Consider the following 272,956-nt stretch of genomic DNA (forward strand, 5'->3'; position numbering starts at 1 on the left):
TGGGGCGGGGGGCCGGACACGCGCCCGGTAGCCGTGACGGGATCGCTGTGGGGAGTGCCCGCACGGCTGAGCGGGGCTGCGGGGGAATGGGGACCGGGGGGCTGCACAGCCCCGCTGCACACAGTGCACCCCCGGCACCCCACGACTCAGCGCCCATGGGTGCAGCCCATCAAGGGGTCTCCACAGCAGCCCCCAGCTCCCCTCAGACAAAGCAGGGACTCGGTTGTGGCTTTTCCACGGTTTTATTCCAAAAATAAATTCGAAGAAGGGTATAAGTTATGGGGGGTGGGGGGGCGGGAGCAGGGCTGTGCTGGGGGGGCAGTGCCCACCCCCTGCCCCTACCTCCTCTTGTCCTTGATGCTGTAGTGCAGCAGGAGGGGTGCAGGCTGTGGGGCAAGGCGGGGGGTCAGAGCTGGGGGATTCCAGCCAAGGACCCCCCCTTGGGGTAGAGACCCCAGATCCCAGCCCAGGGAGTGCCCCCGGGGTAGGGACTCCAAGCCTCAGCCCAGGGAACCCCCAGACAGAGACCCCCTCAATCCCAGCCCATGACCCCAAACCCCAGTCCAGGACTCCCTCCTAGGGCAGGGGTCCCAAACCTCAACCCAGGGACTCCTGGACTCCCATCCCATGACCCCAAACCCCAGTCCAGGACTCCCTCCTAGGGCAGGGATCCCAAACCTCAATCCACAGACACCCCACTCCCAGTCCACGACCAAAAACCCCAGCCCAAGATCCCCTTGGGGCAGAGACCCCAGCCCGGAAGTCCCCTGGTACAGGGACCCCAATCCCAGCCCAGGGACTCCCCTGGGGCTGCACCATAAACTTGGCCAACCCCTTTGGGAACCCCCCATTTCCTGACCCATGCAAGGGCCAGGAACCCCCCAAATCACCACTGCAGCCACTGACATTAACGATCCTCAATCCCTCAATGCCATAATGCCCCAAACCACCCCCAGAGGGTCACCCCACCACTCCCCCAGCAGGGTGAACCCCAAAACCAGAGGCTGCCATCTCTTATGATGGCTGCACACCTTGCCAAACCAGCGTGAGAGCCAAAGCTGCTTCATTGTCATGTGGTCGGGGAGGGGCTCGTTGTCAAACAGGATCTGCACCTGCACGGGGAGGCTGCATCAGGGGGGCCAGGACACCCCTGGGGGCTGGGACCCCCTCCCCGGACCCCCACTCACGTGCTGCAGGGACAGCCCCAGCCGGTGGCACAGGACCCTCCGCAGGTGTCGGATCTGTGCCCGCACCGAGCACCTCACGTATTTCTGCTGTGAGTGGCACAGAGGGTTGGGGGGCTGTGGGGGCCTCCAGGGACCCCACACACCCCTGCCAGGGGGCTGCAGGGATACCCACTCACCTGCAGCATGGCCTTGCTCTTGTCCTTGCTGGAGCTATGGTGGGAAGATAAAAGGACATGTGTCCAGGGTCTCACGGGTTGGGGGTCATGCCCAGTGTCCCCTGTGTCCCCTCCCCACCCCACTGAGGGGCTGCAGTCCCCGGGCTCACCTCAGTTTCTCCAGGCAGAGCGAGACGTGCTCGTCGTAGCGGAAATAGTGCGCGCGCGAGTGGTCAAAGGTGCTGTAGGGGAGCCCCATGGGGTCACCCCCCACCGTGTCTGGGGACACAGGTGGCACCGTCAGCCCCCTGTGCCGCCGACACTCCCCCAGCACCGCCCCCCGTGCCCCCCTGGCCCACCGTCACCGCTGGGCTGCGTCACCCGGTCGAGGCCACGGGACTGGTAGAACTCCCGGATCCGCTTCTCCTCACCTGCAAGGGACAGGTGGCTCAGGGACACACCTGGGGCCATCTGTCCCTGAGGGCAGTCCCTGGATGTCCCTCATGTCCCCCGAGCCCTCCATGTCCCCCAAGTCCCCTGAGCTCCCCCCAGGTTCCCCATGTCCCCTGAGCTCTCCATGTCCCCCATTCCCTGAGCCTCCCCATGTCCCCTGAGCTCCCCATGTCCCCCATGTCCCCCGTACTGTTCTGCATGCCATGTCCCCCATGTCCCCTGAGCCCCCCATGTCCCCTGAGCCCCCCCATGTCCCCCATGTCCCCGAGCCCCCCATGTCCCCAGAGCCCCCCATGTCCATCATACTGTGCTGCAGGCCTGGCACCAGCTTGTAGACGATGTCCTGCATGACCCTGTCCAGTTTGAGGTTGAGCAGCGGCTGCGTCTCGTGGATCTTGGTGTTGCACATGGGGCAGTACTTGCTGGTCTGCAGGTACTTCACGATGCAGCTCTTGCAGACTGGGGACAAGGACAGGTGTGAGGGGACATGGGCAGGTGTAGGAGGGGTGGGACCACACCCCCGTAGGCCTCACAGCTCCCCACCCAGGTGGGGATGCTCACAGGTGTGCAGGCACTCGGTGATGGTGGTGGCGTCGATGAAGTACCCGGCGCACAGGAAACACACGATGTGCTCGTTCAGCTCCTTCATCTTCACCTTCACCTCCTCCTGCGGGGACACCTCACTGTCACCTGGAGCATCCCAGACCACCTCCACCTGTCCGCTGGGGACCCCCGAGACCCCTCTCGTCCTTCACCTGGAACCCCTTAGCCCAAGGATCTTCTCCTGCCATTCCCTTAACATGCTAAAAAAATTGGATTCTGGGGAGTTGCACCCCATGTTTTGCTTTAATATGCCAGAAAACAGATTCTGGGGGGTTGGCCACCCCCGTCCTGCTAAGATATGTGAGAAAATGGGGCTTTGTAGGGATTGCCCCATGTCTTCCTTTATTATACCAGAAAATGGGATTTTGAGAGGCTGGCCTCACTGTCTCATTTTAATGGGAAAATGACAGAAAATGGGATTCCGGAGAGCCACGCCTCCTGTTTCTCTTATTATGCCAGAAAACAGGCTTTGGAGAGGCTGTGCCTCCTGCCTTCCATTATTACGGCAGAACATGGGATTTTGGGACGCTGCACCCCCTGTATGGCCGTAACATACCAGCAAACAGGACTGAGCACTCTGTACTCCATTATGACGCTAGAAAACTAGATTTGAAGAGCGCTGGATACCCTGTTTTTCCTTATTCTGCCAGAAAATGGGATTTTGGGGGTGCGGGGACACCCCCAGCCCAGCGCCTGCCCCGAGCCTTGGCCACGCCCCCTCCCACATGACCACGCCCCTTTCCCCATGGCCCCGCCCCCTCCCCTGGCCCCGCCTTCCCGCACCGCCCCTCGGTCTCACAGCGCCCCCCAGCGGCGCCACCGCGGCACCTCCCGTCCCCTCCCGCGCTGGCCCCCGGTGTCGCCGCCACCGGCTCCTCCCGCTGCCTCCCGCCCTCCCGGTACGGCCGCTCGCCTCGTTCCGCAGCGGGTCCATCTTGTAGACGGCCTGGAGCTGGTTCCGCAGCCGCATGGCGATGGCCATCGGGCCCCCCTGAGGAGGCGACGCCATCTTAGAGCCGCCTCCGCCTGTGGCCTCGCGCACTTCCGTGTTCGGGGCGGGGCCGCAGCGAGCGGCGGGACTACAACTCCTAGCGTGCCCCGCGTGTCTCCAGCCGCGGCGGGCAGCGCAAGCTCGGCCCTGTGCTGATCCTTCCTCACAACCCACCGGGAGAGGCCCGGGATCCCGCGAGCCCCCGCCCTCGTCCGTGAGGGGGAACCGCCGGGAGCCGCCGCCACCGGACCCGCCGTGTTTAGGGGCGGGTGTTCCCGGCGCCGGCCAATAGCGAGAGGGCGCGCTCTTGACGGACAGCAGCGGCCACCAATCAGAGAGGGCTCTGCGTGCGCGTGGTGCTGCAGGAGGCCGCCAGGGGGCAGCAGAGCAACGCGGGGGAACGGGAGGGGCGGGGGGGGCGCGGGAGGGAACCGGGGGGACGGGGGGGTCGGGGGTCTGAGGGGTTCTGAGGGGGTTTGAGGGGGTCTGAGGGGGTTTGAGGGGGTCTGAGGGGTTCTGAGGGGGTTTGGGGGGTTTGAGGGGGTTTGAGGGGGACTGAGGGGTTCTGAGGGGGTTTGGGGGGTTTGAGGGGGTTTGAGGGGGACTGAGGGGTTCTGAGGGGGTTTGAGGGGGTCTGAGGGGGTTTGGGGGGGTTGAGGGGGTTTGAGGGGGTCTGAGAGGGTGTGAGGGGGTTTGAGGGGTTCTGAGGGGGTTTGAGGGGTTCTGAGGGGGTTTGAGGGGGTCTGAGGGGGTTTGGGGGGTTCTGAGGGGATCTGAGGGGGTTTGAGGGGGTCTGAGGGGTTCTGAGGGGGTTCTGAGTGTGTCTGAGGGGTTCTGAGAAGGTCTGAGGGGTTCTGAGGGGGTCTGAGGGGGTCTGAAGGGTTCTGAGGGGTTCTGAGGGGGTTTAAGGGGGTTTGAGGGGATCTGAGGGGTTCTGGAGGCTGCGAAGGGGCACGAAGGGGACGAGGAGTCTGAGTGGGGCGCGGGGTACATGCGGGGAACTCGGTGTTAGCGGGGACCGTGAGGTGCGGGAGATGTGGGGGGGCTCCGGGGGTCTGAGAGGGTTCGGGAGGGGACACCGGGGTGTCCCGGCGGGGCCACAGGGTGAACGGCGGCGGCGAGTGCAGGGTCGGAGTGTGTGCCCCGGCACTTCGGGGTGCCAGGGTGCTCGCAGGTCGGGGTTCAGGCAGGGTTGGGGTGCTGGGGTGTCGCTGGGGTACCAGCGTGCTGACGGTTTTGGGGGTCGCACTGCTGTTGGTGCTGACATTTGGGGTGTTGGGTGCTGGCAGGGTTGAAGTGCTGGCAGTTCGGGGTGTCGGGTGCTAGGGTGCTGCCAGTTTGGGGTGCCGGTGTGGCGCCAGTTTGGGGTGCCGGGGTGCTGTCAGTTTGGGGTGCTGCCAGTTTGGGGTGCCGGTGTGCTTCCACTTTGGGGTGCCGGGGTGCCGCCAGTTTGGGGTGCCGGGGTGCTGTCAGTTTGGGGTGCCGGTGTGCTTCCACTTTGGGGTGCCGGGGTGCTGCCAGTCTGGGGTGCCGGGGTGCTTCCACTTTGGGGTGCCGGGGTGCTGCCAGTCTGGGGTGCCGGGGTGCTTCCAGTTTGGGGTGCCGCCAGTTTGGGGTGCCGCCAGTTTGGGGTGCCAGTGTCCCGCCAGTTTGGGGTGCCGGGGTACCGTCAGTTTGGGGTGCCATGGTGCTGCCAGTTTGGGGTGCCGGGGTGCTGCCAGTTTGGGGTGCCGCCAGTTTGGGGTGCCGGTGTCCCGCCAGTTTGGGGTGCCGGGGTGCCGCCAGTTTGGGGTGCCAGCGGAGCAGCCCGCGGCCCCACCCGGCGCAGCCGGAGCCACGCTAATGAAGGTTTGGCTCAGGGGAAGCAGCGGCCGCGCTAATGCGGAGCCGAGCCGAGATCCCCACGGCCCCTCACAGTTCCCCACGGCTCCTCACCGACTGTGCAACACCCCCGGACCCCAGACCGGACGGCGGGGGAGGCTGGTACATGCCAGGGAGTGGGAACGGGCAGAGGAACACGGCGAGACACCCGAGCAGGGGCTGGCACCCACCACCCCAGCATGGAGCTCCTGGCACGCAGCCGCGCTGCCAGCCCTGCTCCGGCACCGGCTCCGCACGGGCTGCCACGGCCGGGACTGTTCGGGTTTGGGGCTCCTCGATGCGTCCCGGTCATTGTTATGGTCCTGGTCATGATCCCGGTCCTGGTCCCGGTCCGGAATACGGGTCACAGCACTTACTCTACCGCTCAGCTCCATCAGTGTGCCCAGTCCAGCCGCGCTGTCCCCCCTGCTCGACCGGAGCGTCTGTGCTTGGCACCGTGCATCACCGGCCGAGCCCCGGTCACCCCGGTGCCAGCCCCTCGTCCCGGGAGGCGCACGGTGTGTGGCCGAGCCCCGGGACCGCACCGGGAGCAACACGAGCCCCTCCCGGTGCCGGGGGCGCCGGCGGGCAGAGGCTCCGGACCAGCCCCGGCCCCGCCGCCCGCCCGCCCCCTGCCCGCGCCTCCGGGGAGGCGAGAGCGCGGCGGGGGCCGGTGACCCCCGGCTGGGGAGGGTCCGGTCCCATCTGTACCTGCCAGGAGCCATCCGGGGAGGGGCGGGGGTCACAGCGGGGCCAGCGCGGCCCCGCGGCGGGGCAGCATCGCTTTCTGCCGCCGCCGTGAGGAGAATCGGCACCGGCACCGCACCCGGCAACGGCACCGGCACCGCACCCGGCAACGGCATCGGCACCGCGAGTCCCGGCCGGGCGAGGAGCGGGCTCTGTGCGTGGCTCTGGCTTGGGGACCGAGGGCGGAGAGCCCGTCCCGGGGCTGGGGTCCCGGCAGCCGGTACTCCCGGAGCCTCCCCCGCCAGGCGCGCACGGGCGAGGCCGCGGATCCATCTCGCCGTTAATAATTGATGGCGAGAGCCGCCGGGGCTGCGCGGGGCTCCGAGGCCGAAGCTTTTAGCCCAGCCCTGCTCAGATATTCAGCTCCATTTCCGCGGCAGGGCCGGGGCGGCTCCTTCTGGGAAGCGCTGCCGGGCGCTTTCCCGGCCGGACCCCTCGCTGGGGCTGAGCGAGGCTGGGCTGAGCTGGACGCACTCATGACCGCAAGTGGTGCAGGGCAGCAGCGTTAACTCCCCCTCAACCCCCTCAGGTGAATAGGGATCCCCCAAGGAAGGAAGGCAGGGGATCCCCAGGTTGGGCAGGGGTCCCTGTTAGATCCGGCAGGGGTCTCCCAGGGCGGATAGGGGTCCCCTATTAATCCCTCTGAGGCGGGCAGGGGTCCCTATAGGGCAGCGGGGGCTGGGTGCTCATGGACTGAGCTCTTGCCTAATGCACCGAGTACATCTGCAGAATCCAATTAACCTTCGATAACGAGGCCCTGAGCGACGCGGCTGTCAGCGGCCACCAGCCACCGGCACGCTGTGGTCCCCCGACGGGCAGCAGCCCACCAGGACGGGCAGCGCTGGCACCTGCAGCCCCCAGGCCGGGCAGACCCCACAACAGCCCCGGCTGCTGTCGGACCCTGGGGAGATGGGGTTGGGGTACGCGGGCACCCTGAGGGCACCCATGGGTGGGAGAGGGGACCGGTGTGCCCAGCCAGCAGCAGGAGCGGGGGGGCTCTGTGTGCCCCCCACTCCCACAGCACTCCCTCCTGCTCCCTGCTCCATCCCTCACCCCACCGAAAGCCCGGGGGCTCTCAGCTCCCGCTCCGCTGGCATCCATCACATCTGCAGCCCCCCAGCCCCAACCGTGCCCCCCCCCCCCCCAGCCCTTCTGACCGCGGAGCTGGGGCCCCCGGAGGGTTTGAGGGGGTGACCCGTGCTGCACCCCCAATCCGGGACCCCAGAACCCAGTGTCCCCCGCCCCGGGGGCTGCAGCCTGGCGGTGCCCGGGGGGGATCAGCCCCCCAGCCGCCGGGTGTCGGCGTCACCGTGCAGCCGCCCACGCACCCGTGTGGCACCCGGCTCCTCCCCGAGGACGCCGCGCAGACGCCGAGGGCCACCGTGACGTCCGAGCGGGCGACTCGGCCGTCGGGTCCGCGGGAGTCCCGTGGCCGCAGTGACCCAACCCCACGCCGGTCCCGTCCCGGCTCTATCCCGGTTCCATCCCCACTCCATCCCGACCCCATCCCGTCCCGATCCCCATCCATCCTCATCCCAGCCCTCCCGCCGTGCCAGCCGGGTCGGGGTGGGCACCGCGCCCACCGGCTGCTGCCGCCTCACCCCGCGCACCCCGTCCGGGTGCCGGCGCCCGCGGCGGGCGGGCGGCGGGGGGCACCGGGAGTGTTTCATGCGGTTAAGAAGTGTCTGATTGAGGCAGGAGGCGCCAGCAGCTCCCCCGGGAGCCGCAAGCCAAGGACTGGAGGACCAAATGCAGGCTAAAGTAATCCAATCTGGGCTGGTTCATCTAATTAGCCCAGAATTAACCCAGCAGCCAGAGAGGAGCTGACTGTCCCTCCAGTTTGCCAGCGGGTTTGGGGGGAAGCGGGAGGAAGAAGGGGACGTCCAGCGGTAATGAGATTACGGGGGGGAGCGGGCGGGAGCGGGCGTGCGGCAGCCTCTGGCCGGTGGGAACGTGGGGCCCTGCCAGATCCCCGCCGCTCCATCGCCGTGATGGCCGGGGCACCGGGCCGGCCGCCGGCGGCCCCGGGGACAGGCAGGGACCCGTCCCAGTGACCCCCGCCCCGGCAGCAGCTCCCGAGCCCGCGGCTTCCCCGTAGGGAACGGGAGCACCGGCACGGCCGGCACCGGGGACGTGGCACCACGAAGCTACTCAGCTGCACCGGCAGCCCCAGGGCCACGGTGGGGGACGGGGCAAGGAGTCCCGGCAGCTTCGGGCAGCACCTCCGGGTGAGGCGGGCAGAGGCCAGACCCCACAGACCCCATGTGTGACCCCCTGCTCTCAGGGGCAGAGCGGCGTGGAGGGCGCGGGGCGGGGAGATGCTGGTGCGGCTCTGGCGGTGGCAGGGCCTGGTGCTGCGCTGGCTGAAGGCTGATTCGTTCCTGGAACTGGGCAAATGCCCTTTTTTCTGCCCCATCCCCTCCAGCTGTCACTGCCACCCACAAGAACTGTCAGACCCAGCCCCATGGGATACGAGCGGGCACACACCGAGGACACGGAGGTCCCTGCTATAGTTGAGAAATGAGGAAGGGTCTTTACTGGCCCACTGAGGGGTTCCGGGTACAGGGACCCTGCCTTGTCCCCACGGTGGCTCAGGGGACCCTGGGGCAGGCACAGGGACACGGCCTCCTTCCAGGTGGCCCAAGGATCACGGGGAAGACAGAGCCAGTGGCACAAGGTGGTGACAGTGAGGGGACTTTGGCTGGCGGGGTCCCTGGGTGGGAAACACCCTACACCCACAGCCAGGGTGGGAAGGGGCTTAGGACTCCTTGAGCACCCTCAGTTCTTCCTACACCCTTCCAGGGCAGCCCTGGGCAGGGGGGCTGCTCTGGCCGGGGGTGCCGCCTGCAGACCCCCGTGGGCGTGGGGCGGGCCCTGGCGCAAGCAGACACCGGGAGAGCCCGCATTGCCCCGGGCCCCGTCCCAGCCCCCCAATCCATCTCCCAGCCCGGCAGATTCCAGCCCCTGGGCACGGCAACATCTGCCTCCTGCTCCGGGTTCAATTAACCTGCTGCCGCCTCCTCCTCCGGCACCCGCCATTTCCTCCCACTGCCACTGTCACCACCACTGCCGCCGCTGTCACCGCTGTCACCGCCACTGTCGCCGCCATGGCTGCACCCCGCGGGGTCACTGCGGGTCCCTCTGCCGCAGCAGACCCGGAGCCGGTGGATCTTTCCAGGTGGAAAAGCCACAGTGGGAGCGCTGGGATTTATCCCGGCACCTGCGGGGTTGCGAGCACGAAAAGCCAGAAAGCCGCGGCGCTTTGCAGGGCAGGGTCCCGGTGTTGCGTCCCCCTCCCCTTCTGGGCACACGAGGCTCCGTCGGTGCCCCGGTGTGGAGAGGAGCAGCTCGGCCGTTCCCGGTGCCGTGGTGGGCTGTGGGCACGGCCGAGGGTGGCACAGGCGTGTGTGCCAGTGCAGTCCCGGTTCCCGCAGAGCCGCGGCTGCAGGGACGGGTTCTCCACACTGCGGCAAGCCTCGGACCATCCGGTGCCCCCCGGTGCCCCCCGGTGCCTGCGGTGCCCCTGGGATGCGAGGTGCCCCGGGGTGTGCAGTGCCCCCGGGGCGGCAGCTGCAGCCCCCGGTGCTGCCGTGATTTACAGGCGCAGGCCTCGGTAATGTCATTTGCCCCAGACCGGTGGCGCCAGCCGCCTCCGCCCCGCCAGCCCCTGTCCCGGGGCCGTGACCCGCTCGGGAGCCGCCGGGAACCCACCCGCGGGGCCGCCGTGTCGCTGTCGCGATAGTCGTCGGAAGACCCGACCCAGCCCGTGCCGCTCTCTGCTGCCGTTACCGGGCTGGGCTCTGTGACCGGGAAAGGCGGGGCGGGGAGCAGGGGTCCATCCCAGGGAACGGCGGGGTCGGGAACCGGGGTCTATCTCCGGGAATGGCGGGACCGGGGGGATGTCGGACTTCATCCCCCTGCACAGTCTGGTCCGTGGAAAACGGAGTCCGTGATACCGGGAACGGCAGGTCCCGGGGAAGGGGGGGTTCATGGCCCGGGAACTGAGGGTCGGCGTGGGGTCGGTGCCCCGGGAAAGGCGGTTTCCTGGGAACTACCGGCAATGGCGGCTCGAGGAGATTGGGATCCATGTCCCGGGGTGTGTCCGTGTTCTGTGAACGGCGGGTCGGAACAACCCCCGGGTCCCCGCACCGGGCTCCCGGGCCTCCGGATCCATTCGCTCCCGTATGGACAGGCTCGGCGGGAACCGGGCTCGGTGCGAAGCCTGCGCACCTCGGGCTCTGGTCCGTGCGCCCCGCGATAACGGCGCCGGGGCAGGGGCCGCTTCGTGCGCCCCGGGAAGGGCGGCTGGAAGCGCCGACGGGGCTGCGGACGGAGCGGGGACGCGAAAAGGCGCAGCGCTGCTGCCCGATGCGACAGCGGCTCCGCTGGACCGGGTAGGCGGTCGGGCGGACGCCCCGGCGGGGGCGAACGGGTACGGAGCCCGTCGGTGCGCGGGGGACGTCCGGGAGCCGTGCGGGGCACGGGCGCTCGGGACTCGACGGGCCCGTCCGCCGGTCCCGGAGCCGGGGCGGGGGCCTGGAGCGGCAAGGAGGGGGGGGTCCCGGGGCAGGGGCGGGGCCCCGGGCTGTCAATCACGGGGCGCGGCCGCCAATCAGGGCGCAGGCGGTGGGAGTTCGGCCGGTCCGGATGGAGCGGGGCAGAAAAGCGCGTCCCGCCAGGGCCCGCAGCCAACCCGCGCTCCCGCCCCGGGGCCGCCAGCGGCGGCGAGCCATGCCCCGCACCCTGCCCCGGGCTCGCACCCGCACCCGGCACCTGCCCCGCACCTTGCTCCGGGCCCGCACCCGCACCTTGCACCGCGTCCTGCCCCGCACCGGGCGTTCCGCGCCCGTCGCCGCCGCCGCCCCCCGCCGCCCCCCGGCCATGCCCGCGTCCCACCGGCTCTGAGCGCGGCCGGGATGGAGCGGGAGGGCGGCGGCCCGGGGCCCCCCGCGCCCCACGAGCCCATCAGCTTCGGCATCGACCAGATCCTGGGCGGCCCCGAGCCCACGGGGCCGCACCGGGCGGCGGCAGAGCCCGACTACGGGCTCTACGGGAGCGGCTACGGCCCCAGCGGTCCGCTCGGCTCCTACAACCTCAACATGAGCATGAACGTGAGCGTGAACGTGACCCCCGCGCCCGCCGCGCCGCCCGCCGGAGTCATCCGCGTCCCGGCGCACCGGCCCGCGCCCGCCGCGCCGCCCGCCGCGCCCGCCGCGCCGCCGCCGGGGCCCGCGCTGCCGGGGCTCACCTTCCCCTGGATGGAGACCACCCGCCGCATCGCCAAAGACCGGCTCTCAGGTGAGCGGGCGGGACGGCTGCTGGGGGCTACCGGCGGCTGTTGACGGCTCCGGGGACTCGGGCGGCACCGGCCGCTCCCGCCGTTCCGTCGGGGCATTGCGCGGTGCGGGGCGGACACGGGGATCGGACGGGGATGGCGGGCACCGTGCGCTCCACAGGTTCTCGCAGCGCCCGGTCCTCGCCCGCCGCCGTCGGGGCCTGCGGAAAAGGGTCGGGGTGGACGCGGCTACCGGTGGCTCCACCGCGGCACCGGGCAGGGTCCGGCGGCTGCGGGTGGAGCCCGGGGGTCCCGGCGGGCTCCGGTCTCGAGCTCTACTCCGTGTCTGGTCCTTCCCCGGTTTGGAGGTGCCGGTGGTGACCCTGTGCCACCGAAACAGGGAGGCTGTGGGGAGCCGGGGTGTGGAGTGGGAGCTCTGTGGGGACCCCCTTGGAACGAAAAGTGGGGTGGGGGCTCTGCGGGGTGTGAGATGTGATGTGGGGGCTCTGTGGGGACACGGTGCAGGGTGGGGGGACCACCGTGGGACTGAGGACAGAGCTCATCCATGCACAGAGCAGGTGTCCCACGCCTTGTGAAGCCCAGAGGATGGGGACGGTGGTGGAGGGGTACCTGTGGGGTGGCTGGGATGGGATCCCGGATCTGAACGTGCAGGGATCGGTGCGGAACACAATGCCAGTGGTGTGGGAGAGGCCGGGGCAGCCATGTGGGTGTTGTGGAGGCAGCGAGGGGTTGAGATATACTGCTGAGTGCCCTGGTGGGGGGCTGAGCAGCAGTGCTGGGGTGGGGGTGTTGGTTGCAGCACCCGAGGAGCAGGAGGGGTGCTGAGGTTGGGGTCGTGGGTGCTGGGGACCCCCGGCCTGGCTCAGCTCTGCTCCCACCCAAGATGGCGGCACTGCCACGTCCCCAGTGGTGTGGCTGCATGCGGGGACAAGGCTGGAGGCCATGCGGGGCCGGTGGCCAAGTCCCGGCCATGTGGGCGATGGGGCGGTGTGGGCCGAGAGGTTGGGGACCCTGGGGGTCCCGCCCGGGCGCCAGCAGAACCGTGTTCTCCTCCCGGCCCACCCCGCCATCGCGGCGGTGACGAAGCACCGTCCCCGCGCAGGGGTGGCGGGTGACGTCCTCGTCTCCTGCCTGGCGCCAGCGTTGGGTGGATGGGGCAGCCCCTCCCCGGCACGGGCTCTCCCAGCCGCAGCCATCACTCAGCACCCCCGGCCTTGGGGTGGGCTGCGGGCAGGAGGCATCTGGTCCCGGCGAGGGGCCGCCCCGTGCGGGGAGGGGGAACGGGGGCCTCCGTCCCCCCCGGCTGCACGGCTCCACCTGCGTCAACCGTGTCCGCCCCCGCCGGCGGCCAGGCGGCCTCCTGGGTGCGGGTGGGAGGCAGGCTCTGTGGGTGCCAGGGGCCCCCTGGGGTGCCGTGGGCTGCACCCACATCCCTGTGCCACGGGGGCCTGTGGCTCCATGGCCAACCACGGTCCTTGCCCACGCGGTGCTGGCCCTGGTGGTGGCCGCGGTGCCATGGCGCCATGGGGACGTGGTGCCGTAGGGTCATGGCTTGGCCGAGGCGCTGCCAGAGTAGGAGGGACACAGGCGTTGAGGGCTGACCCTGCCAAGCCTTCAGTTTCCTCCATGCTGCTTCGCTGTTCCGACGCTCCCTGCAGCTCTGGCAGCTTCTGGGGCTGGGATGTGGCACGTTGGTCTCACCAGGGCTGGCTCACACCTCAGCTGGGCAGGGACATCCCCTTCCAAGCCCCTGGCAGTGGCCAGCCCAGGAATTGCTGGCCCATGGAAAGAGACTCTGCCTGCCAACAGCTTCTGTGGCCCCATCCCGTCACGGGGAGGGCTGGGCAGCTCCTGCAGGGTGGCAGAGGCTCCTCGGGGGCTGCGGCAGGGCTCGGTGTGAGGGGAGGGTGGGTTTGTGCAGCCGAGCTGGATGGTCCTGCGTCAGTCCTGTGACCAGGCCAGCCCATCCACCCCGACATTCCGGTGCCACGCGGCTCGGGGAACGACTGTGCCGCGGGGTAGGACAGGGGATGGGTCCTCCCTCCTCAGGTGGGGACAGCTCTGGGTGTCCCCCTCTGCTACCCTTGCAGGCAGCACTGGTGGCTCCCCTGGAGCTCCCAATCCCCATGGCCCCGAGCCCCCTGGCATCCCCCCAGGGTCCCGCTCTGCTGTGCTTTGCCGATGTCACCCCGAGCCCCTCTCACCCCGCTGTCCCCCCAGCCGCGCTGTCGCCCTTCGCGGTGACGCGGCGCATCGGGCACCCGTACCAGAACCGGACGCCGCCCAAGCGCAAGAAGCCGCGGACGTCCTTCTCCCGGGTGCAGATCTGCGAGCTGGAGAAGCGCTTCCACCGGCAGAAGTACCTGGCCTCGGCCGAGCGGGCCACCCTGGCCAAGGCCCTCAAGATGACGGACGCCCAGGTCAAGACCTGGTTCCAGAACCGGCGCACCAAGTGGAGGTAATGGGGACTGCCCTGGGGTAGCCGCCACAGCCATGATGCTCACACCCCTCCGGCAGACACCCCAATATCCCTCTGGCAGACACCCCAGTGTGTCCCTCTGGCAGCCACCCCAATGAGTTCCTCTGGCAGACACCCCAATATCCCTCTGCCATCCCAATATCCCTCTGGCAGACACCCCAATATCCTTCTGGCAGACACCCCAGTGTGTCCCTCTGGCAGACACCTCAATGTGTCCCTCTGGCAGACACCCCAATATATTCCTCTGGCAGACACCCTGATATCCCTCTGCCATCCCAATATCCCTCTGGCAGACACCCCAATATCCCTCTGGCAGACACCCCAGTGTGTCCCTCTGGAAGACACCTCAATGTGTCCCTCTGGCAGACACCCCAATATATTCCTCTGGCAGACACCCCAATATCCCTCTGGCCGACACCCCAATGTATTCCTCTGACAGACACCCCAATATCCCTCTGACAGACACCCCGATATCCCTCTGGCAGCCCCAAACCCCACATCCCTCCAGCAGCGAGCCCCGCATTCTGGGGCCCCGAGGCTGGCACTGGGATGGACTGGGGATGGATGGCATGGGCTGCCCATCACCGTGGCCTCCCCGTGCACTGCTGGTTGAGCTCTGGTGGTGGTGTGGGATGTGGCAGCAGTAAGGGGACGAGGGACAGCGCTGTGGGGCGGTGGGCAGGTGGCAGTGCCAGCAGTAAGGGTTCGACGGACAGCGCTATGGGGCGGCGGGCACGTGTGTCGCTGTCAAGGCAGGACGGGAATGAAGAGACTTGACTCAGAAGGCTGTGAAAGTAAAACTCCGATTTATTCAAAATACCCTGCTCTTTTATACAGAGCTTTGTAAGGACCAAATCCATTGGTCCTGAAGTGAAAACAATTCAAAGCATTGGTGTACAGTGCTTGACGCACAGTGATAGAACTTAACTATAAACAATGTGAACAACAAGAGAGATAAAAGATTATTTACATTCTTTCCCAGCTCTTTCCCAGGCTTCTGCCTGGATAGAAACTCTTAGTTTCTTTCTTTGACTGAATCTGAGACCCACACACGTGGCAGTGCCAGCTGTGGGATGTGCCAGCAGTAAGGGGACGAGGGACAGCGCTGTGTGGCAACGGGCAGGTGGCAGTGGCAGCAGTAAGGGGACGAGGGACAGCGCTGTGTGGCAACGGGCAGGTGGCAGTGCCAGCTCAGCCCGTGCCCACGGCGGCTGTCCGCAGGCGGCAGACGGCGGAGGAGCGCGAGGCGGAGCGGCAGCAGGCCAACCGGCTGATGCTGCACCTGCAGCAGGAGGCTTTCCAGAAGAGCCTGGCGCAGCCGCTGCCGCAGGACCCGCTCTGCATGCACAACTCCTCGCTCTACGCCCTGCAGAACCTCCAGCCCTGGGCCGAGGACAACAAGGTGACGTCGGTCTCCGGGGTGGCCTCTGTGGTGTGAGGGGCCCCTGGGTGCCGCTGATGTGCCAGGAGGTGGCACTGGGAGCCCGCTGGGCTCTGAGCCTGGACCGTGGCGGGGAAGGGGCTGCAGCCTTCCTGAGAGCCCCGCACTGGCAGCCCCCTCCCCGCCATGGAGAGCCCCCCAGGACCATCCAGGAGTGAGGCCGTGCCCCTGTGGTTGGACTCAAAGCTTCACCGAAGCCCACCTGGAGCACTGCTATGGGCAGCCCCCCGCCCGGACCCCCAGGAACCCAGGGGTGGGCTCCCATGCCCTATGGACCTCTGCAGCCCCCCGCCCGGACCCCCAGGAGCCTAGGGGTGGGCTCCCATGCCCTATGGACCTCTGCAGCCCCCCGCCCGGACCCCCAGGAGCCTAGGGGTGGGCCTCTGCACCCCACAGATGTCTGTAGCACCCTGCTCAGACCTGTGGGAGCCAAGGGCTGGGCATCTACACCCCATGGACACCTGCAGCTCCCTGCCTGGACCCCTGGGAGCCCAAGCATGGCTCCCCCACACCTGGCAGGGTTCTGCAGCTCCCCCCACCAGCAGCTCCATGGGTCACGCTGGCTCCCTTTGAGCCCACCTGGAGCAGGGCAGGGCGTGGACCTCCCATTCCTGGTGCTGGAAGCCCCCCCACCCTGCCAGCGGGGTCTGACCCCCCGCACCACTTGCCTTACCCCGGGAGGAGTTTGCCACCTCCGGCTTCCATCTGTGGACGAAGGACTTGGCCACCCCGGCCCCAGCCTGTGGTGGGACAGACTGAAGATCTGGGCCCCCGGACCCCCACCCAATGGTCTGGCAGCTCCCTGGGCCCGGACGTGCCCTTGCAGCCCCCTGCCGTGGGCTCGGGGTGCCCCCCATGCCGAAGGATCGCACCGGTCCCTGACACCCCCCGGGACTGCCGCCACCTCCCACAGACTGAGGCTCGGTGTGACCCACAGGACACTCGTGGGGTGCAGAGGGGCTGAACCCCCCCTTCTTCTGGCACATCTCTGCACCCCTCCCCAGTGACCCCCTAAGTGGGGCTTCCCCCTGCCAGGAGCATCCAGCCCGACTCCAGCCTCTGTTGATGATGATGATGATGATGATGATGATGGAGGGAATGAAGGGTGTGGGGAGATAACAACGATGACCTTGACCCTGAACTCGACCTTGCCCCCCACCCCACTGCTATCGGCGATGCTGCAGCCCCTCACCCCACTTTTGGGGGGACAGGCTTCTGCGGGCTCCCCCTCTCCGTTGCTGTCGGGAGGAGTCGGACAGCCGGTACCGGCGGGATTGGCTACGGTTCCGTGACGCGGAGGGGTGGAACCGCATCACCACCGGGATGAGCGCGGCCGAGGGCCGGCCCCGGTGCCGCTGGGGCGGCGGCGGCGGCGGCGGCGAGGCGGTGCTCCGTGCCCGTGCTGAGGCCGCCGGTTACCGGAGGCTGCTGCGAGCCCGAGCCGCCGAGGTGGAGGCGTTGCGGGGCGCGGTGGGCGCGTTACACCGGCAGCTGGAGGGGCTGCGGGACCGGCGGAGCGGGGAGCTGGCCAAGTACCAGGTGCGGGATGGGGGGGCCGGGGGGCGCCTGGGGGGCTGGGAGGGAGCGGGGCTGGGGGCTGGGATGGGAGGAGGGGGGTGGATGTTTTTGGGGAGGGGGCGGTGCTGGAGCTGGATGCCCGGAGGGATGGGGAGAAGGCGGGGTGGAGATGGGGAGGGGCGGGGGTCAGGGGTCCGGATGGAGGTGGGGGGCCCCGGGAGGCAGCGGGAGCGGCAGCGGGATGCGATGGGGGAGTTCAGGTGGGATTGGAGGTGGGGTTTGTGTGGGTCGGGCCATCGGGTGTCCCTGTGGGTGGCTGTGGGTGCGGAGCTGGGGATCCCGTGGGTCCCTGTGGGGTGGGGGCTTAGGGGTCCATGTAGGGCGGGGGTCTCCCCGGGGATCCGTGCGGGGTGCGGAGTTCCATGCGTCAGGGGTGCCGGGAGTCTGTCTAGGCGGGGTTCGAGGGGATCGGGGGTCGGGCCGGGGCTCTGGGGAGGGGTCGGGGTGCGGGCGGGGGTCCCCGTGTGCGGGGGGATGCCGGGGGTCGCCCCGCGGCCCCGGCGCTGCTGACGGCCCGGCTCAGGAGCGGGTGGCGGAGCTGGAGCGGGAGATCGGGGCGGCGGAGGCGGAGATGGCCCGGTGCCTGCGGGAGTACCCGGCACTGCTGCGGCTGCGGATGGCGCTGGAGGCGGAGATCGCCGCGTACCGGTACGCGAGGGGGGCGCGGGGAGCACGGGGGGCGAGGGGCTTAGCCCGGCTCTTCTTTTCCAGGGAGATGCTGGAGAGCGAGGAGCTCCGCCTGGGCGGCTTGGTCCCGCCGTGACCGGACCCCCGGAGCCCCGGTGCCACCACCGGACCCCGGCCCTGCCGTTACCACTGGACCCACGGTCCCGGGAGCGGATCCTCAGCCCCACCACCGGAGCCCGGTTCCTCCGCCGGACCCCAGACCCCCGAGTCCTGCGGCCCGGGTCACGATTCCCCGGGACCCTCTGGACCTCTCTGGACTCACGGAGCCCCGGTCCTTCTGCCCCCCCGTTCCACGGGTCTCCCGGACTTGTGCGTGCCCGCCGGCCCCGGGATCCCGGGAGGGCAGCGCCGGGGGGGACACACACTCACCAGCCTCTCCGGGGTGGGGGTCCCGGCCCAGACCCGTGTGGAAGCACCTCAATAAAGCCCCGTGGCATCACCCGGAGCCGGCCCGGCTGGAGGGGGGTGGGCAGCACCCCCGGCTGTGCTCCAGGGGTCTGTGGGGGGCTCATGGAGGGGTGTGGGGTCCCTCCTGCCTGAGGGTGCAGCCCCTCACCCCCGAGCTGGGCGCGGCACGGGGACACTGAGGGGACGCATTGTGGGGTCACAGCTTCGGTAGAAACGGAGCCCCCCCCGTGGTGAGGGGTGGTCGCTGATCCCCCCCAATGTCAGCGGCGCTTTAGGGTCAGGATGGGATCCTGCTCCCCGGGGTGTGGCCGCGGGGTGCTGCTCCTGTGTCTGGGGATGTTGTCCCACCGCAGACCCCAGAAAGGAGGCAGAGCTGGGTGGGTTTTTGAGGGAATTCAGGGAAACTGGGCAGGACTCTCTACCCAGCCTGTCCCCGAGCTGGGCTGGAGCACGGGTGGAGCCTGTGCCAGCCATGCAGATGGACCCCAGGGCTGAGCTTTGTGCCAGCTGGAGCCCCTCGGAGAGCTGTGGGAGCCCAGCACCTCCCTTCCCACACAGACACCGAGCAGGGTTTGTGGTGGCAAAGCCAGTCCCAGGATTTTAATCGGGGGAAAAAAAAAGATCTTTTCCAAGCTGTTAAGGCATGGGGGTTGTGGGGAAAGCAGGAGCCCGTTTGTGGGGTCAGCACCCTCAAAACCGCTGTCATTGGGGTGCGTCGAGGCCCATCCAGGCGCTCCAGGGGCTCCAGGCCGGGGGGGTGTAGGGGTCCCGGCAGCTGATCCGCACCCACCCCGCTCCCGCCGGCACCGGCGTCTCCTCCGCACCCTCCACGAACTGCTCAACCTGCAAAGGGGGCAGGGTGTGGTCTAGGGAGACCCTCGGGGAGGGGGACACCAGCACCCCCTGAGCCTGGCAGCGCCGCGGGGAGCAGAGGTGACAGCCGGGGGTGACAACTCAGCACCCCAGGAAGGGAAGCAGCAGAGCGAGGAGGGGCCATGGCTGAGCATCTTCCCAGGCACAGGGAGGAGCTGGGGATGGGGCAGGGTGGGCACGGGGCAGGGTGGGCACGGGGCAGGCTGGGCACATGGGGTAGCCTGTGCAGGGTCCCCCTGGGCAGAGATCACCCCTGTTACCTGGGTGCCGTTGTGGAGCTCGTACTCTAGATGGTAGAGCAGTGCAAAGTAGGACTTGGGGAGCGGCCAGGAGGCCGGGGGAGCCCAGGCCAGGTGCAGCTGCTCCCCTCGCTGCTGCAGGATCAGCTTCTGGGGCGGATCAGGACGGACTGTGGACAGAGAGGGCTCAGAACAGGGGATGAGACCCCCCCACCCAGAACCTCCAGTACCTCCTGGACACCCCCACCCCACCGCTCCTGCCCTGAGCTCACCAATGTCGCGGAGGAAGAAGTGCTTGGAGAGGTTGAGGTAGGAGGTGTCCGAGAGCCCCTCCAGGTGCAGCTGGAGTGGGTGCAGCTCCTCTCCAAAGGGGCAGAACAAGGCGTCTGCCAGACTGGTGTTGAACAGGCCCCGGGCACTGGCCACCGGTACCCACGGTCCCACGGAACCATCGCTGTGGGGAGGGAGGTGTGAGCAACCTTAAGGCGGGGTGGCAGGGGTGCTGCTGTGAGTTTTTGGGGTCCCGGGGCACCCACTTGCGTATGAGGCGGGCACGGAAGACGGCAGAGGGGGGCCCGGGCCAGGAGCAGTGGAAGGAGCCGTTGTAGGACTCAGCCTGGCAGGACACGTTGATCTCCTCCTCGCCTGAGGGGTTGAGGGGTGGCTGGTCAGGGGCTGCAGGAGGCCAGGAGCAGTGCCCCCTCCCTGCATGGCACTGGTGGGGCTCTCCTTGGCCCCCCAGCCCTCATGGCCACGGGCTGGGCATGAGAATCTCCTGCTCCTCATGGCCATGGGCTGGGCATGAGAATCTCCTGCTTCTCATGGCCATGGGCATGAGAATCTCCTGCTCCTCATGGATGGGCATGAGAATCTCCTGTTCCTCATGGCCATGGGCATGAGAATCTCCTGGTCCTCATGCATGGGCATGGGAATCTCCTGCTCCTCATGGCCATGGGCTGGGCATGAGAATCTCCTGCTCCTCATGCTCATGGGCTGGGCATGAGAATCTCCTGCTCCTCATGGCCACGGGCTGGGCATGAGAATCTCTTTGTCCTCAGCCCTCCACCCCCTGCACCCCATCACCCCCGGCCAGGCCCCTCCGTACGGGTGTTGCTGACCACCACGTAGGTGGTGTCCAGCAGGTGACCAGGGCCAGCCCAGCAGCTGTAGTTGCCCGTGGCTGGCAGGTCCAAGCCGACAATGGTGAGCTTCTGGCCCTCAGGCACCAGTTCAGCCATAGGTTCCTCCTCCCCGTTCAGTGTCCAGTAGATGTGCTGCTCTGAAGTGTCACATCTCACCACCACGTCCTGGTTGAGCTTCCCCACCTGGACTGGAGGTGAGAGGCAGAGCCTGTGGTCAGATGTGGGCTGTGGTAGGGGAAGATTGTCCCCCAAAACCACCATGGGACTGGGTGTCCCTTGGCCTCACAACCTTGTCCCTTGGTCCTCACCTGCTGCTGCACTCCACATCCATCCCCCCACTCCCTCACCCCATACATCACCCTCATGCCCATCCTCTGATCTCCCAGCAGAGCTGTGGCAGCCCCTCAGAGGAATGTGGGTTTGGGATGTCCCCCACTCCTCTGCTTCCTCTGCAGTGCCTGCAGCTGCCGCAACCAGGAGCTCCCCCCACCCAAAGCCTCCCCTGTGCCCTGGGAGCAGCACTCACACTTCGGGGGGAAGGCAGTCAGGGGTTCTGCAGGCACAAGGAACAGCGCCAGTCCCACCAGCACCAGCATCTGGGAAGGGAAAGGGCAGGGAAGGGCTGGACATAACCCAGCACAGCCAGGGCAGAGCCCCCAGCCCTGGGAGCAGCATCCCCGAAGCAGGATGCCCCTGAGACCCCCCCACAACCCTCCCGGTCTGCGCCTACCTCTGCGTGTGCCTCTCTGGTGGGCTCGGCAGAGCCGGGGGCTGTGGTCTTATAGTGGGCTGGACTCCATGGGGCTGCCCCAAGGTGCAGTCACAGCAGCATCACAGTTCTCAGAAGTGGAGAATGGGAGACTCAGCCCCTCGCCTCCCACCCACACCGCTGGTACTTCCCGGGGCAGGGGGCAGCGGACACACCCTGCCCTGGAATGTCAGAGGATGGGTCCTCCTGGGAACACCCAGGAAAAGGGCAGCGCTGGGCACCTGGGATGGTTTTGGGTGGTCCCAGCTCTCTCAGAGGGGTCCCGAGCCCCTGCACTGCCTGAGGGGCTGCACATCACCGTGTGCTGCACAGAGCCCCCACAGTGACCTGCTATGGGGCGGGGGGACCTCTGAGGTCTATCAGCACCTGTGCCAGGGGTCTGGAGAGGGGCAGCTCAGGGCTGGGCACCTCTGGGTGGGTCCCCGAGGAGAGGGGAGGGTTTCCACAGAGGCTCACGTTGGCACACCCCTTCCCTCCCCTCCTCGGGCCGCTGCGTGTCCCACGGGATGCTGCGCAGAGATGAGGACGTAGGGATGAAGAACATCATGGTCCCCAGCTGCCCCTTTGCCACCCCACTGATGCCAGCCCGTGTCGGGGGCATGTAGCAGACCCCACCCGGGTTTGGGGGGCGGTGACTGCTGTGCACTTTCATGTACTTTCTGGAGTTCCTAGAAAGCAAAGGGGAAGCGGGGCTGTGGGAGGCTGGGGGAGCCCAGCTCTCACCTTTTGAAGCACTGTGGACACGAGGATAGGGCACTGGGACCTCCAAGGCTCCTCCCTGAGCAGAGCCAAGGCCCCGTGCGTGGGCTGTGGGGTGGGGAGGGAGAACCTGGAGCCCCAGGCCCCACGCAGCAGCTCAGCCCTTGGCTGCAGCACTGTGGGGTATCCCAGCAGGGGAGGGAGGCAGGGATGGGGCGCCTTGCCCGGGGGTGCACCCGTGCCCGGCTCTGTCTGGGGGAAGAAGGCTCTGGCAGATGGTTTGGGGGGCCTGCTCGCCCCCACCTCGCCAACCGCAGCTTCCTCTTGGCTTTTGCAGAAGAACCACAACCAGGGAGGGGAATTCCTGATGCAAAGGCCAGGGATGCCCTCAGCACCTCGGCGTGGCTGGCACTCGAAACAAGGGTGGGAGGTGAGAGAAGCCTCACAGACAGAAACCATCCCGGGCAGATGGGAGGAGCAGGGACAGAGCCCAGCCTGGCCAGATCCCTCTGTGGTGATGCCTCACCGCAGGATGGACCCCACCCTGGCCAAACCCCTCGCTGCAGTCATGGACACGAAGCCAGGAGCAAAGGTCACAAAACTTTATACAGGACGAGGGACCCGTGCGTGGCCCCTTAGCCCCGGGTGTGGGGGGCAGTGGGACAGGCGATGCCTCCAGCCCCACAGCACCCCGGGGAAAGACGGGGTGAAGGAACCCAGTGGGGAGGGCCCACAACACTGCCCCGGCTGGGGCCAGCACTCCCCAATCCACGCTCTGAGGTGCCGGGGCGGTCCCACGGCCGCTGGCCCACGACTGACCGCGGCGCAGTGCCGAGGCAGCGCCAGGCCGTGCCCGCGCCTCCCTGGGACAGCCCCTGCGGCCACACGGCCCCTCTGGGACCTCCCCTGTCCCCAGGGTCACGGCCAAGCCCAGGCAGCCCCACCGCGGGGCTCCGGTGCTGCGGCTCACTGCAGGACGCAGACGTCCCCGTGCTCATCCTCGTGTCCGGCCGCCTGCGCCAGCTCCGGCTCTGCCGGCGCCTCCTCTGCCGCCGCCACCTTCTCCCGCAGCTCCATCAGCAGGTCCCGGCCCTCGCTGGGCGGCAGGTTGCTCAGGTAGTACTGCGGGGCCAGCTCCACCAGCCTGTGAGGACAGCGTGGGGCTCAGCCAGTTACAGGGACGCCCTGTAAGAAAGGACCCGTCCCTCCCCGTCCCTCCCCGTGCCCTCACATCTGGGGCTGGATCTCCGAGACCACGCGCAGGCAGTTGTCCTGAGAGATGGTGAACTCGTGGTAGAGCACCCAGGGGGGCAGGCGGCGCGGGGGCGACCGCAGCAGGTACCCGCAGGCGGGCGCCAGGTGCGCCACGTGCTTGTGCGTCAGCATCACGTAGTTGCCGGAGCCGTCGATGTCTCGGGCGACCTGGGAGGGAGCAGGAGGGAGTGGGGCGGCTGGCACACCCCCACATCTCCCCCACAGCTCCCCACAGCCTCCTGGGCCCACCTTGAGGAAGTACCCGGAGATGAGGGCCCGCTGGATGTTGAGGGCGTTGGCGTCAGAGCCGAAGGCGGGTGGCGAGACCGGGAGCTCGATGCGGCGCATGACCTCCAGCAGCTCGGCGCGCACGGTGCCCGCCAGGCGCAGCGCCTCGGCGCACACGCCGTGCTTCCGGCACCAGCCCTCGTCCCCCGCGTCTGCGGGAGGCAGCGGGGTCAGCGAGGTGGGACAGGGGCGGGACAGTGGGGTCAGTGAGGTGGGGACAGGGATGGGACAGAGGGGTCAGCAAGGTGGGGACAGGGGTGGGACAGAGGGGTCAGCGAGGTGGGGACAGGGGCGGGACAGTGGGGTCAGTGATGTGGAGACAGGGGTGGGATAGTGGGGTCAGTGAGGTGGGGACAGGGGCGGGATAGTGGGGTCAGTGATGTGGAGACAGGGGTGGGATAGTGGGGTCAGCGAGGTGGGGACAGGGGTGGGACAGAGGGGTCAGCGAGGTGGGGACAGGGGTGGGACAGTGGGGTCATGATGGGGGGACAGGGGTGGGACATTGGGGGTCATAATGAGGGGACAGGGGTGAGACAGCGGGGTCAGCAATGTGGGGACAGGGATGGGATAGTGGAGTCATTGATGTGGGGACAGGGGTGGGACAGAGGGGTCAGCGAGGTGGGGACAGGGGTGGGGTAGTGGGGGTCATGATCGGAGGACAGGGGAGGGACAGCGGGGTCAGCGAGGTGGGGACAGGGGTGGGATAGTGGAGTCAGTGACATGGGGACAGGGATGGCACAGTGGGGGCCATGATGTGGGGACAGGGTTGGCACAGTGGGGTCAGTGATGTGGGGACAGGAGTGGCACAGTGGGCCATGATGTAGTGTCATGGGGATGGGGACAGGCGAGCAGAGCCCGCTGGGCTGGGAGCTTGGGGAACACAAAAGCACTGCTGCTTCCCCTGTCTGTGACCACTTCACACAGTGAAGTGCACAGGGCACAGCCCCCAGGCTAGAGCTGGGACCCCCAGATCCTTCCCCAGCCAGGCTGGGCACCAGGATGGGGTCAGGAATGTAGCTCCAGGGCAGGGGACACATGAGGGGGTGTGGGACGCCAGGAGGAACGGGGGACACAAGGGACACGAAGGGGTCTGTGGGATGCCCACAGGGGTGCAAGCTCCCCACCGCCGGGCCCTGCCCACACTCACGCTGCTGGAAGGCATTGAAGATGTTGATGAGGGTGAAGTGGTCCCCACTGGGGTGCAGCAGCGCCCGCCGGCGCAGGGCCACGGCCTCCTCCAGGTGCGTGGACAGGGGCACGAAGCAGGGGGATGCTGGGGGTGGGCAGGAGCATCACTGTGTGCCCGCAGCACCTCCGTGGCAGTGCTGGCTCCTGAGGGCAGCCCCACGCCCCCAGCACGGTACCTGTGAGCATGGCAGCCAGGCTGACCATCTCCTCCACGCAGTCGAACTCGCAGGAGGCGATGAGGGCCTTGGCCAGCTGCGGGTCCAGCGGGAACTCCGACATGATGATGCCCACCTCCGACAGATTCCCGTCATCATCCAGGGCTGCCAGGTAGTCCAGGTCCTCCAGCGCTTGCATCAGCGACTCGGGGGCTGGGGTGGGACATCAGGCAGCTTTGCTCACTCTGTCCTGCACCTTCCAGGCCCCCAGTCCCTCCCCAGAGACAACCCAGGCCGCAGTGATGGCCACAGCCATGGCTGCTTCATTGTCCCACTCCACTCCAGCCCCCCACGCCATGCCTGGCTCTACCTGGCCGGTCGAGGAAGTCACACTGGCCCATGTCGGCGATGTCCAGGCGCTTCAGCAGCAGCACGAGGCGGCTCAGGCTGGTCTCACTGACGTGGGGCGCGGGGCTGGGGGGCAGGCGCTGCTCAAAGGCCTCCGAGTACAGGCGCAGGCAGGTGCCTGACGGAGAGAGGCCACGAGCTGGGACAGGGACAGCGTGGGGACAGGCGCCGGGCCAGGGGCTGCTGGCGGTCCTGAGCGGGGGGACACCGGAGCAGGGGTCTCACCTGGGGGGCTGCCAGCGGCTCGCTGCATGCGTGACTCGGCCTGGCTCCGGCTGATGGGCCGCAGCACCTGCGACTCGGCGCGGATGCGGGGGTTGTACACCTGCGGGAGGCTGTGAGTGCGACACTGCGGGGCACCCCTGCCATCCCCTCACCTGCCACTGCAGAGCCACCGCTGCCACCTCCCTGGGGCAGACCCCTCCTCCCAGCCCACCGCGCCCCAGCGCAGAGCCGGACCCCCGCCCACCCCGTCCCACTCACGCTGCGCAGCTCCAGCCCCGAGTCGATGACAAAGCGCACGGTGCCCAGCGAGAAGGACGAGTCCCCGAGCCAGTGGGTGACGATGACACGCCGCTCCCGGCTCTCCTCGGGCGTCTCGTAGAGCCGCTGCGCGGCCCGGCCCACGCCGGGGTGCAGCGGCAGCACCAGCAGCGGGCCCAGCGCCGGGCTCAGCGCCACAGCCTCCGCCTGGATGGCGGCGCAGCACTCGGAGATCTCCTGGGCGAGGACAACGGGGCACAGCTGACACCCGCTGACACCCACGGTGTCCCCATTCCCAGCTCAGGGTGCTTCCCCCAGTTTCACCCCAGCTGCTCCTGCCATTCCTGGGAGAGGAACACCCCAAACCTCCCCCGCCCCGCTCCTCCATCAGCCCACCTGCTCGCTGGCCAGGAAGATGAGGACGTGGCCGGGCTCCTGGCGCCGGTGGATGTCCAGCACGGCCTGACAGGCAGCGGCCACGCTCCCGCGGGCCGGCGTTTCCCGGTAGAGCAGCTGGGGCGGGGAGCCGTGCGCCGGGACCCGCACCACGGGCGGATCCCCGCAGAAGGCGCGCAGCCGGGGCTCCAGGCCGGGCGAGGTGAGCACCACGAGGCGCAGGGCCGGGCGCTGGCGCAGCACGTCCTTGAGCAGCCCCAGCAGAGCGTCCGTGGGCACCGTGCGCTCCTGCGCCTCGTCCAGCACCACCACCCCGTACTGCCGCAGCAGCGGGTCCGACGTCATCTCCCGCAGCAGCATCTCGTCTGAGCAGAACCTGTCAGCATCCCGTCAGCGTGGAAATGCTTCACACCCCCCCCACGGCAGCACCTCCCCAGGGCAGCTCTTTCCGCAGGGCAGCACCTCCCCATGGCATCCCCCTCCCCACGGCACCACCCTCCCCATGGCATCCCCCTCCACATGGCAGCCCCCTCCCCAGGGCAGCTCCTCCCCAGGGCAGCACCTCCCCAGTGCAGCCCCCTCCCCACGGCGGTCCCCTTCCCCATGGCAGCACCTTTCCACAGCAACTCTCTCCCCACGGCAGCACCTCCCCATGGCTCCCTGCACCAGCCCCCTCCCCACGGCAGACCCTTCCCCAGTGCAGCCCCCTCCCCGCTCCCCAGTGCAGCCCTCTCCCCCCTCCCCATGGCAGCACCCTCCCCACGGCAGCCCTTTCCCCACAGCAACCCCCTCCCCACGGCAGCCCCTTCCCCAGGGCAGCACCCTCCCTATGGCAGACCCCTCCCTATGGCAGCCCCCTCCCCACGGCAGCCCCCTCCCCACGGCAGCCCCTCCCCGCTGCAGCCCGTGCCGCTCTGCCAGGCCGGATTAAGGGATTTACGTGGAGCTCAGCGGGATTAGGGCGCCGTGCTCCCAGCGCGGGCCCCGCCGTCCCTGCCGCACCTGAGGATGGTGTCGGCGGTGCAGCAGTCCTCGTGTGGCACGCAGTAGCCCACCTCGTGGCCCAGGTTCAGGTCCATCTCGTCGGCCACGCGCAGCGAGAGGCTGAGGGCGGCCAGGCTGTGGGGCTGGGTGCAGGCCACCAGCCCGTGGGCGAATGACATGGACAGGGCGTACTCGGCGCACCACTGAGGGATCTGTGGGCACACGGCATGGGGCAGCGTGGTTTCAGCACTGTCCCCTCCTTGCTGTGCCCCTCCAAAGGGCACAAAGATCCTCCCCATGGATCTGGCTGCAGGAACTCCAGGCTCAGGGGCTGGATCTTCCCACTCGTGCCAGCTCTGAGCCCCACAGCCTGTAACAGGAGCCCCGTGGCCCCACACCTGCAGCTTCCTGCCCGGGTGTGGGACACCACACCACCAAGGACCATGGGACAATGGCCTGGGAAACACCACAGAGAGGGAAGGGAGCAGCTGCTGGCCAAGTGCCCGGCCTGACAGTGTGGGACAGTGCCAAGGCCACGCAGACGTCCCTTTGACACCAGGGACCCGAGTCCTGCTTCCTCCTGTCACCTCTTTGCCCCCATGAGCTGTGCCTCAGTGTCCCCAGGACCGTGCAGGGCAGGGTGCTGCACCCAAAACCACTGGCCCTGGGGCCCGCACAGGAGCTTAAGTCCCCAAATCCAGCAGTGGCAGCCCAGCCCAGCGGGTCACACCCAGGGAACCGATTTGGTTGAGCATCCGGAGCCCGGGGCCAACACCCCGATAGCCTGAGGCCACCCAGCCCATTCGGGCCCCTGCTGCGCCACCGCTCCCGCAATCCCTTCCCCGGTCAAAGTCTGCCAGGCGCCGTCCCCGAGTGTCACCAGCAGCTGGGACCGGCTCCCCGGGCCGGCGGGAGGGATCTGGCACCGCCGCCCTGCCCGGCTCCGGGAGCGCCCGTTCCCCGCTCCCGCTGCCACCTCCCGTGCCGGCCGCTCCCCGCCGCTCTGCCCGGAGCTCCCGGTGCCCGCCCAGCCCGCCGGGCTCCGTGCAGCGATCCCGGGGCCGTGGGAGGCTGGCCCTCACCTGCGTGCTCTTGCCGGTACCGGGGGCTCCGGACACCAGCACGATGCCGCTGTTGCCCTCCAGGTGCTCCATGAAGCTGTACTTGGTGGTCCACACCGGCAGCTCCCGGCGCTGCCGCAGCAGCTCGTAGTACCGGGAGGAGAAGGGCAGCCCGTCGTAGGGGTTCACCTCCAGGTCGCCGTCGCAGCCCAGGGACGGATCTTCATCCTCCTCCTCCTCCTCCTCCTCCTCTTCCAGCGCGGAGCCGGGGCCGCTCGGCCCGGGCAGGGGACCCGGGGCCGCGGGACCGGCCATGGCGGGGACACCGGAGCTGCGAGGGCGGGCGGGGGTGGAGCGGGACCGGTGCTGACCCACCCCCGCCTACGTCCCGGGAAGGCGCCCGGTGCAGCCCAGTGCCACGTCCCGTCCCGCCGATACCGGGGACGGGCGGGGGATGCGGGCACAGCGGCACGGATGGGTGCGGAGATCAGGAACAGAACCGGAGTGTGGCGGGGCGGGGGGGGGGGGGGGACCGGGAGAACGGACAGGGAACCGGGAAAGGGGATGGGGCACCGGGGGAGCCCCGCAGGATCGAGCGGAGCGCGGAGAGCGGACAGGGCTGTGCGTGGGGACCGCAGCGAGGCAGCGCACGGGGGTTGCGGGACAGGGCGGACACCTTGCGAGGGTCGGTCCCGAACGGCACGGGCCGGACCGGGTCGGCGGAGCACCTGTACGGGACGGTCCGGCCCGGTGCCGGTGCTCAGGTGCCCGGTGCGGATCTCAGCGGAGCGGAGCGGGCGGGTCGGGGGGCGGGTCAGGGGCAGGTCCCCGCACCCCCTCCGGGCCGCGGGCCCGGTTCCGACCCCGGTTCCGGCCCCGGTTCCGGTTCCGGTTCCGGTCCCGCCGCTCACCTGCGCGCGCCACCGCGGGCCCCGCCTGGCGGCGCGGTCACGTGTCCCGCGGCAGCCAATCAGCGGCCGCGCTGGGCGGGGCCCGGATGTGGCGGCGGGACCGGAGCGGGCGGGGCCGCCGGGACCCCCGTGACCCCCGGCAGCGCTCCCGCCTCCGCCCTCCGCCGCCAGCTCCGCTGTGCGCCTCCCAGCCGGGCGTGCCTGCAGCCCGAGCCCGCCCGCAGCCCCTATTCGCACCGGGCTTCCCGGTACCGGTCTTCCCGGTGCTGGTGCGGGACCGGGCGTACCACAGCAGGACATCTTGTACTGTTGTCCGGTGTACCGGAGCCGGGCATCCTGTACCGCTGCCGGTCGTTCTGTACCGGAGCATCCCGTGATGGTGCTCGCCATACCGGTGCTTGGCATCCCGCTGCCGGAGCGGGGTATCCCGTACCAGCGGGGGTGTATCGGGGAAAGGCATGCTGATGCCGGGCATCCCGTACCGGTGCCTCGCACCCGAAGCAGCTCCGCCGGTCGCGGCGGCTCCCGGTGGGACCGGAAGGTGGAGCTCCCTGACCGGCGAACGGTCTGAGCCCGGCCTGAGCTCCCGCCGGGGCCGCGGGGCAGAGCCGCGCACCGGGCAAGGACCGCACACCGGGCAGGGACCGCACACCGGGCAGGGACCGCACACCGGGCAGGGACCGCTCACCGGGCAGGGATCGCACACCGGGCAGGGACCGCTCACCGGGCAGGGACCGCTCACCGGGCAGGGACCGCGCACCGGGCAGAGCCGCACACCGGGCAGAGCCGCACACCGGGCAGGGACCGCGCACCGGGCAGAGCCGCACACCGGGCAGAGCCGCACACCGGGCAGGGACCGCACACCGGGCAGCGCCGGCTGGGACCGAGCGGTGCCTGCCTGCCCCGGGACCGCGGGAACCGGGAACGGGAACCTCGGTGGCTGCGGGCAGTGCCACGCCTGCAGTTCCTGCTCTCCGCGAGCCCCCGCACGCCGGTGCCCGTGCCGCGCCGGTGCCCGTGCCACATTTCCTTCTGCTCAGTCCCGGTGCAGCGGCGGGGATCTGCCTGCACGGGGGCTTTACCGGGCGGGGTGGCGGCTCCGGTGGCTGCTCGCAGCCCTCGCACCTCGGGCCGGGCGGTGCCACCGGAGCGGCGGCGCGTTCTGCCCGGTTTTGCCTGATCCCGCACCCAGCCGGGGCTGCACCCCGGGGGTGACCCGTGGGGCGGGGGGCTGCACCGGGGGTGACCCGTGGGGCAGGGGGCTGCACCGGGGGTGACCCTTGGGGCGGGGGGCTGCACCCGGGGGTGACCCGTGGGGCGGGGGGCTGCACCGGGGGTGACCCTTGGGGCGGGGGGCTGCACCCGGGGGTGACCCGTGGGGCGGGGGGCTGCACCCGGGGGTGACCCGTGGGGCGGGGGGCTGCACCCAGGGGTGACCCCAGAGCAGGTTGAGGTGGCGGGGGCGGTTTGGGGATGCAGGTGAGGAGCCGAGGGCTGGCTCCAAGCGCTGATGGAGAGGGACTCGTGCCAATCTGTGGGGGCAGCAGCTGCATTTGGGGTGCTCAGAGGGTCCCTGGACAGCGTGGCCGGGTGGGGGTGAGGGTCTGGCCGAGCCCCCAGCCCCGTGGAGCCGGACAGGCAAGCGGGAGGATGGAAGTGGCTGGTGCTGAGCTCCAGGAGCCGAGGGCTGGACAGGGCACGGAGCCAGCGCTGGCACAGCCGGGCCTGGTGCAGCCAGGGATGGAGATGTGGGCAAGGCAGAGGCAGCCACGCTGGCAGAAACCTTGTGCCAGCAAGGAGCCTCACGGCTGGCACAGGCCCACGGCTCCTCGTGGCTCCGTGGGGAGCTCCGTGTCCCACTCTTGGCCACTCAAAGGGGTCCCCGTGCCACCACGACCCATCCCAGCGACCACCACAACTGTTTGCCAGTGATCCCTGAGGCCAGAGCTTTGTCTGGGTGGCATGGGGGTCCCGGGGGCTCCATGCCCAGCACGCTGCCCGTGGCGGGGGCAGGGCGGTGGGGTGGGACCCCCGCGTCAGAGCGCGCTGAGGAAGCGGAGGTTTCACAAGCCGGGGTTACACGTCACGCGGGCAGCGTGGCAGGAGGAACCACCCGTGGGCCCCGGTGGCCATGGCGCCCTGGCTGCCCACCAAGGAGAAGCTGGGCGTGGGTGAGTGGGGGCTGTGGGGCTCTGGGGGGTTTCCACTCGGCTGGAGGGGCGCAGGGTTGAGGTGACATCCACGGGACCCCCGTGGGCGCGGTGGTGGCAGGTGGGTGATGGCAGTGGTGCCGTGCTGGTGCCACTGTGAGGTGATGCCAGGAGGGGAGCAGGTCCCTGCCGTGCTGGCAGGAACAAGCAGGGGCTGCAGGGCTGCTGACAGAAGGCTCAGAGAACGGGGCCGGGTGCCAGCAGGACCCACGCACCAGGAAGCTCCAGAGCTGCTGCTGGTGGGGGTGGGAAGTTCTGGGGTGGGGGCTTGGCTTCCCTCCAGGCTCTGGGGCTGGGCTCAGCCCGGCTGCTGAGGCTCTTGGGGAGCCTTGAGACACCCCAATAATTTTCCTCAAGTCCCAGCTGGGGCTTTGCAGCAGCCTCGGTGTTGGTGGTGGCAAAGCCCTGGGCACCCCCATTCCTTGCAGCACCCCCAGCTTGAGCTCCCCGTGCCCTGCAGCACCCCTGGGCACCCCCACTCTCTGCAGCACCCCCAGTTTCTGCTGGTTCTGGCAGCCCTGTTCTTCTTCCCGTTTCTTGTGGGGCCGTTTCCTGCACCCTTCCCTTGCATTCTCTGCAGTGCTGGAGCAAAGGCTGAGCTGCTGCAGGGTCCTGGGCACCTCCTGAGCTGCTGCAGGGTCCTGGGCACCTCCTGAGCTCAGGGTGGGCACGGGAATGGTGCTGGAAGGGACCCCCGGGGTGCAGGGACTGTCCCCCAATCTGGGGACCAAACCAGGCTTGTCTGCCCCAAAGCTGTCCCTGGGGCCAGAAATAGCGACAAGGACAACCACAGGACAGCCGGGCAGGAAGCTGCTGGTCACCAAGAGCACCGCCCCCCTTCCCTCCCACCAGCTCTGCTGTCCCCAGACCTGTCCCTGGGCCACCAGACGCTGTCCCTGGGCCACCAGACCCTGTCCTTGGGCCACCAGACCTGTCCCAGGGCCACCAGACCCTGTCCTTGGGCCACCAGACGCTGTCCCTGGGCCACCAGACCCTGTCCCTGGGCCACCAGACCCTGTCCTTGGGCCACCAGACCTGTCCCAGGGCCACCAGCCCAGGGCAGGGGCTCAGCTGGCACTTGCCTCCCCGCACTGCTTGTGCCAGGAGCAGGACCACTGGCACCCAGGGTGTGGGTGGCAGGTAGAGGGGTCCCATAAGGGACCCCTGGGTGCCAAAAAGGGGCTGGGGGCTTCTGCTGTGCCCGACACTGTGCTGGCAGTGCCGTGGCTCTCCTGGGGTGTGGGGTGAGCTTACTCGGGGGTCTCACGTTTTTTGTAGGGCTGAACAGGGGGCACCCATGGGAGGCTGTTTTTGGGGTGCAGGTGCCCAGGGTTCGGGGGCTGGTGAGGGGCTCCAGGCAGGGATCCCAAATCCCACCCCCTCTCCCCGCAGCCGTGTGGAACTTCCCGCGCACCCAGGAGCATCACCTCCCGCTGCAGATCGGGGAGATGGTGCACATCCTGCAGGCCTCCGAGGGTAAGGGCACCCCTGGGTGCACCCCAACGTGGGGTCCTGCACCCTCCTTTGTCCCCAAAACGGGGCCAGGACCCCCAGCCTGGCTGACGATGTCCCCTCCCCTCGCAGGCTGGTACTGCGGGTACTCGCTGCGGAACAGGGCTGCCCGGGTAGGTGAGGGGGTGCCGGGCTTTTGGGGGCAGCAGGGGCACTGCTGGTGGCATTCTGTCCCTGCTGGGCGTCTGGGGGGGTGGGCAAAGGGTCTGTCCCTGGGGTCTCCGGGCAGGGTCTGTCCCTGGGGTCTGTGCAGGGTCTGTCCCTGGAGTCTCCGTGGCACACTGGTAGCCAGAGGTGCAGAGGTGTCCAGTCTGTATCTGAAATCCCGATTCCAGACCGCCCTCTCTCCTTTTCTCCTGACACACTGGTAGCCGAAGGGCGGGGGGGATGTTGCCGAGGTCCAGCAGCAGCTCTTCCTAACTTTCCCTTCTGATAACACCAGGAAGAGTGTGTGTTTTCCTTGTGCCTGCTTCCCACAGTCCAATCTGGTCCTCTGCAGGTTATGGTGACAGGTCAAACACAGACTAGGGATGGGGTTCCCTTTTCCCCAACCTGCACACCCATCCAGCCCCCTCCACTGTGCCCCTCTTCTTCATTTCGGGGTGTTTTTCATCCCCAAAACCCCCTCCCATGATTCCACTGGATTATTTTGCATCCCAGCCCTAGTTTGGGTGGTGGTAGGTGATTCCCAGGAGCAATTAGGTAATTAACATTTCACTGTCAGTACTTAGTTCGAGCCAAGTGTCCCAGCCAGGCTGTTTTGTTCATAACATTGGGACCCCCCAGCTGTGCCCCCCCCGAGGGAAATCTCCCAGCCTGGGGGTGCTGATGGCTCCGGCTCCTTCAGGGCATCTTCCCGGCCTCGCTGATCCGGCTGAAGGGCGCCGTGGTGGAGCAGCAGCGGGGGTAGGTACAAGGGAGGGGCGGGGCGGGGTGGGCTCCTGCCCCGTGCGGGGGTCCCCGCGCTGCTGGGGCGCTCCAGGGCTCCCCGTGCCTTCCCCCCAGGGTGGAGGAGAGCGTGGTGCCCTCCGAGATGCCCATGGTGCAGGAGATCACCACCACGCTGCGGGAGTGGGCCGCCATCTGGAAGCAGCTCTACGTGGTGAGGGTCTGGGCGTCGGGGTGGGGGGATCTGGGAGCGGTTTTGGGGGGACCCCCGGTGACCCCTGCTGCTGCCGCAGGCCGGGCAGACGGAGCGCTACGGGCAGGTGAAGAGGATGATGCAGGAGCTGATGGAGCAGCGCTCGCAGCTGCTCTCGGGGACGCTGCCCAAGGACCAGCTCCTGCGGCTCAGGAAGGAGGTGACGGGCAGGATGGACTACGGCAACAAGTGAGAGTGGGCACGGGGCACCGTGACCTCAAATCTGCCTCTGGCACGGGCTCTGCGGTGCCCAGGTGTGCCCAGCATCCCAGCTGGCTGGCCCGTGGTGGCTGGGTGTGGGAATCCGTGGTATTGATGATTCTGAGGTTGTAGAAAGTCTCTGTCTGTCAGCCCCGCTGCCAAAGCAGAAGCCATAATTGGTCTGTGCTGGTTCCAAGGTTGTTTATTCTGTTTATCTCTCACATGTTCTGCTGCCCTGCCCAGCTCTGTCCTGCAGGGCAGCGTGTGGGGCTCTGCCCTCAGTGGGATGTGACAAACATTAAATACCAGAAACTCTCTGGGCTGGATTTACAATAACGTGCCAATATCTGTCACCTACGTTGGACAGCGTGTCCCCAGCCTGAACCAACAGAAAAATGCCAACACCACAGTGAGACATGGAGGGCATGAAGAAGGAGAAAAAGGACAAGGCACACCCAATTTCCTCCAGCTTGTCCCCTTTGGACCCCTCATCTAGAATCCTAAAATTTTACTTTTGCACCCGTGCCACACTTAATTATTATTTATATCAAACACTCAGAGCTGGTAATTGATCCTGTAAGATTGCAAACTCTTTTCCATGGCCAGAGATCACAGCCAGTGTCTCTGGGGGCTCTGTCCAGGGGGGTTCTGACCCCTGCCAGGGTCCCAGGGCAGCCAGAGGGAAGCTCTGCATTCCCACAGCTGGGGACAGTAAGGTGCCACCAGCTGCTGAAGCCACCCGGCCGAGGGTTATGGCTGGGCCAAGAATGTTCCTGGCGTTGCCAACTCCTGTCCCTTTTCCCGGTGGCATCTGAGAGGACAGGAGGTGCAAGGCCAAGTGAGTCCTGGGTGGACACACAGGCCCGTGGGCCCCCACTCCTGCCTCACCCCTTGCCGGGCCCTGCAGGATCCTCGCGCTGGACCTGGTGGTGCGCGATGAGGACGAGAACATCCTGGACCCCGACAGGACCAGCGTCATCAGCCTCTTCCAGGCTCACAGGAGAGCGGCGCAGACCCTCACCCAGCGCATCCAGGAGGAGACGGTGAGGCCGCTGCCAGCCCTGCGCCCTGTGCCAGGGGACGTGCCAGGGGCTGAGCCGTGGGGCTGAGCCACCTCGTGCCCCCCCCAGAGCTCGCAGCAGAGGGCAGCCGGCCGTGGCACCCACGGGGCTGCTTCGCCCTCCCACAACCTCTACCTCTGCGTCCGGAACTTCGTGTGCCACGTCGGCGAGGAGGCGCAGCTCTTCATGGCCCTCTACGACCCTGGCGAGCAGCGCATCATCAGGTGGGGTCCCGGGGGGCTCAGGACAGACCCCTGCTCTGCTGGATGCTTGTCCTGCTGTCCCCTGTGGCCGTTCCCCAGCCCAGAAGGACCCAGCGGGTGTCCCAGGGGGAGGGTGCATGTCCCTTCCCACAGAGCAGGAGGCTTGGTCACCCCATGGGACAGCCCACGGCTCGTCCTGCCCCAGGTGAAGTCACCAGCACGGTGACAGGGGACACCGGTGGGCTGTGGGGTCCGTGGGGTGGGAGCCGGCGGGGGCTCTGCCATCCCGGTGCCCACCTCAAGCATCACCCGCCCCGCAGCGAGAATTACGTGATCCGCTGGGCCAGCACCGGCGTCCCCCAGGACATCGAGCTGCTCAACAACCTCAAGGTCGTGTTCACGGTGAGCGCAGAACATTTCGGGTGCCCTGTGTCCCCCCCTCCTCCAGCATCGGTCGCCCTGCTTGTGTACCCCCATCCCCTTCGCAGATCCCGGACGTGGCACCCGCCGCGGCGCTGCCCCTCGGGGTCCCCTCCCGGTGCTGGGGGGTCTCGGGGTCTCCTCCCGGTGCCGGGGGTCTCGGGGTGCCCTCCCGGGGCTGGGGGTCTCGGGGTGCCCTCCCGGTACCGGGGGTCTCAGGGTCTCCTCCCGGTGCTGGGGGTCTCCTCCCGGTGCCGGGGGTCTCGGGGTGCCCTCCCGGTGCCGGGGGTCTCGGGGTGCCCTCCCGGTACCGGGGGTCTCGGGGTCTCCTCCCGGTGCTGGGGGTCTCCTCCCGGTGCCGGGGGTCTCGGGGTGCCCTCCCGGTGCCGGGGGTCTCGGGGTGCCCCGTTCCCGCTCGTCCCACGCCCCTCGGCAGCTGCTGCTGACTCAGCGCTTTGGCTGCAGCGCATCGCTGACCCCCGGGACGCTGCGGAGCCAGTGATATGCAAATGAGGCGAGAAAAAATATCAATGTTAATGAGCGGCATCAGCACTTCGGCTCCGCTGCCGCCCTCCGGCTCTCGCCCATCTCCCCACTCTGCTCTGCTCGCTGCTGATGTCCCCGCGTGTCCCTACGCGTTGTGGAGTGTCCCCATCCCTTGTCCTTCGCGCCGCTGGAAGGTTTTGGCGCAGGGGCAGCACCCGAGGGACCCGATCCCCTCCCCAGTGTCGCCGGAGCTGGGGTACAGGGCCACCCTGACATCTTTACACCATGCCAGGTTGCCCCCCGCTTGCCCAGCTGCCTGCTCTAGGGTGACCTGTCGGGCCCGTGGGTCCTGGCATTGTCCCCACCGTGGGGTTTGGGGACTCCTGGGGTGCACAGAGTCCCCCAGGGCAGCGGGGCTGCGTGCCACTGTCCCCGCAGTGCGGGGCAGCGGGGGAGCTCTGTGCCCACCCTGGGCACGCCGAGATCACCGGGCGCTGGCGCTGGCGCGTCCCCTGCGGTGCTGCCGGGGTGACACGGCCCCTGTCTGTCCCCCAGGACCTGGGCAGCAGCGACCTGAAGCGGGAGCGGCTGTTCCTGGTGTGCCAGATCATCCGGGTGGGGCGCATGGACCTGCGGGACAGCCACAGCCGCAAGCTCAGCACGGGGCTGCGCCGGCCCTTCGGCATCTCAGGTGGGGCTGGCCTCCACGGAGACCCCCGGGGACTCCCGTGCCACCACCCCGGCACTGCCCCCAGCCACCACACCAGGCTCTGCCGTGTCCCCGGGCTGCCCCTGCTGTCCCTTTTCCTTGCTCTCTGCGTGGCTGTCCCCACACTGTCCCCTCTGTGCTGTCCCTGCCCACCCCGTCCTGGCACAGGGGACCCCTGCCTTCGCCTCCCCCCACGATCCTGTTCTGGGCGTGGATCGCTGGCTGGGAGTGCCACCCCTGCCACGGTGCCACGTCTGTGTCACTGCAGTGATGGACATCAGCGACATCACCAAGGGGACGTGTGACAGCGACGAGGACAAGCAGCACTTCATCCCCGTCCACCTGTGAGCCCCGAGGGTGGGGGGAGTGCTGGGGGGACAGGGAGCAGCACCCCAGGGCCCGGCTGGCATGGGGACACCAGCTGCCAGGGGACAAGAGGGACAAGGACCAAAGAGAAAAGGTTTTTTTCTCCTAAATGTGGCATTTCCAGGGTGGCTGCTGATGGCGATTTCCTTCACAACATGATCCGGAAGGCGGTGGAGGGGAAGGACATCAACCACAAGGGACAAGGTAGTGACCCTGTGTCCCCTGGGCCCATGAGATTCCATCTGCTTGTCACACCAGGGGTCGAGGACTTGCTGTGGCCCCTGGTGGCTCCTGTCACGGTGGTCCCCGCAGGGCTCTGGGTGTCCCTGAAGATGCTGTGGGGAGACCTGAGCCAGGTGAGGAAGGACCACCCGCACCTGGTGGATCGCAGCACGGCAGTGGCTCGCAAGCTGGGCTACCCCGAGGTCATTATGCCAGGCAAGTGTCGGGGTGGGGGGACAAACCCGGGGGGACCCTGGGGATGGCAGCGTGGTGGCAGGACCCAGTGTGATCACCTGGATGTCCCCCCCAGGTGACGTCAGGAACGACATCTACCTGACCCTGGTGCAGGGTGAGTTCGACAAGGGCAACAAGAAGACGCCGAAGAACGTGGAGGTGACCGTGTGTGTCTGTGACGAGGCAGGAAACGTGCTGCAGGTATGGCTGGTGTCACCTCTGTCACCTCACCTTGGTGTCCCCCATGTCACCTCACCTTGGGAATGGCAGGTGTCCCCCGTGTCACCTCACCTTGGTGTCCCCTGTGTCACCTCACCTAAGTTATGGCAGGTGTCCCCTGTGTCACCTTGGGTATGTCAGGTGTCCCCTGTGTCACCTCACCTTGGTGTCCCCTGTGTCACCTCACCTAAGTTATGGCAGGTGTCCCCTGTGTCACCTTGGGTATGGCAGGTGTCCCCCGTGTCACCTCACCTAAGTTATGGCTGGTGTCCCCTGTGTCACCTCTCCTCGGGTAGTGCCAGCAGCTCCAGTACCAAAACGGGCTGGAGGAGCCTCTTGGCAAGGTAAAAAAGAAGAACGTTTCTTTTTTTGACTTTAACTTTTATATTTTTTAAAAGGCGACAGTGGATTGGAGAGTGAACGGGTTACCTTTCTAAATTGGACAAATTACTAATACATGAATTTCCTCCACCCCCCCGAAGGGATGGAAAACAAAATGTTGCTTATAGAAAATGAGAAGGCTTTAAAAAATCTTAAGAATCAGGGTGACAGAGAGGAGTTTGGGGCGTGGCCGGGGGGAATTGTCCCTCCCTGGGAGGTGATTTGGGCTCATCCCGAGGTTCTCCTCCCGGCAGAACGCGATCCACGCGGGAGCAGGGGACAGCCCCAGCAGCCACCACCGCTCCGTTGTCTACTACCAGCAGAGGCACCAACGCTGGATGGAGACCCTGAAGGTCTGGGGAGCCCCGGGCACGGGGGCTGGGGTGGGACAGGGCTGCAGCCCCCCCAGGCTGTGCCCCTCACTCCTCCTGCTGCTCTAGGGGGGTCCCTTTTTTGGGGAGAAGTCCTTGGTCCCATCTCAGGGGGTGAGAACCCCGGGTTTGCTCTGGGGTCTCTCCTCCATCCGTGCTTCCAAAGAAAACTCAGCAGGCTCTTGTTGTTCGGTCTCAAGGCAGTTTATTGTGAGTTATCTAAAAGATTTTCTTCTTGGGCTGCTGTGGTTTGCTCAGAGCTCAGGCAGAGGCACACACACACCCTGACATCCTCTCTGACTGTGTCTTTTTCTCTCCCACTGCCCAGGGCTGCTGCTATATTTTATATGATATATTATGTATTATATGCTTACAATTTTCCCTGCTACCTATATTACCAAGTGCTTTTCTACTCTAAACCAATCTGTGAGTGCCAACATCACCAAGAACATGGAGGCAAGGAAGAAGAAGGAGGAAGAACAGGATCAGCCCACTTTCCTCCATCTTAGAACTTCTGACCCCTATGTACAAAATAAAAACCCCCTGTACAAGTGTTAAACCCCCCTGTACAATACTAAAAAAAATTCCCCTCTGCTTTGTAACTACTTCTACTATACTACCAAACCCTTTGTGGCTGTTCCACCTCCAAAGTTGGTAACTCATCCCATGGCTCAAACTCAAAATCACAGCTGTTTCCAGCTGCCTGCCAGGGTCTCAAATGCTCCTGACCAAGGCCTGGAACCTCTAAAAATGTCTGAGAGCCATTTTGAGTTCCAACATCAGGGATGATGGAGGTGCTGCCGGGGTCACAGCATGGACACCCAGCTCTGGGGAGGGTAGTCCTGGGGATGGGCACTGCAGCCCTGTCCCCATCCCAGTGCCCCCAGTTCAGCCTCACTGGTGGCCTGGGAAGGCTGTGGGGTTGGTTTACAGCAGTGACAGCCTGGCACAGCCCCTGCCTGGGCACACAGGGGCATTGCCCAGGTGAGGGCTCATCCCCCACCCCCTGCCCTCACCCTGGCACACGTTCCCACCCCAGATTGCTGTTCCCATCGAGGACGTGCACAGGACCCACCTGAGGTTCACCTTCCGCCACCGCTCCTCCAGTGACTGTGAGTGTCCCTTGCTCCAGGCCTTCCTCCCTGTCCTGTCCCTGCCTGCAGACGTGTCCCTTGTCCCCTGCAGCTCCCCCTCACCTCCCCCCCGTGTGTCCCCCCAGCCAAGGACCGCAGCGAGAGGATTTTCTCCATGGCCTTTGTGAGGCTGATGCGCCCCGATGGCACCACGCTGCGGGATGGGGAGCACGACCTCCTGCTCTACAAGGTATGGGGGGGGAGCCACGGAGCCCCCCTAAAATAGGTTGGGAGGGCTGTGGGACAGCAGCACTTGTGGGGCCGGGGTCCCAGTCCATGCTGGTGGCACGTACCCGAAGTCCCCGAGGGTTTGTGGTGCCTCCCCACTGTCCTCGCTGTCCTTGGTGGCAGGGGCTGCCTGCACACAGCGTCTCCAAGCCCCGCGCTGCTCCTTTGGAATGACAAGTTTTGTTTGGGAGGAGGTGATTTAAGCGTTCGTGACGGGCAGGGAACGTCCCCGTGGCGTGGCTGCGCTTCACCTGATTTCACCAGCCCTGGCACTGCTTGGGTTTGCTCCCAGAGAGTGGAGGGGAGGCAATATCGCTGCTTATTTGGGAAAAAAAATGCTGTCAGCTTTAATTTGAAGGTCCCCTGAAGGTGCTGCCCCCTTACCTGGTGTCGCCTCCCCAGACTGGGATCGCTGTGGAGGCACGAGTTGCTCCCCGCTGCCAGGGCGAGCTCTGGGCTCTTCCCTGTGTGTGTTGACACTTTTTGGGGTCCCTTCTGGGGTCATGGAGCTCCAGTGTCCCTGGAGGGGTCACCTGCTTCCCTGCCCCTGGGCTGCTGCATGGGAGTGTCTCTGATTTTGGCAACGTGACCCCAGTTTCTCCAGGCAGAGCCACGTCCCTCCCTGAATCTGCCTTTTTTTTGGGATGAGCCGACCTGCTCCTGCCTGCTGTGGCAGCCCAAGACAGGGGCAGACCACGCTGTTCCTCCCTGAGGCTCCTGCACATTTGAAATCATTATTAAGTCCCTCCACCCCGCTTTATTTTTGGGTAAAAGACCCAAATTCTTTAACTGCTGCCATGGCCCTCGGCGCTGGCTGCGGTCCCTGCCTCTTTGGGGACTGTCCCCTCCACAGCAGCAGCACCTTTGGGATATGCCAGTGCTGGCTTTGGCAGGGAGATCAAACCTCCCACACCTCTCTGCTAGGAGAACAAACCCCCCAAACCTCTCTTTTGGGTCCGTGCTCCCCTCGGAGAGCTGTCCCTGCCCTCGTGAGCCTCCACGTCCTGAGCTGCTCCATCCTCTCCCTGCCTGACTCCGGCTCTTCCCGGCAGACAGCGGGGGCTGGACTCTGGCAGTCAGAAGCTATTTCATCTTTTTATCTCTGCTTGCCAGAGGAATGTGAGTGAAGGGCTTTTAGCTGCTCAGACCTCTTGATCTCCAGCTGCTCTGAGCTCCAGACAGTTTTCCCCACGTGGGCTCAGCCCTGGGAAGGAGCACAGGCTCCAGATGTGTCCTGGAAGGGAAAATACAACAGCAAAACAGCTCTGTCACCTCCATCCCACCTTCAGCACCTTCACCTTCACCCTGCCAGGCTGCAGGCAGGGAAGGATGGATGTCTGTGAGCTGCAGCCTGGCTGCCTGGCTCTGCTCACATCCCAGGCTGGCCAACGAGCAGGGAAAGACACTCAGAGTCACCCCAGTGAGCCCTCCTGCATGGAACATTTCCAGCTTACAGCAGGGGACACGGCAACAGGCTGCCCATAGAGGTGGGAGATGCAGGGTGACAGCGACGTGGGTCCATCCTGCACACTTGGGTGGTGTCCTGCCCCGTGTCGTTGTCCTGCTGCATGTCCATCCCTGCAGCAGTGTTGAATTTCCAGCCTCAGACTCCTCCTGGTCCCTCTGCTCCTCCTGCCTGTCCTGTCCCCATTGTGGGACACGGGCTGGGCTTTGGTGGCTCCCTCAGGGATCAATGTTGGGGAGCCAGGGGGTACCCAGGGGTGGGATGAGGGTGCTGCGTGGTGGCACCCACCAGCCATGGGCTCAGAACTGAGCTCCTGGGCACACAGGGGGGCTAACCCTGTCACCGTGGGGTGTGACCTCCCCGCCGTGTGCCCTGCAGGGTGACAGCAAGAAGCTGGAGGATGCCAGCACCTACCTGTCCCTGCCCTCGGAGAGGAACCTGTCGGAATCCAAGCTCCTCTCTGGCTCCTCCTTCCGTGTCAGCGGGGCCACGGCGCCTTTAGCCGTGTCCAGCCGGGACAGCTTCCAAATCTCCACACTCATCTGCTCCACCAAGCTGACCCAGAATGGTGAGTCCTGGTTCCCCACGCCGGGGGAGGTGGGGCTGCGTCCCCTCCCTGCTGGACCACATTGTGATATTTGGAGTCCGGTGTCCCTCCCACTGGGACAGAGAGCTGAGGGCAGTGGGAGCAGCGAGTGCTCAGTCACTCTTTGGCCAAGGCTGTTCCTGGGGGACATCAGCTCTATCTGGGCATTTTGGGAGGGCTGCCATCCACTGGAGAGGAGCAGCAGCGAGTGGAATTCCCACTCGAGTGTGGCTGCCGGAGGTTCTGTGACCTCCCTTCCAAACTGAGGTGGGAATTGGGGCTCTGTGGTTTAACCCCCATCCCTGGCTTAGCTCAGGGCAGTTTCCAGCCCAGGTCAGGGCTGCTGAGGGCATCGGTGCCCCCTCGGCCCTGACACATCCCCCCTTGCCAGGGGAAGGGGAATGCTGGGCTCTCCTCCCACTGCTGTGAGGCTGGAAGGTGGGAATGGCTCATCCTGCTCTGGTTGAAGTGCAGGGGGCTCGGGGGACATGGTCTGGTGCTGTGGGGATGTGACACACGGTGACACGTGGCTGCAGGGTCCAGGCCACCGTGGTTTGGTGTGGAGGGCTCAGGGATGAGGCTGCTCCATGAATTCCCTCGCTGCAGCCCAGTTTCGGCCACCACAGCCACGACAAATTTAAAGTTTGTGCTGTATGGTCCTGGCATCGGGGGGGCTGAGCACTGTGTGAGGGGGTTCTGGCTGCTCATGATAGTAAAAGGGTTTCAAAATCATGGGGATGAAGGGTTAAAAGGAAAAATCAGCTTAGTAAGCCCTGGAAAAATAAACACCCTAAGCACATGGAGAACTCGTACTTGCTAGAGCTGCACTGTGTAGCTAGTACATGATAATGGATAGAATTGTTAGATGTGATGATTGTTTAGTAATTAAATATAATTGCTGTTTAATCATAAGAATAACCAGAGAAACTGTGGTCAGGGGCCTAAGAAAGATCACGAGAAACTCATGTCAATGTATACAATAAAAGTTTAATAATGAATATGGGAGTTATATAATGATAGAATATAAAATACGTTCAGCTTGAAAGCCACGTTGGAGTCAGATTTGGGTCTGTACCCCTGATTCCCAGAGCTGTTAATAAAAGCTCCTGCAGATAATCACATCCCATGATTATGTTTCTGACCCCTAACACTCCTGGGCAGCGAGGGTGGCCTGGGGGAGCTGGGGCTTGGTGACACTCTGACACGAATACTCGGTGCTGAGCGCCCCGTTCCTCTGCCCAGTGAACCTGCTGGGGCTGCTGAAGTGGCGCTCCAAGCCCAGCCTGCTCCGTGGCAACCTCCAGAAGCTGATGAACGTGGATGGAGGGGAGGTCATCAAGGTACAGCCAGGATTTGCTCCTCCACCTGCAGGGAGCGCTGGGCTCCAGGATGGTTTGGATGGATGGAGATGAGAGATCTCTGAAGGCTGCTGTTAGAATATCAGGTTTATTAAGGATGGAGAAAAGTCCTGCTTGGAGCTGCCAGATGCAGCTCGTGGTGAGGCTTGAGGGGATGGAGGAGAGGAGAGACAAGAGGATGTTCTAGGAGAAGGTGGAGGTCCTAAGAGGGGGAAGATCCAAGAGAGGAGAAGTTCCAAGAGAATGTCTACCCCTTATCAGGGGGCTTCAAGGTGGGCTGGAACAAGACTTGGGCCAATGGGGTCACAGACACCTGATGTTTCAGGGGATGGTTGCAGGTGTGGGATGAACCATACATTTTGGGGATGAGATAGAACACTCCATTTGACTTTTGGACTTATCTGTAGGTAAGGGCATTGTCCAGCCAGTAGGGAGGATTGTTTTCATCCTGGCTGTACTATCATAAATCTTTTGCCAGGCGATTCTATTTATCCATCCTTCCCAACACCCACCTCTCTCCTTGTTCCCCGTGCCCAGAAGCTGGGTTGTGGGCCGTGCTGGGGTCAGCCCTCGAGCCCTCACAGCCCCCATGTGCCCCCAGTTCCTGCAGGACACGCTGGATGCCCTCTTCTCCATCATGATGGAGCACTCGGACACCGACGTCTATGACACCCTCGTGTTTGACGCCCTGGTGAGCAGAGCCTGTGTGGGTCTGAGCCCCCCACCCAGTGCAGGGTGGGCACTGGTTGGACTGGGGCAATGGGGTTTGCTGGTCTGAGGGAGCCAGCACAGGGCAGGGCTGGGTTCTGGGGGACGCTGCCCCTCTGGGGGATGATCCCAGCATTGTTCAAAGGGTTTTTCCCACACCACCACAAGAGTGATCCCGGTGATGGGAGCGGGGCAGGGTGGGCTCAGGGTGGCTGAGCTGCGTCCCTGCCTGCTGCCCTCAGGTTTTCATTGTGAGGCTGGTGGCTGACAGAAAGTTCCAGCACTTCAACACGGTCCTGGAGGCCTACATCCGCCAGCACTTCAGCGCCACGCTCGCCTACAAGTGCGTTCCTTGGGCTACGGCACCGGGAGGGACAGTGGGGACAGCCAGAATGGGGCTGGGACAGCTGGGATGGGGCTGGGACAGTGGGGACAGGGAAGGGACAGTGCTGGGACAGCTGGGATGGGGCTGGGACAGCTGGGATGGGGCTGGGACAGTGCTGGGACAGGGACAGTGCTGGGACAGGGAAGGGACAATGGGTACAGACAGGGACATTACTGGGACATCTGGAATGGGACTGGGACAGCCAGAATGGGACAGGGACAGTGGGGACAGGGAGGGACAGTGCTGGGACATCTGGAATGGCGCTGGGACAGCCAGGATGGGATAGGGACAGTGGGGACAGGGAGGGACAGGGCTAGGACATCTGGAATGGGGCTGGGACAGCCAGAATGGGACAGGGACAGTGGGGACAGGGAGGGACAGGGCTAGGACATCTGGAATGGGGCTGGGACAGCCAGAATGGGACAGGGACAGTGGGGACAGGGAGGGACAGGGCTAGGACATCTGGAATGGGGCTGGGACAGCCAGAATGGGACAGGGACAGTGGGGACAGGGAGGGACAGGGCTAGGACATCTGGAATGGGGCTGGGACAGCCAGAATGGGACAGGGACAGTGGGGACAGGGAGGGACAGGGCTAGGACATCTGGAATGGGGCTGGGACAGGGAGGGACAGTGGGGACAGGGAGATACAGGGCTGGGACAGCTGGGATGGGGCTGGGACAGCCAGGATGGGGCTGGAACAAGGAGGGACAGTGGGGACAGGGAGGGACAGTGCTGGGACAGCCGGGATGGGGCTGGGACAGTGGGGACAGGGAGGGACAGTGGGGACAGGGAGGGACAGGGCTGGGACAGCCGGGATGGGGCTGGGACAGGGAGGGACAGTGGGGACAGGGAGGGACAGGGCTGGGACACCCCGGACACCCCTCCCCGCAGGAAGCTGCTGGCGGTGCTGACTCAGTACGTGGAGCAGGCGGGCCGGGGGGAGCCCTGTGAGTCCCTCCCGGGCACTTTCAAGGCCCTGGAGTACATCTTCAAATTCATCGTCCGCTCCCGGCACCTCTTCGCCCAGTAAGTGCTCCCAGTGCTCCCAGTGTTCCCAGTGCTCCCAGTGCTCCCAGTGCTACCAGTGCTCCCAGTGCTGCTGGGGCACCCAGCGTGGCACCCACCACTCCCGGCCGTGCTGCTGCCATGGCCGGTCCCCAGAGTGGTTTTTCCATCGCTGTGGATCCTCTCCTTGAGGATTTTGGAAGTTTTCAGCTTTGTGCCATCCTCTGGATGCTGCGGGACAATGGTGGTCCACTGTGGGGGTGGGCAGGGCTTTCCACCTCAGGGTGGGAGAGCTCTCCAGCCACCCCAAATGTCCCACAGTGACCTCACCCACAGTGACCTCACCCCACAGTGACCTCACCCCACAGTGACCCCTGACAGGGAGTTTCCAATGAGTTCCTAAAATCCTCCCACAGAGGTGGCATCCCCCCCATCCCACGGAGGTGACCGAATGTGCTGGGCACTCTGTGCCCGTGCCAGGCTGGCACAGTGCTGGGAGGGTTTCCTGGAGCCCGGTGGGTGCCGTGGCTGGAGCTGGAGGTGCCTTCCAAGCCCAGCCCTGCTGTGATCCTGCTGTGAGCAGAGGAAAGGGCTGGGTTCCTCCACATCTCCAAGGTCAAGGTGCCCCCAGGTCCCTCCAGAGCCCCCCCAAGTTTCACTTGTTCCCCTTCACATCCCAGTGGGGGTGATGGACAAACACCCCTCCTCCGGGCTGGCGTGGGAGAGAGGAGGAAATCAGGAGCTCTGACATTACCAGACGTTCCTCTTTCGTTCCACCAAAAGCTGAAGTGTCCTGAGGGAGCAGCGAGGTGGGCAGGGAGGGACCCCCCCAACACACATGGCACGGGGTGGGCGCTGGCTGGCACCAGGAGCAGTGGGATCACCCCATTCCAAGCACTGTGGTTCAGCAGACAGCTGGTTTTGGGGGGGATGAGGGTTTTTCCTCCTCCACCACCCCAAACCCAGGGTGTGTTGGGTTCCCTGTGCCCCCAGGACTGTCACACCTCGCTTTGCCCCACTCTATTCACAGCGAGATCTGAGTCTGTCTGTCCTTGCCTCTCCCACCCGTGGCTCCAGGTGCTCCAGAGCATCCCAGCCAGTCTCTCCCTCCTCTGTGAGCAGATTCCCAGCTCAGAGTGCTGCTGGCAGGAGAAATCCATCACCCAGCTTGTTTGCAAGTGGCCCCCCGTGGATGAGTTTGCCTGGAGCAGAAGCATCCCCGAGGGCATTTAGCGATTTGATGGAGCTTCCCTTTATCTCAGCGCGGGGCTCCTCAGATCCTCTAAGTGCTGCAATTTGTACGGGCTCTAATCGACAGGAATCGCGTTGTAATTAAGAGTCCTGCCTCTGGGATTGCCTGTGCTGCTGCTGGAGCTGTGAGGATGCTTGAGCCCTGTCCTCCCCCTTGGGCCACCTCCCCGTGTCCCCTCTGCGCCCCAGTGGCACCGTGGTGACATCTGTCTGTCCCTCGCTGCTTCCTCCTTGCTGCTTCCTCTGCCTGCTTCTCCTTTTTAGCCACCACCGAGGGTGGCAAAACTTTCCCTGCCAGTGCTCGTTGCCCCCCCTGGATTTTCAGATTTTCAGGCCAGGTTGGACAGGGCTTGGAGCAACCCATGGCAAAGGTTGGGACTGAATGAGCTTCAAGGGCCCTCCCAGCCCAAATTCCAGGATTTTTTTTCCTAGCTGCTGGCTGGATAATTTTTCCTGCCGCTGCTCGGTGTCAGTGATGGGAGAATTACCTCAAGCAGTGACCATTCCTGTGCTCACACCTCAGCTTTGCAGTTTTTCCTGCAGCTTTGCACATCCCATGGTTAAAATTCCCTCCTTCGGTTCGCTGTTCTCCAGCTGCTGAGGGGGGCTGGAGGGCTCAGGAGCTTCCTGCTCAAGTGGGATGGGGCTGAGCTGCTTAGAGATGGTTTTTGGGTTGTAGAATCACGGAAAATAAGATTTTTTTAAAAAGAAAAAACGAGATTTTTTCTCTGTGGACATGGTGGGGTAGTGCCAGGGCAGGGCTCCCCCCTAGATCCAAATGCTGATGGATGAGTGGAGTGAATGGGGATGCCAGGGAAGGTGTGTGGCATGGTGACAGCGTGGTGACAGCACGGTGACTCTGGCCACTGCAGGCTCTACGAGGGGAAGGAGGTGGCCGAGTTCCAGCGCTCCCTGCACAGATTCTTCCTCGCCCTGACCCAGCTGATGGAGTCCCCGCTGGAGGGTCCCACGCTGCTGTCCCAGGTGGGGATGGGAGGGCTCAGCTCTGCTGTGCCATGGCAGGGAGGGTGCCCAGGCCAGGCACTGGCTGTCCCCAAGCTGGGGTGACACTGTGCCACTGTGTCTGTGCTCGGTTTTGGGGTGACCCTGTCCATCCTGTGTGCAGAGCTCGGGAGGAGCTGCCACCCCCTGCGCTGCCTCGCTGTGCCCAGGGTCCCCCTCGTGCACCCTGAGACCCCCAAACCCCTGTCCCCAGTGTTTCTTGTCCCCAGGGTCCCCCCTCGTGCACCCTGAGACCCCCCGCCCTTGTCCCCAGAGTCCCCTGTCCCCAGAGTTTTTTGTCCCCAGGGTTCCCCAGCCCCTGTCCCCAGAGTTTTTTGTCCCCAGGGTCCCCCCTTGGGCACCCTGAGACCCCCAGCCCCTGTCCCCAGAGTTTCTTGTCCCCAGGGTCCCCAAGCCCCTATCCCCAGAATTTTTTGTCCCCAGGGTGCCTCTCGTGCACCCTGAGACCCCCATCCCCTCGCTGCCTGGGTCAGCAGCTGTCCTGCCTACCCACATGCTGAACTCTGGAAAATCTGGGAAAAAAAAGGAAGAATCTGGAAAAAAAAAAAAAAAAAAGAGGAAAATCTGGGAAAAGTTCCTGGGGATTGTCCCCATCCTGGATCTGGCCTGGCCTCATTCCCAGCGTTTTGGGGCCGGGCTGGCACAGAGGGGAGCAGAGCTGTGCAGGCTGGGATGGGGCTGGTGCTCTGGGAGCCCTGTCTGAAGGCAGCACGGTGGTGTCTCTGCAGGGAGCAGCTCTGAAATATCTGCCCTCCATCCTCGAGGACGTGGTTGGGATCTTTGACTCCTCCACTCTGGGGTAGGGTCCCTGTGTCCCCACCCTGTGTCCCGTCCAGCCACCCCTGTCCCTGCATCCAGCACAGGCCTGAGGGCGAGGGCAGGCAGGGGGGTCTGGCATCACCTCCTGATCCCTTCCCGGTGCAAAAATGGCAGAGTTCTGCTCAGTTTTAGCAGCTGCCTGTGCTTGGGCAGGGCTGAGCTTGAGAACTCAGCCCCAGCTGGCTTCATTTTGGGAATTTGGGCAGGTTTTGTGTGCTGGCTGCCTGTGGTGGGCACAGCTGCGCTGTGGGACTGTCCTGCCCCATCCAGGGGTGTCGTCCCCCCCATCAGCCCCATCCTGAGCAGAACCTGCTTTAACTGCTGTCCTGATGGCAGGGCCATTCTGAGGGACTTCGTGGGGAACCTGCTGCCCCAGCGGCTGCTGAAGCAGAAGCTGCAGTCCCTGAGGGGCATTGCCAGCAGCAGAGCCTTCCAGTGCCACGGTGAGAGGGGTCCTGGGGGCACTGCCCATGCCGAGCTCACCCAGAGGCCGTGGCACAGGCTGGGGGTGATCCCCTGGGCAGGGACCCCCTCCTCTGCCTTATGGCCGGGGTGGCATCACCCCACCCACCACTTGGGGACAATTCCCTCACGGCCGTGCCCCCCTGTGCCCACCCAGAGTGCCGGGAGCTGGTGCTGCAGGCGGCCCTGCCCATCCTGCAGGAGCTGATCCAGGCAGGGGAGGAGGAGGACGCCTGCATCGAGCTGCTCAGCAGCATCCTGGAAGTGCTGGACCAGGCCCAGAAGGTAAATCAGGAATCTGTGACCTGACCAAACCCCTCTCAGTGGGGTTAAGCACCAGTTCCTGCTCAGGATTTTGCTGGAGTTCAGCCTGTGGGTGTTACCATCCCAGCAGGGTGGGACACAAAGCTTGTGATTTCCACCTCAGCGAGTTTCTGGTGGGTTGTCCAACGTCCACATGAGTGGGGAAGGGGCTTCCAAGCTCAGGGGTGACACTGACCTGAGGGTGGTGGGGACATCACCAGCTCTGCAGGGCTGGGAGGAAGGTGGAGGGAGGGAGGGAGGTGAGGGACACATCGATAACGAATCGTGGAAGATCTGGAGAGACATTTTGTGGTATTGGCCAATTGTCTACTGGCAAACCAGCCAAGCAGCTTGAGAATGGCTTTTCTAGATTTGAATAAGTCAAAGAAATGTTGTCCAAGCCTGATGCATTGGCCAAGGTCACTCAAACATTGGTTTTTGGTTCGACTCACGGGCAGGATCACGTTACTTAAGGCAAACAACAAAGTAATAAGGCACAAGTATGATATCTGATTTAGTTTAACATTTTTCTTTGGTTTCCTTTCTGATTCAAGGCACTTTTTCTTTTTGTCTTTTCCCAATTCTATTTTGGGACAGGCCAAGAGTAATTAAAATTTCAATGGCCTTATACCTCATATGAAATCCTGCTGGGCACTGATTGCCAGTCAGCCCCTGGGCAGTATCACACTCCAAAAGGAAGAGTGACGGCTCCAAACACGAGGCAGGGACATGGTGGGCACCCACCCACCCAAATGTGACCAGTCTGGGATGGGCTGGGGCCATTCCTGGGGGTCTCATCTCTGTTTCTGGTGATTGCAGAACGCAGAGAAGCTGCGAGCGCGCCACAAGGACCGCGGGGACGTGGAGCTGGTGAGTGTCCCTGCAGCAGCACAACATTTTGGGAACGCACAGGGCGTTTCAGGAGCCTTCCTCCCTGTTCCTGCCCTTCCTGGATGCTCAGGGGTCCCTTCTGGGGGCTTTGGGAGGTTCAGGGGTCCCACCTGCAGTGCAGTGCCCGGCGCTGGGGGAGCTGAGCTGGACACGGTGTCCTGGGAGGGTGAGGTGGTTCTTTAATCCCCACAGCACCAGGAAGCCCAGGAATGGGATGGAAAGCTCAGAAATTGTGGAGAAATGTCTCATTAACTTTTAAACCTGGAGTAGCCTTTACAGAGAGCGTGGTGGGATGTTCTGGGGGGAGGATTCTGCTCTTGCTTCAACCCCATGAGAGTTGAACCCACCTCTACCTGCCCAGTGCCATCCCCATCATCCTCAGCCATCCTTGGCTGTCCCCATTGTCCCCAGCCAGGTGGCCACTGTGCCAGAGAGGCGTACAGAGATCCCAAATCCCATATTTATGCAGGAGCACATTGCCCTGCTCTGGATCAGGCTCCATTCCCGTGTCACCACCCCAGTGCCACCAGCCCTTGAAGGAGCCACGCTGGGACACATCCCACAGCTGGGACGTGCCCTGCCACGGCCCTGCCACCTCTTATCTTGCAGGCCCGGGTGAAGAAGCACATCCAGGTGGTTCTGGAGCAGCTGCTCCACACGGTCAACCGCAGGGTGATCGTGCTGGACCGGGAGAACCCGCTGAGGGTGAGTCCCGCCGCGCCGCTTCCCTTCGGGTCACACGGGAGGGCTGTCCCTGCTTTGGTGGGGCTGGGTGTGTGTGACTGGCTCTGGTCCTCGCTGGCTCTGCTGCCAGAACCCAGCAGGATGGGGATGGATGCCGGGGATGTGCCCGGTGGGATGCAGGGGGCAGCAGGAGCCGGGCTGGGAGCAGGGCTGGAGCAGCCGGAGAGTCGGGGTGAGTGGGTGGGGGGGCAGAGGTGTAGAAAAACTAGTTTGGGGATCCGTGAAGGGTTTGGGCCGCATTATTTGGGAAACAAGCAGCTGAACCATGTGAAGCGTCGCGGTTTTCCACGCCAAAAACGCGTGAGCAGCACGCCGGGCACACGCGAAGGGAGGTGGGGCAGCGATGGGAGAGGACGGAGCCGCGGCCAGCGGGGACTCGGGCTCTTCCTTGGGGACGCGGTGACAAACCCAGGAGCCGCACTGCGTCTTAGGGTGGGCCATGAGCCGTGTTTGGTGTGCGTGGTGGAAGCTCGGAGCGGGGAATTGCCGTGCCGTGCCGTGCCGTGCCCGGGGCGCTGCGGGCAACCGGAGCCGCGCCGCGGTCCCGGCGCCGGGCTGTGATTCAGCCGTGACTCAGGCAGGAGATGCATGCGGGGTCGCGCTGGGCTCCATCCTGCTTTTCTCCCTCCTTCCCAGCCTCTGTGACTCAGGGCCGCCAGCGGCGGGCAGCGATGGAGGCGAGGGGGGGATGAGGGTGATGCTCCAAGAGGGATTTCTGCTCGCTCGTGGCTCCTCAGGTGCCCCCTGGCAGCTCTCCCCGCACCGCCCGTGGTGCCCGTGCCGCTGCCCCTGCCCTCAGCCGGGGGTCCCAGACCCTCCAGCCCCTGGGATGGGTTGGGAGAACCAAAAATCGCCGCGCCCGCAGCGGGATAAGCGTCCCTCCATCCATCCCGGCGCTGCTGGGCGACAAGGGAGTGGTGCCCCTGGGCCACCGTCCCAGCTGCAGCCCCCGAGGTGTCCCCAGGGGTGTCCCCAGGGGTGTCCCTGGCACACGGGACGGGGTTGAAATTTAACACTGTGGCCACCAGCCGGGGAGCTGCGGCCGAAGCTGCCCACCCTCCGTTCCCCTCTGCGGCCGAAGCTGCCCCCTCGCCGTGGGCGGTGTTTTTGGGGGAGGATGGGTGATGTCCTCCTTCCTTCCTGAAGTGGTGGCCCTGCTGGCACCGCTGTGGCTGCTCCCGCCGCTCCTCAGGGTGTCCCGCTGCTGCTTTTGGGATCCCGATGCCGAGTTTCCCCTCCCGTGGCAGCCGCGCAGAGTCTGGGATATTTGAGCTCCTCATTCCCTTCAACAGAGATCCCAAATCCCATATTTATGCAGGAGCACATTGCTCTGACTCCAGCTCTGGATCAGGCTCCATTCCCGTGTCACCGCCCCAGTGCCACCAGCCCTTGAAGGAGCCATGCTGGGACACATCCCACCCATGAGACCCCTGCCCACCCTTCCAGCCAGGGGTTTTGGGGACAGGTCTCCTCTCTCCAGGCCACAGTCCCACAGAGATCATTCCCCGCTGTGGAAATCCTCGGTGTTCCCAGTTAATCTGCAGGAAGCAAGGGGAGGGATTGGTGGGCAGTGCCCGCTGTGGGGTGCAGGGACGGGCACCGATTTGAGTCTGGGGTGGGCTGGGGCACCTAAACCAGAGGGAAACCCAAGGAAACAACCGCTGCCCCCTCCTCATTCTCATCCTCCTCCAGAACAGAAGCGCACAGGCGGGAGAGGGTGTAACAAAAATAGCGTCTCCTTGGAATTTATTGAATTCTCCTTAAATACAACCGCCGCTCCCCTCGCCTTTTCCACCCCCGAGCTCCCCCGCGTTCGACGGAATGCTTCAAAATAGAAAAGCTGGTGCTACCCAAACCCTACGGTGGCAGGGAGGAGAGGTGGGCAGGGGGGGTCAGTGCTGGCACGGTGCCCCCGGGCTCACAGGAACCAGAAGCATTTGCGCCGGGATTTCTTCACGTCCAGCTTTGCCGGCAGCCTGCCCACGGGTGACGGCTCCTGCGTGGGCGGTGAGGGGGTCCCCGCCGCCGTCCCTGTCACCCCCAGCGCCGCCGGGGGGGAGCTGGGCCCCGTGTCGCCCTGGATGTGGCTCAGCACCCTCTGGAAACGACCTTCCTGCTGTCGGAAATCGTGCTCCACGCTGCGGCACCGGGGGCGAGGGCACCGCGTCAGGGGACAGGGTGGCATCCCCTTGTCGCAGCCCCCCGACTGCCACAGACCCCCCCCTGCCAGAGACCCCCATCTGCCGCAGCCCCTGGCACCCCAAACACCGGCCCCGGGGAGCTCCGTGTCCCCAAAACAGCCCCCGAGGAGATCAGTGTCCCAAAACAGCCCCCGGGGAGATCAGTGTCCCCAAAACAGCCCCCGGGGGGCTCCGTGTCCCCAAAACAGCCCCCGGGGAGCTCCGTGTCCCCAAAACAGCCCGGGGGAGATCTGTGTCCCCAAAACAGCCCCCGGGGAGCTCCGTGTCCCCAAAACAGCCCGGGGGAGATCTGTGTCCCCAAAACAGCCCCCGGGGAGCTCCGTGTCCCCAAAACAGCCCCCGGGGGGCTCCGTGTCCCCAAAACAGCCCCCGGGGAGCTCCGTGTCCCCAAAACAGCCCCCGGGGAGCGCCGTGTCCCCAAAACAGCCCCCGGGGAGCTCCGTGTCCCAAAACAGCCCCCGGGGAGCTCCGTGTCCCAAAACAGCCCCCGGGGGGCTCCGTGTCCCCAAAACAGCCCCCGGGGAGCTGAGTGTCCCCAAAACAGCCCCCGGTGTCCCTGCATCCCCCGGTGTCCCCGCAGCCCCCGGTGTCCCTGCATCCCTCAGGGTCCCTGAAGCCCCCGGTGTCCCCGCAGCCCCCGGTGTCCCTGCATCCATCAATGTCCCCGCAGCCCCCGGTGTCCCTGAAGCTTTGATGTCCCCGCAGCCCCCGGTGTCCCCGCAGCCCCCGGTGTCCCCGCAGCCCCCGGTGTCCCTACAACCCCTGGTGTCCCTGCATCCATCAGTGTCCCTGCATCCCCCGGTGTCCCTGAAGCTTTGATGTCCCTGCATCCCTCAGCGTCCCCGCAGCCCCGGTGTCCCCGCAGCCCCCGATGTCCCCGCAGCCCCCGGTGTCCCCGCAGTCCCCGATGTCCCCGCAGCCCCGGTGTCCCCGCAGCACCCCGCGGTGCGGGCTGGCTGCTGGCAGCCCCGTGCTGCGATGTTCCCTGGCACGGAAATCGCCTCAATCTCCCGACAAGCGGCCACGTCCCATCGGATCAGCGAGGTGCCACCGCGTGTGCCCGGGGTGAACACGCACGTGGCGCGGCCACCCCGCACACGGGGAGCGCCCGTGCTGACACCTCCTGTCACCTCCTGTCACCTCCTGTCACCTCCCCTCGCGGGGACAAGGAGTGTCCCAGGCGTTTCTTGAGGAAAGGGTGAGGGGTGCGGATGATAATGAGGGGGGCAGCGCAGGGAGGGACCTCAACTCCCCTGCAGTGACACAGGGAAGGGTTGGCACCGCTGTGGGATGGCACAGGCGGGTCTGATCCCCTCCCTGGGGTCTGGTGCTGGGGGTGCTGCCCCTTCTCCCTCACCCTGCGTCCCTCCAGAGCCTCTCCTCATCCCACGGGTGGCAGCGAAAGCCACGGCGAGTCCCCAGCGGGAGCCTGGCCGTGCCGGGGAGCCACCTCCCCCAGATGTGACATCTGCGCCGCTGCCACGCTGCCTGGAGACAAGCTCGTCAGGCCTAATTAGACTGAAATCCCCCAAGAGCTACTAATTAGACTGAAATCCACCCAAGAGCTACAGCGGGGGAATGTGGAGCGAGTGTGTGTGGGGAGCAGCACCGCCACCCAGCACAGGGACACGAGGGGACCCCAGCCGGGCACCCCCGGCCTGAGGTGCCCCAAGGAGGGGGCACAGTGCTCACAGGGGATGGCAGGGCAGTGGCACACGTTGCACCGTGGTGATCAGGCACCACAGAGCGTGGCTTGGGACCAGCTCACCATGTCCTACAACAGCATCAGCCTAACTAGCAGCAAAACGGGAACACACCTGGCCAGCCACCTGCACTGCAGAGGGGACGGCCAGAGGGACAGAAGGACACCCAGGGGTGCCTGGAAGGGCAGAAAGCTTTAGCAAAACTGCAATCCTCCCAGTTGCCCCTAAGATGATGCTGGGAGGGCACGAGATGCCTTTTCCCACACCCCAAATGGGATCTGAGGAGATTGCAGCAGAGGAAGGGGCACGAGATGTCTTTTCCCACACCCCAAATGGGATCTGGGGAGAATGAAACAGAGGAAGGGGCACGAGATGTCTTTTCCTACACCCCAAATGGGATGTGGGGAGAATGAAACAGAGGAAGGGGCACGAGATGTCTTTTCCCACACCCCAAATGGGATCTGGGCAGAATGCAGCAGAGGAAGGGGCACAAGATGCCTTTTCCCACACCCCAAATGGGATCTGAGGAGAATGCAGCAGAGGAAGGGGCTTCCACAGCCTGGCCCAGAGCCCAGCCCCCGAGTTCCCAAAGCACAGCGAGGGGCAGGAACCCATCTGCAGCATCTGTGCAGAGCTGGCACGGGGACAACAGGATGCAGCCTGGATTTGGAGCGAGCCCACGCAGCAGCCTCCAGCGAGGCTTCCCCGATAGATTGCTGGTACAGGAGATAAATGCTCTGCCGCCGTGCCAGAGCAGCCCCCTTCCAGATGCTGCTCCTCCATGCAGATCACCCTGGCTGATCCCGATCTGCGAGGAGGGAGGCACAGATCCAGCCCAAGCGACAGCCCAGCTACCCGAAAATGCTCTGCGTGTGGTGTCCCCAACACGGGCACTTGTCACCCTCCCTCCTGCCTCACAGCCCGTGGAGAAGTCTGGGAGTGCGGGGCAGAACCCGCGGGATGCTGGAGCCGGGGCGGGCCCTCACCTGTAGATGATGCAGGCGCAGTCCCGGCAGGTCCCGCAGTTGGCGATGTCCTGCCCGGTGCGGTACGAGTGTCGCCTGTGACAGAGATGTGCCGTGAGCCTGGACACCTGCTCTGGGTCTGTCTGCGTCCTCTGCTGCCCCCGCGCCCACCCCAGCAGGCAGGAGCAGGGCTGTCCTCCCTGGATCCCAACCCCTTTCCTCTCTGGGATCCATCTCCTCCCTGGATCCCAACCCCTTTCCTCTCTGGGATCCATCTCCTCCCTGGATCCCACCCGTTTTCCTCTCTGGGATCCATCTCCTCCCTGGATCCCACCCGTTTTCCTCTCTGGGATCAATCTCCTCCCTGGATCCCAACCCCTTTCCTCTCTGGGATCCATCTCCTCCCTGGATCCCACCCGTTTTCCTCTCTGGGATCCATCTCCTCCCTGGATCCCAGCTCCTTTCCTCTCTGGGATCAATCTCCTCCCTGGATCCCACCCGCTTTCCTCTCTGGGATCCATCTCCTCCCTGGATCCCAGCTCCTTTTCTCCTTGGGATCCATTTCCTCTCCTCCCTGGATCCCAGCTTCTCTTCCTCTCTGGGACCCATCTCCGCCCTGGATCCCACCCCCTTTCCTCTCTGGGATCCATCTCTTCTCCTCCCTGGATCCCAGCTCCTTTCCTCTCTGGGATCCATCTCTTCTCCTCCCTGGATCCCAGCTTCTTTTCTCCCTGGGATTCACACCCTCTTGTCCCTCTTGTCTTCTGAATCCCAGCTCCTCTTCCTCTCTGGGATCCATCTCCTCTCCTCCTGGATCCCAGCTCCTCTTCCTCTCTGGGATCCATTTCCTCCCTGGATCCCAGCTCCTTTTCTCTCTGGGATCCATCTCCTCTTCTCCCTGGATTCCAGCTCCTTTTCTTCTTGGGATTCACACCCTCTTGTCCCTGTATTTCTTGAATCCTAGCTGCTCTTCTTCCTGGGATCCATCTCCTCCCTGGATCCCAGCTCCTCTTCCTCTCTGGGAACCATTTCCTCTCCTCCCAGGATCCCAGCTTCTCTTCCTCTGGGATCCATCTCCTCCCTGAATCCCAGCTCCTCTTCCTTTTGGGGATCCATTTCCTCTCCTCCCTGGGTCCCAGCTCCTTTTCTCCCTGGGATTCACACCCTCTTGTCCCTGTATTTCTTGAATCCTACCCCCTTTCCTCTCTGTGATCCATTTCCTCTCCTCCCTGGATCCCACCCCCTTTGCTGTCTGGGATCCATCTCCTCCCTAGATCCCAACCCCTTTCCTCCCTGGATGCCAGCCCCTTTCCTCCCTGGATGCCAGCCCCTTTCCTCTCTGGGATGCCAGCCCCTCTCCCCCCATGTGATCCCAATTAATACCAAGCCAGCTGCTTCTCTGATGGGGGCACGCCAACGCTGGGCACGGTGGCATCTCCAAACCCTTCCCGCTGTGTCCTCCCCTCCCATCCCCCTCCCAATCCTCATCCCAAGGGTCCCCACGCCTGCAGCCCCCAGGTCACCACACATCTCCCCACGCGTGGTGCCACGGAGGCAGCACAAGGCTCACGGCGCTGCCCTGGCACGGCAGTGCCCTGGCAGATGGGCACGGGGAGATGCTCCAGACTAATCTCCAGCCTACGCCAGACTCGGAATTTATCTTTTGGATGTTTTTGTACCAGAGCATCCTTCTCCTCCTCCGGGAAGGTGCACAGGACTTGGATTAAGCTGATTCCTGCCCAGGCTCAGCTCATGTTGCTGCATCCTCCTCCCTTTTGTGTCTTCACCCCACATTTCTCTGCTGATGGTGCCAGACCCCAACCCTGAGGCACCCTGATCCCAAGGGCTGTACTGGGGTCCTCTGCACCCCAGCACTGCTGATCCCTGCTCATTCTGCTCTGCCCAAAAGGAGCCCTGTGAATGCTGTTGGTCCCTTTGGGACCCCTTCAGGGCTGGGGATTTTGGGGGCACAGCTGAAAGAACATGTCCCACTGCACTTCACATTTCCCCGGTGAAATCTTCCTCCCGTTACTCGACCTTGACCACGGTTGTTCTCAGCCCTTGGAAACTGGGTCTGTTAATGCACCAAATTACACATTGCAGTGGGGATTTACTCTGCCAGCACCTGAATTAGATCATGAGGCCCTTTATGCAGACATATATATATACATATATGTGGTAGGTAAATGTGTATGTGCCTGTGGCTGTGGCGTTGTACAACAACCCCCCTCTGCTGGGAGAGCTCATCCTGGGATAGTCTTTCATGTTTTACATATATAAATTTTTGTGGGATGTTGCTGGTGATCGGTGCCAGGATGTCTCAGGGCTGGTGGCCCTGCCCTGGTGTGCAGTGGGCACCTGGGATGTGACTTGTGGCAAACGAGGCTCTGCTGTTCTGCAGCATAAGGACACCAGGAGAGTGTTTGATGTGATTTTCTATCTCTGGGCATCTTTTTTTTTTGCTTATTTGTAATAGTAAACAGAGCTGAGGTCTTAATTAAGGTGTCCCTCCCCACTGACAGTGCTCCGGGGGTGGCACAGGGGCAGTATTCCCTGTGCTTCACTCACAGCCAAAGCTTAAAAAGATTTAACAGTTGGATCACAGCAATCTTGGGCATCGGGAACAAGCCCCAGAGATTTTACAGGAGGATGCCAGGCCCAGCACCTCCTGGGGGTTTGTTGGTTGCCCTCGTGTGAGATGAGTTTGGAGCATTTCAGTCTAAGGCCATTGTGGGCTGACCTAGAACACCTTCCTCAATTTGGCAGATCTGCCTGGAGGCCAAGGAATGCTGGCCTGGGGAACTCCCTGCCCCTTGGAGACAGGGCAGGATGGGGGTGCTGGGCACCTCCCCGGGATGCAGCCAAACCCATCAAGGGGGCACCGGCCGCTGGATTTGTGCCAGAGGTGCCTCCACGGATGGGGCAGGGATGTGAGGCCTGGCTAAGCCTGCCGTTGGGATGTGACATTCTAGATCCCTGCTCCCGGTGACCAATGGAGAAATCAGGTGCAGCAGAGCCGGGCAGGAACCCAGCACCCCCTCACACCCCAGACCTGCACCCCTGGGCACGGGCAAGGCACCGTGGGCACGTGAGACCTCGCACCAAAACACGGAACCACGTGAATGTGGACAGCAGCTCTGAGTTTCTCAGAGGGAAACACCCTAAGGAGGGAGGCAGCAGCATCCAAATCTCTGTCAGGGTCTCTCATCCTACATCCCCAGCCCTCGGGGACATCCCCACAGCTCCCCACTCTGTCCCCTCCTACTCACCCATCCCGCTGCGCCTCCTTCTTCTCCAGGTCCTGGATGACGTCCAGCAGCACGCGGATGGTTTGCTGGCTGGTCTCCAGCACCCCTTCCAGGGACTGCAGCTGGGAATGCAGGTCCCCCTGCTCCCCGGGCCCCCGGGGGCCCTCTCCCTGAGATGTCCGGGCGTCCTCATCCCTCGCTGGTGCTCCCACCGGCCCCTTGGCCACCACCACCAGCTGCAGAAGGTCCTGGACGCGGTGCAGCTCGTCCGGCTCCTCGGCGGCTTGCCGGGGCTGTCCGTGCCGGGGGGTGTCCGCTGCCCACCCGGCTGCTCGTGTCCCCACGCCGGGGCCCTGCGGGGCTGTGGGCAGCGGCTCCTTGGGCCGCTCGGCTCCCGCCCGGCCGTGCCCGGGTCCGGCGGCGCGGAGGCGGCTGCGGGTGCCGAGGGCGGCTGGTGTTCTGTCCGGCGTGCCCGGCGCTGGTGGCACGGGGGCTGGCGAGGAGCAGCAGGGCCCCCCCCAGAACGCGGCGCAGAGCTGGTGCTGGGGTGGCGGGGGGTCCCGCGGGGGGTTGCCCTGAGGTGGCTGCCCCCTGAGGAGGCCGTGGGTGTCCGTGGCGGGGACGGGCTGCCGGCGGTGCGGCGAGGGCTGGCTCGGCGGCAGGGTCCGCTCCGAGCCGCTCCGGCCGAGCCCCCGCCGCTCGCCCGGCGACCGGGGCTGGCCGCAGGGCACGGAGGCCGGGCGGGGAGCGACCCCGTGGTTGCCCCGAGGGCTCCCGCGGAGCTGGGCACGGGCCGAGGGTGGCGGGCAGGGCTCGGGGGTGCAGCTTTGCACCGGAGGGGCGCAGCGGGCAGCGGGGCACCCGGCCGTGCCCTGGTAAGGGGGAGGGGGGTCCCTGGGTGGTGGCGGCGGTGGTGTGCGGCGCACCTTGGCGTGCTGGGCGACGACCGCGGGGCTGTCGTGGGTAGGGAGGCTGCCGGGGGTCCGCGGGGGCACGGCCGCTCCCGGGCACCGGGCGCTCGCCAGGGCGGGCAGTAGCGCATCCTCCGCCACATCGCAGACGCTCTTGCTGCGGGGCTGGGGGGCCGGGAAGGGTTTCTGGAGGCTGGGCGAGGTCTGGATGGCGGTGCTCATGCACGCCTTCCTGGGCATGGGCAGCGTCAGCGAGCCCGGCTGCGCCTGGGGCCAGCTGCGCCGGGAGGCACGGAGAGCCGCCGGCTCAGGGGGGTCCCTGGGGGGCGGCGAGGCACGTGCGGTGTTGTGGCCGGGGCCGGCGGCGGGCCCGGGCGGGGGGCTGTCCGCCCGCCCCGCGCCGGCCTCCACCAGGTCCTTGAAGCGGACCTGCTGCGTGCGGTTGCGCCGGCGCTTGAGGCGGCTCTCGATGTCGGGCGAGTCGCGGTTGAGCAGCACCGAGCGCACCGTCATGGCTTTCTCCTGGCTGCCCTCGCCGGCGGGGGCCGGGCCGGGCACGGGCTCACGGCTGACCATGGCTCGGGGCCGCGGGGCCGGGGTGCTGCGGCGGGGCGCGGGGGGCCGAGCGCCGGCGGCCGGAGCCCTGGGCTGCGGCCGTCCCCGGAGCTGCTGGGGCGGCGGGCAGCCTCATCCCGCGCCGCCACGGACAGGGGATGCTGGGCGGGAGGTGGGCGAGGGGCCGCCGGGCATGCTGCCCGCCGCCCGCCCCTACAGCCCCCGGCACGCCGCCCCGCCAGCCGTGCCCGGTACGGCGGCTCCCCGCCGGCGCCCGCAGCCCATCGTCCCGCCGCGGCCGCCCGGGCTCAGGGCCGCCCGCTGCGGGCCGCCCGGTGCCGGCCGTGCCCGCCCATGGCTCCCGGACCTGCGGGGACAAAGAGAGGGTGCGTCAGAGCCGGCCACGCCAGCGCGGCCCCCGAGGACACAAGTGTCCCCGTGGAACTGCCGGCCTCTCCCAGCTCGGCTCCCTCCCAGCCCACCATCACCAAACGCGAAGAGACAGGCTTTGATCTGCGGCGCTGCCTCCTCAGCACAAAGGGAGAAGGGAAAAGAAAGCCCTTTAGCATAAACACGTTCCGAGTTCACAGCTCAAATCAAGCAGAAGCAGCTGGTAAAAATAGCTCTGCCTCGCCGGGGCTGGTGCCTCGTGTGCGGGGCGCGGGCAGGGCAGGGGCCAGGGCCGGGGGCTCCCCTGAGGGACGGACGGACGGACACGGGACACCCCCGCACGTGGGACACCCGCCGGGCACGGGCACCAGCTCTGCGGGGCATGGGCAAGGCGTGGGGCACCCACCCAGAACGGGACACGGAGGGGTGGGCATGGGATCCGTCCCGCCGAGGGCATGGCCAGAGTGACACAGGGGACATGTCACGGGTGGTTGTGGCCGGACTGGGCACCAGAGGCGTTGGTTGGGCTGCAGGCATGGGGGACCAACTCTGTGAGCAGCGGCGAGACGGTGGCTTGGGGACACGGAGTCACTTCAGACACATGGCAGCGAGCAGGAGGGAGAAGCTTCAGTAAGGCCGGGGGATGTCACTGTCACCAGCAGCACTTCACAGGGACAGGACCCGGGCTCACAGGGGGGATTGCACCCAGCTGTATCCCCATTCCTGTCATCGTCCCGCTCCCTGCCGTTGTCCCCGTCCCTGCCATCGTTCCCGCATGGCTCTGCAGGCTCCTCCTCCCCACACCTGCAAGGCGACTCACTCCGCTGCCCTGTCCCGGACGTACCCGCAGCACCCCGTGCCCACTGTGCCGCTGGCGGCTGCCCCAGCCCATCGCACTGCCCGGCCACCAGGAGCACGGGGCACACCGGGAGCCCTGCTGGGACGTCCCGGAGTGCGGGGGAGGCCGTCGGCTCGTTTGGGACGCAGCCAAAACCAGAGATTCCAGCCGCAGCGAGCGGCGGCTCGGCTTTGTCGCACACCACACCGTGTCCCGTGTCCCACATCCCCGCGGTCCCCGCCCCAGACCACAGCCCGGTGCTCCCGCAGCGTCCCCGCACCCTCTCCGCACGCCGAGGCGGGAGCCTCGCCGGCTCCGCAGCCCTCCTGCCCTCACTGCGGACGGACAGACGGCTCAGACACCTCCGGCCCCCCTCCCTGTCTTGCCTTGTTCCTGCTGGCACGAAGCGCTGACTCAGCCCAGCAGCCCGGAGTCCCCAGTGCCGGCACAACCAAACTTCCAGCGCTGCGTGCCGGTGCCCCGTGCCCGCCCAGGCCGGCAGCGAGCACTGAGCCAGCGGAACCGGAGGCTCTCACTGTCCTCCCTGTGCCCACCCCGGCCCCGCACACCCCGCTCCGTGTGCTCGGGATGCTGCTCCACGCGCCGCCCAGCCGCCCGGCGCTTCCCTGCCCGAGCTTGGAGCCGTGCCCAGACACCCGGAGATGTCTGCGAGGCAGGACGAGACGAGGGATGGCATGGGGCTCCTCGTTAGTATGGACAGCAACAGGCGGAGGAGCGAGCTGGCTGGGGCTGCAGCCAGAGGCGCAGGTCCTCGCTTCCTGCATCGCCACATCCCTCCTGGCCCGGGGCACGGGCACCCACGCTGGCCTGGGCACAGCCTGCCGGGGTATCCGTGATATCCTCAGCCACCCCTGCAGCCCCGTCACAGGCATGGGGTCACCTCTCTCCTCGTGCCACCAGAGCTTGGTGCCCCCGGCAGCATCCTCGGCTGCGGCCGTGCCGGGGAGGGCAAAGCGCCGAGGGCAGAGGGACCTGCTGGCCACATCCCAGAGGAGCCTGCGTGTGCCAGCCTGCTCCGGAGGGATCCTTCATGGGGGTGTGGGGTGCTGGGAAGGGCTGCGAGGGCCGGGCACGGGGCAGGAGCGCCGCTGGCACGGCCTGAGAGCAGGAGCAGCCCCGTGATGCTGCAGGGGGCTCTGGCCGAGCCGTGGCTGCCGCAGCGTGGGACGAGGCCGTTCCCCTGCCCACGCCCAGCGGGGCCCCGCCGGAGCTCCCTCGGCCTTCCCCGAACCGCCGGGAGATCAGAGACGAGCCCCACGGACAAAGGGAAGCCTATAAATGATGCATGGAGCAACTCGGCTTGGGAACGGTTCTGAGGATGTCAAACAGCCACGCCAGGACCCTCCCGCGCATCCCTGCGTTTTCTCTGCGCTGTGGTTGGGTTTAGGGCCGTGCTCGGGCGCCGTTTGCAGCACGCCGGCAGCTCCGAGCGTGGGGAATGAGTCCCATTGTGGGGCAGGAGCAGGATGGTGCCACCTAAGGTCTGATGGACTCTCCTGGATTGTCCCTGAGCCTGAGGAACCCTCTCTGCTGGTGGCTCCAAAGGACATCTCAGATGCATCTGGCACCCAGCCACTCTTCAAGCACATTTACTGGGCAATGGTGCTCAGCACCCCAATCCTGAGGCTGCTGGAGCCCCTCCTAGTTCCTGAACCCACCACAGCCCCTTCCAGGGTCTACTCCAACAGGACCCCAAGGCTGTGGTCACTCCTCCCTCCAGGAGAGACCTCTGCAAACCCCTCGAGGCCAAAGCAGCTCCACGCTGATGTGCCCTGCTGGACATTGGGGTCATCCTTGGAGTGGTCATTGGCCAGCGACCTCAGGAGAGCCCAGTGGGTGGGACAGGAGCCACAGAGCCTTGCGTGGCAATCTGGGGGATGCAGGTGGGCTGGAACCGCCCAGGGGATGCGTTTGGTGCTTGGCTGATCCCCTCTGAAGGAGGGCAGCAAGAAGCAGCCAGGCCAGTCAGCGCGGGGCTATGAACACGGCTCATCAACCCCATTTGCTGCCGGGCTTGATGAGGTTCCAAGTTTGGTCAGTGGAGGTAAAAGCCTCGGCGGAGCAGGCTCGGATCCCTGTGAGGCATTTGACATTTCAACAAAGAAAGCAGGATGATCCCAAAAGCAAAGTGGATTAAAACCAGCAAACCGGCACGTCTCTGCTCGGAACCGTCCCGCGGCCCTGACCACCAAGGGAAACTGAGGAAAGGGGAGAAAATGAAGAGCAAGGAAGGAAAAAGGCCGGTTCAGGGGAAGGCAAAGGCATGGAGCAGAGGCTGTGCAGGATGGGGCTCTGAGTGGCAGCTCCAAGCTCCATTCATGGCAGCTGGAAATGCATGTTGGCAGGTCAGAGAAACAACTTCCTTAAAAAGTGAGGCCAGCTGGCAGAGGAGCAGCTTGGAAAGGTTTTGCACAGTGGTGGACCCTCCATCCCAGCGATTTTTTAAAGTCTGAGTGTTTTTCTCCTCTGATTCCTATGGGAATTCCAGGCACATGGATAAGGTGAGACAGTAGGATCACACAGGTGATGTAGAGGTGAAAGCAGGTGACCCCAATGTGACATGCCATGAGTTCTGCAGCACTGGGTTCTGCTGGATGCTCGCACAGTTGGGAATGATCTCTCCTCCACTGAGTGACCCCAGGAGCTGAGGAAGCATCAGGAATCTCTTCTCATGGACACCCCTTAGCCAGCCCCAGTACCGGGTTTCTCTGGCCAGCGCTGATGGGTGGTGAATTTTGTGAATAATAGACACTAAACCTGCTGGGTTTGCTTCCTGGGACACATCTCTGATGGTGCAGGGCTGACCTCAGAGGTCAGAGCCCTGCTTCACACTGCCCTGTCTGGAACGTTACCTGCCAGCTTCAGCCCTTTCTCCACCTATCCTCTCCCTCACCCGTGCCAGTAACACCGTGGAAAAGGGGAAAAACGGAGCAGACACATAAATCTTCTCCTCAGGACACAGGAAGCTGGGAGATGAGATTTATGAGGGAGGAAGTCAGGTTCTCCTGGAACCGCAGAGGAGAGACGTGAATGACCCGGAGTGCCTTTGTGGGGCACCACGTCTGATTTTCCTGATCTGCAGAGGGGACAGAGGTGCTGCCGGCTGTGGAGCGGGGCAGCACTGGAGGATGAGGCGCTGGAGGGGCAGGAACCAGGCTCATGGCACATCGCTCCACAGCAGAGCCGAATCCCGCCTTGGCTTCGGGAGGACTCGAGGCGTTTGTTCTCAGATCAGAGCATGTGTGGGACTTGAGGATGGAGGACTTGGAGCAGCTCCTCGGGCAGCTTGCACACCCGAAATCTGCTTCCTCGCTGAGGAAGCTCCAGCACGAAGCCAGCTCATGCCCTGCCCTCATGCTTCTCTTGGAGGCTCTTCCAGAACCCGGCTTGCTGGGAGCCTCCCAGACCTTCTCATTTCCTTCAGGCTCTTAATCACGGCCCGTTTATATCCGACTGTACTCGTGCCAATGGAACGCTCTCAGGCAGCTCTTCTCCCTCCTCGGTGCTCAGCCCTCGCAGTCCCCAGCAAGGAGAAGCTCCTTCTCCAGCCACATTCCCAGCGTTCCACGAATCCAGCTCGGCTCCTGTCCCCAAGGCCAGCTCCCCATGTCCCTGATGGACCTGGCAGTGCCTGACCCCCTCCCTCTCAGCTCCAACACCACTGCGGCTCCCCCAGGACGGCTGAGCTGGCCCGGCCGAGGACACAGGAGCTGTCCCTGCCACCAGGGCTGTGCCCGGGGTGGCCGTGCCCCTCAGTCCCCCATCAAGCATCGCCCACGGGTTCCAGGAGTGGCACCGGCGGGTGGGTCCCGGTGCGAGCGGCGGCTCCCAGAGCCGAGGGATCCGCTCTCATCCCTATGTAGGTCATGGCTGAAGTGCTCTGAGGGAACATTAGTCACTCTCCCAGCCACAGGGCCCAGGAGAAGGCTCTGGCACCTCCACCCACCTCCCCACGGCACCAGCACCCACGACCACCCCCATGGGCTCCTCTCCGGGGCCGCCGAGGCTCCCGGCTGGCCGGGCCACACGTGCCCACGGAAGGGATGGGGCCGGGGAATGAGGAGCGAGATCCTCCCGGCACGCCGGGGTCACCGGCTCCGCTTCCATCGCTCCCCTCCGACTGCGGATGCGCTGCTGCTGCAGATGGAGCCGCACACGGTCAGGGAGACGGGAGTACAAAGCCTCTGCACGAGCCTTCAGAAGCTGCAGAAGCCAAATTATCCCTCTGTCTCCCGTGGATGCTAATACGGCTGTCATGGCTGTGGTGTCTCTGTTCACTGTGCTACCTGCTGGCGTTCCCACCTCTCTGCCAGGCAGAGGAGCTTTGCTATCGCTCTTTTAATGAGACGTGAAGAGTGGAGTGACCTGCCTGGGGGAGCAGGCAGCGTGTGTGGAGCGGGAGCAGCTCAGGAGGAGTTTGTTCCATGTCCTGAGGCTTCCCTGCTCTCATCCGTGCAGGAGCAGGCGAGCGTCCCTGGAGCTGCTGCTGGCACCGTGGTTCAGTGCCACCCCCGGGGCTGCAGGAGAGACCACCCCGGAAGGGAGAACATCCTGCTCGGCTGCTTCCTTCCCAGTGAATGGGGTATGGGCAACACCATCCTCCTCCTGGGGATGCCCTGTGTGGCTACACGGACCTGGGAGAATGCTTTGGATGGAGATCCAGCCCAGAGAGCTTGGCTGGTGCCCAGCACCAAACCTTAGGGCTCTGCTGGCATCTCCAGCACGGGCTGATCCTGCAGCAGTGACAGGACAAGGGAAGTGGGACACGGCCCAGAGATTTTTGGCCACAGGAGACCCAGCTCATCTGCAGACCCCCACGGCCCTGCGCTCTCTGAGGAGGATGTCTCCGCTCTGGAGAAGGGGTTGGGCACCCATCTAGAGCCCACCTGCCCCAGTGTGCAAAGCAGCTGCCTGGGCCAGGGGACCCTGGGTGACAAAGGCTCTGTGGGCTCCCTCACAAGCCAGAAATGGCATCAGAAAGCCACCAACTGTCCCCAGAGCACACTTCAGGATAAAGCTGGAAAGGCTTCACCGCCCAGCAGCTCCTGCACTGCCCCAGCTGCCCCTGCCCACACCGATCCAGGCTCGGTGCTGGGTGCAGCAGGGACCCCCTGGGGCAGCCCCCGTCCCACCAGCACCCAGCGGCCACGGTGCCGGCAGCCAGCGGCTCAGCCTCTGCAGCTGCAGCTCCCAGCGCTGAGAACGTCCTTCCAGAATACAAATTCCTGCCTTTAAGTGCATTCTCAACGCCATCGAGCAGCCTGCCCCCACCTTTATCTCCGTGTGCTTTAGACAACGCTGGCTACCGGGGGAATTTGGGAATTAGCGAGTGTTTGCCTCCGCCTCGTGCCTCAGTTTCCCCACCACCAAACAGTCCAGACCACGCGGAGCAACTCCGCAAACACGCGAGGCAGGCTCTGCCCGCGGCGCTGGTTAGGATTGGAGCAGCGTTGTTAGCAGGGACAGGAATTATCTGTGGCCTCTGGATGCCACCATGCTATTAAGTAATTACGAGAATTATCATTTGTAAAGAAGACAACCTCAGTCCAAAGGAGCTTCCGCGACGAAATGCAGCCCGCTCCTCCGAGCGTGCCGGGAGGACGAACGCTCCCTGCGGAGAGGGGACACAGGGAAGGGCCGGAGGTGCCATCCTCAGCCCGGCTCCGCCCGAGGGTGCCCCGGGCTGCTCCCGGCACCGCTCCTCGGGCAGCACCGCCGGGAGGGAGCTCAGCCGGAGCTCCCCGCGTCCCCTGCCGCGGCTGTGCCGAGGGGCTCGTTCCCGTAGCCCCGGGAGGAGCAGAGCCGCGAGCCGCTGCTGGCGCTGAGCACGGCGTGCCCCTCGGAGCGAGCAGCTGACACCGATGTCCCCGTATGTCCCCGTGCTGGCACAGCCGGGCCCGCTGGTTACTCATACGTGTCCACCTCGTGCTCCCAACACGAAACCGGCTCCGCGGAGACCTCGGCCCCTCTCCCGCGCCGCTGCCGGGGTTTGCGTGCGCTCCCGCGGGGAGGATCGGGACCGGAGCACCCCGGGAGGCACCGGCGCACCCCCATTCCGCGGGACTGCGTGGGGCTCGCTCCCGCATCCCGGAGCCCCGCCGGCGGACGCAAGGCCTCGGGCGCGGAGCGCGGCGCCGGGAGCTGCCGGGAGCAACGCGGGCTGAATCCCTCCAGCCCCGGCCGGCGTCACGGTACCCAAAGTGACATCCCTGGATCTGCGTGTGCGTGTGTCACCCGGCACAGCCCCGGCTGGCGGACGCGTTCCTAACGAGGGGGAGCGGAGAGGAGCCCGCCTGGCCGCTCCCCAGAGCGGCTCCGGCACGCAGCGACCCAGCGAGCGGCGGGGGCCGGGGCGGACAGGGCGAGGCTGCGGCACCGCGGCACGGCGTGGGGGTCTCCGGCCCCCCTGACACAGCAGCTCCCACCATAGATGCACCTCCGCAGGCTACACACCGTGCCACCGCTCCGGCATGGTTGTATCCCCCAGAGACCCCCGTCACGGTAGCCGGTGGCCACCTCGGTGCGGGGTGCCCGGTGCACGGTGCCTGCCGTAGGATGCTCGGTGCCACCGTCCCCGTGCCTCCCGCCGTTCCCCGGGCAGCTTCTGCTGGCCAGGAGTAAAGGAGTGGAGCACAGGGAGGTGCCGCGACCCCCGGGGATCCGGGGACACCGAGGATCCCCCTCGCCAGCCCAGCTCGGCTCCTCGCCCCGGTCCCGCCGGCCCCCGCGCATCCCGCGGGCCGAGGGTACCCGCACCGCTGCCGCGCCCCCGGGGCTCTCAGCACCGCCGCGCAGTCCCGGTTTCGGGGCTCCCCGCAGCGTGTCGCCGCTCCTGGCCCCGGGGTTCCCACGCCCCGGCCCCGGGGCCGCCCGGGGTCCCGGTACCGGCCGGCGCCACAGGGCCGATGCCCGCGGCACCGGTCCGGCCGCCGCCCCGCTCCCCGGCCGAGCCTGCTCCCCATCCCGCCCGGTACCTGGTGCTCGGCGGCGGCGGCGGCGGCGGCGCGGGTCCGGCAGCGGCGGGCGCGGGGCTCGGCGGGGCGGGGCGGGGCGGCGCGCACCCGCCGGTACCGGGGCGGAGCCGGCGGGGGCGGAGCGGGGCGGGGGGCGGGGCCCCGCCATGGGCTGCGCGCCCGGGAGCCGAGCCGCGGAGCCCGGGAGGAGCCGCGGTCCCGGCACCGGGAGGGCGATGTCTGCGCGCCCCGGTGCCGCTGCTGCTGCGCGGGGCAGCGCTCGGCGGGGCGGCCGCGGGACCACGTGGATTCCCGAAGGAGCGGGAGCTGCTGGGGTTTGATCCGTTTGCTTTGCTCAGGAGAATTCCCTGAAATTCCCTCGCAGAGCCAGAAAACCCCTCGTAGCCAGGGCTGGCCGTGGGCGCTCGTTGCTACGCCCCATCCCGAGGAGCTCCCGGTGGTGCGAAGCTGAGCCCTCGGTCACCAGCGGCAGTCACATCCCTCCCCGGCCAGTCCGCTTTGGTCTGCGTGTGGTTGGCAGAGTTTTTCCTGAGGCTGCAGCGGGGCTCCGTCTGCGCCGGAATCCGGGAGGGAGCTCCGGCAGCGCCGGACCTGCCAGGGCTGGAAGGTGCCAGGGGCACCCGGGGTGGGCAGCGGTGCCCAGCGCCCGGTGCTGCCCTCACAGGGCTCACGGCACGGCAGTCTCTGAGGATGGGTTGGCACCTAAAGCCACCCACGAAGCTCCATCAGTGTCACCGAGCCACGGCAGGGCCATCACTCCTCCTGAGCATGCCAGGAGATGCTCTTACCCCAGGAAGAGCTGCACTTTCCCGCAGTTCCCAGCCTCGGATGTGTCTCTGGGACAGCTTTTGGGCAGCATTCAGCCTCAGATGTGTCTCTGGGATGGCTTTTGGGCAGCGTCCTGCTTGTGCACATTCCACTTGTCTTGCTACAAAGCTTGGAGCCTCCTGGAGTGGAGCTAAGGGCTGTGTTTGGGACTCTTCACTGGAGACACTCCAGAAGGAGCCTGCTTGCCATTTTCAAAATGTCTTTATATACACAGTTGGCCTTAAATTGACTCAAAAATGGCAGAAATGCTTCAGTGCCCCTCTGCAATTAAACATGCATCCCCCTGGCATCCTGGTGGGTGCAGGAGCCATCCCATCCCTGGAGTGGGATACAGAGTCTGGGAGCTGCACATGAAGGGGCCAGGAGGTCTGGGGAGCTGGAGAAGAAGGGACAAGGGAGGGTGGGAGTGAACAGACCCCAAGGCAAGTTTGGGCTCTGGGTTATGAACCGAGGAACAAGGCCAGTGGCCTGTTCCATGGTGCAGCTGCAGGACCCAGCAGGGCCTGAGCAGCTCCTGTCCCCCAGAGCCACTACGTAGCCTGCATGGCCACCATCCTGAGCCAGATGGACAAGGACCACTACAGCACCTACATCCAGGCCTTCCCCTCCCGGCCTGAGCTGATGGTGAGTGCTGCCCCGCGGCAACACGGAGCACCAGCACCTCCCTCACAGCATCCCCCGGAGGGCACTGACATCTCTCCCTCCCTTGCAGGACTTCCTCATGGAGACTTTCATCCTTTTCAAGGACCTGATTGGGAAGACGGTGTATCCCAGTGACTGGGTGGTGATGAACATGGTGCAGAACCGGTGAGGGACCACGGGGGGAGGCTGGGGTGGGTGTGACATGCAGGAGTGATGTGCTGGACAGTGTCTGGCTGCACTGAGGTGGGCAGCAAGGTGGGCACACCAGGCTGGGCAGTGCCGCCCTCACTCAGTGGCCGTGCTCACTCGCCCCAGGGAGTTCCTGCGTGCCATCAACCAGTTCGCCACGACCTTAACCGAGATGTTCCTGAGCGACAGCGACTTCGAGCTGCAGGTGGGTGGGCACTGCCTCAGTCCTGCTTCAGGCCAGGTGGGTCCCCAGCCTGGCACTCATCCCTGTGCTTCCGCTGCAGCTTTGGAACAACTATTTCCACTTGGCCGTGGCCTTCCTCACCCAGGACTCCCTGCAGCTGGAGAATTTCTCCCCGGCCAAACGCAACGCTATCCTGGCCAAGTGAGTCCCCAGCCCGCCCGGGCAGCCACGCCTCATTTCCGTGCCCCGAGGTCAGGGATTTTGGGATGAGCCAGCTGGGCTGTGCACACCCGGGGCTGCAGAGCGCTGCTGACTGCCCTGTGTTCCGGCAGGTATGGGGACATGAGAGCCACGATCGGAGCGTCCATCCGGGATATGTGGTACAGCCTCGGTGAGCCACGGTGTGCCGAGATTTTTGGGTCTCTGTGGGCTCATGTCCATCAGCACCATCCCCAGAGTGGGCGTGGGGAGCAGGGTTTTGCTGGTTTGGGCATGGGAGCCTGCATGGGTGTGGATCTGCCCCCCAGCCCTCCCTGTCCTCCCAGGCCAGCGCAAGATCGAGTTTATCCCGGGGATGGTGGGTCCCATCCTGGAGATGACGCTGGTGCCGGAGCTGGAGCTGCGCAAGTCCACCATCCCCATCTTCTTCGACATGATGCTCTGCGAGCACCGGCTCACCGGGAGCTTCAGCCGGGTGAGGGCCGAGGCTGCTCCTGGGGGTGTGGGGGATGTTGTGGGATGTTGTGGGAACCACCCACAGCAGGGGAGTGGCGTGTCCTGGGAGCGGGGACGGGAACCGTCTCTTTAGGATGGTCTCTGGGGAGGGGCTGCTCCAAGCTCAGCCCACCTTCATCCCCTCTGCAGTTTGAGGATGAGATCCTGCGCAGGCTGGACAGCGAGGTGGAGGGCGGCCGGGGGGACGAGCAGTACATGCAGCTTTTCAAGAGCATGTGAGTGTGCAGAGTGTGCCCCTGCCACCTTTCCGCCGGGGACACGACCCTTTGCTGTCACCATTCCCTTGCCATCCCACTCCTCCTCACGCTCGGCCAGAGTGTGCCACGGGGGAAAGGGAGCAGCGAGGAGGAAGGCTGGTGCCTGAGCACCATCGTGTGCCCCTGCGCATCTCTGCTGCCCCAGCCAGCCCCAGCCTGCCCCAGGTGTTACCTCTGCTGCAGGTGATGCTCCTGCCCCTGGTGACACCCCTGTCCCCGGAACTATTCTATGCCTCAGGTGATGCCCCTGCCCCAGGAATTACCCCAGTCCTAGGAATTGCCAGTGCCTTAGGTGTTACCTCTGCCCCAGGTGTTATCCCTGCCCCAGGAATTGCCCCTGCCTCAGGTGATGCCTCTGCCCCAGGTGTTATCTCTGCCCCAAGTGTTATCCTTGCCCCAGGAATTGCCCCTGCCTCAGGTGATGCCCCTGCCCCAGGTGTTATCTCTGCCCCAAGTGTTATCCCTGCCCCAGGAATTGCCCCTGCCTCAGGTGATGCCCCTGCCCCAGGCGTTACCTCTGCTGCAGGTGATGCTCCTGTCCCTGGTGACACCCGGGTCCCCGGAACTACCCTATGCCTCAGGTGATGCCCCTGCCCCAGGAATTGCCCCAGTCCTAGGAATTACCCATGCCCCAGCTGTTATCTCTGCCCCAGGTGTTATCTCTGCCTCAGGTGTTATTTCTACCCCAGGAATTGCCCCAGCCTCAGGTGATGCCCCTACCCCAGGTGTTATTTCTGCCCCAAGAATTGCCCCTGCCCCAGGTGATGCCCCTGCCTCAGGGGTTTTCTCTGCCCCAGGAATTGCCCCTGTCTCAGGGGATGCCCCGGCCTCAGGTGATGCCCCTGCCCCAGGAATTGCCCCTGTCCCAGGTGATGCCCCTGCTCCTCCCAGGCTTTGTCGCTGCCCTTTGGTGCTGAGCAGGGCAGTGGTGGGAGCACTGCAGAGCTGGCTGTGCAGTGGGACCTGTGGTCTCCCCTCTCTTCCCCAGCCTGCTGAGCTGCTGCCAGAGCCACCCCGAGCTGGCCAAGCCTGGAGAGGACTTTGTGAGGCTGGTGAGCGAGCTCCTGGAGAGGCTCCTGGACTACCGGGCTGTCATGAATGACGAGAACAAGACTTACAGCATGAGCTGCACCGTCAACCTCCTGGTGAGCACTTGAGCTTTGTCCACCTCCCTGAGGCTGGCAGGGCTCATCCCCGTGTCCCCATCTCCCTGGGACAACCAGGGCTTGTTCCCATGCTTCCCCAGGTCCCCAGGGCTGGCAGGGCTTGGCCCTGCATCTCCTCCTGGCACAGCAGAGCCACATGGTGCCAGAGCTGGCATCTCTCGGGAGACACCGTGCAGCTCTGCAGGACCAACCCCAGCCCCGTGTGGGGACAGTCCTGGCAGCACCACGACCCGGAGGGTGGCAGCGTGGGGGGCTGTGCCATGTGCCACTCCTGGGGCCACTCCAACAGCCTGGTCTGTCTTTCCACAGAACTTCTACAAGGAGATTGACCGCCAGGCCATGTACATCAGGTGAGCACAGCCCTGGGAATGCTGGCAGCACCTGGGGCGGGGGGTCCTGAGCACCCCCAGTGGGATGGGCTTGGCAGAGTGGCCTGAGGGGCAGGGTGATGGTGCTCTGTGCCCAAGCTCTGCTAAGTGTCGTGCCCCACACGTGAGATTGTCACTCCCCACCCACGGCTCTGTCACTCCCAGGTACCTGTACAAGCTGAAGGACCTGCACATCAGCTACGAGAACTACACGGAGGGAGCCTACACGCTGCTGCTGCACGCCCGGCTGCTCACGGTGGGCACGGGGGGCTCGCAGGGGCTGGCAGGAGCGGGCAGCCCTGTGGGCTGGGTGTGACAGGTCCCTGCTCCCTTCTGCAGTGGTCAGAGGAGTCGAATGCAGCCCCCGTGCCAGGCCCCCACGGCCTCCACCTGCACACCCAACGCCAGCTGAAGGAGGCTCTGTACAACCAGATCATCGAATACTTCGACCAGGGCAAGGTGAGTGTGGCCACCTGTCCTTGCAGACCCTGCAGCCTCTGGAGGCTACTGGAGGGAGCTGGGCTGGCTTAGGGCAAGCCTGGCCCCCTTGCCATCGCTGTCCCCTATTTCAAGCTCCCAGATCCCATTCTTAGCACAGCCCCTGATTCCCCACTGCTGCAGAAGGGTTGGAGCTGCCCTGCAGTGAGCCCGGGTTGGATGGTTCATCCCACAGCCACTGTCCCTCACCCCATTCCTATCCAATTCCTGTCCCATCACATCCCAGGCCAGTCCTTGTACTGCCAGGGGCTGACAGCTTGGACATCTCTGGACAAAGGCTTGGTGGGGTCACCTGGGGAGCTCCAGGGCTGGAGATGGGGGGGAAGCCAAGTTCTTCTGCTGCCCACTGGACCACCAGTCCCCACGGGAGAGCCCTCTCCCCCTCCTACAGGGGGAAGGGTGCAGGTGCCCCCACAAAGTCCCTGGTGCCCCCTTCCCCAGTTCACCCTGTACTGGGGGGGGGTCTGTCCTGGCCCTTCTCTCCTCCAGATGTGGGAGGAAGCCATCCACATCTGCAAGGAGCTGGCGGAGCAGTACGAGAACCACGTGTTCGACTACGAGATGCTGAGCGACATCCTGGTGGGTGCCTGGCTGGGCTGGGGGTGCTGCTGGCAGGGCAGGATGAGTTGGGGGGGATAGGGGGGTCTGCAAGGCTCCATCATGTCCTCATCCTGCCCCTCTCCTCTGCAGCAACGAGAAGCCAAGTTCTATGAGAAGATCCTGAAGGTGCTGCGGCCCAGCCCGGACTACTTTGCCGTGGGATATTACGGGCAGGGCTTCCCCACCTTCCTCCGGGTAAGCAGGACCAGGAGCAGCCCCACAGCTGCCACCTCGATTCCCAAGGAGCCCCACCCCTCACCGGTCTCCACCTGGATGTGGAGGTGTGGATCACAGCTCTCTCTGAGTGTCATCATCCAGCCTGTTCCTTACCCAGCATCTGTCCCAGCCAGGGGACATCCCAAGGTCAGATGGTTTGCACAAGTCCAGTCACTCTCCCCCCATCCACCCACGCTGCCACACCCTTGTAGAAGCCACCAAATTTGTCACACAGGAGTTGTCCTCAGTGATGTTGCTTCGCTGGCACCAGTCCTGATTCTCCACATGCCGCCTTCTTTTTTCCTCTAGTTGCTGGATTTAGGGAGAAATTTCTTTCTGGATGGAGGTGTACTTTTCTGGATGGAGGTGTACTTTTCTGGACGAATGTGTATTTTTCTGGACGAATGTGTATTTTTCTGGATGGAGGTGTATTTTTTCTGGATGCAGGTGTATTTTTCTGGATGCAGGTGTCTCCTGCTTGGCAGGGGGCTCAGCCTTATCAGCACCAGCACCCCAGTGCTCTGGGACACGCTGGCCCTGCTCTGTGGCACAGGGATGAGCTGTCACCTTCCTACCCTGCAGAACAAGGTCTTCATCTACCGGGGCAAGGAGTACGAGCGGCGTGAGGACTTTGAGATGCAGCTGCTGAGCCCCTTCCCCAATGCTGAGAAGCTGAAGAGCACATCTCCCCCTGGCCAGGACATCACCCACTCCCCAGGGCAGTGTATCCTCCGTGTGCACAGGGACAGGGCTGGGAGCGTGGCTTGGACTCTGTCTATCACTCTCCATGTGGGAATTCCTTAAATGCCTCTCTGTACCCCTGGGGTTCACCTTTCAGGGCTCTGGAGCCCCTTTCCCAGTGTGTGCCCGTGGCTCCTTCACTCCCACAGACATCCAGTGCTTCACCGTGCAGCCGGCAGAGGAAGCCAAGGTGCGGCTCAAGGGCCGGAGCATCCCGGAGCAGATCACCAAGTGAGTGTCCAGCACAGGGAGGCCCTGCTCTGCTCCCTGTGGGTGTGGGTGGCTGGGACACAGTGGGGATCCTCTCCCATTTCTGCCCTTTCCCTCCCCACAGCTTCTACAAAGCCAACCACGTCCAGAGGTTCAGCTACTCACGGCCTTTCAAGAGGGGCCCGAACGACCCCGACAATGAATTTGCAGTGAGTGCTGGGAGGAGCTGCCAGGACCCTCAGCTTGGGGGGTCCTGCAAGGAGAGATGGGGGAATCCCTGCTCCTGGGATGGGGAAGGTGGTGGTCCTGTGCCCATGGAGGTGGGAGCCCCCCATGCCATGGGGCAGCCAGGGGTGACGCAGGGTGATGGGAGAAGGGCAGGGAGTGACTGCTGCTCTTCCCCCAGAACATGTGGATTGAGCGGACAACCTTCAGGACAGCCTATCCCCTGCCTGGCATCCTGCGCTGGTTCGTTGTCACCTCCACTGAAACGGTGAGGAGGAGGCTGGGGGACAGCAGGGCCCTCTCAGGATCCTGGTGGATGCTCCAGCCTTGTCAGGAGCTCGAGCTGAGGATGGGGAAATGTGTCCTGCCTGTGCCATGCTCCGTGGGCAGCAGGGACAGCGTGTGAGGAGCAGCAGAGGCACTGGAGGGGTGTCAGCAACTTCTGCCACTGCTCTGTGCGTGGGCTTTGCTCCTCTGTCAGAGGTGGGTGCTTGGCCAGCACGCAGGGAGTCTCAGGAGCAACCGCAGTGGAGATGTGATGTGCCCTGGTGGGTTGTCACAGGATGCTGCAGGCACAAGGACGTACAGCTGCATGAGTGCTGCACGTGTGTCTGCCATAGTGTTCAGGCTGTGCACCCCGCTGCGGCACAGCTGCACCCCCAAAGCGACACCAGTGGTTACCCAGGTCTCCTGTGCCCATGGGATTGACTCTGTGCTGGGAGCAGGGACCAGCATGGCCAGAACATCCCCAGGAGCTCTCGCTCAGCCCCAGGCACATTGTGCCAGGGGTCTGAGGGGCTTCATGGGGTGAGATGTGCAGCCCCCAGGGGTCCCTCCTGCCAGGCTGGGGAGAGCCCACCCTGCCAGCCTTAACGAGGAAGGGCAGCACTGACCCCTCCCTGCACACACAGATCATCATCTCCCCGCTGGAAAACGCCATTGAGACCATGATGAAAACCAACGAGAAAATCATGAGTGAGATCAACCGGCACCAGAACGACTCCAGCCTGCCCATCAACCCTCTCTCCATGCTGCTCAACGGCATCGTGGACCCCGCAGTCATGGGTGGCTTCACCAAGTATGAGAAGGTGAGGATGCACAGAGGTTGTGGTGGGCACAGCTGGGCACACCCAGCACTAGGGCTGGCACTGCTCTGCCATCCCCAGCCTGTGTGGGGCTGGGCCAGCCGGGCAGTGGGACTGAGGAGGGTCGTTGCAGGCTTTTTTCCAGGAGCTCTACATGCAGGAGCACCCTGAGGACACGGGGAAGATTGAGAAGCTGAAGGACCTGATCGCCTGGCAGGTACCAAATGCAGCATCCCTCGGGCAGGGACAGCTGCCCCCTTTGTCTGCCGTCCCTCCCCGTGCCAGGGAGCCCCACGAGTCCCCGTTGTCCCCCAGATCCCGCTGCTGGCAGAGGGCATCCGGATCCACGGGCAGAAGGTGACAGAGGACCTGCGGCCCTTCCACGAGCGCATGGAGCAGTGCTTCGAGCAGCTGCGGGCCAAAGTGGAGAGTCAGTACGGGGTGCGAGAGATGGTGAGTGCCACGGCGGTGGGCATGGGGTGGGCACGGCTGGGGGGGTCACAGGCACTGCCTGGCACCGTGGCGGTGACACTGGACAAGCCAATGTAGATGTGGGGCAGCAGGGAGCGGGAAGAGGGTGAGGAGATTGCCATGGGGGACCTCATGGTCCCTGCCTGCCTCAGGAGGAGGCACAGCACTGCTGGGGGGTGGCTGGCACTGGCGCAGAAGCAGGAGTGGTCAGAGAGGGCACTGATGGCCCTGGCTGAGCCCAGGGAAGGACTGGGGAGGGTCTCCCCTCTCATCCCTCCTGGCTGTCTCTCAGATGTTCTTTGAGGACCGGCGGAGCGGCCGACCCCGGTCCATAGCCTGGGTACCCGACTGGGACCAGCCGAGCCACGCTGGAGCCAGGCAAGTGGGGAGTGGTGGTTGTCCCCTCTCATCCCCCTCAGCTGAGCCTTCCTCACTCTGGCCCAGGTGCTTTTCTCCCACCTCCTCAGTCCTCTGCCCTTCCACTTTCCCTTTAAGCCAAGTGCATCTCAGCCCTGTCCCTGTGGGGGTCAAGGAGGAGACACCCCATGTGCAGCCCCGAGGCTCCCCTGGACACTGCTGTCACCTGAGCCATCCATTCTTGTCCCCCAAACCTCCCCTGCTGAGCTCTGCTGTGGCTGGTGCTGATGCCTGAGCGAGTGCAGCTGCTCCCAGTGATGCACCAGCTGGTCCATGGCATAGCCCTGCCCCTCTTCCCCCTGCTGCCCCTCACCTGTCCCAGTCACCCCACAGCACGGAGGCACCCCCGACCCCAAAGGCTGCCCGTCGCCCCTCTGAGAGCGAGGACCACAGGAACGAGCGCAGGGAGAACCGTGCCAGCTCCATCTTCAGCTCCCGGCGGCAGGACTCCCGCCAGTCCATCTCGGAGCTGCCAGAGCCTAAGGTGATGCTCAGCACAGCCCTGGGGCCCTGCTCACATTCCCTGGGTATCCTGCTGCACCCAGAGCCCCTGGCCCTGCCTGCAGCACCAGCCCTGGGGCCCTGCTCACATTCCCTGGGTATCCTGCTGCACCCAGAGCCCCTGGCCCTGCCTGCAGCACCAGCCCTGGGGCCCTGCTCACATTCCCTGGGTATCCTGCTGCACCCAGAGCCCCTGGCCCTGCCTGCAGCACCAGCCCTGGGGCCCTGCTCCCACTCCCCTGGGTGCCCTGCTGCACCCAGAGCCCCTGGCCCTGCCTGCAGCACCAGCCCCCAGCCTGGATGGGACCCCTCGAGAGGCTGGTGGCAGCCCCTGCTGCAGGGAGGGCAGAGGGCTGGAGGGGCAGGGTTTGCCATCCAGCCTGGCCCCTCTGAGGTGCTGAACCTTGCTTTTGTGCCCCAGGATGAGAAGTGGAGACTCTCCTGCAACGTGAGCGAGAGCAGCCTGAGCACCGAGAGGAAACAGCCCCCGCCAAGCCAATCTGCTGCTGGTGCTCAGCCCAGTGCTGCAGGTACAACCTGCCAGGCCACCTTGCTGAGAGTCCCTACAGCCCCACGAGCAGGGCTGTGCCCTCCCACACCGCCCCCAGGGCAGGTCCCTTCACCCCCTCGTGGTGGCACAGAGTGGGAGCACAGGCACGTTCCCTGCTGAACACTCCCTGTGGGGCTGCAGCCATTGATCCTGGACTTGGTGCCAGGAGTTGTTCCTGGTGGGAGCCAGCTCGTTGCTGGGTTCACATACCCTGGCACCTCTGCCCAGCACTGCCACACTCCCCTAGGCAGAATCGCTGGCCCCGACAGCCCTTGGGATGCTGATGGGCCCTATGCACCCTCAGGCTGGCTGAGCCTCCATCTCTCCTCTCCTGCCTGCACAGGCTCATCCCCGTCTCCCACCGGCTTTGGTGGCCGCGTGAAAAGCGCCAGCAAGCTCCCACCCCTGCCCCGCAAGTTCAGCCCCGCGGTGTACGAGACGTTCCTGGAGCAGAGCGACGCTGCAGCCCCAGGGAAGGTACTGGAGAAGGGGAATTGGAGGGGAGGCACTGGCTGGTCCCCAGTCCCACCACCCCTCACGTCCCTCTCGGCTCACAGGCGTCCCCGTCCCCAGATGGGAACAGAAGCCTCAAGTCGCCGCCACTGCCGCCACCCAAGTCCAAGCGACTGTCACAGCTCTGACCCGCTGCCACATGCAGCTGCACTGTCTGCACCCTGCCCAGAGTGCCCCTGTGCCCAGCCCGCTGCTGGACCCACAGCCCTGCTTGATTCTCACCTGCTGGAGCACCTCTTGCAGCACTGCCACCCAGAGCAGGCTCCCTGTGTGCACCAGGCACTGCCACCCTGTGTCCCACCAGCTCTGGCTATTGCCACCCTCCTGGTGTCCCCTCCTGGGCTGGGAACCACCTGGCCCTGGATGTTTCCTATGCCTCTGGAGCCACACTGAGCTCCCCAGACATGCAGCACCTCCCAGCCATGAGGACATCCCTCCCTCCACCTGAGCTGCCCATGGTCTGTGCCAATGCCAGGGAGCCAGTGACTTCCCCAGTGGCATTCCTGCGTGATTCCTGTTCCCATCCCTTGGCTGCCCACCCCATCCTGCAGCACTAGGACCCATTCCTGAACTGAACTGCACAGGAGCCAGCCAGGTGTGTACAAGGGCCCTGGCAGCCTCATGCTCTGCAGTGCCACCTCTCCTGCCCACACCTGCCACCTGCACCAGGCAGGTGTCACCGCCTTGACTGGCCATGCCATGCTCAGCTCCCACCTCTGCACTGCAGCCATGGCTAATAAAGGGCAAACATATCAAATGAGCACCTGCGTGGGGCTGAGTGTTGGGAAGGATGGATAAATATAATTATTCATAATAATACAGCCAGGATGAAAACAATCCTCCCTACTGGCTGGACAATACCCTTACCTACAGATAAGTCCAAAAGTCAAATGGACTGTTCCATCTCACCCCCCAAAATGTATAGTTCACCACACACCTGTAACCCTCCCCTGAAACATCAGGTGTCTGTGACCCCATTGGCCCAAGTCTTGTTCCAGCCCACCTTGAAGCCCCCTGATAAGGGGTCTCCGAGGGGCCAAACGCCCTCTTGGAACTTCCACTCCCCTTTGAACTTCCCCTCTCTTGGAACTTCCCCCTCATAGGACCTCCACCCTCTCCTAGAGCATCCTCTTATCTCTCCCCTCCCCCTGCTGCATCTGGCAGCTCCAAGCAGGACTTTTCTCCATCCCTAATAAACCTGATATTCTAACAGCAGCTTTCAGAGATCTCTCATCTCCATTCACCTAAACCATCCTGGAGCCCAGCGCTCCCTACAGCTAAGCACCCATGTGAGCCCCAGCACCCAGCCCTGCTTGCCCACAGCACAGCCAGGGCTGGCATCACCCCAAAGCACAGGAACTCACCCTCCTGCAGCAGGGAAGCCCAATGGTCACTTCCCAAGCCAGGCTGTGCTCCCGGACACAGGGAGGGGACTCGCTGCTCAACCCCTGAGCTGGCACAGGGCTCTTTATTCAGGTGGGCTCGGTTGTATTTACAGTCTGTTACAGGGGGACCTGGACCCGTAACCGGGGGCTGGGGAGGGCAGGGGCTGCCTGCAGCTGGGAGCTGCCATCAGCGGGTTCCGTTCTATGGGGAGAGTGGGATCAGCCCCCGAGGCAGGGCTGAGGGACAGACACGGGGAGGAGGCGCCTCACGAGCACGGGGCGCCGGGGCTGGGCTCTCCCCGCATTCCCAGCGGAGCAGCGGGTGCTGCCTGCCCAGCTCCTCACAGAGGGCTGGCCGAGGAGGCTGCCAGGCGCTTCCCAATGTAGATCCTGCATTGGAGAGAGGGACTGTGAGGCACTGGTACAGGGTGCTGGGCTCCAGCAAGCCAGGAGCAAGGGGAGATGGCAGCAAGACCACTGCAGCTGCTGGGAGCTGTGGTGCACCCAAGGATGAGCAGCACAAATTCAGGGGTGTTCCCTCCTCCCCCAGCCCCATGGTGAGACCCACAGACACTCACCCCAGCCCCAAGGTCAGCAGGTGGCTGAGCAGGAGCGAGGGGATGAAGAGCAGCAGCAGCTCTGAACTGAAAAGTCTCTTCTTCCTCCCCACTGCACCTCCCTGCAGGCTCCACAGCACTGGCTGGGGGGAGCACACAAAGGCAAATTCCCTGGGAAAAGTTCATGGTTAACAGGGACACGGGGACAGCAGGATGGGGATCAGCAGGATGTGCTGGTGGGACACAGGACTTACTCTGGGGACAGGTACCGAGGGCAGCGGGTACAGGCCCAGCCCAGGGACGCTGTCAGGCGTCGCTGCCTCCACTTGGCTTCCTCTGGCACATCCCGCTGGAAAGAGACACAGGGCAGGTCAGAGCAGGGCCTGGGGGCACAGCAGGGAGTGGCAGGGGCAGCTCCCTCACCTGCCGGGGGTAAGGACAGCCTAGCTGGGGCTGGCTGTGTGCAGGCAGCACCTCACTCTCCCCTGGCTGATCACTCCCATGGCTGGCTCTGTCATCATCCCAGGCTGGGGAGCCCAGCACGAGCAGGGCCCTGAAAAGAGAAACCTTCAGTCACTGAGCCCAGACTGTGGCCCCCAGCACCAGCCACAGCTCAGCAGGGCTCTGGAGCCTGGCTCCCTCTCAGGACTCACCCGTCACTGCTCTCTGTCTCCAGCTGGGCCTCCAGCAGCATCCGCTCCACGTCGGCGTGGCAGGAGAACGGCGAAGGCGCTGGCTCGGGCTCCGGGCAGCCTGGGCCACACCGCAGCTCCACCCAGGAGCCTGGGGGGGCTGTCAGCCCCTGCGCTGCCCCCAGCCCACCCCTGCACTTCATCCCATCCCAGCCGGGAGCCCTCCCCGGTACAGCCCACACCCCTGCCTGCAGTCCCTGACCCGGGACGCCCTGTGCACCCCCGGGACCCGCATCCGCCTCTGCCCCCGCGGTGCTCATCAGCCCCCGGTGCCCCCACTGACCCAACCCCCGGTGCACGTCAGCCTGCCCAGGATCCCCGTGCTCCCACGTCAGCCCACCCCTGCACTCCATCCCATCCCAGCCAGGAGCCCTCCCCGGCACACTCCGCACTCCTGCCTGCAGTCCCTGACTCAGGACGCCCTGTGCACCCCCGGGACCCGCATCTGCCTCTGTCCCCCCGGTGCTCATCAGCCCCCGGTGCCTCCACTGACCCAACCCCCGGTGCACGTCAGCCTGCCCAGGATCCCCGCGCTCCCGCGTCAGCCCACCAGAAACCCTGCCTGGGCTCCCCACCGACCCGCTCCCCACCAACCACCGGGGGCTCCCGGTGACCCAGACCCCCACGTGTGCACGTCAACCCCTCCACCCCCGGGCTCCCCACTGTCCCGAACCTCGCGGTGCCCCGACCCGCCCGGGCTTCCCATTGTCCCAACCCCCTGGGTGCCCCGCTGTCCCGGGTCCCCCCGCACCGTCGTCGCCGGTTCCCGCCATGGCCCCGCGGGTGCTCCGCGCGCAGCCCCCGCCGCCGGCGGTCACGTGACGCCCGCGAGCCCCCATGTAAATAAAACCACCGGGCGCCGGTCTCTTCTTAAAGCGGCGCCGGCTCCGCCCGCTGGGGCCCGCGAGCCGCAGCTCGCCCGGCCGCGCCGGCCCCGCCGCGTTGCCCCTTTAAGCGGCGCCTACGTGCGGCGCGCCAGCAAGCGTCGGCTGCGGCGCGTGCAGACCCGCACGGAGCCGGCCCGGCCCCGCCCCCCCGTCCCGCTGGCCCCGCCCCCCCCGTCCCGGTGCCCGCACAGCCCGAGCCGCGCCGGACGCTGCCGCCGTTTATTTCCGCCGCTAGGGGGCGCCTCCGCCCCGCCCGTCCCGCCCGCGCGCTCCCGGTGACACCGGACCGGACCGGAGCTCCGGTCAGGGGTTGCCACCGGCCCGGAGATCCGGTCAGGGATTGCCACCGGCCCGGAGATCCGGTCAGGGGTTGCCACCGGCCCGGAGCTCCGGTCAGGGGCTGCCACCGGCCCGGTCAGGGGTTGCCACCGGCCCGGTCAGGGGCTGCCGCCGGCCCTTGCCGCTCCGTGCTTCTCAGCGAAGCGCCTGCGGGAGAGAGCGGCCTCAGACACGGCGGGGCTGGGAGCAGCCGAGGAGCCTCCCGTGAACCCACCCGGGGATCGCCCGTCTGGCCAGGACACAGCTCCGAGGGACCGGGACAAGGGACCGGGACACGGGGACACTGCAGCACCCCCGGGCCAGGTGCTCCCTCGGATCCGTTTCGTTCCAGGCTCACCTGGAGCCCAGGGGAACGGGTGAAGGCAGTAGGAGCTGCTCTGGGAGGGGCACGGGGACAAGTCCCTGCTGGGGACAATCCTGCTGGACCAAGCGAGGGCAGTGAGGGGCTGTCAGGCTGCCCATAGCAGCTCATGGTCCCCAAGAAAACACACAGGATCTCTGTGTCCCTGCCAGGTGTCCCAGTCAGGGTTTCCTAACAGGATGGTTCCCTCAGCACCACCTCAGCCATCCAGAGCCCAACAAGCCCAGCCACACTCAACTTCCCCTCAAACACATCCTCAATTTTCTGTATCTTCCTAAACCAAGACCCACACACCACAACTGGCCTCTTGTGCCAGGATTTGCCTCATGAAAACCCTGCACAGAGTTCAAACTCACTCCCTGTGCCCTCACACCAAGAAGGATTAATGGAGCTGTCCCTGGTGCCAAACAGGAATGTCCTGCTCACACCAGTGGCACCCCAGAGAAACCCAGTCCCACGGGGGCTCCCATCAGCCAGACATGGAAAGCCCAGTGCCTGGGGCACCTCGGGTGCTGCTGGGGCCGGGATCTGGGGGCTTGGGCAGGGGGAAATTTTGTGTGGCCCTGGCACGGGGAGGCGTGGGGGGCTCTCACCTCCTGGCATAGTCGTACAAGGCTCGTTTCCTCTCCTGCAAGGACAGGTGACGCTCCACGGGGGACTTTGCAAACTGCTTTGTAGCCGGCTAGAAGAGAAAGCACAGGAGCCATCAGGAGACAGATGAAGCAGGGGCCTCCTTGGTGGCCCTGCAAGGACCTGGCATGCCAGGCTCCATGCCCTTGGCTAGTCCTGAACACGAGCCACCAGAGCAGGGAGACACAACCCCAAAATACCTTGGAAGAAGGCGCAGCCACAGAGCCCTGGATGCCAGAAGCAGCTGCAGCCTGGGAGGTAGATGGGGCAGGCAGGTCTTCAGCCTCTTTGCTCTCAGGGAAGAAGGGAACTCTCCCCTCCAGCAAGTTGGCAATGGTGGTGTCCACACAGTTGGTTTGGACTGTGGGGACAAAGGGAGATCAGGACGCTCCATCCTGGCTGCCAGCGTGTGCCAGTGCAGCGGGGACAAGGTTTCCTCTTTCAGACCACAGAAGGTGCTCCCACGTCCCTGCTGCCACCCCAAGTCCCTGCTCACCCAGGTCTGTCTTGATGACCTCCAAGGGCACGTGAGGCAGCACCTCCTTGACCTGCTGTGCCATGGCCACGACCCGCACGTCCTCGGGAGCACCCCTGGGCAGGCTGGGGGGCACCCTGGGCCGGGCTGCCGGGTGCTGGCTCAAGGCTGCAGAGAAAGCACAGCGGGCACAGGGTGAGGGATTGAAAGTGGGCAGTCTGTCACCGAGAGCAGACAGAGTCCCCCCAAAAAGCAGAGGCTCCATAGGCAGGATCCCCACCTGGGGCAAAGGGCAGCCGTGCCGTGTGCCTCAGCCTCTTCATGTGCTCGGTCCTGTCGGCAGCGGTGATCCGTGTGGATACCACACCCAGCTCCATGGCCAAGAGCTGGGGAATGCAGAGGAGTCACACGTTAAAACACACAACACACACAGCCCAGGCAGCCCCTCCAGGCTGGGGAACGTGGCAGGGGTACATGGAGCCATGGTGAGGGCAAGAGGGCTGGGAACTGATCTCTCCAGAGCCCGAGAAGGAGCAGGAATAGCGATATCATCCTGCCAAAACGGGCTGACAAGGAGATAGGAGATGTCTGGAGCTGGGAAGTACCCAGCACGTACGGGCAGAGTGGAGAAACAAGTGCTTTGTATGATTTGTGGCATTATAAAAAGGGAGTGAAAGGTCTGGACTCAATGGGAAGAGTCCTGACAACTGCAGAAAGGCTCAAAGTGGGGTGGCAAATAGGCCATGAAATAACTGAGTTCTTGCAAAAGGCAATAAACATGAAATGTTTGAGTCCTAGATGCTGAGAATTTTAGACTTTCTGTGCTTTTTAACCCCTGAGAGAACCCTGCATTTGACCTGAGGCTGTAGAAAAAGGTTTTAAAATTAAATAATAGAACTAAGATTATGAGTGTGTAGTTTGATTAGAAGTGTGTAACACCACGTAGTAAAAAAACTTGGTTTTAGAATATAATAATATATATAACAAAATAAAAGTTTTAAAACAAAAACTAGTCCTTATTCATAAGTTTAAGTAGTATTTTATATTTAAACAAAAAAATCCACATTACAAAACACATGTAGTTAATAATTAAGTTAAAAATAAAAATAAAACTTATAAAAATAAATACATAAGCATTTTATAGCTTATTAATAAAATACTACAAAATTCACTACTTATAAAAACAAAATATAAGTCTAAACACAAAATAGCACCTCGAACACTTTCAATCCCGACCTTAACAAAAAAAACCCCAAAAAAACCAACAACGTACCAGAGCTCCCAGCACACACAGATATCCAGAAATGCCCTCTGCAACTCTGCCTGCACCCTGCTCTCCTCTGTGCCCACCCCTGAAGTGCAGCAGTCCCACACGCCCCTCTCCCACACCACCCTCCTACCTCCTGAACTCGGAGCGCAAAGTCCTCACTCCGCTCGTCCGCTCGTCTGGGGACAGACGGCATCCACCTGCGTGGGGACAACAGCTCATGGAGCCAGCCCTGCTGGCAGCAGCCCCTGGGGACACCCTGCCAGGGGCAGCCATGCCATCCCCACCTCCCTGCTCACCCCACAAAGCCCAACACCCACTCCCGAATCCAGGACATGGCAGAAGGCAGAACTGGAGCTCAAGTGTAACACGAGGGATCTGCAGTTCCCAGAAAGGCCTTAATGAGGATCCGTGGCCATTTACATGGAAGTGGGAAACGGGTCACCCAGAATTTAGGCAGACAGAACCAGGGAAAGGCTGAAATACAAGCCCTACATTTGATTCCCAGTCTCTTTCACTGCCCTCGTTACAGCAAAGCTACTCAGCCAGCTTGGGCTCACCCAGGCTTTAGACCACCCCACTCCCAGGGGATTGTAGGGAGAGACAGGGCACTGAGCTGAACAGGCCTGGAGAGAATCACTGCAGAACACCTGGAAACTTGAACTAAACACCTGGAACGACTGAGACTCCTCTCCTTCCCCAACAGGAACCCCCTCCACATTAGAAGCTGGACACGGCCAGGCCCAGATGTGCCAAGCCCAGCCCTGCTGAGGCACCCAGGGAGGGAGCTCTCAGTGCCACAGTGACACCACAGTCCTGCCCACCCTCAACCCTGCCCCAAACGGAAGAGAGAGACGTAGTACCTTACTTGATAAACTGTGAAGGGAACAAAGAAGGTCCAGAGCAGCTCTGTGATCCAGGAGGAGTCAGCCACACTCTGGGGAAGAGAGCACAGTGAGAGCCCACCCATGGAACAGGAGGTGGTCGAGGTTCCACTGGGGAAAGAGGTGGGCAGAGCACACCTGAGCTGTGGCTGGAGGATTGGGAAAGGGGGAACAGCAAAGCCAGTGCGAGCAGGGCAAGCCCCAGGGCAGCTTCACCCTCAGTGGTCATCACCAGTTTTCACTGCTCCCAGTGAAAACTTTCCTCCCACTAAGACAGCAGCAAGACTTTTCCTCAGTATCCTCAGTCTGTCCCTTCAGAAAGCTACAAAAATGCCTGAAAACCTACTTAATGCTTCCTCAGAACCATGAACAATCCTCCCTCATTCTGGTGGCAACAGCCTCTCTGTGATGTCCCAACTCCTGTAAGATCTCCCAGGGAACAGCACAAGATAAAACAGCCTCAGGTTGTGCTAGGGGAGGTTGAATATTGGGAAAATTCCTCCTTGAAAGGGCTGTCCAGCTCTGGCACAGCTACCCAAGGCAGGGGGAAGTCCCCATCTCTGGGGGGGGATTTAACAGCCCTGTGGATGTGGCACTTGGGGACATGGTCAGTGGTGGCCTTGGCATTGTTGTGGAATGGTGGGATTTGATGGGCCCAGAGGGATTTCCTGAACAATTCTGTGATTCTCAGACAGGCTCGTGCCTGGTTTATCCCACAGCCTGGGAAGAGGAGCTGCAAATGAGAAAAGCCCTGAAAGCCCAGAAACAAGATGAACAGAGAAGCCTCATCTGGATAAAGTAATCCTCAGAACCCTAAACACAAAAAGCCTGAAGTGATGCCCACAGCCAGATTTCAGTTGCACTGCCTGTGCCACAGAACAACACCCTCCATGCAACTGGAGCTGGAGCAAATTCTCTCTTAACCCCAAATTTGATGTTTGGCCCAACCCAGTGCCTAATATACATTACACAATTATATAAGAAAACTTTTTATAAAACACCAATCAATCTATTCAAAATATCACATCTCCAATACTTCCAGCTTAAAATCACGCCAGAAATCCACCAGGATTTACTCAGCCAATGTGCAGGAAGCACAAAGTCCTGCTCAGACTCTGAAGGTAAAATTTGAGCCAGGAAGTGACTGTAACCAGCACCTCCACATAGACCTGCTGTTCTCCCTAACATGCACGAGGGAAGAGATACAGAGACACAAAGACACACAGCTTGACACATCCCAGAATTTCTCAAATGAACCAAACCCATAAAAGCATAAGATATTCCTTATAGACTGTCCAGAACAGAAGAACTTTCTCACTTCTCTGGAGGAGTCATTCAAAATTTAACTTATTGCTAGAAAACTGCACCTTCACCTACACTTGTGACCTGCCTTAACTCTGTCTCAGCACCCCTGGCCTGCCAGGGGTGACCAAAGCTCTGCCAAATATTCCTGCAGTTCCCATCCAGGTGACTCCTCACCCTGCCAGGGGCTCCTTTGCTGTGTCCCACAGAAACACCACAAGTGACAGTCATGACTGGCAGCTTTCTGTAGTCACCAGATCATTAAAAAATCAATATCAAAACAAGAAATTCAACGAAGCCTCGCTGAGAGCAGTTTCCCTGCAATGCCTTTGGCAGTGCTGCCATTGCCCTCATGGACTTTATCCCAGTGTGGGGCTGCTCCTGCACCACTGTCCTGTATCTGTGCCAGGGGCACCAGGGCCTCCAGAGCCCTGCATGACCTTTGGCATGAGGATTGCCTGCAGCTGGTCTTTCACAGCACAGAACTCACCAAAAGCAAAGCAGACTGCACTCTGGCCATGGAAGCCAGAGGCAGAGGGACAGCCAGCTGGGCCACCAAACAAATGTAACCAGGGGAGTCCTGACTGGCCAAACTCTCAGGGAAGCCACTGGGAACTGTGTTAGCCCTGAGCAGCTGGTTCTAGAGTGCCAGGACACGAGGCCAGGCCACACCACAGACTCCAAAGCAGAAAGAAAAGCTGTACCCACCCTACACCCTGCCCCTGTGCCCACCACTCACCACAGCCACCAACGGCCTCCGGACCTGCAGGGCAACGGGCTGGACCTCATCCAGGATGGAGAAAGGCCAGGAGCTGGAAGGGAGGAATTCTGCAGTGAATGATCCCTGAGCCATCCAAAGCCATTTTGTCACAATACAGCAGAGCCATTCCCAGACACCCTGCTGGAGGAATTCCCACTCCCCTGCTGGAGGAATTCCCAGTCCCTCACCTGAAGCGGAGCAGCCCGGCCCTGCCGTTGGTGGCTGCCTCCTCTGGGAACAGCAGCAGTGGTGGGTTCCCCTGGTGGGCCGAGTATTCCTTCAGGGAATCCACCAGCTCTGCACGGCTGCCTGTCACTCCCAGCTCCATGAATCCCCGGGACCAGCAGATGAACCCTGGGGCACCACTCAGGGCAGGCTGCAGGGAGAACAGAAGTGAGGAGGAAATGCCACCCTGCTCACCCTTCCATGCCCTCCTGCCCCCCCAGGCCAACCTTCCCAGGTGACAGAGGTGACAAAGTGCCTGCTTGTTAGCAAAAACCCCTCTGGGACTGAGAGTGTTGGCAGCACTGGTGGCTGAGAACTGCCAGGCCTCAGCCCCAATTCCACAGGAAATGGATTCCAAATCATCATTCAGACTGTGCCCTGCCTGCCAGACACATGCACTCCCAGCTGCCTGTGTCCCTAGTGTTTTCTCCAGCTGTCCCTGACACACTTGGCAGGACACACTCTGCTCCCAGGAGTCCCCCCTCTCCAGGCCAGGGGTAAATCAATGGCTGTGCAGGACACAGGAGCCACCCAGACCCTGCTGACTCACCAACTCCACACACAAAGAATTTTACAGGACAGCAGAGACAGGCCAGAACTACCCAGGCACCACCAACACACAGCTCCCTGAGCACCCTCCATACACCTCCCAAAACTGCCCACCCAGTGCTGGGGGAAACCCCACAACCAGCCCTGTCCCCTCATCCAAAAGGGCAGAGAAGGAAGCAGCTGCTGGGATCTGTCCATTCTTCCACCAAAATCAACCCCCACATGTAACAGCTCCTGCTGCTCCTCACCCTGTTCCACTTTTCCATGCAGAGCCCAAGAGTGACACTGAGCCACAGGAAACACCTCAAGATTAACACCCTGAGTTAATAAATCAGATCTGGAGATGAAAGTTTCCAGGATCTGAAAGAGCCTAGAGGGAATCTGCGCCAGAAACTGGAGTGACAGGACAAAGATTAATGGGTACAACTGAGAGAGGAAAAATTAGGACTGGATATTAGGAGGAAATTTTATGGGTGTGAGAGTGGTGAGGTTGTCCAGAGAAGCTGTGGCTACCCCCTGAAACCCTGAAAGTGTCCAAGGCCAGGCTGGACAGGGCTTGGAGCCACCTGGGCTGGTAAAAGGTGTCCCTGCCCATGGCAGGGCGTGGCACCGAGCGGGCTTTAAGCTGCCTTCCCTGACACCACGGCAACCCCGAATGGAGCAGAGCTGCCCATGCCCCGCCCTCGGGGAGGAGCCCCGGCCGTGCCCTCACCGTGTTGCAGGAGGTGAGCAGGCTGACGACGTTGTGGTCGAAGGGGGTGACATGGTTGGCAATGAAGACCCTGGTGCTGGCCCCGCGCAGCCGAGGGTCGCTCTGACGCACCAGCAACCCCAGCACGGAGCACATCACACGGACAATGAACCTGCCAGGGGAACAAGGATCTTCCTCGAGTCCTGCCCTCCAAAACACTGCTAGGTGACACGTCCAACAGGCAAAGACCCAGGAATTCTGGTGGCTGGACAAACGACACTGGCACCAGATGGAATGACCCGTCTGGTGCAGGAATTGGTGTGGGGCTGGGACTGGGATGAGGGCAGCAAGCGCCCTCAGAGCTTCTCAGCAGCAGACCAGGCTGATCCACGTGCTCCAAACCAGTCCCTGAGCACTCCAGAGGCGGCTGCCAGCTCTGGGCTTGTCAGAGGAAGCACCTCCCAGGCTCCTGCAGACAAGGAGTCCTGAAGGCACAGATCTTTCCCTGAGCCAAGCCCGCACAGCTGGGGACACCCAGGGGCTGGGGCAGCCCTGCCACCACCCCACACCCACCCCGGGCAGCATCCCGAGGTCACCCACCGGCGCACGACGCTGTCGGGCAGGGCGCAGCTGACCAGGAAGACGTGGACGCCGATGAAGACGCGCAAGACGAGCAGGCAGAGCCCCACGGGGGCGTAGAGCAGCAGGGCCAGCAGCAGGAACCCATCGGTCGGGAGCCTGCAGGGACACGGAGCGGCCGGGGCCGCCTGAGCGTGGCCGGGACGATCCCCACCCTGGTCCCGCCCCGCGGCCGCCGCTCCGCGCGGTCCCCCCCAGCAAATCTCCCATCCCACTTCGGGACCACCGCGGACCCTCCCCGCTTCCCCTCACGGGTCACCCCGACCTTCCCCACGGGGCTTTGGTGGGACACCCCCGCCCTCCGCTGGCCCCGCGACCCCCGCCCAGCGTTCCCTCAGTTCTGGCGCGGCTCCCCCAGGAGTCCGCGCCGGGCGGGCGCTTACCGGTGCGAGTCGAAGAGCCGCTCGGGGCCCGGGGCCGCGGGCGGTTCCATCCCCGCCGTGCCGGCGCCTCACGGCCGCCCCGCTCCCGCCGCCATCTTGCCCGCGGCCGCGCGCCCGGCCCGCGCGGGGCACGCTGGGAGCGCGCCCCCTTCCTGGTCCGCACGGCACCGCCGCAGCACTCTCGCCCCGGTCGCGGCCCTCGGCGGCTCCGGCGGACTCGGTGAGCCGCTCTGACAATGGGGCTGCCCTACTCCGCTGTCGCGCCGGTTATCGGCGCATCTCGCTGACGGCGGGACCGTAGCTCCCAGCGGGACTACAACTCCCGGCGCGCCCCGCGGCAAAACGCTTTTCCGGCAGTCTCCTCCTCGGAACTACAACTCCCGGCGTGCTCTGCGGTGGAGGACAGCTTTGGGCTGGCCCCGCCTCAGGACTACAACTCCCGTAGTGCCCCGCGGCTCAGCACCGCCCCGGCGGGGCGCGGTTTCCTCTCGGCAGCATGGCGGCAGCGGCGCGGAGGGTGCGGCTCCGGTGCATCCCGGTGCCACCGGGTGTACAGCGCTGGTGCCGAGCGCTGACGGGGACAGCTGAGCCACCGCCGCCTCCTCCCCCTCCTCCTCCTCCTTCCCATCCTCCGCCGCCGTCCGCCTGGGGCCGGTCTCTGGCGGCGGCGGTGGGCGCCGGGGCGGCAGCGCTGGTGCTGCTGTGGGCCCGGGAGCGCCGCCGGTCCCCGCTGAGCGCCGCCGTGCCCGCCCCACCGCCCGCCCCGCCGCCTACCTCGCCCCGCGCCGCCTTCAACTTCATCGCCGACGTGGTGGAGAAAACGGCGCCCGCGCTGGTCTACGTGGAGATCGTGGGCAGGTACCGGCACCGGGAGGTCCCCGGGAGGGGTTTCCCTCCTCCCTGTGCAGTGCGGCCCCGGCACCTTCGGGACCTCCGCCGGCCTCTCCTGAACCGTCCCGGAGGGCTCCCGTGAGCGCCTCGGGAGGCACCGACACTTCCGTGTCCTGCGGGGCCGTCTGGCGAAGCTGCCGCCCGGGCTGCCCCGTTAACGCTGCCTGGGGGCAGCACTTGGTGTTTATTTCCCTTTGTGCTCTCTAATGTTCTCACCACGCAATGCCTCCGGCCTCGGAGCACCTCTGTGCATCAGCTCTGCCCTCACCAGCTGGGTGGCTGCTGCTTCCAGCTTGGTGTCACCTGTGTGCAGTGTCACCTTTGCTGCCTCACCGTGCGAGGAGGCAGCAGCTGGTGCTGCTCCTTCTCTGGGTTCCTGACCCACATTGGCAATAATTCACTACCGGCTGGGCTTTGGCCTTGCTGGTCCATCCTGTTTTCCATTCCCTTCACCTGACTAGCAGCAGAGGTTGGGGTGATTGACCAGGACCCAGAGTTGTGAGTCCCGTCCTGCTCTCAGGAAATGTTCCTGTTGCCTCTCAGGTGTTTGTTACCTGCTCCAAGGCTGGGGTAAATGTCTTTTGGCCTTGTCCCTGCACAGGTCACAGCCTCTCCTTGCTCCCACGTGCTTCTGTTCCTGGCAGGATTGTACCTTCGTGGCTGTGCACAGCTCTGGATTCCTGTTGCACTCGTGCCGATTCCCCTATTTCTGCAAATTGCTGGAACAGGGAAGGAATCCTCCATGGTTCCGCTGCCTGTGCACCCTTGCTACTCCCAATCAACCCTGTCCCTGCCACCCCTCCTGAGCCGTGCCCTCCTTGCAGACACCCCTTCCTGGGCCGGGAGGTGCCCATCTCCAACGGTTCGGGCTTCGTGGTGTCCCCGGACGGGCTGATCGTCACCAACGCGCACGTGGTGGCCAACCGGCGGCGCGTGCGGGTGAAGCTGGCCAGCGGCGACACGTACGACGCCGTGGTGCAGGACGTGGACCAGGTGGCCGACATTGCCACCATCAAGATCAAGCCCAAGGTGGGTGCGCGCGTCGCGGCCGCGGGGGACGCCGGGAGGTGGGGGATGTTCCTCTTGTTCTGCTTTGTCCCGCTGACCGTCTCGCTGCCCGCAGCACCCGCTGCCCACGCTGCCGCTGGGCCGCTCGGCCGAGGTGAGGCAGGGCGAGTTCGTGGTGGCCATGGGCAGCCCCTTCGCCCTGCAGAACACCATCACCTCGGGCATCGTCAGCTCGGCGCAGCGCGGCAGCCGCGAGCTGGGCCTGGCCGCCACTGACATGGAGTACATCCAGACGGACGCTGCCATCGACGTAAGGGGCACGGGGGCACGGGAGGGTGGAGGGGGTTCACGTGGAGCGTATGGGGGTTCTGGCCGGTCGCCCTGGGATCGGCCTCGGGATGGGGCTTTTGTGGTCTGCTCACACTCTCTCTCCTCTGCTGCAGTTTGGGAACTCTGGGGGCCCCCTCGTCAACCTGGTGAGTTCTGCTGCTTGTCCCCTTGCTGGCTGGGATGTGCTGTGTGCCCCTTGCTCTGTGCCCCTCTCTGGGAGTGCTTGTGAGTGCTGGGAGGTTTCCTGGAGGGAGAGGGAGGTCTAAGCGTGGCGTGAGAGCTTTGTGCAGTATCTGAGGCATCTGGAGCTGATGGGGCTTTGGTGGAGATGAGGTCTGGCTGGAGCTGGCAGGGCAGAGCCAGGGACTGCATGGACTCATCCTGGAGACTCAGCCCCTGGGTCTTGCCCAGCCTCAGCAGGGTGAGGCACGACACAGGGCCGGCAGCCTGGGAGGGGTGGGCACAGAGGCAGGACCCCAGGCTGGTGCAGTAGTTCCCCTGCTCTCCACAATGATCCAGGCTGGGTCACTGCTGGGATCACTGGATCACTGCATTGGGATCCCAGTGCCCTTTCCCTGCAGGATGGTGAGGTGATCGGCGTGAACACCATGAAGGTGACGTCGGGCATCTCCTTTGCCATCCCCTCGGACCGGCTGCGGAAGTTCCTGCAGAAGGAGGAGCACCGCAAGAGTGAGTGGGGACCTCCCTGCTCGGGGTTTGGGGGAAAAGGGTGAGAGAAGGAAACTTTGGTACAGCTGGGCTCTGGACCCTTCTTCCCAAGAAAAGCAAGGAGAGCAGGAGAACTCTTTGGGGTCTCATCTGGTGCCACAGGAAATCTGTGCAACTGCTGCCTTGCTTTGTCTGGTTCTGTGACACTGGGGAGGGACATTCTCTGTCAAAATTTTGACAGACCATGGAAGCCAAGTCATAGTGCAAAATGCGACACCTGGAACGCTCCCGCTGTGCTGAGAACTGGACTGAGCTGTTGTAGGGATTTGGAATAGCTCTGGATGCTGCCTGCCCTGAGGGCTGTGAGGGCTCAGCCCAGCACTGTTCTAAGCAGGTCTGTGTTTTCCAGCCATGACATTCCATGTCCTTTCCTTCCACAGGCTCCTGGTTTGGCAATGCAGAATCGAAGCGCCGGTACATCGGGGTGATGATGCTGACCCTCACTCCCAGGTACCTGTCCTGAGCTCAGGGGCCAACAGACCGGTCCTGTTGGGGCAGGGATGTGTTGGGATCTTCCCAACTAACTGAGGATGCCTGGTTTTGGGAGGATTAAGCTCTCACTCTCAAATCTCTTTGTGCTTGTGTTGTGGGTAGAATGTAGGCTGGCTCATGGGTAAATTGGAAACTTGGAAGATTCTTCACTGGTGGCGGACTGTGAGCAGATAAAAAGTGCTCTCCTTCTCCACAGGAGGGTGGAGCCAGGTGGGGGTCAGGCTCTGCTGCCAGGGAACAAGGGACAGGACTAGAGGAAACTGCCTCAGGTTGTGCGAGGGGAGGTTGAAGTTGGATATTGGGAAAATTCCTTCTTGGAAAGGGCTGTCCAGCCCTGGCACACCTGCCTAGGGCTACGCTGGAATCTCCATCCCTGGGGGAGATTCAACAGCTTTGTGGATGTGGATTCTGGGGACATGGTCAGTGGTGGCCTTGGCAGAGCTGGGGAAATGGTTGGACTTGATCCTAAAAGTCTTTTCCAACCCAAACAATTCTGTGAAGTGCCCATGTGAGCAAGCAGGACCTGTGCTCTCACCTCTGGGAGAAGGTCACCACCTGCTCTGGTTCTTTGGCTCTTGCAGCCACATTTAAGAGACCTTCAGCTGCCTCATGGGGCTGGTGCTGCTGTGCCATGCTGGGCAAACCCTTTTTGGAGCTGTGCTCTGCCCTCCTCAAGGTCTGGCGAGTTCCCCAGTGCCCAGCAGATGGTGCTGGCAACCGGCAGAACCCGAGGGATGTGGGAGGCCGGCCCAGCCTCCTCCTGCTTCCCTGGCCACGCTTGCAGGGACCAAGTCTGTCAGGAGGCAGCGTGAAATTCCTCGGACACGGCTCCGGGGATGTGGTTCCAGCCCCTGAACCAGTCCAGGGAAAGCACCTGACTGCCAGGCTTGTTTGTGCCCAGCAGGAAGGGCTCCCAACAAGGGATTGCTCGCCTTGGAATCGGGTGATTGCCCTGAACACCCTGAACTTTTCCATCTGGAAACCTTTCCCTGGCACGGGAAGGAGAAGATCCATGTTGGGCACAGGTTCAGGCTCAGACCCTGTTCTGTGTGTGGTGCCCAGGCCAGATAAGAGGCAGTGGGCACAGAGATGTGTCAGAGTCCACAAGAAATCCTGTTTTTTACTATGAGGAGGGTGCTCAGAGCCTGGCACACGTTGCCTGGAGGGTTCTTGGAGATCCTCAAAACCCAGCTGGACACAGTCCAGAGCAGCCTGGCCTGACTGAGCCTGCTGGGGGTTGGGTGAGATGAACTTGAGAGGCCTCTTCCCACCTCTGCTGTGTGAAATTGGGAAGGGAGGGCAGCTTGCAGTGGGCTGTGGGACAGCACAGTTGAGTTCAGCACAGACCACAGCCACGTGGAGAGCCCTGACTGGCTGAGCAGGGACATGACAGGAGCAGAGCTGGGCAGAGACTGAGTGTGTGGGTCTGCAGGGATTAGAGCTGATGCAGTGTTTGAGGGAAGAATGCTGTCACTCTGGAGACATCCAGCTGGAGTGTTGCATCCACTTCTGGATTTCAGTCAAGATTTGGTTTAGAAATCCTAAAATCTGTGGGAAAGTGTGAGCAACTGTGATTGTTTTGACTCTACACTCAGCTTGTGTTGTGTATCCTGCCCAGCTAGGGCAGAGAAGTGAAACCGCAGCAGAGGAGGGGTGGGTCTGACCCTGGGAAGGGTGATGTGACTTGGGGATGTGCATCACCACAGCTCTGATCCAGCTGGCAGCTGCTCCAGGGGTTTCCAGCTCTCCCTGGTGCCTTTGGGATTCTTCTCATCCTCTTGTTTTGACAGGAGGATGACGATGTTTGGGGCTGGCAACTGTGGCTCGTGCTCAGCAGGGTACAGGGACACCAGAGGGGAGGTTCTGTGCCTGGTCTCTAAGGCTGTGCGGCTGCAGGGAGTGGGGTGAGAGCCCTGCTCTGCCTCCAGCTCCATCCCTGATGCTGATGTTCACTCTGCAGCATCCTGGCAGAGCTGAAGCTGCGTGACCCCACCTTTCCCGACATCTCCTACGGCGTGCTGATCCACAAGGTGATCATCGGCTCCCCAGCACACCAGTAAGCGTGGGATTGGGGCTGGGTGAGGGAGCAGCTGTGGGATGCGTTTTCCTCCAGAGCAGCAGGGTTCGGTCTCTACAGCAGAAACCACCTGGGAACCTTTTCCCAGATTCTTGCTGGCTAAGTGCAGCTGTAGAACCTCTGCTGCCACAGCTCCTGCTGCACTTGGAGGACAACACCAAGCGTCTGCCTCACCCTCTGCGTGCTTGATCCGCGTTCTCCCCGCAGGGCAGGGCTGAAGGCCGGGGACGTGGTGCTGGAGATCAACGGGACGGTGTCGCGGCGCGCCGAGGACGTGTACGAGGCGGTGCGGACGCAGCAGAGCCTGGCGCTGCTGGTGCGGCGTGGCTACGACACCCTGCTGGTCAGCGTCGTCCCCGAGGTCACCGAGTAGCAGAGAGCACCCAGCCAGAGCCGAGGGCAGGACTGAGATGTGGCTGTGCTGACCAGGCAGAGACAAGAGGGGCCAGGAGAGGGGCCTGTGCTTGGGTGACGTGTGGTGCAGCCGTTCCTCTCTGTGTTCAAATAAAGCACTTTTCTAGCGGCCCCCACGGCCGTGTCACCTCCTTCCCCTGGCAGCAGCAGTTGCCTGGTGGAGGCTGGGCTGTGTGGGACCTTGCTCCTCCTGTCAGTCCCCGCATGAGACCCCGCGGCTGGGGAGGAGCTCACCGTGCCTCCAGGGACCTTATCAGTGTTCATGGTGTTCTGCCACCTGCTTGGAGCCCACCTGGGCTGGGATCTGACTCCTCTGTGTACCTGGCAGGCAGCTGTCGTGCCATGGATTGATTGTGTGGCCCCTTTGGGACCGGCATTACCTCCCTGGAGTGCAGCAGTGCTGGTGTGCCACGGCCATCTGGTCACATCCCTTCTGCTGGGAGATCTGTGATTGCTCCTGTCACCCTGTGTCCACATCCCCTCCCGTGCAGCAGCTTGCCAGGCCATGGTAAATTGGTAAATTGGTGTCAATGCCAAACTCGTGACGGCTGGGGCGGCATCTCCTGGCCCTGATGTCCAAGAGGGCTGAGGATGGGAGCCACAGCCGGGGCTGGGGCTCTGCCTGTCCCACCCCCGGCTCGCTGTCGGTGCTGGAGCTCTGCTCCCACACACACCCGGCCCCTGGGGACAGCTGGCTGCCGAGGGCTTTCGGGGAAGGAGCAGCTCCGGCTGTTCCTCTCCTTCCTGGAAGAGCCGGCGCTGGAGCGGAGCAGCGGTGAGGGCAGCCCGGAGCCCAGAGGAATGCAGCCGTCGGGCCGTGACAGCACTGCCGAGCCCGGTCCTGCTGCTTTTGGGACATGAAAGAAGCACAGTTCCTCAGGGTGCTGTGGCAAGGGGCGGCTCTGCCCCTGCCATGAGAACAGCACTCCTTTCAGCAGCCCCAGCCTCGCCGGAGGAATTCGCTGCCCCGGCCAGCACCGCCGGCCCGGGGGAAATCGCGGCGTGTCTGGCATAGCTGCTCCGGCTGCGCCGACCGCAGCGCGTTCCAGGGCTGAGCCAGGGCTGAGCCAGGGCCTCCTGCCCCCTCCTCCTCCCAGGCTGCAGGCAGCAGCCGGGGTCCCCGCCGTGGGGAAGGGGCTGGTGGGGTCAGAGCGCTCAGCTGAGGGGTGAGAGCTGGGCTGGACCTCCCTTGGTGGGGTCAGAGCGCCCAGCTGAGGGGTGAGAGCTGGGCTGGACCTCCCTTGGTGGGGTCAGAGCGCCCAGCTGAGGGGTGAGAGCTGGGCTGGACCTCCCTTGGTGGGGTCAGAGCGCCCAGCTGAGGGGTGAAATCTGGGCTGGACCTCCCTTGGTGGGGTCAGAGCGCCCAGCTGGGGGGTGAGAGCTGGGCTGGATCCCTCTGGTGGGGTCAGAGCACCCAGCTGAGGCGTGAGAGCTGGGCTGGACCTCCCTTGGTGGGGTCAGAGCGCCCAGCTGAGGGGTGAGAGCTGGGCTGGACCGCCCTTGGTGGGGTCAGAGCACCCAGCTGAGGGGTGAAATCTGGGCTGGACCTCCCTTGGTGGGGTCAGAGCACCCAGCTGAGGGGTGAGAGCTGGGCTGGACTGCCCTTGGTGGGGTCAGAGCACTCAGCTGAGGGGTAAGAGCTGGGCTGGACTCAGCCCTCGTGTCACATCCGAGTGTTCCTGCCCAGCATCTTGGCCACAGGCTTGGCTGGGCTGTGCTCCCACAGAAATTGGGGCAACCCCTGTCTGCTGTGAGACCTCAGTTCTTGTGGGTCACAGTGCTATGGACCCCACTCCTCAAGGGTCACAGCTGCAGGATGGGATTTCTGCTCGGTAATATTTGCCCTGCCTCTGGTGAGGGGATTTCTGCTCGATAACATTTGCCCTGCATCTGGTGAGGAGGAACTGGCTCTTCCCCACATCCCTGCTCCTCAGTTCCACCTCTCAGGCTGCTGCTGGTCCCTTCCTCTCACCCACCTGGGCTCTTCCCAGAGGACCAGCCGTGGCTGAGAAGGGTCCTGGGGGCTGGTGTGGGACCAGGGCTGTGTGGATGAGGCATGGCAGGGGCCAGGGGATGCCCCCACGCTGTGCCAGTGTGCTGATCAGCCCTGAAGAATGATCCGTGCCACCTGCTCCTGCCAGGCTCCCCGTCCCAGCCCAAAGACGTGCCAGCAACCATTGGGAAATAGAACTTACAACTTTATAGAGGAAATAAAATTACAACTGAGAGATGGGGTAGGAGCCACCCCTGGGCAGCGCTGTGGGCAGAGACGCCTGCACCATCCCCGGGGGCTCCTGGGGCCCTGTGTGGGTGGTGGGCCCTGGGGCCAGCTGAGGGGGTGAGCTGTGGGAGGGCTGTGGGGTGAGAGGAACCAGGGCTGGAACGGGCAGTGGGAGTTTTGGGGTGCAGCTGGCATGGGAGGGATGGAGCGATGGGGGGTGCAGGACCTCCCGGGCTGTACCCGTGTGCCGCAGCCCAGGGGATGTGGGCACGGTCTTCTGGCCAGTGGTTGGGGTGGCAGCCCCACGCTGGGAGGTGCAGGTGATGGTGCCTCCAGCCCCCACCGAGGTGGGGAAGGGCAGCCGGTGGCAAGTCCTGGGCAGTCCCCGGCAGGACACAGTGGCAGCAGCACTGGGCATCAGGCCTCCCTGCCAGTCTCCCAGCGGCTTCCTCCCACCCTGTGGGGTGAGGGAGGGAGATGCCTGTCTCCCCAGGGCTGGAGCCCTATGAAATCTGGTTGTTGAGCTGACCTGGGTACTGCTCAAACCGCTTGTTGGCCTCCTCGCTGAGCGCATCTCCTGCGGGCAGAGGGCAGGGGCTGCCAGCTCTGGTGCACGGCATCCCCTGCCACCATGTTCCACTGCAGGTGCCCCCAGCACCACCATCCCAGCCCATCCTCATCCTCATGGCTTCCTGCAGCCCTGTCCCTGCCCTCCACCCTCACCCCTGCGCCGTGCCCTTACCGATGTGGCAGCTGTGCACCCAGATGCGGTGCCCGTCGTACTTGCAGTTGCATTTCATGGCATTGTTGGTGAAGTCGCTTTCTGCCACCTCAAAGTTGGGGTTGATCACAACCTGTGGGACACGGACAGTGAGATCCCTGCCCCAGCCCCAGAGGATGCGTCACTCCAGCTGTGGTGGGTGTGCTGGAGAGCTCCAAGGAGCCAGTGGCTGCTGATGTGGTGGGGTGGTCCTGTCCCTGTGCGCCATGTGCCCATGAGCAGTGCTCCTCAGAGATGGAAAACCCATGTGGCAGCACATCTGAGCAGCCCTACACGTCTGTGAGCACAAGGACAGGCACTGTCCCATGTCACCACACCCACCAGCCCCACTGAGCTCCAGTGGGAGAAAAGGATGGGTGACTGAAGTGTGTGGGGGGCTGAGATGCAGGGACAGAAGTTGGGAGGGTGGCAGGAGGGGCTGGAGAGGGTCAGGTGCAGCACCTGCAGGATGTAGTTGCCTGGCTTGACGTCAGTGATGTCGATCCACTGGCAGTCAATGTCGTGCCGGTACAGGTCCCAACAGCCCACGGTGATGCCCTGCTCCCCAAAGTTGGCACACTCGTACCTCTTGGCCACGTCTGCAGGCAGGAGGAGACACAGCTGGTCCCTGCTGAGACCCCCAGCCTGGCCCCACAATGAGGACACAGGAAGGGACGGTGCTGCAGGGCCCCATGTCACCCACCTTCCTCGCACTCGGTGTCCTCCAGGCAGAAGCTGGCCTTGTGTCCCTCGGCCACCTTGGTGCCGTTGGGGGTCAGGATGTCGTAGTGGGTGAAGATGTCCATGCTGTGGTAGTGCCTGTGGGAGGGAGCCAGCACCTGCTGCAGACTGCCCTGCATCAGCCCCCCTGCCACCTGCCCAGCCCCTCACCACCAGCAATGTCCCCACAGCCCCTGCTCTGAGGTGGCAGCACTGTGAGGTTGGGCAGAGCTGTGTCCTGCCCTGGAAGGGGACACAGCTGTCCCCAGCCAGCTGGCACGCTGTCTCAGGAGGCAGGGCACAGCCTGCAGCCCTGTCCCTGCCTCCTGGAGTCCCCAACACTGCTCATCCAGGATCAGCCCTAAGCCAAACCATTCAACATTGGACCCTGGGCAGCAGACTGGGGCTATGCACCCTCACCCGGTGTCACGCTCATCCAGCATCACCCTCTCTCAGTGCCAAACTTGCACGGTGTCACTCTCCATCATCACCCCTGCCCAGCACCCTCCTCACCCAGCACTGCTCTCACCCAGCCCATTGCAGCAGCACCACCCTCTCCCCTCCGTGACCCCCAGCCCCATCTGTCCCCTGCCCACGCGCCCCTCCCAGCCGTGCCCCACACACACCGGTGGCACTCGTGCCAGACCCAGGAGTGGCGGCCGGCCTTGGGGCGGAAATCGGCGCGGCCGCGGTTGTGGATCTGTGAGGAGAAGCGGAGCAGGCGGCGGTGGCCGTAGGGCCAGTTGGCCAGGCGGGCCGAGCTGGCCAGGCAGTTTTCCTCGGCGGCGCAGTACAGCATGTGCAGCGGCCGGTCCTCGATGTACGCCGTCTCCTGCACCAGCGGGGCGTGCAGCAGCAGGTCTGAGGCAGCTGGGGACAGGCGGCTGCTCAGGGACGGGCCCTGCTCTCGGCAGGGATGGGGCGGGTGGAGGGCACGGGGCAGTGCCCAGTGCTGGCAGTGCCCAGCCGGGGGGGACGTGTGCCCTCCGCATTGGCTGGGAATTGGCCACTGACCTCCAGCTGCAAACCCCCCTGATCACCGCTCTTGGCCCCACAACACTGTTGTCTACAGAGCCCACTGCCCACAGACCACACACCCAAAGATCCCACTGCCCACAGACCCCACACCCAAAGATGGGATCTGCCCCCAGACCCCACTGCTCACAGACCCCACTGCCTGCAGATCCCACTGCCCACAGACCCCACTGCTCACAGCCCCCACTGCCCACAGACCCCACTGCCCACAGCCCCCACTGCCCACAGCTCCCACTGCCCGCCGCCCCGTGGCCGCTCACTCTCGGAGCAGATGACGCCCGCAGCGAAGCGCGTGCCCGTGTTCCTGCAGCTCAGGCTGGCGCCGTGGTGCTGGCAGTGGCTCAGGGACATCTCGTGGCCGGCGCACTTCACCCCGCTCATGACCATCTCCGTCACGTTGCTGGCGTCCCAGTACCAGGTCTCCTGGCGAGGGGGTGAGGCAGGGTGGGTGGCAGGGCTGGTGGCTGGATTGCCCGGGATCACTTATAGCCAGGCTGCAGCCAAGCCCCCCACCACAGCTGCCCAGGCCTCTTAGCTGCCCACAGGGATCCACGTCCCCACGCAGCCCCACAGTCTTTTGGGCAGCGCTCGCCAGGGCATCACCGGGGCCCTCCTCGCTGGCACCTACCGTCACAGCGTGCAGGGAGTAGCCCAGGCCGAGCTGACGACAGGCCACCATGGCCTCCTTGGTGGTCCAGCCATCGCTGCAGACCGTGCCCCACTTACTGCCTCGCTTCACCTCCACGCGGCCCTCAAACTCTGTCCTCCCGCCGGCCAGGCGGATCTGTGGGGAAGCCCTGGGGCCGTGAGCAGGCACTCCACGCTGTGCCACCTCCTGCGCCGCCGCCGTCCCCGTCCCTCCCTGTCCCCAGCCCTGTGAGCAGTGGTGGTGGCTGGCTGCTGCTGCCCTGGCCAAGCTGGTGCTGGCACCTACTTGTAAGCCGTGGTTAGCGAATCCCAGACCCAGCTGGCGACAGGCCACCATGGCCTCGAGCGTACCCCAGCCTTCGCCGCACACCAGACCCCAGCGGGGCTGGTCCCCGTCGCCAGCCCCCACCGCCACCTCGACCCGCCCCTCGAAGCGGCTCCGGCCCCCGCTCAGCCGAATCTGCAGAGAAAAGCAGTGGCAGCATCATCATCCTCACAGGTGATGCTTCCCCAGGGCTGCAGGACTGTCCCCAGCCCCTGTCCCGTGCTGCAGTGCCTGCACAGAGGGATGGGGAAGGCAGGAACTGAGCAGAGCCAAGCACAGCTTTAGTTGGCAGGGAACTCGCCAAAACTGGTGGATTTGGGAGCAAACAAATCGCTTGTGAGTTTGGGAATTGTCTCACCAGCTCAGGGAAAACAGTTCATTTTGAAATGGCGTCATTTCAGAAATGACAGGTGTGAGAGAGTTAAAGATCATTAAAAAAGCTCAAAGCGGATGAAACGATGGACCAGGGCAAACAGGAACAAGCGGCTCCATTTGCTGGTTTCATCACAGTTTAGAAAAAATCTCACTTGGTTGGCCCACAGTGATTTTTTTTCTGGCGTTTCTGCTGGAGAATGGGCACAGGCTGGCAGCAGGAAAAGCAGCAGGAAGCAGCTGCCCCACACCTCCCCTCACAGAGCAGCACCCACAGAGCACCCAGAGCCCCCACAGCCTCCCCTCCACCCCCTTCCTCACGGGGGTTCCCACCCACAAAATTCCTGAGCTCCCAGGACAGAGGGAAATGTGTGGGGTGCAGAGGAGGAGGGATGAGGACCCATGGATCCCGTGGGCCTTTCCCAGCACCCTGCTCCGAGGCCGTGCTGCTGGGAGCCCCGTGGAGCCAGCAGCCCCCCGTGGTCCTCACCAGGTTCTCGTAGCCCATGTAGGGGATGTTGCAGCGAACGGCCGCGTCCTCCGTGTGCTTGCAGTCCTCCTGTGTGATGTTCCTGAAGGAGCAGTTCCAGAGGGACTTCTCGGTGCCCCGGCACTGCACCTCGTTCAGGTGGATGGGGCCTGTCCCTGCCAGAGGACAGCAGAAATCAGGGCCCTGTGACACAGGGATGCTCAGAGCCACCCCGTCCCCAAGGCTGCCCTCTCTTTTTTGGCAGAGAGTGATGTTCCCTACCCTGCACAGCCCCCCAAAATATCCTAGGCTAGCTCAGAGGTAAGCAGGCTGTGGGGGGAGGAGTATCAGGAGATGGCAAAGATTTCCAAAAGAGGCTCTTACTCCCGATATGTTGGTTCAGCTCTCTTTATTCTGTGGTGTCCAAGGGGAGAGTGGGGCAAAAGAGAGCGACCAGGAAATGTCAGGGGTCTGTATAGACTTTGGACAGGGTGGGCTTCCCTGGCTCTCCCGTTGGGGCAGGAAGGAGGGGTCTGGGGATATCTTGATCAGAGTCACAGGGTCCCAGGGAAGGGGAAATAGAGTGCCCATGAGCTCACTGTGACAACGAGTTGGACCCTCCAGCCTCCACAGCTGCTGCCACGCCGGGGCAGCGTGGTGTAGTGGCCGTGATCCCATGGGGATGCTCCATGTGCATCCCAGTGCTCACAGGACACCCCAGCCAAGCAAAGCCTGGACAATGCCTCACCCCCAGCTCCAGGAGGGGACGCTTGGCCCCTCTGCCCCGGCAGCCTCACCTTGCCCCATGCGTGCCCCGGTGAGGGCCTCCTTGGCGCTGCCGAAGCCCAGCTCGCGGCACACGACGCTGGCCGACTGCAGGTTCCAGCGGTCGTCACAGATGGTGCCCCACTCGCTGCTCCTGAGCACCTCGACACGGCCCTCGCCGACCCTCGCGCCGCCCTTCAGCCGGATCCGGGGCTGCGGGAGCAGGGACAGGCGTGGCACAGCGTGGCACGGCACCACGCAGCGCTGGGCACGACCCCAGGGATGTGCAGGACAGGACAACGTCCCCACCTCCCGCTCCGGAGCCGGTCACCCAGCAACCCACTATTGTGGTTTGATATGGGAAAAAAAATTATTTTAGAAGGAAGAGGTTCATTTAAATATTGACTAATTAAAGGTAGACATGTTTTTGAGAATATAGAGGGGTTGAAAGTATAATTTTTAAGAGAACTTGGTTTTTTTAGTTTTGGTTAGTGTGTAATGTAGATTCTTGTTTGTTTGGCTCGTGGCTGGGTGGGGAAGGGGAAGGCACATGGCCTGACTAAGGTAAAATGAAGGGTGAAGGGATTAGAATTGGCTTTTTGTAGATAGAAGGGTGGAGAAATTTAGGATGTAGCATAGAAACACAGGATGTAGCAGCTGTATTTCTTGGGGGGTCTGTAGCACAAGAAAGACTCCTCTCTCCCTCAATAAACTGAATATTAATTGTTTGGAGGGTGGAAACCTGATTGGAGTCCAGATTGTGTCTCACTATGGTATATTAAAGTTGGGTAGTAAGAAGAAAAATACTTTGCAAGGTTTTAATTTTAATCTTTATGTGTATTTTTTTTTCTTTTTTTTCCTTTTATAATAATAACTTAAAGTTTTTTCCCTGTTATTAAGCTTGAGCCTACTTTGCTCTGTTCTCAATCGCGTTTCACAGCATTCAATTGAGAGATTCCATTTGCATGAAGGCGCTGGCATGAAAAAACCATGACACCCACACACCAGGGGACAGAGCCTGGCCGTGGGGCACTGCCCAGCTGTGGGTCACCGCAGGACTCATCCCCACCTCTGTGGGGCTCACCTGGCCCTGCTGCTGCTGCTGCTGGCGCTGCTTCTTCTTGTGGCCATTGCCAGTGGCAAAGAGAGGCCCGGGCACGCAGCTGACCACGGCGGGCATGCCGGAGCCGCAGGCTGCTGAGGAGTTGCCCTGGTAGAACTCGAAGGAGCACAGGGACAGATGCACCTCTGTCCCCGTGCAGGACACCGAGTGCAGGCGGTAGTTGAGCTGCTGCCGCTCCGTGAAGAGCCTGTGAGGGAAAAGGGAGCCCTGAGCCATGGCCAGCGTGGCCGCTTGCAGAGGAGGTGTCACCAGCCACCCTGCCTGCAGCTGCATGCGCTGGCTGTGCCCCTTCTCCTGTCCCCAGGGTGACACACGGTGCCTGCCAGGCAGCCACCCCTTGCCAGCTGTTGTGGTTTGACACGGAAAAAGAATTTTCTGGGAAGGAAGAGGTCAATTTGGATGTTGACCAATTGAAGGTGGACATACCTCTGAGAACACAGAGGGGTTAAAATGACAATTCCCAGGAGAACTCGCTCTCTTTGGTTACGGTCGTAGTGGTGGAGGGTGGAAACCTAATTAAGGTCCAGAATTGTGTCTCATTGTGGTTTGTTGGAGTTGGGTGGTGGGAGGAGGAATGCCTTGCAAGGTTTTCACTTTAATCTTTATGTGTATTTTTTTTCCTTTCTTTTTTTCTTTTATAATAGTAGCTTAATAAAGTGGTTTTTTTTTTTTTCTGTTATTAAGCTTGGGCCTGCTTTACTCTGTTCTCAGTTGCATTTCACAGCATTAAATTGAGACATTACATTTGCATGAGAGCACTGGCATTGTGCCAGTGTCAAACCATAACACCAGCTGCCTGTCCACACCCCCAGCAGCACAGGGACGCACGTGGGGACACGCACAGCTCTGGTGGGACTGCACGGGGCTCCTGTCTTTGGCTCTCCACTGGAGCCATTTACCTCTTCTTGAGCCCTACGTCCTCCCTGCGCTTTTGTTTAGGCTGAGATTTGGAGGCCAGCCTGGAAAATAGAAAACAATCATCACAAAGCCCGGGGTCTCAGGCTGTCACCTCTGCCCTCAGCAGTGACACAGGGAGCACAGCCTGCCCTGGCTTCACTGGAGGCTGAACTGGGCACCTTGGCCACCAGGAAAACTCATGTGCATCCCTCTTGTGTCACACAGGGGTGCACCAGCATCATCTGTGCCACACTGCACAGCAATGATGCAGTTTCCTGCATGCATCCCACCAGGAAACTGCTGGATGCAGCCACCTCCTGCTCTGCCTTGTCACAGACCAAAAGATCAAACACACCAGCAGCCACCATTTGATCGGTCAGGTGTGGTGGTGACTTTGTCCTCATCCAGATACCAAGCCATCACTGTGCTGTGTCCCCAAGGTGCAGGACACCTGGCAAGCAGCACCAAGCAAGCAGCATAGGCAGCCCCAGGGTGCTTGCCCTGGCGCCATGGGGCACGGTGGGATTTGCAGCAGGCTGGCAGCGAGGGAAACAGCCCTGGCACAGGCTGAGCCATGAGGCTCAAGCACACAGAAGGTGTAGGTGCAATCCCAACATCCCCAAATGCTTGTTTCCCTCAGGGAGGAAGATGCTGAGCAGAGCCAAAACTTCAGAGATTGCAAGGAATGAAGAGCAGAGTGGCCCAAAGGAGGGCAGGGGGCTGACAGCCCCAGGGACCAGGCAGAACCAAGCCTGGCCACTGTCCCTGCAGGCCAGCACAGGTTGGTGTCAGCCTGCACAGCCCAGCGAGCCCCAGGACGCAGCACAGGGCTGGGATTCAGATGCCAGAGGGCATCAGTGCCCATTCACACTCAGGAAACCACATCTGGATCCTGCACCTGGGTCTGGGCTCCCAGGACATGAAGATGTCATGAATGTGGTGTGAGAGAGAGCAGCAAGACAGCAGCGTGGAGAGGATGGGGGGTGTGGGACTGTTCCAGCCACGGCTGAGGTGGGAGCTGTGAGGATCCTGGCTCTACCAGCAGGGAAGGAAGAGCACAAGAGGAAAGAGGCATGACTAACAAAAAAAGGTTCAGGCTGAGGGTAAGGAAAGCCTGTTGCCCATGAGGGCTGTGCCATACTGGAGCAGAGACCGCAGGGCTGCAGAATTTCCATCCTTGGAAGGTTTCAAAAGCCAGCTGGATGAAGTCCTGGGTTTAACCCACAGCTGGCTCTGCTCCACCCAGGGAATTGGACCAGGACTCCCAGAGGTCCCTTCCAGCCTGGATTAGCCTGTGCCTTCATATGACTTGGCTGTGCAGCCCCAAATTGATCAGCCCCTACAAAACAGTGTGGTTCTCAGGGGCCAGTTCCTGCTCAGGGCAGATGAACAGGGGTGCAGCCTCATGGAGACACAAAACATTTCCTCCCGTGCTGCAGGGGAAACACCTGCTCACTGAGAATGGGGCAGTCAGCACCAAAGCAGCCAGGAAACAGCACACTGGAGCAACCAGCACCTTCAGGTGGGACCTGAGGAAACCCATGAGCCTGAATGCCCATCACCAGCTGCAGGAGCTGGCAAGGATGACTGCTGGGGACAGGGAGTGTCACAGTGAAGAGCTCACAGTGGGTGTAGGGCACATTCAGCACCAGGGAAGGTGGTGGGACTGTGGCAAGGCCCTGTGCTGGGGGCGGCGATCGTGGCAGCACGCTCAGGAAAGAGGTGCCATGCCCCAGCCCAGACAGGATGGGCTCTGGCTCACTGTATCCAATAACAAATCCAGCAGCAGGATTCAGGGATGGAGGGAAAAGGCAGCCAGACCATCCCCTGGCAGAAAGGCAGCAAGAATGAGTGGGCAGAGGATGCCAGGGACCCCAAGCAGATGTGGCACTTGTGGCAGGACCTGCCACACTGTGCCCATCAGCACTGCTGAGCACAGGCTCTGGTGCCCATGCCAGCCCATCCTGCAGGGAATGGAGGGGTGCACAGCCTTTCCAGCGTCCCCAGTGCTGCTTTCTGCAGAAAGCAGCCCATTTCCACAGCTCTTCCTCCCCATCCGCCAGGAGACACAGCTCAGCTCCGAGGCCTCCTGCTCCCCTCCCAGGGTGCCAGGACTCCTGCCTGGTGTGCAGGACAGGGCTGCTCTGCCTGGAGCATGACCAGCATGGGAGAGAGACCATCTCTCGTGGGGAATGGGGTACCCCAGCATGCACAAGCAAGTGCCCTGGGGTGGGGTTTGTCCTACTGGGCCAGCACAGCCCAAGCCTTCAGTCTGCTCCGTCCAGATCCGTTTGTGCCTGGATCCATTCTGACGGCAGAGACTGGTGGGGCCGGCCAGCCCAGCTCTGCCATGGCTCAGCAGATGGGGCGCCCTGGCCCCTTACCTGCTGCCCAGCCTCCGGCTGCGGCCCTTCGTCCTGGCTGCTCGCTTCAGCCTCCTGTGGGGCAACACTGGAGCTGCCTGCTCAGGGCACTCACAGTGCCAGGCACGGCGTGTCCGTGCCCCTCGCTCAAGCCACGGTGTGGCTGGAGCATCCCCTGATGGCAGCAAACCTCCCCTTGGGATGGGGACAGCACTGCCAGGGTGCAAAAGCGCTCCTCTTAGAGTGGCCTTTGCTGTAGTGTGTGTGGTAGCCACCCCACGGCTCCCCAGCTTGGTTAGCAAGTGTCCAGACTGTCCAGACTGGCAAGCAGCAGGGTGGGGAGGGATTTTAGAAGCCACAACACCCAACAGCACAGCCTCTGCTGTCCCCCCAGCACTACCCCATGGCCAGCCCCGTGCCCCTGGCCCTGCTTGGACACCCCACCCCTGTGGGCTCCCTGCCAGCCTCACTCACTTGTAGAAGTTCCTGTTGACTTTCTTCTCTGCCGGGAAGCCCATCATGCCACAGACAACGCGGCTGTTGTGGCTGTGCCAGCCCTGGTCGCAGATCTGTGCCCAGCTGTCCTTGTAGCGCACCTCCACGATGCCCTCCGTCACCGGCAGCTGCCGCCGGCCCCCGGCCACCACCGGCCGCAGCCTGACCTCCTCCACGTGGCTCTGCTCGGTCTGCGGGGGTCAGGTCAGCCCCAGCTCACATCCCATCCCATCACCCGTCCTCCTGCCAGCCCATCCCCAGGGAATCGCCAAGGATGAAGGAGAGGGGTCCGCAGGCATAGGTGGGGAACAGGGACAGCCACTCCTGCATTCCTGCTGGCCACATCTGATGGCCCTTGGCAGCCAAGGATTGAATCTCGTCCAGAGAGCTCAGTGCCTCTTGTCCCCTTGGGTTCCCAGGTGCATCTCCAGGGAGCACAACCAGAAAAATCTAGTGCTGTTTTCCCGCACCCACAGTGAGAGTTCCCAGGCTGCCCCACACCCGGGGTGCTCTGTGGCATCCTGGATGTCACCTGCTGCCCACTCTAGCCAGCAGCTTCCTCACCTCGATGACGTTGGAGTCCTTGAAGCCTGGAATGCGTTCATCCTTGCAGACGACACCCGCGTCCTCCTCGTGGCTGCAGTCGCTGTTCCCCCAGCCTCGGTGTTTGCAGTCCCCGATGCTCTTCTCGTTTCCAGCACAGTTCACATTGTCCAGCCAGATCCTCCCTGCCAGACACAGCCTAGGGGTGAGGGGGGAGCCAAGCATCCCCTAGGAACAGGGAAGGTGCCCACAGAGCATGGCAGGGACCAGGCAGGTTTACAGCAGGAGCTGCAGCGCAAAGGTGAGGCCAAGAATAAAATTCTGGCTGGGAGGATCTGCAGATGGGGAGTCTCCACCTCCTCAAGGGGCTGCTCTGACATATGGAAAACTCCCACATGTGCACACACGAGCACACAATCACTGCCGGGCACCCTGTCAGGGGGATGCTGTGCCCACCAGCCCTCTCTTACCCACTCCTTTGCCATACTTGGCGCTGTGGGCCCAGCCGGTGGCAGCCACGAAGCCGAGGTGCCGGCACAGCACGTGCGCGTTGCCCAGCGTGAAGTCGTCGTCGCAGATGGTGCCCCACTCCTCGTTGTAGAAGACCTCGACGCGGCCCTCGTTGTGCTTGCGGGGGTAACCGGCCAGGCGGAACCTCAGCTGGGGCCCGGGGGGCTGCGTGGGGCCCGGGGGGGTGGGCTGGGCACTGCCCACCCGCAGCCAGGCACTGCCCAGCAGCAGCAGCAGCAGCAGCAGCTCTGGCCGTGCCCGCGTGCTGCAGCCTCCCATGGCAGCGTGGCCCTGCAGGGGCAGACAGGGTCAGGGCGTGCTGGGGTTCAGCACCCCCATGCAGCCCCCCCCTGCCCAGCTGTGTGCTGTGGCAAGCACGTTTCTCTCCCTCTCAGGATTTTTCATAGAGGCGCACAGAGAGAAATGAAAGGGAAAATAATTTCTATTTCTGCTCCTTGTTTTTGCCATGTGGAATGTGTTTGGAGAATTGTTTACCTGGAGTGAGTGCTTGGTTGGATTCTGGTGAGGATTGTTTGAGCCTGATGGCCAATCCAATCCAATCCAATCCAATCCAATCCAATCCAATCCAACCCAATCCAACCCAATTCAACCCAATCCAACCCACCTGGGGCTGGACTCTTGAGAGAGGGTCACGAGTTGTGTTAGAATCAGAGAAAGTAGTATGTAGTTTTAATATCCTCCTTTTATATTAATATATTTCAGCATAGTTATAATAAAGAAATAATTCAGCCTTCTGAACTGAGTCAGACATCGTCATTTCTTCCCATCGGGTTTGCCTGCATTTACAAAACTGTGCTGGTTAAACTCTCTGCCCAGCACCAGCACAGCCACGTGCCTCGTCCTGGCCAGAGTGTCCCCAACACACAGTCCCTGCTGGGGCTGTCAGGGACCTGCCCAGTGCCCCTGTCCCCGGTCCCCCTCTGCCAACAGCCCCCACTGAGCCCCCACCGCGCTGCCTGGTCACATCTGAACGGCAGCGAGGGCAGGTGGGCACAGGGGTGTGCCCAGGAGAGGTGAATGGAAGGAGGGGGATGAGCTGCCAGAGCTGGAACAGGCTCAGGGCACAGGGAAAGCCCGGCTGGACCAGCCAGGAGCTCGATCCAGCAGGAGCAGGGAATGGCTGCTGGCTGAGGGGATTCCAGCCCACGCTCGGAGCGAGGCAGCCGGAGCGTTCACATTCCTCTGTGCCGCGTTCCTCCATTCCTCTGACAACATTTGTGGCTCCCCAGAATACCTGAGGGAGATGTGGTATTCCTGTACCGGGCAAACAATAGTGAAAACCCTTCTCTGTGAGCTGCCCTCCCTTCCCAGTGTGCTATTCCCATGGATCCTGTAGTTCAGGAGCAGCATTTCTACATGGGGGGTGTTGACAAGCTCTGACTGATGCTCGCCCATGCCCACCTCGCTGACCACTGCCCACCATCCCTGCCAGTCCCTTCCATGGTGGGAAAGCATTCCCCCAAAACACCCCAGGGCAGCCCCCCAACAGGATGTCTTTGTCTCCAAGTGCCCCCTGAGCACAGATCCTCCCCGCTGCACTCACACAGATCGTGCTTGCCATTAGAAAACATTAAAAAAACCCCAAAATGTTGGCTTTCCCGGGGTGATTTAAAATTCTCATATTTAGCTGCAGCGTCACAGGGAAAGGGAAACAAATTCAAACCCCACGCAGAGCTGGGGGCTGGCACAGCTGCTCCACCTCCCCACCAGCCTCCAGGGCAGGGTTTTCACAGAGGAATCAGCCCCATTCCTGCTTGGTTCACTTTTCCAGATGATGAGGACCTGACCCACCCTCCAGCCTCTTGGGAATGCCTCCTGGGCCAAGGCAAGGATGAACCAGGATGGTGCCCAGTGCCAGCCCCTTTTCCACACCCACAACACCAACACAAGCCTCCACAGGGCCCAGCCCTGCTGCCTGCCTGCCCTTTTTGGGCACATGTCACATTGGAGGTGCCACCAGGAGCAGTGAGAACCTCGGGATGAGCCTGGTGCCTGCAGAGATGCTCAGGAAGAGAGTGAGGAGTAACAAGTTCCACGCCAGACACAGTGGTGGGAATGACTGGATGTGGCAGTCACTACGCTGGTCTGGCTGACAAGGTGGGGATTGGTCAAAGGTTGGACTCCATGACCCTGGAGGTCTTTTCCAACCCTTTAATTCTGTGCAGCACATCACCTCCCTCGGAGCAACCACATCAGGGTGGGCTTGGCTCTCTCCTCTATCACAACTGGGGGACAGGGGACACAGACAGAGCTGATGGGGACATGGCCCAGGCAGCTCTGGGCTCCTGGTGCCTCAGCTGCCTGCTCTGGCACTGCCAGAGCTCAGCAGGATGTGTGTTTGTGGGCAGACAGCAGGGAAATGCTTTGCTGAACCTTTTACCCACCCAGCAGGAAGGAAGGGAGGGTGCAAAGGGCCACCTCAGCCCTGCCAGTGGCTTAAGAAAGGGGATTTCTGGCCTTGGAATGGGAATTCTCCATCCTCATCTCCACACCGCCTGGGAACAGAGAAGGGATGAGTTTGCCATCTCACAGGAGTAACAAAACTTCTTATTCCACCCCTGGGTCACCGAGGGGACATTGCCCTGCCCAGAGGAAGGGCTGTAAACCCTCAGAGCTGTCCTGACACACAAATGTGAACCCCCTGAGTGCTAACTGCAACACACCCTGGGGTGTGTTTCCTTAGCATTGGAGCTTCCCCAGAGCTCCTGAGCGAGCAGGATGCTCTGCTGGGGAACTGGGCAGTTTCACAACGGGGTCACTACAACCCCAAAGGACAGCAGCACAATTAATGCCAATCTCCACGGTCCGGCAGAAATAACCCGTGTCAGGAAGTGGGAATGGCCTTTTATGAGATCACAGGTCCTGTTAATTGGAGCAACTGTGTTGATATAACAGGCTGAGACTGGAAGGCATTCGATTCATCTTGCACCACCTTTTAAGGAATAATTAGCACTCAACAAAATCAGTGCACCTTCTGCTAAGTGGATTAAAACTGGTCACCTGCTGGAACTAAAATGTGGTTACATGGGGAAGTCACCACTCCATGGGCTTTCTGGTGAGGATCACATGATTTTCCAAGCAAAACTGTGCCAGGAAGAGGAAAAAAGTACCTTCCTGGTACAGACTGCAGAGATAGAAATGGGGGGGAATCAGAGATGGGAATAGGGACAGCCTGGTAAATCAGCATTGTGCAGCCTACATCCTTGGCTACAAGGAAAATTAAAATATGTGCATTCAGAAACACAGAGGACCAGAACATGGCACCTGAAAAGTGCTTGGGCTTTGTGCAGCAAATCACCGATTCCCTTCCAAGGATCAGCAACATGACCTCCAGGGTCTGTAATCTCTGCTCCTGGGTCCTGCTTCAGCTCTGCTCCAGCATCTCTCATCCCCGCTGTCCTTCCTCTGCTCTGGCTCCTCAGCTCTGCCACTCACCTCAGAGTTTCCCAGTGATATTCCCAGTGATATTCCCAGCTGTGCTCTGTGGGGCCAAAGCCTTTTCCATGCCCAGCCCAGGCCAGATGCCATGTGAGCTCCCTGCAGCACAGCACGGCTCCTTCCCCGTTCCTGCAGCACCTCCCTCTCCGAACACGCTCCGTGCCCGCGTCCATGTCCCGGGCAGCCAGGCTAACAGGGCTCTCATTGTCCACATCACTTTTTCCGTTCTCTGAGGCACAAGCCGTGCGTTTGCTCCTCTCCTGCTGCCCGGCTGCTCGTTCTGCTCGCAGACTTTGCTCCAACCCTGCCTGCTGCTCTGGATGGGGAGCCCACCTCAGCATCCCAAGCACCCTGCTGACAGCTTCAGCCTGGGACAGTCTCCTCTTGGACCAGAGCTTGTGCCACTCTGGATGTGCTTGTGCCACTCTGGATGTGCTGCCCAGGCACAGATGCTCAGCAGAACTCCACTGTGAGGGTAAAGGGCTCTGGAGGACGGGCTGGCTGCAGTGAGCGCTGGGCGTGGGAGCCGGGAAGCAGCCCAGGTTCTTGCCACTGCCCAGGAAACCTCAGGAATGTCCCAGCCGGGTGTGCACGAGGCCCTGAGCCACATCCCAGCCTGCAGCGCAGCTGGCGCTGGTGGTGGGGTGTCTGAGAGTACTGTGGAGTCAAAATCCTGGGGCTTCCTCCAGGCCTCAGCCTCAGCCCAGCTCTGCTGAGGTTGGCATGGGTGAGAGGACCTTGAGGGCAGGGGACAGCCCCACATGGCAGCAGGAGCCATGACACTGCTCAAACTGGTCCCATGGCTCTGCTTGTCCCAGTGGGTGACGGATCAGAGGACAGAGTCACCCTGGCAGGTGACTTACGGCCAGGCACTGTCCCCATCACTGCCCTGCATCTTGCACAGGGGCTGCCTCTTCCAGAGGTGTCATCTGTGCTGGTGGGGGTGCCCCAGGCCCAGGACTATTCAAATCATGTGTGTCCTTCAGCACTGACTGGGCATAGAGCAGGACAATCAGACTGCCCCACCAAAACCTCAGTGAACAACCAACAGAGCTCAGGAAGGGGCAGCTCCCGGTGAGGCAGGTCCTCGGGTAAGTCCGTGTGTTTGATCAGCACGGGGCATTCCCTGCAGCACAGGGATGACATCCCAAGCCACAGCAGCAGGGAAGGGCCAGGCCACAGAGGCCCCTGGGGGATATGCTGGCTCAGCAGCAGCCTTGGACACACCCACGGGGGACATGGAGCATCCCAGGCATTGACAACTGGGAGGACTCAGAGAGGAGCAGCACAAGAGACCTGGGAAACCCGCCAGCACAAGGGAGAGGAAGCTCGCTCTGTTTATCCTTCCTTGAGAAGGTTAAGGGGTGACACAGTCACTCTCTGTCGATGTCCCATGCCAGGACATCCCTGAGAGCATGAGGTCATGTCCCGAGCAGTCGGGGCAGGAGAAGGTCTGGAGAATCCCATGGCTTCAGGGCTCCATCCCTCCCCTTCTCCCCGGGGCCCCCTCACACTCGGCCCAGCACTGGCCCTTTCGCAATCCGGCCGCCTGGACGGGCCTGCTCCGCTTTTCCCACTTCCCGGCAGCCCTGGAGTGCTGGGAGCAAATGTGCACGAAGCAGGGGAGCCCCGACACCCCCACCCTGCTCAGGAGGGGACCTGGCATGGGTCAGAGCTCCGGGGTAAGCACCACCAGGGTCTGGAAGGGAACGTGGTTCCACAAAGCGGTTGCAGGAGCGCCAGGAAGCAGCCCAGGGTCACCATAGGAATCTGGATTCCCTGGCAGGATTGGTGTCACTCCCAAAACTACAACCTCCTGTGGCTGCAAGCTCACTGCCTGAAGGGAGGGTGCCCACCCCTGCCACCCACTGTGTGTCCCCATCCCAGACAAGGACAGGGACCCTGCTGCAGAGCAGACACTCGGGGTGTCAGCAGGAACAAAACATTGTGTGAGGCCGGGGCTGCACTTCCTCTGACAACTCGTGGTCCTTTGGGCCACCTGATGTCCCCATGTCCTGCTGTCACCCCCTAAGCCAGGCCAGGTCACAGCACAGCTCCTGGCAGCTCCTACCTCCACCCAGCCTCCCCAGCACACAGCAGGGCCCTCAGCTCTGCCCGCTCTGCTCGGAGCTGCCCGGGCTCGGGAGAGGCAGCCCGGGGAGGAGGGAAAGACCTCGGAGGAATGCGCAAACATCGGTCATCCCCACGGGCAGAGGGGCGGGCAGCGGGGCTGGTGGTGAGGCTGGTGGTGGGGCTGGTGTCCCAGGCACCCTGGAGCAGGCAGCCCATCTTCCTGGACATGCTGGAGACGGGACCGGCTCAGCAGATAAGAGCTCCTCCGAGAGCAGATGGGAAGGCGAAAAGCCAGCCGAGAAGAATCATCCCTTCCAGCGCCGCCAGCCCTCCCGCCCCACATCCTTCCATCCATCCATCCTCTCTCTTCCATGAGCTACAGCAAGTCCGGTCTTCGTGGAAATCCTGAGTCTCCACGCCCCGCGTAACCCGCAGCCCGCAGGGTTTGGGGTGCGGTACAGCCCCGCAGCTGCACCCACAGCCCCGCCGGGCTCCGCTCCCCGCGGGACACCCGCGCTGCCCGCCCCGGTCCCGCTGCCCACGGGCACGGCCCACGGCGGCTCCCGCACCACGGCACGGCACGGCACGGCACGGCCGCGTTCCGACCACCGGGCTGCGGGGCGGCATCACCGCACCCACCCCCGCACCCGGGACACCCCCGAGGCGCCCCGGCCCCGCAAGGCGCTGACCCCGCCGCTCCCGGGACAGCCGGGCCCCGCGCGGTATCTCACGGAGCCGAACCGAGCCGTACCGAGTTCCGCAGTGCCGTACCGAGCCGAGCCGAACCGAGTTCTGCAGTGCCGTACCGAGCCGAGCCGTGCAGCGCTGTATCGTATCCCGCCGTGCCGTGCCGTGCCGTGCCGTGCCGAGCAATTTCGGTCCGTGCCGCCGCGCTCCGCCCCGGCCCGCCCCGCGCCGTGCCGTGTCCGGGGCCGCCCCGCCGCCCCGGCCCGCGCCGAGCGGCGCCGGCCCCGCCACCGGCACGGCCCGGACGGGCCCGCGCCCCCGGCCCGCCACCGGCACGGGCCCGGCCCAGCCCCCGCCCCGGCCGGGCTCGGCTCCAGCGCCGGGACGGAGCTGCCCGGCCGCGGCGGGGGCCGCGGGGAGCCGCCGGCCGAGCTCCCGCTGCCGGCGTTTTGGCGGTCCCGACCCCACCCAGCCCTCTCCTCACCCCGGAGCCGGGGCAGCCAGCTCCGAAGGGCAAGAGAGGGAATCAGGCAGGAGGAGTTCGGCCCTGGCTGCCCTTTTCCAGATCCCTGCCCTTGGTCATCCTGCCTGTCCTGGGCAGGATGGGACCCCCCGATCCCGAGGGTCTCATCCTGCAGGAAAGCCCTGCAGGGCTTGGAACGTGAGCAGAGCTGGGTGAAGCTGGAGAGCAGCTGCGATGTGTGGGGTGCTGCTTTGTTGGAGGCAACACAGGACCGACTGTAGCAACAGCCAGTGTGAGATGCCCGAGAGCCTGTCAGGGTGTGAGAGGGATGTGCTGGCACCCCAACACTTTCCCCCCAAGAAACGAGGCATGGTGAGAGCCCAGCAAACGCTTTATTGCCAAGGACAGAGCTTCCCTCAGGCCCCAGGCACAGAAAAAGAATCTGCCTCCCCACATCCCATACCAGATCAATCCATACACACAAGCAGGTTCTAAGTGCCGAGAGCCAGCCCCGGCACCCTCTGCCCAGCCTCAGGCAACACGGGGGATGGAGAGAGCTGGGCAGCCCAGCCAGCGTGACAGGGACACTCCCAGGACCGTGCTGTGCCCCAGGACCACCAACCCAAACACTACTCATGAGCTCCTGCAGGCCTGAGGGTCTGCAGACCCAGCAAAGGTGGAGGGAACCCAGCAAACAGCAACACTTGGGGTGGGCACAGAGGTGGCCAAATCCCGTGAGTAGCAGAAATAACTCTCTGCTTCCCAGGTACCTCACAGCCCTGCACACATCCCAGTGACATCCTGCTTGCCCCCATGTCCCCTCTGGTGTGTACCTGGCCTGCTCGAGGTGCCCCTTTGCTCCTGCTTGCTCAGGCCGATGCTGTGTGGGATGGGGGGGGTTCAGCCTGGCCTGGGACAGTCAGAGGAGTCGTCCCAGGAGCTGAGCGCCGGGAGAGCTGCCCCAGGCCACGGGCAGGGCGACAAAGCCCAGCTTGCTGTAGAAGCTCAGCTGCTGCCGGTCGGCGTCGCTGACCTGGCAGAACACTCCCCGTGACCCTGCAAGGGAGGTGAGAGCTCAGGGCACTGGGACCCCAGTGCTGGGACTGGGGGCACAGCGACAGGGACCCCCCTGCCTCCATAAGGGGATGGATCTCTCCCCTGCCCCTTTGTCACAGAGTGCCCCTGTGATGCCCTGAGACACAGGCCCACATGTCCCCCAGGGCAAGGGGAGGGGACAGTGCCTGGGAGCACTGGCAGGGGACAGCTCCCGGCCCTGGTGGGTGAGGCAGCACTTGGATGAAGGGCAGCACTCAGAGCTCATGCTCACCGTTGGCCCTGAGTGCACTCAGCAGGCAGAGGGCCAGGCTGCGGCTGGCCCCCACGTCCAGCACACGGGGAGCTGTGCCCAGCTGTACCAGGGAGGGAAAGCGCCTCAGCACGGGCTGGGGCACTGCCAGTGGCTCTGCGTGGAAGAAGAGCACCGCTTCCTCCAGGGCATCCTGCGGGAGACAAGCACAAGTGAGGGAACCCCCTCTACCTCTCCCATCTCCGCTCCCCTCTGCTCCAGGTGTGCCCTCACCTGTCCCAGAGCTGGGCCGCCTGTGCCCAGGTCTGGGGGGTACTTGTGCCGTATGGCTGGCAGCCAGCTGCTGTCTCGCTGCTGCAGGAAGCCTTCGGCGTGGAGAGCTCCGGCTGCGTAGCCACAGGGACCATCCTCATCCTCCAGCACAAAGGTGTACTCGGGGCTCAGGCTGAGGAAGCTGCCCAGGAGCCTGCCAGGCAGAGCGGGAGCATGGCCGAGCTGAGCCTGGAGCTCCTGGGAAACCTCAGAGCAACCTCCTCCTTCGTGCCTCAGCACCCACTGACCACCCCTCTGAGACCCCTCAGCCAAAGGGAGCCATTGCAGCCTCCAGCATCCAGGCTGGACATCCACAACGGTGGCTGCCATGTCCCTGCTGGACATCAGCATAAGGATGTCCCTCCTTGTCCCTCCCAGTGAGGCCACTGCCAGCCTTGGGCAGCGTTGGTCCCCACAGGGATGCCAAGAGAGGTCATCTCCTCACTCCCCAGCCCTGCACCATGTCCAGGAGGGAGCCTCAGAGGGGCCACATCTCACCTGTCACCGAGGAGATCCGGGTGGGCCACGAGGATCTCTGCCACTTTGGGATCACAGTCCAAACTCTCCCGGCACATGCGATAAAGTTCTCCCTGGAAGACCCGGATCCATGTCAGCCCTGTCTGTACCTGCTGTGCCACAATGCCAGCCACCACCTTCTGCTGGCCTCGGGCTCATTGCCACAGCACAGAAATTGCCATTCTGGTCCGGCATCCCGAGAGCAGCTGCTGGAGCACACTCAGAGCAGCCAGAATGGCACCAGAAACAACCCTGAAACTCAGATCTCCAGAGAGCCTGAGCACAGCAGGACATCCCCAAATGTCCTGTCTTGGTCACAGTTGAGTTTGCTGCTGCAAACATTCTGATAAAAGCTTTGTTCCTGAAAGGGGAGGTTGCCCTGATCACCCAAAACCAGAGGCAGGACCATGCCCTGCTGTGCCTGTTCCTGCAACAGGCCAGTGGGCTCAGCTGGCTCTTCCTCTCAGCATTGTTGTTGTTGAGGTTCAGCCTGAGCAGACGAGCTGGGCTCGTGTTTGTGGTGGCTGGATTTGGAGTGTTAGCCTTTCCTTGAGCTGGAGAGGAGCAGGGTGAGGGACAGGGGTGCTCGCTGCAGGTACATGGGAAACTTTTAACATTTTGTCCCTCCATATGCAGATTCTCCCTTTCTCTCCCCATGCCATCAAGCTGCTGGGATGTCAGGGCAGGGGGCTGGCACCAAGCAGGTCACAGCTGACAGAAACTGCTGCTCTGCAGCAGGGAATCACCTCATCAACTGGATGAGAGTTTGAAGAAGGGATTTGGACACGGATCCCCACAAGCTCTGGCAGTGCCCAGAGCTGCAGGCTGGTGAAGGCTGCAGAAGTTGCCATCCAGACGTGTCCTGTTCTGGATTTTTCCTGACATCTGCTCACAGCCAGTGCTGGAGATCAGCACTGGGGCTGCTCAGGAGATCATCCACAACTTGGCAACCCTGCCCTGGTGCTGGTTTATCCAGGGCTGAGGGGTTCCCTCTCCTGCTCTGCCCAGGCCCCCGTCACAGAGAGGAGGGTTTGCTGAGACCACAGCACATTCTCCACCCCAAGAGTTGTCCTGGACCAGCTGGCTCTGAGCAGAGCTGGACACAAGGACCCTCCCCACCTGTGTCACCCCCACACTGGGAGCTCAGCCTGGGGCCAGCAGCAGATGAACCTACAATTCATCATTTTATGGGCAGCACAAGCCATGCAAAGGCTCTGGCAGGACCCCCCTCCATGCCACAGCTCCCACCTTGTCCAGGGGCAGCAGCGGGCGCAGCAGGTACAGCTGGCTGGACGGGAAGAGTGGGGGTGGATGGTAGAAGAGGTCACAGCTGTTCCCCACGGGCAGCAGTGCCTGGAAGAGACAGAGCCCATCAGTTCATCCTGACTCCAAACCTCATCCTGGAGACAGCAGCTCTGAGACTCCTGAAACGCCGGGAACCACAGCTGAGGCGCAGAGGCCGCATGCAGCTTGGCCTTCAGCTCTGCCTTCCCAAGTTTGCAGCAGCTCAGCAGCAGGGTTGGGATGCTGGCTGCCCAGTGGCTCTTTCAGCCCCCACAGCGAGGGAGGGACACACTCTCACCTGCAGCTCTCCAAAGAGGCCCCCACGGCGCGCCCAGGGCTCGGCATCCCTCCCCAGCAGCATCGGGGCAGTGATACTCTGGCACCCTGGAAGCAGCAGGACACAGACATGTGTGAGGTGAACAAAAAGCTGCTGGGCAGGGGGAGATCAGCCTCTGGCACAGCTCCAAGGAGCTGTTCCCCAGCTGGGCAGCCCAGGATGGTGAGAATGCGCAGCCCTGCATGCTGCTTTCCTGAGGAAGAGGCTCAAGGCACATAGCTCCTTCTCAGGAGACCTGCCCAGGTCATCAGCTGGTAACAGTTCTTGGTTTGTGAGAGCTCACAAGGCCCACAGAGCAACCAGGGAGCCCTAAACCAGAGGACAACTGTGCAAAGTGATGCACAGGCATTCAAAAAACAGCCCCACCTCTCACCCAGGGCATTACTGCTCCCAGAACCCTTTTGCTACACAGGCTAAGGGATCTTTGGGATAAAAGGGCTGAGGAACCATATCCTAGCAATGGCTGTGAGATAAATGGTGAAGATCTGCTCCGATGACTGCTCCCTCCCTGGCAGCGTTCCCAGGGCCATTCCTGAGGAAGGGCAGCCTGATGGTGACAGCTGTGGGGCTGGAGGTGATGGGAGGCAGCAGCCAGACCTCCCCAGGCAGGTGGGTGAGCCAGGGCAGTGCCCGTACTTACAGCCAAAGCAGCTCCCCCAGGTGCCCTTGGGGTCAGGGTCGCAGAGGAGGTGACCATCTGCAAAGGAGGCGAGGTGCTCAGTCAGCAGCAGAAAAAGTGCCAAGGGGAGGTGAGCTAGGAGGGACCCTGGCACTGCCAGCTGCACACCAGAACCCCAAATCTCTGCGGTGGGTCCCAGACACCTTCACCTCCTCCTTGGGGAAGAGAACAAGCACTGGGTGTGCCCCGGTGCTGCAGCATCCCGGCGCTCCGGGTTTGGGTAGGTGTGACGGGAGCTGGCAGGGCTGGTGTGGGAACTTAAAATGTCTCTCAGACATTTTTAGAGGTTCTAGGCCTTAGTCAGAAGCATTTTAGACTCTGGTAGGCAGCTGAAGAATAGCTGTGATTTTGAGTTTGAGCTATGGAATGAGTTACTAACTTTAGAGGTGGAATAAGCAGTCACAAAGGGTTAGATAGTGTAGTAAAAGTAATTACAAAGTAGAGGGGAAATTTTTTTAGTATTGTACAGGGAGGTTTTAACACTTGTATAGGGGGGTTTTTACTTTGTACATGGGGGTCAGAAGTTCTAAGATGGAGGAAAGCGGGCTGACCCTGTTCTTCCTCCTTCCTTTTCCTTGCCTCCATGTTCTTAGTGATGTTGGCATTCACAGATTGGTTTAGAGTAGAAAAGCACTTTGTAATTTAGGTAGTAGGTATTGGGGGAAAACTATAAACATGTAATACATAATATATCATATAAAAGATAGCAGCAGCCCTGGGCGGGGGGAGAGAAGAAGACACAGACAGAGAGGATGTCAGGGTGTGTGTGAGCCTCTTCCCAGGCCACTGACCAAACAGCCACAGCCCGAGAAGACAATCTTTTAGATAACTAACAATAAACTGCCTTGAAACCAAACAGCGAAAACCCGCGCAGTTTTTCTTTAAAAGCACAGGTTGGAGAAAGAGTTTCACCAGCAAATGGGACCCCAGAATAGGGCCGGGGCTCTCACGTACCCAGCCAGAGGACGAAGGCGCTGGCGGCCAGCAGCATGTTGCGGATGTCCCAGAGGTAGGGGTGCAGGTCGTAGAGCAGCGCCCTGCCGGCGGTGCTGACCAGGCGGCTGTGCAGGCGGCACGTCCGAGCGCAGAGCAGCTGGAAGGACTGAGCCCGGCCTCGCCACCGCCTGCCCTGCGTGTTAGGAACAAAACAGCCTGGCCGGGACACCTAATTGCTCCTGGGAATCACCTACACCCCCACCTGAATTAGGACTGGGATGTAAAATAATCCAGTGGAATCATGGGAGGGGGTTTTGGGGATGAAAAACACCCCGAAATGAAGAAGAGGGGCACAGTGGAGGGGGCTGGATGGGTGTGCTGGTTGGGGAAAAGGGAACCTCATCCCTAGTCTGTGTTTGACCTGTCACCATAACCTGCAGAGGACCAGATTGGACTGTGGGAAGCAGCCACAAGGAAAACAAACACTCTTCCTGGTGTTAGCAGGAGGGAAGGAGAGGGAGAGCTGCTGCTGGACCTCGGCAGCAGACTTTGCACATCCCCCCACCCTTCTGCTACCAGTGTGCCAGGAGGAAAGGAGAGAGGGCGGTCTGGGATTGGGATTTCAGATACAGACTGGACACCTCTGCACCTCCGGCTACCAGTGTGCCACGGAGACTCCAGGGACAGACTCTGCACAGAGACTCCAGGGACAAACCCTGCATGGACACTCCAGGGACAGACCCTGCCTGGAGACCCCAGGGACAGACCCTGCATGGAGACCCCAGGGACAGACCCTGCCCAGAGACCCCAGGGACAAACCCTGCACGGACACTCCAGGGACAGACCCTGCACAGACCCCAGGGACAGACCCTGCATGGATACTCCAGGGACAGACTCTGCAGCCTTCTCCCCCTTCGGCTACCAGAAGAAGCTACAACACCCCCCTGCCAAGCTGACTTTTTAACAAAGAGCTGAACATTCATAAAGGCATAGACCCTGTTCATATCACTGGGGACACACCGCCTCTCTGTCAGCCACCCTGGGGACACACGAGCCACCCCAGGACCAGTCTTACCCCGCAGGCATCAGGCGCCGTGGCCGGTACCCCCACGCTGAGGCTGTTTGCCCGCAGCCACCGAAAATGCTCCAGGAGCTGCTGTGCCAGAGCGCCATGGTGGTAGGGCAGGTAGAAGAGCTCCACCAGCATCCGCACCTCCTCCAGGGTCAGCGGTGCTGTAGGGCTGGACACGGCCTCCTCTGGGCTCAGTGGTGCCGTGGGGTTGGATCCGGCCTCCTCTGGGGTCATCGGTGCCATAAGGCCAGACTCAGCCTCTTCTGGGGTCATCGGTGCTGTGAGGCTTGGCCTGGCTTTTTCTGGGGTCATCTGTGATGTGGGGCTGGTCCTGGCCTCCTTGGGGGTCATGGGGCCAGATTCAGTCTCCTCTGGGGTAACCTGTGATGTGGGGCTGGTCCTGGCCTCCTTGGGGGTCATGGGGCCAGACTCAGCATCCTCTGGGGTAACCTGTGATGTGGGGCTGGTCCTGGCCTCCTTGGGGGTCATGGGGCCAGGCCCAGCCTCCTCTGGGGTCACTGGTGCCATGGGACTGATCCTGAGCTCCTCTGGGGTCATCTTTGCTGTAGGGCTGGTCCTAGCATTGTTGGGGGTCATAGGGCCAGGCCCAGCTTCCTCTGGGGTCACTGGTGCCACGGGGCTGGTCCTGGGCTCTTCTGGGGTCACCTGTGCTGGGGAGCTGGTTATGGCTTCCTTGGGGGGCAGTGGTGCCATGGGGCCAGGCCCAGCCTCCTCTGGGGTCACTGGTGCCATGGGACCAGGGCTAGCACCAACCTCATCAGTCAGTGGGGCTGGGGCACCAGGGCTGGCACCAGCCCCAGGTCCTGGGGGTGTCTGGGGCACATCAGTCCTGATGGCCTCAGGCTGGCTGCTGCTTGGAGACTGGACAGGGCTGCCATCCCCTGGCCTGGCATCACTGGTGGGCAGGGAAATGTTCTGAGTGGTGCTGGCCCCATTGCTGGAGCTCGTGGTGAGGCTTGGGCTGGGGAGGGTCTCGGTGGCCACCGGGATTCCTCCACATTGGGCACTCCCAGCCACGCTGGGCAGAGCAGAGGAGGGCTCACAGCTCCCTGTGGCAAGCTGGTCCCCAGCCCTTGGAGGGCTCTGCTGATGGCCAGCAGGAGTCCTGCTCCCACTGTCCCTGTCAGGCTCTGAGGTCACCTCCCTGCACCCCTCCTCTGGTGCACAGGGCTCAGGATCTGCCCCAGGAGCAGATTTGTGGGGCTGAGGGTCAGGAGTGACCTCCTGTCCTCCCGCCGTGCCAGGCTGCAGCTTTGCTCCTCCCTTGAGGCTCACACTGGGGTGTCCTGGGGTCCTTCCTCCTGCCAGAAAGGAACAAGAGGGAAGCTCCTTTGGCACCTGCATGGAGGCTACTGCCCATGGGGCAGGACAGTGCCAGGGACCTCCATCCCTGAGCTGGCAGGAGCTGAGCTGCCAGGACCCTGGGCTCAAGTTCAGGCCTCTGGGGCTGGTGAGGCTGTGGCTTTGCTGAGGCAAACATTGCAAAACACCAAGCTCACCCCTGGCTGACCTCTTCTTCCAGAGCTGGCCCAGGCTCTGGTTCTGCCAGCCAAGGAAACCCTCTCCAGGCTGCAGCCATGGTAGGAGCACCCACGGGGCAGCACGGCAGGACGGACACCCACACGTGCCCAGCGTGGCACGCACGGCCCTGCTGCCACACCAGCCCCAGAGACCCTCCAGATGGACAGGGTGGGGCTTCCTCACCCCTATTCCAGCACTCCAGGGATTGAGGGATGATGATTTGCTGCTTGTGCAAATGCACTGCCTACCTGGCTCCAAGGCCTGCTGGTTTATCTCGGCCACCCACTCACGCAGCGCCAGCTCCAAGGCTTCCTGGGGGCTGTAGCTTCCATCCTGAGCACCTTGGTTGTCCTTCAGGGCTCCCTCCATTCCTGAGGAACTGCAGCTCATCAGCCTGGGCAGCCCTGGCTCCGTGCAGGGCTGGGCACGGATGGGAGGGCACAGGTACCTGCATGGTCAGGGTGGGCACAGCTCCCCAGCTCGCTCTGAAACCAGGTGCCCAGCGTGTGTATGGGGATGAAGTTGGCCTGGAGCTCACAGTTGGGGTTGAGGAGCAACCCGTGGAGCTTGGACATGAGGCCAGGAGCACGGCCCATGTAGGGGCCCAGGAAGACACGTCTGCAGTCGTAGTCGTTGGCGTAGAGGTTGTCCCAGATGACGGGGCGGCGCCTCAGGACAGCCTCCACCTCCTCCAGCAGCTCTGCTGAGAGCTCCTGTGACACCACCTTGGGGCCTGGGGCATCAGGGCAGGGACACACGTGGGCCACAGGGTCCATCACAGACACACAGCAGGGACACACGGACACGGAGATGAGGTTGCAGCCACCCCACCCACGCTCCCCAGTCAGGACAGCAGACCCCCAGCTCAGAGCCCTGCCTGGGGGGCTGCACACCCCAGTGTGGGGCACCACAGCGGGGTCACTCGCTGGTGGCTCTCCCAGGACAGCCTGTGACCACAGGGTTTGCAGACACTGCACGCGGCCACACACCCAGAGCTGGCCTTGGTGCTCACCTGTCCAGATGACACCGATGCCTGGGAGCAGCTCTTGGCCGATGGTCTGCAGGTAGCAGGACTGGCTGGGGCTGGGAGAGCAGAGAGAGCTGCAATATTCTAGGGAGAGAGCACAGAACATCCCCTGAGAGCTGGGGACCAGGAGAGGAGAGGCTGCTGGGATCATGGACTAGTCCTAGTCTAGTCCTGAGACAGCCAGAGCTCCCCTGTGTTATGTGTAGTAAACATAATTTGCACCATTCCTTGTATGAAATGTGTAATATTGGATATTTGTTAGATTATGCTCGTTTTAGAAGCACCCCCCACCCTCACAGGCAAAACAAAACCTGATTTACAAGTAAAAGGATGTGACTGCCGGGAGATGGGGCACTGATCATCAAATAAACCACCCAAGATGGACATTGTGGAAATCCTCGGGCAGATCCATGTGAATGCAGCGTTCAGTAAATTTCATCAAGGGATTCAACAACTCCTGACACTGAATTGTTCTTCCTCATCACCAAAACAGAAAATCTTATTAACCTATGGACTCTGAATGGAAGACTGACTGCTGAAATCTTGGCCTCAGGTGGAATTTTCCCTATAAAAACCACTTGTGCCAGGATGGAGGTGTGAGCATAGGGGAAAACCTCTCCTGAGGCTGACTCCTTGTCACACACCCAGGGTCGATCCCTGGGCTCGGCTCTGGTTTTTTTTTTCGTGGCTGGCTAGTTAGAATTTGACCGCTAATAAAACTATTTTTGTTTTTAATTTGGTGGAATAAATTTCCATTTATAACACCTGGCAGGGTGAGGAGTCCAGGCAGAGCTGTGGGGGCTGCCAGGGCACTCAGCTCTCAGCAGGGCCAGGGGTGCAGCCAAAGGGCACCCCACTCTGAGGGGGCTCCCCGCTTTGGGCAGCTGGGGCTGCAGGGCTGTGGGCAATACCTGTAGGGCAGAAGAGGAAGACGGAGGGCTGGCCCAGCTCCTGGTACACCTCGTTGGCCACGGAGGCCTGAGCCTGTGCCAGGGAGGGGAAGACATCTCTGTCAGCTTGGCACATGCAGGGGTCGATGTCGTCAAAGAGCAGCGCGAAGGAGCGGCACCCCATGGCAGCCACCTGTGGGCACAGACAGGGGCTGCTGGGATCCCCGGGCAGCAGAGAGCCCCAGGGGGCTGGACAGGGGCATCTGGGCACGGCACAGCGTGGGGCAGTTCCTGCCTGGGCAGTGCCAAGGGAGTAGCAGCTGCCCATGGAGCAACCCCACCATGCCAGCAGCTCTTCACCCACCCTGGGGAACTGTGGCTCTGCTCCAGCCTCTGCCATCCCTCGGTGCTGCCCAGCAAGTTCTGGGGCTTGGCTGGTCCTTTTCCTGCCCCAGAGAGCCCTCAGCTCTCTGTCACCATCACAGGGACAGCACATTGGCCACTGGGCAGCCCAGAGCTGGTGCCTCTGTGCAGCAGCAGGAGGGATTTACACCCCCACGCCAGCCCATGGGGTGGGCACAGGGACCACACAAAAAACCCACATGTGCCCCTTGCCTGGGAGCAGTGGGATGAAGGAACGGCCCACGGGGTGGGCACAAGAACCACACAAAAAAACCCACATGTGCCCCTTGCCTGGGAGCAGTGGGATGAAGGAACAGCCCATGGGGTGGGCACAAGAACCACACAAAAAATCCACATGTGCCCCTTGCCTGGGAGCAGTGGGATGAAGGAACAGCCCACGGGGTGGGAACAAGAACCACACAAAAAAACCACATGTGCCCCTTGCCTGGGAGCAGTGGGATGAAGGAACGGCCCACGGTACCTGCCTGAGTTTTTGCTGCAGCAGGAGCCGATCCCCAGCGCTGGAAAACACCATGTCCTGGCCAGCAGAAATGGCGAAGATAATCTCCACCTCCTGCTCTTGGGCAGCTTCGATGAGAGACCGCATGCGGGCTGGGGACAGAGCACAGCGGGCCTGTGAGAGCTGGGAGGCGCCGTGGGGCGGGACGAGGGATGGAGGGGGATGAGGGATGGAGGGGGATGAGGGATGGAGGGGACAGGGGATGGAGGGGGATGAGGGATGGAGGGGACAGGGGATGGAGGGGGATGAGGGATGGAGGGGGATGAGGGATGGAGGGGACAAGGGATGGAGGGGATGAGGGATGGAGGGGGATGAGGGATGGAGGGGACAAGGGATGGAGGGGAATAAAGGATGGAGAAGGATAAGAAATGGAATGGGACAGGGAATGGAGGGAATAAGGGATGGAGGGGGATGAGGGATGGAGGGGACAAGGGATGGAGGGGACAGGGGATGGAGCAGGACAAGGGATGGAGGGGAATAAGGGATGGAGCAGGACAAGAGATGGAATGGAACAATGAGTGGAGGGGAATAAGGGATGCAGGGGACAAGGGATGGAGGGGACAAGGGATGGAGGGGAATAAAGGATGGAGAAGGATAAGAAATGGAATGGGACAGGGAATGGAGGGAATAAGGGATGGAGGGAGATAAAGGATGGAGCAGGATCAAGGGATGGAATAGGACAAGGAATGGAGGGTGCAAGGGATGGAGAGGGACAAGGGGTGGAGGGGAATAAGGGATGGAGGGAGAAAAAGGATCAAGCAGGACAAGGGATGAAGGGGGACAGGGGATGAAGTGGCACAAGGGATGGAAGGAAACAAAGAACGGAGCAGCACAAAGGGAACAGGGGATGAAACAGGACAAGGGATGGAGGGAGAGTGAACTCTGTGAAAGGAAGGAGCTGAGGTCATTGGGAGGGGAGAGGCTCCAGGAGGACCATTTCCACTCCCTTAAGACACAGAGGACTTCTGACAAGGGTCTGTGTGCCTGGGTATACTCAAGCACATTGCCTGAGACCCACATGGGAGGCTAGGTGGGTCCCTTAGGCAATTCCATATGATGGGCACGGTCTGGGAGTCCTTGGCAAGGTCTGGGGGCTTCCCTGCAATGGGCAAGGTCCTGGCAGGGTGGAAAGAGCTGGGACACGGCCCATGCTTTGCCCTCAGGCACCTGTGATGCCTGCAGCCCCCCGAGGGGCCCAGCAGAGCCGCTACCTGCCTCATGCTCTGTGTAGGGCTCTCTCCAGAGCAGCCGGTGCTTCAGCTCATCCTTGGGCGCGTACATGTAGCAGTTCAGCCCCCGGCGCTGCAGCCTGTGCAGGGAGAGCAAGGAGTCAGCCAGGCTCCTCACGGGCTCTTGGAAACAGAGATCTCAGCCAGGAATCCCAGTGCTGAGCTCTAAGGTTTGTGTCAGACACCAGTAGGGTGTGAGGATGTGCCCCCTGCGAGGGTGGACACCTCCCTCTTTTGGCACTTCTGTATGGAAACCATTGGATATATTAATTTAGTTTTATTTATCCTCCTCAGCAAACAATGTTTTACATTTTCCCATGGTGAACAGAGTAGAAAGCACTTAACGTATCACATTATAAAAGTCCCTTATTTTATTTCTTTCCAGGTAAGAAAAATATTGATGGACATGTCACCCTCATGTGTCACCACGTGAACACACCCCAGTCCAGCACCAGACAGGACCTTCTCATTCCTGAGGTACTTTAAAACATCACAGCTTGTTTTCCTTCCACATTCTGTACCTGTATCTCTGCTCCCTGCACTCTGGTCCTTAATTACACTCGTCACTGCCCACACTGTCACCACGGGAGGCCCTGCAGAGCCCCAGGTCACTGGTGGCAGGTCCTGTCAGCGCTGCTCATCCCCCTGATGCCCCGTGCATGGGCAGCAGCCGCTTGGAGAAGAGCTGCACACAAACCTCCCATCCCAGGGACACACCCCGAGCACATCCTTGTGCCACAGGGACACAGACATGCATGGGGACACGGCAGGGCCACCCACACCAGGCAGGGATGGCAGCCTGAGGACACAGCAGCCACCCCTGCTCAGGATGGAGAGATGTTCTCCGTTCCCATCCAGCGAGCCCCGGCTGGCTGGGATTGCCCGCCTGGTGTCCTGCTGGTGGCAGCGGGATGTGCGGAGCCCCAGCACCACCTGCCGGCACGGGGAGGCCCCGTGTCCGTCCGTCCGTCCGTCTGTCCGTCCGTCCGTCCCGCAGCACCCGCGGCCCCGCCACCGTGAGAGCGCTGGGACAGGGGGACACTGCAGAAGCGTGAGACCCCCTTGGCTGCCACCCCCGCACCTTCTAGAGAGGAAAATTCAGGGTACTTGCCATTGAAAGAGAAGTTTCCTCTGATCCATTGACCATGGTCTCCCGTAGAAACCTGCAAAAGGGACAGAAAAAAAGGCAAAATGCAGTTGTTGGAAAGTGCAGAGATGCACTGCCAGACATGCAGCACCCATTCTGCTGTTGGGACCGCTTCCTTTTTCTGCATGTAGGAAGATCTGGGAGGTGCAGAGCTGTCTGCAAAGCCGGGGAGAAAGGATATCCAGAGGAACACTGACCCCTTCCCCTGGGACAGGCTGATAAATGGGTTTGGAGAGATGCAGATTTGACAGCTCCTCAAAGTGGAGGTTAAAGGGAACCTGCCAGAGTCCCAGCACAGACATGAGATTCAGCAAGAGAAGAACCTTCAGCTACTTAAATTCTCTTCCAGATGCAACGTGAAGGTTCACAGAAAATCCATTATGTCTTGGACAAGGATGGCAATTGGACATCAAGGTGTCTTCCTGCTTTCTCTCTGCATCATGAGCAACTTTGGAGTCAATCACTGCAATTTCCAGCAGCCGGGGCCAAGGGGAGCAGACACTTGGGAAATGACAGCATTCCCAAAACTGGGTGGTGCACAGGGGCAGGCTGCACTGACTCCATCAAGCTGGGAGAAAGGACCAGCTCTCCATGTCTGGCCAGTGTCACCTGCATTTCCCAAAGCACCTGAGTGTCCCAGAGCTCATCTGCCCCCATTCCCTTGGCTCCCTTTGGCAGGAGCCCACCCTGCAACCCCCAGCACCGGTCCTGGGCAATGGTGAGGGGGCTTGCACCACAACAACACCCACTCTCCATCTGTCTTCTCTCTGCAGACAGATTTTCTACCTGCCTGAACACCTACATGGTTATTCCACGTACTTTGAAATAATATATGGTCACCTTGCTATGGTCACACACCCCACTGTGCCAAAATTTGTGGCCACTTGAGAATCTCAGCAAACATTTCACCTCAAAAAAAGTTATTTCTGTGGTAAATAATTTGCTATTTTGAGATCCCAGCGAGGTCCCCAGAGTCCCTGTATGGCCCCTGCAAGTGACACTTTCACAGCACATGTTGCTGTGAGCTGGCGTGGGCTGGCAAGGAGGCCTCTGAGTGCTGCACACACCCTGCCAGCAGTGTTCTCCTGGAATGGATTTGCCAGCATCATCCCTGCCCTCTTCCCCAGGTCAGCTCTACTATATCAATGATTCACGTCTGACTCATGTCAGCTTCTCCACCCCTGCATTTCCTGTTTATTTTACCTTTGTTTGCACGGTGCTCCTGCACCCTCTCAGGTGAGGCAGAGGGCAGTGCCCCTCACAGTGCTGCCAGCAGAAGGGCAGATGATTCTGCCTGGTGGGTGCTCAGCTCCAGAGGGAGTTGGGGATGTGGGGAGGGAGAAGCACAGAGCTCTCCTGGCTGGCTCTGGCCACGGGTCCTGCACAGCTGTCCCACGGGTAGGGTGGGCAGGGGGGACACACCGGGAAGCTGCCCCGAGTCCAGGGCAGCCAAGAACCCCTTGCAGAGCTCTGGAGGCCGAGCAGAGGGTGCCTGTGTCCCTCTGGGGGCTTTGGTTCTGCTGGGGTGGCTGCAGGGTTCTCTGGGGAGAGCTGGGAGCATCCCAGAGGTGCTGGTCCAGGCCCCTGGCAGAGATGGGGCCCCACTCCCACCTCTCCCACAGCCTGGGGCCCTTCCCGAGCCCGGTTCACTTCGGGTGGGTCGGAACAGCCCCTGCAATGCCCGGGCGAGTCGGGCACCGGCCCCAGCCGCGGCCCCGGAGGGACTTACCTTCCACCACGCCGCAGAGGAAGCGCGGCCGCTCCGCCATCCCCGCGCAGGAGCGGCCCCGCCGGCCGCAGGGTGCGCGGGGGGGGACGGAGAGATGCGCGGAGGGATGGAGGAGTGCGCGGAGGAACGAGGGGAGAGATGCGCGGGGGGATGGAGGAGTGCGCGGAGGAACGAGGGGAGAGATGCGCGGAGGGATGGAGGAGTGCGCGGAGGAACGAGGGGAGAGATGCGCGGAGGGATGGAGGGGGAGCGGGGGGATGGAGGAGTGCGCGGAGGAACGAGGGGAGAGATGCGCGGAGGGATGGAGGAGTGCGCGGAGGGATGGAGGAGTGCGCGGAAGGACGGAGGGCGCGCAGAGGTGGAGGGAGCGCGGAGCGATGCGCGGGGGGATGGAGGGTGCGCGGGGAGGGATGAGGTGTTCGCGGGAGGGGATGGCAGGTGCGCAGGGGGACGGAAGGATGCGCGGAGGGATGGAATGTTTGCGGGGGACGGAGGGTGCGCGGAGGGCTCCGCGCAGGGGCGGCTCCACCGCCCGCCCTCCCCGGCGGGGACGCGCTCGCCGCAGCGCAGGGGGCGGCCCCGCGGGTGGGGCCGGGGCGCGGGGCGGAGCGGGGTGGGGGGGTCCCCGAAATCCGTGCGGAGCCCCTGCGAGGCGATGCTCCGGCCGCAGTCCCGGAGCCCGCGGACCGGAGCCCCCGGCGCTGCAGCCGCCGCCGCCTCCGGTGTCCACGGCAGCTCCGGTCCGCCACGTCCCCAACTGCGGGGGTCCTCCCGGTGGAGCAATCCCTTCTCCCGGCTTTGAAGCTTCCCGGGAGCCCCACAGCCGCAGAGTTGTTCCCGAGGGGTGGGGTGTCATTATCCTTGTGTTCACCACCGAGCTGGCACCTGCCCTGGCCACACCCTTATGCCAGGCCGAGGGTGCCATGCCTCTGCAGGTCGGTCCGTGCCCTCGGGCGGCCCTTGTGCCTCGCAGGGGACTCAGCTGCTGCCTGTGCCGGGCTGTTTGCCTTGTGCCGCCCTGCTCTGAGCTGCTGACGCTCGTCTGGCTCGTGGCTGTCTCTGCCACCCTGTCCTGCAGCTGCACAGCACAGAGCTCTGCCCACACACGGCCCGGGCTGTTTGACACCGCCGAGTAATCTTGTTCTTTTTCAGACCACTGGGCCTGTTTGCTGATGTCATTGTTTTGCCAGGGTTTGCGGTCTGATCTTTCGTCTGTCTTGTGCACTTTGTTATTGGTATTGCTGTGGTTACATCCCCTTGCTGTTTCTAGCACACTGTTCTTATCTCAGCCTGTGTGATCTTTACTTTTTGTGCCTCCAATTCTCCTCTCCATCCTGCCTCGGGGGAGGGTAGGGCTGTGAGCAATTGGTCTGGGATGTTTCAATGTGAGCACTTAATTGGGGAATGTCATTCCTAAACCAGGACGCCAGCACAATTATGGTACCGTGAACATGTGAAGGGTGATGCCAGGACAGTGCAGAGGGTCACCCCTGCATCCATCCAGGCACTGCAAAGCTCCCCTCAGCAGCTCTCCCCACCTGCAGCCGTTTCATCAAAACCACAGGTGGAGAAATGGGGATCAGAGCCTGGAAAACCAGGATCTGTGGCTTCTCTCTCTTCCCTTTGCAGGTTTATATTGTGTCAGGAAACCGAGTCATGATGCCTAGGCCATCAAAGCAGCAAGAAGCCCAAGAGTGTCTGACCAGCAGTGACCTGGCAGGGTCACAGTGCCATCAGAGTGCCACCAGGCTGGTTCATCCACGCTGGGGTGTGCTGAGCACAGGCTGTGCTTGTCCTTGTTCCTTGCCTCGCAGCCAGCACCTGTCCCACCTGCAGCTGGGAATGCTGGACTCAAGCCTGGCCCTGCAGGAGGCTTCTGGGGCACACTGGAGTGGCCAGCAGTGGCAGGGACAGTTCTGGGAGCAGCTTGGTGCCCCTGGAGTGGCTTTGGTGCCCAGGCACATGGCATGGTTGGAGGCAGGGAGATATGGATAGCATTGCCCCATCCACAAAGACAGAGAATGAAATTGTGCACGGCTGTGCATACACAGGTGTTTGCTGTGATTCTTCGCCTTCTCTGCTCTCTCTGCGAGCACCTGCCCATTCCACGATTTTCCTGAACTATGTGCTTGAGGTAAGCAGCCTCTAGTCCTCCCCTTCATTTCCTCTCCTGTCAAAGACATCACTCCTTTCCCCTGTGCTGTGAAACCTCACCTCTCCCCTGTCCACTCCCCACATTGCCCTGGCTTAACCTCAGCCCATCCGAGCGCGTCTTCCCGTCCCCATGGAGAGCACACGGCTGTGCCACACGTGTGTGCACACACCCAGGCGTGCACACACGCGTTCACACACGTGTTCACACGCACACACGCGTTCACACACATGTTCACACGCACACACGCCAGCACACCCCGCCCCTGACACGCTGGTCCCCGCCCGGTCCCCGCCCGGTCCCCGCCCCAGCGGCGCGGGCGGAAGCGCTCGGGGATGGAGCCGCCGGCCATGGAGGGGCCGCTGCTGGTGCAGCACAGCCACAAGTTCGGCACCAAGGTGGGTCCTGGAATCCCTTCCTCCCTCTCCCTCTTCCTTCCCTTCTTCCCTTCCTCCCCTCCCCCGGGCCCGGCTGCGCTCCGGGGCCCCGGGCGGGGAGCGGCCCGGGCGCGGTGTGACCGCGCTGCCCGCAGCGCTGGAAGCGCGGCTGGTCCGCGCTTTACCCCGCCAGCCAGCACGGCGTGGCTCGCCTCGAGGTGTTCGACTGCAAGGAGCCGTCGGCGGCCGGGCGGGCGGGCACCCGGCGGCTCGCCCGCACCGTGGTGCGGCTCAGCGACTGCACCAGCGTGGCCCCGGTGGGCGAGGGCGGCCCCCGCGCCGGCACCGCCACCTTCCGCCTGGAGACCCGCGACCGCAGCTTCCTCTTCGCGGCCGAGAAGCAGCAGAGCGAGGAGTGGGTGGCGAAGCTGTGCCAGATCGCCTTCCCGGTGAGCCCCGGGCTGGGAGGGCCGTGCAGGGTGGCACAAGGACATCGGTGTTGTGGGGGGGACGCCTTCCCACCTGGCAGCCCAGGGAAGGACACCCCGAGGCAGCGCCTGTGGTCTCCGTGCCCGGCCCTGGCACTCCGGTGCCCTCTCGATGGCTCCTGCTGTGGTTTGTGGGACTTCTCGGCGTGCTGTCAATCATTCGAGGTTGTGGCTCCGAATTTCAAGTCGGACTCTTCTTGCCGGGTGCAGAGAGCTGGCAGGAGGCCAGCTGATGGCCGAGGAGCGTTTCCTCTTGGCCCAACCATTGCTGCCTTTCCTGCCACAGCGGCGGAAGCGGAGCCCCGAGAGCGTTGCGGGACCTGGCTGGTTCCAGGACCTGGAACCCCCTTTCCCAGCCTTGGGGCTCGCTCCTGGCTGCTGCTGTGGGCACCCCATCTGTGCTGGGGCTCTGGAAGAGCTGCCCAGCCCCCTGTCCTCTGCAGCCCCTGGAGCTGCTGGCCAGGCAGTGTGAGCAGCCAGGGCTGTTTGGGCAGTGTGCTAGAAACAGCAATGGGATGTAACCACAGCAATACCAATAACAAAGTGCACAAGACGGACAAAAGATCAGACCACGAACCCTGGCAAAACAAAACACCCTGACAAGTGTGGTTTTCTGTGCCCTCTGGGACAGCAGCCCACGCCTGCCCAGCTCCACAGCGCTGGCTCTCCCTCCTGGGAGGTGTTTGCAGAGGCCTGGGTTTGGCTCCAGCTGATTCCAGGCTTGGAGTGCTGGGCAGGGCTGCCTGGCAGGAGCTGCACAGCTGGTGATCCCAGGATCTCCCCTGAGTGTGATTTACCTTTGTCCCTTGAACGTTTCCCTGCGGTCTCCTGCCCAGCCAGGTGTGTCTGTGCAACAAATGCCAGGGCTGGGAGGGCTGGGAGGCACTGGTGGAAATGTCTCTGTGCTGCCTGGTGCAGTCAGGGTTGCAGCTTTTGCCTTGAAAGAAGCTTGTGGGGCTGAGCTGGGGGCACAACACAACCTTGGAGTGGGGCAGGGTGGTGGCCAGGCCAGGGAGCACTTGCCTGGAGCTCCCAGCCCCCACACAGGAACCGTGATTTTGTGTGCCTGAGGTCCAGAAGCAAGCTGGAAGTTTGGGAGGTTGTGAGCAAAAGGCTGCAAGGCTGGCATGTGTTTTAAAAAGGCCTGACCTGGAGCAGGAGGCACAAGAGCTGCACATGGCCTCTCTGCACGGAGCTGGAGATCCTCAGCTGGGATTGCTGATCATCTGCATGGAGAATGTGATTTTGTGTCATGTTCCTGCCCAGAGGGTATGCAGGGTCCAGCAGCTTGGGAGCTGGAGCCAGAGGTCATTTGGAGTTCAGAACAAATTTTTGAATTTCCTTTTGAAGATGAGGAGAAGTGCAGTCAAATGGAGACTTAGAGGCTTTGGCAGATTTGGTGGCCCTTGGCTTTCCAGTCCCAGGCTGGAGCCCTGCTGCATTGGATGCTTTAGCTGGGGAGGAGCTACTGCTATCAGCTCTCAGGACATGAAGTTTGAGGACCCAAACACTTGATGGCCCTTTTCTTGGGCCTTGTTTGGGCTTCTTGTTAAGAAGCTCATGTGTGTGAGTTTTAAACTGAAGCTGTGGCACTTTTCTTCTGCGAGATGCACCCTCTGCTGCAACCCCAAGGAACAGCTCCGCACACTGAGCTTCCCTTGTGCCAGCTGCACAGGGCTGTCATTAGTGAGCAGCTTTTCTGCAGGAGGATCTCTGAAAGCACCGAGGGTTTGTGTCTTGCCCCAGGCCCTTTGGGGGCCCTGCTGCTGGGACACAGTTGCTGACAGCGTGTGTTGCATTTTCAGTTCTGCTTGTGCTAAAATAGAAGCGCTCGCTTCCCCTCTGCAGGCTCCCCCTCCTCCTGGACAGGACACAGACCCCCGTGTCACCAGGCCATCAGTGCTTGGCATGGTATGGCCAGGAGGGTGTGTTTGGGTTGTGCCATGCTTTGGGGGCAGCTGTGCAGGCGCAGAGCCCAGCTGGGGACAGGGCGCTGCCAGGAGCTCAGGGAAGTCCCCCCTGTGCTGCCTGCCCGTGTTCGTGTGGGCTCAGGGGATTCTGTGGGCAGGGTGCAGGACAGGCAGGCTGTGTGGGGGTCCAGGCCTGGGGGCTGATGTGGGGAGAGAACTCTGGGTCTGATCTGCTCTCCTTTGCCAGGGAAATGGCCCCAGCGATGGCGTGGTGTCACAGTATGGCCGAGAGGGCAGCGGGGAGTCACCGGCCCTGGAGATGGCTGTGAACTCCATCTACTACTCCAGAGATGAAGGTGGGACCTGCTGCTGCCCTGACGTGGGGCCACCTTCCACGGAGCCTTGTCCTGCTGCTGCCCCATTATTGGGGCCACGCTGGGCAGTGCCTGTGTCCCTCTGCCCTGCTCTGAGCAGCCCTGTCCCCGCAGTGGGGCTGGCTGTCCCCTGAGCAGCCCCGCAGTGGGGCTGGCTGTCCCCTGAGCAGCTCTGCAGTGGGGCTGGCTGTCCCCTGAGCAGCTCTGCAGTGGGGCTGGCTGTCCCCTGAGCAACCCCGCAGTGGGGCTGGCTGTCCCCTGAGCAGCTCTGCAGTGGGGCTGGCTGTCCCCTGAGCAGCCCTGTCCCCGCAGAGGGGCTGGCTGTCCCCTGAGCAGCTCTGTCCCCACAGTGGGGCTGGCTGTCCCCTGAGCAGCTCTGCAGAGGGGCTGGCTGTCCCCTGAGCAGCTCTGCAGTGGGGCTGGCTGTCCCCTGAACAGCCCTGTCCCCGCAGAGGGGCTGGCTGTCCCCTGAGCAGCCCTGTCCCCGCAGTGAACACTTTCTGGGTGACGGTGCAGAGGACGGAGGCCGCAGAGCGCTGCGAGCTGCGTGGCACCTACGTGCTCAAGGCTGAGCGTGACAGCCTCGTCCTGAAGGACCCACGGACGGACAAGATCCTCTACGTCTGGCCCTACCGGCTGCTCCGGAGATACGGCCGGGACAAGGTGGGGAATGGGAGCCCCGGGTGCTGCAGGTGCTCCCCTGTAGCTGTTCCCTTGTGGAAGGGCTGAGCTGATGTCCTGCAGCCAGCCCTGCCAAATGCCAGGATTGCTGCAGCTCCTGGTGACCTTGACTGTCCTCAGTTCCTGCCTGTGTCCACCACGCTGGAGCGTGGGCTGGCAGAGCGCTTGTCCCTCTGTGGTTGTGCCACTTTCACTGAGGTCTCTGTTGCTCTCCTCCTCCATCCCAGCATTTCCCAGCTTGTGCCGTGAGCGGGCACATCCCTCAGTACTCACCCATGCTCTCCCCAGGCTCCAGGAACCTTGGCTCCTGGCAGTCCTGTCTCTGCCCCAGGTTCATTCCCTCTCTCCTAAGGATGGTGGCCAGAGCAGAGGGCCTTTGAGACACCAGTTTCTCTGGATTTGTTCACTCTGTGGAGGGAACTGCTCTTATTCTCACTGACATTTGAAGATCTGCCCCTCTTCAGAGCCTTTGTGCAGTGATTCCCCAGTCTGCCTTGCTGCTACCCTGAGTGCAAGGGGCATGGACCACGCTGGACAGGGAGGAGGTGGTCGTCCTGGGGCTGTTTATAGCAGGGACCATGTTTGCAAAACTCTGCTTATGGTGCACATTTCCAAAGTACAGGTGGAAACTGAGCTGCCCTCGTGGGGGTGTCCAGCTCATCTGCAGAGTGTGTGCTGGGGGCAGGAGGAGAGTTGCAGGGTGTGGGGAGCTGCACCCACAAGGACCTGAGCAGAGAGGGGCTGACTGTGCTTCTGTTCAGCAGCACTGACCCACAAAAAGAAGTTTCTCCCCAGAGACCTTTGTAGCAACCGCAGGGGCTGCTGCTGCCTGTAAGAGAGGCAGAAAATCTCCCCTGGTTAAGGGAATGAGGCTCAGGAAGGGTGTGGGTGTCAGCTGGTGGGAACCTGCTCACCAGAGTGTGTTCAGGCCAGAGGAAGCACAGCAAGACTTCTCTTTAGGGGACCTTTCACCATGAACTGATTAATGCTGGAAGGACAATGCTTTGCTTACTCTTGGTAACTGAACTGCTGCTGCTGAGTGTTCTCCTGCTGGAAGCTGTGTTCTTCCTCTTGTATCTTTTGCTTCCACATCACTCCCTTCTTACCTAAGATTCCATATTAGCTTCCCCTGCTGAACTGTCACTCACCTTCTCATCCTACTCCTTCCTCAGTGTTATTTCTTAGACTATCTGGTGCCAGTGGTAGAAACTGCTGGAATTACTCACGTAAGGCTGCGGGGCTCCAGCAGGAGCTGCAGCTCTCTGGGGCCCTTGCAGTGATGTCCCCTCAGGTGTGCTCCAGTTCTACAGCTTGTCGTGTGGCCTTTCCCTGCCCAGCTGCCGGGCACAGGGTGGCCCTTGCTATGGGAGTGGAAGGAGCAGGATTTCAGGACAGTCTCTCCTGCAGGAGGGACTTGGTGGGAAGCACAGCCTGCACAACACGCTGGGTGAGTGGGTGCTGAGCAGGACGTGACCCTTCTGCTTCCCCTTCAGGTGATGTTCTCCTTCGAGGCTGGCAGGCGCTGTGACTCAGGACCTGGAAACTTCACCTTCGAGACCAAGCAGGGCAACGAGATCTTCCGCCTGGTGGAAGCTTCCATCCAGGAGCAGAAGGCTCAGGTGGAGGAGAACCGGCAGAGCTGCGACTCGCTGGAAGCCGACAGCCCCGGCGTGGTGCAGATCCGCCAGGCCCTGGCTGACAACCTGAACCTGGAGCTGCCCGCTGAGGGGGATGACACCCCGGCACCCAAAGCAGGGCTGGCACCCAGGGCGGGTGCAGCAGCAGCAGCAGAGGAGAGAGATGCCACATCTCTGCTGAAGGGCCGGACTCTGCCAGAGCTGCCCGTGCCCCCGGCCAAGCCCACGGTGTCCAGCACCCCTCCACGCTCCCCTCTGCCCAAGGCGCTCCGTGCTGTGCCGCCGGCCGAGGACCCGTCCAGCGTGTACTCGGAGCCCCTGGACTCGGTGAAGGGCCTGCAGCCGTGGCCGGACCCGCTCTACTCGGACCCTGTGGACAGCAAGGCCATGAGCGTGGCCAAGGCGCCCGGCGGGGCTGCGGAGGAGCCGAAGCCGCGGCTGCCGGTGCCGGTGCCGCCGTACTCGGGTGCCTACGAGCAGGTCCGGCCCGAGGGGCAGGTCCGGCCCGAGGGGCAGGGCCGGCCCGAGGGGCAGGGCCGGGCCGAGGCTCGTGGCCAGGCTGCCCCTGGGCGCAAGGAGCACATCTACGACGAGCCCGAGGGCCGCGCTCCGCGCTCGCTGCATCCCTTCACCTACATCTACGACGAGGCGCGGCCCACGAGCGAGGCCTGGCGCACCCAGGGCCACGATGGCAAGGGGGGCTATGAGTACCCCTACAACCCCAGCACTGACGATTACTCGGTCCCGACCTTCCCGGCCAAGGCCAAGTGCCCCAAGCCAGTGCCAGCCCCCAAGCCCCAGGCAGTCTTTATCCCCAAAGGGGCAGAAAGGGTGGAGGACCCTGGCAGGCGATGGGGTGGTTCTGCCCCTGAGAAGGTACTCACCAAACCCAGCCTCAACAGCAGCAACAACAACAACGTGGAGGTGCTGTACAGCCAGGTGGTGAAGCCCCAGCAGCTGCAGAAGAAGGAGCAGTGTGTGGATGAGTACAGCTTGTTGCCTCTCTATGAGGACTTAGGGGAGATATAAGCTGCTGCTGCTCTGTGTCTGTATCCCAGCAGGGACTGGGCATCCCGGTGCCAGCTGGGCTTCTCCTCCCCAGGATGACTTGGGGCTGTTTGGGCTCGGGCAAAGCCCCTTTACTCACCAGTGCTGAGGGGCTGTCTTTCTCTGGAGGGAAACGGCGAGGGAGCTGTGGCTGGTGCAAGCCCCCATGTGTTTCTCCAGCTCTGGAGCTGGCTCCACTGTGCCTTCTGATCTGCAGGAAGGCTGGTATTTTCCTGTACCTGCTGCTCTGGCTCTGCTCTGGCTTCCTGTCTGACCAGGCTGCAGGGCTCTGGTGCCTTTTGTGGTGTGTGGAAGGCTGCTTGCTATCAGTCTCCAAAAAGTATTTTTATACAAAGTTATTTTAATATTAAAGTCTGTATGTCTCAGAACGACATGTTTGCCTGTGGCATGGATGGGGAGGTGCAGGTGCACCTTTGTGTCTGTGCCAGAGCTACTGAGCTAAAAATGAGCCTCAAAGAAAGGTGCCTGCCAGGTTGAGCTGTGGCTGGATGCCCTGATGCCAGGGCATTAAGGGAAATGAGAGTCAGGCTCAGATATGTGATGGCCTCCAGGCATAAGGCTGGGCAGGGATAGGCGCCAGCTCTGCTGCAGCTCAGTGGCTGTTGGTGAGTCACAGGATCTCTCCTTCTCCAGCTTGATCCCACTGCTGAATTCCCTGCAGCTCCCAGATGCTTTGGAAGGCCTGGAGGGGCCCAGTCTGGATCCCATTGACTTTATTAGCAAAATCTGTGATGGGTTTGTGTGATTGCTGCGTGGCCAGACTTGGGCAGAAGCCTACCCAGGGGAAAACCAGGTTGTCCTTTCTGTGTGGAACCACACCAGGCATGCTGGCATTGGCTGTCCCCATGTCTGGATGGGGCTGCTGGTGACTTCTGCAGGTTTGGCAGCCTGTTGGTACTGACAGAACAGGCAGGTGACAGGCAGCACTGTGCTGCACCTGTGCAGAGAGCTAAGCACGATTTCTGCAGCCCCAGCTCAGCTAAACTGGGGGAAGTCTGGAGGTTCAGGTCCCCAGGCTGGTGAGATGGTGATAAGGTGATGAACTCTGAGCATTGATTGGTGCCCAGGTTACAGGGGGAAGCTTTAATCCTGTAAAAATACAGCTCAGCTGTGGCCAGGACCAATTTGTGGCTGTTGGTCCTCTTCTCCACTGGGGTTTTGCTGCAGGAGAAGGGGAAAAGTCTAATGGGTTTTGGGAAATCTGAGGGAGGCCGAGGTGGTTCCAAAAACTTTGTTGGCTCCCTGCTGCCCCCTCCCTAAACCTGATTTTTTCATTTGATGTTGTTGACTGGTTTGCAGGCCCCAGGCTGGGCCATTTGTGTGTTCATTCCTGCACCAAATGATCCCTGTGCCTGCAGGGGTGCCTGCCCTGTCTTCCATGGTACCTGCCATTGATGTCTGGCCCCAGCAGCTGCCTGATGAGGAGTCAGGGCATGGGAAGAGCCAGCCCATGCCTTTGGGGCTGTCAGATCCCAGGGAAAAGAGATGGCTCTGGTGGGATTGTGGTGCTTGCCTCATGTCCTTGCTCACCTGCAGCTGTTTCCCAGGAAGCACAGGTGGGATAGCAGTGCTGGACATGTGAGAAACCACAGGCAGAGAGTGAACTCCATGGAGGATAACTTTATTTTGGAACAGCTTTTTAGAATCACGTAAGTAGAACATAAACTCTGCTGGTGCTTGGCATCAGGGGCTCAGTGACACCGCCCCACTTTGGCTTGGTCAAGCTGCCCTTGGCTCACACCTACCCTACACCTGCACTGAAAAACAGGCTGGCATCTGGGCAGGAATCCTCTGGAATTGCTCTGGCTTGGCATTTGCTACAACCCCCTTCATGAGCTGGGGCGTTGGACAGCAGGGCCAATCTTTGAAGCAACCAAATCATCTGGAGAGCAGAACTCCAGGCTTTAAGATTAAATCCAAGAGCCCTGTTTTCATTCCTATTCAGCCACCCCACTGAACCTGCTGCTGTAGGATGAGGGCAGCTCAGCATGACTGCCTGCCTTGTCTGATTTCCTTCCTGCTCTGCCTGCAGCTCTTCAGCTCCCACTGGCAGCAATCTGTGATTTGTGGCCTGTGCTAGCCCAGTCTCAGAAACACAAATTTGAGGCAGGCTGGTGACGTGTGCTGGCAAGAACAGGAAATACGTGGTGCTGCTGCTGCTGCAGGGGACTGCTGGATCTCTGGACAGAGGGTCCCCGAACAGCAAACTTCCTGCAGAACCAGCTCGGTGACAAACACAACGTGAAACAACAACCAGGAGGAACAAACGATGGGAAGTGCCTGTCTCACCAAGGCCAAGCTCAGTGTCTTGCCTGACCACATCCGGCCAGCTGCTGAGCCAGGACCTGTGGCTGCCCAGGGCCAGGTCCTGCTGCTCACTGCAAGAACTCCTCGTACTCCTTGGGGAGCAGGGAGCCCTCACAGGAGCCTCTCCTGGCTGCTACTGCTGCTGCTGGTCTGGTTTGGAGGGGAGAGGGAGCCATCAGCAGGGGAGCCACTGCAGCTTTGGCTCTGCTCTGAGGCTGCAAGACAGGGACAAAACACAAGCCCATGTTGGGGGAGAGGTGCTGGCTGTGCCTTACATTGCAAAGCACAGGGAGCTGCCTGCAGCCCCCCTGCAGGAATCTGGCCAGGGATGCACAATCTGCTGGAATCTGGCCAGGAGGGGACATCAGACCCCCGGCAGGCTGCTCACACACACAGGGACTCACCTGCCTGGGCTGGTGCCGCTCCGGGCGCTGCTCCCGGGGCTGGGGCTGCTGCCGGTGTGGAGGTTTGTACAAGGAACTCTTCAGGTATTTGTAGAGGTTGCTCTTCAGGTGCAAGGGGTTGTAAGCAACTTCCACTTCCAAGTTGTTCAGGGCGCTCTGCTTGGAAGAAAGAACTTGAGTTTGCTACAGGATGTGACAGGTGGAGGTTGTGGGGTTTGCATGTTTGTGGTTTTTTTGGTTTCTTTTTCGGGGACAGTGTTGTCGACACGCCAAACCACCCACCCTGCAGTGAAAAGTGAAGGGATTTTTGGCTGTGCTGCAAACCATAAGGAACACTCTTAACTGTGCATAGAGCAAGAGGCATCTCCAATCAGATCTTAATGGATTTAAACATTCCCATGCAGGATGCAGTGCTACCCTTTCCCATGCCCAGAATCAGCCAACAAGCTGGAACTCCTTTTCTGGGCACTGTCACCCTCGACTCTGCTTCACAAGGCCTCTTCCCCCCAACAGACACACAACATTGCTCCAAAGGACAGGTACTTGTCCGTGGAGAAAACTGTCTGCTGGGAAAGAGTTCTGGAGTGCAACATCACACTCCAGCTATCACTAGACATTGTCACTAGACATTGCCACTAGACATTGTCACTGCCATTTCCTTCTCTCGTTATCTGCTGAGGTGATAACAGAGCTGATAATGAGTGACTCACCTCGATGGGGCCCCTGACTCGCTCGGGGTGCTCAGCCAAGAGGGCTGGGAAGGCTGAAGGCAGCAGGAGCTCTCTGATGGCCACTGCTTTCATCAGGAGAGTGGCAGAGTCAGAGGGGACAATGACATAATAGGGATACACCACCACGTTCCAGTTTGGTCCAATGTTCTGGGGCTCGTGCCTGGCCAAGAGCATCCACTTCCTTTTCTAAAGGGCAAAATCCAGGTGTGAACAACAGCAACAGCCACTTCCTTCAGCGCTGCCACCGAGGGCTCAGGGCAGGCACACTCACACATCACGGAGGGGAAACTATTCTGCAGCAGGGCTGAGGACAGTATGGCATTTGGTTTGTTTTTTAGCAAGTCAGTGCTTAAAAAAACCACCCAATTTTGGTTTGCAGCTTGTCAGTAACAGCCAGTTCTCCACACTCCAAGCTTTGGTCGATTATTCTTGCTGTTAAAGTATCAAGTCTAACTCCAACCCTGGCATTTGCACTTCACACCTCCAAACACTCATTTCTGGTAGGTTTGAGGGTCTTCCATAAGGTCTGATGAGCTGTAGCATCCTTTCCAGCAGATGGAAGGATCTACAAGCCCAACTCTGGCCCATGAGATGAGGTTGCAGCTTTTAAAATGTTTCCTGGTGCAGCCAGACAGATGTTACAAGGTGTGCACTCACTGTTCCTTTCCCTGGCCATCCCTCCCCATCACACTGCAGTTTTCCCACACTCACCAGGAGACTGTGACACAAAGCATGGAAGCTGTGCTGGTTTGTCTCCAGTTCATCCCAGTCCAGCTGCCAGCAGCTTGTGGGCTTGATGATGAAGGGCAGTCCATAGAGTACAGACTCACAGACCCCTTCAGACTTCAGAGCCCTGCCAGGATACAGCTCATGTTAGTGCTCATCATTGTAAAAGAAACTGCACAACTTAGAAATGATCCTGTTTTTTCTTCTAAAGAAGTCTCAAAAAAGACACTGGAGAGCATCTCTGTGCTCTGCCCTGTGCCATGAACTGCTGCCAGGAAAGTGAATTCTTAGCTGAAATCACAGCACTGTGAGGCTTTGCTTAGGCTCTGACATCCAATTAATTGCTGTGGCCTCATTAGGTAATAAGAGAGCAGAATTACTGCAATAAGACATTTCACTGGGGCAAAAGAACTTTTGCAGGAATGGCATTTGTGGTGTCACCCTCACTGAGTGCTGTGGTGACACCAGGAGTGACTGTGGTCTGCACGTGGGCTGTGTTGTTCCATGAGAGGAAGAGTGATGGAACTGGGGTTTTTTCACACCAGAATTTGGCTCATCAGCACCCCAGAGCCTCCTGGTGATGTCAGCAGGCCCCAGGGTGATGTTGCACAGGAAAATGAAGCTTTTCTTACACCCTCCCCCAGTCACCCAGTGGAAGACAAGGAGCACCACTCACTTCAGCACCCGGAGTTTGTGCAGAGCTGTGGATGGCCAGGCTGCCATGTGCCAGGGAGAACTGGCATCTGCTGCTCTCCCAGGGCCATCAGCTGTCCCCAAAAGCAGGGCTGGGTCCAGCAGCCTCTCCTGCAAATCACACTTCAGGCACACTGGGAGAAGGAGAATGGTTTAGGTTGCTGGGGTTGGCAACGTTTAGAACATGACATGCTCAAAACACTTAAAAATTAATGTTTTCTAGCAACCATTGGAGGAAGGAAAATACTTAAGCCTGACACAAGGCATCAACCTGTCCCCAAGTCCCTCTGCAAGACAGCCTTTATTTAAGTGCAGCTCTGGCACAGACTCTGTTTTGAACACAATTTTTAGGGCTGTTCAATTCTCCAGGCTCCTTTTTACCTTGGCCACGTGGCTGTAAATTCACATGCCCCTCCAGGCACATTTTTGCTGCAGAATGGAAATGATTGCAGCCTCAGCAGCTGTGGCAGCAAAGAGCAGCTTTGTAAAACTGATGATTTTGCAACTTATCCACAGACCTCACCTGGGTCTCAAAATAGGAGGGAAGGTGTCCATAGGACAATCCTGGGTAACCTTTAAGGCTGAGGGATTCAGGAGCTCCTTGAAGGGGAGCAGAGGGGAGAGAAAATGAAATACTTATGGTGTTCTTGGGTGCAGCAGCGTGGCCAAAACTTCCTGAGGGAAGGAGGAGATGGAGCTGTTCCCTCTCTGTGCCATGGTCATGGAGCCACGTTTTAAACAGCATCTCCAGGCTGATGACATTGTCCTCTACAGTTTGCACCTCGATGTCCATTCCCAGGATTGCCACATCTGCAGGAAAAAGGAAAAAAAATAGGTGAAAAAGCACCAAAATTTTCAGCCGTTGAAAAGATTCCTTCAACAATTATTAAACTCCTTTGTTGGAGGTGCAGACAAATGTGGTTTGATGTAGCAACAGCTTTTAAGCATGAAATGTAGGATAGACAGCAGAGTTAGGAAGGGTATAAACAATGTAAATCCAGAAAAAAAAAACAAACAAAACCACCCACAAATAATACCTCAAAGGTGCATCCAGATGAGAAGCTAGGTTCAGGTCCATCAGAAAAATAAAAAAATGTGATAAATAAAATAAAGGGAAGGGAAAAAAACTCTATTTTCAAATTGCATAAGATGTGCAATATAACCACATGTAAGCCCAGGAGACACAGTGTGGTAGCACTAATAGCTTTACCATACAGCCAGGATGTGGAAAGGCTTTCTGAGAAGATGAATAAATAGCAGAAATAGCCTTTTTCCCCTCCTTGTGTTTACCAGGCCAGCGGGGGGATTAAAAAACAGTCCTACATCCATGTACACTGAGAAATCTTTTCTTTGTGCATTAGCATTTTTAATGCCATTTGGCAAAAGTGACACGTATGCATTAAAAAAAACCCAAACCAAAGAAAAATCCCAAGAAATTAATTAATTTCTAGCTCTGCAGGACACACTTTTTGACTGTCCCCACCTCCCAGCCTTGAGGAAGAGATTATGTTGTGTCTGCAGCAAAGCAGACTCGACTTCCACTCACAACAGATCTTTCACACTGCCCCTTGCTACTAAAAACCTTTCCTTATCCTCTCTGACTGTCCCTGGCTGTCAGGATATTTAATTCAATTTTTTTTTTTTTTTTTTTTTTTTTTTTTAGTTCTTAACTACTTTTTTTTTTTTGGTTATTTATTTTTTTTTTAGTTGGAGGCTGTTCCACTTCCAGTCCCTTGCCCTGAGTGTTGCTCCCATTTCCCTGCAGAATTCACTGTTGATAATCCTTTTTTTTATGCATTCCTTACAGATTTTAGGCTTGGGCTTCTCTCAGGGATGTGCACTGAAGAGGGCATTTACAGCTCAGAAAAAAAGCACCAGGAAATCCATGTAACTGACTTTTACAAACAACTAAAAACAGCTGACAAGGGGAATGATTTGTTTTTTGTTGCTGGTAAATGCTTTAGTTCTTTCCTCAGTAAATATTTCCCTGGTTTTTAGTTTTTTAATTTTTTTTTTTTCCTCTGTAATAGATATTTAATCACTTACACATCTGCAATTGGCACAAGACATGACAATTTTAAAAGAAATTCACTGCATTTATTAGGAAAAACAGGTTGGGGTGCCCATATCTTCTGTGCAGTGGGTCTCAAACTTCCTGGAGAGCAGAGGCCAGGCAGAGAAAGGAGCCCTGGGACTTGCAGAAGATGAGCTGTGGTCATAAAAAAGGCATTAGTGCTTCATCTGCAGGACTTGTTTGTTTTTATCAAACAGAAACAGCTGGGAGCAGTTATCCCCAGCACATGCAAATATCAACCTTTGTTAGCAAAAGGTCTGGCAGGGCTCAGCTGCTTTCAGGGAGTGTAATGAGGCAGGGGAAAATAAATAGTAATTATTATTATTATTATTATTATTATTATTATTATTATTATTATTATTATTATTATTATTATTATTATTATTATTAATAAATTGTACATTAATATTATAGATATTATATATAATTAAAATATATGTTATCTATTATATATTATGCATAGTATATATAATATATATTACGCTATATATCATATATATTATGTAATAAATATTCTAGATTATATATAATGTATATATAATAAAATATACACTACAAGCCATATATAATATATAATATAATAATATGTGATATAAAAATTATATTATTATATTTTAATATATTTATTTCATAAATATATATTGAAATATATTAACTATATATTAAATAAATAAATATAATATAGTAGATTATGTAATATATATTTTAAATTATATATTATAAATATATAATAAAACATACATTATAATAACGAATTATTATTATTATTATTATTATTATTATTATTAATAATAATAATAATAATAATTTATTAATTAAAGATCAGTCCATCCAAAGGCCAGGCATCCTGTTGGTTACTCCCCCAGATTATTCCCACCTCAAATGTCCTGCTCTCCATGGGGTTCAGTTAAATCAGTTTGCTCAGATCCTGAGACCTGAGCATGTTCAAAGCTGTTCTAAGATTTGCCAGCGTGGGGTTTTCAATCTACTGAAGTCTTTTGCAGCTGCACGAACCTGGGAATGAACCTATGAAGGGGATATCCTGATCCTGCTCTGGCTATTAAAAATCTAAGTAGTTCAAATAACCCCTAAAACAACTAATGGAAGAAATAGCCTCAGTGAAATGAAGCTCTTGATTAAGTGCTGCATCACGATATTTATTTTCTAGTTCAGCACAACACTAATCTTGCACTTCCTGCACACTGGATCATGCAAATTCAATGCTGTTTACTGTAATTTTTTTAGAGTAAAATGGATTTTTTTTTTCTGAAACAGGAGAAGGGAGTTCCAATGGGTATCATAAACCAGTTGGGCTCATTTTCCCAATTATCAGACCTATTCATCCCCTGTTACTTTTCTTAAAGACCAAATAGTTCATCCACTCAGAAAATTAGAATTTCATCCCTTGACATTTCAACGGCCTTTATGTCCACGTTGATATTTTCATTCCATTTACTGGGTGAAAGGGCTACACAAAAATCCAAATTTAAAAATAATTTGGGTGGGGGTTTGCATTTCCTAAAGCAGCCCTGTGACAGAGAGGCACAGAGCATCTCCTCCTCTGTGGAGCTGAGCCTTCCAAGAAGTCCCTGCAGAATTCTCAGTCCCTACTGTGACAATTGACCAGAAATTTGCTGTAACCACGAAAGAAAATGAACAGCAAGAAACAAAGAGCACTGTCTGTCCCTCAGGAAAAAACAGAAATAACCCCTTTTAATTCTGTTGAAATCTGAAATACAAAGAATTCTCAGAACTTTGGGCCTGTAAGCCAAAGCTTAGAATTAAACACAAGACTTGATCTGAGAGTTTAGAAATAGCTTCCAAACTTAAGTGCTAGAAGCAAGAATGTAGATTTATAGTTTAAAACAAAGACATGATAAGCTAAGTAAAAGAAAATTGAGAGTTTTAGAGTTTAAGATATAGAAAAAATTAAAGTAGCTACAAAGGTAAATGAAGAAATTAGAAAGCAGTACCGTGAGTTTGTGTGTCATAAAATGATTAGCTAGGAAAACTTACACTGTATCATGGGTCCATAAAAGAAAATATTTAGGGATTGGGTCAAAACCATAAATATCCTTGTTAACAGTGTTTTAGTAGTCAATAACTCCTTAAAAAGTCTTGTAACTAAAGGTCTTATGGCCTTCTGAACCATGCTGTAACGGTGTGGGCCTAACTCACCCTTCCTGCCCATGTAGAAGATAAGAAAAATCAACACATCATCTAAAAAGCTCAGAAATCCTGTGTGTAACTCATTCAAAACTTCAAAGATCCCCACATAATCCTCTCTGCCAGGCTGCACATTGCTGGGAACAGTTACTGTCACTGACCAAGCCTCTTAATTAGCTGTTTTTTTTTGTCTTTGATACAGGTCCTGCTTACTGCTGCTGCTTTTTTCATGCTCAGAGTGTGTTACCCCCAGAACTCAATGCCTTTTTCTCTTTAACCCTCCACAGTGAAGCTGTGTCACACATGAATTTTAAGTAACACCATGAGCTGAAGTAATACACTGCCATTTCTTGGCTTTTTTTTCCTGTCAAGGTCGGGATTGAAGCCCTCCAGACGGTATTTTGTGTTCAGACTCAGATGTTTATTTTTTTAATCTATGTTACAGTCTCATAAGCAGTGAGTTCTGCAGCATTTCACTAACAAGCTACAAAATGGCCCCATATCTCTCTCTACAAGGTCTTTTAAGGCTAAAATGTCCAATTAAGAAATGACACCAAAATTATTTTCACTTTTAACCCAATAACTAATCACTCAAAGTCCACAATGGAGACTTTTCTGTCCAATTACAAAATACCACCCAAACCCATGGAGAAGAAGGTGAAGAAGAAGGAGCAGTGTCTGTCCTAAAACCTCCATTTTGCTTTATATATATTACTATATTCTAAAACCTTAAACTCTAGGTTTTCCACCCAGTGATATTACACACTTCCAATCAAACTCCACACCCACAATCCCAGTTCTATCATTCCATTTTGGAAACCTTCTCCACGACCTTAGGTCAATGCAGTGTTCTCCTGGGGGTCAGTGCCTGCCAGCACAGAAAGTCTGAAATTCTCAGCATCCAGGACTCCAAAAATACACGAGGTCTGTAAGTTCTACAAGCTCCAGAGAAATGCTGTGGTACAAATTTCCTCCAGGCACAGCAGTTCCCACTGACCCAAGGGACATTAAATGGCCCAAAGGGAAGTGGCAGATGTTGGACTGTCGTGCTGCCTAAAGCCATAACTTCCCTAAAAATGCCTTCCACTCACCACTGCTGGGCTCCTCTGCTGGCACACACTGCTCCACGTCCTCAGGCTCCAGGAAATCTCTCTTCACAACCTCAATGACCTGTATTCTTCGCAGGCTCACCAGATCTACGTCTTGTAATTTCTTTTCCAGCTGCTTCACCATGTCTCTGCTGGGCTGGCCGGTCAAAATTGTGATCTGAAACACAAAGCAGAGCATGAAGAAGTTGCCTCTACCCCAATTCTCTCTTAAGAGGTGAAGATGTTGAGTAATATTGGCCTCATTATGGAGAGGGGAAAAATCCTGCTGAAATATCTATTCAAAAGCAGATTTATAAGCAAATTTTTTTCTTGAGCTTTGGCTCACATTTAAGGCAATATGAAATGGATTAAGAGGTTCACTGGAGGAACATCTACAGGTTTTGTGCTCTGTGCTTTGCACTTGGGATCACTGAATCTCTGTGTGTAAGAAGGTACTTGTACATTAACTATAGTTCAAAGAGACTAAACTTGGCCTTCTCCCTTGAAAACTGAATGGGGATTTAATTTTTTTTAATGTATACTGTCTATCCTAAAGATATTTCCAAAGAGAGCAGCAGTAGGTGTCATTCCCACCACCCAGTTTTGGTCTGATTCTGAGAAAAGGAAATAAAAATTCAACTTACTCTGCATAAAAAAAAATGCTTGCGATAAGGGGGAGAGAAATTGCAATCACTTAAGTATCTGGAGCAACAAGAGGCCTTTTTTTGAAACTTGTTTATTGGCCTTTTGTAAGGGTAAAACTCCCTTCTGCCTGTCAGTGACCAGAGCCTGTCCCTGCAGCATGTCTTACATCCCCTTGCAAAGAGAAGTACAATAAAATTGCATAATCTAGAAGAACTAGAAGAATAATTGCATAATCTAGAACTAGTCTAGAAGGACTGCTTATGGCAGTAAAAGCTCCTTATATCCATGGATTAACTTAATTTTTAATGTAGCTTGTTCCTGCAAGTATAGAAAACATCCTGGGTTTTGTTGTGTGTCAAAAAAGGTCTTGTCCCCAAAGCATGCTCTGTTTGTTCCATCCCCCAGCTTTCAAATGGTCAGGAAAAATGCCTTAAAGCCCCAAGAAAAGCAGAAAATCAGTAGAAAAGTTTCCTGGACAGACACTGGGAGTGAGTCTCAATGCAGCCCAATCCCACCGTGACTCTGTGAGACTCTGGAAGGGTTTAAGGACCTAAACAAAGCAGAAAGCCTTGACAAATTTAACTTGTGGGAATCTCAATTTGGTTTTTTATCACTGGCAGGTGGACCCTGAGCTAGGGAAGTCTGAACTGCAAGATTGTTTGGAGCTGATATTTTCTGCTGTCCAGAGGAAAACACCATTTCTGTGTGAGTCCTTTCCCCTCAATAACTCCCTGTCCTTTCATGTCATTTGAAACTGATTAAAAAATACTTCCTCCTGTGAACCTTGCTCTGCTTTCTGCATTTACACATCTGTTCTCATGTGTTATTAGCAGCTTCCCTCCCCTTTATGCAAAAACACACATTTAGAGCTGAAAATACAGCCACGAAAATCCACCAAAAGTGTGTCCACCAAAATCTATCAGATCCTGGACCAGGGCAGCTTTCCCTAGATGTGTCCTATTTTCCACAGGAATCTGTCCAGAAGAATTTGGGGACTTGATATCTTCCTTCAAGACTTCTGTGGATCTCTGAAACATCCAGAGTGCTGAACACCTAAATTTTTCTGCTTGTTCACTGCACATGAAATACACATTTATAAAGCACAATGTTGTGGGATGGTGTCCTAGATTGCAAGGCAAAATGTTTTCTATTTGCCATCTGCTGGAGGTGGGGCAGGTCTCTTGTGTTCATTGGGCAGTTTTCTTTATCTCTTGCACAAACCAATCGTCCCCCCAGAGAAACATCTGCTGTTAATGAGATATTGAATGTCACTGCAGGACTGATAAAAGTTACAGCAGCCCACTGGGAGATGCTCTGCCCAGAGGGAGGAGCCAAGCATTCCTACCTGGATATAATCTGAGTTTCTGGGACACCAGACTCAGCCTTTCCACTGGGCTCCCAGAGGAACAGTTGTGTTTTATCACTGGATTTCAGAGGAAGACTACACCCTTCTACAGCATCACTGCTCTGACAGAACCACACCTGCCACTCCAGGAGGACTGCAGCCATTCCAATTGGGACTGCTACCAACACCCTGAACAAAAAGGTGACAGGTTGTATTCTGACTCTGTCTGTGTTTTTTTCTTTTGTGTTATTGCATGTATTTTGGTTTGGTTTATTTTCCCTTTTCCGAATAAATTGTATTTCTGACTTGGAGTCTCTCACTGGTTTTGCTTTCAAGCAAGAATAGATGGCTCCCACTCCCTCCTCAGCATTTTCTTACCTCAACAGAATTATTTGTGGAGCTTCCTGCTGCTGTGTGCCTGCTGTACTGCTTGAACTGCTGCAATCCATCCTGCACAGCCTGCAGCACTCCGTTCCCCCCCTGTGGGAAGCAGCCTTCAGCCGGGAGCGAGCGGAGCTCCGAAATGCAGGCTTGAATTCGGGCAAAATTTTCTTTCACTTGCTGCAAAACAGGGTTCAAGGAGCAGGAAAGGCTGGTGGCTTAGGTTACAAAATGTAGCTGGGGGTTTGTATTCTGTTATCATCTGTCAGAGGTGGGGCAGTCATTTGCTGTTCATTGGGCAGCTTTCTTTATCTGTTCCACAACCAATCCTCCCTCCAGGAGATCTCTGCTGTTCATGGGCCATTAATTATTAATTATCTTCTGTTCATGGGCCATTGAGTGTCCCTGCATGGCTGAGAAAATTCCATCATCCCATGGGGAGAGGCTCCACCCAGGGGGAGGAACCAAGCATTCCTACCTGGATACAATCTGACTTTGGAACACCACAGCAGCCTTTTCCCACTGCATTCCCAGAGGAGCAGCTTTCTTCCCCCTGCATTCCCAGAGGAGCAGCTTTCTTCCCACTGCATTCCCAGAGGAGCAGCTTTCTCCCCCCTGCATTCCCAGAGGAGCAGCTTTCTTCCCCCTGCATTCCCAGAGGAGCCCAGGCCCATCTCCCCCAGCCCTGGAGCTCCAGAGGAAAACTCCCCCCTTGTGCAGGATCCTGCTCCAGCAGAAGCACAGCTGGCACTGCAGGAGGGCTGAGCCACCCTGGGATGGGGCTGAGCCACCTCCCTGACCCACAGCCTGCCAGGCCCTGCTCTGACTGTCAGTGGTTTACTTTCTTTTTTTTTGTACTATTGAATTTATAGTTTTAATTTTCCTGTTATTCCTATTCCCATGTCTTCACCTGAGAGCCCCTTAATTGCAAAATTATAATAATTCAGAGGGAGGGGGTTTACATTTTCAATTTCAAGGAAGGCTCCTGCCTTTCTTAGCAGACACGTGTCTTTTCAATCCAAGAGAGCTGGTAAGCAACATGAAATACCTCTCCATAATGTGGAGGGAGGCTGGTGGTCACAGAGAAGCCAGCTCACCTGAACCTCACCAAGAACTCAGAGCTGAGACAGACCCAGCAGCTAAACTGGTAAACTGTGGCCACAGGAAAGATACTGAGTGAACTCTACCAAATTTATTGAAAGCAATACAAGACATTGCTGCCAGAGGTCACCTTCCCCACTGAAGAGGCTGCAGGTGAACATTTGACTTGTTTCAGGTGTGTGGAGGCCTGAGTCACTGAAGGAACCCTGAGCCCTGGTTTGTAGGGTGGGCTTTCAGCAGGACTGAGTGGGAAGCTACAAAGGCTCTGCTCAGTCCTTACTCAGTCCCACATTAAATTTTTTGATGTTTCAGTGCTGATTTCTTATCTTGCCACCATTTACTTTTCCCTACAGTTATGTGCTTTCATTCTGGCTTCTCTTTCTTTGCCCTCCTTGCCCTTTCCAGGGAGGCTTTATGGACTCTCCTACTGGGGAGACCAGTGGGAACAGAGACTATAAACAAGCACAGGGGAAAGGTTAAAACCAGGGTAAGTGTGTGTGACACTTCCCCATGTACTCTCCCCATCTCTATTTTCAGCTCTGGGGCTTTCCTGACTTCATGATTTGTCTAACACAGCTCTGAAAAACAGCTTCACTACAGCAGCTGATGTCTGCTAGTGGAATGTAGCACCCAAAAAGCCAGCAGAGTGAATACAAAGTATGGCTTGGAAATTATTAAAAGAATTGTAAAAATATTTTGCAGTTAAACTTAGAACTTGTTCTTGATTTACCAACCAGAACAGAGAAGGGACTCCTGTTTAGAGGAAGAAAGAAAAATGCTAGCATGGTCTTCAATCTAGCCCGAAGAGTAAATATATTAAAAAGTCTCAGGAGGATAAAGCAAATACATGCAAATTAAGAACCAGGTCCAGGTTTCACAATGACAATTATTAACCACTGGATGAAATTATCAAGAGAAGTACTTGATTACCTATCTTTTCTTCAGATCAAGACTAGATGGCTTTCTGGAAGGAAGGTTTAATGAGATAGGGGTACTTTAGTGAAATATAATAGCCTGTGATACGAACAAAACAGTGATCTAAGGGCTCCTCTGCCTTTAAAAACTGTGACTATCAAAATGAGGAATTGTTGTTTAAATAAAAAAGACAACTGATCAGGAGCAGCAGTCGTAAGATTATCCTTGTCACATTATCTATAACCTTTCCTACAAAACAAACACCACCATTAGCCAGAGTCTTCTTGCAGATCACATCTGCTAATTTACTCTCGACCTGTTTTTTTTTTTTTCTCAAGATGTGAAGACTCGACAAAACTTTTCAGAATGTTTCCACCATTGCTGTATAAAGTGGAAGGGTTAATCCTGTGGGTTTACACTGGTGCTGTATGATTATTTCTAACAGGATGACTTCAAAAATTCTTGTGAACTTTAAAATGCATATTTGTGTTCCCAAACTATTACTGCAGAGCTGCTGCTCATTCTTCATCTACATTTATTCCTGTGCAGAGCCCTAAATGAGAGCAATATTTGTTCTTACTGACTTAGAGCTCTGTATTTAAAATCTGTGTGGATGTGGCACTTAGGAACATGGTTAAATGGTGGATTTGCCAGTGCTGGGTTTAGAATTTGATTTAGTCTTAGAGCACTTTTCCAGATGATTATGTGAGAAATCACAGGATGTTTCTCAAATTCAGCACAGATATTTAATATTTTATATTTTAACTCTGCAGCTTTCCCCTTCAATACCTAGAACCTCTTACACATTGGTAATATTTGTCCAGCTTGACTGTGTGTGATAATTCTGACAGAGAAGCAGGACAGCACAAAGCAGCACACAAAAGATGCAACAGATGCTCCAAAATAGACGTTTTAGGAAGGAAGAGCACAAAACCTAATTTATCAGATTCACAGATCAAAAAGAACACCCCTCCTTTTCAACTTGACCCTTTCATAAAATTCACCTCCCCGCGAAACGATCCTCCTGAGAAGGGCTTATTTTTAAATTTGTGTACAGATTTTTAGACATGAATTCAGATATAAATAATTAATTTTTTTTTTTTTGTCCCCTGAGCAGCAGCACAGCCTGGAGCATACCGTGAAGGGCAGCAGACACTCCTGCTGGAGCTGCACCACGTAGAGGCTGAGCAGGGGCACCCTGCAGGGCCCTGCCAGGCCACACGCCAGGCACAGGACGTTCTCCAGAGCCTCGGAGAGCACGGAGCAAGTGTTGGCCCAGGAAGGGGAGGTGACATCCACCACCAGGATGTGGGATGGCTGCTGGCTGGGGGCTTTGGCAGCAGGGAAAATTCTCCGTGGTTCTGAGGGTAATTTTCTGGAATTCATGGCTTCAGCACGCGGGTGTGACGTGCACGGTGATGCATCTGAACAGGAGAAATAAATAAAGAACAGCAATGAGTGTCAGAACCCTGGTTACTGAGAATTTTTGACTTTCTGTGCTAACAAGCACTGACTCCCAAGAGAACACTGTATTTGACCTGAAGCCGTAGAGGAAACTTCCAAAATTAAATAATGAAACTAAAATTTTAAGTGTGTGGTTTAAATAAAAGTGTATAATATCACTTCAGATATTTAACTGATTGCAATTTCTCTCTCCCTCCATCACAAGATTTTTTATTTATGCAGAGTAAGTTGAATTTTTTGTTTCCTTTTCTCAGAATCAGACCAAAACTGGATGGTGGAAATCACAGCCACTGCTGCTCTCTTTGGAAATATCTTTAGGATAGACTGTATGCATTAAAAAAAAATTAAATTCCCATTCAGCTTTCAAGGGAGAAGGCCAAGTTTTGTCTCTTTGAAGTATAGTTAATGTACAAGTCCCTTCTTAGACACAGAGATTCAGTAATCCCAAGTGCAAAGCACAGAGCACAAAATCTGTAGATGTTCCTCCAGTGAACCTCTTAATCCATTTCACATAGTAAAATACTTAATTTAAAATCTTATAATATATATAAAGCAAAATAGAAGTTTTAGAAGAAAAACTAGTCCTTCTTCTTCACCTTCTTCTTCCCCTTCTTCTTCATGAGTTTAAAAATATTGTGTAATTAGATTAAAAAAATCCACATTACAAACCACAAGTAGTTAGTTATTAAGTTAGAAGTAAAAATAATTTAAGTGTCATTTCTTAATTCAACAGTTTATCCTTAAAAATCCTTATAGAAAAAAAAAATACAGCTCCATTTTTAATTTGTTAACATAAAGTACTATAAAACTCACAGTTTGTAAAACTGAATGAGGTGATCACCCAGCCTGCCTCTGGTGCAGGAAATAAAAACTGGGAACTCCTCCTCCTCCTAATTCTGCACTGGCCAGGAGGGTGCACCCAAACAGGCCCTGTGCCTTCATCCACAGGAGCAGGTGAAAAAGCCAAAAGATAATCCTGCATATCCATGAATTTTCCTTTGTGGGTAATATTTACTTTTTTTACTTTGTTTTGTTTTGGTTTTTTTTTTAAATTTATTTTTACTTTGTGGGTGTGAAGAACCAAATTTTGTCCAGCGTGTCAAACACCTGGGATGAGCTCCTCCACAGGCCTTGAATATGAAATTTGTTCTCCACCCCTATCTCCCTTCAACCTTAAAGCACAAGAGCATTTTCTTGTTCAAAAATGTATTTCTGCTTCATGAGCAAAAAGCCTTTCTAAAAATACTCTCTTCACTAAATCCATGTAAAACATTCAGTGCTGTTTCTAAAGATACAGGAAATCCTTCAAAAAATAAAAGTGTTGGTACAACTGCACACATCTTTTTATGAACTGGGATGATTTTTTTTCTTCCTGCAGTTTTGTTCCCAGCAGAGTTAGTAAAAGTTTAAAGAAGGATTTGCACAGTTGGGCTCTGGCCTGTCATTTGTGTGCTGTGTTCAGCTCACACAATCAGCTCTTTTAAAGTTCTTTTAAGGTCTCCAAGGAGACAAGATACTGCATTTCCTACAGCCTCCAGCACTCTGGAGTAAGAATTTCTGTAAGGCTTGGGAAGGGCAAGAAATGAATTTCTATCTGGCTGAAGAATCATCAGAAAAAAAAAAAAAAATCTGAATTTCTAGGATTCCTTAGGATGCCGTCAGTGCAGGCAAAACAAGAGTGATCACAGCCTGAATTTCAAAACTGGGATTAACACTTCAGAACTGATGAAAATGTTATAAAAACAGATAGAGATCATGTAAGGATCTTGCTTTGATTAGTCCTCTGCTGTAATTTGATTGTCAGATGAAAAGCTGCCAGATATATCCCTTTAATCAGTGTCACTCCTGAAGCTTTTCAATTTCCAGCAGACTTTACTCAATTACATCACTGAATCTGGGAATGGACTTGTCTGTCTGAATTTTTTCTGATGAGGCTTCAGTGCTACTGAACTCTGCAAGCCCCCAGAGCTTTCTCAAACAAGAAACAAAACCCATCCTGTCAGAAATCCACAAGAGTTGGGCCTTAGCATTGGTTTCTGGGAGGAAAATGAGCTTTGATGCTGAAGCAGTTTTCCTAATTTTGAATGAATTCTCTCATTCTTGGCACTGCTTATTTGTATTCCCAAACTATTACTGCAGAGCTGCTCCTCATTCTCCATCTACATTTATTCCTGTGCAAAGCCCTAAATGAGAACAATATTTGTTCTTAGAGCTTTTTAGAGCTCTGTATTTAAAATCTGTGTGGATGTGGCACTTAGGAACATGGTTAAAGTAGTGGATTATTAAGGAATATGCTTATTTTAAAGTGGTTTTGTTACAATAGATCCCTCATCAGCTCCTTACCAACTGAATTTCACTTCTTCATAATTGTGGTATCTTAATCTCTGCTTATTAATATTAATGTCATTTACATGCATCTCCCTGTGCAATATTTGACAATATTTGACTTCTTTTATAGCTCTAGTGAGGCTGGAGAACGGAGGAATTCTGTGGAAGTGGTTGCTGTGGTAAAATGACATTTTCATTTAGGCATTGGGTGGACTGACAAGAGCCCACCCCGAGGGATCCTCCACAATTCCATGAGAATTGTGCAAACTGCAAGCTCTAGCAGCTGATTTGACATGAAGTTATTGCTCAATAAAACAGAACTCTCCATGTGTCAGGGCTGGTGATGTGCATTTTGCTCAATGCAAGGAGACACAAATGGTGCAGAACTAGAAAGAGGCAGAAAGGAAATTTCTTTATAGTGAGTGATTTGTGACTGCAGTTGCACATCATCCTCTGTGCTTAGCTTGCTATATAAAAAAAAATTATTAAATAATATCCAGGTCTAAAAAGACATAACACCAAAGCCACTGGTTAAAGAGGATTAAGGATAATTGCTTTTAAAAGGTGCCATTTTCAGAGTAAGCTTCAAACCCCTGGGAAAATGGGAATATTCTCATATGGAAAACAAATCAAGCTGCATAAATGAGTGGGCTTACTAGAGAATAAATTGGCTGTGCAGTATGGATGGCCTCTGGTGTGAACAGTTTTTTCCACCTAGCCTAGAAAGGAAAGTATTTATTTAAAAAGGCCAGGATGAACAGAAGAATAAAGACATAAAAGCAAAAGAGTTTGCAGAAAATCAAGCTACTGAAAACAAAATTATTCCAGACCCTATATAATAGAAGATATTATGTGTTACTCTATTCATCAGTGCTATAATCAATCATAAATAAATGGCTTTAGGCTTGTGCTTTTATTGACATAAAATCATCAAACCTTAGCAAGAATTGTCACTTCATATTAATGTTAAAATCACTCGTTATAACATTTATAGGTTCTTGTTTTTTTTTTTTTTTTTCTCAAAAGAATAGCAACTGTAATATTGTGTGAGTATAGAAAAAGGCACTTTTAAATCCTGAATCACTAAAAATGAGTAAAAATAAGGAAACCTTAAGACAGCAGCAGAGCAAGGACAAACTGCTGCAGCATTCCCAGGTGCTGCCAACTCAAACCCCACCAGGAGAGCTGGGCGATCAGGGTGCTTGAGTGACAGGCTGGAATTCCCAAAATTCAGCTTTATAGGAACTGTAATAACTCAGTGATCAGATGATGGGCACGGCTAACGAAGCCTCAGGGGGCAGCTGCTCCATCTTCCCTGGCATCTTGATTAAGAATCCGGGATGACACCATGTCAACACACACGCTCTAACCTGATCAAAACCTGCATAATTCATGGGCAGAGCGTGCTGCAGGCAGGGAATCACCACTGAGGCTGCACAGGAAATCCTGGGATACACCCACGTGCTGGGATTGTCCTCCAGGTCCTCCATGGCTCCTGCAACCTCAACTCTTCTACCCTGGATGTGACCTCAGAGTCTGAAGTTTCAATCTTACTGTGACATTTTCATATTCATATTTCCTGTACTGTTTTGGTTTTTTTTTTTTTTTTTTTTTGGTAAAGCTTTAGGCAGCAACACTCCCTCACTGGTGGCTGGATCCTGGGAGCAAGGGAAGGCAGCACTTGTCCCACAGGAAATCCTGTGGCATGTGCCACCTGGAACAGCAGGATGTGCTGAGGTGGCTCTGGCTTTTGAGGTCTCTCAAAAGAGAGAGGGACTGGGAGAACACTGCTGGGTTGGACAGGGACAGGAACACCTCTACAGGGCTGTACAGGGATTGGGACACCTGTACTGGGCTGTACTGGGACTGGGACACCTGTACTGGGCTGTACTGGGATTGGGACACCTGTACTGGGTTGGACAGGGACAGGAACACCTGTACTGGGCTGTACAGGGATTGGGACACCTGTACTGGGCTGTACTGGAATTGGGAAAGCTTGACAGGGACTGAGAAAACTGTACTGGGACTGGAACAGCTGGACAGGGACAGGGACAGCTGTACTGGGCTGTACTGGGACTGGGACACCTGTACTGGGCTGTACTGGGATTGGGACACCTGTACCAGGCTCTACAGGGACTGAACACCTGTACTGAGACTGGGACACCTGTACCAGACTCTACAGGTACTGTAACACCTATACTGGCTTGTACTGGGATTGAAACACTTGTACTGGGCTGTACTGGGACTGGGACACCTGTACTGGGCTGTATAGAAACTGGGAAAGCTGGACATGGACAGGAACACCTGTACTGGGCTGTACAAGGACAGGGACATCTTTACTGGGTTGTACAGGGACAGGGACAGCTGGACAGGGATCAGGGCACCTGTACTGGGTTGTGCTGGGATTGGGACAGCTCTACAGGGGTCACAACAGCTGTACTGGGACTGGTACATCTGTACTGGGATTGGGACACCTGTACTGGGCTGTACTGGGATTGGGACATCTGTACTGGGCTGTACTGGGACTGGGACATCTGTACTGGGCTGTACTGGGATTGGGACATCTGTACTGGGCTGTACTGGGATTGGGACACCTGCACTGGGATTAGGAGAGCTGTGTGTGCCTGAAGGGTGGCCAAGACCCCAAGGGGTGTCAGGGCAAGCCAGCAGCTCTGCTGGGCTCCCTCACACCCCATCCTGCTTTCCCAGCCATTTCTCCTTGCTGCCATCCATCTTCCCGGCACTGGATGCTGTGGGAAGGATGGATGGGGAGGGAAGCACCGTGTCCAGCTTTTCCCCCAGCTGGGGTCTGGATGAGGCATTTTGGTGCTACAATTAAACCAAAATCAGGTATAATCTCCTCTGTCTGATCTCCGCTTTTCAAGGTGCACCTTCCACCCCTGAACTGGGTTTTCTCCCACATTTTCCTTCAAGTTCGCTCCACACCAACAGCGCCCGAGGCTGCTGCCCTTGGATGCCTTAATTGCACTTGCAGAGGAAATAAGGACTAATTATTAACTTCCCACGGGAGCACAGGTTGATGATGTTTTCCACCTCCAAGCTCCCAAATACCCTGGACAAGGCTTTCCCTGAGGGGTTTGGGATGAAATTTCCCTGAGGAATTTGGGATGGAGTTTCCCTGAAGATTTTGGGATGAATTTCCCTGAGGGATTTGGGATGGAATTTCCCTGAGGGATTTGGGGTTCATTTTTCCTGAGGGATTTAGGATGGAGTTTCCCTGAGGAATTTCCCTGAGGGATTTGGGGCTCAATTTCCTTGAAGAATTTGGGATGGAATTTCCCTGATGGGTTTGTGGATGGAATTTCCCTGAGGAATTTGGGATGGAATTTTGCTGAGGAATTTCCCTGAGGGATTTGGGGCTCAGGTTCCCTGAGGGATTTGAGGCTCAATTTCCTTGAAGACTTTGGGATGGAATTTCCCTGAGGGATTTGGGATTGAGTTACCCTGAGGGATTTCCCTGAGGGATTTGTGATGGATTTTCCCTGAGGAATTTGGGGCTCAATTTTCCTGAGGAATTTGGGGCTCATTTTCCTTGAGGGATTAAGGATGGAGTTTCCCTGAGGGATTTCCCTGAGGGATTTGGGGCTCAGGTTCCCTGAGGGATTTGAGGCTCAATTTCCTTGAAGAATTTGGGATAGAATTTCCCTGATGGGTTTGTGGATGGAATTTCCCTGAGGGATTTCCCTGAGGGATTTGGGATGGAATTTCCCTGAGGGATTTGGGATGGAGTTTCCCTGAGGGATTTCCCTGAGGGATTTGGGATAAATTTCCATGAGGAATTTGGGGCTCAATTTCCATGAGGGATTTGGGATGGAATTTCCCTGAGAGATTTCCCTGAGGGATTTGGGGCGGAATTTCCCTGACGGATTTCCCTGAGGTGTTTGGGGTGGAATTTCCCTGAGGGATCTGGGGCTCATTTTCCCTGGGGTTTCATTCCCTGGGGTTTAGGATGGGGTTTCATTGAGGGGGATCTGGAGCGGAATTTTCATGAGGGATTTGGGGTGGATTTTCCTGAGGAATTTGGGATGGAGTTTCATTGAGGGATTTCCCTAAGGGATCTGGAGTGGAATTTTCCTGGGGGTTTTGGGGCTCAATTTCCCTGAGGAATTTGGGATGGAATTTTCCTGAGGGATTTGTGATGGAGTTTCCCTGAGGAATTTGGGGCTCAATTTCCCTGAGGGATTTGGGGCTCAATTTCCCTGAGGGATTTGGGATAAATTTCCCTGAGGAATTTGAGGCTCAGTTTCCATGAGGGATTTGGGATAAATTTCCCTGAGGAATTTGGGGCTCAATTTCCATGAGGGATTTGGGATAGAAATTTCCCGGAGGAATTTGGGGCTCAATTTCCCTGAGGGATTTGGGATAAATTTCCCTGAGGAATTTGGGGCTCAATTTCCCTGAGGGATTTGGGATAAATTTCCCTGAGGGATTTGGGATGGGGTTTCATTGTGGGGGATCTGGAGTGGAATTTTCCTGAGGGATTTGGGGTGGATTTTCCTGAGGAATTTGGGTTGGAATTTCCCTGATGGATTTCCCTGAGGGATCTGGGGCGGAATTTCCCCGGGGGTTTTGGGGCTCAATTTCCCTGAGGGATTTGTGATGGAGTTTCCCTGAGTGATCTGGGGCTCAATTTCCATGAGGGATTTGGGGCGGAATTTCCCTGAGGAATTTGAGGCTCAATTTCCCGGAGGAATTTGGGATAAATTTCCCTGAGGAATTTGAGGCTCAATTTCCCGGAGGAATTTGAGGCTCAATTTCCCTGAGGAATTTGGGGCTCAATTTCCCTGAGGAATTTGGGGCTCAATTTCCATGAGGGATTTGGGATGGAATTTTCCTGAGGAATTTGAGGCTCAGTTTCCCTGAGGAATTTGGGATAAATTTCCCGGAGGAATTTGAGGCTCAATTTCCCTGAGGGATTTGGGGCTCAGTTTCCCTGCGGGATTTGGGATGGAATTTCCCTGAGGGCTTTGGGATAAATTTCCCTGCGGGTTTTGTGGCGGAATTTCCAGCGGGATCCGGGCCCGCCGCTCCTTTCCCTGGGCCGGGCCGGGCCCGCCGCCGCCGCTTCCCGATCCCGCCTCATCCCGGGGCTGTTCCCTCGGGAATGCCGCCCCCGGCCCGCACCCACCTGGGCAGGGCGGTTTTCCCGGTCCTGGCCCCAATCCCGTGTAAATCCCGTGTAAATCCCGGGTTAATCCCGGGTTAATCCCGGGTAAATCCCGGGCGAGCGGGGCCCCGCGCATGCGCAGCGGCCGCTCCCCGCAATCCCGAATTTGGGATGCTCGGGAGAGCCGGGATCGCTTCTCCTTCCCAAAAATCTGCATTTCGAGACCCTCCCAGCGCATCCAGCGCCGATTTAATTGCTTTTACTTTCACCACCCGATCACCCGAATTGTTGATTTTGTCAAAATTAACCCCCCGGCCAGCCTCAAAGCCGAAGCGAGTTGGAAAATTGGAAATATGGGATTGGAAATTTATGGAACTTCAAGGAGCCTGGTGGGACCAGGAGATGCAGAATGGATTAAGGGATGGAAAGTTGGAAAAATTCTCGTTTGAGGAAAAGATAATTAAATGTTGGAACCCTGGTTATTGAGAATTTCAGACTTTCTGTGCTGGCAGACACTGACCCCCAGGAGAACTCTGCTTTTAACTTAAAGCCAGAGAGAAAACTTCCAAAATTAAATGATAAAACTAAGATTATGAGCGTATAGTTTAAATAAAAGTGTGTCATATCCCATAGTAGAAAACCCATAGTAGAAAACCTAAAGTTTAAAATTTTAGTAGATAGTTATATACATAGAACAAAATGAAAAATTTCAGGCAGAAGCTAGTCCTTCTTTACCTCCTTCTTCATAGATTTCAGTAGTATTGTGTAATTCGATTAAAAAATCCACATTGCGAGCCACAAGTAGTTAGTTATTAAGTTAAAAATAAAAATAATTGAATTAAACAGTTTATCCTTAAAAAGCCTTGCAGGAAAAGAAATGCAGCTCCATTTTTAGTTTGTTAAAGTAGAACTCAAAGTTTGTGAGACTGTAATATAAATAAGAACTAATAAACATCTGAGTCCAAACAAGAAATGCCGTCTCACACATTTAATCCCGACCCGAACTAAAAAACTCCTCACTGTGAGACAGCCCAAAAATCCCTCCTGGAATGGTATTTTTATAAAAATTTAATGGCATCATTTGGCAGCTGTGCCAGCTCAGTGAATGCAAAAGGAAATCCAGGGAATATTTTTACTCACAAAAAAAAGAAGTTTACAGCCCCAAAAATGCCTGAAAACTCACAGGGAGTGTGCGTGCATGTGTAAATACTACAGCTTTTAAAGTTCCTCATCTTTATACATTGATATATATTTTATATGTGGCCAAAAATATCTATTTATAAAAGAAACATCTAAAAATATATTTTCTATATTGACAAATATATAATATAATTAGATATGTGATATCTAGAATATATAATTATATCTATAGTACAATGTAATATAATATAATATAATATAATATAATATAATATAATATAATATAATATAATATAATATAATATAATATAATAATATAATATAATATAATATAATATAATATAATATAATATAATATAATATAATATAATATAATATAATATAATATAATATAATATAATATAATATAATATAATATAATATAATATAATATAGTAATATATATTGACAAATACATATTTTATATATTGTCAAAATTAATATAGACAAAACGCCGTGTCTGCTGTATTTTATACAAGAATTTAGAATATAAGAAAGCTCTGGCTATAGAACTGTAGGGTTTGAAAGGGCACATATAACTTCTGTACTTATACATTAAAATAATAAAAGTTAATAAAATATCAAGCCGGGGTGGCGGCTTTACTCGTGTCGCTGTTGCCACCACGAGGTGAAAATTGGGAACTGCAGCCCCCCATGACTCAATTGTGCGACAACAGAAAACCACCCCCAAAACCACAGAAAAAAACCCCGAACCAGCAAAAATCGAACCGAACCAAACCACAAACCCACTGAAATCCCCCCAAAAAGCCAAACCCCCGTTCCGCCCGTAGTTCAAGGATGGAGCAAAAAGAGAACCGAAGTGGATTTTTCTCTGCTCAGTGCTTCCGCCTTGTGGCGAAAGTCTGGTACTGCATGCGGGCGTTGTGTCCCGTTTATTGCGGATTTTAGGGGATAAGATGAACATTTTGGGGATAAAAATGAACATTTCGGGAATAAAATCGGAGTTATCTGCCCTGGAGAAAATGAAAATTTTGACGTGAAATTGAGGGGATTAATAGGTTATATTTTTGGAGGTAAAATTGAGGTTATCATTAGTTATAGTTATAGTTATAGTTATAGTTATAGTTATAGTTATAGTTATAGTTATAGTTATAGTTATAGTTATAGTTATATTTATAGTTATATTTATATTTATAGTTATATTATTTTATATTATTTTATATTTTATATTTTATATTTTATATTGTATTTTATTTTTATTATATATATTTATATTGTTTTAACTATTTTTCATTTTATATTAATATATAATACCTATTGTATACTATAGAATAATACAATAATATATAATATAATATTATATAACATACAATATATAATATATTATATATCTTCTATGTTGCATGTTACTATTATATAGTAATATTATCTATATTGTATGTCAGTATAGTGTATGTTAATGTATTGCACTTTCTATATTTTATGTTAGTATTATATAGTAATATTTACTGTTTACTATTTACTATTTGATCTTTACTATTTGCTATTTGCTATTTAATATTTAAAATCTAAAATGTAACATTTAACATCTAATATTTAATATTTAATAGTTAATATTTAATATTAAATAGTTAATATTTAATATTTGATGTTTAATATTTAATGTTTACTGTTTCTATATTGTATTTTTCTAATACATATTTTGTGCATATATTTATATTTTTTGAGAACTTAGTTTTTATAACCAATTTCGTCATCTTACAGCCGTTTATAATCCTAAAGATTTTTGGGGTGATTTCCCCCGTTTTCCTTTCCCTGCTGCTCTGTCTGTGCCATCTCCAGCTCCCTCCTCTGCTCTTGTGCCGTGTCCTTGGCATGTCAGATCCCACATGTGACTTCTTCAAGCACCCAAAAAAGGCCAAAACTTCTTTTTGTAGTTCAGAAAAAAGAAACTTCGGGCTCCACCTCGAATAAATTCCCACAGCAAACTTCTTAAATTAAATATAAATATTGTTTATTTGTAATTGTCCAAAAGCGTTCTGTGAAAAAATGGTTTGGAAGATGTTCCCTGTCTTGGATCTCCAGGTGAACTCTGAGCTCATTTTCCACTGGAAAAAACAAATTTCTGCTCCTAATCCCTAAGGATCTAAAATCTTGATTTTCAGATCCTACAAGACCTATGCAGGGTTGGCGCTGAGGAAAATATTTTATTTTAAAGGGGCCACCAAAAAAAGAATTAATTAAATTACAAGATCCCTGTGAGCATGTGGGCTGAAATTACTCATAAGGTTTGAAATGCTGTTAGCAATGGGGTTTTTGCTCAAAATTCCTCATTTTCCAGGTATTTCCCTGTCTTATTCAGAAGTATTTATGGTTCCTGGGCACTTGCAGGTGTTTTAAAGATGATTTTAAAATAAAGATTTTAAACTTTATGCTCTCGATGGGGCATCCTTGAGACCTGACTCCATGAAGAGCTGGTTTGAGAATCCAGGACCAAGAAACAGAAATTGCTGCTTGTTCATGAGCAATTTGGTTTAAAAAACGAAATATTAAAAAAAACCAAAAAACACCCCAAAATCACCCTTGTTTTTAAGAGAAATCTTTGCATTTCTGCTGGGTCACCTCTGGTTTAGCTTTAGTTTGGAGAATTCCTCCAACTTTCCTTTTCCTTGAATTTTGTGTGGGTGTTGTTCAAGGAGCAGCGTTGGGGGTCGCAGGAAATTTTGTCGAATGGAATTAAATGGATGAAAATGAAATTTCCTGGGATGGTACGAAAATCTTTGTGCAACGCAACGAAATAAAACGAAATTTCATTTCATGGAAGGAAATTTCATTTTACTGCGTGGAACCAAAGGAAAGGCAAGGAAATTTCGTGGAATGAAACGAAATGGAATTTCAAACTTTCATTTCGTGACAGGAAATTTTCATTTTATTTTGTGGAAGTAAATGAAAGAAAAAGCTATTTTCGTGGCGTGAAAAGCAATTCCATGAAATGAAATTCTGCGGAGCGAAAGAAAAGAAAATTTTAAGCGCCATTCGATTTCATGGAACGGATCGAACCCGCCTGGAAGGAAGGGAAGTGAAATGGGAATTTCATGGAAAGGTGCAGCTGGGCAACCCCCCGGGGGCTCCCCTGGGTGGGGAGACCCTCCTGGAGCAGTTCTGTGTCAGCAAAAGCAGAAACTCAGGACTTTTTCCATCTTCAGCTTCTGTTTATTGTTAGCTTATCAAAATTTCAGCACACTGTCTGCGCCCAGACCTTGGAAAACAGCACCAAAATGGCTCAAATCTCTTGTTATGAGGCCTTTTAAGTCTAATCAAAAATTAAACTACCCAATTAAGAAGCGGCACCTAAATTATTTTCCTTTCTAAGCCGATAACTGAACCCCCCAAAGATGCACAATGTGGATTTTTTCTGCCCAATTAATACCACCTAAACCCACGAAGAAAGAGGAAGAAGAAGAGAGAAGAGAGGAACTCGAGACAACACCCTGTATCCTCCGTCTTGAACCCATCTACAACACACTAAAAATCCTAAAACTTAAATTTATCACCCATGTGACATACTAAATTACTCTGTACAATTTCTACAATTTATTTCCCACTTTTGTGGTCTCTAGTTTACTTTGAGGGTTTGGAAGTTTTCTCCATGAATGAGGGTAAAAATCTGTTTTTCTGGGAGTCAGGGCACCCCAGGGCAGACAGGGGGATATTCCCCCTGCCCTGGTTCCCACAGTTTGTGTCACTTTTGTGTTCAGCCACAGGTAATTCACATTTAAACCTTGATTTCCCCCTCATTTTTGTGTCTGGCTAACCCAGAGGAGCTCTGATCCCACTAAGCTTCGTGTCCCTGGAGAAGATAATGGAATGCCACCACGGGATTTAAGCTGGCCTGCTTTAAACACTGGGAAGTGCAGCTCTTCCTGTTAGAGGAAGCAGGAATTGAACAAGAAAACAAAGAGGAAAATAAAGATATTAAGCAGGCAGCCCATTCCTGATTTCAATGTAGCCCACGGAGCCTGGTGTGAGGGTCACCCTGTGTCACTATTGGACACAAAATGACTGCACAGAAGCTTGGTAAATTCAAAGGAGGAAAACCACGATTTTATTTCTGACCTCACAATATAAAGAATTCCCAAAGTGGCAGTGGATTGGAGGATGGAATTGCCACCTCTCCAACCACGCTGGTCAAACCAACAGTCCATCAATTCTCTCCTCCCTCAGAGAAGAATGCAAAATAATCATTATTTATGTGAACAGTGCATGAGAACTCCAGTAGAAATAGGTAAACATAAGAAGGCACGGAAAACTTTTCAAAGAACTTTAAAACTTTCAAAAGAACTATAAAAGAAAACTTAACATTTTTTAAAATCAGGGCAACAACCCTGTGGATCAATATAAGCAGAAACTCCCCTATGCCAGATCAGTGTTTGTGCAAATAATTCACATATTCCATGATGATGGATGGATGATGGATGGATGGATGGATGGATGGATGGATGGATGGATGGATGATGGATGGATGGATGGATGGATGATGGATGATGAATGGATGGATGGATGGATGGATGATGGATAGATGGATGGATGGATGGATGATGGATGGATGGATGGATGGATGGATGGATGGATGGATGATGGATGGATGGATGGATGGATGATGGATGGATGATGGATGGATGGATGGATGGATGGATGGATGGATGGATGGATGATGGATGATGGATAGATGGATGGATGGATGATGGATGGATGATGGATGGATGGATGATGGATGGATGGATGGATGGATGGATGGATGGATGGATGGATGATGGATGGATGGATGGATGGATGGATGATGGATGGATGGATGGATGGATGATGGATGGATGATGGATGGATGATGGATGGATGGATGGATGGATGATGGATGGATGGATGGATGGATGGATGGATAGATGATGGATGGATGATGGATGGATGGATGGATGGATGGATGGATGATGGATGGATGGATGGATGGATGATGGATGGATGATGGATGGATGATGGATGGATGGATGGATGGATGATGGATGGATGGATGGATGGATGGATGGATGATGGATGGATGATGGATGGATGGATGGATGGATGGATGATGGATGGATGGATGGATGGATGGATGGATGGATGATGGATGGATGGATGATGGATGGATGATGGATGGATGGATGGATGGATGGATGGATGGATGGATGGATGGATGATGGATGATGGATAGATGGATGGATGGATGATGGATGGATGATGGATGGATGGATGGATGGATGGATGGATGGATGGATGATGGATGGATGGATGATGGATGGATGGATGGATGGATGGATGGATGGATGGATGGATGATGGATGGATGGATGGATGGATGGATGGATGTGGATGGATGGATGATGGATGGATGGATGGATGATGGATATATGGATGGATGGATGGATGGATGGATGGATGGATGATGGATGGATGGATGGATGATGGATGGATTCACTCACTGAATCCTCCCTTTTTCTGTAGTTATCCCAAATTCCTGCCTTTAAGAGCAATGCTCATAAAATAACAAATGCCGTCTCCACGTGGATGTAATTAAAATCCAGACATGAACACACAATTTTGTGAAACTCCTTTCTTCATCTTCCAAGCCTTTAGGTGTGAGTTTCGATGCTGATTCCCTGTGTACTGAGTGCCTGGCAGGTTGTTATTAATTTTTATGTTTTTTTTTCCTGCACTGCTGGTGGCCGTGGTGAGCGTGGCCTGCAGCAGGCTGGGTGTAATTGCTGTGCAGATCCTGGCAGCAGAGGAGGAGGGAAATGCGTGGACAGATGACAAAAACCCAGCAGAAAAACTGATTGAGCCTGCAGGAGGAATCAGCTCTGGGAATCCTTTCTCCAAACCTCCCTTCCCAGATGGCTCCAAGCCCCGTCCAACCCAGCCTTGAGTGCTTCCAGGGGCATCCCTGTGCAGAAAAAGAACCTGACCAAGAGCCTCCAGAAGGTAAAATAACCCCTTGGGTTGATTGTTTTGGGTCATCGGCGTTGGTTTTCATCCCTTCCTGTTGATCCTGGCAATGCCTCCTTGTCACCAACACACTGCACATAAATCTTCTCCAGCTTTGTGGATCCCCATTTTGGTCAGAAATTCCATTTCTCCTGCGGTTTTCAAGCAGCTGGGCATGACTCCTGTCACAAATATCGTGGTCACTCCCAGAGATCCTGGGATAACAGCTGGACCTGGAATTCCTGTTGCAGGTGTGGGACGTCCCTGTGGAGCCCTCCCAGGTCAGAGCCTCGTTTGCTCTGGTCTCAGGGCTCCTTTCTGCCTCTGGCTGCAGCCGAAAGCAAATTCCAGGTTTTGCCTGGATGCAGAGGAATGGGACAGCGAGAGCAGCAAAGCTCAGCAGAGCCAGAGGAAGAACCTGCTGCAATTAAAACCAGGACCGTGCTGGTAATATTTATTATTTTCCCAGCTCAGCAACAGCCACAGGAGGCAAAGCAACAGCCGGGATGTATTTTTAAATATTTTTTTCCTTTGGTTTTGCACCTTTTTTGTGGTTTTGATGCCTCCTGGTGCCAGTGAAGCTTTAAATACAGGAATATTAACTTACTTGATGTATATCTATCTCACGTTTTGCTTTCATTTGGTATGGAGCTTTCAGGGATGAGAATTCACATGCGCTAATCATTGTTTATTTAAAATTTTGCTGTAACAGATTATTTATATAAGCAAGTTATTGGAAATAGCAAAATAGTCTTATGAGACTATGCAAGTACTCGGTAACCTGTTAGGGAATTTTAAAAAATATGATATTTAAGACAAATTAAGAACACGATTTCTCCTGGTGCCAGTGGATCAAGGAGCTGGAGCAGCACAGTTCTGAAACAAAGGCATGTGGGATGGAAACCTCAGCTCATGACAGAACACGCATCCAGCCTCAAATATTTTCATGTTATTTGATAGCAAATTCATGACATCAATGCTTTTAGAAACTTGCCTACCTCTGCACAGACGGGTGCACCTGAAGAGAAAGGAGTTTTTAATAAATTCCAAGAGTGGGAGGTAAAAACCTTCCTGAGGCAGAGAGTTTTGTGTGTAGAGCAGAGTTTTCTCAGGTGTGTAAATATTTCTGAGCGTCATTTAAGTCAATAATGATGTGATATATTTAATCATAGAATATCCTGAGCTGGAAGGGACCCACCACGATCATTTAAGGAGAAAACAGACCCAGCACAAGTGAAGGTTTTGCACATGCAGTGGGCACTTGATTCTCTCCCTGCTGACTTCTCATCTGCCCTTTCCTGTGCTTTGAATCCTCTTCAGGTCATAACCATGCTCAAGAAATGACTGATCAGCAGCTCTAAACCTGATTTAAAAGGTGTATCCTCCAGTGGTGTGCGGTTTTTCTTGATATTTTTGTCCATTTTTGGACATAATTTTTCCTGGTTGATTTTTTTGTTGTTGTTGTTGTTGTTCTTGTTGGGTCTCTTTTTTTGTTTGCTTAGGTCCAATGAGAGTTTTCTAACTGCTTTTCAGTTCCATGGTGTTCTCTTTGTGCCTGATTGCAGGAAGGTTTACATTGCAATTACAACTCTACCAACTTGGACAGTTTTAACTCATCTGCATCAACATCTCAAACAGGGCTGGTGGGTCTTTCTTGCTTTTTATGATGGGATAAGCAAAATCCAATGTCAGGAGTGAAACCCAAACCTCTCCACCTCACTCCTTTGCCTGAGCTCCCTACCTGCAAGATCTTCCAACAGGGAACTAGAAAGAACAGATATATAGAAGAAATATTTTATGATGAGGGTGGTGAAGCCCTGGGACAGGCATTCCCAAAGAAGCTGTGGCTGCCACATCCCTGGAAGTGCCCAAGGCCAGGTTGGATGGGGTTTGGAGCAACCTGGGCTAGTGGAAGTTCTCCCTACCCACGGGAAGAGGTTGGATTTTTTTATTATTATTTTGAAGTCCCCTCCTCTTCGAACCGTTCGACGATTCCATGATTCTGATTGCGAAAACACCCCTTCTGACCAAATTAAAACAGGATATTTCCCGTGTTTCCTTTCCAAGGATTCGCATCCTTCCCCTTTGGAGCAGCCACTTAACTCGCCAGCTCCGCTCCTGTTGTTGGCCGTGTAAGGATGGAGCAAGGTAAAGGACGAGATGAAAAATCTGGGGGTGACACAAGGGAGGAAGGCAGAGACGGGGTCAAAGTCAAGGGCAGAGACGGGAGATTCCCCACGCCCTTCTCTTGACAATAGGGCAATTTATTTCTTTTATATCCCAATTTCATATCCTAATTTTAGCTTCCTTTGAGCTGGTAAACGGGGAATATTATCGCGCTGGCAAGAATAGGAATCGCATCCACACAAACCCCCCCGCTTGCAGATAGTTCCAACCCGATGTTCAGCCCTTCTTCCTCACGTTATGATTTTACACTTAGCAAAAAGCAGCAGCCATCAAATCTCATTTCGCATCGCCAGCCCTTCCTTTGTTCGATTTTGTGTTGCCAGCGCAACGTGGAGGAGCAGGAAAAAAATGAAGGGAGCATCAACACGAGGGGCTTTGTGGACGTTCCTGCAGATGCTCTCCCGGGGCAGCTTCACCCCCTCCTCCTTTTTTAGCTCTTTTTCGCAGTGTCCTCCTCTGCATAAAGCCCTCCTCGACTCCAAACCTCTCCCAGCTGGTCGGGAAAGAAGAGTTTGGCATCGTTGTCCCCAGCTCCTCCTCTTTCAGACAACAGAGAATATTTCACAGATATTTTGCTGGCAGCAATCGGGCCATTTTCTTGGCTCTGGCTTGTAAAAAAAACGCCAATCGCTTGGTTTTTAAAATGTTAAAAGTTGAATGATAATGAAATTATTATAAAAATAGTAATAGAATAATAAAAATTTAGAGTTCGGATAATTACAAGACAATAAAAAACAAACAATTACAGACATCCGGATGCTCTCGGGCGCTTAAGCCACGACAAGCATGTTTTGTGAACAAAGGAATAACCCTTAAAAAAAAAAACATACCCTGTTGCATATTCATACATTCTTCATGGTTATGCATACATTCTGTTTAAAGTAAGACACTCTCTCTGGAATATGTCAGCTCCTTCTTTTAATCCCCACGGCGTTTTCGAGTCTGAGCAAGGCCTGAAGAAATTAGCTTCTTCTGATAAGCAAACCATAAATTCCTCTTCTCTGGAAGATTTTAGGTGTTCTATGACTGTTATCTCAAAGCGAGTATCTCATTCTTTAAAAAAAAAAAAAAAAACCCACATACATAGTTTCTATTTTAACTACAAAACTACATTTACCATACTATTAAAATGCAAATACAGCACTTCTAATCAATATAACATCATACATACAGTATTCAATTTAATATTTGCGAAAAGCCGATCATAAAATATGCATTTTTCACATGGCGCAAGACCGGATCATTTCTAATTACCTGGGATTGTGACTTAATTGTCCATTTTTTTTTTGCCCAGGGGAGACGGCAGATTTCCCTGATTCTTTATTTATTTATTTATTGTAATCTTGGATAATAGCTTTGCCTTTGTCTCCCGCAGAACAAAGAGACGTGAACACGCGATTTAAACAGCGAGAGCCGTGATGGGCTGAGCCCGTCCCCAGGGTGAAGGCGCTGCCTTTAATGGGGTTACACGCAGCAGAAATAAATTTGGCCGGGGGTCTGTAATCACTGCCTGAATTAATGGCAAAAAGGGGGTTCTTTGGAGCAGGCTGAATAGCCCAGCTGCAGCAATTATCTCCTCACTCATCAGAATGACGACGAAATTAGTTCCAGATATAAAACCGGGCAGCAGAGGCAAGACACCCACCAGGGATTTATTTCCCAGTTAAGGATACTGGATATTCCTTTTCCATCCATGTCTCCCACCCAGGATTTATTTCCCAGTTAAGGATTCTGGAGATTCCCTTTCAATCTGTGTCTCCCACCCAGGATTTATTTCCCAGTTAAGGATACTGGATATTCCTTTTCCATCCATGTCTCCCACTCAGGATTTATTTCCCAGTTAAGGATACTGGATATTCCTTTTCCATCCATGTCTCCCACTCAGGATTTATTTCCCAGTCAAGGATTCTGGAGGTTCCTTTTCCATCCATGTCTCCCACCCAGGATTTATTTCCCAGTTAAGGATTCTGGAGGTTCCTTTTCCATCCATGTCTCCCACCTGGGATTTATTTCCCAGTCAAGGATTCTGGAGGTTCCTTTTCCATCCATGTCTCCCACCCAGGATTTATTTCCCAGTTAAGGATTCTGGAGGTTGCCTTTCCACCCATGCTGGTGCCACACGCCCCTGGCTCGCCAGGGGTTCATGAGAAACAGGGACCTGCAAATCAGTTTGTGCAATTTCATTACTTTTTTTTTTTTTTTCATGGATTTGGCAAAGCTTTGTCCCAAATCACCTCCCTGTTCCCCAGTTCTTGCCTTTAAATTTCCCAGTGTGGCTGAGCCTTGTTGTGGTCGTAGCTGGGGATGGAGGGAGCAGCATCATCACACCTACAGTGATTTACACAGATATTTATCCATCTGTTGGGAATCCACAGCCTCTCCTGGGGCTTCTAGGTGGGTGATTTGGTTCTTGGGAAAGCCAAATGTGAGACTTTTTGACTGGACATGCCCCAGCCATGCTGAGCTTCAGAATCCCCCTGTGCTGAGCTGATCCCCCAGCGTGGGCAGCAGGGGAAGGGGAGGATCCTGCTCCTCTGTCCTGCTCAGGTGAGACCCCACCTGCAGAGCTGCTCCAGCCCCAGGTCCAACATCAGAAGGAACTGGAGCTGCTGGAGAGAGTCCAGAGGAGGCCACAGAGCTGCTCCCAAGGCTGGAGCCTCTCTGCTCTGCAGCCAGGCTGGGAGAGCTGGGAATGTTCACCTGGAGAAGGGAAAACTCCAGGGAAACCCTCAGAGCACCTTGCAGGGCCTGAAGGGGCTCCAGGAGAGCTGGAGAGGGACTGGGGACAAGGGACAGAGGGACAGGAGCCAGGGAATGGCTCCCACTGCCAGAGGGCAGGGATAGATTGATAGTAGGGAGAAATTCTTCTCTGTGAAGGTGGTGAGGTCCTGGCACACTGGAATATCTCATTCCACCCCCCTGCCATGGACAGGGACACCTTCCACCATCCCAGGCTGCTCCAAGCCTCGTCCAACCTGGCCTTGGACACTGCCAGGGCTGGGGAATCCACAGCCTCTCTGGGCCAGCTGACACCACAAATCTCCCTGCCAGGTTCACTACAAGCAAAGGCAGCTCCAAGCCTAAAATGTGCTTTCCCAGATATCCCGGGGATATCTCTGAGGTCTGACCTCCTGGGTGAGCCTGCTTTGAGCAGGAGGTTGGAGTAGAGACATCCTGAGGTCCCTTCCAACCTGAAGTTCCCTCTGATTCCACGCCATACCCAAACAATTCTTTCTTTTGAAGAACCTTTCCAGAGCATCCAGGGTGTCAGGGAAGAGACACCAGCACACCCCTCCACTCAGAAATTTCCTGATTTTTTTGCAGACCAAATGCCACACTGATAAATCTGATATGGTCAAACAAGATGGTCTTCAAGTTCTTTTCAACCCAAGTTATTCCACGATCCTATAGCACCTGGACATATCCTAAAACATGTTGAAATGAAGAAATTTTAATAAATGCTGCATTCCCTATTTTGGGAGGCTTCAGCCAGTGCACACATGCTGGCAATTTGCACATCAGATACATCTGCATTGGATGGTGAGCAAAAAGAGACTGGCACATTAATTTTGTGTTTTCATTTTAAAGATCTGCAGGAAGGACATTTTTTGGAAAAATTAGAATAGCCCCAGTTGACTCCCTGCACTCTCCCATGGAAGGAGGTTCAGAAGACGGTGGGAAGAAAAGCCTGTGATTTATTTAAAGAGGGTTTTTTCCCCCCTCCTCCTGGTACTCAGAGGCACGCAGAGCTTTGACTGAAATGAAAGCCGTGATTGCAGTTTGGCTTGTGTGCCCTGCACCCCTCTGGGAGCAGCTACCAGGCACCACTTTGTGCATTGTGCTCCGCATAAATAACCCAGCTGCTGCCACCGGTGGTGTCACACAGGACCTCAGCAAAGGGCTCCTCCCCGAGGAAAGCTGGCAAGTGTGAGCCTCAGCGGTGGGAAAACCCTTTGGGAAGAGGTTGCCCAGCTGGCTCAAGCACTGAGTTTCTCAGGGAACAGGAAAATTGGCCGCCTGCATCCCCACGCTGCCCGTCACAGTCACAGCGAGTGACAGCGGGTGACAGCCACAAGCCTCCGTGGGGTTTCAGGAGGTGGATGCTGTCTTTGGGGTGAAACACAAAAAATCAGTGCTTCCTGTGCAGTCTTAACTTCTTTTTGCTGGGGTTGGGGTTAAATGTGTGAGATGGTATTTCCTGTTTGGACTCAGATGTTTGTTACTTCTTATCTCTGTTGCAGTTTGCCAAACCATGAGTTCTATTGCATTTCACTCTAACAAACTAAAAATGGAGCCCCATCTCTCTCTACAAGGCCTTTTAAGGATAAACTGTCCAATTAAGAAATGTCACCTAAATTATTTTTACTTTTAACCACCCGTGGCCTGCAATGGGGACTTTTTTATCCAATTACACAATACCACCCAAACCCATGGAGAAGGTGAAGAAGAAGGACCAGCCCCTGCCCTAAAACCTCCATCTTGCTTTATATATATTACTATATTCTAAAACCTTAAACAATAAGTTTTCCACCCTGTGATATCACACGCTTCTATCCAAACTCCACACCCACAATCCCAGTTCCATCATTCAATTTTGGAAGCTTCTCCACAGCCTCAAGTCAATGCAGAGTTCTCCTGGGGGTCAGTGCCTGTCAGCACAGAAAGCCTAAAATTCTCAGCATCCAAGGGTTCCAACAACTTCCCAGCAAGTCCCCTCACCCTTTTCCCAGCTGGCAGAACTCTGGGAAGTTCACTGTGCCTGTGCAGAGAATATTTTAATCTCTGCTGCTGTTATTAGTATTATCACTGCTAATGGTAATCGATAAATTAAGGGCAATGGGATTCCCCGCTGAGATGTTGCTCCGCTGAGTCTTTAGCGCTTGGCCAACACCCGCTGGGAGAGCCATTCCTGCTGGAATCGCTGTGGAGCCGGCTGGGATAGCCCTGGGGGAGATAGAGAGTTGTAAATCACCGCCTTGTAGAGACTGGTGTTGGTTTAGTGTGAAGAATAAAGAACCCACAAAGGCTTTTGTGATGCGGGTTAGAGTGCTCCAATTCCTGCCCGTGCCCGAGGGATGAGAAATCAGGGATGCCGTCCTTATAAAATCAGGATTTTTTTTTCCTTGTGAAGAGCCCAAGATCTTTGAATTTGGCCCAGAGAGTGTGCCAACATGGTGAGGTGGGCAAAGGCGAAATAATCTGAAATATTTCAGGTGACAAGGGACAGGATAAGAGGAAACAGCCTCAGGTTGCTCCAGGGTGGGTTAGATTGCATATTAGGGAAAATTTCCTTGTGGAAAGGGTTGTCCATCCCTGGCACAGGCTGCCCAGGGCGGGGGTGGAATCACCATTCTTGGAGGGACTTAAAAGCCATAGGAATGTGGCATTTGAGGATATGATTTAGTGGTGAACACGGTGGTGAGTTAATTCTTGGACTTGGTGGTGATTTTAGAGGTCTTTTCCAGCTTCAGTGATTCCATGATTTGATTCTCTGAAATCATCCCCTCCCAGGTGCCTCCCGCTTGTCCCACAGAACAGACCAGTGGCTCTCCCTGCAGTAATTTGGGGAAAAAACTGATAGGAGCCACGGAAAGGGGCTGGGATGAGGCAAGATTTGAAGTTTCTTGAGTTATGGAGAAGTAGCTCCAGCGAAGCTGACCCCTCCAACACTCAGCACTCAGTCCCACAGCAGAGAGCAGACAAAAAGCAGATTTTGGGCTCTCATTTCCTAAGATGTGGAGCCAAAACAGAGCTCACAGGAGCAGCTGCATTTGTCCATGACCCTGCTGTGGCTTCCCAGGAAGCTTTTCACAGTGGGGTCTTACTTCTACATCTCCCTTAAGTTCTCTGAAGATTTTTAGCTCATGAAACACAGCAAAGGCTGCTGGCCAACGCTGGAATGGAGTTCTCTTGGATCCTCTGTTTCTCAGTGGCGATTTCCCCAGCATGTTAAACAACAGGTTGGAACATTTCCCTTTCCAGCTGTCCAAGATGGGGAGAGAAGATTTTATTACTAACCCCAGATTTACAGCTGGTTGTGCCTGTGTGCTTTCCCAAGCTGTGTATTTCACAAGGATAATTGGGAAGGGGGAAGCTCTCCACAGCTTTCCTTCCCAAGGCTTCGTTCAACGAGCTGCTCCGTTTTCCTTGCCTGCAGCTGCGAAAACGCTGAGAGGCAGAGAATGGACCAAATGCACCATTTCCCCCTGTTCATTCCCTCCCAAATCTCTGCAAATGCATATTTGATTTGCAGAGGATCCTTTCGTGGTGGCCTCCAGGCTGACCTGCTCAGAGCAAGCCATAAAATGAGACGTGCTCCCCTAATTTGTCTTGGTAGCGGAGGGATGCGGCGGCTCGCGAGCCCGGAATGCTGCCACGCGGAGAGGCCTTGCTGAGAACATCCCAGTGTGCCTCTGGTAGAGCTCCAGGATCCATGCTGAGCATCAAATTCATGATTAAATGGCTCCGGGGGACACAATGCGTTTGTCCCCATCCATCACTGAACAAAACCTGGGAGCTGAGCCCGGCACGGTGCTCTGGCTGCTGGCTTTGTCCCAGTTTTGTCCCTGCTGGTTCCCACAGCCCCTCCACCAAGCTGTGAGCTCAGCCTTCCTCCCTCTAGAGCGAGGCAGGATGGAAGAGGAGGATAGAGTGCTGCTGGTTGTAATTACCATCACCTTTGTTTTCATGGATGAGTGAAAATGAGTTTAATTTCAATTTCTGCAGAGGGCGAAGGGAATCTCTGCTCGCCGTTTGTTGACCACACTCCTGGATTTCCACTGGGCAAGCCAAATCTGAAGGAAAAAAAAAAACAACATCTTTCCAAGTGATCTCATTGTTGTTTCCTTCCCCTGGAGCCAACAAACAGAGTGCACAGTGAAGTGGTCAGCGAGGTACTGCTCCATCGGATATCCGGGAAACGCTGCAGGGAACCTGCTCAGGAGCTGCATTTTACCATGAAAGAGGCTCAAAAGGAGATTGAGAGGCAGCGGTGACTCTGCAGGGTGGAAATCAGTGATGGAGCCTGAGGACATAAATGTTCTTTGGAGAAAAAGGAAGGATTCAGAGGATTTAGGTCTCTGATCCCACTGCAGCACTGGTGGTTCCCTCCCCTTGCAAAGGATGTGGGAAGCACTGGAATGAGCATGGAGGTGGGTGGGAAGCTCTTGGAGATGAATCAGCAGCATGAAAATCCTACTTAAATGAAACGCTGACAAAAGGAGATGAAAAGCTTAGATGGGTTTTCCCTTCCTGACACCCCCAGCATTCTCTGCTCACATTTCTGAGACAGAAACCATTGCAAGCTGAAAATGGGGAGTCCAGGAAAGCAAAATTCCTGCTAAGGAGGAATTCTGGCTGATTTCTGGGAGAAATGGTGGGTGAAAGATGATGGGAAATCCTCTTAGAGAGAAAGAACTTCTGTGGGTCTGTTTGGAAAAAGAAAACCAGGAGAAATTTTCATGACAAGGGCCTGGAGTGCCAGGACAAGGGGAATGTCAGAGGGGACATTTAGATGGAATATTGGGAAAAAATTCTTTGCTGTAAGGGTGGTGAGGCCCTGGCACAGGTTGCCTGGCTCTGCTCATGGAACAAGATAATTTTAAGGCATCTTCCAACCCAAACCATTCTGAAATTTTATGATCCATATCTTCATAGAAACCCGAACAATTTTGCAGCATGATGAAACGAAGTGAACAGAAGCATCCTGGCCAATTTACTTTCTTAATCATCTCCTGTGGATGCCTTAGGAGGAGCCCAGAGCTCTCCAGGACCACCAGCTGAGGAGCTCTGCTCAACATGGAGAAGTTTGGAGATGCTCTTCCCTTGCACATCCAGCCTTTGAAGATGCTGCAGTGCCTGAAGTCGCAGCCTCTCCCCAGGCCAACAGGCAGAGACTTGAGAGCGAGCTGGGGAGCTGCAAAATCAGGAGGTGCTGGCTTCAGTCAGGTTTTAAGCAGTGTATCCTCGGGCAGTGTTGAGAGGAGGCTCCTGGAAGGGTGAAGCACAATGAAGGGAGGGATTTGAGCTCCGCAGGAAGAGGGATGGGAGAGGTGGGAAGTTGTTCCTGGAGATAACGAGATGCAGGGGAGGCCACACAGCAAATGCTGTGGGGCTTGGCTTCCTCTGTTCATCTGAGGCTCAAAAACTGGGAAATAAAAGATGAGTGTAGGGCTGGTTGGCTCCAGGAGGTGGTGGCCACACACCTGGAATGCTGAGGGTGGCTAGGGAGAGGCTGTGGGCAAGCAGTGGGAGAGGAGCAGATCCCAGGGATATCTTTGAGGTTTGGGGTACCAGGGAGGGTCTCAGGGACATTTCAGTGTCTCCATCCTTGGATGGTTTCAGGAGCAAATGAAGACAGCCCAGAGCAACCTGGGCTGACCTCCTGGGTGAGCCTGCTTTGAGCAGGAGGTTGGAGTAGAGACATCCTGAGGTCCTCTCCAACCTGAATTTCCCTCTGATTCCACGCCATACCCAAACTATTCCTTCTTTTGAAGAACCTTTCCAGAGCATCCAGGGTGTCAGGGAAGAGACACCAGCACACCCCTCCACTCAGCAATTTCCTGATTTTTTGCAGACCAAATGCCACACAAGATGGTCTTCAAGTCCTTTCCCACCCAAGTTATTCCATGATCCTACAGCACTTGGAGATGTCCCAAAACATGTTGAAATGAAGAAACCACAACATTAAATTACTCTCAGGGACAGTGGTTTGTTCCCCCATCTGGCATTAAACATCTTTTTGCTCCATCCACTGTTGGAAAAGCCAAGAGGAACTTCAGCAGTGACCACCACCAGCACCAAATTCTCTCCTTGCATGGTGCCAGTCTGCAAACAGAACATCCCAAAAATCCTTTCCCTTTCCTGGTCACCCTCAGCCCCCTCTATTTCTTAGCCAAACTCTTAATTTACAAAGAGCAGTGGCTATAACAAAACAAGTCCGGGTAACTCGGGGTCGGCACTGCTATTTTTTGAGACGTTTCCTGTTCTTGCAGGATCTTGGTGTGTTGTGTCTCCATCACCTCCTGCATCTCCACCCTGTGTTTGATGGGTGTGTGGTGCCAGATTCAGGGTGGTAGAAACAAGCAGATCTCAGCTTGTTGAAATATCTCACCCTTTTGTTTTCTTTGACCTTTTTTTTTTTTTTTTTTTTTTTTGTGGTAAGAATAAAACAATCATTTCAGGGCAGAGGAAATTTTAATATCTCTCCTCCCAAAATAGAGAAGAATGAAGATCTTCTAGCCTGAAGAACTTGGAGATAGGAGGCTTTTTATAGCCATCATTATTTATTACTTAATTTTCCCTGCCCAGGTAAAAGTAGGAAACTTTTCAAACAGTCTCCTTTTATCCCTTTCTCATGCTATTCATAAATTTTTCAGTAAGAGCTCTGTAGGTAGCAAGTCCATTCCCTGAATGAACATCCATTGCCTGGAGGGTGGATTCCTCTGAAGCATTCATGGGATCCCATCAATACAACAGGATCCCATAAATCTGAGCAAAAAGGAAGAAAAACAGCTCTTATGAAGCACAGCAAGGGACTACATTGTTTGTTTACCATGAAAGCACAGCACAATTCATGTTTTCTCTCCAAGAAATCGGAATTATTTCCTTAAAGGTGCTGTTACAACAGGAAAATAGCTCCTTGATGCTACAGAGGGATAAGGAAAAAGCAACCTGAAAACCCTAAAGGATGGATCCTTGGATCTTAGAATACTGAAAATGGGATTTGTGAGTCACAAAGCTTTTCTGTTTGGTTTTATTTGGAGCTGCTGACCCTGGATTTATTTCTGGGGTTGCCTTTGCCCATCAGGGATGGAGACAGGTTTTCCTGGGGTGCCACCATCCTGGGAGGTCCTGCAGGATGGCTCATGGATGTTCCTTAGCGTGCACCAGGACGTCAAAGCCATCCCACAGCCGATGTTTTCCATGGGGAAGGGTTGTGCAGGTCCCAGTAGCATGGGCTGTACTAATTAATTTTTACACAAAATTCAACCTCCAGCCTCACCGTGCAAGCATCAGCCCAGGGTGGGAAGTTTAGGCATCCCTCATGGATGGGGGAATAAAGAACCTCTCCAGGTGCACATCTCAGGGTGAGCAGCTAATTTTGGCCTCTCTGTGTGTACAGCATTGTTTTCTCCAGCAGGGATTTGCTAAAAATAAACAGGTATCCAGGGAAAAGGGTGTGAAAGCAGCTGTTTCCATGGGCAGAGGCCAACGCTGAGGTACCCAAGCTGAAAACACGAGGACCAGCCCTTGGCCAGGTCACACGAGCAGGGCTCAACCCAGATCTGGAGTTTGCTTTTGGACAAGATCTAGGTCAGGAGGACCCACCAAGAAACACCAGCAGCAGCTTTCCCCCTCTTTGCAAACCACTCCGCTCCTCTCTTCCTCTCTTTGGGAATTGTTGTGGATTTCATTCAGCTTTTGCAGCCCTCAAAATGTGCAACAATAGTGGGATAGCGAAGCTGAGGAAGCTGGAGAGCAGGAACAATAGCTGAGGTCACGTTCTTTCCCCTTCCACCTCACCTCGCTCCTTCTCCAGGAAGCCTGACCTCTCTGTTGAGTATTTTCCAGGTTGTTGACCTCATTTTTCATCCCAAGGGAAACACGAGGCCACAGCAGTGGTGTGAAATGTCTCCCCTTGTTGGCTGAAAGAGTCTTGGGGGTAAAATGTGCTTAAATCACATCCTGGGAACATCCCTTTATCCCTCTCCTCTCCCACCACAGCTTTGATGTGCTCCTGGGGCTTTGGAGTGCCTGGGCAGGCTCATGGGGATGAAGAGGAGATGGAAGGAGCCAACACAGCACCCAGATGTTGCAGGGAAATGTTGCACTGTCTCATTCCTTATGTGAATGTTGGAAGTAGAGGGGATTTGGGAAAACCTTCTGGAAGCTGGTGGTTCATGGACTGGCATGGGACAACCAGCAGGAGCTCTGCAGGAGACTGTCCCACTCAGCAAATGACAAGAGAAGCAGGAGGGAAGCATTTTTAGGATCCTTCTAGAGGGAAGCTAAGGGTTTTTAGCAATCCTGTCCACTTTTCCTTCAGCTCCTGTTGTTGGTGCTGCCTTAGCAAGCTCAAAGTGTGTCCAGAGGCTCAAAAACCAGGGAGAGCTTAGGATTGGGATGGTGCCAGCTCCTTGTCAGCACAACCTGTGTTGTGGGGACGTGTCCATACATGGAACCATCAGAACTTTATCAGGGCCAGCTAAAACACTTCCAGGTGGCTGCAGGGCAGCTGGGCCATGGCCCAGTATATTTATTTATCTTGTCTTTACTCTGTGGCAGTGAGCAAAGTCTGATTTGGTTTTTGGGGAAAAAAGGAAAGAACACTTTGGAACGTGTTCTCATCTGCACCAGGTTAAAAGAGAAGTGGGAGTGAGACCCCCTGAGTGTTCCCCACTGGATTGGGGTCCTTTGGGAAGGGAAAAGGAGCTCACTCAAGGCAGCCCCATGTCTCCATCACACCCCAAAGCTGCAGATTTTGGGCTTTACGCTGCTGCTGGCAAATGCTGGTGTAATTAAAATAAGATGCAGACAAAGGGTCTTATCCCACTCTCCACCAGGGATGAGGAGCTGGGGTTATTAATGGGATGGACACAGGGAGCTCGTCACAGATTAGCACTGGGGGATGGGGATTAATGTCCTGGGGGGGAATGAGAGCCTCCACAGCAAATTCAGTTCCCCTTAATGCTTACTCAACCTCTAGTCATGCCACGGGGCAGCTCTTCCTTCCCCTGGGGGTGGGTGGTGAGGCAGGAGGATGCAGGAGAAGCAGGATGTGTTCCCCTCAGCTGAGGGATGTGTGGTTAATGGGTTTCCAGCCATGTGCCCCTCACGGTCCATTAAACCTGGCTCCAGCTCCTTCCCTGTGTTGTGATGGCCTCAGTAATTTATGGATCCTTGGAGGGTTTCTGTGCAGGACAAAATCCCTAAAATCCCTGCTCCTGCTCCCTGGAAGCTGGGGGTGCTGGCTCAGTGTTTTGGCAATGGTGACACATCAGTAAAATAGGAAAAGACTGGGAAGGCTGGGGAAAAAGTGTCAGAGGCCAGGCAAGGCTGAGATCTCTGGGCAGAGCAAGGTAAGGCAGAGGAGGCAAAACTCCCTGAATTTCTGGTGTGAAGAGAATAAAGGGTGTCTGTAAGGATGATTGTGCTGGTATTAGGACACAGTCAGCACAGAGGGGTGCTGGTTGTAAAGGTTATTTTTTGGGGATATCAAGAAAAGAACTATGTGGGGTGCTGGTGACAGAGGGGTGCCCAGATGGGGCTGTGGTGCTTTTGGGGCAAGTGGGGTAGGGGAGGGGTCCCATGGGGGTGCAATGCTGAGGGGACACGGGGAGCCAGGGCATGTCCGTGTGCTGTAGGGTGTTTGGGGGGGCAATACTTTGGGGAGACCAGGGTACATCACTCCGTGGAGCTCCAGGACACATCATCCCTCGGGACTCTGCAGGATATCTCTGTGTCCCCACGCTCCTTGGGGCTTGTGCCACCCATCCCCGGAGGGTTTTGTGTCACACATTCTCAGGGGGCTCTGTGACACCCCTCCCTGAGGGCTTCAGGGGGTTCCAGGGCACTTCATGTCATCCCTGCTTGGAGGTCACAGGGGTTTTCAGGGGTGTCCCTTATCCCCCCTCCCCGGGGTCTCAGGGGTCCCTTGTCCCCCATTCACAGGGTTCTCAGGGGTCCCTTGTTCCCCATTCCCGGGGTCCCTTGCTCCCCATTCCCAGGGTCTCAGGGGTCCCTTGTCCCCCATTCCCGGGGTCCCTTGTTCCCCATTCCCGGGGTCCCTTGTCCCCCATTCCCGGGGTCTCAGGGGTCCCTTGTCACCCATTCCCGGGGTCCCTTGTCCCCCATTCCCGGGCGTCTCAGGGGTTCCTTGTCCCCCATTCCCGGGGTCTCAGGGGTTGCTTGTCCCCCATTCCCGGGGTCCCTTGTCCCCCATTCCCGGGGTCTCAGGGGTCCCTTGTCCCCCATTCCCGGGGTCCCTTGTCCCCCATTCCCGGGGTCTCAGGGGTTCCTTGTCACCCATTCCCGGGGTCCCTTGTCCCCCATTCCCGGGGTCTCAGGGGTCCCTTGTCCCCCATTCCCGGGGTCCCTTGTCCCCCATTCCCGGGGTCTCAGGGGTCCCTTGTCCCCCATTCCCGGGGGTTTTCAGGGGTCTCTTGTCCCCCATTCCCGGGGTCCCTTGTCCCCCATTCCAGGGGTCCCTTGTCCCCCATTCCCGGGGTCTCAGGGGTCCCTTGTCCCCCATTCCCGGGGTCTCAGGGGTCCCTTGTCCCCCATTCCCGGGGTCTCAGGGGTTCCTTGTCACCACCCCCCCGCCCCTCCCCGGGACTCCCCGGCATCGGACGAGCCCACGCCCGTCGTGGAGGGGGGGTTGAACATCAGCTGTGGTGGGGGCTGGACGCGCCCAAGAGCGAAGAGGGGGGGGCGTGAGGGGTGTGTGAGCAGAGGGCTGGACTTGGACCAGCCCATTCCTGCCGGAGGGGTGACCAACCTCATGCCCGCTATGTTTGCTCCCAGCTAGGGCCGCTATCGAAGAATTCCCAACCGCATTGCCTGCGAGAGGAGAAAAAAACTCGGGATAAATCCTGCGCGGACAGAAAAGCTGGGAGCGGAGGGAGCGGTGCGGGTGTGCCGTATCCTTCCCCCCCCGGGCCGAGTGGTGCGCGCGGCGCGGGGCGGGGCGCGGGGCCGCAGTGGCGGAGCCGCTCCGTCCCTCGGGCGCATCGCGGTCGCCATGGCGCTGTGCGGCCGCTCCGCGCTCCTCCCGCCGCCCCCGCGGCACCGGCCCCGGCCCCGAGCCCCGGGGCCTTTCGTCAGGTACCGGAGGGGCAGCGGGGAAGGCGAAAAGAGGGGTGACAACCAGCGGCAGGGCTGCGCTGAGGGGGCTGTGGCGTGGGGAAGGGCTGTGCGGAGTCTGTTGGAGGGGCGCTGAGGGGGGGATCTGGAGGGTTTTGATGGAGCGAGAAGGGATTTGGTGTGCGGGGATTTGCTGGGCTTTTCACAGCTGGGCCGCTGCTCGTGGAGGAAATGGGGTTAAACGCCTGTTTGGGGGCGTTGGGGTGCGAGGGATGCGGGGCGCAGCGCTTTGGAGGTGCTGAAGCGCGCTGGAATACAAGGGTTGGGATGAGGTTTTAAGCAGTAGGATGAGGATTTAAGGAGAAGGCGGGGTGTTCGCAGAGCTGGCGGTGCTGATTTGGGGTAAAATAGGGTTTAACGCCGGATTGAAGGCGTTGGGGTGGGAAGGATGGGGTGCACGGTTTTGGGGTGGGACAGGAGGGATGGGGCATTAAGGAGAGGTTTTCTGGCGTGCCTTGGCACTGAGCTGTGGAGGGATCATTAAGGGGTTTTTGTGGGGTTGAGAACGAGAGGGAAAGGCTTGGCCATGATGGGGACGGGTAGATTTGGCAGGTGGCTACCGGGAGGGAGGTGTTGGTGGCCCAGACAGGGGCCTGATGTGACCTTGCGGATGGAGGGATTGTCACAGGCGGAATCCTGCTGAAGGAGGATGAGTGGGAGGCTGCGGTGGATGAAGAGCAGCAGGACATCACGGGGGGCTTGGAGCAGGGCTGGTGTGCAGAGAGTGGGTTTGGGGTTGTGTTTCTCTAGGAGATAAACCTGGGACTAATTCGGGAGGGGGTCGGCGTGGGATGTTTTGGCAATAAGGGGGAAAAAAAAGGCACGTGAAAGGCAGGAAAAGTGAATTAGGATAGGGATAGCGGAGGTTTGGGATGGGTTGAGGGATTATGGAGGGAAAGAAGAGGCTGTATTTGTGTGGGCACCTGCTGGGGGGTTTGTGGATACAAAGGTAATAAAATTTCCTGAGCTCTGAAAATATGTTGGATTGGGCTTGACAGGAGCTAGGGTGTGGGGACATGTGAGATGGTGGCATTGGCTCTGTGGGAGCTCAGGTGTCAGCTCAGGTATCCTTAGGTTGCCAGAGCTCTGTTTCCTTTTGGAGACTTAAGGTGCACCCTTGTGTATGAGGCTGCAGCCCATTATCTGAAGGGTTTGAACAGAGCAAACGGCCTCGAGTTGTGCCAGGAGAGATTTAGGTTGGATGTTAAGCAATATTTCTCTGCTGGGAGGATTGTCCAGCACTGGAACAGGTTGCCCAGGGCAGTGGTAGAGTGTCCAGGTATTTAAAAGGCAGTTAAAAACCATTTTTGTGGTGCTTAGTGACGAGGTTTAATGGTGGCTTTGGCAGTGCTGGGGTAACAGTTGGACTCGATGGTCTTGGAGAGCTTTTCCAACCGAAATGATTCCATGATTCCATTTTATGGAACCACAAAGGACAGCCCAGGAACTGAAGTGCTTGATGCTTTCAATAGTTCCAGCACAATACATGGAAGTATTCAGCAGTGGGAAGCCAGATAATCAGGGAATGGAGACCTTGCACGTGAATCGCAGACAAACACTTGGCCAAGCTACCTGGGTCTGTGCTTGCTGTAGATTTTCAATTAAAAAACAAACAAACACCAAAACTAAACAGCTTTTTATCTTAAGTACAAGGAGGGAACAAAAGCATTTTCACTTTTTGGACAATTTGCCAGTGAAATGAGGAATTCTGCAGTGAGAGAGGGAGAAATGGAGCTTGTTCTGCTGGCTTGAAACGCGTGAACACAGCTGGTTATTTTCCCTCTCTCCCTTTGTGAATTGAAAATAAGACAGAAAGAAAAATGACCTTTTCATATAATTTTTTTTTCACTGAATAAATTAACCTTAATTATTTAGAAAGAGCTTAGTATTTCTTTAGAGCTGTAAAGAATCTGAAAATTCATGATGGGTAATGAAATGCCAAGATGGTAAAAAAAAAAATTGCTGAGAGAGAAAATGGTTTCCACTCAAGCCTTCCTCTTCCTGAGTGATTTTTGTAATCTGAGACCCTGTTTTAGAGTTGTCATGAGAACATTTAGACTCTCTGAACATCTGCAAGCTTTTGAGCTCCACTGGGAGATGCAGCCAGCAACTGTAATTTGGTGCATTTGTAGGAGCCATGTCATCTGTTAATTTTTTTTTCTCCTTAACGTTCATTCTCGTGCAGTTCTTTAAAAATTTTTTTATTGTCAGGCCAGATGGAGGCCAGCGTTTGCAATAAATTTCCTAGGCAGTCAGCAGATAGAAGGCAGTTAATAAAAATAACTTAAAACAAAACAATCTGTTACCCTCCTCCCCCTGCCCCCAAGTTCCCAAAGAGGAATGGAAAAATTCTTCAGACTATATAAAGACTAGAGAAAGAGCCAGAGATAATTCTTGGAGTTCTTCCACATACTTGAGAGCTTTGGTCTGCCATGTGGCACCTTGGGAGCTGGCGACCCTCAGCATTGTAACAAGTAAAGAATGGGTTTGGAAATAGAAAAGAAAAAATCCCTTAAGTAAGAAAGAAGTGCTGTCCAAAAAAAGGGAAGTCTTTTTAGGAGGTGATGTCATCTTTCATGTGCCTGTGTTTAGTGGTAAATAAGTGTTTTCCTTGTGAATACATGAATTTCTTAACAGAATTCCTATGAAGTGTTTGTTTTAAATATCTGCATCAGAAAATCAATGCAGATTTGTTCTATTTCAGAGCGCTCTGCACCCACCCAATCTGAATTACCTTTATGTAAAACACAGTAAGCAAATCCTCATTATTCATTATCCATAGTGGTAACATAATACCGATGAGTTCTCACCATGTATCCATGTGGGGAAATGCAAAATGAGTCCTTGGGTTAATTTTTCAGTTGTCTACTTCCTCTGTGCTTAACATTCTCCTGCTCTAAACTGTTCTGTTGTTAATCTTGTCGTGGTTAAATATGTGGCTTTTTTTTCCATGAGTGGGGTATTTGGAAGCACGGGACCAAAGAGTTGTTGTGGTTTGTAGGGGACTTGTCTGTGATGCAAGATTAACAAATTTTTCTGTGCTCGTGTCTTCTTTATGTAATTATGCCTAGGTTCAGGATTTTGTAAGAGCTCAGTTGCATTGGAATTATTTTTTTTTAACGAATGTGCTGTATTTTAGCAATGCAAAGAGAGAGCAGATTTAACTTGAAGTACAGGAGGAAAAAAAGAGAAACAACCGCCATTCCTTGAATATGGATGGTTTTCTGCCACTTTAGGGGAATAAAAATGCTTAGGGTCTGCTCCAGTGAAAATTGAGGAGTGTGGAACCATTTGATTGATGGGAATAGAGAGGTAGAAGGGAAATTTGCCACGAGGAGGAGCAGAGCTATGGTGTGGACCTTTCAGCTGGAATTCTCCCTTTGTGATCATCTCAACATCTGATTTGGAGCTTTGTGGCTACGTGGCTCCAGAGGTTGTGGCCCAGGAATGAGCCCTGAAGGTGATTTAGTCTTGAGACACTGAAAATCAACTTTGATTTTTGTCCAAGTGCCTGGCAGTGCCCTGTCCTTTTAATCACAGTGGGTGATGGCAGAATAATCACCCTCGAGCTGCTGGTTTTTTGTATCTTTTTCAATTATTGTCATTTTCTCAGCTGATAATAATTTTGGGAGGGAATAGTTGATGCTCTCCATAATGCAACATAAGAAATTGGAAATACAGATGTGTTTTTTTTAAATCAGCCTCTTAAAGAGAGAGAACATCAAGGCTGAGGGTCTGACTGGTTTGTAAGTGATGGGCAACCCATCATTTAGTAAATATCCTCAAAAAGTTTGTGATTGTGCAGAATGACATCAGGCAGTTCCAGATGTTTGGTAAGGAGAGATTCAGGCTTGTTCCTGTGTGCTTTGAGGTCTCTGGATTACAGAATTGAATATTCCTGTCCACTTAAGGTCAAGATTTGGTCCTGAAAATGCACACAAAGTTAAAATTTATTTATCTATGTCCATTTTTTTCTCACTGTTCCTAAAAAATTACTTGATTTCCTATTTATAGTCAACATTCCTATGCTCGCTGTAGATAAATTTACAAAATAGCTGGGAAATTGATGTATATTTTAAGGTAGGTGAATGTTGTCTTTTATGAGTGCCAAGCAGTGAAGGAGTTATTTTGAAATCAGTGAAATTCTGAGGATCTTTAGCTCAATTTGTCTTTTGGTGTCTGTTTTCACAGCTACAGTAAGGTGGGGATAATGTCAGACTGTGAGAAATCCAGGAAAATCCTGGATTCTTAACAAAAGCAGGCAACGTTTCTGATAGAAATCATGCAGTCAGCAAAAGACACAAGAAATATAAACTTGATTTCTCGGGGACTAAAATGGAAACAGATGTTCACAAGGAGACTTGGGGGGAAAACCCTATGATTTATAATTCTATTTAATTTATTTATTTATGGTAAATTGGGCTGTTACTGGTAAAACCATTGACTTTGGTGAGCAGCACAAATTTATTCAAAGTGGGGATTCTCCCTGGTTTGCCAGGGATATCTCTGATTTTCTCTGTGATTCATCCATCCATCCAACCCTGGCCACGTGTGAGTTTTTAGGGCTGCCAAGCCTTTGTGGGGGAGGAGTGAAACATCAGCCAAAATCGAAATCCCAGCCTTTGTCACCTGAATTGGGCACAATTAAACACAGCTGCAGCCCTGCCAGGCTGTGGGGATCCACTGGGACCTGGGAATTCACCGGGAATTGGGAATCCACTGGGAATTTTGCAGGGATCTGCTGGTTCTCAGCTTCTTTTTCCTGCCTCTGTCAAGGTTGAGATTGACAGCACTTGAGATGATATTTTGCATTCAGGCTTAGATGTTAATGATTTCTTTTTTTATATTACAAGTTGTGAGTTCTACAGCATTCTACTAACAAGGCACAAAATCTCTTTTGTTGTTACAAGGTCTTTTAAGGCTAAACTGTCCAATTAAGAAATGACACCTAAATTATTTTCATTTGGAACCTAATAGCTAATCACAATGTGAAAAATGCCATTTATTTTTGTTAAAATTTTAGAAGTTTAATAGTAATGAAAATAGTAGTGAAAATTAGGACAATAAGAGATAATAAAAAGCAAAGAATTACGGAGGTCTGGGTGCCTTGCACTCTGCCAAAAAGCACTCCTTGCTAACAAAGGATTGCCCTTTAAAAGCAATAGGCTATTGCATATTCATACATCTCATACATGATTCAAATATTTCTTTTAAACTAAGGTGTTTTTGCTTAATTTTGGCTTCCCCCTCATCTTGTAAATCAACTTTCTTGGTTCCTCCAAGTCTGAGCTTTCTTGATAAGGAGACAACAATTGTTCTCTTGGGATCTTGGTGTCTGTTGCTGTTATCTCGATCTATGTAGGATAATGTGAAGATTTTTTTGATTATCTTTTCTATTCTTTGAGTTAGTTACAAAAAAGTATCTTACATCACATAGTTTCTATTTTAATATTATGCTATAGCTTAAAAACTATATTTACTACACTGCTTAAAGGAGATTAATACAGCGCTACTTAAAAGAGATTAATACAGCATAATTTTCTAACATAACACACATAGTATTAATTTTAATATTTGTGAAAAGCCAGTATTATAATATGTATTTATAACACACAATGTGGACTTTTCTCTCCAATTACAAAATACCACCCAAACCCACGAAGAAGGTGAGGAAGAACCATATATATTGGTATATTTTAAAACCTTAAACTCTTAAGTTTTCCACTCTGTGATATTACACACCTCTAATCAAACTACATCCCCATAATCCCAGTGCTATCAATCAATTTTGGAAGCTTTCTCCACAGCCTCAGGTTAAATATAATATTTTCTTGTGGGTCTGTGCCCTTCAGCACAGCAAGTTGAAAATTCTCAGCGCCCAGGATTCCAAGAGGGATCAGTCCTGATGTTGATGCTGCCTCAATTCTGGATTACCACATCAAGAAAAGGCAGCTTGCACGCAGGTTAAATCCAGCCAGCAGCCAGGGGAAAAAAGCATTGTGGGAGAAGAAACAAGATGGAATGGAAATTCAAGCACCTCGTGGCTTTCTTGAGGAAATGGATTTGTTCTTTGTGATGGAGAAAGGCACAGTTGTTAATATTCTCTTTATTTGCCAACAGACGTGCCTTGCAGCACCGTGTCTGCTACCAAGCTGTGACAGGCTGGCTGTTGTAAAGCGAGGTACTTTGCATAATTAGTGTGAAGACGTGAACAGATGAGCACTAATTCTTAGAAGTTAATGATTGTCAATTATCTCCCCTCTTTTTTTTTTTTTTTTTTTTGTCTGGATCTAGTCCAAGATTAGCGGAATATCAAGTACCTCAAGGTACAGTTCCTTAATTGGCCCAAGCCCTCTTTATTGCCAGATGTCACCCCAAAACGTGGCTTTGCCTTTTGACCTGCCTTCATCAGCAGTCAGCTCAGCTTGCTGCTGTTTGAAAGAGTTGTTTTCTTTTTAATTCCTGGGCTGGAGGTTGTTTGGATCCATAAGCTGATCCGACCTGACACATGGCTTGGAGATCGTTAGTGCAGACAGAAAGGCAGCGAGAAGGGTGAGACTATCCCTTGCAGCACCAGGAGATTTTATCTTGCTTTAAACCAACAGAGAAATCCCAGCTTCTGCTCAAAAGTGGTGCAAAAATTCCCACTTCACTTATTTCAACTTCTTACCTGCTCCAGAAGTTGTCTCGTAGATGGATAAATAGCTTCCAGCTCTTGTCTTGCCCAAATCTTGGTGAAATCCAGCATTTTGGAGCTTCCTTAGTTTCCCAGCACACCTGTTTTTTTGTGGTTTTTTTTTTTTTCAGCAGCAGGTTACTGTATGTGTAATTGTGGTTATGTAGATGGTGGATCCAGAGCCACAACTTCCAGGGAAGCATCCCAAGGCCCACAGGTTTATGTGGAGGTTGTTGTTTCCATATGAATTTGTGCTGCTGGAGCAAAACAAAAATGAGTGCTTGTTTTGGAGATGGGAAAAGTCATGGATTTTTGTTCCCAGGACAGTCTTTTTGTTTTTGTCAGATGACTGTTGAATGTGAAATCCAAGAAAATGCCTTTATTTTCCCCCCTCTGACTTTATACACAGTTTAGCCTGTATTGTTTAAAAGCATGTTGTAAGAATTCTAATTATTCTCTTCCCTATTTCTGAATGGCATCTTTCTTCAGGCACACAAGTCTTCTGTGTTTAGTGTCAGCCTTTGAATGTAATGATTTATCCACACTTGAAATGACGTTGAAAATTTTTCTGTGAAGGAGCTTTTTCAAAGAATTCTCTAATTCTCTCACTTCTTAAATAAGGCTAGGAAAAATACTCTGCTAAATATCTGTTTAATATTAAGAATGAAATAAATACCTTTATTGGACATAACATCTTATTGTGAAATAATGAATGTATAATTTGCTCTGTGCTTTCACATTTTGTGTCGGGACACACAGCACTGACATCCACATTTACCCTGGCAGAAATGTTTAAGGGCTGCACCAAAGTTATAATTTATTTGAAAAATAATGAAAATAATTCAAGGAGAGTAAAATTGCCAACCTGAAAATAAGGAAAGATACCCAACCTGCAAGGATTCTCCTCTCCCAGTTCTTCTTCCCTTTCTCTACCCAACACTTGCACTGATCAGAAAATACTTTCCCAGAACTCCAGAAGATGAAAACACCATTTATTTTGCTTTTCTCTGCTCTGGTCTTCTTGCACGGGCTCATAACACTACCTTCTTTTAAATTATAAATGTGTTTTATTGGGTCACTCTTTAGAAGCCTTTGAAATTAAAATTTAAATACCTTAGGAATAGCTTATCTTGTTTCCTAGGTAATATTTTTTAATGAAATGGAAGAAGTCTTTCCCCATGAGTTTCCATAATTGTTCTTTGTGAAATTGAATTCTAACAATTTTTTCTGTAAGTGATCAGTACAGGGAGGGGAAAAAAAGGGTAGCAAAATCAAGATGTGTATTGCTGCTCTGTATATAATGCTTAAGAAGTTCTAAAAATGTTACAGGTCCTTAAAAAAACCTGGTTTTGTCTGGAGAATTAAATTGGCCTTCAGAGTTGACAACAGCAAAAGAATTATTGCATCTTGTTTTTGAGGAGCTGAGGGAAAATCTCCTTTTTGTGCCCTCAGCATTTTTCCTGTTGACTGCTTCTTTCCTCACTTTGAGCAGGAACAGGAAAATGCATCCTCTGATATGGAAAATGCTTTATTAAAAGTCACTCTGGGGGCTGCTTGCTGTGTCAATGCAGAAGTCCTTGGACATAGTTTTTCTCCCAATCCTTCCAATTTGTCCTTCAGATCCTCTGAGAAATCATGGAAACATTTCCTTTGCAGGCAGGTCAAGAAGCATTTTGAGAAAGATTTCACTTCTGGACAGCTTTGTACAAAAAGTTGCTTTCATATTCTTGGATTTTTTTTTTTTTTTTTTTTTCCACAGAGGCTCCAGCAATCCTGCAGCTGCTCTTAAATAACTGTGGGCTTGTGCAACTTGTGTTGCTGTTTCCATACCAACAAATGAAATAAGTGCAATTTGTGCCCACAGTGAAGAGTCTGGGGATTTTTTTTCTGCTCTCTATCTCGTGATATGGGAAGTATAAAAAGATGAGCTCTGAATAGCTTGTAGTGAATCATCTGTCAGCCAGCTGCTCTGGGCTCCTGGTTAATGATGGGATGAAAATTCTCCAGAATAAGATACAAACCTTAATTTTGTACAGCTGTGAGAGTCAGGTTTAGGTGAAGTTTGGAAGAATGAATAATTAGTAGTTGCTTAAATGTGTAGCATAAAGTTCTGTGTGGTTTTTGTGGACTTCCTGGCATCACCCATGTGGGCAAACATCTGATAGTACCTGATGAAGTCTTTGCTGTCATCAGTAGCTTTAATTTCTGTTTTCATATCTAAGACTGGATCAAAATATCCATCCATCCATCCATCCATCCATCCATCCATCCATCCATCCATCCATCCATCCATCCATCCATGTAATATTAATTGAAATATTCCAGGTAAAAAGGAAAATTGAGGGATTCAGAACTGAAACATTTCACCTAAAAAGGGATAAAATTAATGCTGGAGACTGCAGTGACTTTGTGCTTCCTGTGGAAGTATCTCCAAATGAAGTGTTGTGTGTCCTTTATCACTGATGTTTGAATTTCACTTAGATTTGCCATAATGGAAACCTTTCATGTACAATCTTTCTTTCAGAAAAAGTAGAGCATGATAATTGTAGTATTGCTGAAAAGACCTATTTGCTTTTTTACTTGGCTAAAGTAATGCTGAAAATAGAAATATTTGACCTTACTTTATTGTTTGTTTGAACTGCTCATAAATTTAGCTCTATTTGAGTGCTTCTGTTAGAGACATTTGTTTCCTGGAGCTGAACAGCTCATAGTTCTATAAACAAGTCTATAAACAAAAAATCCCATTCAGTAATATCAACAGTGAAATTTCTTGTCTTTTATCTGTATTTAAACAAACTCACAGAATGTTGCCTGGAAGCACAAATTGTGTTGCTCTCTGTGTGGCTGTTGTAGCTGAGAGATGCATATTGGGCAACTGAATTAAAATGTATATAATGAACTATTCACTTTGATTATAAAAAAATCTGTCTGGCTGTTGCAGATGGAATTTTTGCCTGGTTTAAAGATAAATATTGGACAGATGAATTAAAATTTATATAATAAATGATTCATTTTTATGGTAAAAAAAATCTCAGCAATATTTGGCAAAATTTGTTTAATTTCTCTTTCATGTTTGAATTGATGATCTTGGAGGTCTTTTCCAACCTTAATGATTCTCCTGATGGTGCTGGAGGTGCCAGAACTCTTTCCCAAACTCTTGTTGGGATGTAGGTGCACCCGTGGTCCCTTCTGATGTTACTTTGCTTTTTGCTTCTCTGGTAGAAAAGGGAATTTTGCTGGCCAGGTGAGAGCAAACTGAGCAGCAATTTTTGCCACGCTGGAGATTAACAGAGCTCGTGGCTTGAAGGAATAGTTAAAAATTCCTCTCCTCTCTCAGTGCTGTGGACTTCATCTTTTAGTGGGCAAAAATAATCAGGAACGGTTTGATTTAAGGTCCATGTCTCAAGAAGAAATCCCCATGTTGAAGTGTGTCCATTTACTTTCTGTAATAAAGAAAACAAAGCTGGGTCAGCTCTTCAGCCTCCCAGTTGGACATTTCTCAACAGTGACCTTGAGGACAAATTCTCTTTCTTTTGCAGCTGCAGCCGCCTCCGAAATATTCAGACTATCCTGACACAGAGCAGCAAATCTCAGCCTGATGGAATCCTCTGCATTTTAGGTTAGTGTTACATTTTTTGTTCTCATTATGCTGATAAAGATACCATGAGTTTCAGAAAGAAGAAAATCATTTTGCTGCTCCAAACCCCAGCCTGGTTTCTCAGGGCATGAACAGCTGATGTTACACTCTCTCCTCCCTAAACAATTCTTCAACCTATTTACTAATTTTGAGCAAAGAATTTTAAAGAGTGGCCTAAGAAACCCAGGAAGCAGTTAGGAGTTAAATGTTGGCACGTGAAATTAATGTGGTTTCAGTGCTTTATGTCTTCTGGGACTGGGAGAAAAGGGCAGCAGGAAATAAAGGAGCACATGTGCAAGTGTGCTGTAGGAAAATAACAGGGGTTTTGTATTGCCTTAATACCATTTCATTGACTCTTGTTTAATGTTATATAATCAGTGTCAAGATCTTAAAGGAAAAATGCAGACATTATTATTAAAAACTTGAGTCCTTAGAGAAAAGGACTGAGGAGTAATTGTTTAAATAATATATTGCAGTTTAAGAGAAGAAATCTGCTGTAGCACTAAAGAAGTTCTGTATAGGAAGTGATATCACAGTCTTTTTTTTTTTTGTTTTGTTTTATTCTGTTTTTTAATTATGTAGCAAGAAAACTCAAAGCTCAGTTAGTGGACCACAAAACGAAATGTATAAATATATATAACCTCATTTTCTTCTAGTCAGTGCTAACTGTACAGCTGACCCTTCCTACCCTGCATTGTCTGGGGTAAGAGGTTAAGTCTCTGACTAAGTAGTAACTGTACAGCCAGAAGCTCTGTGAGGTCACTGTGTCAGCCTTCCAGTGAAACTTAATCATACAGGATAAACTCCTTGGGTTTTGCCTTTGCTGCTAATTTAATTCCATAAAATTATTGTGAACTCTGAGACTGCAGAAAGTCCCAGGTAAAGAACAGTCACTGAAAACACGGCCCAGCTTTAAGGAAAACAAAGGAATTGCTTTGTGTAATCCTCAGTGTCGTGTGGAGGATTTAATTCTATTCATAAGAACATACCTCTTAATAAATAAGCACTTGTGGTATGGAAATACAGGAGGTGTGTTTTGTTGGGAGATTTGTGCTTTGCCCTGATCTCTCAGCACCCACAATGGGACTCTTGTCTGCTCTGGCCTGGCTCCTGTAGTCTGCAGAATTTTTGGCATGACTTCCATGAAACAGGCATGTCACTGTTATAAATGCATTAAATCTGTCATCAAATACAAGCTTCTGATGACAAAACCCATGTAGTTTTACATCCTCTTGACTTGTGTGGAAAGTGAATACTCACAACTATGTTTTTTTACAGTCAGTGCATGTTCTGTTTCACTTGGCTGCTTTTAATAGCCTGGAGTTAATGCAGTTCCCTCACCTCAACTTTAGTTTCATATTGGGCTGTGAGATAAAACCTGTATAAACTTCCACAGCTTGCTTCAAGTTCATTAATATTTGTACTAAAATTAAACCCAGCATTGTGAGATCCCAGAGAGAGATGGGAACTGACCCACTGTTGATACAAGTATTTAAATGTGGTTACAGCTGATTTTTAAAAGGAATCCTCTAATCTGATTTTGAAGGGGTTGCATGGTAACATTCCTGCACTCTTTGCTGGGGAGAAAAGGCCTCACAACTGACATGAAAAAGGAATTTGGAGGTTGGCATGTCAAATGTCTTTTAAAAGCTGTGATGCCTCAGCTGTGTGTTGCTGCTCAAACTGATCTACTTAAATGATACTGTGAACTATTTTTTTATGATAGTGGTGTTTCTTGGCATCTTACCTTTCAGCAGAGATGTTCAGCTCGTGGTTCTGTTGCTGTGATTCCTGAGGATGTGCATTTGCTGTGAGCAGCATGTGTTTGTAACTGGCTGCAGTTGTAGCTGCTCTGGTGGTGGATTAAACTGTTGCACCATTCAGCACAGCTGAGCTGAGTTTTTGCAAATATTGCTATTTATTTTTTATTCTCCTTGAAGAGTGATACTGTCAAGGCTGTTCCAGTAAATATTTATTTTACTTTGGTTCTGTTCACATATTGCTTTTTTAGATTATAAATAATCTAGATGATTTATTTAGATTATGTTTTTAGTTGATACATATTATATATAATATATATAAAAAATATTATATAGATAATGTATTTATATATATTTTATATATTATATGGAATATCATATATAATAATTTTATGTTATAGAGTATATATTTAGAGTAATATAATAATATATATTTAGATATTAATATATAATATAAAATATAGTGATATATTATATAATACAATCTATAATATATCAATATCTATTATTTATATATTACTATAAAATATATAAACTAAATAAATAATCTAGATTAGTTATATATAAATATTCTAGATTTATAGAAATAATCTGATTTATATAAAAATATATAATTATAATATAAAATATATAATATAATATATAATTTATATAATAATATAGATTATATAAATAATGTAATTTTTATATATATATATATATATATATATACACTCTAGATTATAAATATATAATCTAAATAAATAATGAAGAAAGCAATATGTGAGAAAGAAAATAGAACCAAGAAAGATAATGTTCACATGATCTTTTTTAGATTTTTTTTTTTTCCATTTTATCCATCCCACCCAGAGCTCTCCCTGCTGGGGTTTCTCCCACATTCTGAGAACCTTTAGTACATTGCTCTGATCGTTCATCCCATTCCCTTTCCAAACAGAGACAATTGGAAGGATTATTTAAGGATTATTCTGCCAGCAGTTCCAGAGCTGTGTAGAGGTGATGTGTCCATTCCCTCCTGTCCCCACGTGCATTTCACATCCCTGCCGGTGCCCTGGGGTATCCTGCACCCACTTTACTTTATCCAGCAGACAGATTTCCCCACCGGATTTGGCCAGAAAGTTTTCTGCCCGTGTAGCAAACGGAACGGGCAGCTGAGCCCTGCCCTGCCTGGGGAGCAGAGCAGGAATTTCGGGGCTCAGGCTGACTCACTGCCTGCCCACACCCGGCCACGGTTTGGGAACAGGCGGGGGAGTTACAGACTCCCAGCTCAGCTGGAGACAGGCGTCGGGCTTTCCTAATTAATGGCCTTGCCCATTGTTCTGGGGAGGATTCCTGATATGCTCTCGGGGGTATCTTATCTTGGTCATTGTTTCGTTTCCTGTTTGTTTTCTGCTAACTATATCTGTTCCTTTAACTCCATATGTTTCTGTAGAATATTACTAAAGCCTCAGTGTGAAGGCTCCTGTCTGGACAGGACACTTGAAAGACCCAAGTAAACCACAAATGCCAAATATTCTGCAGAATTCATGGTTTTATGTTAAACAAATGCCTTCCCTGCATGGTTGTCAGTGATCTGTAAGCACTAAATTCACCCATGTCCTCTATTATAAGAGTTAAATTTGTCAGCTGTCCCCCTTTAAGATCTTTTGTTTTCTCTTCCTCTCCTTCTGTCATTAACTGAAAAAGCAGGGGTTTGGGGTTTGGCTTGGAAGATTTTCCCTGCTCTGAGCTGCTATACCCAGATAAAATCTCAAACTCTTTGCTTTTGCCTTTGCTGCTAATTTAATTCCATAAAACATGTTAACTGATGTCACTGCAGTATTTCTTAATTATTGTGAACTCTGAGACTGCAGAAAGTCCCAGGTAAAGAACAATCACTGAAAACATGGCCCAGCTTTAAGGAAAACAAAAATTCCAGAAATTAGAATCACAGGATCATAGAATAGTTTAAATTGGAGGGATCTTAAAGATTACGTGGTTTTAACTCTGTGGCAGGGACACCTTCCACTATCCCAGGTTGCTCCAAGCCCTGTCCAGCCTGGTTTTGGACACTTCCAGGGATCCAGGGGCAACCACAGCTTCTCTGGGCACCCTGTACCAGGACCTCCCCACACTCACAGGGAACAATTCCTTCCCCATATCCCATCCAACCCTGCCCTCTGGTACTGGGGAACCATTCCCCCTTGTCCTGTCCCTCCATGCCCTTGTCCCAAGTCCCTCTCCAGCTCTCCTGGAGCCCCTTTAGCACTGGAAGGGGCTCTGAGGTCTTTCTGGAGCCTTCTCTTTTCTGGGCTGGACATTCCCAGCTCTTTTCAGTGTGTCTGTGCCAGATTATTGCTCCTCTGAGCCTTCAGAAGGTGCCTCGGGCAGGTAATCAGTGAAACAGATTATCCTCAGGAGATCATGTGTGCTCACTTGCCAAGGCTGCAGCTGATTCCAAGGAGACTGATTATATTTAAATAGAGTTTCCCTAAAACAATGGGACAGTTTCTTCCTGCAAGAAGGGAGTCTCCACTTGTTTGTAACTAAAATCCCACCTAGACACGAGAGCTTTGGCAGCAATATTTGTATGTTGAATCCCATTGAATTCCAGATTACATTGGTGTGCCTGCTTTCATGGGGCTGAAAATGTAAATAAAACAGAGGGACACCTGTGAGTGAGAGGTCAGAAGCAGCAGGAGAATGAGAATTCAAAGATTATGGCTGGAAAATTAACAACTTTGAGGGCTGAGAAAGCTGGGACAGATGTGAGGCAGCTTTCCACTAAATATCAGATACCTTGGAATACATGTGAGCTGCCCAAAATTACTGAACAAGGAGTTTATTAAGATGTGGGATTCAGTAGCTGGATGCAGACACATTATCTGGTTAGCCCTCTAAAGCTGAAGCATAACATGAAAAAGGAGCATAAACAGGAGAACCTAAGGTTTGTTTCAATTTTTGCCAAGTCCAGGTGACTCTTGGCTGTTTTGGTTTCCAGTTCAAGTGCTGAGACTCAAATGTTCAGGCCATGTTATTACATTATCAATGTCCTGATCTCTCCTTTAACAGTGGTAACAAATCCTAATTTGTTGGCAGCCATTCCACTGTATCCTAATGTAACAAATCCAAGCTTGTTGGCAAGCATTCCACTGAATTCTAATATAACTTGGTAGGAAAACTTGCCATTAGAGGAATTTTTGGCAGTCAAGACTGGTGACCTCTGTGAAATGTGAATAGTAAGGATGGTGCTTTATGTGCAGTTGTACTTGTTTGAAAATCCTGGGTTTATTACAGTAGAATTATGACTGTGACTGTCATCCAGAGAGGTGAAGATTGATGAAAATAATTTCTAAATCTGTGTCTTCATTCCTTTCCTTTTGTATTCATCTTTTGTCTCTTCATGCTCCAGATCTTCAGCTGTTTTCACTTAATTTTCCCAAGGACCAGGAAAAGTTTCCTTGGAAGCTCTTTGTGCCCCATATTTTTTGTCAGAACACCTTTTTACAAATTGTCAGAAGTCTGCAGTGGCTCTCTGGTGACTCAGGGATTGCTCTATAACACTGATAAGATAATGTTTAATCATGTATTCTAAAGCAGGAGATTTGGGTCACGGGATTAGTTTGTTAGGAAGCTTCAATCAAGAACATATTAATTAGAATGCATCCAGACAGATGTTTGAATTACTAGAAAAAATGGAATTTTAGATTCAGAGCATGGCAGAAAACAAGACATTTAAAATTTTTAAGGAATACTCGTGGATTTAGGTTGAAAGGGGGATGTCAGTGTGTGGCAGTGATCTTGCAAAAACTCCTTTTTCCTTACTGTTCTCTCAATGTGTTCAGTTGAGGAGTTGAGTTCATACTCCTGCTTTAAAATTTATTAAATTGGGGAAGAAAAGAAACTTTTCAGGTGTGCAGTATTAGGACACACAACAATTCTCCTGTGGTTTTGCTTCTGCAGGGATAGACAGTCGATACAATGAAGGGTGCAGGGAGCTGGCAAATTATCTGCTCTTTGGTTTGTACAACCAGAACAACAACGACTTTGAAAGGACAGGTTTTCCTGAGGAAGTTCTGGATGGTGAGTAATGTTCTCAGCATTTTTACCTGTTCTGGACAGAAGATGAGCAGAAAAAGTGACATAAGAAAAAAAAAAATAAAGGTCATTAAGTCTCACGTTGTCTGTATATGCCTGGAAAATGTTTCTTAGAAACACTGCTGAAGGATCTTCTTAGGAACACTGCTGAAGGACTAATTTTTAAACATAAAAAAATATGTATAATTCCTATGTATTATGCTCCACAATTTACCTCAAATGTTGTAAACTTACCCAGTTACAGTCCATTAGTTCAGTCAATGTATGCATGTACATGTTGTTAATACTGTGTGATCACACCTCTGCACTTCTAAAATACTTGAGCTCTTTTTACTTCCCCGCATTTGCTCACCTTTGTCATACTTGGAATGTGGCCCTGTGATCACAGCTTATTATTCTCTTATTTGTATGAAACTTTTGGATATCTCCCCCATAGACTGTGGTGTTGATAGTTTTTAGTTGAAGCAACTCTGATGTAACGTTAGGCAAGAGCTGCTGGAATTCAGAATTCTGGAAGTGTTCTGGGAAGACTCATCCTGACCCTCTTGGCTGCACAAAGGACAGGCTGATGCAAGTTCTGTGCAAGATTTGGGAATTACCCCCCCGTTGTCTGGAACAGTAACAAGTGCTCTTGTGCTTGGAACTGTCTGTGGCTGCCAACTGCTTCTTCTGCTTGTTTAAAAGAAATCAGGAATTGCACTGCATTCAGATAGCTGAAGAATTTTCTTTTTTTAATGGAATGCGTAATAGAAAAAATGTTTTCTGTTCAGTTTCTGTAGTGTGTGGAGTTCTGATGATGGAATGTTTGTTCTGCTTGTTGCAGATATAATCATATTAATAAAACCTGACAGTGTTCATCTGTACTGCAACCCTGTGAATTACAATCATCTTTTACCCTATGTGGCACACTGGAGGAACTTGCATTTCCACTGTCTGACTGAAAATGAGGTAAGTGAAAAATGAATGCAGACAAGATTTGCTAATGAACTTGTTAATGAGCTGATCCTTAAATTGAAACTTTTAAAAACATTCTTTCCAGAAGCCTTTTTTCCTCTTTCCTCCTCAGCAGAGGTGTGATATGTGTGTATATCCTTGCTAAAGTCTGCAAGAAGAATATGTTGTCAATACTTTTATTTTTTGGAGTGTGAGGACAAATTGCTCCTCTCTCCCATTAATTGCTGTTGTTTTGATCTAAGTGATATTTTAATGAGGGGAAAAAAATTGGGTTGTGAAAAATGCAAAATGTGAATAAAGTATCACAGTCAATGCTGAGATTTCCCACATCAGCCTTGTTTGCTGCCAAAGCAATGGTTGCATTGTCTGCCAGTAGTTTGAGAATATTAGAAAAGATGGGCTTAGTAAGTCCTTTAAAATAGAGATTTCATTATGTATTTTCATTTTAACTATTAAATCTTTCTGTCAATCTGTTAATCTGTTAATCTGTCAAACTGTTAATCTCACTTCCACTACATCCCATGACTGATGTGACTTTCATCTTGAACTTAAAAGTCAAAGTATTCTAGAAAAAGTCCATTTATTGTTGTGAAGTATTTTTAGAGGTGTGAAAAATGAAAATACTCTTTGGGTGTAGAATAAGGACCTTTTCATTCCAGTGGAGACTGGAAATGCCTCTTCCTACATGAAGTTCTGTGTAGTTCCTTTTCTAAGTTAAGAATTATGCTGAATTCTGCAGGGAGTGGGTTTGGAGCCTGTGATGGTGAGTGAAGCCAGGGGAAAAATGAATAGGAAAGTCAGGGAGAGAAACTTTTTGTTCCCTTGGGTTTCCAGCTTGGAAGTGATGGGGCTTCCAATAGACTGGTTGTGTTTTTATGTGTCTGGCTGATAGCTTAGATCACAGAATTAGGAAGTAATTCAGATTGCAAGGAGCCTCTGGAGATCATCTTTTCCAGCCTCCTGCTTCAGTGGTGAGATCAGGTTACTCAAGTTTTTTTTGCAGCTGGGTGTTGAAAGCATCCAAGGATGACTGCAGAACCTCTGCTGGCTCTGTGCTGCATTTTCCCACTGTCCTCCTAGTGAAAAAGTGTTTCCTTTTGTCAAACCCAAGCCTGGCTTGTTTTAAATCATGTCTTTTTTCATGACCACTGTGGAGAGCCTGACTTCACCATCTCAGTAATATTTTGGTGGGTTTGAGGTGAACATATTGAGCAAGCCTGGATCTCTCCTTCTGGGACAAGTGCTGCAGCCCACTGATTGTGGTGGCCCTCCACTGATCTTGCTCCAGTTTATAAATACCTTGTCCATGGATCCCAAAACTTGTTGTGGATGCAATTCCAGGAATGCAGCAGAGAGGCATAATTCTTGTTAGGATAACAACAGCTGAGCCCCAGGTTGAAACATGCCACAGCAAAAGCTAAAGCCTGGCTTCACAAGGCTTTTTTGTTGCCAAAATCCTTGCTGAAAGGGCAAATCTGATGCTGGGAGAACACGTGCACTTTGGAATCAGGAGCAGAGAAGTTCTTACCACACAGTTGCCAGTGCAGCTGCATTCTCAGCTATTGAATTTTAAGCTTCATCTGCTTATAGGCTTTGATATGATTTATCATGGTAAGCAGGAGCCTTAATCACACAGTGTTGGCTAGAAAAAAATTATGTAACTGGCAAGGTGAACCATGTGCCTTGTTCTTCTTGGAAAATAGGGAAAGGTTTGGATTTGGAAGCTGAAAATGCACTTGTACTTCACTGCTGTTTGGTGTGAGTGAACTGAAGACTTCCAGTCACATTTCCAATGTATAAGAATTGCCAGTTTCCTAGATTACTGCTGAAATACAAACAAAACCTTGCTGTGTCAGGCTTTAAGTGCATCCTGTTTACAGGAGAATTGCCTGCAGTGGCTTTTAAGTACTTACTTTAGTGATAGAAATAACTTCATGAAAATGAAACCAAAAAAGCACAAAAATTTTGGAAATAAATAAAGCAATGCTGTTCCTGGCTCTGGCAAAACACAGAGCTTCTGCTTCCTTTTTTCCTTCCTACTTGCTTTAACTAGACCACAGGAATTTAAGGGAATATCCTAGTTATTGGGGAAAAAAAAAATCCCATATTACAAAAAAAAAAAAAAGCCCATGTTCCAAGTGGCCAAATAGGATAAAATACAGAAATTTGCTGAAGTAAATTTAGGGATGTCACAGTTGAACTGTGACAATCTGCAACAGCAGATTTTGAGCAAGCCTTTAGCACCCTGCCAAAACCCAAGTTTTTATTCCAGGGACATTTTTAAGTCTTGAGAAACTGGCAGTTGTTTGGGGCTTGGCTTTGAACTGCAACTTTGATCTGGCTTCCTGGGATTGAAGAAGGGAACACACCATGGAGGAGCTGGGGCTGCATCTTAAATTCAGGCTTGGCTTAAAAGAACTTCTCAAAATAAATGTGTTGGGTGTACCCTGAAGCTCACAAAAACTTCATCATCATGTCATTTGCCTTGATAAGAAGCTCAGAGCACTGCACATAAAAATAAAATAAAATAAGCAAAACACCTCTGCCTTCTGATCTTGCTCCAGAAAACAAGTGGCTCTTGAAGAATCCAGCAGGGCTAGACCTGTTGGTTCCAGACTTGCTGCTAAACTGCTTTTCAGGTCAAAGTCAGTGTGTTTTCAGGTTTGTGTTCTGTTACAAAAATGACTTTAGTGTGATTTGTCTCTTCAGTCTGGCTTTTATGCTTTTCTGAGTTAGGATTTTTGCTCTTCAGTCTGCTGAAGTCTTCAGTTCAGACAGAATTGCATGAAGGTTTCTCCTGTTCTTGCCTCCTTTTCCTGCAGTTCACCTCTCTCTCAGACCAAAACTGGTTCTTATTGTCTAATCTATGACCTGGGGCTGTTCTGTCATTGATTTTCCATGCTCAGTGTTGCTTAGCTGGTAATACAGTATCTTATTTTAATTTTTTTTCCCTCAGTGGCATATTTTTGTTGCACATCAGTTGGTATGCTCAAAATTACTTCTATCTTCCAAATCTAGATGTGGAAAGATTTCACTGAAAGCTGACAATAAAGTCTATAATTATGCCTACATATGTCATGATTCAAAATGATTTTTTTTTCCAATTTCCATTGGCTTGAGTACATCCCTGCCACGATGGGATTTCCAAAATCCCAAAGCACCTCCCAAAAAGAGGTACTTGAGCTCCTGGAGGCTGTAGGTGATATTTTAGTGCTTTACATGCTGCATCTTCTCTTTCCTACCAATCAAATTAGGGCATGCCTAATCCAATTTGATTTTAAATGGCTTCTTTCAGTACGAAGATGAAGAAGCTGCAGAGGAATTCAAGATTTCCAGCTTTGTGGACATGGTCCGGGATTGCAGCCGCATCGGGATCCCCTACAGCTGCCAAGGTAGGGTGGGTTATGCTCAGACTTGTTGTGTTTTGGGTTTATTTTTTTTTAATTTATTTGTTTTTGTTAAGGTTGAGATTGAAGGTACTTGAGATGGTATTTCAAGTTCAGACTTATATTTTTAAAAAAATTTATTTTACAGTTTCATAAGTAGTGAGTTCTGTAGTATTTCACTAACAAGGTATAAAATGGCTAACTATCTTTCTTTACAAGTTATTTTAAGGTTAAACTAGCTAATTAAGGAATATTTAAGTTATTTTTAACTCAATAACTAATCTTTTGTGTCCTGCAATGTGGACTTTTTTTGTCTAATCACAAAATATGACTTAAAATCACAAAGAGGAAGGTGAGGAAGAGCAACTAGCTACTACTTTAAAACTTCTGTCTTAGCTTTATATATATTACGATATTTTAAAACTTTAAGTTTTCTACTTTGTGATATTGCACACTCTTATTCAAATTACACACTTGTAATCATAGTGTTGTCAATCAATTTTGGAAGCCTTCTCTACAGCCTTAGGTTAAATATTTTATTCTCTTGTGGGTCTGTGCTTTTCAACTTAGAAAGCTTAAAATTCTCAGCATCTAGAGTTCCAACACAGAGTGGAGGTATTTTTGCCCCCTGCAGCTTCAGGGAATGAAGATTTCCTTGCCTTGGGAGAGAAATAAGGATTAGTAAGTCATTGGCTTCCTTTTAGCATCTTTTCCCTTAAGACTTGAATTTCTTTCTGAGAACTGGAAGCCCTCAGAGTTCATCTGGGGAGCGAATGGCCCCAGCGTGAGGCAGAGAAATGATTTGCATTCAGAGCAGTGTCTTGAGCTGATACAGAAGTTCTCTGTTCCCATGGGAGCTCCAGATAAATCCTTCTTTATGGAAGGGGAGAATAAACATTTCTTTATGCAAGTTTCCTTTCTTAGAATTGAAAAAAAACCTGCCCTGCATGGCTTCCTGTTGGGATCTGGAGCCAGCCTTGAGCTTCAGCAGTGTAATCTTGCATTCTTTTTTTATTCCTAATTCTTTATTGCTTCCCTTAGGGAAGGCTGATATGCTCTGACTGCTTGAAAAGTCATTAGTAGAAGTGCCAGGAGGAAGTTTTAATCTCCCTCAACTTAAAATTCTGATTAAATGGGGATGATGGAAGAAATTCCTCCCTGTGAGGGTGGCAGGCCCTGGCACAGGGTATTCCAGAGAAGCTGTGGCTGCCCCTAGATCCTTGAAATTGTCCCAGGCCAGGCTGGACAGGATTTGGAGCAACCTAGGATGGTGGAAGGTGTCCCTGCCCATGGCAGGGGAGGAATGGGATGAACTTTAAGGTCCTTTCCCATTCTGGGATTCTGTAGGGTTGACAGTATTTACTTATGGCCAAGTATTTGAGGAAATGGAGTAAGCAAAGCTCCCTTGAATTTTAATTGTTAATCAACATGTAATGAAGTTTGCAAGGAGGTGTGGAGTACCTTGAGAAAAAGGGATAAAATTTAGGGCGTAGAGGAGCTTCTAAAATTGCCATCTGTGTGAAAAATATTTTTCGCTTCAAGATTTTCAGCTGTACAAAAATTGGATTTTTCTACAACTGAATCTGTGAATCCCAAGAACTCAGGGAGAGCTGAAATGCCAGGATTTGTGAGGGAATGTTGCTGTGCTTGCTTTGCAGGCCACCTGCAGATATTTGACATGTTCATCGTGGAGAAGTGGCCGATCGTCCAGGCCTTCGCGCTCGAGGGGATCGGGGGCGACGGCTTCTTCACCATGAAATACGAAGTGAGTGCTTCCCTTGGGCATTTCCTTTCTGAAGCAGAAGTTACTCATGAAATTATTTTGTTTGGGAAGCACTTTCTGAGAGGATCTAGTCCTGACTCACTGCTCAAGTCAGCTGCTAAATTGGATGAAGTTTTTTTGGGATTTTGTAAAACTGTGGCAGGATGGAAACCCTGTGGTGTTGTTGAGATTCTGTTCTGGGCAGCACAGCACTTTGTTCAAATAATGGTTTATCCAGGAAATTCTCCCCAGGTCTCTGCTGTGATTTAGGACTCTTTTCCTTTCCTTTTTCCCCATTTTCCTTTTTTTCCCACTTTCCTTTTTTTTCCTGTTTTCCTTTTTTTCCCCACTTTCCTTTTTTTCCCATTTTCCTTTTTCCCCCACTTTCCTTTTTTTCCCCCACTTTCCTTTTTTTCCCCCACTTTCCTTTTTTTCCCCCACTTTCCTTTTTTTCCTCCACTTTCCTTTTTTCCCATCTTCCTTCCCATTCTGTTCCTTCTAGAGCCACCTCTACCAATAACCAATTTTTTTAAACCCTAATTTTTTAGATGGGTTCTAGATCTTCAAGACCAGAGCAGTAGGAGCTGGTTAGTGATGAACACCTTGAGATGAGCTCAGAAAATAAGAAAAGACTATTCTTGGGTCACTGGTTTTGACTGAAGAGATGCATCTCCTCTCACTGACATTGTATATTCATGGGTCATCATTCCCTGCTGAATAGGGCAACAATCAGGATTTAATTACTCCAATATTTAATAATGATTTTCTGTTCCACTCTGAGCAACTTATGTCATTGATTTTCCCATTTATTAATTATGCTCTGAACAGCATTTTCAGATGACAGCTTAGCATTTTTGTGCTTGTTTAAAGCTTCTTTGATTTCATTTTTTTGAATCTCTGCCACAGCAATGCAGATGTCCCATTTTTCTTATCACTCCTCCATTTTTACAGCCACAATGGGCTTTTGTCTGACTCCTGATAGCTGGAAAACCTCCAGAGAATTAATAGTGCCATTTTTATCTAACATATCATCATCATATCTATAATTGTACATGCTTGCTCAGAAATATGCTCTGTGAGTTCCTGTGCCTTTCTGAGCACTGGAAAAAAAGTTTAAGCTTTCTTCAGGGCTTTTTTTCAGGGTTTTTGTTATTTCATCACTGGTACTTTTAACACCTTGTGGCGTGAACCTGCCCATACTTTTAAAACAGATGAGCGTCTTTGAGGAGGGCAATCAATGGCCCTTCTCCATGTCTGAAATAAGTAAATGAAAATTTCACTGGCAATTTTTAACTCAGACTTTCCCTCAGATTTTCCCTGTGCTGTTTGGGCCTTTAATTACCCTTTAATTACCCCACTTCATTTCACAAATCTCTGAAAAAGGCTCTGAAAAAAATGTTCAGACACAGTGGCACAGAGAGAGCCTCTCCTGTGTGATCCAGGGAGCTGATACTGTCTCCCAGCACTTCTGGAATGCTTCAAAAGGAGCAGGGAAAATTCTTGGATTCATTTTTTAAGAGCAATCATCTTGGCTCTGGCAGTCCAGCCAACTCCAGCTGCAGTTCTTCCTTGCTTCCTCCTTGAAATCATGAGGGGATTTCAAATGGGAAGTGACATAATTAACTTTTTACGTGTTTGTGTGGTTCTGTGTGCCTGATGGGGGAGGAAACCAGGCTGAAAGTGCATTTGGGATCACTGCAAATCATCTGTAAATTAATTCTTCTGCCATTATTAAAAGGGGAGTATTTTGGTGCATTTTTAGCTCAGACTTTCCCTCTGAGATTTTGCCTGTGCTGTGTGTTCTCTTAGATTTGAATGTAATTAAAGGATGATAATTCAGTATTTTTCCCAGTCTTTTAAAGGCAGTTGCTCTTTTACTACAGAAATCAGAGTTGCTTTCATTTAGAAAATTTACTGTATTTATAGGAATGGAATGGAAGTGAGGTCTGGGAAATCACTATTAGATGAGTACCTGGAATAACTGTAAAGCAGTGGGTTAAGAAAATTCCAACCAATGTTGCATTTTTAACTAAGTGGGTGATGGGGAACACTGTAAATGCAGAATAATTCAGATATAAATGTCCCTTAAGAATATACTTTTAAATATCATTCTCCATATGCATCATCCTGCTGCTTGGAAGAAAATATTGCAAAGTTCAACTGTCTTAGCCTAAATTTACATCAGCTTGAAATAAGTATTGGCTGATGCTCAGGATGACTAACCCTGGAATTGGCTCTTGGCTGTCTTAAATCAGAAAATTCATCTTGCCCTTTTGCCTGCACCAGCCCATGCAGATCTTTGCTATTAAATTGAAAAACTACTGTGAAATTATTTGTTTGGAGGATGCAGAGAAAGCTTTGCACAGAGTTTAGACCCTCACTGGTCAGAGTAGAAAACAAAACAGAGTAAAAAAATAACAGAGTAAAAATAATTTTTGTAACAGAGTAAAAAAATTTGTGAAATCAGAGTTAAGGAGCACTGTTAGAACAGTGTTCCCCAGTGCTGTCTCAGCTTATATCTGGATCTGTGGCCTTCTTTGTGGTGTTTCTCACATAAATGTCTTTAAAAATCTCTTTTAGTTAATGGATGTCAGTGCTGACTTGTGGAAGACCTACAGCAAAATGGATCCTGTGTCCTTGGAGGATTTGCTTTTTGAGGTAATGCAGGTGAAAAGTTCTGCCTCAGCTCCGCTTGGTGTAACTACAGAGTAAAAGTGTTGTCATTTTATTTGGTTTTAATTAAGTTCATGGGCTTAATCTGCAGACCCTACCTGCTATTGCTTGCAGGGTCTCCTCCCATTCCTTAAATCTACTACAAACTCTGCAAAACACTAAAATAACTTCTCTTGGTTTCCATGACTTTATTACTTTGACTGAAAATCTTCTAAAAATTTTCCTTCATGTCGTTAAATAATGTACAAAATACATGAAGTTGCTGTGGTGTTGTGTGTTAATCCTCCTTTTTCAGCGAGGAGGGCTAAAAAAATCCCCTTTCACACACAACCATTCTTCCAGGAGAAATAAAGCATTTGTCAGATGTTCTGTGGCTCTTTTAAGTGGGGAACAGTGACACTCAGTGGCTGCCCTGATGCTTTGGGAAATACAAACAGTGGGAAGGGATTCTCACATTAATGCCATGCTCTGATCTCAGTTCTAGAGGAGAAAGCATTGTATAAATATTAGTATTAACAATTAAAATTTATATTTATAATTTATTAGTATTTATACTCTAATATTATATATATTTAATAATTATTGGTACATAATTACTTTTATTTATATTATGATTATATACAAAAATAATAGATAATATATAATAACTATAATAATAATTGATATATTATTTTTATTTTATTAGTATTCATACTTTAATAGTATATATATTTTATAATTATTGGTGTATAATAAAATTAATTAAAACAGATTAATTTTTAATCTGTTTCTAGCTTGATACCAATTTAATATGTACAAAATTCAGCAGTAGTTATCCTTTATTAATAAAATACTGGTAATTCACAACAATTTGGTTGTTCAATCAACTGCTGTAATGAAAATTAAAATATCATGGAGTTTTTAAAAGGCTCTCAGTCTAAATAATCACTCTTTGATATTTCACTTCCCCTCTCTGTGTGGAAGTGAGATTAATGTTTGGGACATGTCCTACACTCTGAAGAATGTGTTTGTTATAATTTGGTGTTTTCAACCTGGAAGTTGTTGTTAAATTGACTTAAATTTTCTGAAAACTATCAACATAAACCACACACCCACAAAAAGAAACACTGAAATCCAGCAGAACATCCTTATCTTCTAAAATATATTTATTTTCCTGAGCTTATTGTTTCATTGGGCAGTCTGTATTCCAGTGAAATATCACCTTTGCCTTCATTTCTCTTGCCTTGGGAAGTAATGTCAAATATTTTCCTTCCAGGATTTAATGATTTTTGAACACCAGTGGACCAACTTTTTTGCTAATTTTGACACTGAAATCCCCTTCATTCTGGAACTCTCAGAATCTCAGGCTGGGGAGGTAGGCCTGCTTCAGCAATCCTCGAGTATCCATGCAGAAGGAATAATTATTCAGCATTAATTTGGATTTTTTTTTCCCTATTCCATCTCACTTTTCATGTTTGAAGGGTAAAAACACATGCTTTGGATTTTTTAAAGTCACCACCCACCTTAAAAAATCCATGGTATGAGGGCTTAGGACTGCAGGAGTAATTCAGTCAAGTGTTTGCTCACTGATAATTCAATTTATATCTGCACAGGAGATATTTGTAGGTAGATTAACTTGCATTTGGGTGGAATCTGGTATGTGCAGGGCTTAACAAGTTGAATTTGCACATCTCAAACCTCAAACATAACTGAGGGGGTAGCACAGAGCATGGGAGAAAACAGCACAGCATTTCTGGGGGTTTTTATGCATTTTGTTGCTTTTTTGATGTATTTTTAAGCCTTTTGATGCTTTTTTTGAAGCATTTTGTTGCTTCCTCTGGGACGGTGGAAGGTGTCCCTGCCCATGGCAGGGGTTTGGAATTCAATGGGCTTTAAGATCCCTCTCAACCTAAATAATTCAATGATTTAATGATATGAGTGACTTAGTGGTGTTTGGGTTTGTTTGTGGAGGTTGGAAGTATTTTCTAAGGTTTCAGGAGTTTTCTCTGAGAAGGATAATTCAGGTTTAATTTCACACTTCTGTCCATGTACTTCTTAATAATTTTTGTTTTCAATTCTTCACAGCCCTTCAGAAGTTATTTCAGCCATGGCATGATCTCAAGCCATATAACAGATAACAGGTAATTATTACTCATTATTATTATTATTATTACTCATTATTCCCTCTGGTGTCACTACTACCTCAATATTTTATTTCCATATTCCTGATGCCATAATGTTTAAAATTTTTTTGGTATCACCTCAGTATATCAAATCTCATACTGAAAAAAAAAAACGGTGCAAAATTCTTTCCTATCCTGGAAGGATAAGCTGAATTTTCCCAGGGTTTAATGGTGTAGTTCTTACATATACCATGAAATTTTGTGCATTATGATCAGTTCCTTCCTTTTTGCCATCCCTGGGAAAGGTTGGATGGGGCTTGGAACAGCCTGGGATGGTGGAAGGTGTCCCTGCCCATGGCAGGGGTTGGGATGAGATGATCTTGAAGGTTCCTTCCATCCCAAACCATCCTGTGACTCTGTGGGAGAGTTTTAACCAAAAGTTGTTGTTTAGCTGAAGGTTCTGTTGCAAAATCCACGTTCTGCTGTTGTGACCATCAAGGTTTGTTTAGCTAATTCAATCTCTCTGTGCATTCTCCTATATTTGGAGTAAACCAGTGGAGTTCAGTGCCCTTCATTGCTGGCAGCATCTTCTGTTGTTTGCATTGCATTAAAGAAAAGAAATTCCTTGACCTCTCCAGCTGAGTCTTGGGCCCAAAGCCAGAACTAAACCCAAAATAAACCCAAAATAATTTTTTTTGTTTCCAGCATGGTCATTTCAGGGCTTTTCAAGATGGTGAATTTTAAACTAAGCAGCTTTTCAAGGCAGTTTAAGATAAAAGAATTTTCTAAGAGTATTTGGGAACAACCTTGTGATAAGTTAATTGTATTTGAAAGAAATTATCATTTCATAAATGCAAGGAGATTTTTTTCTTTAGAATTTGCTGATTTCACTGTGAAACTTTGTGCAGCTTTAGTAATTTTTTTCTTAGAGTGAGAAATTCAGCAGTTGGTCTATCACACTTGAAAGCTTTGATTTCATCTGTTGGTTGTAAACTTCCTGCAAATATTTTGGTGGTGACTCCCTCTCTCCTCCTCAGCCCGAGCCGTCAGCCCTTTGTCCTGTTTGGCAGCCACTCCACAAAGGAAAACTTGAACACTGGGAACTTTAATTTTCCATCTGAAGGACATCTGGTCCGAAACACTGGCCTTGGTGGAAGCACTGCCAAGCATATGGTAAGGCTTTAGCAAAGTTATCTGAAAATTTGAAGTATATATTCTCTTTTTCTTTGTATATTTTTTGTGCTTGTCTTCCATGAGTTAAATATTGAATTCTTAACATAAAGCACCTTAGCAATCCATCAGTTTAATGAAGGAATGTGATTTTTCTTGCTCTTTCCAAGTGAAGCTGTACTGGATTCTTAATCAGTGACTACTGAATGAGTTAAAATAATTTATTCTCTGAAAAACTACAACTTTTGCTGTAAGTGGGTGGGAGAGAGGGAAATGCTGTTTGTGAGGGTGTGTGCACTGGCCACAAAGTGAAAACCTTCTGTGATACACTTAACTGTGACACACAGATTCTATTTTAATCACATTTATTTAGTTATTCATTAAAAAAAAAAACAAAAAGCCACTTTTTTTCTTTTTTTTGATAACACCTTTGTGAATAAGCCTAGGCTATACCACCATGTATCCAAATTCCAGTGTGTGCTTCAACAACTATTGACGAAACCCTGAGAAACCTTTCATAAAAGTTCCAGGACTGTTGTGATGAAGTTGCAAAGATTAACTTGCTTCCATTTAGGAGTAAAAGCTGGGTTGTTAAACATGATTAAAGCTGGGTTGTTAAACATGATTAACTTGTTTCCATTTCCAAGTAAAAGCTGGGTTGTTAAACATGTGCTGAGGTCCGTCTGCGGCGCAGGGGCCGTGCCTGGGCAGGCGACCCCAGGGAATTGGGATCCTCTGGCTGGAGGGCCTGGGTGGCTCCAGAAGGCAACTTGGCAGCGAAGGAGGAGCGAGGTAGAGTGTGGAGAGATCTCCCTGCTGCCTCCAGGGGCTCAGGGAGTGGTGTGAGCCCTGAGCAGGTGGATGTGGCTGAGCACAGGCCATGCTGGAGTGAGAGCATGAGTGAGGCCATGAGTTGATGAGTTTGTCAACATTTCATGTGCAGCTGCCTCAGGGATGGATGGACGTGGGGCTTCTGGGCACGAAGCACGTGTGCAGAGCCTGAGAAAAAGAGTGGTTTTGCATCTTGGTGAAATCTCATCCTCCATTTGCTGCTCTTAATACTATTTCTGTAAAAACACTTTCAATTCTTGTCTTTCCCTCCCTTGTTAACAATAAGATGCCGTTTGATACTTTTGAAAATGCAAGTACTGTGTTATTCTGATGTACTTGCTCCCTCTGTTGTCCTCAGATTCTGATGCTGTTCTTAAAAAGGTGGTTTATTTACAGGTACAGGTGATACTGTTTTAATAGGGTGTCATGAAAATAGTAAATAAGACCAAGTGCCAGCGTAGTTATGGGACCCTGACACACTTTCCTCTTCATGAAAAGAGCAGTTGACATAGGAAATTGAAAACACAAGTCAGAGCTCATCTCCTTTCCAAAGTCTTTCAACCATTCAGGTCAAGTCAAAAGTGAAATAGACCTTTGAAAACGTAAGTTGCTTTTTCACAATCCAGTTCCGTCTGTGTTGTAAACTTCTGTAGTCTGTCAGTGCTTAGAAGACTTAAGGGGAACGTAGTTAATTGTTAATTATTGCACCAATTTGTTTTACTGATGTGTTTTGTATCTCATTAATACTGACTGCTAGGTAGTGCAGTGTGTATCTCCAAAGGGACCTCTGGCTTGTTCAAGGACCTATTTTTTTGGAGCCACTCACATTCCTTTCCTGGGTAAGTGCATTAAATACACCAAGGCAGTTATTACCTCTGATTCCACAAAAATGTGTAGCAATTTAAAGGATTTGCTTCCTTTATAAGTGATAGATTCTGTAGCCAGTGCATGAAATCATAGCAGATTTTTGTGGGTAAAATCTGTCATATCTGAGTGTTAAACAGAAAATCTGTCAGATCTCAGTGTGCAGATGCTTTTTAAAGTATTAAACAAATATTTAAATCCAAGTTCCATATGGATTTATAAAAAACAGTCTCCAAAGTATAGTAATTCAAACTGAGAGTTGTCAAGTAACTGAGGATTTTTAGAAGGATGAAGGAAATTCTTTCACTTCTTTTATCCTTAGTATAATGAGTTACAGTAGCTGTATTTCCAAATAAAAACAAGCCATGTAAAATTAAAAAAAAACATTTTCTTATGTATTTTAAATGGCTGGAAGAGTCTATGGATGAAGTCAGTCCTTAGGGTTATCTTAAAATTACTATCATTATTATAATTATCATTATTATAATTATTATTATAACCCCCCCATATATATATAATATACATCTTAAAATCTAAATACTGGTCTCAGAACAGCTGAAGAGAGAGTGATTGGAGGATTGGAATTACAGCCTGTGTTTGCCTTAGTAGTATAAAATCCTGGATAAATTCCATATGAGATGTGCAGCAGAAATGTTCTGAAAGTGCTTAAACCAAACACAATTTCATTATTATTTTTGTTTATTATTTTTGTTTTAATGCAGGAAATGACAATGAGATGCCCAAGCAAGCTGAGCAAGTGTAAGCTGACAATTTTTTATATTATTCCTTAACTCTTCTCTCTTTCTACCTTGTGGCAGTAGGTGAAACCTGCTTTTAGTAGCTGTTGGCATTTGCAGAGACATTTTTATTCAAAATAATGTGCATGGGAGAGGGTTGCAAAGACAAAATGCTTGTGGAGAGTTTCAATGGGAGCATGAGGAGTTGTTAGAAAAGGAAATATTAGTAAATTTTGCTCAAATTGTAGTAAAAAAATAATCTTAACATTCACTTGAATAATTTTTAAAGATACTTCATGTAAACCAAGGGAAAAAAGTCTCTCACACTGTAGCATCTTACACAGATATAAGAAAAAGTAATTTTTTGACCAGTTTAATTAACAGTATGTAAGATTTCTGATGCTTAATGAAAATGCCAACAGGGAACACTCAAACTTGTGAAGAAATTCACTGTGTTAAAGTTAGATCCAAGTTAATTTTTCCCAAAAGTTGAGAAGCTGCAAAGCTTCTGCACATTTTAACCTTCTCAAAATCACCTTTTGTTTATCCATGTTGATGTCCACTTCCTCTGCATATTGTAGATCCCTGTCCAGCTTGGAGAACACAGTAGATAATCTGTTTTTGTCCTGCTCTCTCTCTTGATAAACCAGACTTTTCCTTAGAAATGTTGTCCTCCTTAATAGTTGGGATCATTTCAGGAGCCTGTTTTTGCTTCTGCAAAGCTGGTAGCAAGATATTAAAAATATTAAAGATGGATCAGTGCTGTCACACTAAATACTGTTGACTCTTGGTAATGGTGAGATTTAAAAATGGAATTATTGCACTGAGCAGCAGATTTTCCCTTTTTTTAGAGAAAACTGAACTCTAACAGGTATTTCTTTCTTGCATTGCTCAAACATTTTTTGTCCTGCAAAAATCCTTTGTACTAAATACATTTTAATCAAGAGAAGCTCTAAACAAAGCAGGAGTTGATAAAGGCAGTAATTTAAAAATAATGTATTTTTCTGGCAAGCATCCCTGTATTGGTTCAAATAACCTAATTTCAACAACAATAGTATAATTGGATTTTTTTTTTTTGACAAACCTGAAGTCATGATTTTCAGCTTAGTTTGCAGTTGTCTCCTACTTCTTACAGTTGTCAATAATTTATAAAAAGTGAAATCAGAAGTATTTTATGAACACTATTCATTCAAAATATGGCTGTACTGATTGCCTGGAGTGCATAAACCAGCTTTGAAAATTGAAGGGTAAACTGGAATACATTTTTTGGTTTTATTTTTATTTTAAGAAAATGCTTCAAAGGCAACACATAATAAATCCTGCGCTGTTTCTAGTTTTTTTTTTTTTTTTTTTTTCCTCACTGATAGCTTTAAAATGTTAAAATGGGAAGGAGAATAAGACAAAGGACATCTCACTGAGGTGTTTTCTTGCAAATATATATGTGAATTTGAGGGAAAGTAGGAATGGTGACAAAGTCTGGAAGAATTACAATATAAAGGAATTACACTGCTTTATTGAGTGCAGTGAAAATGTGCTATGTGCATATGAAAGCACAGGAAATTACAATCCAGAAACATGAAAAAATAGTGAGAAAGCTCAATTTAACAATCACTTGCTGCTGTTGGGGATGATGAAAGACAAGCTTTGGTGCATTTTGAGGTTCCTTCATATCTGGGGTCTTCAGATGCTTTTTTCCCATCCTTCAGGAATGCTTTGCATTTGGCTTAAATGCTATATCCTTCTCTTTCCTCCCCCCTCTTCCCTCCCTCAATATTGGCAGTGGAGTAATGAGAAAACTTAAAAATTTAGGGGCTGATTTTTGTTGGCCTGCTCATATTTTTGTTGTAATTTAGAAGGAAAACAGAGGCTGGGGTTCCTTGGTTGGGCACTCATGGGGTTTTTTTTTCCCCAGTGGTTCTGGAGAGCTGTAAATGTGTCAATAGTTGAAAGTCACTCCTGGCTTCATCTGACTTTGGTTTATTTCTGTACAATTCTTTCAGTCCCCTTTAAAGAAGGGAATTGGACTAAGCTGGGATAGAGATTTCATGAAATTGTGGAATGGTTTGGGTTGGAAGAGATCTTTAAAAATCATCTCATTCCAATATTCTGCCAGGAGAAGGGGGGATAGCAGGGACACCTTCCACTATCCCAGGTTGCTCCAAGCCCTGTCCAGCCTGGCTTTGGACACTTCCAGGGGCAGCCACAGCTTCTCTGGGAATTCCATTCCAGGTCCTCCCCACCCTCCCAGGGAACAATTCCCTCCCATAATCCCATTTATCCCTCCCTCCTGTCAATGTGAAACCATTCCCTCTGTCACTCCAGGCCCTGCATTTAGGATGTGATTCTTAAACCCAACTGCAGCAAAAGGCAACAGTAAAACAGATTTTTTATTCCTGACTACCAAAAGCACCAGATACATTTAAATCAAGAATTATTTCCCTAAAATATCCTGTCATTTGAGCAATTTCCTCGCTCTAATTTAATTTTCTTAAACAGAAAGCTTAACTATAAAACGATTTCTCCACTTTTTCCAACAAAGACCCCCTCCTTATTATTAAGGGAGTTGTGCAATGAGAGGAAAAACTTCTCCTTTAAAAAGAGGAGGAAGAAAACTCTGCCTGTCCAGTAAATGTTGTGTTTGTATTTCTCTTCAGTACGCTGTTGTCGCAAATATATTCTGCTGTTGTAGAGGCTGTGCTTGCTGGCATTGAGTGCTATGCTAAAACTTCCACTGAATCCAAGGTAAATGAAGTTGCTAAATCAAATTTAATTGTTCTCTCTCTGTAATTGTTGATTTGGATTGCTTGCAGTATGAGATTTACGTGCAAACCAAAAAGAAAACCAAAAGAATTCCCATGTTTCGCACAATGGAATAACACAAAGGTCGTGGCCTCCAACCAGGCTCTGAATCCTGTTTAAAAAAAAAAAAAAATAAAAGAGAGATTTCAGAGTGTGTCTAATTTTACCCATCTCCAGCTGGTTTTCCATCTTCTCATGAATTTTCCTGACCTCATAGTAAGGAAAATGAGAAATGTGAAAGAACAAATTTTAGCCTGGTGCATCAGTGTGTTACTGTTTAGTGTCTCTTGTTGGTCTTAGGGGTGCCCCTGGAGCTGCTGGGATTTGGAAGGATGGGAAAGGATGTTTTGTTCTTTTATTTCCTTTTTTCAGGCAAAGGAGGTGGCAGAGCAGGTGCTCCTGTCTGTGTTAGACACCCTTGGCTTGGCACAGCTGAAATCTGCTTTACGGTGTGTATTTCCAGAGTTACTCAATGCTCATTTGGCTTCTTTGGGGGGAAAATATCAATTATAAACTGAAAAATATTAGTTTTAAGCTGAGCTTGCCTGACTGCCAGATTTCAAGACTTCATAATGCTTCAGCTTTTAAAAATCATTATAATTATTCAATTTTCCAGTTCTCTTAATCACTTCTTTTGCTTTAAGTCTATTCCTGTTTATTTTTTTCCATTTGAAAAGATAAACCACACATTTCATCTGTTCAATTTCTATTCTACAGCTCCAAAATCGCTTTTCAAATTCAGGCTGTGAACAACCATGGCAGGTTTGTATCACTATCTTACAACTTCTTGTTATTAATTACTGCTTTTCATACACTAATAAATAAATTTTTCTCTTGTTGGAACACGTACAAAAACCCTTGTGTTTGATTATTTCATACAAGATGTGCTAAATGCTTTTTGTGTATGAGGTAGTTCAGTGATTTCATATCTGTAATTCTGTGGAATCTTAAAAACATTAAAAGGAATAAAAAGCAGTTGGGAAGACTAATTTTTATTAACTGTTCATGAGTAGAAGCAGCATGAGCTCATTAAGAGTTTTCTTTTAAAATGCTTTTAACTTAGTTGATATCACAAACGTGCTTATTTAATCTCCACACTAATTGACTGAAATGACCTGCACAAATAAGTGTTTATTTTAAAATAAAACAGTTTTTAGGCTGCTGTGGAGTCACAGAAAGATGATCTAACTTTTAAATATTTAATTATCATTGTTGTTCTAGAATTACTCCATTAGATAACGAGGACAGCCTGAGTTTGATCAAAACGGTAAGAAATAAAAATATTTATTTATTTAATTAGAGAATAAAGCTCAAGTGTCCGTTTTTCTGGGGCATACTGAGATTTTTATGTGAATGCAAGTGTAAGGGGAGAGATGAGAGAGATTTCAGATGCTGGACCAGGTTTAACAAAAAGTCAGAATTCAGAAAAAAACATTAATACAGATTTATGATCTCAGGCTTTAACCACAATATAGAAATAGGGGTTTAGGACGTTTGAAAAATACAAACTTTGCGTTTTCAGTTGAAATATTTCAAGTTCTGCTTTCTCTTCCCTCCAAATGCTGGATGGCTGCAGGCATCCATGATGGTGTTTGACATTCCAGACCTGCTCACAGGAAGAGGATGCTTGGGGTCTGTTGTGTTTTCAGAGTCCTTCCTGACATCACAAATACAGGTCAAAGAAAAAGGTGAGTGCTTTCAATTCTAAAATTCAACACCACTCTTGTCCTTCTGTTGGCTTTGCTGTGATGGGAAAGCCAAAGGAATTCCATTGGATGTTTTTGCTGTTAGTCTCATGGGTTTGGAATACTAAGAGCAAAGGAAGAAACCATAGAAAGATCAGAATAAATCAGGATATCTTTGGAATTCTGTAGTAGCTCTGTGTATGAGAGGACTGAGAGTTACTCTGCTGAAACACTCAGAAATCCTTAAAATAATAAGATTTTAATATTTACTAAAGAAATTTTAAATCTTAAAAGTCACGTACTGGGCATTTTGAAGTATATAGGTGATTTTAGTTTAGTGGCCATGATGATATTAGGTCGAAGGATGAATTTGGTGATTTTGGAGGTCTTTTCCAACCTTAATAATTCCCTGATTCCATTGCTTTGCTTCCCGTGGCTTCCCTGCAGATGGCAGCATCCATCCAGACTCCAGGCACGTTATCCTGACTGCAGCTATCCCGAGATTCGCTTCCTGGCTGGTGAGTGAGAGCGCAGCCTTGTCAGAACTCAAAATGTCCCTCAGACATTTTTGGATGCTCCAGGTCCAAATCAGAAGCATTTGAGACCCTGGCAGGCAGCTGGAAGCAGCTGTGATGTTGGATTTGAACCATGGAATGATTTACCAACCTTGCAGGAAGAGCAAGAAGTCACAAAAGTTTAGATATTAGAGTAGAAGTAGTAACAAAGTAGAGGGAAGAATTTTTGAATGCTGTACAGGGGGGGTTTAATGCTTCTACAGGGGGGTTTTGGTTTTGTACATGGGGGTCAGAGGTTTTAAGATGGATTTGGGATTTGGGCCTGCCCTGTCCTCCCTCTTTCTTCTTCCTTACCTCCATGTTCTTGGTGATGTTGGCACTCATAGGTTGGTTTAGAGTAGAAAATCACCGTTTAATATAGGTAATAGGCATTGGGAAAAACTGTAAACATGTAACACGTAATGTACCATGTAAAAGATAGAAAATCACTGTTTAATATAGGTAATAGGCATTGGGGAAAAACTGTAACCATGGAACACGTAATGTACCATATAAAAGATAGAAAATCACCATTTAATATAGGTAATAGGCATTGGGGAAAAACTGTAACCATGTAACACATAATGTACCATATAAAAGACAGCAGCAGCCCTGGGCGGGGAGAAAAGAAGCAGTCGGGGTCAGAGAGGATGTCAGGATGTGTGTGTGCCTCTGCCTGAGCTGTGAGCAAACCACAACAGCTCAAGAAGAAAATCTTTTAGATAACTTGGAATAAACAACCTTGAGAATGGACAACAGAGACTGCTGAGCCTTTTTTTGAAAGCTCAGGTTGGAGGAGAGATTTTTCCACCACATGGAGCCACCCCCGACCTGGGGTGAGCTCTGGCACAGCCTCAGCTCAGCTCATCCCCAAGACAAAACTTGTAGATCCCAGACCAAAACTTGGTCTGGAGTGGGCATATCTGAGGGCAAGTCTGGAACTGGAGCATTGAAACAGAATGTTGTAATATTAACATACCCTGATTTTTTAGATTTGGATGATAAGTGAAAAACGAAGTGGGAACAAGTTGATGGTTCCATGCATAGCAAGAGTTTTAAATTATTTCATTTTCACCTTGTCAGGTTTTTATCTTTTTAAAGGTCTGGTTGTTTTTGAAGTGCACGGTGTTCAAAAGTCACAGTGTGACTTTTGAAAATTTTGTTTATTATGGGCATTTTAGATCAGCCCATAAGAAAGCAAAGTCTGATTCAAGATTTCTGATGCATTACACTGTGTGAGAGATAGAATTCCAAAGAATATGACAATGCATGCTTGAACAGTAATAAAAAATAAAACTGCATGCTTTCTATCTATATAATATTTTAGTCTATAAAACAATTTAATAGAGAGAATGTAGTGCAATAAATTATTTTGGTCCCATAGTAATACAGTATTAAGAGCACAAAATTGTTTTTGAAACACTGTGGACTCTGAGTTTCTTCTGTCTGTGGCACCTGAGGTTCTTGTTGGCCTAAAACTTCTTTAATACTTTTTATTTAGTGTTAGACTTACTTTATTTCTATAAATCACAATTCAAATGGAAGCTGTTTCTGGCTACAGGTTGAAGACAGTGATGTGAAACTCTCTGAAAAGGCACAGCAAGTATTGAAGGTAAAATTAAAAATTTTTGTTAAACTAAAGAAGTTACACATTGATGAACCAGTACTTAAAAAACTTGAGCTACTACCAGACTCTCTTTTTATTATGTGTGTTACTTCTCTTCTACAAGACTTCCCTGTTCTGCCCTGTCTTTTACAAACTTTGAGATGCAAAGTAATATATTGTGTATAAAAGTTTGAGGGTTTCTTTATTTCAAAGAATCATAAAACCCAAGAGCAAAAAGAGTCCTAATAAAACTATGATTTCATGGAAGTCTCACTAAACATTACTCATGGAGCTCATGTGTTTCCAAAAGCCCCTAAAACTTGATGCAACTTTCTTTTAACTTAATTAGCATGCTAATGGCTAAAGAAAAACACTTTAAGCACTAGGAAAAAAAAAGAGTTTGGAATCTGGAAACATCTTAAATCACATGAGTTTCACATTTGTGGTGCAATTTGTGGTTCCCAGGAATGTTCATTATAAATAGATTTATTTTCATGTAATATACTTTTAGCTCAGTAGATTGACAAACTAAAAACAAAAAGCTCAGCTTTGTGGTTGTGACAATAACTTGTAACTTCATAGCTGCTGGCAAAACCAAAATGGGGAGAAGGCTTTTAAAAATTATCCTCTTGCCTTGCTCTCTTTCCCTGGTCCTTCTGTATCCGTGCAGAAAAAAAAAAAAAACCAAAACTCTTTTAAAGTTCTTGACTGATGCTGTTTGAAAATAAATTATTTTCTCTTGGAGCAAAAGCAGGAGAAAATGTTCCTGTCTGGATTGATCCTTGATCCAGTCTGTGATGTTGCTGTTTGTTTTTTCCTGTTTAGGAAGACAAATCTTTCCTGGGCACTTTACTCACTGGGGGTGATGGAGTTTATATCTGTTCCAGCAATCCACAGGCCATGCCTGCAGAAGGTGAGATGTAGTTGTGGTTTTATTTTTTGTTTTTTTATGGCTTGTTTTTTCTTGTTTTAGTGGTTTTTGTTTTGTTTTTAAACATGAGAGAGAGGTTGTGGGATTCATACTGTGGTGAGCCAAACTGTGCCATCACCTTAAACTTTCAATTTGCCTTTCCTAGGCATGTCTGGCTCTTTTGTTCCCAACCTCTGGCTGAAAGTCCTGGAAGGAGAATTCCTGCTGAGCTTTGGGCAGAGCTGGCAGGTGGCTTTTCCTCACAGCTCACCTTCACAACATGCACAGCCTGGCTCCTCCTGTCCTTGAGAGATGAGCTGCCAGGTGTTTTCTGCCTTTTCTGTCTCTTATTTACATGAGGTTGGAAATACTGGCCTTTGCTGAAGTGCTGTGGGCTCCCAGCTCAGGAGGAGAAGGAAAATATTCCTTTCAAAGCCTCCTCCTGGAGCTGACGTGTTCCAGGTTTCTGCCGCTGTCATTTCCTCTCAGGAATTCGGAGTTTGTCAGCCCTGCTGCTCACTGTGGTACAGAAAAATGCCTGATTTTGGTCCTCCTCAGATCCAATCCAGTTACAGCTTTCTGACACAAGATCCCTGGCAGCAGTCTTGGATTATTCCTCTTTTTTTGGTACTTTTTCCTTCAAGACCTTAAACAACAAGAATAATCCAAGAATAAGTCTGAAAACAATTTGATAGGACTGTTAGATTTCCCATCCTCCTTGTGCCTTGAATTAATAGATGCTTTCAAAGGCACAATACTTTTATATTCTATATATATATATATATATATTTTTTTTTTTTTTATACAGAGTGGGTGTTGCTGTCACAATGCTGATGTGCAGCAGGAGGTGGTGAATATCTGACATTAAGTGCTTGGTGCTGGCAGTCTTTAGAGGAGAACCTTCAGCTTTATTGTCTTTGCCCTGGAGTGTAGAGGATAAATAATGATGTGCAAGGCAATTAAACAGCAACCCTCACATAAGGGCAGCTGCTTTTGCTCTAATTGATCAGATTTCAAAGAGAAGAGGTTAATGCAGAGTGTGATGTTCAGCTATTTTGCAATGCAAGCTGTGGGCACTTGTTCACTCAGTAAATAACTGGAGAACGCTGGATTTTATTTATTTTTTTTTTTCTTTTTTGGCTTTGTTAAAACTGGCTCTGTGTGCCCCCAAAGGAACAATTTACTTTTTCCTTTTTTTCCTTTTTTTTTTTTTTTTTTTGAGATTTGTGCATTTAAGTGTTTTACTGAATCTTGATGAAACACTGCAGTGAATGTGAGATTTTTTTTTAGGTGTCACATGGCAGTGAAGCTGATTTTGTTCCCCAGTTTGTTGTGCTCAAATTTGGGCTCTGCTGATGCTGCAGCCCTGTAAGGTGCAAAAGGTGCATAAAATTCATGGAATAGTTTGGGTTGGAAAGGACCTTCAGGAACATTTTGATCCAACCCCTTGCCATGGGCAGGGACACCTTCCACTAACCCAGGTTGATCAAAAAATTTAATTAATAAGTTAAAATTTAATTTAAAAGGTTAATTTAAAGTTATTTCTTTTAAGCTTAATTTAAACTTAGTGTTCTAATTTTCCACTTATGTTTTTACACTTCAGTTTGTTACAATGTTTAAATTTTCAATTGTTTTGGATGCAATCTTTATTAAGTTCTTGTCAATTTTGTATTTCTGGAAGTTTGAAATTTGACAGGATGGAATTTGCTTTTAAATTAAAAAATGTGCCTCAGAATATTTATGGTAAGTGGTTCTGTGGGGTCAGATGAACTCAGATGCACTTGTAGTCATGATTCCTGCCCTTGGTAACGAGATCCAGTAAAGACTGAATGGTTGTAAATATTATGCCAGATAAAATAAATGCTTTTATTTAATAAAAATAAAATAAATTTCACTAAATATTATCCCTGATCAAATTTACTGCTTGCTAAATACAACAAAATCCTGCAGGAACATAGATTTCTTCCTCAGGAAGAAGAGACAGTCTTGAGAAACTGAAATGTTAATTTATATTAATACAATCCTTGTTTCCTTCAAATTCTAGGCAAATTGTATTTCTTTTCTGATGGAATTCTGTTCTGTGATCCCCACCACGGCAGCATTTCCATTTCCAAGAACCACATGAGTTCCATTTCTCTCTATGATGGGGTGAGTGTTTTGTCTTTTCTTTCTGTCATAAAGTTTTCATCAATTTTAATTTTTTTTTTAACAATGATTCTGTTGGGTCCTGGTACAAAGTTTAGATTTCAGCTTCAGTTTTAATTGTCTGTACAGCTGTAATAACTGATGCAAATCACTGCAGTTTTGATGCTGATTAACTGAAATTAGTGAGTAAGGAGAATTTTGTATTGGAGTTAGCAATGTGCTGTTAGCAGTGTGAAAACTGCTTTTTGTTAAAAGAAAAATTACAGAACACAACATTCATCAAACATCTCACAGTGTGAAGGGATAGGTAGAGAAGAGTTCAAGGTGTGGTGAAGTCATAGGGTGTTTGGGAGGGTGAAATGCTGCCTTTTATTAAAAATATATTTCAGTCTCTCACTTGGCCACCAGAGCAGTGTTCAGGCTCAGTGGGAATTGAGAGGTTAATGATGGCAGCTCAGCTCTGTCCATCTTGAGGCAGAAACACTTCTTCAGGCTGGAAAAGAGATTATTTGTGTTGGTTACTGTTTCCTAAACACTGGGAAAAAAAAAAATCAGTTTCCTTTAGTTTCCCTTTTGTTCAGATACAGTATTCCCTATTTATTCAGTGGCCTCCTGCAGCATTGTACTGGGTGATTTCATCCCACAATACAGGAAAGCAGTAAAATACAATAAAAATGTGATTCAATTGAGATGAAAACACAGCAGCTCAGAGAGTCTTACCTTAGCTGCCTTTTCTTGGACATCAGATTGATTGCCCCTCGTTTAAGGAGCTATTTTAACACTGACCTTCCTTTGATTGTTTGAGTCAAGACACTCACTTTCATAAAAGTTGCTATTTCTGGGACCTGGCCATCATTCTTGAAATGGTGCCAGATTTTTGTGTGAAGCTAAGCCTTGACAGGGAGTCTATTATTGTTCTACTGACTTGGCAGAATATGAGGGTGGAGAGTTTTGAAACTGTTCAGAAGTGACAGGAGAAGCAAGGAAATCGTTGGTTGCTCTTTCCAAAAGTTCTTGCAGCAACATGGATGGAAAAGAAAAAGGAGAATTTAATGTTCTGATTAAAATAAAAGATACCAAACCTTGAATTGATACAAAATGCAGGTTTTTTTGCAGGTTTAGCATGATGCCTGTGATATATTCTTCTTTTTAACTTGAAAATATCTGTGCTCCTGGTCCTGTACGTGCTGCAGATTCCTGTGCTGTGAGGAACTGAGCACTGAACTCCTGAAATCCCTGGGACTCCTGCGTGGAGGGCAGGAGAGATTCTGGCCATTCATCAAGTGAACAAATATTACCAAGCAATATTTAGATTTCACAATGACATTAACATCTTGTAAAACTTGGAGCTGGCTCCTTTCAACCTCGTGTCCATGGGGATTATTGCTGCTGCTTTTCAGCTTTTTTCAATTTGTGGAGCCCAAAATGTTTTCCAGGAGCAGATTTTGTTGGACACTTCTCGTGCTGACAGCAGCATGGATGAGTTGGCCTTGGAGTCACTTCTCAGGAAATCTCTTAAGTCATCCTGCAGAATCCAGCATCTGTGGATTCTCTTCCAAAAGCCATTTTCTCTTAAAAGAAATTGTTCTCTTTGAGGAGAATATTTTTGTGTGTTCTTCAGTAACCTTAGTGACTTTGAGAGGATTATTTTTATGATTAATCCCTCAGTCAGCAAAGCAGAGAGATTCTGTTTGCAAATGTCTCTGAGTTGATACCAATTCTTATGTAACAGTTCCCCAACTTCAGCTTTTTCTTCTCAACAATGAATACAGTGAGTTCTTTGCCCATTTCTATTGCAAGTGAAGGGGATGCCACTAAAATTCTGATTTGAGCCCTACATAATTGAATTCCCATTTCCCAGAAATGTTTCATGCTTCTGAATTGTTCTGATTTTCTAAAACTTTGATGTGAAAAAGGTTATAAGTGAGAAGGGCTTGAATATAAAACATTTCAGCATCCTGCAAATTTGAATATAAAATCCTGTCCCGGATTCCACAGTCATGGAATGGTTTGGGTTGCAAGGGACCTTAAAACCATCATGTCCCACCCCCTGCCTTGGGCAGGGACACCTTCCACTTTCCCAGGTTGCTCCAAGCCCCATCCAGCCTGGCCTTGAGCACCTCCAGAGATGGGACATCTGCTACCACCGCTCTGGGGAAAAAAACTCCAAAACAAACTAAAAAATAGCCCAAGAAAAACCAGTCAGTGTTTTTTTCAGAGCAAAAATGGAACTTGAGTTCAGTGCTTCTGAGGGAAACACAACCTGAGGGCTTCAGCCTTCCTTGTCACCTTTTTAGGTGGCATTTAAATCATTTTTCATCTGGTGTCTCTGTGGGTGTAGACAAAGAGTTTGTTGTTTGAAGCAGTAGCAGAGGAAGGGTCTAGATTTTGGTGTAGACAAGAGAAGATATTAAAATTTAAGCTTTGTTTTCAGGACAAAAGTTTAGTGCTTCACTCAAACTCGGATCCTTTTTTTTAAGCTTGTAGTATCTCCACTAGCTGCAGAGTGGAATCTGAGGGGTGCTCCTCCCCTCCTGCTCCATCCCTGTGCCATGCAAAGTAGAAAATGTTAATTTTAACTTGTCCTGTTTCTTCCTTTTCCAGGATTCCAACAGCATTGTTGCTGCTCTCTTTATAGACTTCAAAAGTTCCCTGCTTCCTCATCTCCCCATTGAATTCCACACCCAGAACAACTTTCTGATGATTGCACTTTTCCCCAAAAGAAAGATCTATAAAGCTTTTTATTCACAGGTAAAGTGAAAAAAGTTTGGTTGGGATGGGGAAGAAACCACATAATTGCTCTGTGTGTTTAAGATGTGTGAGAAACTCAAATTTCTGTATGAATTTCCAGTGATGGTGCTGCTCGTTGTGTTTAATGCTCCCATGTGCTTTCACTTTGCCTTCTGAAGGCAGCCAGGGCTTTAAAATCTCTTTTTCTGAGCTGCATTTCAGTGTAGCTCTGGTATCTAATTTTCTGCAGGGATTGTATGGAGTGGCAGAGGTTCCATTGTGTGTTTTTGTGGTCAGACACATTTGGATCGTGATCCTTGGGGAAGTGGAGTTAAAGTTTTTAAGTCTCCCATATGGCATTGTATTATTCCCTGAGTAGATTGGCTTCGTGCATTGTGCTGCAGAGGCTTTTAATAAACCCAACTTTATAACAATAGTGCTTTTGAGGAAATGAGCCTGGAGATTTTAGGACTTCACAAGGGTTTTAGGATGTGCTCATCACACTGGGTTGGAAAAGACCACCTAGCTTAGTGAGTAGTCCCCACTGGTTGTATTAATGGTCCCATAAAATGTCTCCTCCTTTTATCTTAAGTGTTTAAATTCTTCCCACTGTTCCACTCTGTGAATGGTTGGAAATCTGTTGTTTGTTTGTATTCGAATTTTCAGCCTATTTTATTAATTCTACTTCTATATCTGTTTTATTTTTTTTTCTCTACCAGAACACATCCTTGAGATATTCACAAATCTCAGACCTATTCTTTCTGCTTTATTTGACCTAATAAAACAAAACCAGATTCTTTTCAATCTATGCCTATAAAAAGTTCCTTTTTTCTTCTGATAGTTGTAATGGTTTTCTTTTGATCTGGTTTTTGGCTGTAGATAATCCAAACTGTTTGTAATATCTGAGATGAGGGTATTTGTCTCCTCTGCTGCTTTTTCTCAGGGCTATTTATTCCTGTTCTCCTTTGAGTTAATTTTTTTTTTTTTTTTTTTTTTTCTGAACAGTTCCACACTGAGGTTCAGTTTGGGCAGTTTAAGTTTCACATTTGGCATCACATCAGTTGCTTTGCTCAAGCAGATAAAACAAATCTTTTTTTCTTCAGGGTGTTCTCTCATGAACAAAACTCTTCATCAAATTGATTGTACCTGATTGTGTAAACCATGGAAATATATTGTTGTGTTTTGTCAGTATTTACCTTCAGGTGCTTATTGATTTCCTTCAAAATTCTTTCTAAAAGCCTGTGTGCCTCACAGGTTACAAAGATTCACTAAACTTTAGATGCTGCTTCTACTATTCTCAATTATCTGGCTTGATACCTTACTCACTGGAGCTATACTTTGATTATTCCAAGCCTCCTGGAAATAGGGGATTGCAACTGCCCTGTTACCCAAATCTGGGTTTGTTAAAAACTGAGATGCTGAGCCCAAGAGGTGAAATCTGCTGTGCAGGATGAGCTGATGCCTTTTCCATCCTCACTCGAAAGGGTACAGGAGGAAAATTTGTTTAGGCTTTGAGATGTGTTGATTTCTCTCATTTTTTTCTTCAGTGGCATAGCAGTTCTTTTTTAAACTTTCCTTAAGTTATACAAAAGGACCTGAACAGGTCTCTATTTCTTCTGGACCTGACATATTTCTATATTTCTAACACTTGTTAGCCTGACCTATCACTTTATCCCCAACCCTTTGACTCTTACAGAACACAGATTTCCCTTGACCATTCATTTTTTCCATTCCTCTCAGGCATTTCTTTGAGTCCCTTCTGTGTGTTTTGAAGTGGTTATTTCTTTAGTTGTGTGGATCCTTCTGCATGAGCAATATTGCCTTTGTTAATATCAAAATTATATTTTATTTTGATGTTTTTTATCTCCCACCCTTGTGTTTGGGATGCTGAGTTTTTAATGGAAAGCAGTCGTGTCCCCCCCAGTTGTTTTGTCTTGCAGACAGTTATTGTGAAAAATGACAATGGCTGTTGCCTTTACTTGAGAAAAGAAGGGAAATTCCAAACACTGACAGGACTTTGTGATTCATCTGAATCTGATTTCTAGGTTCCCAGTGCCATTCAGATTAATGTGTCTTGGCTGGAGCAATTGGATGTGAGCCAAACCATTCCCTAGAGAAATGAAGGGTTTCCTTTGCTTTTGGGAGGGAACAGAGTTTTTCTTCAATTTCAAGTCATGATTGCTGCAATCTCACCTCATGAAAATTACAGCAGTGCTTCAAAGAGACTTGAATTAATTCAGTTCCTGCTGGAGAGAACTTGGGTTATAAACACATTTTTATCAGGGAAAATGAGACAGTTTCAGTACGTTCCTAAAGCACTTCCAATCTAACCAAAGAAAGAAATTGCAAAATCTGATCAGTGGATTTGAGTTGTAAAATTGGAAGGGACCTCAAGGCACATTTCATTTCCAACCCCCTGCCATGGCAGGGAACCTTCCACTCTCCCAGATTTCTCCAAGCCCCATCCAACACTTGGACACTTCCAGGGAAGGGGCAGCCACAGCTTCTCTTGCAGCAAAACCTTCATTGTGCAATATTTAATGGCTTGTGAAAATGTATCTGTTTTTTTAGGTGAGCAAAACTAATTCCTAAACAAATTCACAGCAAATTTGGGAAAATAATGGCACTCATACATAGATCTGGTTCATTCCAGGTTTTCTCTCCATGGCAAAACCAGACAAACTCAGGATTATCTTTAAGGCTTGTCTCAGAAGAATTCCTGTCTGAGGAACAAAAGAGGCTGTAAGTTCCTGCCAGTGCAGTGCAGTTACACAGAAGCTGCAATCAGAAAAATGTTGTTATTTATTATTTTTTATAATAATTAATTGTTTTAATAATTTAAAAAAATTGTGCATTCTTAGTGCAACACTCACATTATTTTTTATTGTACCATTTAATATGAGCCCATGTGGTTTAAAGAAGATAAATTTTTCAGTTTCTCCTTTAAGTAATTAATCCATTTCCTTCTTTCAGGCACTCCAGTGTCCAGAAGCTCTTCAATGCCTTGTCTTTTGCTTCTGGGGAAAGATGCAGGGAGCTGAAACTGTCTGCTGCCATTCCAGGATTGGAGAGGTGAGAAATTACTTTTGTGTTCAAGGGATTAATTCTGTCAGAAATGAGACAAAAATGTTTTGGTAAATGTGCTAGCCATCTAAAAATGTTTCTTAAATAATTCTCTTTACACTAGGATGTTTTTTTTTCTGAGATGAATTATTTCCTCTCTAGCTTGACCTTTTCATACTCTTACTTTAGTAATTTCCCAGCTATTTATATGGATGAAATCTTTTGCTGACAATTGTAAAGAAGTAAACCTTTTATTTTTGGAAGGTTTGTGCAGCACTTCACAGTCAGCAGCGTCAGTACCAAGCCAGTGATGAGAGCACATCTTCCTGTCCTTCTCCAACAGTCAGAAACCATTTCTGACAGCAAAGCAGAAGGTGATAAGGTAAGGAAGCAAGTCCACAATAATTTCTCACCCTCATATGTAATATTTTGAATATTCTGTCATTAGTTCTCTTGTAGTATAATAAAATACTAATCATGTTCAGCCATGCTCTGCCTCCTCCTCCACTACCACCAGTTTCTTGTCTATTTTTTTTCTGGTTATATGCTTAATTCTTTTCCATTTAAACAGTCTTTTGGAAGTGCAAATGGCCTTTCAACCTGATGAAACAGAGGCAGAAAATGAGGTGTAGATCTTTAAGTGAAGTGTTTCTCTAATGTCCAGAGAGACTTTGTCTTGTTTTTATGAATTGCTGAATAATTTAACTGAATTGTTCTCTAGAACATAAAAGTCCTCTAAATAGCATAGGGGTAGCACATGATATTTAACATTTGCTGATATTATCTGTACAACACTCCTTTCTCTATAGGGGCAATAACAATTGTCCAGTTTAAGGTGTGCTTGAAATAGCATTTTTCAGAGAATATATTTCCTTGGAGCTTCCCAGCTTTTGAAATCTGCTGAAAACAAAGCCAAAGCAGCAGGAATATAATCTTGCAATATTGCTGGGGTCTAATTCAGAGACCATTCTGAAAATTAAAAAACCCTTAGGAACGTTTTGAAATCTGATTTTAAGGTTGGTTTAACGATGGATTTTTAAAAAAGAAAGAAAAATCTATGTGAATCATAGAAAGCAGCCTTTTTGGTGTCTGCACCAGTGTTTCTGTGATTATTTTGTGTTTAGACTTCCCTTGTGCCCTGTTGCAGGTGATCATCACCATCATCACTGGGCTGCCAGGGTGCCGTTCCAGCGACCTGTGTTCTTTCCTTGTCAATTTTACCAAGGAGTATGGGAGGTTGGTGCAGCTCTGTTTACACTGATCACCAAAAAACAGCTTGGCATGAAGGCAAAAAAAAAAAAAATTACCACTGTTTAATTTGGTGGGTTTTTAAACCTAATTTCAGACTGCCAGGTAGATTTGCCCTTAAATGTATACATTAACGGGCATTTTCTGTTTTTTTGACAGAAAAACAGCACAGATTTCTTTGTTGCCTATTCCATGTGGTGAAGAGCTTCAATTTATTGATTTGTAGTGATTCTAAAATGCTTTTTTTTTTTCTTTTTTGAGAAAATACTGTTTTATCAGTCCTTGCCACAGCACTGTTTTTAATTTAGCCTGATTTGAGGTACATTCTGGACATCTGTTGTATGGCAATTAGATAAATCTGCTATAGGAATTTGCCACTTTGTGTGTTGATAAAATTTCTGGAAAAGAAAAAAAAAAATCTTGTCCTTTTAATCCTTACAGCCAGACACCTTAGCATTTAATCTTAGCCATGTTCTGCACTGTTCTTTTAACTCAATATCTTGATTTTATCAAGTTGATTCAGAACAGTTTTGTGGTTCTATTATAGGGCAAGCATATAAGGTGACTTTTGAAGGCTGTGTAATAACACATCTTCTCATGTTTTCCTGCAAATGTCATTGTTACTTTCCATTTTCGCAGTGAAATATTTTCATGCCCAGTCTTGAATTGGATTTGTCTAATTTTTGTTTACTGCATCACTGCCAGTGATCAGAATTACTCATATGATGTACAGCTTTGAAAAAAAAAGCTGGTGAACATTGTTTTATTAAAAAAAAACAAGAAAAAACACCCACAAATCCCTTGGGCACCCACCTAAAAAATGTGCACGTGCTGGAAATGATAGAAAACCAGATAAATTCCCCTTTTCCACGTGGTGATGTGGAACAAGACCACCACGAGATGACGAGAGATGTGAAATCTTTGGGTTTGTCAAACTTCATTTGGGTCTGTTGCTTTGAAAAAAAAAGCTGGTGATCATTGTTTTATTAAAAAAAAAAAACAACAAAAAACACCCACAAATCCCTTGGATGCCCACATAAAAAATGTGCATGTGCTGGAAATGGTAGAAAACCAAATAAATTCCCCTTCCCCACGTGGAACGAGACCACCACGAGATGACGAGAGATGTGAAATCTTTGGGTTTGTCCAACTTCATTTGGGTCTGCTGCTTGAAAAGAGGAAGAAAGCAGACCTGTTCTGTGCCAGCACATGAACTGCTTTGCCTGTTGTGTGTGCTCCAGGTGGATTGTTTATCGACAGACCATGGACAGCCCGGAATGTTTCAGTGCCTCCCACTTCCAGCGCTTCCTGGCCGGGCTCCTGGAGACCCAGCAGAACCTTGGGCTCCGTCAGCCCGCCCACCTTGGGAAGAGCAGCAGGCTCCTGGTGGTGCTGCAAGGGTAAAGAATCCCAACTCTTGGAATTGTTGTATAGAATAAGGCACTTCTTGGTTACACAGCTTTTCTATCCCTGTTGGTTTTGTTGCTCGTGTGAAAAAGGTGTTCTCAGCCTTCGTTCCATCTTCTGGGTGCACTCACAGCCCAGAACCTCCCTGTGAGGGCAGCAGGGGAGGGGGGATTCTGCCCCTGTGCCCTGCAGAGCTTTATCCAGCTCTTAGGTCCCAACAGCAGAAAAACTTGGAGCTGCTGGAAAGAGTCCACAGGAGGCCACGGAGCTGCTTCCTGGGCTGGAGCCCCTCTGCTCTGGAACCAGGCTTGGAGAGCTGGGAATGCTCACCTGAAGAAGAGAAGGTTCCAGGGAAAGCTCAGAGCCCCTTGTAGGGCCTAAAGGAGCTCCAGGAGAGCTGGAGAGGGATTGGGAACAAGGGATGGAGGGACAGGACACAGGGAATGACTTCAGATTGAAAAAGGGGAGATTTGGGTGAGATATTAGGAAGGAATCCCTGGTTGTGAGGGTGGTGAGGCCCTGGCACAGGGTGCCCAGAGCAGCTGTGACTGTCCTTGGATCCCTGGAAGTGCCCAAGGCCAGGTTGGAGCAACCTGGGGTAGTTGAAGATGTCCCTGGTTGTTGCAGGAGGCTGGACTAAGATGGCCTTTAAAAGCCCCTTCCAACCCAAACTAATCTGTGATGCCGACTCCAGAACTGCCAGCAGAGATCAAACTCTCAAAAATCTTCTGTTGCCTGATAGAGCAGGTGATAGCAGAGAAGGACATAGTAATGTGTTTTGGATAAATGCCATTTTCCTTGAGGATAAAGGTGAAAACTGTGCCACCTACCTGTGTTTGACATTTCCATCTCCAGTGTAGCATTTGAGAACCAGGATCATCTTCTGAGTCACTGGAAGGTGACACAAACCAGTGTGAGGGAGGAACTATCCTCATCTGGCTGCAGTGACTTCCAGTTCATCCTTCTCACTGAAAATGTACAAATGGAACTCAGCATTTTTTTTCATTATGGTCCATTCTGATAGTGCTAAAAAACATCTTTTTTTTCCACGCTGGAGCCAGATTGATTTTTGGTTTTTGTGTAATTAGTAGGGATGGTGTTAAGTGCATTGATGGGCAAAATAACTGATACTGGAACAGATAATTGGAAGTTTTCCATTCTTTATGGATAGTTTGATATTAGTATAGACATCTTTAGGGAAGCTGGAGTTCTCTAAATATCCCATTCAGCTGATAACTGACAGTAGAGAAAAGTTTGTAACTGGCTGAGAAATAAATACCTGAAATTAAAAATCAGGTTCACCTAAGCCTTGATGTCATACAGAGATAAAATGCAACAGTGGTTGAAGTCCTGATAAAAAATGGATGCATTAATGGGAGAAACATATTTAGATTAGGATGTTGATAAGTGAGAGAGGCTGTTATTTTATTAATTTTTAACTCAATTTGTGCTTAATTTGCTTTGCATTAAGCATAAAAAGTTTGTGTTATATTGTGCTTTTTGTGCTTTCTGCAAGCTGGACTTTACAGTTGTTCAGTACAAAGTTTACACTGTTTTCCTCTGGATTATTAATAATTTAATTTTAATATAACTTCCAGTCATCTTGATTTGTCTGGATTCGCTTAATTTGTCTGGATTTGCCAAGTTCTGAGCTGCTTTCCATCTCTTTTGGTGGCTCTTCTGGAAATCCAGTTTTCCTCCAAGCCATCAACTTCTTCCTGGGTTGGGAACTGTTGTGGTTCTCTGAACCCATTTGTCATTTTGGTTTCTTGCAGGTACACTGATGTTATTGATGTTGTGCAAGCTCTGCAGACTCACCCTGACCCAGATGTGAAATCTTCTTTCATCATTGGAGCAGTCAACACCTGCGTGGAGCCTCTGAGCTGCTACATGGAACACAGGTGTGCTTTGAAATATTTCTACAAGCTTAAGAACAGATACGTTGATTTTTGGTATCACTTTTCTAATAATTAGTGATTTGTGATGGTTAAAAGCCACTGAACTGACTTAAATCCCATAAAACTGTTTTATAATCCATCTTGGAGGAACTTGGAAGTGCTGTTTGGTTTATCATGATGGCACTTGATTTCCACTGGGTATATAATTATATAGAATATCAATAGAAGTTCAACTCTTAGAAGAATAAACAAAGATTGTTTAAATACAAATCTCTGGTTAAGGAGTTTGTAACATTTGCACAGTCATTTGTCCTCTGAATAATTCTCTTTTTTGCAGTCTCGTAGTAAGTCAGACTGAAAATGGAGATGTGCATCTCAGTTTGATTTATCGGTTCTGCCACTACTTTTGGACGTTTAAAAAGACTTTACAGGTTTAAAATATGGAATTTAAGGGAAACAATCCCTGAAATGGGGAAGAGAATGACAAAGCACGGAAGCCAAAGCATTGCAAGTGTTAAAATCTGATATCCTGGGTTACTGCAGCGCCAGGGTGGGGAGGAAATGGTCGCAGAGCCAAGTCACTGACCTTTTGAAATAGTTTGGTTTCATAGTAAATATGTGTGCTCCAGACTTCTACAAACATGGAAATAATTTCTCAGACCTACCTGTAAAATTGTAACACTCCAATTTTTTAATTATGCCTTGCAGCTGATTTGATAAAAGTAAGTTCCAGCAGTTAGAGTTTTTGGAGTTGGTAGCACTGCTTTCTGTTTGTGATCAAACTGTGCATCACAGCTTAGAGAAGAGCTGCACAAGCAGTTTCTAAAAGTGCATTCCTGACATTTCCTGGCTGTTCTTAAACACTAACCAACGTGCTGCTTGTGCTTTGCAGTAGTCAATAAATAGACCTTATCTTGCTGCTTCTTCTTGTCTCTGTGACAAAGATACCAAACAAATATTAAAGACTACATAAAAAATGGGTGAATTGATGCTGGAGTGCTGTTTAAACTTGTTCTTTCCATAATTCTAGGAAAGACAAGTTCCATTTCTGTTTTATTTTTAACTTACTAACGAGTTCCTAGTCATGGTACTGTGTAGTGTTATAGCAGCAGCAGCCTGCAGTCCTTTAATACTGTTTGTCTCCTGAAGTGTAGAAGCAATGAAAAGAAGAGGTTCAGCCTGTGCTGTAGATTATTTATATTTTGCTTTGGAGTTTGTTCTGATAAGAATTGACCAAGTAGCCACACAGCGCCAATGGCAAACCTTGCAGTTGGGAAACTCTGGTGATTTCCCTGTGAGAATGGAGCAGAGTGGATTTCATGTCTGGCTTGAAACTTGCACTCAAGAAAATCAAACCCATTTCCTGCCTCAGAGTTCATCACTGTAGAGATCCAGCTCTTCTTGAGAATGGGATGAAGCTTTTCCCCATTCTGAATTTTGCAGACCAGGCCAGGGGAGAGGGAGTTGAATGGAGCAGGTAAAAATCTCTTCTTGAGGTTTTGTGTCCATGATAAACCTCCTGAAAATAATTGTCACTTGTCACAGCAGCAGAAATTGGCATTCTGTACATCCAGTCTTTCTATGGAAAGTTCCCACTCTTTGTAAGGCACAATTCTTTAGGGCAAACTTTAAATTCCTATTGTTTAAATAAGAATTAAAATAATATTAAAGCTTTCTGACTCCTTGGAGTACAGAATAAATTGCATGGTGGGAATTAGCTCTTAATTCTTGGAGAATTAAAACCATCTACAAAGTGATTTTTGGGGGAAAAGTCCTTGAAAGACATAAACTGTGAGGATATTGCAGTTACAGGGATTGAGGAAAAGAAGCATGAAAATGGTTTGGTTTGTGAGACTCTGTCAGCGTCCAAGTGAATGTAAATGTTTTACTTAAATAATAATATCCATTCTTGATATGTGAACTTTTTGGTTTTTTAGGCTTCTTTTTCCCAAGTTCTTGGACCAGTGTTCACAAGGTATGTGTACTTTCCCTGACTGAGCTCTACAGAACAATAACTGAGCCATGTGACCAAATAAATACCTGTATTTAATATTTTGTGCTATTAATACATGTAGCAAAGGGTCTTGATAAACTCTTGGAGGTAAGAACAGACAATATCTGACAAGCATCATGGGCAGAAAATTAAAAAATTCTGGAGCATGACCCATTTTGAAGTTCTCCTCTCCAGGATGGGTTTCCTTAGACCATGAGTTAAACTGCTCACATTGAGCTGTTGTAACTGGGATTGGAATGGATTGGTTTGGATTGGATTGGATTAGATTGGATTGGAGTGGATTGGATTGGAGTGGAGTTCCACCCTCCCTTGGAGATGTGTGAGGAAATGGAGCTTTCTTTTCATTTCAGCTCTATTAAAAAGGGAAAAATGAGGGGTGACCTTGTTCCCCAAATGCTCCTCTTGGTGTGGCCTGGAGAGTCCTTGCAGGGCTCATCACTCACTGCAGCAAAGCAGCTCAGCTGCAGGGCTGGTCCTTACCTGTGTGTTCAGTTTTATATCCCGAAATCAATCACTGGCTGCACTGGCAGGCTTGGGAATTAGAGCAGGAGTTGGCATAAATGGGATGTGATCCTTCCTCACCTGCCCAAAAATCCCTGCCCCAAGTGCTCAAGGCCAGGTGGGTTTATTTTGTCATCATATTTTGTTGGAAAATCAGAGTAGGATGCCGTGCTCTTCTTAAAACTCTTGATTGCTCTGCTTGGCTGCCAGAGTGGTGCCACCTCTTTTTCATGTGTGAGGAGAACCTTAAAGAATGAAATTGTGAACAAGCTGGACAGAAATTTCTGTAGGTGCTGTTATATAAATCAGTATTTTATTTGGAGAAAAGTGTTGTGAATTTTTCAGTTCACAAATTGGAAAATTATCATGTGTACAGCCACTGGTTAATTTGAAGAGAGCAGGAGAACGTTAAGAATATGAAGAATTATTAATTACTACAGAGATGTTAAGTGTGCAGATTATGTTATGAAAGAGTAAATAAAAGTAATACCCAAAGCTTTGTTTTTTTTTAAATGAATTTGTACAGACTGAATTGGGTGAGAATTGGTCATTGTTGAGGGAGAAACTGCAAAATGCCCAGGATTAAGAGCAGCTGATTTTCTTACAGTCAAAATGCTGTAAAAATTACAAATACTGGAGGTTTCTTGGGGCTGGGAATAATTTCTGCACGTTGCAAAGCGTTGTCATCCAGTTCTGTGATACAGAATGTGACATCAGATGGCTGAGAGATCCCTTTGTAAAGAAATTGTTTCCCAAAAATAGGGGTAATTTTTGTGTAAAAGATTCAAGAGGAAAGGTACGCTTTGAAGTGAGATTTGGGATGTTGTGTACGCCAATATTGTTTGTTTTGTTGTGTCACCAATTGGCCAAGACTGTGTTGTGTTGGTTTTTTGATATTTTTTTTCTTGAAGTTGGGATCGAAGGTACTTGAGATGATACTTTGTGTTTAGATTTAAATGTTTAATTTTTAATTTGTTACAGTTTTATAGGTAGTGAGTTTTGTATTTAGTATCTTACTAATAAGGTACAAAATGGTTAGCTATTTTTTATTATAAGGTTTTTTAAGGTTAAACTATCTAATTAAGAAATTATACTTAAATTGTTTTAACTTAATAATTTATTACTTGAAGTCTACAATGTGGACTTTTCTGTCTAATTACAAAATACTAGTCAAACTTTTGAAGAAGAAGGTGAAGAAGGACTAGCTTCTGTCCTAAAACTTTTATTTTGTTTTATATATATGACTATATTTTAAAACCCTAAACTCTTAGTTTTTTACGTTGTTATATTATATGCTTTTAACTAAACTATACACTTGTAATTTTAGTGTTATTAATTAATTTTGGAGGCTTTCTTTATGGCTTCAGTCAAATGTAGTGTTTTATTTGGAGTTAGAGTCTGTTAATACAGAAAGTCTAAAATTCTCAGTATCTAGAACTCAAACAGTGTTGTACTGGGCTTTGTACAGATTTGAAAACAGAACTTTGTGGGTGTAAGAAAAGCCAAGTGCAGCCATAGGCAAGCAGGAATTAATTAGACTTTGATCTGTACTTTTTCCTTCTATCTTCCAAATGTGGGGAGTGAGTTGGGTTTGCCTTTTGCTGCCTTTCTGTGTATCACAGGGGTTCCTGGGCATGTTATCAATGTGACATTTTCCAAAATTTCTGTTTGGAGAGCCCCAAAACTGGCAGAGGCAGATGGGGATTGGGGAGAACTCAAAAAGCCTTGAGCAGAATGACCAACAGGAGTATCCTGTGCATACTTCCTTAAGCTTACCCAAAAATTCCTGCCACCATCTGTGTACTGTAATTCCCTTTTGTCTTTCTTTTTTTTTTTTTTTTTTGGTCTTTCTGTCTTTATTTCTTGCACAGAAGCTGTAAGATGATACCTTCCTAGTCTAAGGACACCCTGGCATCCCTTGTGAAACAATTTCATATAGAACACAAATTAAGACATCACCATTGTTAAATATTCCCATTGTAAGTTTGGGAGCAAAGAGGAGCCATTATTTTCATACAGCATATGTATTTTTAATCCATCCCTCCTGTTCCTTTCCTGCTTCCATTGAACACACTATTCCCCAGGCTGCAAGGGTTCTTTTCTTTGGAGGAATGTATAAATAAAGATTTAAACAAAACTGGGTGGTCTTCAAAATGCCTCTCTTAGAAACAGAGATGGCAATGGCAGTTTGAATAGAAAAGGTTAAATTTGTTCATTACTGAAGCTGTGGAGGCACCTTCCAATGCTCAGGAAGTTGTTTTTCTTTGGCTTACACTCCCTGTGCATCAATCCAGGGTCATGCACTGTGCCTGTGATCCCAACACCTCCAGGATTTATGGCTGGGTGTGAGCAGAGCCAGAGCTCTGAGCAGGCTTCTCCTGCTTCCAAAACTCTGTGGGAGTTTCCAGTCAGGAGTGACAGGGAGTGCCCTGGGCCAGGCACACACGGAGCAGAGATTGATGGAGAAGGAGCAGGGGTGCTGAGGAGGAGATGAGCTGCAGAGCTCTGTGATTTGCTAGATTTGATTTTCCCTGAATATTTTTTTTTTTTTTTAACTTAGAGCTTTTCCAACTTTATCCTTGACGGTTATGGATCCTCTCTCTCCAAGGCATGGTGCTGCCAGTTGTCACCTGGACTCAGTGGCAGCTCTGCCACAGGGTTGTGGTGGGTGGTTCAGGAATCCCAGAATGGTTTGGGTTGGAAGGGATCTCAAAGCTCATCTCATTCCAACCCCCTTCCACCATCCCAGGCTGCTCCAAGCCCCATCCAACCTGGCCTGGAATATTCCAGGGGTAGAATTACTATCTTATTCACATTTTAATCCTATTTTCATGATTAATATCCCAAAACTTGATATATCAATTGCAAGCCTGCATGTGGCTTAAATTTCAAAGGGTGCTCGCTGTTCTCCTTCCCTTTTCCCCCTCCTCCAAGAGCAAGTGTGTATTGGAGAAGACATGGATGTTCCTGGAATTGGAGTGGAAACTTCTGTGCAAGGTTAAAAGTAAAGAGAAATAGAGTGATGGAGATTTGTGCTGTTAGTAAAGTTCTGGCTTGGAAGGGTCAATGATTCAGAGAACAGTGACTGGGAGTCTGTGGTGCAGTGCAACTGCCCCAGAAATATTTGTGTGTAATGCAGCCTTTGCATGGATTAATGTGATTTAAGACTTGTGTAAAGACCAGGAACTACTGCAGACAGCAGATCAGGTGTGATCAGTTGTTACATCTTTGCTTTAAATCCTTGGGTGCAGAGGAAATGCATCCTGGCTCAGTTGTTTGTGGATATTGGAGATTTTCTGTTCTTCTTTCTACTCCACTTGTAGTCACAGGAAAGTGTCAGAGCATGGCTGCACATCTTGAGCAAAGAAATAGCATTTATTATAAAATTACAGAATTGTTTAGGTAGGAAAAGACCTCTAAGAGCATCAAATCCAGTCATCAAGCCAGCACCACTGCCCAGTTCCCCTTTGCCCCTTCAAGAGCCACATCCAGGTGTTCCTTGAACACTTCAGGGATGGGGACTCCACCACTGCCCTGGGCAGCTCTGCCAGGGTTTTACAACCCTTGCCATGAAGAAATATTTCCTAATATCTCCTGTAAACCTCCCCTGGCACAACTTGAGGCCATTTCCATTTCCTCTCCATCCCTCACACATTCAGGACCATACAGACATCCTAGGGAGGCACCAAGTGTTGACACTGCAGTTTCTTTGAGGAACTGGGCTGAAAGTCAAATCATGGATAACTGGAAAGCAGGGACCTATAAGTGAAATTAACTGGATGGTTTTCTGTTATCTTTTTGATGCTTCATGGATTCAGCCTTGCTGTCTGAATAACCTTTTGGAGTCTTTAAAGAAAAAAAAAACAACCCTAAACCCTTCTCTCGTTTTTGGGAGTGGGAACTGAGTGTCCAAAATACTGATTTTTAGCTGTTTAGTCTCTTACTGCATGTTGAATTTGCCAAGAGACTTTACACCTTAGTGTTCCTTTTTTTTTAAACTACTCCTGCTCAAATTGATTCTTGTATGGATTTGTTATTTTAATTAATTAATTCTATGGATTGAGTCTAAATGATTCAGTTAGATGAAAGATCCTGTGCTTGTTTCTTTTTGTTGTAGTGGATTTTTTGTCTTTAATGAAAGAATGCAGTGAGAGGGAAGGAAAAATAAGAGAAGAATGGTTGGAATATCACTGAATGATTTATTAGTCACTGTTTACATGGCTGAGCTGTGTAATTTATCCTGATTTCCTTCCACAGGACTGGTGAGTAACGTGGTTTTCACAAGTCATGCCACAGAGCAGAGGCACCCACTCGTCGTGCAGCTGCAGAGCCTGATCCGAGCAGCAAATCCTGGAGTTTCCTTCATCCTGGCAGAAAATGGGATTGTAACGAGGTAACTTTCATCAGGATTTATCACTTTTGGCACATGGGCCACGAGCACTCAGAAACTTCTGTTCTCATGTTTGTACTCTGGTGATTTATAGGAAGGAAATGCAGATTTTGCTTAATTGCTTCTCGTGCAAAAGGGATTTTCCCTTTACGTTTATGGGCATATAAATACAGGGATTAGGAAATGTGTTTTGTTTGCAGAGTGTGATTTATGTTACTGTTACTGCCATACTAAAGGAAAAGTGCTCTTAATTTTACTGTCACTAGCACATAATGTTTTAGGTAAGTAGATAGTGGCCATTTTATTTAACCTAGAAAATGAAAAATCTTCATTTTTATCTCTTTACAGGAACGAGGATATTGAACTAATTCTCTCAGAAAGCAGTTTTTCAAATCCTCAGATGATGAGAGCTCGATATTTAATGTACCCTGGCTGGCAAGTATCTAGACTGAGAAGTATTAAAGCTATTTTTCTAATTAACTTGAAGATTAAAATGTTTCACTAACTTAATTTATATTTTTTTTTCCCTAAGACTACTCATTTGGAACAGACAGCAGCTTTGTAAATCATCTTTAAGAGAGTTGATGATTATTCTTAGTGGATAAAAGATTGCTGCCCTTTTATGGGGGGAAAAACTCCTTTTTGGACACCACTTAAATCAATGGCAAGATTACTGTTGCTTTCCAGAAGAATAGGCAAGAACCCTGTGGGAATAAACTGGGAAGGATTGGGATGGGTGAGGTCAATAATGAGTGGAGTAATTTCATCCTGACAGCTATTCAGCATTACTGGAATGAACTTGCTCTGTCAGTCTGGCCATTAGCAGAGCAATTATTCACAAAACCCAGGAACCTCAGTGACAGCCTTGGCACAGCTGAGGCACAAACCCACGTGGCACCAAACTTTCCACTGAACACCGAGGGAGATTTCTCCTGGCTCAGGGTTCTTCACACATCTTGTTGCAATTCTCTCTGCTGCACCTTTTTGGCAGAAATCTGTAGCTGTCAGCCATCGTAACTCCTGGCTGACCAAGCTCTGTGCTTGGAAACATCATTTATTTATCATACCTTGCAGTCCTCTGTATCTCTTTATTAATAAATTTGGTTCTGAATTGGATGCGAGTAGCCAAATAAAGCTGTTGGAGTGAAGCACAAGGCTTGGGATGAAGATATTGAATTAATATCATCAGAGCTGCTTGTGGATTGCATGGAGCCAAAGGCAGAGAGCAGGAAAAGAAAATATTTCAAACTTTTGGGCAGCTGTTAATCTGTTTGATGACAGTATGCAAGAATTGGATCTGGGTAGTGTGGAAGAGAAAGAAGGAGCAGAAGGAAGAGCATCAAAAGCATCCAGGGAGATTTTACTGCAGCCTTGCAGTACCTAAAGAGGGCTTATAAAAAAGGAGTAGAATGAATTTTTACATGTGTAGATGGTGACAGGACAAGGGAGAAGGGTTTTAAGCTAAAAGAAGAGATTTAGATTGGATGTTAGGGAAAATTTTTCCCTTTCCTCTGAGAAAGTGTTCCCTGGAGGAACACTTTCTCAGAGTCTTTGATCCCACAGCTCCTGGTGTGTTCCCAAACTGAGAAATGGGGAAACAGTGGGAGAAACTCTGAAGAGCCCCTGGCACAGGTGCTGAACCCTGGCACATCTGAAGAGAAGAGGGAAGAATTTTCCCTAACATTTAATCTAAATCTAAAGAAGAAAAGAGGGAACACTTTCTCAGAGTCTGTGATCCCACAGCTCCTGGTGTGTTCCCAAACTGAGAAATGGGGAAACAGTGGGAGAAACTCTGAAGAGCCTGGCACAGGTGCTGAGCCCTGGCACATCTGCCCAGAGAAACTGTGGCTGCCCCTGGATCCCTGGAAATGTCCAAGGCCAGGCTGGAGCAGCAGGGCTTGGAGGAACCTGGACTAGTGGAAGGTGTCCCTGCCCATGGCAGGGGTGGGCAATGAGATGATTTTTAAGGTCCATTCTGACTCAAACCATTTCATGACTCCATAAAAAGGACTCCTGAGTGCTTTGACCAACATAATGCTGTTGGCAGCACATTTTCATGGAGGAAAAATCTCTGTATTTTCCTTCCTCTGAGCAAGGCTCATCTGTGGTGAAAAAACAGATGTTGTTTGCTGGATGAGAAGCAGAAGCTCCTGTGGTTTCTGTCTGTTGAAGGTGTTTGTTTTTGTCTCCAGGTATGAGGGTAAATATGGAGCTGGGCCCGTGTTCCCTCCCATGGTTCAGATCTGTGTGTGGTTCAGTCGCCCTCTGGAGAAAACACGATTTGTGGCCAAATGCAAAGGTACCAATGAACTTTGCCTGACTTGATTGAAATCCAAGTTTGGGATGCTGAGGGATAGAGGGGAAGGAAGGCACTGACGTAGCACAGTGATTTAATCACTGCTGAAGTTAAGTTTTAATTGAAAACTCAGCTTTCCTTCCTAAAAGTACAGTAAATTCTGTTCCTTAGTGTCTGCTCTGGAAAATTGTCCCATGATTTTTGTTCAGATGAAAATCTAATTGAATTTTTGGTTTCTAGGACTGAGACAACTTCCTGTGTTTGCTTTTTATTTTATGTCTCATTGTATTTGGTAGTGTTGAAATACAGTTTTATAAGTGACCATCAGCTTCTACTTTTTATGCCAAATAATTCTTTGCAGCTACTAGAAAAGAGGCTCTGCTCCAGAGTAGATATTTCTTAAACTACTTCTTTTCTCCTTAGCCAAGTAGTATTAAAGAGGTGGATTTTACCTCCCACACACACTGTGGGAGTTCCTTATGCCAAACACACCTTATTTCCCAAACTTCATGGCAAAGAATGAGAAAATAAATGTTACATAGTCGTAATCCAAGGGGACATGGCAGCTTTTCCTTTGGAAGCTACTGGGATGTGGATTAGAGATCAGTTGCACAGGTTTTACCAGAAGCCTCCACCAAGGAGAAGAAAAAGAAGTTGAGATAATCTGTTTGTCTTCTGTTTCAAACAGCAATTAAGTCGTTGCTCAAGCCAAGTCCATTTTCTGGAAACATTTATCACATCATGGGCAAAGTGAAGTTTTCAGGTAAGGGCAAATTACTGCTGAGGTGTTGTGATCACACTGCATGTTATGGGTGTTTAAAAAAGTATTTCTGTCCTGGATTCTGTCTGCACCAGTGTTGATGTTAGATTAGATTAGCAATTATGAGACCCTTCCTTCTGTCTTCTCCTTGTTAGATGCTGATAAAGTCATTGAAGTCTGTCACAACACAGCAGCAAATTCCCTAAGCCTGGTGCCTGTTTCTGAGGGGCCAACTCCTCCTGATTCCAGAAATGATCCCAGAGACTGCAGCAGTCAACAGGAATATTTCCTTGTGTTCATTGGCTGCTCCCTGAAGGAAGAGGATATCAAAGATTGGCTCAGAGAAACTGCAAAACAGGTTTGTGGGCAGGTTTCCTTTTGTTCAGTGCTTGGCATTTCTTAACAAGCAAAGGAAATATCCGAGTTGCCTCAGTGAAACATTTAGGTTTCTTAATTAATCTCTTTTTTTTTTTTTTTTTTTTTCCTACCAAGGTATTGACATTCTAGGGTTCAAATGGATTTCAGGAAGGGGACTAAGAGTTTACAAATGTATGTTGTAATCTCTGTATTGTTTTAGTGCTTGCTACAGCTTATTCATGGATTGATTTGCTCTTGAATGCTTGAGCAAATGGATTATGTCCAGGATAAACACAAGATGATTTAGCTGAGCTGTGATTGCCAAGGGCTGAAGTGTGCTATGAAATAAATCTTCTTCCAGTACCTGAATGCTGGCAAAGCTGAAAATTTGTTTTGATACACTAAATTAAACCTCCTTGGAAGTAATCCACTGAAATGGAGGGTAGAGTCCTGTTCATTTTGTCATCTTTAATTAGTGTATTTCTGCATGGCTGATGGATCCATGCAATAAGGAGTAAGGAGCAGGGAATGTGGCTGTTGTAGGAAGCTCAGAAAGCAGAGTTAGCACAGAGGGACTGCCACAGCTGATTGAATCACGGATCCATAAAATCCTGCAATGGTTTGGGTTGGAAGGGACCTTAAATCCCATCCAGTTCCACCCCCCTGCCATGGGCAGGGACATCTTCCACTCTCCCAGATTATTCCAAACCCTGCTCAGCCTGGCCTTGGACACTTCCAGGGATCCAGGGGCAGGCACATCTTCTCTGGGCAACTTTTCGGAACATTTCTAAGTTAAAAAATACTCCATGTTACTTCTATATGGATTAGGATTTGCACAACATCTCCCTCCAAAAATTTGTGTAGGAAGGGAAAAGTGTTTCCTGCAGACTGTGGCTGGAGCAGTTGCTAAACTTCTGAGATTTCTGAGGTTTTTGAGTTTCTGAGATGTTCAGGTTCTCATCTTCTGGTCCCCTGTGTTAATACAGGGAATTAATCCATTTTCTGTGCTGATTATCTCATGCTCTGTACTTAGCACAGGGTTAAAATATGGAGACAAATGCTTTGCCATGTAAGAAAGCTCTTTGTGGAATACTACTTAAATTTTATGAAAACTTGGAACTTAAATGCTTATCTCAAGTGTGAAGTGTTTCCTCTTTGAGCAATTCAAGACTATAAACACTTTTTGTACAGTCATGGCTAATTGAGGGTTTCAGATAGCTCTAAGAGTTACCACATGCTGCAGGAAAGAAAGGGATTACAGAATTTCTCAGGCTCAAAATGAAGTTGTTTTTCTGTTCCTGTGCCAGCTTTCTTACAGGAAAGCTGTATTTAAATTGTCTTGTCTAAAACACTTGACAGAATTTTTAATTTCTGAGTGTTTCTGTAAGATCAGTAAATATTTATTTTTGTTTTCAGAACACAGTTGTGAATGCCTTCATATAACTGAATAATTTTAAAAATGAATTTTTTAAAATACATTATTCTATTTGGTGGTTTGGTTTTGCCTTTTTTTTTTTTTTTTAATTGATTTTTTTAACTAACTAAGCTGTGATATCACACTGCCATTCTGTAGTCACATAACTGGAATCTCCTTCTTTATACAGAAACCTCAGAGGAAAGCCCTGAAAACCAGAGGAATGTTAACCCTTCAGGAAATCAAAAACATCCACGTGAGTAACAGCAATAATTTACAAACCCTTCTTTTGGCTGATTTCCCTTAAATATCCATCTGGATGACAAAGCACCTGCCACAACAAATGTGCTGAGCGCTAAATTATTACAGCACTTATGGAGCTGTCCAGGAGGGATTTGAGATAGAAATCTGATCTCAGAGCTCCAAATTCACTCTGGAAAGCAGAAGAGGGTGTGAAATTTGCCATCTTTGGTTGCTGTAATGGCCCTTCCATTTTCTTTTATCTGTTTGAGTTTGCAAGGACTGTCCCTACAGGTGTTTAATTTAAATTATTTCCTGCTGCAGGTGAAACGCCACTTGGATCCGCTTCCAGCTGGTTATTTTTACAATGGGACTCAATTTGTGAATTTTTTTGGTGACAAAATGGATTATCATCCATGTATCCTTTAAAATTGAGGGTTTTGGGGAAGGTTTTAGGTAGGCAGTGAGCTGTGCAGCTCTGAAATGTTAAGTGCCAAAGCAGATATGGTAAAGAACCAGTTCCTTGCCAGCTAAAGCTTAGTTTTAAAACCTTTTTTGAAAGATAAGATCTCAGAAACAGAATAGGACCAACAAAACAAACCCCAAACTGCCCATGAGCTCATGCAGGGAATAATTTATCGACCACAGCTTGTCAGAGAAATATTTTTCAAACCAAATAGTGCTGTAATAGCACTGAATGCCTGGGCACGACTGATAAAACTTCCAAATGAATGTAATTGCATGTGTGCACACACTCAAGTGAAAACAATCATATTTTTGTCCTTAGTATTACCCTGGAATTCCTTGCCAAGGTTCCAGGGTATTCCTCTTGGCCTTGGTCCCCACCTGGGGACAGGGTCAGTGGTGGTCATGGCTGTGCTGGGTTAACAGCTGCACTTGATGATCTCAAAGGTCTTTTCCAGCCTTAATGATTCTGTGATTCTCTCATTTTCATACCTTCCTTTTGCTTCTGTCTTTGGTCACCAACTTCCTAATTGGTTTTATATTCCAGTTTACTTTGTACCTTAATTTCTCCAAACTTGGTAAAAAAACAGAGTTATTTTCTGGAGACAGCTTAAAAATGTTAAACAAGCAGATTTCTGTCTGTAAGGCATAAAACCCAACAGCAAACTTGAATTTCAGTATTCACTGGAAAATTATGGATGCCCCAGGATCCCTGGAAATGTCCAAGGCCAGGTTGGATGGGGCTTGGAGCACTCTGGGATAGTGGGAGGTGTCCCTGCCCTACTTTTTAAGCTCCTTCCAACCCAAACCATTCCAGGATTCTTCCCTCCACCTCCCCCTTGGTGTTTGGCAGGGAAAGCTGCAGGCCTGGTTAACCCTTTCTGGGGGATTTGAATTTTGGGCAGAGTTTTACACTTGTGTTTCAGCAGAATAGCTGGAAATGTGTTCAGAGAGTTCCAGAATTGTTTGGGTTGGAAAGGACCTTGAAGCTGATCTTGTTCCAGCCCCTTCCAGGGATGAGGAATCCAAAACCTCTTTGGGCAGCTTGTGCCAGGGCCTCACCACCCTCCCAGGGAAGAATTTTTTCCTACCATCCCATCTAATCCTGCTACTACTTCCCTACTTCCTACTTCCCATAGATCTTCCTCCTGTCTGGGAAATATCCCTTGTGCAGCTCCTTTGTTCCTTGGGAATGCTGAGCTGGGGGAGCTCTGACTGTAGAACTTCTAGAAAGTAATATATTGAATTTCTGCTTTCACTGAGTGTCCCAGAACTGGCACTTCCTTCAAACCTGGATGTTCTTCTCTACTAAATTCCATTTGCACAAATGTTCTTCCTTCACCTTTCCCAACCAGTAATGGACCAGTTCATGAATGATTACTTGGAAGAAGCCAACAGGGAAATTGAGAAGTACAACAGGGAGCTGGAGGAGCAGGAGTACCACGACCTCTTTGAGCAGAAGATTTAAGCACGTGGATCCTGAGCGTTCCTGTCCTTGTGTCAGGAACCAAAAATGCTATTTTTGTCCTTCTGCCTCATGAGAAATTGAGTGAAATGTCTGTTTTTAGCACTCCTTCCCAAACTAAGGGATTGTTCCCCTAAGGTTGGCATTTAACGTGGTAACTGCTTAGCTGTTTGTACTGTCAGGATTGCTTCCACTTCACCTTAATTCCAGACTGTACAAAGCATCACCTGGAATCTCTGGCTTGTGGTGGAAACGTGGGAAAAAGAAGAAGGAGGAAGAGACAAGAAGCAAAACTGGATTTATTTCCTAAAAAGGTCAGAATGTAATTGTGGAATTGGGCCATGGTGCAGATATCAAACAATGCCTGGGTGTCCCTTGGGAATCGTTGCACAGGAGCATCGATGGTCAGTGGGGGAATTCAGGATGTGGGATTGGGATGTTCCCAAAGCGAGAAATGGGGGAACAGACTCGGAAGAGTCCCCAATCCCAGAACTGTTTGGCTGTTCCCAAAGCAAAAAATGGGGGAATAATTAAAAAAATTGAGTCCCTAATCCCACAGCTGTTGGTGGGATGTTCCCAAAGCGAGAAATGGGGGAACAATGGGAAAAACTCAGAATTGGGCCCCTAATCAGCAGCTGTTGGGATGTTCCCAAAGCGAGAAATGGGGGAACAGTGGGGAAAACTCCGAATTGAGTCCCTAATCCCACAGCTCTTGGTGTGTTCCCAAAATGAGAAATAGGGGAACAATGGGAAAAACTCAGAACAGAGTCCCTAATCCCACAGCTGCTGGGGCATTCCCAAAGTGAAAAATGTGGAAACAGTGGGGAAAGCTCAGAAGAGTCCCTAATCCCACAGTTGTCAGATGTTCCCAAAGCGAGAAATGGGGGAACAATGGAAAAACTCAGAAGAATCCCCAATGAACAGTTGTTGGGATGTTCCCAAAGCGAGAAACTGGGGAACAGTGAGGGAAACTCAAAATTGGGTCCCTAATCCCAGAGCTGTTTTTGTGTTCCCAAAGTGAGAAATGGGGGAACAATGGGAAAAACTCAGAATTGAGTCCTTAATCCCGCAGCTGTCAGGATGTTCCCAAAGTGAGAAATGGGGGAACAATGGGAAAAACTCAGAAGAGTCCCTAATGAACAGTTGTTGGGATGTTCCCAAAGTGAGAAATGGGGGAAAAATGAGGAAAACTCAGATCTGAGTCCCTAATCCCACATCTTTTGGTGTGTTCCCAAAACGAGAAATGGGGGAACAATGGGAAAAACTCAGAACTGTGTCCCTAATCCCTCAGATGCTGGGGTGTTCCCAAGGTGAAAAATGTGGAAACAGTGGGAAAAACTCAGAAGTGTCCCTAATCCCAGAGCTGTCAGGGTGTTCCCAAAGCCAGAAATGGGGGAACAATGGGAAGAACTCAGAAATGAGTCCCTGATCCCACATCTTTCAGAGAGTTCCCAAGGCAAGAAATGGGGGAATGGGAAAAGCTCAGATGGGCACCTAATCTCACAGCTGTTGGTGTGTTCCCAAAGTGAGAAATGGGGGAACAATGGGGAAAACTCAGAATTGGGTCCCTGATTCCAGAGCTGCTGCTGTGTTCCCAAAGCGAGAAATGGGGGAACACTTCCTCAGAGTCCCTAATCCCACAGCTGTTGATGTATTGCCAAAGTGAGAAATGGGGGAACAGAGGGAAAAGCTCTAATCTAATCCACAGCTACTGGGATGTTCCTAAAGCGAGAAATGGGGGAACAGTGGGGAAAAAAATCAGAATTGAATCCCTAATTCCAGAGTTGTTGGTGTGTTCCCAAAGCAAGAAATGGGAGAAAGATGAAAAAATTTAGAATCCCTGCATCTGCAGCTGTTAGGATGTTCCCAAAGTGAGAAATGGGGAACAGTGGGAAGAACTCAGAATTAAGTCCCTAAATCCAGAGCTGTCAGGGCATTCCCAAAGCGAGAAATGGGGGAATGGGAAAAGCTCAAATGAGCATGTAATCCCACAATTGTTAGGATGTTCCCAAAATGAGAAATGGGGGAACAGTGGGAAAACCTGAAGAATCCCTAATCCCAGAGCTGTTAGGATGTTCCCAAAGCGAGAAATGGGGGAACAGTGAGGAAAACTCAAAATTGGGTCTCTAATCCCACAGCTGTTGGTGTGTTCCCAAAGTGAGAAATGGGGGAACAGTGGGGAAAACTCAGACGTGTCCCTAATCCCAGAGCTGTCAGGGTGTTCCCAAAGCCAGAAATGGGGGAACAATGGGAAGAACTCAGAACTGAGTCCCTGATCCCACATCTTTCAGAAGTTCCTAAAGCAAGAAATGGGGGAATGGGAAAATCTCAGATGGGCACCTAATTCCACAGCTGTTGGTGTGTTCCCAAAGTGAGAAATGGGGGAACAATGGGAAAAACTCCAAACTGGGTCCTTAATCCCACAGTTGCTGCTGTGTTCCCAAAGTGAGAAATGGGGGAACAGTGGGAACAACTCAGAAGAGTCCCTAATGAACAGTTTTTGGGATGTTACCAAAGCGAGAAATGGGGGAACAGTGGGAAAAACTCAGAATTGGGTCCCTGATCCCACAGCTGTTGGTGTGTTCCCAAAATGAGAAATGGGGGAACACTTTCTAGAGTCCTTAATTTCAGAGCTGTTAGGGCAATCCCAAAGTGAAAATTCTGGAAACAGTGGGAACAACTCGAATAAATTCCTAATCCCAGAGCTGTCAGGGTGTTCCCAAAGAGAGGGACGAGGGAACACTGCCACCCCCACCTTTGCCAGGGCACAGTCCATCTCAAAACCTCAGCACAGTTTGAGTCTGCACTTGAAATTCTGGCTTTAAAGAAAAGCTATTTATACATTTCAGGGTGAAATCAGTGGAGAAATCTTAATTTCTTCCCAGTCCTCTCATTGGGATTCTGGAAAATATTTCCTGGCTGGCTGCAATGTGCACCTTGCTTAGATTATCCCTGGAGGATTCCTATTGCAGTCCTAAAAACCAGGCAAGGCAAGGGGGAGATTCTTCAACTGAAGAATTTCTTTTCATGAAGATGAGTGATTTCCAAAGGTAAAAAATAGCAAAGGGAGTTACTTGAAAGAGGCAGGAACTTGTTTGTGGAGTTTCCAGAAGAGTTTGCACACCGTAACATTTCACTGTGCTGGTGAGAAATCAACTTTTTAAGTACTTGCAACAGAATTTTTATAGTTCCTAAGTGATAGAACAGGAATGCTGGCAGCCTGTCCTGACTTAATTCAGTATCATTTTAAAGGAGGCTTTATAAATCCCTGCCTGAAGGATTATAAAGTACCTTAGCAGCTACTTACAGGTAATTATTGGAGTTTATTTGAATAAGCAGATTATTGTAGCATGCATGTGTTCAGAATTTAGGTGAGAGCAGCCCAGCAGGAATTTTTTATTTTCATATTCCTTTGCCTTAGGGACAGCTCAATCTTTTACTGCAACTGCAGCTTTTCTTTCTGACCAGATGTTTGTGATACAGCAAGAAATGGAATGAAAAATCTCTTGCAGGACACTTAAAATACTTCAAATGTATCTGCACAGCCTCATCTCGAAGCAGGAAAATGAGATTTAACCCCTGCCATCAAACCTGAGGCTAAATTAGAGTTTCCGCTTTGCTAAAGAGATGTATTTTTTACCTTTGGAATATGAAATAACTGAAATTTCAGTATCCTGAAGCACATTTTAGGTAGTTTTGGTCTTCATTGCTGGGTGCCTGTCCTATGAGTGTTCCACAGTGCAGAGGTAGAATTCCAGGTGCTGCAGGCTGGGATAAAAATATTGATAAGGTTTCATTCCTTGCTTTCCTCCTAGATTTAGAAAGCTGTCTGAATTAAAGACTTTAATTTTTTTTTTTGTTTTGTTTTTTTTTTGCACACCACGAGACTTTATATAAAAACTACTTGTATCCTGTTAGAGGCCAGTAAAAGCCAGCAATTAGTTTGTGTTTTTAGGCTTTCCTGGGGTATTCCCTGGATCACAAGTGTGGAGCATCCTGATAAAGCTCGTGAGTTTTATCTATGCATGGCTAAATTTTAGTCTTAATATCCTGTAGTGCCTGTAGAGCAAAGGTAGCTAGCAGTGGGTTTGGGGGGAGGGGGGGCTGCCAGGGGTTTACAACTCAATCCAGTTGGTTGCATGAAATTATTTCACAGCCCAGAATTTTTAGGAATCCCAAAATTCTGGTGGTTAGCGCTGCAATATAAAGGGGCATTAGGAAACTGAGCTCCAATTGGAATTGCTTTGCCAATTAACTCCGTGTAAACCCAGCTGTTCCAGTCCCAGTTCTCTCACCTGCAAAGCCATATTTTTAGAGTAGTGGGATGTGATGTGGGAAGAAATTCCAGTGGTTGGGACGGCAGGCACATGGTGGAGGCTTTGTCTCAACTCGTGGATACAGAGTAGATTTAAGTGCAATTGATTGAAAATAGATGAAGATGCTGTAGCTGATTTTTGCTCTGCTGAACTCTTTTTAAGAACTCCAATTTGTGCAGCTCTCAAATCAATGTGGATGGGGCTTGATCCAGCTGGAGTTCCAAGCCCTGTGAACAAAAAAAAAAGGAAATAATTGGGGGGTGAGTGTGCAAATTGAGCTGTTGCTTAAAAACTGGAGCAGAAGAGCTTGGAACAATGGCCTAGAACCCTCCTGTCCTGTGCTGCATGTGCTCTATGGTCATAGCTGTGTATTACAAAGACCTTTCACCAGACTGCTACTGGCTCAATTCATGTATTTTGGTATTGAAAGAAATTGATTACCTCAATTTTTAGCATTTATTTTTGAACTGTGACTTTCAACCAGAACAGGAAAAAAAAGAAAAAAAAAAGAAAAATACCGAAATAGTGAAACTGTGACAATGGTATCCTTTAAATGTAGTAGTGCCTTGCAGATGACACCATTTATTCCCCAAATAAATGGATGTCAGGGGTTGCACCCCCACTTTTTTTTTTAAAGGAAAATAACGGTTTTGGTGAAAGGACTTAAAAATTTAACCTAGTGACAAATATTAGCACAAATGGTTAAACTGTTTAAAAGAAAACTCTTTGAGGACTGAAATGCCTGATGCTGCTGCTGTTGAAGAGCAGTTGCTGATTTTTTGGGAGTCGATTCTAACGATCAGCAGCTCTTTTTGAATTTTTTTTTTTTTTTTGTTATTATTTTTAGAAGAGTGTAACTTTTGTACTCTGGTCAAAGCTGTTTGTACTGTATGGAATCCCCAGCCCAGGGGGTTTGGTGTCCTCACTCCTTGGAAGTCCAGGTGAGGATGGAGCTACTCCGAAGGATTGAGGTTTGAACATTTTTTTGCTACTGTATAATTAAAAAAAAAAAAAACAACAACAAAAAGCACCATTTCTAACCCACTGATGTTTGGATACAGCAAAAGTGCCATTACACTGTTCCTTTTCTCTTTTACTGTACTTGGAAAAAATTGTGTCCAGGCATTCCTGAGCTTGGGAAGTGCTGAAGAGTCCTCAAGGGGTTTCCACGCTTTGCTGACCTTTGTTAGCAGCTTGTGGTGGTGTTTTTTTCTTTCTCCTCACTGAGAATGAGTGTGATCAGAAGTTACTGAAGTTATAGGATTTAAATGTGACAAACTTAGCAGGGGAACCTTTGCAATTTGAGCTGCTCTGCAATCTGGGAGTATTCGAATTTTAAGCTGTGCAATTTGGGATTAATCCAGTTTTACACTTTGCAATTAACACACCGGATTGCAGGGAGGAGTTAAGTTGCATGTGAGAGTTCCCTAATAAGTTGGAATTTTTTTTTTTTATAATTATTGTTATTTTTTAATTGAAACTTGTCAGAATTTGCACAGATTTAAGCTCTGGAATACTTTCGGTATTCTTGAAAAGGGAAAAAAAAAATTGTGACTAGTATAGTGAATTGTGAACTGTGAGTTGGTAGAACCACAAGGTTGATCTAATCTTAGGTTGTTAAAAATGTACCTCAGAAAGCTCGTGAGAATTTGCTTCATTTTTACACAACAGCCGGATCCTGACCTAACACTTCTCACTTTACAATGTGCCAAAATTCACTTTTATACTAGTTCTCAATGCTTTAATATTTGCAAGTCTAAGTTAAAAACGTGTTATTTACACACACTACTGTAACTTCAGTTCAGCTGAATGGTGTGATTGAAGCTTTTTGCCTCTCGTATTTATTACACAACTTGATTCAGTAAATATAAAATTACCTTTCCATTTATTTTTGTATTGTTTTACATGTTTATACCTGCAGTTTGTGTGACTTTTACACCTGTAACTCAGATGTGATGGAAAGAACCAATAAACAGTATCCATCCACTGCCTGGCTTTGGCTCCTTTAATGAAACTCACAGGTTTCTAAGCTGGAATTTTTAAACTTCGAGTGGTTTTCATTTAAATTTTTTGAACTGGCAGAAAGGTGAGTTGTTTGTATTCAAATTTAAAAAAATAAGGTTTTATGGGATATTTTTAGCTGCTGTTTTAAGTTCAGACCTTGCTTGGGCTTTTAATTGGGTAAAATTCAAACTTGAAGATGATTCATCTGCTTTGTGCTGCTCTCTCTGTTTTTCAGCAGCTGTGTGTGAGCATAAATTGATATTTACATATTTACAAATAGAGGGAGATGCTAAACCTTCCTTGTGCTCACAGAAATGAGGATGCAGCTTTGAGATCGATGGATCACAAACCTGGCTGCCATGGAGAGGGCAATCCCAATTTACCCTTCTTTCCCTGAGGGGCTGAGCAGGAATCAGATTTTTGCTGGTTAAGCTGAGCCTGCAGCTGATTTTGTGTCTCTGTTTTACATCACTTTTGCATTCGCTGGAGGAGGTTTTGTGCTTGATTTGGTTTTTTGGAATGATTTATGTAAATCCAGCCTGCTTTGCGTATTCCAGGTGTGCACGTAAACCAGCAGCTTCTGGGGCTTGGAGTTTGGACTGAAATCCAGTTTTCCCTTGCTGTGAAGCTCCCAGCTGTAAATCAGGAATTGGAGGGGACAGCCAGGGGGGGATGGATTTGGGATCTCATCCCAGGGAACAGGGACATGAGGAGAGGGAACGGCCTCAGGCTGGGCCAGGGGAGGTTTAGATTGGATATTTGGGAAAATTTCTTCATGGAAAGGATTATTACACATTGCTCAAAAGTTCTCCCAGTCCAACCATTCCCCCAGCACTGCCAAGGCCACCACTGACCCACGTCCCCAAGTGCCACATCCACATGGCTTTTAAATCCCTCCAGGAATGGAGACTCCACCACTGCCCTGGGCAGCTGTGCAGGGCTGGACACCCTTTCCATTAAAAAAATGGGGTGTTAAAAATGCTTTGAGAGGCTTTAGATGATGGGGAACTATCTGAGTTTCATTTCCTAGCAGAGATGAGGTAGATTTTCCTGAGCATACCCCAAATCAGGGTTTTTTGTCCCATTTCTTGCTCTTAATTACCTCGTTTTGGTCAGCCTGGTTGTATCTGGAGAGGTTTCCAGCTCTCCTTGGCTTTCCATGAGCTCCTCTTCCTTCCATGTGAGCTCATCTGGAATTTCTTTGCCTACGTGTCCGCCAACAAACGGGTGCCTCTTTAGTTCCATAAATTGCCAGCCTAATTAAAGTAATGAATTCCCAACAGGAATTGCATGAAAATGGGAGCACTTGTTAATTGAATAGCCCTGGGTTTGGCTCCCATTGTACACGTCCCACAAGGTGCTTGTGTGATCCCTCCTATTGAATTGGCTTAAAATAAACCTTCAGGGCAGTTTGATGTCTTGGTAGGAAAGAAAACACCCAACGGGCAAGGCCTGGAGGATTTCAATAGCTTTACTGCTCCAGGACAGACAGAAAAACAACAAAAAAAACCGCATGGAAAGAAAAATGTGGGTGACCCATTCATGGCTAGGAATTCAGCAGGCACACAATGCATTGTATAGATCACTGCAAAACCGCCCCACACGAGCGAAACAGGAAATTTCTAATGGTTCAAATTGAGCCTTCGCTCAACCCCACCAAAAATCTTCCATTTTTCTGTGTTATCAAAGTTAGTTCAATATTTGCTTTATATACATCCTGTTCCGGACTTTGATTCCTCTATACAGCACCTTCCTGCCTTCTAATATCTGATTTATTGCAGAGCCCTTTTTCTTCCAAAGGTTTGGCTTTGCCTGCTTTAACTCTTTATCTTGTCAGCCTTTCCTTGGGCCTCTCCTTGCTTTGGGAAGCTCTGGAGAAAGGAGAACAGAGGAGCTGGAAAAGAAGGAGAGGCTACAGGGGCTGGAGGGATGGGTCACAGGATTTTTGGGACAGACATCTGGAATATCCAAGGTGCTTGAGTGCAGTAAAACCTGAAGTCAAGATCTTAAATATCATCCAGTTCCAACCCCCTGTCCCGGGCAGGGACATCTTCCATCCTCCCAGGTGGATCCAGCCTGGCCTTGGACAATTCCAGGGATCCAGGGACAGCCACAGCTGCTCTGGGCACCCTGTGCCAGGGAATGATTCCCAATTCCCAATATCCCATCCATCCCTGCCCTCTGGCAGTGGGAGCCATTCCCTGTGTCCTGTCCCTCCATCCCTTGTCCCCAGTCCCTCTCCAGCTCTCTTGGAGCCCCTTCAGGCCCTGCAAGGTGTTTGAAGGTGTCCCCAAACCCTTCTCCAGGATTTGGAGCCTTCCCACACCCTCCCAGCTCGGGTGCTGGATTGGGATCTCTGCCCTCCCCAGGCTCTGGAGTTCTTTGCAGCCCTTGACCATCCCAGGAAAATGAGGAGGAAGTTCCCTGCTCCAGGTCAGGATGGATGTCACCAGCCTTCAGGGAGGGTCCCAGAGGCAGGTTGGATGCTGAAGACTCCTGAAATATGTGTTTCCTATGCAACAACAGGAAATTTTGTTGTATTTCCCTGTGGAAATGTGGGAATCCAGGGCATCCCTCTGGCTGCCCTGGCAGGTCTGGGACCCTGGCAGGTCAGGAACCCCCCTGGACAGAGCCCCCAGAGACACTGGCTGTGATCTCTGGCCATGGAAAAGAGTTTGCAATCTTACAGGATCAATTACCAGCTCTGAGTGTTTGATATAAGTAATAATTAAGTGTGGCATGGGTGCAAAAGTAAAATTTTAGGATTCTAGATTAGGGGTTCAAAGGGGACAAGATGGAGGAAATTGGGTGTGTCTTGTCCTTTTTCTCCTTCTTCATGCCCTCCATGTCTCACTGTGGTGTTGGCATTTTTCTGTTGGTTCAGGCTGGGGACACACTGTCCAACGTAGGTGACAGATATTGGCACGTTCTTGTAAATGCAGCCCAGGGAGTTTCTGGTATTTAATGTTTGTCACATCCCACTGAGGGCAGAGCCCCACACGCTGCCCTGCAGGACAGAGCTGGGCAGGGCAGCAGAACATGTTAGAGATAAACAGAATAAACAACCTGGAAACCAGCACAGACCAATTATGGCTTCTGCTTTGGCAATGGGGATGAAAGGCAGAGACTTTCTACAACCTCAGAATCATCAATAGCACGGATTCAGACATGTAAACTCTTGGGCTAAGTGCTGAAGTTCATCCTGTACCAGCAGACACATCCCTTCTCCCTTTGCTGGCACAAAGGAGAGCACAAAGACAGAATTGCAATTTGTGATGCCTCCCAAATGCCTTCAGCTGTCAGAGCTGACCTGTTCCTTTCACTGAATTCCATCCTGAATGGACCATTGGGATTATAGGACATGGGGAATGGCTGCCCCCTGCCAGAGGGGAGGGATGGATGGGAGATTGGGCAGGAATTGTTCCCTGGGATGGATGGCAGGCCCTGGCACAGGGTGCCCAGAGAAGATGTGGCTGCCCCTGGATCCCTGGAAGTGCCCAAGGCCAGGCTGGACAGGGCTTGGGACAACCTGGGATGGTGGAAGGAGTCCCTGAACATGGCAGGGCATGGAATGAGACAATCTTAATGTCCCTTCCAACCCATTCCATAATTCCCTGCATTCCTTGCAACTTCATTCCTTCTGAAAATGGAGTAAAAAAATCCCTGTGAATGATGCAATTTTCCCCCTAAAATCTCAAGGCCCCGCTGTCCCCTGCCCTCTCCCTGGCAGTGGGATGTGGTCATGACAGAGCAGGGCTGATAAGAGATTTCTCTTCTCAAAGGCAAGGCCTGGGCTCCCTTGGTGTGTGCTGCAGATTAAAATCACTGCTGCAAAGCAAACGAAACACAAATGTTTTGGGCTTGGCTGGCTTTGGGAAGGGTGTCCCTTCCGCTGGCCGCTGTTTGTTTGCTTAGGTGAGGTGGGTGCAAGTTCTAACAATAAACTTTCCTGGGAACGTGATGGGAGAGGTCAGGGGAAAAGGAGCAACCAGGAGCAGGCATTGGGATGGGATCCTGGGGGGATGTGGGAGGATGGAGCGGGCACAGAAAGGGTTGGGATGTGCTCCCCTTCCTGTGTGTGTCTCATCCTCCTCACAGGGACACAGGGTCATTGCTTTGAGCTGTGATCCTTTCAGCCCCTCCTGCCAAGGTCAGTCATTGAAGGGGTTAAATCAGCGTGGAGTGAGAGAAGAAAGGATGCAGGGTGGTTATGGACATCCCTGGATCCCTGGAAGTGTCCAAGGCCAGGCTGGACAGGGCTTGGAGCAACCTGGGACAGTGAAAGGTGTCCCATGGCAGTGGCAGGACTGGATGATCTTTAAAGTCCTTTCCCACCCAAACCATCCCATCATTATAATTTAAGGATGTTTAATTACATCATTGTAATTTTTAAATTTAAGGAATTAAAAAAAAAACCTCACAGTTTGAGCCTGGTTGAAACAGGGAGAGAAAAATCTCATGGTAAGGTCAGACCAGGTGGCTCCAAGCCCTGTCCAACTTATCCTTGGACACTTCCAGGGATCCAGGGAGGCCACCCTGTGCCAGGGTCTCACCACCTTTATAGCCAAGAGCTTCCTGCTAACACCAGTTCTAGAAGCCAGCCCCTCCACCTGGGGCTGAGGGACTTGAGGAGGGACATCAGCATCATCCAGGACTTGCTGAACTCCATCCTGCACTCGCTGGTCCCTCTGGGATGCAGAATTCAGTTCCTGGGAAGCTCTTGCTGCCTCTGGCTCCCAGACAGTGCTGAGCTCACCCATCTGCTCTGTCTTGGCAGCAGGGGAGGGGAGGAACAACAATCCTTTTCAATCCAAGCCTAATGTGTGCACAAAGAGCCCTGAGGATTCCTCTGGCACAGCCCTCGGCGGGGGAATTCGGCTGCTGGAGTGGGCTGGGAGGAGTTTTCCCCCTGTCCTGGCTCAAACTTTTGTTGGAAGTGAACGTTTCTGACTGTCTGCAGCCAGCCTGCCGTGACCGAGCGTCTCTTGCTCTCCCTGGAGGTGTTCTCATCCCTTTTGTGCCTTTGGGAGTCCATCCAACATCTCCAGCACAATTCCTGCACTGTTGCAGAGAGCCTTCAAAGCCTGAGCCATGAAGACACTTCTTTGGTGTCAGAATCCGTGGTATTGATGATTCTGAGATTGTAGAAAGTCTCTGTCTGTCAGCCCCGCTGCCAAAGCAGAAGCCATAATTGGTCTGTGCTGGTTTCCAGGTTGTTTATTCTGTTTATCTCTCACATGTTCTGCTGCCCTGCCCAGCTCTGTCCTGCAGGGCAGCGTGTGGGGCTCTGCCCTCAGTGGGATGTGACAAACATTAAATACCAGAAACTCCCTGGGCTGGATTTACAATAACGTGCCAATATCTGTCACCTACGTTGGACAGTGTGTCCCCAGCCTGAACCAACAGAAAAATGCCAACACCACAGTGAAACATGGAGGGCATGAAGAAGGAGAAAAAGGACAAGGCGCACCCAATTTCCTCCATCTTGTCCCCTTTGGACCCCTCATCTAGAATCTTAAAATTTTACTTTTGCACCCGTGCCACACTTAATTATTACTGATATCAAACACTCAGAGCTGGTAATTGATCCTGTAAGATTGCAAACTCTTTTCCATGGACAGAGATCACAGACAGTGTCTCTGGGGGCTCTGTCCAGGGGGGTTCCTGACCCCTGCCAGGGTCCCAGGGCAGCCAGAGGGAAGCTCTGGATTCCCACACTTTGGGACTCTGCAGTTTCCCATTGCAGCCCAGGCCAGCAATCCAGGTTCCCATCCTACAAACAGGACACCGAGGAGCAAATCAACATTTTCTTTGTGATCTGGACATTGGAGAGATTTTACGATAATTTAAATCCCTGTTTTTCTGCTCTGCGTGTGCAATCTCATCCAAACCTGTTTTCCTTCCCGTTCCCCCCCAGGTGTGGGCACAGAGAAGCTGTGGCTGCCCCTGGATCCCTGGAAGTGCCCAAGGCCAGGCTAGACAGGGCTTGGGAAACCTGGGCTAGTGGGAGGTGTCCCTGCCCATGGATGGGGTAGGGTGAGATGATCCTTAAGGTCCCTCCCAGCCCAACCCATTCTGGAATTCTAAAGCAAAAGGTGAAGGATGCTTTTAGCTTTTCCTAAGGAAAACACATTGCTTAATGGGTTGGTAACATCTTCAAGGCTGTCAGTCAGCCTTGATGAGTTCACTGACACCTGCACAAGGCTAAAATTTAGGGAAAACCTGTCTCAACCAGGACATCACACCAGATAAATTATTGTGACTTAATTGAATTGCCTTTTTTTTTTTTCCTATTTTTTTCCCCTTTCTTTTGTCTCTAAGTCAGAGGCTTTCAGTTATTTACGTATCATGTGAAGCCAGATTTCCTCTCATTTCCAGTGGAAGAAAAGGGAGCTGGTGAACCCTGTCCAGAAAGAAAAGCTGCTGGGGTTTGGGGGAAATGGTGGTTTCTGGTTCAAAGCCCAGCCCTGGGGCCGAGTTGTTTGTGCCTTTGCTTCACCAGCAGCTTTTTGCTCCTGTATCACTCCTGGTGTGCATGGAGAGAACCCTCTGGGTTCCTCTTTCCATGGAGCCTCATCCTTTTTTCCTTGAAGGGGTCACTCGATCCCCAGAGGGGCCTTTGAACTTTTCTGTTGTGTTAAAAATCCATTCTCAGCCTCAGTGCTGTTGTGGAGCTGCCTCCGATGGGAGAAAAGTGGGGGGAAAAAAAGCAAAATAATGGGAAAAAGATGCAGAGTGAATCCCCTCTCAGGCTTGGGAGGAAAAGCTCAGCTAAAGAAAACTCTGAACACCAAAATCCACCCATCTGCTCCTGCTTTTTAGGTGACCCTACAGATGATGTAAAGGAAGGGGACAGCCTTGATTCAGCTGGTTAAATCCAGGTCAAAATACTTAAAAACCCCAGTGTGAAGTTCCTGTGGGGCTGCAGACCCCTGCATGGAGCCCCTGCCCAAATCAGCAGAGCAAGGAGAAGAAATTCCTCTGTTTTTTCCTCCCAAGTGAAGATAAAAAGAGGGTAGGAGAAAGAAAACCAAGAGCAGAGCTGTTTGCCTGCTCCTGTGTTGCCTCTGCTGATGGTTATTTTGGGATCTGAGCTGTGTTTTGTTCCCTTTTTTGAGATATCTGAAATGTTCAGTTCAGAATGTCTCAGGGGAAGGCTTAGGGGAAAAAAAAAAAAAGAACAGATTCAGCATATTTCTAGTAAAGTTTTACTGAAGTAAAACCTGAATTTAAATATTAATAACATGACCTGGAAACGGACCCCCAGCCTGGTTGTCCCATCTTGTGATGCCACCTTGACCGCAGGCAACCAAATTCTCCAAGGAAAGGAGAATTTCTGGAGACAAAACCCCTAAAACAGGTTAAAAAATCCATTCTGTTGTGTTTATAAAGCACTGGTGAACAAAATTCTGGGTATAGCAGCTGGATATTCCCTCAATTCCTCTCTCAGCTCTTGGAAAAGGGAAACTGGACTCATCCCTGGAGTCTGAGGCTAGAAAGTGTAAAATGAGGAATTTTGGAAACAGGAGTACAACATCCTCTCCTCCAGCTGGATAACCAGGAATGCATCAATCCAACATTGCATGTGAGGAGCGGGTCAGTTCCCACCCATCCCTTGCAGCAGAAACTGCCCTGAGATAAAAGAAACAACATTAAATATCTCAGTATTTCCCAGCAGGGCTGGATGGAGATACCAGGGTCCCTTGGGGCTCTCTTGGGAGCAACCTGCACTCCAGCCCAGGAATTCTTGCTGTGCTGCAAGAGAAATGGAGAAGAACTTCTCCTTCAGGAGGCAGCAAGGAAAATGGAGAGGTAAATTGGGTGTGTGCCAGGGTGGGGATGCAGGATGCTGGAAACCAGAAGGGTGAGGAGAGGTGAAGCTCTGGTGGTGGAGAGCAGGATTTGGGGAGACCTTCTAAGTGAAGGCTGGAGAGGGACTTTGGGCAAAGGATGGAATTATAGGACAAGGGAGAATGGCTTTAAGCTGAGGGAGGGCAGGGTTAGGTGGGATTTTGGGAAGGAATTCCTGGCTGGGAGGATGGGGAAGCCCTGGCACAGGGTGCCCAGAGAAGCTGTGGCTGCCCCTGGATCCCTGAAGTGTCCAAGGCCAGGTGGGACAGGGCTTGGAGCAACCTGGAATAGTGGAAAGTGTCCCTGCAGGGCAGGTGGTCTTTAAACCCTTTCCAATCCAACCCATTCCATGATTCTGTGATTTATTGACTGCTCTGGTTGGGGTGTGGGATCTGCTTTCCCGTGCTCAGGGTTTGGCACAGCAGAGCCCTGTTCCATCCCATCAGCGCGCCACCAAAAAGAGGGAGGGGGAATTTTGCTTTCTCTGGGAACAAAACTCGCAGGAGCAGAACCTCAGTAACCTTGGTTACCACATTTCGTGTGTGCTGAGCAGAAAGGCTGAGAGGAGAAGTCCTTTCCTCACGGATGCACCGAACACTCCGTGTACCCACGGGGGGGAAGCAGCACAGCAAGGAGGCAAGGAAGACTTTGGTGAGTCAAGAAAAGCATTGTCAGTGTGGTGTCACGGGGTTCTCATCACTCCAGGGCTCTTGGCAAGTGCCTCCTGAGCAATTCCACTCTTTGATACAAGGAGAAGTTGTTCCTCCTCCCCTTTGTTCTTGCCCAACTCGTGTCCCGTGGAGATTTGTTTTTGTAGCTCCTGAAGAGGAAACAAGCTCTGAGTGCAAATGCTAACGAGGTGGCCACGCTCGGATGGCTTTGTAAAAAGGGAGCTGTGGTTTAAATCCTTCATCATGTTGGATTTGGGAGGTATTTTTGCCCAATCTTCAGCCTACCCAGGACAATATTTGGGTTCTGTAATAGAAATGCCCCTCTGTGTCTTTCCTTTGGCTCTGGAAGGTCTCTCCTGCCCCGTGCAGAAATTCCCGCTCATAATTCCCTCCCTTTTCCAGCTGGAAGTGGGGCTTCCACAGCCAGAGCTGTGACTTGTGCTGTGTCCTCGTTCTCCTCCTCAGGGAATTTCCAGACTCCTCTTTCCCCGTGTTCCCAACGTTGTGTCTCCAGTCTGGTGAGGAGGATGCACCTCCAGATTTCTGTTGATCTCCAGCCCCTCCTGTGCTCCAGGCCCTCTGGAGACTCATCCCGCAGCCAAGCTTGCTCTGAAAAAATATTTTTAACCCTTCCTACCTCCCACTCGTCTTCCCAAGCCAGATCCCCTGGGAGCTTCTCTGAACGAGATCGTTCTCACTTACACAGTCTCTGGGAGCTGCACAAAAGAGCTTAGCTCTGCTTTCAGAAATAAACTTCTTACACGTATTTTTTCTTGTCTATACCCAGTTTTCCCCCTTGCATTTTCACATGAAATCCCAGTTGTCAGCCCAACAAGGGGAAATTTGAAGCCTATTTGAATTTTAACTTGAAGTGGATGATTTTATTTTAATTTTGTTTTTTCATCTTTCTGTATTTTGAAGTCCTTTGGGCGATGTTAAACCTGTTTTTCCCAGTGTGTTCTCTGACCTGATTGACCAAAGTTTTTGTGCTGTTCTCATCCTAACTTTGGAACTTTTTTGATGACGTGCAGGCTTTTATTTAATCTGGTATTTTAAAGCTGTGGATCCTACCCCTGTGCAGGTATTTTTGCTGTTGTACCCCACACTTGATGACCGGACTGGGTGACCTCAGAGGTCTTTCCTAACCTTAAGGAATCTCTGATTCCACCACCCCCAAGCTGTGGCAGCAGCACAGGGGAGTCTCTCATCCAAGATGGGCCACAGAATGGGATGAAACCTCCTGGTATTGGCTTTGTGTGGCCAGGTTTGGCTAGCCAGGGGCTACAGGACTGGCTTCTGGGAAGCTGCTGGAATAAATTAAATTAATTCCCCCCAGCTGAGTCTGTTTTACCCATGGCAGTAACTGGTGAGTGATTCCTGTTCCGTTTTTGGCCAGGCACGGCTCGATGCCTGCCTGGGGGCCTCCTCCTGACTTTTTGAACCGAGTTTGCTCAGAACAAGGTGTGTTTTATAGCTGCAGGTATGAGCTGTAATCTCCTTCCCCCTGATTTAATCCTGCTGGGCAGAGGGAGCGAGAGGAGCAGAGATGTGTGGGTTTGTTCTCATTGTTGTTTCACCAGTGACGCTCAGCCCAGGGCTGTTATTTTTGGAGAGTTTGGTGCTCGTGTTTCTTGCGGAGGCTCCTCGAGCTCTGGGGCTTTGAGGTGCGTAAATCTAAATAAGGATGACATTTAAAATAGGTTACACGCTCTCCCCGAGTGTGCAGAGAGGAAACGTGAGTAGACTGACTTCAGATACTTCAAGTAAAAAATCCCCCGTGGGAGTGTCATTAAAGTTCTCAGCACCTCCAGGTAATTATATTCTGACATGAGTTGTTTGGACCACAATTCAAGGTAACTCTAATCTGGACCTCCTTGTGATGGATAAAGAGGAATTAATCACTGAGCTGGAAGTGAGATTGTTCCCTGGAGGCGTGTGGTCATGCCCTGCCTGCTGAAATTTGGGCAAAGATGGGACAGCATTAGCTAAAATCCGGGGTGTGCACACAGATAACAGGGAGAGGCTCAAGAGGGTTGGGCAGCACAGCTGACAAAAGTTAACAGGAAAGGAAGGATTGGGAAGGAAAAGGACATGGAGAGGGAAGTAGAAACTGAGAGTCATGGAATTGGGTTGGAGGACACCTCAAACACCACTCAGTTCCACCCCTGCCATGGCAGGGACACCTCCCACCATCCCAGGCTGCTCCAAACCCCATCCAGCCTGGCCTTGGGCACTTCCAGGGATCCAGGGACAGCCACAGCTTCTCTGGGCATCCTGTGCCAGTCGTTTTTCTTCTCACAGACACAATTCTTCCACAAAAACCAAGAGAAATTACAGTTTTTGGGAGCCTGCTGGGTCTTGCAGGTACAATTTCCCTTCCAGAGCTGCCCCTGGACAATGAAGAGCTGGGAAGCGCCCTGGACAGTGGAGGAGCAGCATTCCATTTCTCCCTGGGAAGGAAGGCTCATGCACAGGTACTCAGCTGATGGGGGGAGTTTGGAGGACAACAGCCACTTCCAGCAGTTTTCCAGGCTCTGACTTTTAGGGCTGGGCTCTGGTTGTCTGCTCAGCCTTGTGGGGAGCAGAGTTTTTTGGTTTTTTTATCTACGATTATTCCCAGCCCAGGCACAGCTGCCCAGGGCTGTGGTGGAGTCCCCATCCCTGGAGGGATTTAAAAACCATGTGGATGTGGCACTTGGGGACATGGGTCAGTGGTGGCCTTGGCAGTACTGGGGGAATGGTTGGAGTGGATGATCTGAGTGGAATGATGGAATAAATGATTTTGTGAGTCTGATTCTGAAAGACACACGGGGCCTGAAGTCCCACTGTGCTTCTCTTTCCCTTATCCCTTATTCCCATACGGAATACTGAAAACGTGGTTGAGAAGACAAAGATCTGGAGAACTTTTCTCCTTCAGTTGTTCTCCAGCAGCACAGGGAGGAGCTCAGCTGATCCTGACTGCTACAAGCTCTTCCCCTGGGTGAAAGTGGTCCTTGTGCTTGGTTCTTCAGAAGAATCTTCCAACACACCAGCAGGTTCCATGTCCAGTGTGGATCCTGGTATTTCACCTGCACTAATTACCTCCAGAAAAGCTTCAAACCTACTTGAGCGTTCACCACAACTCAGATTTAAATTGCCAGACCTGAGGAAAGCAAACCATTTTCCCCCACTACCTTTGGTGCAGCATCCAAAAAGTAACCCAGTGATTTTTCCTTCATTATTGCAACCAGAATCCCCCTTTGGAGCATCAATCCAGGGCAGGTATGGAGCAGTACTCCCTCTGTGCATTTTTTAACCCACCTAAGTAGGAACATGGGGTTATCTTTCAGGAATTTGGGGGTTGTCAGAGTTTAAGGGTGGAGTTGCCTGTGCTTTCTGCCCAGTGATGAGATGTTTTGCTTCCTTGCCTCTTCTCTCTCTTTGTTTCAATCCTTTTAATATAAATCCTCAAGACGTACAGACTATCCTTGATAATGAAGGCCTGGAAGGTATTTTAAATATATGGATGATAAAATATGCATCTCTACTTTCTTTCCCCTTTCCTCTGCCCAAGCAAGGAAGCTTTACTTGTTTTACTATATATTTACATTTTAAAAATCTTGCTGCCATCTGAAGCTGCTGGCTCCAGTTTGGTCTTTCTTGGGTGTTTTTTTTTTTTTTTTAAATTCTTTTTTTTTGTTGTTGTTATCCTCTTGAGAGAAAGAAACCACGCGGGTTTCCAAGTTCCTTGAATAAATGTCAAATAAAACATTCCAAACAATTATTCAAGCTGGTAATAAGCAGTGAGACATCCTTCCTGTAGAGAAGCTGAACAATGGTTTCCTCTGACAGAAGCACAATATTAGGAGCCTTCCATATGCTGGTGCTGATTTAAACGGCGGCAGCATCTCCAAGAGGCATCAGAGGCCTCAGTGAGTATCTGGATATCCTGTGGGAAGAAAAGCTTTGTGGATAACACCCTGACTCCCCCCGAAAAAAAAAATTCTGGGAGTTTTGTCCCTGTCTCCTCAACATCCTCCAGTTTTGAGAGCATTTGCTTCCTTCTCTGGGATTTTGAATCCTTCCCAGCACATCCAGGCTTGCTCTGAACGCCTCGGGGAGGCAGGTGAGCCATCCCTCACCTCCAGCTCCAGGATGGCCTCCAGGGAGGAGCAGCACTTTTGGGGAGGAGCAGCACTTCACAGCTTCCAGTTTGACCAGTTTGACCAGTTTGATATGTGTCCCTGCAGCCCTGGTGGACACATCCCCTTCCCATTCTTGCTCCAGCAATACCCCATCCCCATGAGCTGTATTGCCTAGGGCAGGGATCCCACCTGGGGTGGGAGAAGCAGCAGATAACAGTCAGAGATATCGATGAACTCCTTATTTTCCTTGCTTCTCCCAATTTTTAGGTGCCCAAACGTGGGAGGACAACGCTCACACTGACTTTACTCCTCAGGTGGTGACCAGGATGGGCCTCTCCAGGTGAAGCTGGCACTGGTGGTGTTGTTCTTGCTGGAGCTGGTGGCCACCTCGATGTTGGGGACACGTGGAAGGTGACAGTGGGGGCAGAGTGGCTGTGGCTTTGTCCTTGCTGGAGCTGGTGGCCACCTCGACACTGGGGACACGTGGAAGGTGACAGTGGGGGCAGAGTTGGAAAGGCTGTGGCTCCTGGAGCTGATCCCACTCCTGCAGTCCAGGCTCAGCCCCCAAGGGAAGAGCCTGTTCTGGTTGATGTGTCCCAAACAAAGAGTGAGGAAATTGGCCACGTTCCTGGATGTGGTGCCTCCTAAATCCTGCACAAACATGGAGAGCTGGGAGTGACCCTGAAGAGGCCAGAGCTCCTCGGGTAGTTCTTGCTCAGAGCAGCTTCTAAATCTTTATTAACCAGCTCAGACACGTCCAGAAGAGGTTGGGATGTCAGGAGCAAAGTTCCCCTTTGGGCTGCTCTCCTTGATGCCAGAATCTCTCAAATTTTGGTGAAAACCCCAGAAATTAAAAGGGGTTTTGGGCAATTGTTCCCTGTTGTGTGTCCCCAGGCGTTGGATCTGGTAGAAGCACCCCCAGCTGTTGTCCTGGGAGTCAGTGATGTCAAACAGGCCCTTGGTTGGGGGAGTCACCTCGATGGTCACTTGTTCTTGGACAACATCACCATCCCATGAACATTTGTGGTGCCTTGGATTTTGGAGAGCCGGAGGTGAACCCTGTTCCTTGCTTGTAGGAACTGCCATGTTTTAGGAATTAATTTAACTGTCCCGTTATTATCATTAGTAGTGTTATTAAAATAATTTTTTTCTAAATGTTGGCCTCCCCAGATCACAGAAACCCACAAGCTTCTGGCTCGGGGTTTGTGTGCTGACCAGAGAGGAGGTGAGAGCAGGAGGTCCAAAGGAGAGGTGCTGGTGGTACAGCAGTGCTGGGGCTCTTTCCCAAGGATTTTTGCTCCTCCTGCTCAGGGTCACTACTCACCACCCAATGGTCACCAGCAGCAGCTCAGTTTGCTCCTCCAGGCTTTGAAACCACCCTGGACCCACCTTCCCAGCAGAAACAAAGAACCCCCGGGGAGGTCACCATGGAGGAGAAGTGTTGTGGTGGCCTTGGTTTCACCCCGACCCTCTGTGTGCCGTGTCCTGCTCCTCACAAACACTCTGCAGTGCAAGGGACCAGATTTTGGTGCAGAGAGCTGTCTCAAGGGATTTCCCTCTGCTCCTGGGCAGGAGGGATATCTGGCTGACTTTGCACCGGGGACAGGGAAAGGTTTCACACGCCCTGAAGAAGTTGACACTGTCTGACCTCATCACCTCACGAGCTCCATATCCCACATGAAGGTATGGGGCAACCTGGCTAGAAAACCTTTGTTAAATGATATTTCCCACCTTTTTCTCTCCAGGTATAACCAAAACCATGGGGAAAACAGGCACAGAGAGCAAGACTTGGGAGTCCTTTTAGCTTGTAGCTGGCACACAGCTGAGCACCCGGCGCCCTCGAGGGCCGTGCAGATCAAGCCTGTCCTGCACTCCCCAGGCTCCCCCAGTGCCCAGGGATGGATTGTCTCACGTCCAGCGTGTGGCTGCTCTGCATCCTCCCATCCTCACCACGCTTTTGCTGGAGAGAGGAGAGGAGGGAGCCCCGGCACAGCGGGAGCCCTCGGCCGGGCTCGGCACGGCGCTCTGCACAATGTCCATTTGTTCTGGGTGCTAACATGAAATGACAAAAGACTCCAGATTCATGCTGAACAAAATTGTCCCCTTGCTAATTATTAGATTATGAAATGTGTTTCATAATGTAATGAATAATGGGGGGGGGGGGGGAACGGG

General features: G+C 53.1%; 15 protein-coding genes and 1 pseudogene across 43 annotated transcripts; 6 read left to right on the plus strand and 10 right to left on the minus strand.

Moving 5' to 3' along the window:
- Positions 1-204: 204 nt before the first annotated feature.
- On the minus strand, positions 205-3,426 carry PCGF1 (polycomb group ring finger 1). Of its 4 annotated transcripts, none has more exons than XM_085577449.1 (9): positions 3,312-3,426; positions 2,357-2,462; positions 2,102-2,254; positions 1,702-1,773; positions 1,513-1,621; positions 1,364-1,397; positions 1,188-1,271; positions 1,032-1,112; positions 205-386 (listed from the first exon to the last, which is right to left on the minus strand). In XM_085577449.1, the coding sequence occupies exons 1-9, from the start codon at positions 3,405-3,407 to the stop codon at positions 339-341; spliced, it is 783 nt and encodes a 260-aa protein (XP_085433575.1). In that variant the 5' UTR covers positions 3,408-3,426; the 3' UTR covers positions 205-338. The 4 variants fall into 4 exon arrangements, 2 of the variants coding, with proteins under 2 accessions (XP_085433575.1, XP_021382506.1); XM_021526831.4 differs by having other exon boundaries at positions 1,188-1,274; XR_014954587.1 differs by having other exon boundaries at positions 228-596; positions 679-1,112.
- Positions 3,427-10,867: 7,441 nt separating this feature from the next.
- Positions 10,868-15,346, plus strand: TLX2 (T cell leukemia homeobox 2). Its single transcript, XM_031504637.3, has 3 exons — positions 10,868-11,294; positions 13,513-13,750; positions 14,993-15,346. Exons 1-3 carry the CDS (start codon positions 10,913-10,915, stop codon positions 15,207-15,209), a joined length of 837 nt encoding a protein of 278 aa, XP_031360497.1. The 5' UTR covers positions 10,868-10,912; the 3' UTR covers positions 15,210-15,346.
- Positions 15,347-16,487: 1,141 nt separating this feature from the next.
- Positions 16,488-17,922, plus strand: LOC110468735 (alpha-internexin-like). The gene is made up of 3 exons (XM_031504598.3): positions 16,488-16,751; positions 17,314-17,438; positions 17,502-17,922. The coding sequence occupies exons 1-3, from the start codon at positions 16,536-16,538 to the stop codon at positions 17,551-17,553; spliced, it is 393 nt and encodes a 130-aa protein (XP_031360458.1). The 5' UTR covers positions 16,488-16,535; the 3' UTR covers positions 17,554-17,922.
- A 537-nt stretch (positions 17,923-18,459) lies between these two features.
- Positions 18,460-21,006, minus strand: LOC110468736 (interleukin-12 subunit beta-like). Of its 4 annotated transcripts, XM_077782551.2 has the most exons (7): positions 20,870-21,006; positions 20,666-20,735; positions 20,103-20,327; positions 19,534-19,642; positions 19,270-19,451; positions 19,019-19,167; positions 18,460-18,728 (listed from the first exon to the last, which is right to left on the minus strand). In XM_077782551.2, the coding sequence occupies exons 2-7, from the start codon at positions 20,733-20,735 to the stop codon at positions 18,588-18,590; spliced, it is 876 nt and encodes a 291-aa protein (XP_077638677.2). In that variant the 5' UTR covers positions 20,870-21,006; the 3' UTR covers positions 18,460-18,587. The 4 variants fall into 4 exon arrangements, with proteins under 4 accessions (XP_077638677.2, XP_085433568.1, XP_085433569.1 ...); XM_085577442.1 differs by having other exon boundaries at positions 18,638-19,451; XM_085577443.1 differs by lacking the exons at positions 20,666-20,735; positions 20,870-21,006 and having other exon boundaries at positions 18,638-19,167; positions 20,103-20,488.
- A 1,188-nt stretch (positions 21,007-22,194) lies between these two features.
- On the minus strand, positions 22,195-28,787 carry DQX1 (DEAQ-box RNA dependent ATPase 1). Of its 2 annotated transcripts, XM_021526833.3 has the most exons (12): positions 28,736-28,787; positions 27,846-28,155; positions 26,782-26,975; positions 25,780-26,155; positions 25,384-25,620; positions 25,126-25,225; positions 24,863-25,018; positions 24,514-24,705; positions 24,297-24,422; positions 23,111-23,301; positions 22,839-23,029; positions 22,195-22,751 (listed from the first exon to the last, which is right to left on the minus strand). In XM_021526833.3, the coding sequence occupies exons 2-12, from the start codon at positions 28,137-28,139 to the stop codon at positions 22,574-22,576; spliced, it is 2,235 nt and encodes a 744-aa protein (XP_021382508.3). In that variant the 5' UTR covers positions 28,140-28,155; positions 28,736-28,787; the 3' UTR covers positions 22,195-22,573. The 2 variants fall into 2 exon arrangements, with proteins under 2 accessions (XP_021382508.3, XP_085433547.1); XM_085577421.1 differs by having other exon boundaries at positions 22,839-23,301; positions 28,736-28,783.
- Positions 28,788-30,748: 1,961 nt separating this feature from the next.
- LOC110468737 (dedicator of cytokinesis protein 2) lies at positions 30,749-80,250 on the plus strand. 2 transcript variants are annotated; one of them, XM_077782552.2, is made up of 53 exons: positions 30,749-30,906; positions 32,338-32,421; positions 32,530-32,570; positions 33,305-33,363; positions 33,463-33,559; positions 33,639-33,787; positions 34,707-34,842; positions 34,930-35,084; positions 35,384-35,465; positions 36,525-36,660; positions 36,947-37,022; positions 37,169-37,248; positions 37,357-37,482; positions 37,577-37,701; positions 38,355-38,453; positions 39,511-39,583; positions 39,691-39,794; positions 41,676-41,865; positions 43,126-43,223; positions 43,843-43,932; positions 44,192-44,292; positions 45,227-45,361; positions 47,464-47,575; positions 48,343-48,413; positions 48,770-48,876; positions 49,053-49,180; positions 50,018-50,068; positions 50,699-50,794; positions 69,993-70,091; positions 70,180-70,274; positions 70,425-70,503; positions 70,583-70,683; positions 70,815-70,873; positions 71,028-71,176; positions 71,347-71,432; positions 72,463-72,619; positions 72,950-72,990; positions 73,174-73,264; positions 73,348-73,467; positions 73,996-74,085; positions 74,197-74,301; positions 74,905-75,046; positions 75,213-75,294; positions 75,398-75,482; positions 75,680-75,766; positions 76,410-76,586; positions 76,717-76,800; positions 76,899-77,036; positions 77,347-77,432; positions 77,805-77,955; positions 78,394-78,502; positions 78,866-78,999; positions 79,080-80,250. In XM_077782552.2, the coding sequence occupies exons 1-53, from the start codon at positions 30,867-30,869 to the stop codon at positions 79,161-79,163; spliced, it is 5,472 nt and encodes a 1,823-aa protein (XP_077638678.2). In that variant the 5' UTR covers positions 30,749-30,866; the 3' UTR covers positions 79,164-80,250. The 2 variants fall into 2 exon arrangements, with proteins under 2 accessions (XP_077638678.2, XP_085433532.1); XM_085577406.1 differs by having other exon boundaries at positions 70,815-70,939; positions 79,080-79,314.
- LOC116183545 (uncharacterized) lies at positions 52,563-60,524 on the minus strand. Of its 2 annotated transcripts, none has more exons than XM_031504601.3 (3): positions 58,972-60,524; positions 55,724-55,798; positions 52,563-52,971 (listed from the first exon to the last, which is right to left on the minus strand). In XM_031504601.3, exons 1-3 carry the CDS (start codon positions 60,435-60,437, stop codon positions 52,752-52,754), a joined length of 1,761 nt encoding a protein of 586 aa, XP_031360461.3. In that variant the 5' UTR covers positions 60,438-60,524; the 3' UTR covers positions 52,563-52,751. The 2 variants fall into 2 exon arrangements, with proteins under 2 accessions (XP_031360461.3, XP_085433548.1); XM_085577422.1 differs by lacking the exon at positions 52,563-52,971 and adding an exon at positions 54,696-55,545.
- A 234-nt stretch (positions 80,251-80,484) lies between the features above and the next one.
- Positions 80,485-82,485, minus strand: LOC146767484 (BCL2/adenovirus E1B 19 kDa protein-interacting protein 3-like). The gene is made up of 6 exons (XM_085577450.1): positions 82,421-82,485; positions 81,631-81,760; positions 81,401-81,530; positions 81,232-81,326; positions 80,999-81,148; positions 80,485-80,810 (listed from the first exon to the last, which is right to left on the minus strand). The coding sequence occupies exons 1-6, from the start codon at positions 82,440-82,442 to the stop codon at positions 80,762-80,764; spliced, it is 576 nt and encodes a 191-aa protein (XP_085433576.1). The 5' UTR covers positions 82,443-82,485; the 3' UTR covers positions 80,485-80,761.
- Positions 82,486-82,761: 276 nt separating this feature from the next.
- Positions 82,762-91,171, minus strand: AUP1 (AUP1 lipid droplet regulating VLDL assembly factor). Its single transcript, XM_021526809.2, has 12 exons — positions 91,062-91,171; positions 90,640-90,777; positions 90,061-90,211; positions 88,763-88,950; positions 88,554-88,626; positions 86,492-86,565; positions 85,762-85,828; positions 84,642-84,747; positions 84,383-84,529; positions 84,087-84,247; positions 83,850-83,938; positions 82,762-83,042 (listed from the first exon to the last, which is right to left on the minus strand). The coding sequence occupies exons 1-12, from the start codon at positions 91,109-91,111 to the stop codon at positions 82,994-82,996; spliced, it is 1,293 nt and encodes a 430-aa protein (XP_021382484.2). The 5' UTR covers positions 91,112-91,171; the 3' UTR covers positions 82,762-82,993.
- Positions 91,172-91,186: 15 nt separating this feature from the next.
- Positions 91,187-97,113, plus strand: HTRA2 (HtrA serine peptidase 2). The gene is made up of 8 exons (XM_021526810.3): positions 91,187-91,919; positions 92,777-92,981; positions 93,076-93,270; positions 93,404-93,436; positions 93,872-93,980; positions 94,400-94,469; positions 96,472-96,567; positions 96,796-97,113. The coding sequence occupies exons 1-8, from the start codon at positions 91,558-91,560 to the stop codon at positions 96,959-96,961; spliced, it is 1,236 nt and encodes a 411-aa protein (XP_021382485.2). The 5' UTR covers positions 91,187-91,557; the 3' UTR covers positions 96,962-97,113.
- Positions 97,114-99,179: 2,066 nt separating this feature from the next.
- On the minus strand, positions 99,180-116,672 carry LOXL3 (lysyl oxidase like 3). Of its 12 annotated transcripts, XM_085577420.1 has the most exons (16): positions 116,532-116,664; positions 110,209-110,539; positions 109,760-109,923; positions 109,175-109,386; positions 106,340-106,399; positions 105,402-105,627; positions 104,350-104,530; positions 103,574-103,728; positions 102,673-102,846; positions 102,367-102,522; positions 101,999-102,161; positions 101,330-101,573; positions 100,687-100,802; positions 100,446-100,582; positions 99,966-100,077; positions 99,188-99,800 (listed from the first exon to the last, which is right to left on the minus strand). In XM_085577420.1, exons 2-16 carry the CDS (start codon positions 110,525-110,527, stop codon positions 99,727-99,729), a joined length of 2,493 nt encoding a protein of 830 aa, XP_085433546.1. In that variant the 5' UTR covers positions 110,528-110,539; positions 116,532-116,664; the 3' UTR covers positions 99,188-99,726. The 12 variants fall into 12 exon arrangements, with proteins under 12 accessions (XP_085433538.1, XP_085433540.1, XP_085433537.1 ...); XM_085577412.1 differs by lacking the exon at positions 102,367-102,522 and having other exon boundaries at positions 99,180-99,800; positions 116,587-116,672; XM_085577414.1 differs by lacking the exon at positions 102,673-102,846 and having other exon boundaries at positions 99,180-99,800; positions 116,552-116,672.
- A 631-nt stretch (positions 116,673-117,303) lies between these two features.
- LOC110468741 (protein O-GlcNAcase-like) lies at positions 117,304-132,380 on the minus strand. Of its 7 annotated transcripts, none has more exons than XM_085577457.1 (17): positions 131,859-132,380; positions 130,094-130,145; positions 128,969-129,062; positions 127,719-127,845; positions 126,853-126,925; positions 125,927-126,025; positions 125,363-125,647; positions 125,163-125,285; positions 123,376-124,694; positions 122,319-122,493; positions 121,326-121,382; positions 120,647-120,732; positions 120,313-120,417; positions 119,047-119,138; positions 118,510-118,702; positions 118,258-118,429; positions 117,304-117,986 (listed from the first exon to the last, which is right to left on the minus strand). In XM_085577457.1, the coding sequence occupies exons 3-17, from the start codon at positions 128,971-128,973 to the stop codon at positions 117,850-117,852; spliced, it is 3,048 nt and encodes a 1,015-aa protein (XP_085433583.1). In that variant the 5' UTR covers positions 128,974-129,062; positions 130,094-130,145; positions 131,859-132,380; the 3' UTR covers positions 117,304-117,849. The 7 variants fall into 7 exon arrangements, 6 of the variants coding, with proteins under 6 accessions (XP_085433583.1, XP_085433580.1, XP_085433582.1 ...); XM_085577454.1 differs by having other exon boundaries at positions 126,853-127,024; XM_085577456.1 differs by having other exon boundaries at positions 126,853-127,024; positions 127,715-127,845.
- Positions 132,381-132,591: 211 nt separating this feature from the next.
- DOK1 (docking protein 1) lies at positions 132,592-140,913 on the plus strand. Its single transcript, XM_021526836.4, has 5 exons — positions 132,592-134,408; positions 134,543-134,836; positions 137,033-137,141; positions 137,650-137,822; positions 139,334-140,913. Exons 1-5 carry the CDS (start codon positions 134,346-134,348, stop codon positions 140,504-140,506), a joined length of 1,812 nt encoding a protein of 603 aa, XP_021382511.3. The 5' UTR covers positions 132,592-134,345; the 3' UTR covers positions 140,507-140,913.
- A 1,237-nt stretch (positions 140,914-142,150) lies between these two features.
- On the minus strand, positions 142,151-164,215 carry M1AP (meiosis 1 associated protein). Of its 3 annotated transcripts, none has more exons than XM_021526811.3 (10): positions 164,063-164,215; positions 156,259-156,545; positions 153,103-153,285; positions 150,738-150,912; positions 146,043-146,216; positions 145,390-145,540; positions 144,699-144,840; positions 143,967-144,173; positions 143,257-143,412; positions 142,151-143,067 (listed from the first exon to the last, which is right to left on the minus strand). In XM_021526811.3, exons 1-10 carry the CDS (start codon positions 164,175-164,177, stop codon positions 142,921-142,923), a joined length of 1,737 nt encoding a protein of 578 aa, XP_021382486.3. In that variant the 5' UTR covers positions 164,178-164,215; the 3' UTR covers positions 142,151-142,920. The 3 variants fall into 3 exon arrangements, with proteins under 3 accessions (XP_021382486.3, XP_085433585.1, XP_085433584.1); XM_085577459.1 differs by lacking the exon at positions 164,063-164,215 and adding an exon at positions 160,375-160,683; XM_085577458.1 differs by lacking the exon at positions 153,103-153,285.
- A 22,837-nt stretch (positions 164,216-187,052) lies between these two features.
- Positions 187,053-256,682, plus strand: DNAAF9 (dynein axonemal assembly factor 9). The gene is made up of 37 exons (XM_021526813.3): positions 187,053-187,206; positions 197,461-197,540; positions 203,258-203,377; positions 204,216-204,340; positions 207,642-207,738; positions 209,391-209,497; positions 212,075-212,152; positions 213,423-213,521; positions 214,232-214,287; positions 215,307-215,442; positions 217,028-217,109; positions 217,857-217,893; positions 220,526-220,613; positions 221,043-221,119; positions 221,388-221,432; positions 221,892-221,937; positions 222,247-222,358; positions 222,803-222,873; positions 224,471-224,521; positions 225,341-225,428; positions 227,470-227,573; positions 230,175-230,321; positions 232,954-233,042; positions 233,274-233,372; positions 233,628-233,745; positions 234,511-234,599; positions 235,853-236,011; positions 237,794-237,919; positions 239,854-239,891; positions 244,689-244,824; positions 245,170-245,256; positions 247,014-247,120; positions 247,806-247,880; positions 248,033-248,235; positions 249,839-249,904; positions 250,213-250,306; positions 251,709-256,682. The coding sequence occupies exons 1-37, from the start codon at positions 187,124-187,126 to the stop codon at positions 251,819-251,821; spliced, it is 3,528 nt and encodes a 1,175-aa protein (XP_021382488.3). The 5' UTR covers positions 187,053-187,123; the 3' UTR covers positions 251,822-256,682.
- A 14,308-nt stretch (positions 256,683-270,990) lies between these two features.
- Positions 270,991-272,956, minus strand: part of LOC146767485 (uncharacterized) — an 8,804-nt pseudogene continuing 6,838 nt past the window's right edge.

Source organism: Lonchura striata, chromosome 4, assembly GCF_050655825.1.
Source record: "Lonchura striata isolate lonStrDom1 chromosome 4, ASM5065582v1, whole genome shotgun sequence".
Classification (NCBI taxonomy): Eukaryota; Metazoa; Chordata; class Aves; order Passeriformes; family Estrildidae; genus Lonchura; species Lonchura striata.

Coding starts and splice junctions, on each gene's coding strand:
- TLX2 (XM_031504637.3), top strand. CDS start 10,913: ATGGAGCGGGAGGGCGGCGGCCCGGGGCCCCCCGCGCCCCACGAGCCC. Junction 11,295..13,512: donor CGCCAAAGACCGGCTCTCAG/GTGAGCGGGCGG, acceptor CTGTCCCCCCAG/CCGCGCTGTCGCCCTTCGCG. Junction 13,751..14,992: donor AACCGGCGCACCAAGTGGAG/GTAATGGGGACT, acceptor GGCTGTCCGCAG/GCGGCAGACGGCGGAGGAGC.
- HTRA2 (XM_021526810.3), top strand. CDS start 91,558: ATGGCGGCAGCGGCGCGGAGGGTGCGGCTCCGGTGCATCCCGGTGCCA. Junction 94,470..96,471: donor ATGCTGACCCTCACTCCCAG/GTACCTGTCCTG, acceptor TTCACTCTGCAG/CATCCTGGCAGAGCTGAAGC. Junction 96,568..96,795: donor ATCGGCTCCCCAGCACACCA/GTAAGCGTGGGA, acceptor TTCTCCCCGCAG/GGCAGGGCTGAAGGCCGGGG.
- LOC110468736 (XM_085577441.1), bottom strand. CDS start 20,400: ATGGTGGTTTTGGGGGACAATCTTCCCCTACCACAGCCCACATCTGAC. Junction 19,643..20,102: donor CGTGGTGGTCAGCAACACCC/GTACGGAGGGGC, acceptor TCAACCCCTCAG/GCGAGGAGGAGATCAACGTG. Junction 19,452..19,533: donor CGTGCCCGCCTCATACGCAA/GTGGGTGCCCCG, acceptor CCCTCCCCACAG/CGATGGTTCCGTGGGACCGT.
- DNAAF9 (XM_021526813.3), top strand. CDS start 187,124: ATGGCGCTGTGCGGCCGCTCCGCGCTCCTCCCGCCGCCCCCGCGGCAC. Junction 237,920..239,853: donor AGCTGCTACATGGAACACAG/GTGTGCTTTGAA, acceptor TTGGTTTTTTAG/GCTTCTTTTTCCCAAGTTCT. Junction 250,307..251,708: donor CAAAATGGATTATCATCCAT/GTATCCTTTAAA, acceptor TTTCCCAACCAG/TAATGGACCAGTTCATGAAT.
- M1AP (XM_021526811.3), bottom strand. CDS start 164,177: ATGCGCGGGGCCCCGCTCGCCCGGGATTTACCCGGGATTAACCCGGGA. Junction 143,413..143,966: donor GAGTCAGGGGCCCCATCGAG/GTGAGTCACTCA, acceptor TCTTCCAAGCAG/AGCGCCCTGAACAACTTGGA. Junction 143,068..143,256: donor AGCGGCACCAGCCCAGGCAG/GTGAGTCCCTGT, acceptor CCTGTCTTGCAG/CCTCAGAGCAGAGCCAAAGC.
- LOC116183545 (XM_085577422.1), bottom strand. CDS start 60,437: ATGGTCAGCCGTGAGCCCGTGCCCGGCCCGGCCCCCGCCGGCGAGGGC. Junction 55,799..58,971: donor AAGGAGGCGCAGCGGGATGG/GTGAGTAGGAGG, acceptor TCTCTGTCACAG/GCGACACTCGTACCGCACCG. Junction 55,546..55,723: donor TGCGCCTGCATCATCTACAG/GTGAGGGCCCGC, acceptor CCCTCCTCGCAG/ATCGGGATCAGCCAGGGTGA.
- LOC110468737 (XM_085577406.1), top strand. CDS start 30,867: ATGGCGCCCTGGCTGCCCACCAAGGAGAAGCTGGGCGTGG. Junction 44,293..45,226: donor AGCGCCACGCTCGCCTACAA/GTGCGTTCCTTG, acceptor CCCTCCCCGCAG/GAAGCTGCTGGCGGTGCTGA. Junction 45,362..47,463: donor TCCCGGCACCTCTTCGCCCA/GTAAGTGCTCCC, acceptor TGGCCACTGCAG/GCTCTACGAGGGGAAGGAGG.
- LOC146767484 (XM_085577450.1), bottom strand. CDS start 82,442: ATGGCGGGAACCGGCGACGACG. Junction 81,327..81,400: donor GCTGTCCTTACCCCCGGCAG/GTGAGGGAGCTG, acceptor GTCTCTTTCCAG/CGGGATGTGCCAGAGGAAGC. Junction 81,149..81,231: donor CCTCGGTACCTGTCCCCAGA/GTAAGTCCTGTG, acceptor AACTTTTCCCAG/GGAATTTGCCTTTGTGTGCT.
- PCGF1 (XM_021526831.4), bottom strand. CDS start 3,407: ATGGCGTCGCCTCCTCAGGGGGGCCCGATGGCCATCGCCATGCGGCTG. Junction 2,255..2,356: donor CACCGAGTGCCTGCACACCT/GTGAGCATCCCC, acceptor CCTTGTCCCCAG/TCTGCAAGAGCTGCATCGTG. Junction 1,398..1,512: donor CTCTGCCTGGAGAAACTGAG/GTGAGCCCGGGG, acceptor TTCCCACCATAG/CTCCAGCAAGGACAAGAGCA.
- LOC110468741 (XM_085577452.1), bottom strand. CDS start 131,898: ATGGCGGAGCGGCCGCGCTTCCTCTGCGGCGTGGTGGAAG. Junction 120,733..121,325: donor CTGGGGGAGCTGCTTTGGCT/GTAAGTACGGGC, acceptor TGCTGCTTCCAG/GGTGCCAGAGTATCACTGCC. Junction 120,418..120,646: donor GCCTCTTTGGAGAGCTGCAG/GTGAGAGTGTGT, acceptor TGTCTCTTCCAG/GCACTGCTGCCCGTGGGGAA.
- AUP1 (XM_021526809.2), bottom strand. CDS start 91,111: ATGGAACCGCCCGCGGCCCCGGGCCCCGAGCGGCTCTTCGACTCGCAC. Junction 90,212..90,639: donor CCCGACAGCGTCGTGCGCCG/GTGGGTGACCTC, acceptor TTCCCCTGGCAG/GTTCATTGTCCGTGTGATGT. Junction 88,627..88,762: donor GCCGGGCTGCTCCGCTTCAG/GTGAGGGACTGG, acceptor CCTCCCTTCCAG/CTCCTGGCCTTTCTCCATCC.
- LOC110468735 (XM_031504598.3), top strand. CDS start 16,536: ATGAGCGCGGCCGAGGGCCGGCCCCGGTGCCGCTGGGGCGGCGGCGGC. Junction 16,752..17,313: donor GGGAGCTGGCCAAGTACCAG/GTGCGGGATGGG, acceptor GGCCCGGCTCAG/GAGCGGGTGGCGGAGCTGGA. Junction 17,439..17,501: donor GCGGAGATCGCCGCGTACCG/GTACGCGAGGGG, acceptor CTTCTTTTCCAG/GGAGATGCTGGAGAGCGAGG.
- LOXL3 (XM_085577420.1), bottom strand. CDS start 110,527: ATGGGAGGCTGCAGCACGCGGGCACGGCCAGAGCTGCTGCTGCTGCTG. Junction 109,387..109,759: donor AGGACTCCAACGTCATCGAG/GTGAGGAAGCTG, acceptor TGACCCCCGCAG/ACCGAGCAGAGCCACGTGGA. Junction 104,531..105,401: donor AGCAGCAGCAGCAGGGCCAG/GTGAGCCCCACA, acceptor CTGCTCCCGCAG/CCCCGGATCCGGCTGAAGGG.
- DOK1 (XM_021526836.4), top strand. CDS start 134,346: ATGGAGCCGCCGGCCATGGAGGGGCCGCTGCTGGTGCAGCACAGCCAC. Junction 134,409..134,542: donor GCCACAAGTTCGGCACCAAG/GTGGGTCCTGGA, acceptor CGCTGCCCGCAG/CGCTGGAAGCGCGGCTGGTC. Junction 134,837..137,032: donor TGTGCCAGATCGCCTTCCCG/GTGAGCCCCGGG, acceptor CTCCTTTGCCAG/GGAAATGGCCCCAGCGATGG.
- DQX1 (XM_085577421.1), bottom strand. CDS start 28,139: ATGGCCGGTCCCGCGGCCCCGGGTCCCCTGCCCGGGCCGAGCGGCCCC. Junction 23,302..24,296: donor CTTCAATGCCTTCCAGCAGC/GTGAGTGTGGGC, acceptor TGCCTCCCGCAG/ACGCGGGGGACGAGGGCTGG. Junction 22,752..22,838: donor TCGGAGATCCAGCCCCAGAT/GTGAGGGCACGG, acceptor CTGTCCTCACAG/GCTGGTGGAGCTGGCCCCGC.